Below are 233,241 nucleotides of genomic sequence, written 5' to 3'. Positions count from 1 at the left end.
TGAAAAATTATGAAAACCACTATTTTTGATAATATTAACCATATTAAAGTAAGTAAAATTAGATGCTTATGAATATAATAATTAATGATGATGACGATGATGTGTATCGAAATAAAGTTATAGAAAAATGTAAATCTAAAAAGAAATGGTTGATATAATTTCAAGTGACCAAGCACTTATATGCCCTACACCTAGGGTACAAACATTATTGGGGTGCTAAATTAAAAGATAAATTTATATTTATACCTATTAATGTTTATATATATTTTGTTTAAAAATATATGTTATGATAAAAATGTCTTAACAAATCTTGTAATAATTTGAATTTTAAATGTATAATATATAGAAAAAATTGTGCCTATGTATTTTTAATAATTTTATATAGATATAAAAATAACTTAAATTAGTTCTTGTAGTAAATTTTTAAGACTTTTGACTCATCGAATAAATTTTTATTGACATTTATAAAAAAAATATTTAAACAATTTAAAATTTCTCATGCCCATAATTAACTCAAAAAATTACTCCTTACTAGTTATTACAATTCCAAAATGTATATCTAGAAAAAACCATTGGTGCAAGTTTTATGACTTATATGTTATTGTTATTAGGATTTAGGACTAGGATTTATATGCATTAGCCATTAATATATGTTTTTTCTTATTTAGTCCAATCACATAATAGTTGTCAGTAATAAGTTATAACTAAAATTTGGTTTCAATTAAATTTAGTAAAAAAAATTTTATTCTGTATATTTTAATCAAAATGCATATAATTGCAAATTTAGAAAATTTTATACGAAAATCTAAGATTATTGTTTTATTTGTTGTTACTGTTGTAAATATACGAGTATTTTAGTTATAAACTGATATTTTCCGTATTCGAGTACAACTAATAAAAAACAATGTTTTTTTTAGGTAAGCTTGTAAACTATGGTTGTTTACTTTGTTCACAAGTTAATTTATTAATCGTTAGTATGATGCGTGTTTGAATCCAAATACAACATTTTATATTCTGTGTCTGACATTTTACTGTAACATTTATATAAGCGATATCGAATAATGACTAAAGCTCAAAGTAAAGGTGGTAAACTATGAAAATTTTGTTGAAGAATTATCTAGAGAAATTTTCAAAACTGATGGTAAAACTTAATCACATTATTTACGAATTTACGATCAATTATTTTTATACAAAAACTATTAAATGTTTGATAGAATTTCTATATTTTTTATTGATTTACCATTTTTTTATTGCATATAAATCCTAGTTCTAATTAATATTATTTGATATTTATAATTTATGTAATATGATTATAATGTTTCTGTACTCTGTACATTGTTAACATAAATTATTTTTAGTTAATTGTTCATATAACTTTTCAACTAAATAGTTTTTTCACTTGCACAGTTATATTAATTGGTTAGCAATCAATATAAATATTTAATATAATTCATTAATGTTGTACATAAAAATCATAACTAATTAAATATATAATATACAAATTTAAGTCAAGTTTTTTTTTATTACTATTTATTGTTATTTATGTACATGATAAAAATTTATTTGATATATTCAGATATTCTTAACGAATTAAAATCTCGAAATATTTTTATTTTCATATTTCAACATATCTTATCTCGAAGAAATTGTTTTCTATTGTTATTTTTTTCATTTTTACTACTTACCTCTTTGCTACGTATTTATATATATATATTTGAATGTATTTAAGTAAGCAAATCGGTAATCGATAATCACTAATTGGTGGCTATAGTCACTACACAGTACTCATTGAAGAGACTTTATTTTTAAATAGGTACATTGTCGTTATTTATAAATTATTTTTTCGAAAAATATTATTATTCGGGACTCAGTTTACCTAGCACGTTAAAGTTTTCCGGACTCAATTTACCTAGCACCAATATCCACCCAATTATTTGGGACTCAGTTTACCACTCCCGTAATTTAGACTCTATACTGTAATTGTAGAATAAATTAAGTGCAAAATTATAAAAACCTAGGTAGGTATACGTCCGTTGAAATCTTATTTATGAATGTATGTCATTCATGTGTATTGCGAAAAACTAATAACATTAATAACTATTAAAATAGTCAGCATTCAGCGATATAATGCCATTAAATTTTTTTCACAAATTCTTTACGTCATATAAGTTACAACCAGTGCTCGACTTGGTAAAATTAAAGTAGGGGGACTCTGTTAACTTTAAAAAGAAGAGCGTCCCATAACTTGTTAAACGTTACTAAGCCGTGGAGGTTATGCCCCCACACCATCTATACCCCTCTTTAAATCATATGAAAAATATTTATAAATAATTAAACTAAAAAAAAATTACTGTAAATATTATATTGTATATTTTAGTTATAACTAATATTATAACAAACTCAAAACTAACTAATAAAAAACAATTCATTTTAACTATTTATTTAAATAGTTCCATAATTTATCATAAGACGTATATTCTAGGATGTAATAGTAGTTAGAACAAATATAATGTGGAACAAATATTTTGTGGCACAATTTGTAGTGATGATTTAAGATAATTAGTTAATTAATAATAATAAATATCTTAATAATTATTAAATCTATGGTAAGAAAAATTATTATGGTGTTATCACGTGCATTTTGATAAAAATTAAGGATGATGCAGATGATGCAGTGTCCCCTGCGTTCCCCTTAAAAATAAAAGTAGGGGTACGCTAAAATTTCTGAAAAATTAGTTGGGGTACTCCGTCCCCCAACGTCCCCCCCAATCGAGCACTGGTTACAACACATAGACATATGTTAATATATTATAAATTGGTGTTTTTTAACATTATTAGAAATTATATGCTAAAAAACCCATTAGTCATTATACGTTTAAAAAACGCCGAGGGAAAACTTGCTTTACATATATAATTGCACAGGAGCTACTGTATTTTTCTACTGTTTGTTACATTCAAAAATATTTTTTTTTTTATTGATCTTTATTTTTATCTTATTATTTCTATTATACAATAAAACTATGTGAAAATAGTGAAGTGAAATAAGAAGACATGATTAGTGACTTATCCTAGATAAATAACTATTCATAGATGGTACTTCGATCAATGCTAAGTTGAGTTTTTATTTCAGTAGTATTTAACGTTAAACATATAGGGTATATATTATTAATGTATACAAGAATATCCTATCATATTAATTATGTTCTAAACGTAAACTAATACTTAATGACTTTAAATTTAACATAAATTTTACTCTTTAATCTTTGGAATATCTTATATACATTTATCTACTGCTTACATAAAAAAGTTTAAAATATAGCCATAATTGCCATAGCGATGAAAAAAAAATGTCAGGTATGCTTCAAAAGTATTGAAATAAAAAAACATTTTAAAAAACGTGTGGGAGTTATTGTAAAACCAAATGCATATTATATGGTAGTATATTATTATATTTGTTAAAAAAAATTTACATATATTTATTGTAAAAAGCATATTATTATTAGGATTGAAGTACAATCTTAAACAACTTACAAAAATACGGATGACTGGTATGTTTAAAAAGTAAACAATATAGTTTCTATTTCTTTATACTATCATATGCCACAACCTTGAATGTATTTTAGGTGATTAAAATAAGCATTCCTCATACGTCATATTGTTTGGATGATTATATGTAAATTGATATATGTATATAAGAAACATATCCTTTTAGGTTTCTATTTTCGATACAAGAATATAAAATGGAAACTGTAATTACAATATTATGTTTTAATTCCAAGATGATCTGCCCTTGAATATTGCTTTCCTTTATTTGAACATATTTAAATGATCAAGAAAACAAAATACTTATAAAATAATAATATAAATTATGTTTTCAATCAATTTTAGAAGTAAATTGTTTTTTTGTTTAAAATATTAAGTTTAATAATATTATCAAATCTAGTTTATAATATTGCTTCATACAAAAGCCCTTACTAAAATTCATTATCTTATTTGGTAGGTACTTATTTAAATATAGGATGATAATTACAATATAATTTAACATCAAAAAATCCTTAAATGGATTAGTAACAAAACAACATTCTTTAATATGTTTAAATAATACCTACTTATGATAGAGAGAAGAAATTCGAGATTTTAATTGGTCTGAATTACATAAGTCGTATTAATTATATTTTTAAATCTACAATCTACATGGGTGATGTCATGATGGAAATAAAATACTTTGACCAAATTGAAACATCTATAATCAAGAAAAACTGTTTTTATAAATATACATTGGTATGTAATATAGATATAATATATATCAGCTGATCTTCTGTGGTTTTATCCGCGATAAATTAAATGCTCGTAGATTTGTATTGTATTATAAGCAGTATAGATTTTTAATACAATATTTGTTTTTCAACAAATCCCTGTGTTAATCTTACCTGATTATAATACAAAATTTTAAATTTTGGCTTCAAGATGCATATTACATATTCCTTCGTATAACAGTATGAAATTACCAATGTACTAAATTTTAGAACCACGAGTGCGATAAACTTGGCTGTGGAATGTGAAGCTAATACATACACACACAATTTTTGCGTTTTATTAATATAGATAAGTCAAAATATAAAAACTCAAATATCTACTAAAAACTAATATTATATAACAAAAAATAATTGATGAACAATTCTACATTATATAATAAATATATGTATGTATATTTCAATATTTTATATATATATATATAATTCTACATATATATATGCGCACGCGCGCGTGTGTGTGTGTATTATACAGTATATACGCGATATTACAATAATATAACATTATAAACACATGATCATATTTTTATGACATATATTGCATTATTTTAAATAAATTATTAACAAAATTTAAAAATATCATATTTATAAAATTGTAATGGAATATAATCAAGTGATTAAATATCGTTAAAATATTTCGATAATGCATTTGCATACGTTTGAAATTGTGTTATAGTATGTAAAAAAAAAATGTTTATAATAGTTCTTAAAATATTTGAAAACAGAATTTAATTATAAAAATGTATAATATAATTATTGATTTTTTCTAGACAACTAAATTTGTTTTTTTTTAATTGTTTAATTCTTTATAATGAACAAAATGACACGTCTGTCGCATAAACAACGCGGAACTTAACTAAACCAAAACCTTTAATAAACATAAACAACAATTTTAAATCATACACATCATCTACAATTAATATACCTTTGTAAACGCGGAAAACTTCAATTGTTTTGTATACAATTGTTTTTTGAGTACAAAACAATTTAATCACACGTTTAGATTTAGTATATACCTACGGGTTTGTAGATTATTATTTTAGTGTTTGCACTCTTACTTAATGTTGGAAGATTAAAGACTACATTTTTAATTTCAAGAAAATGACGAGTAGTAATTTTAATTTGTGTTTCTTGTCACTTGTACTTTGTATGACTAACATACGTTCGGAAACTGATTTATATACACAGTCGAGAAAACCACGTAAGTCTAATTCAAATAATATAGTAAAAATAATTAAATTTGACAATATTTTTTTGCAGATAATATATTACGAACATGTCATCGAAGTGATCCAAATTTGAACGACTGTATAAAAGGTGCCATCGAAGACCTAAGGCCGCAATTGGCAAGAGGTAAAATATTAATTTATTTTTATTTATTATGACGTATTAATAATTATATTAAAAATGAGTATTACTATTTGACTTAAAATAATGCATAGTAATAACCTGAAAATAGTTACATTAAATACGTAGGTATTAAATTTTATTTTGATTTAAATTTTAAATTAGGCTGTAAACCAAAAATATATAATAAAATATATTATACTATAGTATATTGAGTTATAAATTATAATGGTTCAAGTCGTTCAAGACCTTTGCTTACATCAGTTTTCATGTAATTATTCGTCGTCTTTATATTTTACATAATTTGAATATTTTATTTCAAATTAATCATTTGAAACATAGCTAATCTTGAACATATTGTGCTTTTATATTTTCCTCTGACAATAATTAATAATAGTATTCATTTTAATGATTCGTAATAAAAAATTTAAAAAAAAAATATGGTTTACTCGTTATCTAACTCCAATTATATTATCACGACAAACTAATAAAACAGAAAACATTGACATTACAGAACAGATATTACAGTACTTAAATATAGGAATTAAAATTTAGATACATGAATATTTGAAATTATAATTTACCTATGTATATAACCGATAGAAATAATAATAATATAAGACGATTTATTTCTTTGAAAATCATTAATCTATATGAAATTTACAAATATATTGAGGACTAAAATATAATTTTTGTGAAACCAATATCCCTTTCAACCAATTTCATGTTATATATACTTTTCGGTACTGGTTTGTTAGAGCCCCGCCATCCATATAACAATAAATACATTGATATACCTATCATTAACCGATATATTAGACATAGTTCTACAATTTTTTCTAACAGCTAGAAAGCTTATGTTAATTTGATACAACGTGGATTTCAACAAAATCAAGTTAACCATAGGTATAATTTAGTAGACCCTAAATCAGGAGCCCACACACAAAATGTCGAGAGCATATTACTATTAATACTCATTATTTGATATTGTACGATGTATTTATTGTTATATGGATGGCGGGGCACTAATATTTTTATTCTACTTTAATTAGGAATTCCGGAATTGTTTATACCCTCCTGTGAACCACTTTACATACCTGAAATTGTGATGAACCAAGGTAACAAAGGAAGTGTGAGTGTACAATCAATTTATCGAGATATTCGTGTGTTTGGGCCGAGTCAATTCATTTTAAAAAATGTTAAGTAAGTTAAATATATATATATATATAGTTGAAATTGTATAAGAAAATATTTTAATTTATTTTTTATTGCTTCAGTTATTTTTTTTTTTTTAAACACTTTATTTTTCGGAAATCTCATATATTTTTTAATTAACACTGAAAAAGAATAAAAGAATAGTGTCATTAATTTATAACTACGAAAATTAGTCTTTCAATTTTAAATATATATATATGTGTATATGATTAAATTGAGTATCATTATTTTATTATAATGATTATTCAGAGTTGATTTGGAAAAAGAGAGGATTCGAATTAAAGTATGGTTACCTTTTCTGCATATGACAGCCAATTATACGATCGAAGGCAGAATTTTAATGTTACCTATTTCTGGAGCTGGTCTAAGCGAGGGAAATTATAGTAAGCCATTTTAAGCTTATATTTTTTTATTGAATTTAATTTTATTTTCCTCATATTTTAGCAAATATTGAAGCTAATGTTCTCGTTCAGTGTAATACTATTCAAATTGGAGGTAGAAAACACTTCAATGTTCAAGATGTAGCCATTGATTTTCAAATCGGTCATGCAAGTATTTACCTCAGTGACTTGTTTGAAGGCGACAAAGAACTAGGTAATATAATATACTTATAAATACATATAAATTACTCATAATTGTAATCTACTTAAGTTATCACCATGACTCTATGCAATACAAATTTAACTATAAAACAATATACCTACAAAATGTGTTTAATTTATCATATTAATTATTTATAGATATTTAAATATTTATAAAAACCCCATTGAACATTTTTAAAATATTTATACCCCTTCATAATTATATGATTTATATACGAAAAATCAAATTAAAATTATAAATTAAAGCTAAGTACTGTATATTATTCATATTTGACATAAAAATACATTATCTGGAAACTTCGTTTTAAAGAAAAGTTTTTAGATTATTTTTAAGCTGTGTCATATGCGTCGTAAACGCATTGCAATAAGACTTGGCAAAAACAACTTAATGCGTAACATTGAAAAATCAAAATAAATACATTAGTTTAAAATAAAATATTTTCAAAGCGCATAATATTATTATTAAAAATTAAAATTAAATTAAATTAAATTTTTATAATTTTAATGGCAGGTGTATAAATACTTAGGTAATATACAAACACAATAAACATACACAAACAAATTTTTTTCTAAATTTTAGTATAACAATAATAATGTAATAGTATAACTATATTTACTTTGTTTATATAATGATATTTACAATCTGACATTAACACCAATATATATAATAAGAAAATGTGTATAATAATATAATATAAATATAATATTTATGACTTTTGATGTTTGCAATTTACTTTTTAGCATTATTTATTTAATACTATTTTATTTGCTTAGGTGAAGCGATGAATACATTTTTAAATGATAATTGGAGACATGTTGCTCAAGAATTCAAACCTATTCTTGAAGAAACAATTGGCGATCTATTCAAAAAATTCGCCAACAAATTGTATCACACATACTCGTTAGACGAATTACTACCAATTTAAGTATTGTGTATTAAAAATAATCTATAAATTATATGTAAATATTTGGTGTTATTTTTTTTAAATTTTTTGTATTTATATTTGTACCTATTATTATTTATTATTTATATTTTATATCGTATAAGGTTTTTCAATTATAACAAATAATACGTTTAACCACATTAAATACTTGTCATACTATTTTTTAAATTGTATCTTTCGTTACACTATGTTACATAGTATATACTTGATAGTTAATAATTCGGTATTAAAAAATAATAATAAATATCTATACGGTAGACCAATCAAACGTACCGAACGACGGACGGCCGACGGATAAAAACTTTCTCTGTCGACCACGTTCAAACTAGTCTTCTTCGGCGCTTGTAATATTACGCCGGCCGCAAGTATTACGCCAACATTCTGTGTGTCCGCTGTCTAGTACGGATTTGGTCTGTATTTCCTTCTCTCAAGTGATTTCTTGAAGATATACTTTGTATAGGTTTTGTGTTTTAATCGTCGTTTGTCATTAACGCACACACAACACTGCACATCCGTAAAGACGTGATCCACGATACACCTGTAAATAACATACAACTGTGTGAACAACCATAACACAATGCTACTTTTTACGGCTATAGTCGTGTGTGCCACAACCCTTGGTTGTATAGTGATGATTCAAGCCAACAACCAAAAGCCGATCCAACAAGACCAGATACCGCCACTACAAACAGCTCGTAAGAATTATTTGTTGTAATTATTATTATTCATTATAATTTTCCAATGCATACTTAACAATTGTATTTACACTTTGTTGGGTCATTGGGGGGCACATTTCTTTTTTATTTGAGTGATGATATTTGATTGTCAAAAGGGAACTATGTAAAGTTAACAAATCACTTATTATATGTATTATTTTTAATCTAAAAATATATCACATCAAAACCGCGTGTTTGGCGATCGAAATCCTGTATCATTACATGGATCAAATTCGATATTTCCTTCGAAATATATACTTAATTACTGCAGGCAACCCCGCAAATATTTGTGTAATATTCAAACGTACATATATTTAACGTTAGATTTACATCTTCTCGGACATCAGTTAAGCTGCAAGATATAACTGCACGTTGATTATTAAGCAATAATAAATTCATCTCATACGTATCACATAAAACGACTTTAAAAAATAATAAACGATATAATAAATAAATAATATAGAACATTTTAATGGGGTGTATCAAACTCAATATTATTACTACTGCTGCTGACCCCGAGTGGCATTTCGCAACAACCCCGCGTTTTCTTTAAACATTCCACGCACGAAATTACTTCCTAAACAGGTCAAAAACGAACGATTTACACATCATAGCGCACAAGGCGACAACCATTGATCGATGCATGACTAGGTCGTGTACATCATAAATCATCGATTTTTATTTCCCAGAGTTGACTCCTGAAATAATATACCTATAATATTTTATTTAATATCGTTTTAAGAAAACTATGTCTATAGTTGTTTAATGTATCATTATTTTGGCCGTCTAAATAATAATATACGAATTACGTAACACACCGTTGGCAGCACACATCCCATACGTCATATACACATAAATTATACGCATTATATTATTGATATATAGGTACTGCAGAATTTATGTACATACTACATAAATAGGTACGTATAGGTGCCACTACAATAACATAAGTAATAACTATGTAATACCAATAAAGTAATAAACCAATAGCGAGTATTATAATATATTATGTACGTAGATATTAGGTATAGATATAGTAGTTGTAGTAGACCTCACCGTGGTCGCCATCGAAACGATCGCGTCTCGATAGAAATTATGTAAGAACGAACGTTGTTTTTTTTTTTGCGGCATCGGCCGTGTATATATATATAATAATAATTTACGTGTATGTCGTGCGCGTATAGTAGTAGTTGTTACTTGTTTGTTTATTATTATAAAATATCGCCTTGGAGCGAACACATTATTATTATTATTATTATAACCTGCTGTTGCTGCTGCTAGTCCGACGACCGATCTATTAAGTAAGCGCCCTCATTAATGAAAGTGCGTTCGAAACGTCTGTAATAAAAAAAATTTCCTATTTCTCTCTCACTCATTTTTCTCCATATACTTAATGCGGTACCACTAGGTCCCAGTGAAAGCGAACCACACGTATCCGACGACGCCGTGAGTTTGTAGCGATAATTTAAAGATTATTACCTATACTATTATAACCGTACATATTATATTACATACGTAATTATATATTTAGCTATATACATCGTATACGGTCGATTATGCGGATGAAAACGATTTCGGAAGACTTAATACCAAAGTGGATTATAAGCATATTATAAAAATATTAACATTATACTAATCATACTATATAGGTACCACAGAACAAACGTAAGCGCTTTTCGATGTTTTTATTTATGTAACGAATAAAAACTCGGTGCAGAATATTTCGATCCGCGAAATGCTTACAAGTATAGTCAGTATATACGGACTGCGGGGTAGGCACTGGAGTGAGTGTGTTATATAAAGCGTAAATGTATATAATAATATCGTTTAAAACACCTAGTTTACTACCTACAGGCTACATTGAAAATTATTAGTAAATAAATTGTGATGCACCTAGACTTAGTATTAAAGTTTGAATTTATATAAAATTACTTTTTTGAATCATACCTATATACCTATAGCTATAAATTATAATGTACCTTTTATATATTTTCAATCCTTAAATAATCAAATGCATTATTAAATAAATATATTTTAAACAAACCATAATATTTATATTATTATGTCAACATAACTTTTTATATGTTAAAAATATACGGTTACATATTATAATAAATAATAATGTATTGACTTAAAATCATATACCACCAATGAATAAATAAGTAGAGTTTTTGGGTGCACACGGTAAAATTCTAAAGAACCTTAAAAAACATATTTACGAATTATAGATCTTTTAGTTTTCAGACATATGTACAATGCACTTCTTTTTAAAAGAGGTTAATACTTATCTACAAATATGCTTCAAGAATATATTCTGTACTACCAACTAAACATATAAATATTTAAATAAACAAAAATCAAAATTTGATATCTTTATTTATTTATCTCAATTAATTTTAAATTTAAATTCAATAATCATTTAATCAATCCACTAATCTCCTTTCTTCTTCCGTTCTAATTGCTAAATACATTTATCACTGAAGGTATAATTTCTTCCAACTCTATTCTTGTTTAATATTTCAACACTTATAATTATCTTAATTATCAGCTCCTATAAGTCTTTCCTTAGTTTAATTTTCGTTTATAATCTTACTTATAATTAGCTAGAGTTGTAATCATTCGTAAATTCGTAATGTTATATTATTACATAATTTATGTATATCCATTGTCGAGCTATAAATTATAATATACTATTAACTAATAAGCAATAGCTAATAAAATAAAAAAATATTTTATCCAGTAAAGATAATTACACCTAGTATCAAGTTTCTACGGTTATATCTCTTTGGATTACATTAAAAATTTAAAAAGATTTAAATTAATTGATGAGAAATTGTTATTTTACGCAGGAATATCGTAGTTGGTGAAATTTAACTTCAGACACCCATAAAAAATTTTGCGTATCAACAATCGAATTTTATTTATTATTCTTGCAATAAAAAACTCTTCCACCGAACTTCATACTAAATTTTCCAACTCAAAATACTAAAGAGTAAAAATTATATTAATTTTTAAATACTAAATACTAGTAAAATACTAAATACTCAAAAAAACCTTATTTTACATTTTCAAACATTTTTACCATACATATCATATAGACACATTTTTAATTAATATTTATAGAACAAATCAGAAATTTTAAATCTATAAATAGCTTAAAATACATTTAAAATAATACCATATACTAGTACCATATATAGAAAATGCTGATACAAACATTTGGTAAATATTTCAAACATCTAGGATAGTTCGTTTTTGAATTACAACGAATTAAAGAAGTTGATGTAAGAAAATTAAAAGTATCTAGATGCTGAGAATATATATTTTTGACCTGTCAAAATACCTAACTTAGTAGATTTACCTCAGAAATGTTTTTATGAAGTATAAGGTTAAAATATATAAACTGCACCAAAATATGGTTACTGATGACACCAAAAAAAAAAAAAAATTTAAAAAAAACACCATTAATAATTGAAATTTTGATTATTTGGCAAAAATAAATACCACTATTTGCATAATATTGAATAAAATAACATTTTATAAATAATATCTTGAAAACTAAAAATAATAAATAATATCTCTTCTGTATATTAATATATAAAGATTCTAATACATAAACTATTAGATTAGCATTTACGTAAAAATATATTTAAGGCATTTAAATAATATAGCAATTATAGTTAAATGCTAAGAATAAAAAAAAAAATCTTGTTTAATATTAAAAAATAAATTATACAACTGTTTAATAATATTACGTACTATAGATAATATGTCGTTCGAAATATTTTATTTCATACTAGTATAATTATTGAGGTTTTAATTAATATTTATATTATTTATAATATAAAAAATTAACCATTCTAAAGAATAAAGATGATATGCGTGTTTTATGAAAACGTCTATAATCGACAACTAATAGTTTTATATCTTATAATCAGGGCTCGGGACTTATAGCACTTAAAATCATTAAAATAAACGCTTAAAAACATCATTATAAGCACTCAATAAGCATTTAAAAAACTTAAATTTGAACAAAATATTTAATAATAAAAAAAGAAACTATCTTTTTTCATGATAAAGAAGTAGGTACTAGACATAATTTATAACTTTGCTAAAAATAATATTATTAAAGATTACAAAAAATAATGAAACAAAATGATTAGGGAAAGTTTTTAACTAAAAAAATCAAACTTCACTTTCGAGACATTTTGCCTTATTTTTTTTATAGATTTTCCGAGAGATTTTCTGAAAAAACCATAAAAAGTAGAAAAACTGGTCAAAAAAGCAAAAATAATCAGAAAAACTATAAATAAGCGTTTTTAAAAAATCGATGAAAAAAGCACTTTCAAACTATATAATACATAATTGAATGTGTTATAACATGACATACACTTCCATAGTACTCTGCTACATTTTAAGTCAATCCATAAAAATAAGCAAATGCTTTAAGTCCCAAGCCTTGCTTATAATCAATTAAAATTAAATTATTTTCATAGAAACTTAAAAAAAAAAAATAATTTACTTTACGTGAGCTGAATCTTTATTATTTTTAACAATAAATACTAATACATTATATACACAACCTATAAAATACATTATTTACAATTAATATTGACAATCTATATATTATAACTCCTGACATCTTGTCAGCTGCCATAACAATTATCAATTAAAATATTTATTGTTTTATTAATTTGTTTATTAAACTGTTATAGCTGTTTGGTTAAACGCCTGTAAAAAGAAAGACCCGAATTTGGACGAATGTATTTGTATGACTTTTCAAAATATGTTTCCTTACTTGGCAAAAGGTAATATAATCTGTATAAATATATTGTAGTATGAAAATCAATTATTAAATAATATTTTACTAAATTGTATTTTACTCTGGATCAGGTATACCGGAAATTGGAACCAGACCGTTCGAGCCAATGCATATAGACAAAGTGTCTTTAACTAAAGGTCAAGGTGCCATAACATTAGCCGGAGCATTCACAAATCTTATTGTCCACGGACCAAGTAATACAACTGCTCTGTATACAAAGTATGTAAATTTAAAGATGTTAAAATAGAAATTACAAATTATATAAAAATATATAATGACTAATAATTTCAATTATTTATTCTAAATTAAAATACAAGTATAATAATTAATAGTAGATAAGTATATAATGATATAATAAGTAGAAACAGAAAATCATAAATAAACATGAATACATATAATATAATTATTATATACTGAATAAATCTTTAACTACTCTATTTATGCAATTAATTCCATTAACTGTAATAAAATCCAAGTTTCTATAGAAGAGAATAATTATTTTAGTTCGATCATATAGTAGTATTTTATTCAATGTGATGTGAAATGCGATTATTAATTTACTTTTAATTTTTTGTAGACAAATTTTCGCTTCATAATTATTTGAAAAAAAAAAAAAGATAACCATTTTACACTAATACCCATATATTTTTTAATTATGTTATATTTCTTGATAGTACTTGCGGCCAATTTCAATTTTAAACGAAACTTTTGTCTTAACTTAATCTAACTTTTGTAAAATGCCATGTACAAATCTAACCAATATATAGCTTCTTTACTCTTAAATATAACTTATTATAAGTTACAATATAGTTTATATATATCCAAATACATAATCTATACTTTAGAGTTAAGTATTTAAAGTGTTTTATCCTGTGGCTCTAATTTAACTTAGGTATCAAATTATTAAGTACAAAATAATATAAAGCTTCAATGTAAGTAAATATATTTATGTATTCATAACTATTTAAATAATATGAAAAACTCATACAGCGGCAATACTATACTAAAGCATTCATAAATTATAGTAGTTAATATTATATATGACATATAATCATATAAGTAATCAACAAAAATATTTATTTTCAAACGCTATGCAGCGTCACCTGTCAGACGTAGTTTAAAGTTTAAACTATTTTTTAAACTTCTCTGATATTTCCAAAAACAACCTCTGAAATTTTCATCAAAATTGGTCATGAAGTATTTTAATTATGGATCACGACCATATATACATTTATTTTTAAATAGATAGATACATTGTAAAATATATTACAAATACATAAATTATCAGACAACAAATGTAATTAACTTTGAATAGAAAACCGAAATTAAATGTATGTTACGTTTTGAATAAAATACAATATTAATCATCATCATCATTCTTATATTTATTATTTTTTTCTTCTGTGCCACGGCTCTCTTAAAAACACTCCCAGTTCCAAGGGGCGTCGAAATTGTTAATCAAGGGAGCCGTTGCATAGTAAGAAAAATATAAATATAAAATCCCATGATTGCGATGGTCATTATGACATACCTAATAATAATTTAAAACAATACATAAATTAACTTCCATACACATTTCTTTAATAACAATATTATAAAATCTTTTTTGTCATTCATTATTCATAATTTGTCAATATATTTTGTAAATAGACAAAATGGAGTGAAAAGGAGTCATGGAATAAAAATGTTTGAATATTTCTAATCTATAATATAGTTTCTTATTTCTTTATAAAGTATTTTATACATAATCATATAGGTAATACCTACTTGGTAGTTTAAGTAATCTACAAAAGATGTACATTTGTATACAATATTCAAATGGGTTATTACTGAGATGAAATTCCGAAAATTAATTTGACAGTGTGTTGCGAGCATTTGATATTAAAACACGCATGATAGAATAATTATATGCTTTTAGAATGGATTTGGTTAAAAATCGTCTAGACATTGGTCTTTTCATACCAACAATCAAAGTGGAATCGAAATACGACTTGAAGGGAAATTTATTATTGTTACCATTAGTTGGTGTAGGCGATGCTAAATTATACTTAAGTGAGTATAAAATAAAACGTTAACTATATAAGTCTATAACGTCCATTAAATATTATATTTGCTTAATTTTCAGAAAATGTAACCACGCACGTACAGACAAAGATCTACTTCCCCAAATATATGAACGAAACTGTAATGGTGGCTAGCAGTATGAAAGTAGACTTTAATTTAGCTGCAATGCGAGTAAACTTTGACAATTTGTTCAACGGCAACAAAGTATTGGGTAAGTAAAATCATACAAAATTACTTAGCATAAGTAAAAGAATAATATATATGTATGAATCACTATAAATAAAAAAGGGACATATTTATATTTTATGTTAGGTATTGTAAAATTGCTAAAATGTTTTGTATTTTCGATCATGTTTTCTACTCTGTTTCACAGGACGAACTGTCAACACGTTTATGAACCAAAACGCGTTGGAAGTGGTAAACGATCTAAAGGAAAATATAGGTGAAAACCTATCGACTATATTCAAACAGATTATGAACGATGCATTTAGTCACATGCCAACAAAACTGTGGTTACAAGATGATTAGTTGACTTATGATATACCTTTATTATATGCGAGCATTGTTGTACATATAGCCTATATCGAATTATTTTAACGTATATATTATTATTATTATATTCGTGATTCATAATGATAATTAATTAATCATTGTATTTTGTACTTTTTATTTCCATAACTATGTTACTATTTTGTATGTATTACTATTATTAAAAATGTATGATGAGGAATAAAAATCAATGATATGCGTTCCTAAATATTAAAACGAACAAACTAAAATATATAAAGTCCTTTCACTTTTCTTTCAAGTTAAATTCATGTAATGAATTGTTATTGTATTTTTCTGAAATTTGACCTTCACAGTCGCAAAAAAAATTATTATTACATCTGACATGACTTATAGAACGATATGGCATCGGGCTATATATATATATATAAGTATAAAATACTAATGCATAGCGTAACTTCATATTTATTAATATAGGTAAATACTAATATACTATAATACTATATAGTATAAATATATATTATATTCTAATTTCTAATATTTAGACGAGTAACAATAAGTGACAACATTAAAATAAGATAGAAAGATTAACTATAATGAACTATAATACCACATGGCATATACTATACCGAATGAACAATTATTCTTCATTAATAGCTTATTCCTCTACCATTGAAAAACGAATAAGCTAATATTCTAATATCATTATTTATATTTATCAACCAGTGGCACAAATTTTTCAAATACTTACTAAAAACCAATTGACAATTGTCAATTATTTACAATTGATTTGAAAAGTATTTTTACATTTTTTAAATCAATTGTATAATAATGAGGGGCCAATATCACGGACTATAGATTAGATTAGACTTTATCAAGAGCTAATGGCAATTAACAAGTTGTTTATATTTTTAATTCCTTATAAAAGTATAATTAAAATATTATATCACTTAATTATCCATAATTATACACATTTTGCTCTTAACTCTTTCAGTTGCTCGAGTATCTTGTGAACTATGATTTAGCATGGTCGCGTGGAATACAATGGGAAAATGTTATTTCGCGCTGAAAATTATAAATTAATGAAGTACACATAATATAACCATTGTATTCAATTTTTAAATTATACTTACAATTTATTAAACGAAATAGAAATATGTAATTTCGTCTAAATTCAAACTTTAAAATAAATTTTATCAAAAAATAAATTTGTGTAAAAATTTACGTTTTTAGATTCTGAACGAAGTGATTGATTTTACAATGATGTATATTTTTATTTTATTATTTTTTTTTTTGTATACGTTTTGGAGTAGAAATAATGCTTTGATTTTTGACTTCGGCATTTCTTTGAAAAAGAAAATTAATCTAGTTGGTTCTTTGGGGGGTCAAAAGTAAAAAATGTCCAGTTGTTTTCAAAAGCGGTAGGAAAAACCCTAAAAAAAAGTGACGGAAAAACGGGAATTTTTACGCATAACCAGTTTTCGACAAAATTGATTTTTTTTTATTTTGCTGTAACTCTAAAACAAATCATTGTACATTGTACCTAAATACTTGAAATTTTTGCCAAATGTTTTTATTAGCGTTATCTATTTACGATTAAATTTTCAAAATATTTTGACTTTTTTTAAGCTGTTTATAGACAATTTTTTTCTAAAGGTAAATTAGGTACATGATATTATATCATTTAATTTAATATTACACAATCTAAATATGTGAATATTGAATACTATCGTAGTATTGTACTGTGTGGATCAATGTGAATATAGAAATTAGTACTTAGATCTGTTAATAGTAAAAATTGTATTTCAAAAATACATTGCGTTATTTTGTACCGACCCGCGTAATATAACATGAAACCAACGCACAGTAGCAGATTATGTAGTGTCTATGTGCCAGTGGGGTGTTATAGTTGTTAAAACTGCCCTTCTTTCCTGCTTTCAGCAATATAAATATATAAGCCAAAAATATATTATAGATGATAAAAATGCTTTAAGTTTTTGAAAAATGTGTTAATTAACATCTCGCTATTATTATATTGATGGCATCAATATGATGCATTAAATGATTAAATTGATAAATTATTATTATTTCGTATTTTTATTAATATTATTTAATAATTTTCAATAGTTAAACATATTTTGTAAGTTATTTATATGACCACATGACTGCATGATAGATGTGTGAACAGTTCCCCTCCTCTCCTGAAAATTGTACCTGTACTAAACACTAGTTGTGCTTAAATATTAAATTAAAACACATTAAAAAAATCCTGACTATGCACTTGCATAGTAACACTACGGTTCAGTCTATCCTAGGATATAAATGGGTTTGATCTTTTAGAATCAAGTTTCATTTTATACATCCCCGAAAATGATCCTACGCGCGTCTGTATGACTTGCTTATTTTTAACAATCATTCCTTGGTACTTGACGTTAATTAATTATTATTATTTTATAAAAACTTTTATTTAACTTGGAACTTCAATTTCAATAATAACTCGATAAAAAACTAAAAAAATTGTTTTAGTGTTTCATGTACACTGTACACAATTTAATTTTTACGCGCATACTTGTAATATTATATTATATACATTGAGATAAAGAAACAGAAAGCGTCAGTTCAAACTTTGTCGGTACAACGAGTAATTATGATCACGTGTTGCTCCTTCTTTGTCGAAATATATTAGATTTATATAGTAACATACATAACTTATTACTTATAATACCTATATGTTCTAAACACATATAAATCCTTGTGTGTCAACAAACTTTGACAGCTGAAAACGTTGAAATGCAACATGCATTTAGTTTTAACCATAACAATTAACAATGTTTATTATACAGTATACACAATATACACAACTGTATAACAATTTTAAATAGTCTTAAGTTTTAAAATATATAGCGTATCAATAGCTAAATTTCTCACATTGTATTATTAATAGGCCGTGATAATAACAAAGAACAATAATAACATAGGTAATAATTTAAATCACCACCTCTGTATACTGTTTTGATAACAGTTTCAGAACCGTGATAACAACCGCCACCAGTCCTCCTCTAACATGGATCACACCTTTTTGGTTGGTGGGTATCGGCAGTTTTCTGTGATAAAACATTACAATTTGATATTATTTAGATTAGCTATTAAGATAACAAATGTATACATTAAACAAAATCCACTGAAGTTAAAAAAAACAATCTTTTAATATTTATGTTCTCAATGTTTTATTCTCAAATTCTCAACTATAATTAACAAGTAGTAAATAAACATAATTTGACTTTAAAATAAAAATTATATTATATAATGTTGAAAAAATAGTAGTAAGTAAACTATTTTATTCTTTATTCCAAATTAAGGTAATTTATGTAGTATGAAGATTTATTTTATTTTAAAGAGTATGCAGTTCATTATTATTTTGTGATTTGATGAATCTAAAACACTGTTGTATTATTGTATGATTGTCAGTTCTAATTTATACATATTCTAATTGCTGATTATTAATTTCATGTGTATCAATTTAACTGGAAATAAAGTTTTCCATTTATGAACTGATATTTTTTGAGTATTAACTTGAAAAATCTTTTATTTTTTTAAAGTTTTATAAAATGACTCAATATTAAACAAAATAATTATTAATTTTCAAACTTACCTCTGTAATCTTATAATAGTAAGACATAATTAATAAAATAAATAATAATTTATACAATAGATGCTATAAATGATATGTAATTTAGGAATAAGATAATTTACTTAAATAAAGCTTTTAAAATTAGGTTTATTTGCTAAGTATATTTATAAGTAAAAAAATATGGATCCTGCTTTGCTGAGAGAAAGAGAATTATTCAAATTAAAAGCTTCAGCTATTCCAGTGTAAGTACATCATTATTATATGCTTATCTTATTCAAACAATGATTTTAATATAATTATTAACTGATTACATGGTACTGTCATTATAGAGTTGAAAAAAGGTTAAGAGAAGACACCAGCAACAAAGATGAGGTTAAAAGAAAATCTAAACCATTACCTTCTATGCCCAGACCGCCTTCACCGCCAAATGCTTCAAGTTCATTAAAGTATGAACTGTTTCATATAGATTTAATTAATATAATTTTAACAACTAATACTTTTTATTACCATTATAGTAGTTATAAGTCATATGGGCAAAGTTCTCAGTATAAATTTGGTGTGCTTACCAAAATAGTAAAGTATATTAGAGCACGACATCAGGATGGAGATGATCATCCATTAACATTAGATGAGTTATTGGATGAAACTAATCAATTAGATGTGGGAGCAAAAGTAAAAACAGTATGTGCACTGTGAATTTGTTATGTTTATATCACAAATTAGTATAATAATTTTTATATTTATCATTATTGTTAAGTGGCTAGAAACTGAAGCACTACCAGGCAACCCTAAAATTGAACGGACACCTGATGGAAAATATATGTTCAAGCCTCCTTATAAACTTAAAGACAGAAAAGCTTTGTTAAAGTTATTAAAACAACAAGATTTAAAAGGTTTAGGGGGAATTATGATGGATGATATTCAAGAATCATTACCCAATTGTGAAAAAGCTCTTAAGGTAAAAAAATAAATATTAATTATAAAAGTTGTATATTTTATTTATAGAAAATATCTATTTATTATTTAATATATACTTATTTTTAAAATAGCATTTGCAAAATGAAATATTATATGTTTGTCGGCCTGGAGATAAAAAAAAAGTTATGTTCTACAATGACAAATCTGCTACTATTGATATTAATGAAGAATTTAAAAAAATGTGGAGGAGTATTGCAGTAGAAAATATGGACGATGAAAAGATAGAGGAACATTTGGAGAAACAGGTATGTTTACCACAAAATTAGGTTTTTTAAACAATATATTGTAATTACATGATTTTCTTTTTTTAGGGCATAAGTTCCATGCAAGATAATGGTATTAAAAAAGTAAATCATGTAAAACGGAAAAAACCAGTGACCAAGAAAAGATTATCCAAAAGACCTAGGGATAATGAACATTTGGCAAATGTGTTGGAAGATTATGATACATTGTAATTCTTTATATAAGTATGTTTATTATTTTTTTATTGTACATTAATAAAAAAAAAATTGTATATCAATGACTTGTTAAAAAATGCTCAATTATATCATTAATATTCAAAACAGCTTTTAATCGTAGAGGTACTGTTCCTAAGCTCACTAGTTTATCTGGTCTTTCAGCTTCTTCAATGTTAGTAAGACTAAATAATTCCTAAAAAAAGACAATAACATAAACTGAAGTTTTAAAGTTACAAATAAATCAAGTTACCTTGTGATGTTTGTCCTCATTGGCTTTTAACAGTTCATATTTTTTTTCATTAAAGATTAAAACAACACGTCCGGATCTATAATATTGTACTTTACCTATTGGTTTTGATTTAAAAACTGCTTTTGAATCATTCTGAAATTAAAAATTATCCTTTTAAATTGATATATAATATCCATAAAAGCTGTTGGTATCTCAATAAATACTTCAGCTTTTAAATGGCCATTATATTCCATTTTTATAGGTATTTCTGGTTTTACTTCGACAGGTATTACACCATTGTTATGATTTTCGCTTAGATCATTATTTACAGTCTTTGGTTGAATACTAAATGAACTGTCATAGAACTAATAAAAATCAAATTATTATACTAGTTAAATTAATTATAGCTAATAATAAATAGCACACTCCATTGCTCTAGAGACAATGACAACAACTAGCAATTATATTATCAGGTTAACTAAATTTTAATACATAATTAATGTTATTTTAAATATTTTTATAAATCAAGTAATAATAAGTAGTAAGTACCTGCAAAATAATTAATAATTCAGGAGAAATTAATTCACTTAATGAAGGATAAATATTCTTCTGGTATGGATATTCTAGATTAGTTTCAGACTTAATTTGTGGTACTCTATCTAAAAGAAACACTATTAGATAACTTTAAACAAAATATCAGTATATATTGTGTACCTTTTCTTAAGAAAGGTAATCGAACTGGTCCATGAACCTCATCCATTGGGTCATCTATATCAAATTGAGTATTTTCTGACATTTGCATTTGTTGTATGCTTTGACAAGCTTCTTTTTTCACCTAAGTAAATTAAAACAGCCATTCCAAAATTAAAACAATAAATACAAACTAAATATGAGTATAATACTCACATAAGATCCTGAACTATTGAAACTACCATGATTTGAATAAGATCGAAAACCAGATGATAATCCCATTCGTGATGAACCTGACCTACCTTGGTTTGTTGAACTCATGTTAGAAAACACACTTTGTATCTAAAAATAAGACCTAATTTTATAATTCTTTATTATAAATAAATAACAAGATTAATAATTAAATATGTTTTTTCTTTATAAAAAGATTTTATTTTTATGTATCAATCTAGTTAATTATGCTAACTTAATTTTTTATTTTAATCATTTTTATAAAACATAATTTTTGTACACATATTTAAAGATAATTCTTTTTATAATGTTAATATTTAGTTATTAAATAAAATACAAACTTGTGTTGTAGATCTTTCTTTATTTTTTTTTTGTTTTTGTGTTGACAATAATTGAGCATTTGAATTAGCATCATGTTCAACTTTGACTTCAACCTTAGATAGTTGATCTGAATCCTTGGCTACAATTCTACAAAATAATTGTTATGTTACATGCATATAATTTATTATAAAATGGATAATTGTTTATCTTAATATAATTTTTAAAACTGAAATTATTTTATAAATAAGTAAAATTAATAGTTAATGATTATTAGGTGGTGTGATAGCTTAGTTGAAAAAATTATTTTATAGTAATACTTTCAGATCTTTATGTCTTCAACCAATGGATTTGGGAGGGTAGCAAGTTTGGAGTATAGGTATCTGTAGTGTACAACACAATATTAGTGACTACAGTCACAGAGGGACACATAGAAAGATACTTTGAAGGTTTTAAACTGAAATGTCTTGAGCATTTTAGTATTTAATGGTTATTTTAGCCCCAAAGTTATAGTTTCATGGTGGTTTGAAAAGGAACTTTTTTATAAGTATTTTGTAATTTAAGTTAAAGGTATTTAAGTATACTTAGACATTAGAATATACATAGTCATCTGCCTCTGTCATTTAGAAGTTTTATTTTTGTATTTATGTGTGATGCCCAGGTGAGGCAATAGTCAAGTATTACTCCTAAATTACGAGTATTTTGTTACAGTGGTAGAGATAGTAGTTTAAGTATGAGGCGAGATATTATCAGTTGTAGAGTGAAACTGTAACGAATTGAGATGCTTTTTAAGTGTACATCAAAATATGGTTCCTAAGTACATAATTTTATTAGAAGACATTATAACAGTAAAAATAAATGTTTCAACTTAAATAACTGACCTGGACACCTAAAGTACTTAAGTATCTATGCCATATGAATTTCAATTATTCTATGCTTGCATCCAAAAATACACCAGTACCATAGAGTAAATTAATGTTAATTACTCTATGACCAATACATACATTTTTTCCAGAGAATATTTAATGAATTTATCTGTGGATTTATTGTATTTTATAGTGTTAGTTTTTAATCCAAAATTAGGAATGAGATAAGGTTCTTTCAACGGTTAGTAAAATTTGCTTTAGCAAGTTTTTTACAAATACTCAAGAAAAGTATGGAAATAAACTTATTATTCGAAAATATTGAGTAAAATCAAAGGGTTTGTCAGATTTGTAAAACATTATAATTATAAAAAATTGTCAATGAAATTATTAATTTACCTTTTATATCCTAAATTTGGAGTAAACGAAATTTTTGCTGCCCCAAATTTAGGCAAATTCTTTGAGCGTTTGTCCATCTCAACTTATAAATGGCTCAGCAGTTATTTAATTCTATGACAAACATAACAGAAATATTTTATTAACAATTCATACATATAGTTATATAAATAACCATTAATAATAATAACATTTATTCTGTTGCATAATTTGTATTAGTTCATTAGTTTGAAACTTTGTAACTCTCTGCTTTTTGTTTTTTAGTTTCAAAAGATTCTTGTATTTTGAGAAAAAAATTGACAGATAAAAAAAATTTTTAAATTTTATATAAAACTACAAGCACAAGAATTGCTAAATAGCACCGTCTAACTCAGTTTGTACTCAGTAACGTCTGTCTGTCTCTGACTCTATATTTCTGTAATATAATATTTAGTACCTACCTATACAATCGTGGTCTTAGCACAGGAGACAGAAAACTATTGGTATCAAACCAAACATCAAATTATCAAACCAACACTATCATTAAACATATTTTAAAGGTTATGTTGACTGATATGAACATTTTTTAAATTAGTAAATACAATTTCAAATAAACATCTTTTAAAAATATTTATGATATTATTATATATTTATTAATTTATTATTTATACTATGCTTAATAATTTTTTGGTCTAATTAATATTTAAGCGTTTAAGACATTAAATAATGTAAATTTTCCAAAAAATTGATAAATATATGAATTGTATACAATTATGTCCAAGGAACCTGGTACTAGCAAGGAAAAACGGAAGAATTTACGTAAAGACGACGGTTCTAAAATACTGAAAGTTCTAACATTATATGAATATCTCATCAAACTTCCAGAAGCCGTTCAAGATCGGCTCTACAGTCATCCGCCGACTTGTCTTACAGTGTTTAGAGTATTACCTGATATAGCTCAACAGTTTACTTTACGTATTTTATTCATCGAACAGCCAGTTCCACAATCGGTTCTTTCATCTTGGGTGCCGGCCAATTATTCCCGTGAACTTGACGAATCTATAGAAGTAGCCACTAATTTACATATATGGAAATTAACTAGTGTATCTGGTGGCCTCAAAGGATGGATTCTAAATTCTACATTCAAGAAGAAACTGAAAGTGGCACTTATGGGTGGTGGCCGTTCTATGGTAGCCAACAGTGATGTGATAGCTGATCCAAAAGCAAGAGATATAGACTTTTTAGATTCATATGCATATGAACGATGGGAATGCATACTGCATTATATGGTTGGTTCTAAACATGAAGGTATATCATCAGATGCAGTCAGAGTGTTATTAAATGCAGGTCTTATGGTAAGTAACAAGTTAAACTATACACTGTCTCAAAAGATAATAATCACTTTTCGCACATACCGACTGAAAACTTTGGCAATGGCGAGCCCAAATTCCCCCCTCCACCTAGCCAAAGTTTCTTGAAGACAACGTACGCACATTTATGACTAATATCCTAATATGTAATACTAATATATATAATTTGAGGACCGTTAAATAGTATGGGTCATTGGTGGGAGATATGCAGAAATAGAAAACAATCGGTCGACCAACTGATTATTCTCTTTTGAGACGACAGTATGTAATACAATTATTCTACTAGGTACTCACTGTCATTATATTTTAGGTCAGAGATACAGATGATAGTCCAGTAATTACATCGACAGGATTTCAGTTTTTACTGCTGGATATGGCAACTCAAGTATGGTACTTTATGCTCCGCTATATGGAGACAGTAGAATCAAGGGGCCTTGATCTTGCTCAATGTCTGACATTCCTCTTTCAAATACATCTTGGTACTTTAGGATGGGATTATATAACTGACGAAATGTCTGAAAACCTTCAAGCATTTTTACAACATCTTCGAGAATTTGGATTAGTTTACCAAAGGAAACGTAAAGCTGGACGCTTTTACCCTACTCGATTAGTAATTGAAATGGGACAAGGAAATAGTCGTACTTCAGAACGAATGAAAACTAAAGAACGTTATATAGTTGTTGAAACTAATTTTCGGATTTATGCTATGACTGATTCTGATCTAAAAGTTGCTTTAGTTGCATTATTTACTCATATGCTTTACAGGTAATAATTATTATAATAATAGCTTAAAAATATTTATAATAAATGTATATATTACATGCCTTCTCTTGTTTTAGATTTCCAAACATGGCTGCTGGTATACTAACAAGAGATTCAGTTCGAACGGCATTACGTAGTGGCATTACTGCTGCACAAATAGTAAGATTTCTTACTGTTCATACACATCCACAAATGCAAGAATGTGGAATGCCACAAACTGTTATTGATCAAATTTATTTGTGGGAAAATGAAAGAAATCGACTAACATACACAGATGGTGTTTTATATAGCAATATAAATACACCTAATGATTATGAAACAATAAAAAATTATGCTGCTGAAATTGGGGCATTGGTATGGTGTGATGAAAGAAGAAGGAATATTGTTGTAAGTACTGATGGACACGATGACGTAAGAAAGTTTTGGAAAAAACAACCAAAATCTGATCCATTTTAAGTATAACAAGTTCTGTACACAATGTTCACTATTTATATGATTTGAATTTTTGTTATTAATTTAATAACACAAATAATTCAATAGCCAAAGTTTGATAAATTGTATGTACCACTGATAATAATTGTGTACTTATAATTCATAATTCAATTTTCATACTAAAACTATATTTTTATTTATTCTATTTATGTATTATCTTTTAAATAAAATTAAAAAAAGTTGTATTATGCTGTTATTATTTTGTTTTTTAACACTAAATCAGTAATATATATATTTTTATATAACTTACATTTTTGAGTAACAAGAAAATATAAAAAATAAAATAATATTATAATCTTATTTAATTAATTTAAATAACAGATGTAATATAAGCATAAATAAAAAAAGGGTAAATAGATAACCACTCTACTTTATAATAGTTGTCGAATGAATCTCATTATTGAGAAGTAAATTCCTTAGTAAATGTGTTAAATTTAAATACAGTGATTAGTAGAGTAAGAATTTTGAAGCAATAAAAAACTAAAGAAAAATACAATAAAGCTCTTTAAATCTTCTAAAAAAATATTAGATTTGAACCACTAGTTTATTATTAAAAAGAATGTATTATAATAAAATATATTTCTATTCACAAGCCTGCTATTTTTCTCCTTCCACAGTTAATTTATTCTGTTTAAGATAATTTATAAAATTAAATAACTGATACATGACAAAAGGTTGTCGAGAAATTACTGAACAAGTACCTACTTTTTTCAATAAATTAAATCAAACATTATGAGATAAAATCGATTGAGCCATTTCTTTGAAAAACATGATATAATATAAAAATAAATATTAATCTTTCAGACATTTCTTTAAATTACATTTTGAAAAAATGTTACAGAATATTATACTAAAGCAAACCAAGTTTTTCAAAAACCCGAAAAAGTATTGAAATACAAAAAACAACAATATAAGCAATACAAAACTTTGTGTATTTGATTCTTAGTAGTATACATCAAATTCGATTATAGCTGACATAGCTTTGTTTTAGGCCAGCAAAAAAAAAAAAGCAAAAGGAACTTTGTATTTTATAATAAAACCTTTTGATCCATGTAGAAAAGAAATTTTAATTTCTATTATCAGCTTAGAATCAAAATATTTCAAAAATGTTAACATAATTAGAAAATGATTATATAAACATTAGGTAAAAATGTCAAGTATCTATGGTTTTTCACTTTTGAAGTACATTAAAAAAATATTATATTTTATAAAATACTGATTTCATGTAAAAACATATAGAATTGTTTACTTAAACCCCATAAAGTATTAACTAAATACAATTTGCTACCTAAAACCATCACTCAAAGATACAAACCTTGGCGATTTTAGTGACCTAAGAGGTTACTCTCCAAAATAAAATACTGGTTCTACACAAAATCTAAAAAAGAAAATTTACACTGTATAGTAGTGACTAAACATATGTGTGGTTGGCGACTTCGCCTACCTCAAGTCGATATAACACAAGATAGTCTTCAAACAAAAACATCTGTTGGAGGGATATTAGAAAACAAATATCTTTATTAACCGTTTTAACACCTTTTTTTCAATTCTACATGGTATTCACTCTCATGGAGTCAGCAAAAAATTATTTAATCTAATCATATATATTTGTATACGAGTCTTCGAACGTTAGCTAAAATATATCGGGTTTTAATTTGTTGGTGGCTATATGAGGCATAGTCACAAACCGCACATATGTTTGGCCGCTACTATAAATATGTTGTTTCTAATAAATATACAAAAATAATTTAATGTAGATGTAAAACGCTATATTATTCTAAATAGTTTAAAAATAAATAGTGGTGCTTGTGTTTAATATCTTTTTATTTTAATCAATTATAAATTCAATATTTTTAATATATATAATACAATAAAAATGATACTACAATTAACATTTAATCAAAATATAGATTGGTTACTTATCATTTAAGATAAATCTATATAACATGATAGATTTAACTAATAAACATACAATAAGATAAAACTAAGTCTCATTTTATTTAATCGTAAATAAAGTAACAATACTAATTTCTAGAGATCATCAGAAAAAAAATCAGTTACGCATTTGTAATGTTGTTCTGTTTTCCACATTTGTTTACAATTTGTAATATTAAAACATGAATTTGTAATAAGTTTTTATGAAATAACAAATGTCTTTATTTTTTAATTAAATTATATTGATTCCTTGCAAATTACTAAATACTTTATATTATATGGGTTTTTAGATTTTATATGACTGTGATGTCCTTAACAATTTAATTTAACAATACAGTCTTCAGATATTACTTATGTTGCTTAATACATAATAGTTATGTCACTATCTGATTCCCGTGCATAAATGAGATAATTGAACGCTAATATTATTTTATCCATTATTGAAGTTGTTTTATTATACTAATAAATAGTTTATTTATTTACTTATTTGGATTGTCATATGAGGGCAGTCCTTAATATATTAAACCTATGGAAGACAATATGATTGTTTAGTATGAAAAATAAACTATTTTAATAAAATCAAGTTATACATTGAAAAGACAAATGAAAATTATATTATAATAGAATGAATATAAAAAATTAAATATTAATAAAAATTAGGTGTATTGTATTTTCTGATAATTGAAACCAAAATTTAAATAATTTTAAAAATCAACACTATTCATTAGTTTTAAACGGTAACAAATAACAATAATACATTTATGTCATAAATAGAATCAATAATAATTTAAAAAAAATAAAATAATATGGTTAAATAAAGTTTTTAAATTAATTCATTTTGCTTCCAAGGCCTTACATTGTATCTTACCCTGTATTATTGCACATTATTATCATAACTATAACTTAGAACTATTACATACTTTAATAACAATAATTGAATTAACCTCAATATTTTCTTTTGAATAAAAAAGATATAAACATATGATAAGTTGCAATTAACAAATGACTTTACAATAAAAATTTTATAAACAAAAATAATACAAATATGTGATACTTAACATAATATTTTAAACAAATAATAATGTATGCAGTTAATAAAAATGTAACAGATTACCTATTCAACTGTAAAACCACAAGTTTCTTCAACTGCTTGGCTGAGTTTGTCAAGTAATTTTTGTTTACTTTCATATTTTGGCAAATCAAGACGATTAAAACATGTATGTGCTTTGGGAAGATTATCAGTAGGTACATCAGTCAAGTGTATGGTAAACAAACGAGGCCCAGCTGCTCCAGTTGATCCTAAATTAAAATAAATTAAGGTTCAATAAACGCACATTTGTACCAATAAATAAATCATTATTTACCTTGAAGTGCCTTAAAACCTTGAAGAGGAACTCTAGAACTTCCAGTGACAAATTGTAACAGCCTAAGACGCATTTCTTGACTATAGTGTTGTTCAATAATTTCCCAAAACCATTTGACCACAGGCATATCAGGTGAACAATGCTGAATATATAATAATATTAATTTAAATATTTTATTGACTACTATATGTTTGAGTAATATAATAAAAATAATCACTTTGAGTCTAGTATTACGCTTCCAATCTTCAATATCTATGGTACCAATACCACTAATAATTAATTCAATCTCACGTTCATCGAAAGGCTTTAACAATGTTCCTGGAACTACTTCAGTTAAGCCTTTTTGTAATGCTAAAAACTGTTGTTCAATGCCTCTCATAAATCTGTACGTCACGTACAATCTACATTTAAATTGAAATTTGTATTATAGTGTTTATTAATAATATAATAATGTACAAACATAGGTATACCACCCATTAGTCACATACTTAACATATTCTTTTTTATTATCTTCTGTAAGTTGAATATCTTGTCCACCAGTTTTTAGTTCATGCAATTTTAATACACCAAAGCTACTTTGTTCGACCGCAAAAGTAGTATCAATTATATCTTTTTCAAGTTTATTTTCCCTTAAAAAAATATATAATATTATATATATATATATTTATACAAAATAAATTATTTTATAAAATAATTTGGCTACTTACAATATATATGTGAGACTACGGTGCAATTCAGGATCTACTCCTTCTATATCTTCCAGAGTAATTGGTTTGTTTAGTAACATTTTATAAAAAGGTGTTGTAAATCCTCCATCGATATAGTGTCCATGAAAAATAGCAATTCCAATTATACGACCAACAAAATGGAAATAAGATAGATGTTCCTAAAAATTAAAAATCATTCTTATCTGTGATATAATAAAGTCCCTCGAAAATTTTAAACAAAACATACTGGATTAATTGAACTATCCGGATTTATTTGTAAAGTATAATTGTCTTCTCTAGAATACTGAAATAATCCATATTGGGGATTAAGCATCTCATGAGATAATAAATATAACCACTCTCTGGCCACACCACCATAATCAAGACCTTCTTCACTACGGAATTTAACCATTAACCGTTTACGTAGATCTTTCGGTCGCATCTTCATTACTGCTCGATATGACTCCTAAAAATTAATATTATTAGAAACCAATTAACCAAACTCAAAATATTACATACCTCAAATATTTCTGATCTTGAAACTTCTAATCGCATATGTCCTGTTTGAGGCTGTAATGCAGCTAGTTCTGTACGTAAGATTTTCTGTTTAGCTACTAAGTCACGTTTGTATTTAGGCAAACACTCTGAATCAGTCTCAATACTTTGGGGACCATCAAAAACAGGGCCAGGGCGAGGTGGAGTTCTCTGTTGACTTGATGATGTTTCACTAGTATTAAGTACTCTGGTGTTGATACTAGTATTCTCTTTATTGTTCATTGAGTTTTGTTCATTTGTTGATGAGCTTTGATCATTTTGTTTCCTAATAAATTAAACATGTGTTAATTCAATAATAGTAATAGGTAATTGATTATCTTACTGTAATAAATTAGCTATGACTGCTGTTGAAAGTCTTGGATCCGAAAAAGTTGTAGTTCGATTATTATGGTCTACATAATAATAGCGACCACTGGATGTTTGACGTACTTCCCAACCAGCAGGTAAAGGGCCAAGTTGTTGTCCTGAAGTTACACTAATATTCCTAGGAATTCTTGGATCATGCCATGTACTTAAACCAGTTGGGGTATGATAAAAATAAATTTGTCCTTGAGGTGTTGTTCTTATTTCTGTTAAAGTCAAAAATTTATAATAAAATATTTATTAAGTTAGATTAAAATTGTTTGATACTAACCATAACCGGTTGGCAAGTCTTGTGGTTGTTGAATTGAGGAACTATGAGATGATGAATTTCTGGCAGAACTAAGTAATGCTCGATTGCTAGGATTTCTATTCCTAAATATATTAATTATTACTAGCTATACATTTTTATAAAATCTAAAAGGAAAAGTAACTTACGTTTGTGCAGTCAAAACAACATTATTGCCATCATTATTATTTATCACATCAGATTCATTTCGTACAATTGCATCTTCTGTAGGAGTTGGTGCTGGAGGGCGAGGACTACCACTACCTGTAGTAATTTTTGAATGAGCCCTAAAAATAAAATTAAAAATTATTTTTAACAAATAAATTACATTATATTTTCATAATTTGTATGACATTTTAAATGATTTTTTAATTTGTACGCATATATTTATGCCTATTTATACAATTTGATGGCCAAATATAATATGTCTATTTTTTCAAAAATGTCAAATCAAGAAAACTAGATGCTCTTTACAATTCTGCCAAATATCAAGTATAATTATAAAAAGTGCGTTATTTTTACATAATAATATTTGACATTTTATGAGTTGATCATATTTTTGAATACACAAATATTATAAGTTTAAAAAAAAAAAAATGTTACATACAATTATTTTAAATGGATATATTAAAATTGGTGGTTATTTTAAATGGACAAATGTAGCATGTCTGAAAATACGGTATTTAGCAAAACTTAAAAATACTTTAATGTCCGTAGCAAGATATAATAACAATTGCCATTAGCCATTAGTAATATTGTTCATTCTAATTTCACACAAAACTTACTTAAAAAAAATATTGTTTTAATCAAGTTAAGCTAGCAAATTAATGTTATACTGTAAATTATATACCATATCAAGATTACACATATTAAAAATAACATTTTAAAAAACTATATGTATTTGAAAAATAATAAATCCTTAAATGGCTTTCCTGAACATTTTAGTATTAGTGACAAATCATATTTATCCTTTAAGCCATCGAGTCATGTTCTTTTTTTTGCAATTAAAAGGTAGGGTAAGTGATTTTATAATCTTAACAATATAATCCCTGTGGGTTAGTTCTCAACAATTTTACTTCATCCAAATGTTATAAAGTTCTCGCTTCTCCTGGTCCTACGTACTGGTCAACCTTTACATGAAAAAACCCTGATATCTTAGATATTTATGTTGCCAAAATTCCTAATAACCTATAAAAATGAAAACCTCCTTGAACCAAATTCTGATCACTCCTCAGTTATGCTATCAGTTAATGCTTCCCCCCTTACTCGCTAAGAGCCTCCCAAATTACTCAATTCCTCTACTGACAAGTATAAATTCCACAATCTTGTTGATCAACAAATCAAATTAAATGTAAAACTTAAAACTCCTGACAATATTGATCTGGCTGTAAATAATCTTACGCAACTCATACAGTCTTCGGCTAGGTCTTCATCAATAAAATGTCATCCTTCTACTTAGCTCCCCCAAATTCCAGAATATACACGTAGTATTATTGTTGAAAAACGTAGAGCTAGAGCTCTGTATCAACGTACACGTCTTCCATCTCATAAACAAAAATATAATAAACTAGCCAACCATCTTAAAAAAGTGTTGGCAAAACAAAAATCTGAGTCTCTTGCTAACTTTCTTTCAAATCTCTCTTCCAAAAACTAAAAAAATTTGTAAATATAAATCCGCGAATTTACCAATAAAAATCCTGACGGCAGCTATGTCATCAGACCCAGACAAAGTTGAACTTTTTAAAACTCACCTTTCTGATATTTTTCAACCTCACCCTGACATCTTCTCCCATATTAATAATAATAAAGTTAATGACCATCTTAATTCGTCTCTATGTTCATCGGCTGGTCCTGTTAATCACTTTACTCCAATAATGATATCAAATTTGTCATAAATCAATGCTCCCTTAAGAAATCCCCGGAATATGACCTTATAACTGCTGAAGTAGCTAGATGCTTACCTAAAAGAGCGATTGTCCAACTTTTCCATATTTTTAACTCTACATTACGACTTTCTCACTTTCCAAGCCTATGGAAATTCTCTACTATTATCCTTGTCCCCAAACCTAATAAGCCACCTGACTCAATTTCCTCTTTTCGTCCTATAAGTCTATTTCCATTTTTTGCCAAAATTCTAGAAAAACTCATCCTTAAACGCATACTTCCAAGTATTTCTGCAAACTTCATCATTCCTAACTCTTAATTTGGATTTCGTTCTGCGCACTCAACTATACAACAAGTTCATAGAGCCGTTGATGCTATATCTTACTCTTTAGAGAAAAAACTCTACTGCACAAGTGTATTTCTAGACGTCTCTCAGGCGTTTGATAGAGTCTGACATGACGGTCTACTCTTTAAATTAAAAATATTTCTTCATCCCACTTACTTTCTTGTTATAAAATCATATCTTTCTGATCATAATTTTCAAGTACGTGTTAGTAATTCTTTTTCCTCCATAGCCCACTTATCTGCTGCGGGTGTTCCCCAAGGTGGAATTCTTTCCCCCATCCTTTACAATATATATGCCTCTGACCAACCAACCACTCCTAATACAATGGTTGCCGACCACGCGGATAACAAGGCCATACTTTCTATTCACTCCAATCCTTTCGTAGCAATACAAAATCTTCAATCCCATCTCACCCTAATAGAAGACTGGTACACTAAATGGTGAGTTAAAATTAATCAATCCACGTCTATACATATAACGTTCACCCTTACACTCGCCCCATGCGACGAGGTTTTAATTTATGGCACCCAAATCCCTAGTGCTCTATCTAAATACTAAATACCTTAGTTTAACCCTCGATAAGAGGCTGACCTGGGCCCACCATATCAAAGCAAAAAGAGTCAAATTAAATCTACGACTTTGTCTATTAAAAAGCCTAATTTTTAATAATAAATATATACATATTAATACTATGTTTCTCATCTATAAATCTCTACTTAAACCTATGTGGACATATGGACTACAATTATGGGGAAACACAAAAAAGTCCAATTTAAACAAAATACAAACTTTCCAAAATATAGCACTTCGTAATCTTTTAAATGCCCCTCCCTACATATCTAACCATACTATCCATTCAGATCTAAAAATTCCACTAGTTCACGATGATGCTAAATCCTATTACAAACGATTCCACCAGCGCCTACCATCTCATCCCAATCCGCTTGCAAGAGATCTTTCTACTTTAACAATTCCAGGTAACCAGCCTAGAAGGCTAAATCGTAAATGGTGTCGTGATTTACTAATTTGAACTAAAAAAAAAAAATATATGACCTGGCATCGCATATAGATTTTTTATTTGTGTTAAAGATGGTTAATAATGTCAGACCTAAACATTTTGTATTGTAAATGGAAAAAATTCTAGCTTTTTTATGTGAATACCTACTAAATTTTTTATACATTTATAAATTAAATTATTTCACTTACTTTGTTGGTTTAACCCATTGAGTAGTTTTAGTTTTATGGTTTACATAATATAATCGTCCATTTTCTGTTTTCCTTTCCTCCCATCCATCAGGTAACGGAGATGGTTGTTGAGATGATACACCTACTGTACCATCTTGAGATAATAAAGATAACACTAATTGACCTCTAATTGGTACTGGATCATCTGGATTTAATTTAACTAAATCTAATTTCTGATCTGTAAGTAAATAATTTTGAACAAATAAAATATTATTCCAACAAAATCATGTAAATTATTATAATATACACTTACAACCAGTGTCTTTGTATCGCTGAATTTGATTCCATGATAATCTTACACACCCAAGGAAACCACTAGTAGGTTTTTGAATATTTTTATGAATTTTTTTATGATTCCATAAAGTAATTGTTACATGATCACCTTTACTTAAATATCTATTAAACATTTTAAATTATTATAATTTTAATAATTAGGTATAATAGTAATATTATTTAACTAATTCATTTACAAATCATAATGTTGATTCCACTGAGGGTCACAGGTTGGTTTACAGGTATCTGTTGTATAACATTGTCCAGACCCGTCCACACTAATCTTTGCAAATGCATCAGGTGGTAAACCTATAAAAATCCATATTTTAACGAATAAAATATATGTTTATAACAATGTATGTTAAAAATATATAAATAATACAAATAAAAATAAAACTTACGAAATAAATCTTTTTTCAACAAATTTTGAGCACAAAGCACTGAAAACAAATTTTAATCATTTTCAAATTAATATTATTATTTATATAAATGAATGGTATCAAGGCTTACTATATATACAAAACACACTTCATTAGTAGTTAGTACAACACATTGTACTTAAGCAATTCAAAAATCAAAATTAGTTTTTTCCATTGTAGATTTGTCAATATGACTCATAAAATATACTATATTTTATATTTAATAAGCAATGTGTTCTTAATAAACTTAAAACGAAGAAAACTATGGCATTTATTTAAAAGTTTAAATTAAAATTATTTATTATTTTAAATTAATAAATATACTCTGTATATTATTGGGCACTAAAATTTCTTTAACAAGCTGACAACTTATGATATTTCTATAACAGCAATGACATAACATGAAATAATATGATAGATAGGTACATAATTTGTAATTGATACTTGACATATCATAATTAAATTAATATTAGTTAAACTAAATTTGTAAAAATATAAGATTAAGAAAATCACATAAATATAGCCTAGACAAAATAATATATGAAATTTATTAATAAAAATAATTTATAACAAATCAAAATTTATAACACCCACCAGTTAGACGGATCTTGGTAGTTCCTCCAGTTCGCCTGCTACCTGAAGATCCTGACATATTTGATACTCATTAATTATTATGATAAATCTACGTTTGACAAATTAAAAAACATTTGGCGTAATAAAAATATTTTGCTATACAAAAAATGAACACATAATGATTTGCAGCACTATTTTCTCCTCACTATTCACATTTTTTTTTATCACAGACAAGAAATTAAACAAGAATATTACGCTCGAATTTTGTAATTTCTACATAATTCATCTAGTTTCGCGTAATTTCACTTATTTTTTACGCTTCGAACAATTACATTATAGTAAAGGTACTAGGTAGGGTAGTATGATTGTATATTTGTATGAATCATTAAGACTAATTGAATGTTTTGTTATGAAATAATCACAGTGCAGTTATCTATAGTATACCAGTATGATCGTAACATTTTCCCTTAAGTTGGTGCATGCATGGAAAATAAACAAAAATGGTTTTTTTACCATGACTCGTTGACGTAACAAACCAACATTTTTATTTTTATTAACTCTTGTAATTGCAAACTGGACTGCAAGTGTGCAGAGTTGTGATGATTTGAGATTTTAAAATTCTACCAACCGGCAACCATACTGTTTGGCTCTAATGCCTAGCAAATTTCTCAAAACTAAAAATGTTCGTAATATTTAGAATTTGTCATGCTTTGGTGCACCACTTCGATGTAAATATAATCAAGTACTCCAGGCTCTAGCGGACAGCGACGGATTTAAGATTATGTCTATGGGCAAAAAACATATCCACTAAATTTATCATGTTTGAAATCCCTCTGATCTCACGTAAAACTTATTTGTGACATAAATATACAAACCTTTTCGCCATTTTTTAGGTGAGGGCCACAGTTTCCACAATAAAGTGCGGAGTCGTCGCAATTAATCGATCGTTAAATCCGTCTAGAATAACTTGTTAGGTACCTATTTGAATAAATCAAGTTTGTGCTCCTGGTTGGAGATTTAAGACTTCAATTAGACACCTAATTTTAAGCGCCCGTGTCAGGTTGAAACTCAGTTTAGGTAAACATTATAGTACTACACAAAAGTACAAACATCATTTATCAAACACTACCCTAAAAGTTGAAGGTTTGAACATTTATATAGGTGGTCAATTTTTTTTTTCAAAACTAAAAAATTTGCTCTGCTAAAAATTCAACTATATATTTACATTTATTCAATCATCCAATATTTTAATTAACCAAATAAAAATTTTGAGTCAATATTAATAGAGTAATGATTAAGGGTTGGTACTTAGTACACAATTATAAAAATATTTGTATATTAAGTATTTTAATGCATTATTAACGATGTATTAGTTGAAAACAGGTATTTATATCAACCTAGATGACCTAATCAACGTAGGTGGATTTCCTTACCACACTATAATTCCAGGTCATAAGACGTTTAAGAAAGTACATAATTATTATGTAAATATCAAATTTTAAAATGTTCTCTATAAAACCTCATTAAATTTAAAAAGAATATTGAAATTATCTCTTAGATTTTTCTAAAAGATACTTAGTATACTTAGATTCTAAGTTATATACTAGTTATAGTTATTCTATACTTAGATTTAACTGATCTAAGTATACTTGGATAAAGTTAGATTAAAAATAGTTTTTTTTTTTTAAGTATTTAATATTTACTCCCAATGATAATTGTTGATAATTAAATGTACTACTTACATTAACATTTAACAATGTCTAACAAATAATGAGGTATTACTAAAAAATAAAAATTTTAAAAAGGTAAAATGGTTTATGGATTATTGCAGTGTAACTATTTACAATATAAAACAATATAATGTTGAATGTGGCACAAAAATATTTGTAATTTAATATTATATTATGTATAAGATAAGAAAAAAGTCACTTAATTAATTACTTAATATATAATAAATTATTAAAGACTTTATGGATATTATTTCAATATTTCCAACTATACGAGTCTTTAATTACTATGACTAACATATATATTATTTCACAACTTATTTCACTTAAATAAATAATAAAAAATAAAATATTTATAAGTACCTAGTACAAAAAAAAAATATTATATCATAGGATACGAAGAAAATATTCATGAGTAGGCAATAGTCTTACCAATAATGAATAAGTCAGGAAGAATTAATACTTAAATATAGACACATTAGTTTACAAACAAATAATGATCAACCTACAACAAAGAAATATATAAGATAGGTAAATAAGGAGTTTTAATATTATTTTATATCACAAATTGACATTGTATTGTTTAATTTAAAATCAAAACTAAAATAATTGTTCGATATGACTGAAAAATTGTTAAGCACAATATATAATAATTGATCCAAGTATAAAACAAGTTCAACAAATAAACAACTAAACAGATATTCTTTGAAATATTTTAAATGTTTAAAAACAATTATTAGATACAGATAAAGGAATTGAGCGATTTTTATAAATTGTAAAAAAAAAACATAAGTTCTGTGTTTCTAAATGTCGTTATACTTGTGTATTCAATTTAAAAATAAAAAATAAAACATTAACATGGAAATACATTTAATAAAAATGATTTCCTTATTTAAATGCAATCATTAAAAAATATAGTTTACATCATATAATATTTATAAATTTAATTCCATAAAGAACTGGTAGTATAAACGCTAAAAAAAAAAACACAGAACAAATCATCAACTTGTACTAAATTTAATATTCCTAATTTAAATATAATAGTATACACAAATGATTTAAGTGAAATCTATCTAAAATTAAATGATAAATGCCAATTTATTTAATTAACAAATAAAATATTTAGTTGAAATAAACAACCAATTTCATAATATTTTGTTAATAACATACATTTTAGACAGATTTCACTAAATTTAAATTTGTACAAATTTAAGAATTATAATAATTGATGTTTATAAAAGAATAAATGGATACTGTTATGTAACTTTAATTTTTATGAATAATTAACCTATATCTCTGTTTATTGACTTATTGTTCATAGGTATTATTTTAATGTTTAAGCTATTAATCATAATATTCAGAACTATTATTGTATATTATAAATAATAGCAGGTTATCAAAGCAATGTTTATGTTATAAATGTACACTAAAGCATGTGAGTAAAAAACTCATACATATAAATCAAAATAATAATTTCCAAAAAAAAGGTCTATAAATTAATGAACATTTAACTAACATGAAAATTAATAGTTCATATTCAATAGTTATCATCACATGTCAAAATTGTTTTTTTTTTTATGTTCTTAAAAGTAAAAAATACTTTTTAACATTTGTTAAGTTAGAATGGTAGGTAACATTTTATCATTTTGATTCATAATGTATTAACTTTGTACATATTAACGAATAAAAATTTATGGATAAGCAAAAAAAATTAAGTTAATATATCAATGAATTAATTAATAACAAAACTTGAAAAACCTAAACAAATTTAAGTATCTAAATAATTATTGACTTCTTCTTCACTTCAATAAATTATCTGATTCCGAAAGAAAAATCTAGAATTGTTAAGTCTATTTCATGGTCACGTATTTTCTACAGTAGTAAATACACAGTTTCATATAGTAGTAAATACATTCCATACAATTAAGAACACTGTAGATTAAGGGGCATGATAAGGAGAAACGTACGCAGCTGGGAACAGTCCTTCTCTGGTGCCAATCTCACCTCGCCACCAATTGACATCAGTGCGATTCGTCACAGTAATCACATCTCCTCGTTTAAATGCTAATTCTCCATCTTCTTGAGGTGTAAAGTCATACATCCCAATCACCAGAGTCTGTTAAATCACAAAATGCATATTTATTATTAATTAATAATATTTAAAATTGACCTAATTGATAAGTAAAAATAATAAGTACCGGTTTTTGGTTAAACCCATTTTGAGTTGCTGCTGGCATATCCCTAAGTCTAACATCTTGTGAACGGGAAACAGATGATTCTCGATGATAATCAACTAATTCATTTAAACTATCAAATTTCACAACCCACAAGAAAAATTTTGCTTGTGCGTCTCGTAAAACTTTGAAATGTTGGACACCATCACCACATCTATTATTGATTATTACATTATTAAAAATTAAACATATTTTCAAAAAATATCAATTATTATTTGTGAGTTCAAGGACACAACACGGAAAAGTATAGATATTGTATTATGGAATATATTTACTCACTTGACGGATAATGAAAAATCTCCAGGTGAACTCTCACTTATTCGTACTAGAAAACAACCCTCAGGCTGTTGGTCTAATAATTTCTCAGCATCAGCTCGAGTAATTTTACCATAGTACCAACTATAAACAAATAAGGAACAGCAAACATTAGTATCACTTAGGCATGAATGACAGTACAACTAAATAGAAATCAAAGTGACATCACTCACTCATGATTTTTCATTTCTATATAATTGCTAGGTATTAGTCCTTCTTTGCCCTCAAACTCAGCCCGAAACCAATTTACATCGTCTTCCATGTTGATCACCTGAAAAACAAAGTGAATCAGTCAGGTGCATTGTACAGCACCAGGTACCTAGAGGCGGAAGTGACACAAGAGTAAACCCCAATCCTCAAACTGAACACATTCGTCCACCAATAAAAAGACTGAACACTAAAATCACTCACCCTGAGCAAGCTACCCTTTTTGAAGCTTAATTCATCGGGCGCCGTGGCTTTGAAGTCGTGCTTGGCGGTGGCTTCCATAGTTGGTTCGGGGCGTCCGTTCCGGTCCGTTTAAAACATATATGTTATCGGCGCACGGAAATCGCCGGACACACGGGTGTTAGTAAAAAAAAAAAATCGGCGGACAGACTGTACCGGAACTCGAACTGCGATTATTTTTTTTTATTCGTATTGTAGTTCGTGTTGACGGACGAAACGGACAGAATAACAACCTTTGACGAGATAAGCGCGGACGGCCTCGCACGAGACACTTCGCGTACAAACGCGCGGACACACACACACACACACACTCACGTACACGTACACGCACACACATTGACGTACACGCACTCACTCTCTCGGGCACGCACACACGCACACACGATCGAAATGCCGAACGCGCGTGCGCCACTTCTGTTCACAGGGCGAGATGGCGGGGGACAAAATTACAAAAACACCACTCTCTCACTCAATCACTAAAATCTGATTATCTGAATCACCTCAGCTGATAGCAGCACCGACGACACGTTGATTTTTTTTTTTTTGATAATAATTCGCGCGTAACTGCTGCACGAGTAACGACGTGATCATGGGTTATCCGGCGCACACCGCCGTTTTCCGTACTTTGTAGGCTTATAGCACTCAACTCTTGACTGGAGTGGATACCTGCTAGGGGCAGTGGCACAACAAGTGAGGTGGCTTAGCATCTCTTGACAAAGTTTTAGAACTCACTCAAAAATAGTTGACTGAAAATATGAAATCGTCTTTTTTTTCTTGTTATTCTCATGTAACCAATAAATTAATTTGTTTTGGTAAATATTAATGGAAAAACCGGTAAGAAATTAATGATTTTGGAAAGGTAATTAATTCTAATTGCTATATTATGATCTGCTTAATTCACGAATTCGCAATAGTGACATATAGGTACCAGTAGCGCAACCAGGGTTTTTTCAAGGGGTTGTCCAGACACCTAAAACACCCTACTTGGTTGTGCCACTGATAGGTACATAAAAAACACATCGTTATAAACCCATTCATAAAATTCTGATGGTATTATTATGTATGTGTTGGAGTTCAGTTTTTGAAGTTCAGTATTAGTGAGGATTGTAGCCTGAACTCCCCCTTTCTAATTTTAACCATAATGTTTGCCTATTATCACTATAAGACCTATGACTTGGGGTACTTAATAAGATTTTTAAAAATATACTTGTTTATTAGCCAATTAGATAATTCATAAAAAAATATAAAATTCAGCGTACTTATTTTAATCTGATAATACCTTCGTAAAATTATTTATCACTTTTTTAAGCTTATATATATTTATATTTATATTTGTACATTGTACGACTATAATAATGATTATAATAAATAATAATATACAAAAAAATATACATCGCTGTGGTACACGGCCGTTTCTATCAAGTTAATTAGTGTGAAGTGTCGTGTTCGTATGTCTGTGGGGGACATGATTCGGCGAGGACGGCTATATCAAATATTCAAATTTTATCATTTTTATCATATTTTTTATTATTATTATTATTATCATCATCATAGGTATGTGTTATGCATTCGTTCGGGGCCGGTCGTCGTCGCAGTCGCCGTACACAAAAGCGGCATTGCCAAATCTCATCGGGATTGTAAAGTCGAAACGACCTTGAAGTCGTTTTGAACAATGCCCCCCAACAGGTCTCTCGGCGACCGGTGCGCCACACACACACGCGCGGCACCGGCTGCGTCGCAACCACCACCACCACCACCACCATCGGCGTTTTATTATTTATTTATTGTGGACGGGGACAGATACCAGACACGACGACCATTATTATAATAATAATACATATTATTATAAATCTACGCGGATGCGTGCGCGCAACGTTTACTGCACGGATGAAACGTGCGACTGCAACAGTGGCGTCATTTTGGTATATATTATTTCATTATTATGTATTCCGGTATTCGCCAGACTGAGTAAAAGTAGTAAAACTCATCGGTATATGTTGCGTTTAGCAGACCAAAGCATCTGTGCGAGACATTTTTGTCGTTTTAACCACCACAGTCTTCACTCGCAGTGGAAGTATTATAATTTATAACAATTTCTTATGATTGCTACGAATGGTTTTTGAAAAACATACAAAACCAATTATATCACGATTTTTAATTTATAATCGTTTTTATTGCATAATGCTGGGACATTTACATTTTTGAAGTCAATACTGTCATGAAATAAGGGTTTAATTTTGTTTGAACAGAGTTCAGTGTAATTGTCGTTCTTTACCACACCTCAAGACTTACACGACGCGTACACGACAAACGTATATTTCATGAATTATAATTATATAATTTATACATTATAATATAGTAGGCATCGTCACCCGTCGGTTTCAGACAGTTCAGCATAATTTATACTATCTATTGACTATCGTCTTCGTCTATTGCAAACTTCCCTACTATAAGTCACAGTAATGTAATGTCTTGTATACTCATCAGTCATCATAATAACATACGTATCGAATACGTGAAGGAGGGCTTTCAGGACTCCAAAAAACTCCAATCCCTCTCTAAAAATGTTTTCCAACAACCTCGTCAGCAGTAAATACATCAGTACATCACGATCACGGTATAGCCTATATATATATACATATGATAAATACTTGAATATTTCTATAGCCCCAGATTTGTAATTATGTTCACGCCGATGATACTTATATAAATTATTACTCGCGTATTCAGTGTCATATAAAGATCATATTTTAAATATATCTAGATAAAGATAAAAATCAGTATTACATATTATATAAATATATTATTATTATTTATTTATCCAAATAAATTTTTTTTTTTTTAATATAGGTACATAAAAAAACAATGCTTAAAGTGTAACAAGAACAACTAACAAGTATTTAAAATATCTACATTTCAAAACCTTTGTTAATTATTAATTAAGTCGAATAAATATTATTAAAAAAAAAAAAAATGTTTATGTTTTTAATTAGTTTAAAAAGTGATAAATAGCAATTTTTAACTCATCAAAAAATTTGGTGTCATAAACAAAAATTAAAAATTATTTAAACTTGAAATTTTCTTTGTAACAACTTATTTTATTATTATTATTATTAATGTATTGCTGTACTACTTGTAATTTTTACGTGTAACAACCAGAAGACTGAAGAGGTACAAAATAAACTATAGTGTTTATTGAAACAGATATCAAATACTAATGCACTAATGTCTAACTTCATAATTGGTAATATTGACATAATGTGAATAACAGATTCAGTGTCGTTATTATGGGATAGGGGGGTATATCCCATCCCAGATGCTTTTTTTTAGAATAACCATAATTAAATTCCCGTAAGCAGTTAGCTTTAAAAGATTTTAAGATCAGATATATTTTAAAATAAGAAATAAGAATTCATGGATATTATCATAGTTTAGATTTTTTTTTTTTTTACTAATATAAAACTTCGATAGCTCAACAATTATAATATATGACAAGAAAATTGTATAGCTCATAGTTAAAAGATAACACTGATAAAATCTACAAGTTGACTACAACTTACGACTCTTGACTCTTGTTATCATTTTTAACTAAAACTTTTAACAAAAATAAATAATAATAAATAAAAATAAATATATAAACTGGTAATGACTGAAAACATAATATTATTTATTCTGTGGTATAAGGTATTAACTATTTTTCGAATATTATATTAGTGTAAACCTTTGTTTTACCTAGTGCAACAGTGTCTATCATAATAAAACGAGTAATAATCATTATTCTTTTAAATTACATAATAATTATGAACTTTTACTAACTTAAATACTTAAGAGGAACCCTTGAATAGACTTACGATGTTATTAGTGCATCGGGACATTAAGTTTAACTCCAATGACTTACTGAATATTATAGTGAAAAAAACAAAAAGGAAAATTGACTTGATATTATAATTTAAAAAAAATATATTTAATTTAATTTAACTGTTTACTTTATTATATTTTAAAACCATTATTATACCATTTATCTCATTTAATTTCTAATAATAAATTAATATAATATTGTGATCTATGAGATTTAATGGTCAAGGCTGGTGTGGTGGCGGGTATTGGTATAGCCCCACTAGAACGAAAGTATAAACTTATACCCCGATCCTACCCCTGAACCAATTCCAAATTACACTACTGAACCGATTGTTAGTACTGAACGATATAATTATAATCGTTTCAGTGGCATGTATAAAGGGGTTTAGGGGTTCAAACCCCCACCGAAATGTATAGTTGGTACGGGCATTGATTTTGATTTTGATTGTATAATTAATTGAAATTCAAGAATGGACATTTTTTTTAACTCCTCTCTTGAAATTAATTTCTATATACGTCACTGAATTGTTTTATTTAACTTAACTTAAATATTATTCATGTAAATGTTATTACAACGCTAAAATAAGTATTGTATTTTATTTTGTCTTTTTTTGAAAAATTACAATCTATACATCTACACAATAAGTAATACATATATATAGTTTACTCGACAGACGGATGAGTTTTTTCACATGATGAGGAAGACTTCATTTTGATGAGGAAGTTGCACATTTATGACACCTCTTAATATTTTAAATGCTTAAACCTAAATTATCATGTCGCGGCACCAGTTATTTTTGAGACGTCTATAGTAGGATTTTCATTGTTTTCAAGGAGTGTGAGTGATGCTAGATTGCTAGCTCGTTGATCAGTTACATCTTGCAGTTTGACGTAGAAGATAATATAGCAGTTTCGTTGATTGTAGATAATTTTAAGACTCATTTTAGATGAAAACCTGCAGGCGAGCCAGCGATTACACGCAAATAAATATTTTGAAAAGCTTGTATAATTTTTTTATTTAAATTCTTATCTATTTTATACTTAATATTTATTAGTATATTTATTAATAATTTTCATTTATGATCGATTCAAATTTAAGTGCGGAACGCGAATATTCTGTTGACTGTTAAAGCGAATACGACGCCAATATACGGAGTAGGTATCCAGGAATTTTTCAAGGGGGTCCACATTTTTTTAACATGTAAAAAGTATTATACAATCAGTGGTCTGAACCTTAAGAATTTTAAATCCTGTCAACCAATGGGACTATGGGAGGGGTATCCAACCTCCTACTTGGGTACGCCACTGCGATCACCATCACCTATATATTTATTTCCCCCTTTTAAATACTTCATTATCATTACACATTTAAACTTGTCGAAGAAGTTGGTCATTCAATTATGTTTGAATAATTAAATAATTAATTCATAAATTCATCATTTTAGTAATAATGGTTTATATATTATATTATAATTTATAATACTACCTAATAATAATAATTATATTTTATTAATTCTCCAACAAGACGTATACAAGCTGTAATACTAAATAACAAATTTTATTGGATCACCTCCAAAGCCATAGGCTGTGCTGGAGAATTCATATATATTACCTATATATTTATTAAAAAATATAATATAATAAATTGGTTATAATTTAAAATGTAATATACTTTTTGCTGTATAAATGCACCAGAGTTCTAAAATTATAATCATTATTCTTACTTTCTTAGGTTCTTAACAGGAAATTCAAAAACTTGCAACATTTAATAATTTTATTATTACCTACAAATATAATTTACAATATTTACATGTGTAATGCTATAATACTAATATTAATATTTAGTATTTAAAATAAATATTACAAAGTTTATAATCACACGTTCTAGCATATTCTACAATAAGTCTTATTAAATATTACAGTACTTAATTAAAATATATTATTTAAATAATTAAATACTATAGATTAAAATTAAAATGTTCAAGTAATTACTTAGGATTACATTTTATAAAAAAAGTATTTAATTTTTATTTAATTAGGTATACTAATATATTTGGTATAGTACTAGTATACCTATACCTATAGCTATAATCTATTGGCTGTACCTATATAATCACCTCTAAACCCATAGTCATTAAGTCATTATTAATTATTAAACAATACTGACATAATATTTTTCTTTAACATATGTGAGTTATTCTTAGTCATCCTGAACAAACAATCGCAGACCAGCACCGGATTACAGAATAAAATGAAATAGCCGTACACACCCAATTTTATTTAGCCAACATTTTGAGGCACATTGAATCATTTTGCACAGACTATCGAAAAATCAAAATTTAAAAAAACAATTCAGTTAATAATAATTATAATTACAAGTAACTTCTCCTTCAACATATGTTTAATATTAAGACGCTTCTATATAGTTCTATAATAGGTGCTAACTTTATCTAAGCACATATATTAATGTATATATTATACATATTGGTATAACGTGCTGAAAATTTTCACCTAAGTCAAACTTCCATTTGAATACCCACTCATAGCTTTTAGTTTACATTTTTTTTTTTTTGTTATACTTAATAACTTAATAATTTATAAATACTATAATTAAAAACTTTTTATCATAATAAATCCATTATCCAGTATTCACCCGACACCCGCCCATTTTGGGGTGTTGACCAGTTGCCCTTAACTGAATGTGCCAGTTACCCTCACATATTATTATATATAATATATAATTCCGTATAACAAGGGAATAGGGGAAGTAAATATGTAAAAAATAATCATAGTGTATAAAAATAATAAAAATTGTATTAATAATAATAGCTCACCTGGTAAAAAGAGAGAATTTTAACAGAATGAGTATAATTTTAACTTATTTAAGTGGATAGCCGATAGACGATAGCAACTAGTATATACGCCCCCATTTTAGTCGATAATTGCCTCAAAAAAATCTACTTCGACTTGTCATTTTAAGTATATAAATATTAAAAGCTTATACAAGTGTCAAGTATATAACAAGTAATTTTTGGCTCTGGCACTGGTGCTACCGTAACCTAGTTAGTATTCGTTATGTTATAGTATTCGTTATAAAAATATACACTTTCATTGAGTATTAAAATTTAAAATGAACTAATGGAATGCAAAACGACTTGAACCCTAAATTAGCTTGGTTAGTTTACAAAAACACTAAATAATTTTGAATCAATATTAATATACCAATAATATATTATTTAATTAGATAACTATAATTTATAATATTAGCAAATAAAAACAAAAAAAAAACATTTATATACCTTTTACCCTGTTTATGTTTAAATACGTAAAAACTAAAATTTTAAATTATACAGCTATTAGGTTTATTTAAGTATATTTGTTATTATTATTATTATTATAAATATAAATACTAATTTATAAATATTTATAAACAAATCTAAATGTATTAAAACCGTTAAGTTTCCAGGTTTCAAAATGGCAAAGTGAAATCAAGTTTTCGGATTTCTAGAACTTGATATAAGTAGTAGTTATTTTAATTTATATGTATATGACTCATCATAACATTATTTTAATTATATATTATGTAGCTACTATAGTAGTTATATAGTGATAAATAAATTACTGTATATAGAGAGTCATTACTCAACAATACTCATATTAGTCACGATATGTAGGTATTTTATATAAGATTCAATAAGTAAAATTATAACTTATATTATATATATAGTAGTAATGTTTTGAAATAAAACACAAAATTACCTGGGTATTCATATGATCTGAAAATACATTGTTTGAGATTAATAACTTTCATTAATTTATGATTATTCTAAAATAATCAATTAATTGTTTAAGTACCTATTCAAACTCTGTGTCAGACTCAGATGGATAAATTATCGAGGAAAATAAAAATATTTACAGTGTTGTAAGATACCTATACTATATTTGGCTATGAATTGCCATATAGGCTATAGCCTATAGGTATTAAATAGTGTACATATAACTATATTTCTATACTAGATAGGTAGATAGACTAAAAGTAATAGTTATACACATCATTTTTAAGTAAAAATATTATTATTCCTTCCTTTTTAGTAAAAATGTATACAAATTTATACAGAGATAAAATCATAGTTATAGTTAGTGGTCTTTTTCGAAAATAAAAACTACTATATTTATTCATGTGATATACCATATTATACTTCGTAAAAGTACCTACTTCATTATCGTGGATTAGATTTTAATATTCTTTCAATAAAAAACAATTAATACTTTGTCATCGCATTGTTATAAAGTATAATGTATTAATGTATATTATTATAATGTTTCTGTGTAATATTAGTTACCTAATTATAATTATACTTAACTTTAAAAATATACGTCACTAAAATAGTAAGCAATATATCAAATTTGTTTACAATTATAATATAGGTAGGTATCAATGTATCATTATCATTTATAGGTGGTGTTATTTTTTAATGTATTGTGTAGGGTTGTAGATAATACACAAAATTAACTTGAATTATATGATTCGTAATAAATTAGATTGCGAAAATATACTAAAGGACTAAGGCACTCCATTATTATTTAAATAATAAGCAGGTAATAAACATTACTTGGATATCTTAAGAAAACTTATTTACCCAACCATGAATGACGTGAACCAATGGTCATTATTTTATCGTGAATTCATGTTCAATGTATTATGTATAAGAATAATTCAAATAAAATAGTTATATAATTGTATATGTTATAAATGAACAAAACCGTAATAATTAGAGTGAGTAGATAGGATTCGTTTAACGGCAGTCACGAAAATAGCAATGTGTTCTACTTTCAAGTTCAGCAACATACATAATATTTTCCAGAAATATAAAATCCTAGCGACATTTAATTAAAATCTATTTTTGTTTGCAAGTAGAATAACAAATCTCGGCCATATTCCATTTTTTATATATAATAACTAGATACCTATATAGATCAAATGGACCTATATACAAATCAATCTCAGTCTCGTAGATTTATTAAATTTGATAAACTAGATTGAATTATTGAATTATCATATCGATTTTAAACAAGTTAATAAAATAAATATTTATTTAAATCGTAATTATTCTTCGATGCTATTGTTGATGTTTGTTAATAATTTTACTTAAAACAAGAAATAGAAAATTAAAAATAAAAATATAGTAAATGAGGAGTAGAATTATGAAAAAAATTGAATTCTTTGTAATGAGCATATTATTTTACATAGTTTTACAATGAGTTTGATGAACATGGCGATTTTATTGTATTAATTTGGAAACCAATTATAGTTCGTTGCAATAATACTCAAAACTTATGAAATTTTTTGATGATATTTTATTTATCTTTGGTATTAACAGCGCGCTCTAGGAGACATTAATGACAAATTTGAATCGAATTAATATTAAAAAAGTAAGTTTAATTATATTTTATAATATTATAAAAAGTATAAAAGTTATATTTTTGGCAAGTTTCACAAATTACTTAAACATTGAACAACTCGCACCGTTTTGGCAAACGCCAAAGGGAAAACGTGAAACTAAATGTCATTTTTTAAATTATAACAACGATAAAATACATGCTGATTCAACACGGATAAGAAAATAAAATCGTTGGAGTTTTAAATTGCAGCACAAATTATTCGTTATTAATAATTTAATTCTAGTGTATTTTTATTTACCGAGTGAAGTAATCAATTAAATGTAGCAAAATAATTCAATCATGTCTACTATCCAGCATATTATCCCTATTCCAATCACTGAGTCGCATACCACTCATTGAGTACGGTTTGATAAGTCAAGTGATGTATGCATTTCAACTTCCGAGGGCCACTTTGATACATACAAATTCAAGTACGTACAATGTAGAAAACTAAATAACTAATAATATTGTTATAGAGTCTATAGTCTCTTTTCTATGTTTACACTATATATAACACATAATACCTAGGTGACAGTGGCGTAGCCAGGATTTTAAAATGGGGGGGGGGGCGCAAACCCAAAATATTAAAAAAACATAATCAACTATTAACAATAACTACTATTCATTTTTATATTGTTAATACAGTCGATGAAGGGGGGCATCGCCCACTGCTTTCCCTCGTAGTTACGCCAATGCTAGATAGCTAGATTTAATCAAATATTGGTTCATTTTTATAAGTTAAATAATATCTTCAACGACTTATGTTATAGAACTTTCATATATTATATCATTAAATAATAATCCGATATTTGATGTCTCAGCAAGCAATATTATACCTACTATCCACGGTTTGGCGGACTAAGAATACTATTCTACGGGTCATTAAATTCGTTTTGTCCTCGATATAGGTATTCAGTTATTTTTTAAATAAATATGTATATAAACACATACTTTTTTTAATAAAAAATATAATATATTGATAACTAATTACTTTTATTTTTAATAATGCCAATAACGTTTTCAACATCGATATTATTCAAAATATTTCTCTTTAGTCATAAACGGGAAATGGGAATGACTCCAAGTATTATTATTTGTTTGAACTGGGAAATATCCCGACGACATTGTTAACCTGGTTTTGTTGTCTCCATCTGACTAACGTATTACATACCAAAATATACGTTCAGCAGTTTCAATTTTGTTTGGAGCAAATTTACTTATCATGAACCTTATAGTAAAAGATTTTCATTCCGGATGGGTTTTCGTGATATTTAATATTTCAAGCTAGTTATAAGTATTTTTAAATATTTATATTTATCAGGCACATATTTTGTTTAAAAAATGAAGTGTTATAAACCATAAAGACTAAAATTTATTTTAATCTTCGTATTGTAAACATTTAACGTGGTGTAGGTTATTTGAATGCAGAATACAAATCGTGATAAATTATAACATGACTTAGAAAACACTGAGCTCAAACATTGTAAATTTGCTATATAGAGTATATATAGATTATAGGGGGACTTGCACGACGAAACGGCATACCGATAAAATATAAAAAACTACTCTTGGGAGGAATATATGTTTTAATAATTAACATTAATTAGTAGACTAGTTTAAAATAATGTATCAGGGACGGCGCGAACGCAGTCCCGCTACCAAAAATTACGTGCCCGAGATATTCCTATTTGGAATACTCGCAGGGGTCAACCGTCCCGATGTGCAATGGAACGGTCTCGTCCTAGAGGAACCGCCTCGGTGATCACGGTTGACCTCGACACCAAGTAAGTATTCCGAAAGCCGTTGCGTTACAGGTTAAGTAACGCGATCAGCCCGTCGCACCGGTGTAGAACTGTGATGCAGATGCGCTTCGGTCGGCGCCAGCTTTGGTTCGCTCGGTGTCCCAACACAACTGAGATCCATTGCTACCGGCCCGGCGGCGATCGTGTCATAGTCGCAGGCTGCTTGCATCGCAGTCGTGGTCCACGAGCGGCTAACTCGCGGCCGTCAGTGATCGGAATCAGACGGAATACGATAACACCGCTATCTACCGGCGGAATACATTTGGCAGCCGGTACCGAGTACCGGACACGGCCACAAGTATCTCGTAAATCGCGGCACAATTGACTTAGCGTCGTTAGGTTGTTCCACAGGGTTGTATTAAAATACGCACATTCCCATAAACTGAAAGTCACGGGCCTAGTTCATACCACTCAGTTTAATGGCTACGAGGGGAAAGAGTGGATTACAGGAATTATACGAGGGCACGCATGTGCACCAAACATCCGGGACACGGCCGTTTGAAAGCGAGAGTTTTGAAGATGTTTAGTGGTAGCGCACGCGCAACGTCCTCTAAATTTAACACTAGACATTGCTGTCTTTCCTGAAATGCAGATAGATACGTCGACGAATTTAAAACTTGCCAAAATATTTTACGCTGGCAAGTGGTACTAACGATGTAAAAAGTATTTGGTGAACTTTTGGCGATACCGTGTTGGGTGTCTGATGTTCTATACGAAGTAATTAATGACTCGTGACGACAAGTATAAACAAATACATTTTTAAACGACATAAAATGCATGTAAAGATATTTCGAGTGTTTGAAAACAACCTGTTATTGATATTTACGAAACGTTAAAATTACATTTAATCTTTAGAATATTATTGTATTATATTTGTCTATATTATAGACTTGTGTAATGAGCTTAAGTAAACAGAAATGTCGGAAAAATATATTCTAACAACAATACCTATCTTATATGTAAAATAACTAATATAAGAACAGTGAAAAATATAACACATAATAGTTCTAATACCCCGAGGGGCCCAAGGTAAGTTGAACGTGTGTTACGTGACAACGTGACTAAATAATGTAGGTAAAATTAACACCTATTTATTTAACTTACTTCTTAAGACACAACTACGTGATATTAATTGTTACAATATAATAATATGTATACGTACATTGTTTCATGAACATATATAGCATATCTATTATATTATATCAGTATAAAAATCGCCTAAAGGCTAAAATCGTATCGTTTTATATAAGCAGTGAAGTCAAAGTAATCTAATGAACAGTGAACACATCATATAAAATGTATTCATATGAGACTATTTAAATTGTAATATTTAATATATTCTTATAACATTATAAAAAATTAAAATACCCACGAAAAACACAAGTAATTTTCTTACTTTTCAGATTGATATTACCATGTAAATTCTCAAAACATATTAAAGGCAATTGATTGTTATACAAAATTGTAAATCTAACTAAAAACAAAAGTATATGTCGTGTTGTTTGTTTGTAAAATTTTCTCATATCTCAGTGTTTATATTATATGTATATTGTTAAGTGTAAAGTGCCTGCATAGTGCAGAGCAGTTAATATTAACTTTAAAACACTAATCAATAATACAGTAAATCTAGTGGATAAGTTTTCAAATTTTATACAAATTGTTTTGTGATGTATAAATATACAAACGAATTTTATAACGATCGAAATAATAGCGTCGTTCGTCAATCATTAGTCGACGAATAACAGTAGTCAGTAAGTACCTATTACTTATTAGATAAGTAAAAATTCGGATTGTAATTTTACGCCATAAGTTTTCAATAAGTTTCAATTGCTAACACAATTTGCAATTTTACTATACAGATACAGTATAGATATTAATATAGATATTGTTGTGATGACATATGATAATGTGATTCAAAAGAATTAATTACAAATTACAAACGCGAAACACGTACAATGACATTCAGTGATTTTAATTTGAACATTTAAATACATTTGGATTTATTAATGTATAAACAGTATGGTAATACAAAACAATAAACAATGCGCCAATTATTTGCAACAAGTGTCACAAGTGATCGTTGAAATTTGTTTTCGTCTGTTTCACAAATTATAATTAGTCGGACAATTGTATTGCTTTAATTATTATTAACGACGCAAAGATACATTGTAATAATAATACATTATAATAATATGATATATTTTATGAAAAACTTGAACAGCAGCAATACGTCGCGTAACGTTACGTACGGTTAACAGAAAATACGTACACCGTATGCGCTCTGGCGGAGAATTACTAGAGCGCGTACGGAAAATCATGACCGTTAAACAAGGACGCGACGGAAATCGGTATGCGCGAATCGGGACGTAGCTACATATAGTCGACTTTAAGACACGGTCGGGTCGCGTGAACGTTGAAAACGTACCGTAAAACCTTAGCGGGTCGAGTTTCAGTTCTATTACGCCAACAGTCAAGCCCACGGACTACGATACGGATACGGCCGGTAGATGGCGTTAAACCGGTACCGGTCAATGTTCACCGGATGACGGACGATTTTTTAAAGACTTGGTACGCTTAAGGTGCGTCGGATCAAGCTCGGCGTCAAAAAAATGACGGTTCGGTACGCACCGTATGACGCAAACGGTCCCAAAGAGTCAAACACCGCACCCGAGGCCCGCTGTAAAGGGGCAGGTCGAATGCGGGGTACTAGGCCGACGCGGACCGCGCACAGCATATAGTGGCCCTGGAAACTGGAAACGAGCATACTTACCTGGCGTGGAGGTCAACCGTGATCAAATAGGCGGTTCCTCCAGGGTGAGGCCTGCTCATTGCACATAGAGTTGGTTGACCCCTGCGAGTATCCCTAATGTGGATACCTCGGACGCATAATTTTTGGTAGCTGGGACTGCGTACGCGCCGTCCCTCATATCGCTTAAAGTTAATATTACTGCCCTAACTACTCCCACCTCCGGTGGTTTACTACCCCCCTTCACGACTTCTGTCTAATGATGGTGTCGTGACCCAGTTCCTCCCATAGAGTTTATCATGTGTAATCCTTGGTTTGGTTCATATTTTTTGTATTAATTCCGACAAAATAATACGTAATTCACTTCTAACGTTTGTGATTGTTGGGAATAATGAGGAATTGAGGAATATTTAATAAGTCTTTATTTCCGATAATATGTTTAATGATCAATTGAGGACTGAAGAGTCATCAATATTATTGTTAAGTATGTAATTTATTTATGAAACTGGATAAACTTTTAAGGTTTTAATTTAAATAATTGAAAATAATATTTGCATAGCCAATATGAGGGTGTTACATAAATATCATCTAAAACATATATAATTTTTTCGATGTTATATTTTTTCATTTAATAGAAGATAAATCCTATATTTTTTAAATTTTTATACGATCTCTATAGAATTAAAACTTTATAGATTACCACATATTAATGAGTGACAATTCAGAATACATCTATTGAAAGTGAAACATTTGGAAGTACTTGAACTTTCAATGCTAAAGAGTTTACGATGAAATGAACAATATGAAACTAGTATCATAGAAATACCTTGAACCTAACTGGTTCAATACCTAGCTGTACATATCTATTCTTAGTGTTTCATAAGTGTAGCAGTCACCAGGATTTGAATTATGAAAAGAAAAAAATATATAATACATTTTAAGCTATAAACCAATTTGGATTTTTTAATAAATAATTTGTCTAACATTTACAAATAATAAAATTATAAAAATATTTAAAGGTAATTTACACAACTATACAATTTATATCCAATATCAGTTGAACATTAACATAACTACATAAATATTGTAGGAAAATCTAGAATATTCAAGAAACCTTAATTTATTAATCTCGAAGATGGCAACATTGATGTAAATGGTCTCTGTGACTGGTCCACAACATTGTCTAATAACATGCCTTCAATATTCAAACTATTTAATTCATTTGCACTAAAACACATAAAACAATATTTTATATTTTTAAACTCATTTTTAAATTTAATTTTTAAGTTAATTTTAGGTAATGAAGTATTTTTTTGTAAGACACAAACCAAATTCATTCAATAAATTTTTTTACTTGATAATTTAATATAAATATTTTTTATTATTATTTTATATATATATATATTTAATGTTTTTACAGTTATATTATTTGACTTTTAATTTGTTCTTTATTTCCTGTACAATGGCTTTATTTTATACAATAAATCTATATTATTTCATACGTAAAAATAGTAAATGTATTTTTTTATAGTATTGATTGGTTCAATGATAATATTAATGCTTGAAATTATTGACTTTTCATTAAATGTACAATATCACATTTTATGGCTTTTTTTTAGACTGATATGTTTTATACTATTTAGGTATCTTAACCAATATATTGTATACTTAATAGCAAATTATGTGAACATTGTGAATTTTATAAAATACATATAAGAAATGTAAAAAATATAAATACATGCAGCTTACATATATTTATATGTAAGCATTTACTTACATTGACAAATCAAACATAGCTTCATTTTGCTCCTTGGAGATATCAAATATTACTGTAGAATATTGATTTAAGTTTGATGTAGTTTTAAAACATTCTAAAATCCCATTATATACAAGAAGATCATCTACTAAAATCTTTATAAACATAAAAAACAAATATAAGTTGTTTAAAAATAATAAAATGTATTATATAACAATTATTATAAAATATATTAATGTCTTACAGCAAATTCTTTTACTCCTCTTAAAGGAGTTTTTGCATAATTCCAAATTTTGAACATGGAGACATAAGTAGGTTCATCAAAAACTATATAAATTTTGGTGACCTATACATAGAGAATAATTAGATATACTTTTAAAAATTATGTTTGTATAATGAATAACAAAATTAAACCTCTGAAGGTAAAATTGGAGCCAACCACATATGGGAGCCGTCCATAGTATCATTGATCCCATCAATAAGATTTTCAGGTGTACGGATATCATTTTTGTTACTTTTTAGTATATTTACACTGCTTGGCCAACAACTAATATCTTAATTATACAAAATATTTTATAAATAACTTTTTTTAAATATTTTATTTAGCTCAAATTGTATTACTTTTAGGATCCAAATATATAATTTGTCCCAATTTATCAAATAATTGGATACCATTTAAGCCTATATAATATTGATCACCCCAAGTTGATAATAAAGCAATTTGATAAACAAATCCAACTGGAATTGTTACATGCTCATAATCAGGATTATTTATTCCTAATAAAACAGAATAATAATTATTTTTCTAAAAATTTTAAATTATATTTTATGCAGAAAGTAATAACATAATAATAATAATAATACCGACAGTAAAAACATTAATATTACAGATAACTGATTTTAATTTATATTTATAATACAAAACAGTAACTACATTATTATTAAAATTTTTGGTATTATGTAAATATAAGCTAAGTAGGTAATAATTGTAAGGTTGTATATTATTATTACAAATTATGATTAGATGTAAAGTAAAAATATACATACTTATATGATGTTTAGGATTTGCAATAGTTAATTCTTTAGATCGAGCAGGACAATGCTTTGGAAGTAAAGGGATTTTTTGACCAAAATTATATCTGCAATGTCCAGGGCCACGTCTTACTTGAACTATACCTCTTTCAACCAATTCTCGATCATCAATATTAAGTTTTATAAATTTAACCTGTTAATAAATTATCATTTTATACGTAAAATAAAACAATAAATAAAACATACTCCACAGTCTAAACTTTCTGTTAATCCATTATAATTCCATATAACCAATGCTGACAAATGAACTGGAGCTAAAAAGTTTAATGTCAAAGTTAAAGGCTCATCTGGTAACTCACAAGTCCACATATCACAATCTTTATCAGTAATATGGCATTCTAATAATCTAAACATGTTAAAAATTTTAATTGCACTCAATATATCAGACTTTACATGTATTGATTTATTAATATTAGATCTGACATTATGAATTAAGCTTAATAATGAGAATTTTAATAAGAATCACATTTGACATTTTAACATCTACATATTTCATGTATAATAAATAAAGTTGAACAAAGATGTGTATAATTTCTAGATATTAATCATAATATCAGAATTAATACCGTTGTTGGTAAAATATATACTAAAATAAAAAATATCTTACTTGTCTACATTAGATGTATCAATATTACATTTTATACTGTCTATTTTAACTAAGTCACCAGTCTCCCCTAATACTTCTAATCCTAGTAATCCAACAATATTAAAGGTATTTAGTGAATCTGAATTATCTAATGAATTCCAAGTTGAAATAATAGTAATAGTCAATGATTGTTGACATAATACTGATCCGGTTATTTGATATTGAGATTTCGAGTTAGATTCAGAAGAATCAGAAGATATATTTGAAACAATTGGTTGTGCACATGTTAAAGGTCTGATAATCTAAAATAAATTTAATATGTTAAATTGTTAAAATATAATAGGTTTTTTGTGTTTTTTGTACTCCAGTATCAGCTGTAAGAGGACGTTGTTGTGGTTCAACTGAAATAGAATCAACTGTATTGTTGGCTTTTAATAATATTGAATATGAAGTATCATTTTGTGCAATTTTTTCCAATATATCATCATCTAATGTGTATAATATTGTCTAAAATCAGTATAAATAACAATTAATGAAAATTAAAATGAAGAATTATCTACATATTTAAAAATATATTATTTTATATGATTACAGAACAAAATGTATAGTATAATAGTATACAATATACTAGCCAAATATAATATATTACATAGTCATATTAAATAAATAATTTAAATTAAATTAAGTACAAGATAATCAATAAAATTAGTCAACTTTTGCTTTGGATAAAAAGACTTCAATACTGTTATGTCAAACATTGTTGAATGACAGTTTTTTAAGTTTTTTTTATTAACTAGCCATAACTTATAAGTTTCATTTTAAAAAACTTACATCACCAAAAGCATCTGTACATCCTACAATTCCACCAGATGCTCTAGCAATTTCCCCTTGAAATATTAACTCGGAGTTAAGGTACATTTTTAAATCTTTGGCTCCTCTATAAGAATGGATTCTTGATTTATTGTAGTTCTATTTGAATAATTAAAATTATAAATATTTTATTTAAATATAATTAATAATATAAGTAATTTGTTATATTATATTAATTTATGATTAACTTACCCATATTCTGATCATAGCTACTGTATGCACTCCATCAAACTCTAAATAAATAAAATGATGAGCACCTGGTGTGAATGGAGTTAACCATAAATGCATATCATCCCTTGTTCGATTAATCCCATCTATCAAATTGTGTACAACACGGGGATCTGATGTATATTCTGGTAAAACATTTATATCTGATGGATCAGCCCAAATCTGAAAAAAAAAAATTTTAAAATTGATGAAATTATTTTTAAATTTTACTATATTATGAATATTGGATACACATACTTTTAAAATATTTACTAATTGACCTTTATTGTTGAAAATTTCTATACCATTGAGGCCAACATAATGTTGATCACCCCATGTACTGGTTATATCCAATTTTAATGTAGACCCAGATGGTAGTTCAGGTATTACAAATGGTGTATGTGATTGGGATTCATTTTTTGAAATTAGTGTGTCAAATTCAGATTCCATACCAAAACTCATTGGTGTTTTATGATCTATAAGTATGTAATAGGTTACATAATTATACTATTATAGTTTATTGAATCATTAAAAAACATTATAGATTATTTAAAAATATATTAAATAAAATAATTTATAACTAATTTAAATGGTACTAATAATTAATAATATTTTAATTTATAAGGTACATTGTCAAATTGTTATTACAATACAAATAAGTATAAATATAAATTTAATACAATTTACCTTGTCGTTTGCTAGTAAGTCTTCCTTTTTGTTTGCGATTAAAAAAGTTTAAAGATGTCCAAGACTGTTCGAGAAAATCTTCATTAATTTGGTTTGTTGGTTTTTTAGATTTTATTATTTCATCAGGAACATAATGTAAAGTTTGATTAGATATATTTTTAATATTAGATATAGCTCGCCGGCCATAACGGGCAGAGTTTTCCCTACGTTGTGTTTGTACATCTATGCCTTCATCAAGCAAATCAAATAAATCATTTGATCTATTCGATATTGTTGGAGATATATCCATGAGGACTGCAGGTTCAATTGGTCTAAGACGTGCACTTTTTGCATTTGATATTTTTCGATTTCTTCGGGAACGTGTTGATACATTTCGAGAACTACCAATTCTCCTGAAAATCATAACTATTCATTAAAAAAAATGTATTTGACAGTATACAATAGTTAAAAATCTGAGTAAATCATTGTTATATTTTTTTTAAATGTTGACATCAATTTTCAACTCACTCCGATAAATCTTCCAACCATAATGGAAACACTTCTTTCGACATGAAGTAAAGATTTTCATATACAAGGAAATATAATATCTTAGATTTTATTTATTTATAGTGTACTTATTTTTAAATGTGTTTAATAAGAAGTTGAATGATTATTTAATATAATTGTATAACAATAGTTATAGTAATTTAAATTAAATATTCATACTCTTATCTGTTATTTATGCATTAAATATAATAATTTTTAGTTGTTTTGAAAATTGTTGTTATAGCAACCAAAACTTATGACATTATGAACTATAGTAGATAAACTTATTAGATAAATATATTTTATCTTATCATAGAAACAAACAACATTATATATTTATGTTATGAACTAATGAATGATTGAGTAATAAACTAATAAGTAATAAAAGCAAGTGTAAAATAGCTAATTAGTAATTAAATCCATTAAATTACAAAATAATTTTATGTGATATCTATAAGTTTTAAATAATATAATACAGTCATTAAAATATTTTAAAATGTTCACTATAAATAGGTTGTCAAAATTGAACAAAAAAAGTTTTATATTTAAAAGTTTATCTACAAAACCAACTCAAGAACATACTCAAGAATTAGTCAATGTCGAGAGACTAACAAATGATGATAAAGGTATTGTAATCATAGGTCTTAATAGACCAGGATCAAAAAATGCAATTAATAAGCATATGGTCGATCAGTTATTAAATACTTTTAGACAATTGTATAATGACAATGAAACAAAAGCAGTCATTTTTCGAAGTCTTGTAAATGGAATATTTTGTGCTGGAGCAGATTTAAAAGAACGTTTAAAATTACCATCTTCTGATGTTGGAAAGCGTGTATCAGATATACGTAATTTAGCTAATGTCATAGAAAATGTACCTGTACCTGTTATTGCAGCTGTCGATGGTGCTGCATTAGGTGGAGGTTTTGAATTGGCTTTAAGTTGTGATTTTATTGTATGTGCTTCAAATTCCATTTTTGGATTAGTAGAAACTAGACTTGGGATAATACCAGGTGCTGGTGGCACTCAACGTTTAGCACGCGCAATTGGCGGTTCACTTGCCAAAGAATTGATTTATACTGCTAGACTTTTTAATGCACAGCAGGCTTTACAATATGGAGCTGTAAACAGAGTAAGTGAACAAAATGAAAAGGGTACAAGTGCTTATAATTGTGCTTTACAAATTGCTAGAGAGATTTTACCTAATGGACCATTAGCAGTAAGGATGGCTAAAAAAGCAATCAGTCATGGACAACAAGTAGACATAAATAATGGCTGTGCCATTGAAGAATTTTGTTATAGTCAGATAATTCCAACAAAAGATAGAATGGAGGGACTATTGGCATTTGTAGAAAAACGAAAACCAAATTACACAGGGTCATAAGCTTAAATTCAATATTACATTTATAATTGTTTAATGTTCAAAACTGGAATTTATGTAATATATTTATATGGTTCAATTTTATCATTTCATTATTTACAGTTATTACTCGTATACACAAAAATATTTTAATAATATAAGTAAATCAATTAAATGAAGTCAGAAGTGTTGTAGTAATCTAAGTGAATAATTAAGTTGTACTTCAGGAGTCACTTAAACAGTTTATCATACTTTGTTAGTTTACATATTAACAAAAAAAAAAAAAAAAAAAAATGGAAAAATCAGAATTTATATTCTAAAGATAGTTTATAAATATATTTTTATGTAGTTTTTAAATTACAAGAATTGAATATACTCAAATAATAATTGAGTAAAAACATAAAAAGGGAAATTAATTTAGCGTAGGAAAAATATTGATGAATACCTATTGCCATTTATAAATTAAAAAGAAAGGTTATTAAAATACAAAAGCTATTTTAAATAAAAATCTACCAGTATATTTGAGATAAGTGATGATTAATAATTTCTTGGTATATCTTTATTGGTAATTTATATGGGCTCAAATCATTTATATAAAAATAAGTATCTTTGGAAATTAATTGAAATAACCAGTTAAATTTAGATGATAAATTCATTAACTACTATTTAAAGGTAATTCAAATTAATACTTTATATCATATAAAAACTAAAAATAAATGAATCCAATTTTGGACTTTAAATAAAAATCAGTAATTAAAAAATTTTGTTCCAAATTACATTAAAACATGTAAAGTTTCATTTAACTTTTTAATTAGGAAAATGAAATAATACATTATATTACTATTGTCTATCAATGTGGTAGAATATTTATTATTTAGAATTGATCTATTGAACATTTAAAAATAAGAAGAAATAATTATAGAATTTAATAATTTCCATTTACACTTTTTATCACGAATTAAGATATAAGATTCGTGCTTTTTATTCATTTCATCACAGATATAATAATATAGACTATAGAGTATAGTTTATTCTATATATCTGTACATTTTATTGAAAAAATCAAAAAATATACAATTTGATTAAATTATCAGTTGATTATTTAGTATATTTATCATAATATTACTATTGTTTTCCACTGTAAACCAGGTTTAAGATATACGGTATTGCAATTTACAATAATACCACAGATATGGATATTTGAACCATGAACATTATTCTAAGACCGTCTACTATATTATCAATTTGTCCAGCGTACGTTATCGTTCTATGATAACAGCTCGCACTAAATACCGCGTGTTTTCAGTTTTGCGGAAAACTTAGGCAACAAACATAGAATTTATTGTAGAAGCAAAAGGACCTGCTAACTGAACTCAACATTAGACATATACATTTTGTTCTTTACCTAAACAATTCAAAAAGATATGTATTAAAAAAGTATTATTAGTGATACCAAAACCAGTATACCATTAAAATAGTCAATAAGAGATAAGATTTAACATTTTAATAAACAGTAAAAATTTGAGTTTTTGTCAAAAAATTATTGACCAAACGAGTTGGTGGATTTATACGGACGTGTTAAAAGTCAATTTTGTAACATTTAACAGTAGAAACAATCATTACAATGAATTTAAATCCTTTATCAGATTGTGAAAAAATGTTCATATTGGAAGCAGCATCTCAAAAAATTGTAAGTTCATCATTACTTATTTGAAGTTTTGTTTCACATTTTTATTATTTGGTCAAGTGTGTCTTTAAATTTAAATAAATAATTTTTTTAAATTATTTGTTTTTAGCGTCTTGATGGTCGTAAAAAAGATGAATATAGACCATTAAAAATTGAATTTGGACTAGACTGGGGTAATTGTCTAGTAACACTTGGTTGTACACGTGTCTTTGCTCAAGTTAGCTGTGAAATATATCAACCTAACAATAGTCGTCCAAATGAAGGTGTACTGCAAATATCTGCTGAGTTAGCAGGAGACAACAAGCTTAACGATCTAACAAAAATAAATCAAGTTTTAGAAAGATTTTATAAAGATTCAAAATGTATAGATCTTGAAGCATTATGTATAATTGCCGAGGAAAAAGTATGATTAATTTATTTTATTTTTTGTAATTATATTGATTGTGTAAAATAGATCCCTATTATAAAAATTAATAAAATTAATATGCTTAAAATATAGCAGCAACCAAAAAATAACAAAGATTTTTTTAGATGTTTGATTCAAAAATATTTTAAACTACAGAAAATACATTACATAAAAACATACTACATAAAAAAATATATTATTGATAAGTGTTTTTGTGTTAATATAATACTGTACATAATTCCGTTAAAATTAGTATAAAAAATGTATATCTTTTAATATATGTATTACCGTTATTATGGTATACTTTATTTTATTATTTAAATTATTAATTATTAGATGATTTTATATTTATAAACATATTAAATTATTGATGTTTACTAATAATTTTTATAATTATAATAATTTATAAATTTATATTAACTTTATCTATTTTTAAATTGCCAATTAAACCTAATCCTACACAGTTTAATTTAAATAAAATAATTTAATTCATAAAGTTAAAGTATTAATTAAGACTCTTAAAAGTTTTTATACTGGAGATTATTTAGATTATATTAATATGTTGTAAATATGTTAGTATGTACTTAAATTATGTTTTAAATATTTCTAGGTGTGGAAAATTAAAGTAGATTTGAGTGTTTTGAATATGGATGGTAATACTTTGGGATGTTGTTCAATTGCAACCTTAGCAGCATTGATGCATTTTCGGCATCCAGATGTTATGTCAACTGGAGAAAAAGTAATTGTCTATTCTAGTTCAGAGAGAGATCCTATACCATTATCACTTCATCATCATCCAGTAATTGTAAACTTTGCAATTTTTGAAAAATAGTATGTTTTGTTGTTGTGTTATTCATAGTTTTTTTTATAATTAATATTCAGATTTGATTTTAGTGATTTCATTATTTTGGATCCATCGTTTTTGGAAGACAAAGTCTGTGATAATAAATTGTCTATTTGTTTTAACAACCACAGAGAAATGTGTGGTGTTGACATTGAAGGATGTGCTTCTTTAAGTCAGGATCTTCTTATGAACTGTTCCAATCAGGCAGCTTCCGTGGCTATTAAACTTGTAGATAAAATAAAATCAGCTATACAAATTGATATTAAAAATCGGTAAGATTAATAATAATTTAATTAATTAAACTTTAATCATAATATTTTTGTAGGGTATTATCTGTAGGCATACTTCTCTTAACAATAATATGTGGTTTTATTACACATATAACAAGTTTAGTTAACTATTCAAATTTATTTCAAAGAAAATTTAATTTTTAATCTAATTTATAAATATATACAGTGGAGCATCGATTATTCGTACGTCAATTAACTGCACTACAAAATGTTTATGTACAAATTTATTTTTAGTTTTATTATTCGTTATGTTCCTTTTAACGTGTACATATTATGAAATGCAAGATTATTTTATTATCTACTATGGCTCACTCCAATATAGTGAGTGATTTGCAAAAAAAAATTTTTATTATTTCAAATAAATACATAACATATATTTTTATTAATTTTTTATTTATATCTAGTAAATTAGTTTTTAATTTAATTTTAAAATTTTCAATGGTGTTTGATTATCTGCACAAATTGATTATTCTCACCCACTTCCCAATTAGTGCAGATAATCGATGCTCTACTGTATTAATACAACAGTATTTTGGTTTTATTAAAAGATTTGTCAATTGTACTAGTAACTAATCTTTGCATATGTTTAATATATTATTTTTGTTCTAGTAGTTCTAGTAAATCAGTTAAAGGTCTAGAACCAGCTGTTTCTGAAGATAATGGTCTAAAGTTATGTTTGTCTGATAAATTAAATTTTGTCGGCCCATCCAATCGAGAAAATAAAATAGAAGAAATTGATGGTATAGCATTTTATTTATTTATTATTGTAGGATATCATTTATATATATATATATGATATTTACTGTAAGTATATGGCTCTAAAATTTATTTTTAAATTATTTGTATCATTTATTTTTTATCCCAATTTTATCTAATCTATCCAAGGCCATAACTGGAAATTAATTTTGGGGAGGGGCCTTGAATCTATCCTCATAAATAAATCAAGTTACAATATCATAGTAAACATTTTAATTTATTTTACTTGATTATTAATTGAATAAATATGGTGTCACAGTCACTAGATTTATATTAGTTTAAAATGTTGACAATACTTTTTATATTATTAATATAGGAATACTTGTAGACTTGTAATGAAAATTGTATTTATAATACAATTTGAATATAGTTATGACTGACCTTTTTTAACAACTGCAATACACTTAATTATTTGAATATTTATCTATAAATTTAAAGATTTGCAAGTTGAAAAAAGAAAGTATACACTTATAAGTTATAAGCATCGGAAGATTTTTTTTTCTATTGTTGCAACATTACAAAACAATAAAGAATTGTTCTATTTACCCAATTTATTAATTTTTGTAGTCAAAATAACTGATAGGTATTTCAAAATATTTTTGTGTTTTAGAAAAAATGGTTGTTGATCAAGAAGTGATTAAGATAACTGATGGAACTGCATTCACAACTTCTCACAATTTGCATCAAACAAATTATGTAAAACAAAATGAACGAAATGACAATTTAATTGTCATTGATCCTGAAAGTAGCGAATCATCATCATCAAGTGATGATAGTGTTGAAGTTGTTAGTCATTATAAATTAGATGATATTAGACCTGTTATAGGCAAGTATGGTAAGTATTTTGGGTTTTGTAAAATATAATTATTTTATTAAGCTCATACTTTCATTAAATTATTTGTAAGTTAGTACTTTTTGGTTGTCGACACCATGTCTGAAATAGCTGTAGATAAATAAAGATGTTACCGCACTTATAAATATAATGATAGGCATTTGGCATCTTGTATTGATGAAAAATAACTAAAATCTAATAAAGCAAATATTAAATATTATGAAAATAATATTTTTTAATATAATATTTTAAAGTTTCTAATTATGCTTAAAGCTTATACAATGCATTAAAATTAATTAAATACTAAAAAGTGTTCTACCACGAAAAATATAGTGAAAATGCATAATAAAAGTCTTAACCTTGAAGTACTCATATATAAAACATATTATGTACTTTGAATGCATTGTCCTAGAGCGCCCAAAAAGTAATTAATTTTGTATAAAAATCCTGATTTCTGGTCCAAGTCAAAACTTTTAACATTCCATTTACAGCAGCCTAACAAAAATCAATTTTTTTGTGAATCATCATAAGACACCATGACCTTTAATAATGGAATTGTTCTTGATATTCTTTTGTCAGACAGATAATAAACTTAGTTATGATATAAAAATTGAAATTTTATTTGATGTCTTGATTGCTATTTGTAAAAGTTGTCAAATGTATGTATTGGTAGTCCAAAGAATTGATATCAATTGAATTTTGTGAAAACAAATTGGAAATATATTATTCCACTATAGCAAATTGAAATATTAACAATAACTGAAAAATACCTTAATTATTATTAGTTATTACAGTCTATATCAATGTTTTAGGCATTTGAATCTCTTTTTTTTAAATTATTTGTTATTTTTTAACTAATTTTAATTATTGAATTTATTTGTGTACTCTTTTAGTTGTTTCTGATGATGACAATAGTGACTCAGGTACCATCATTTTGGATTAAACAAGTAAATAATCTTTATAATTATGTGTAAAAATTTCATTTTGTACCTATATTATTAAACTGAATTTTATAAATATGTTGTTTTTTTAAATTATTTAACTTAGTAATAAACCTGTATTAAGTATTTAAATGCTCATATCATAAAATCAGTGTTAAGTAGTATATGGCATAGGTACTAGGTTTTAGAAAACTTAATGAGTACCTTGGTATCATAGGCATTATTTGGGGGATGTGTAGTCCCTGGTCAATACAAAGTCCCCGTAAAATCCAGTATTCTAATGGGTGCCCAACACCCTATAATAATTTCAATGGACACTTGAGACTAAATACCTGTATATAGTGTAGTATATGACAGTAAATAATGTAGCATGTGTTGCCCATTATTATACTAAAGTTATTTTTTTAAAGTTCCACTATGGCAACTTAGTTTTTATTTCTCGTAACTCGAGAGGTTATGGGTTAATAACTTAGAGGTAACAGTTCAATATTATGTTACATTTTATTCAGAGCCGGCCTTAGGATGGATCGAGGACTGAAGCAAATCATATTCTTTTCTTTGTTTATTTTTGCCAAAATATTACAGTATACAATAATGAATAATTTCATGAATACCTACGAGGCCCAAAATGTCATACGGAAGCTCGAGGCCCTTGCCTAAGACCGGCACTGATTTCATTATTACTCTGTATTAATTAATTCTCTTTGACAAAATTGTAAGCATTACATTTTTATGACAATATTATTTTCAGACTTACCAAAAATGTATTATCATTTATTGCAGTTCTTAATGTAGTATTTTTAATTAAACTAATAATAACTATATTAAAAATAAAAAATAAATGTCATTGTTCCGAAATAGATTAATACTTGAAAATTGAATAATTTCAGAAGACTGATAGATTTTTTGGTTATTATCTTCATTGAAGCAATTACAGAAGCACTACTGACTAGATGTTTATTGAGATATATATTGTCTATACTTTCCTCTAATAAGATACTCAGTAAAGATGCACTTAACATTTTAATTTTTACTATTAAGTATTAGTCCATAGATGATACACTCTGTATTTGGCACTATTGTATGGCCAGGTAGAAAAAGGTACTATTGAACTGTAGGTAATAACATTGATTATTATATCACAGATATATAGATATAGAACTTATTATCTATAAATAAACCTATTCTATATTTTTATGTATAATATAGTAGCACAGAACAATAGTAGGTATTTACTATTTATAATCAATGGTAATAGTAAATTGCCTTGATAAAGGCAAAACGTAATCTTTGTCAAGATATTCTAGTTAATGGGTATTGTCTATTTTGCATTAAATTAGATGACAAATCTTAATTATTTCCAAATTTATAATATAGTAAATTCATTGACTTCTTGAAATTAGGTATTATGTGAGAGATAAGGATAAAACACAATAACACCATTTGCTAGATTAAACTTCTGTAATCTACGCAGCAATTTATGTTGTCTATTTTTTTTATTATGTTTTATATAGTATGTCATTGTTGTATTATGAATAGTACAGCTCAAAAAATGTCTGAATTCATTTTTTGGACCATACCCTATAGTTTGGACTTTCAACTCAAATATTAACTATTGCCAGATTGATTTACTTGTATTTGTGTACAGTGTATACGTATTTATTTATTTCGTTAAGTGCAATAGTGCATATATATAAAAAACAAAACAGATTGCCGTGATTGATAAAACAGCCTTGATTCTTAACTAATCTATGATCTGGAACTGCCATTACTCTAACTCAAGATGTATTAATACTATACACAGCTTCAATATTTTTTAATTACAATATCCTATAGGCAATACAATTTTTATCAAACTTCAGCACTAATATCCTATACTCCTATATTACCAACTAGTTATATAAATATATTAAAAAATTAAGCAGTTAAAACCAATCACAAGTCGGCCAATGACCATAATTCATATAAGGTAAAACAAAAATTATGCCTAAATCCTGATTATGGGAAGAGGACATACGGACTACAAGGCTTGAGACTTTTTTAAGAGTCATCTTATTTTACACCATACATCTATAATTTAATATTATGTTTACAATTAAAAAAAATATCTAATACCTCCAATCCTTAATATGAATATAGTTATTTAAAAAAAATCTGAGATTTTACAAATCATTCAAATTTTCAGATTAAATTTGTACCAAATCTATTCTGTTTGTACGATGTGAATATGTGATACAAAAATTAATTTCTGAAAAGCTAGAATTTTTTTTTAATTGAGTACTTTATGACATGTTTTGATGTCTTATGAAAATAAAAATACAATTATACTACTCATTTTTCATTTTCATCGGGTCCAAAAAAAAATAATATTGACTTGAGCCCCAACAATTTTGATTCGGGTTTGTCTATCCGACTATGGCAACGAATTTATAATTTGTAACGGCAGCTAAATAGCACCAGCTGCAAGCTTAAATCATGGATTATTTATTTCGATATTTGTTATTTAATAATTAATATATCAATTATGATATTTTAAGCGACAAATTAGTGTAAAACCAATATCGGCAATATTATCCCATGCGGCCATGCTGTATTTTTGACTGTTGTGATATTTTTTAAATCAAAATTAAAGAACGCGATATTGCATTTTTTGTAAAACCTGTCGCGGTCACACCTCCTACACAACGCGCCCATTGTTGTCAGCACTGTAACCATGTGTATGACCATTTTGTGCGCCGACTACTGTTTTTGTTCGTCGTTCTTGTTATTGGACCATCTGCTGTGTATTGACTATCGAGTGAGTATCCCATTCCGCGATTCCTGGCTATTGCCTACTCATTCTCTATTGTTCTGCCCGCACTCGGTCACGTTTAGCGTGGTCGCTCATCGAAAGTGTTTTTTGACCATTATCGTTTTATTAAACAGTCGTTTTTTTACCATCGTCGCCGTACGTTTGCTGCGCGACGAGACGGATCGTCTGCACATAGACTACACACTGTGCGTGCGGTTTAAACCCGCATAATCTTGGCAACAGATTCATGAATCGCTGGTGAGTAATACGAGGAAAACGATTGCCGCGCGCTCGTTGTTTACTCGACGACAAAATTTATCAATAGTCGCCCAAGGTCATGCGCAGTATTTCACGAACGGATCCGATTTTTATTCTTTCCCGTCATGCCGGCGTCCCGTTCGTCAAATCGAATCAGAAAATGTTAATAAAAACTTCTGTTTACATTCAAGTGTCAACCCCTCCCCACCACTCTCGGAGCCCTTCCACTGCCCGCTCTCTTGTCGCATGATCACATCACAAACCTTTCGGTATGTTTCAGGCTAAATGAACCTCTCAAATTCTGATCTGAACGAACGCTTGTACTTTATCAACTTTAACCAAGACAGCACGTAAGTAAATGTTTCTTCCAAGTATAAGTGCGCGACTTTGCGCTGCCGCTTAATGTCTGACCCGCCACTGTGCTTATTTTTGTCGTTATGACCCAACAGACGTATTGTCTGCTATATGATGTTTAACATAAGTTACTGTAACGGCCAATGATGCATTATATATATTTTTGTCTGGTACAATGTAAGAGATTCTATGATACAAATGTACATTGTAAATGCGTTTTTTAAAGACCGTTGTGCGCCATATTCTGCATTACTTATAATTATACAGAATGTGTAGTTCACATGAGTTATCCACTTTGCAACCTTTAATAACTATAATTTATTTGCTTAAGTTTTATTTCATTAAACTGACATTAATTGAAGTCAACTTGCTGCTCCTATTGTTTATGCTATTAATTAGGTTATTGTATTTTTAAATGTAATACATTGTTTTGTCATCAGTAAACATAGTGCTAAATCAATTTGTGTTAGGTAGGTAATTCTAAGTAAATAATAGGTGTAATGAAAAAAAAAAAATTATTTCCATTACAACATTAATGTTGTAATTTTGATAGTGTTTATTATTTTCATATAAATATTAATATTATAAAATATAAAATTATATGAAATGTCACCAAGATACAAATAATTGCTACTATATTACTACTATATTTGATTTTATTTACAATAAATACCAAAAATTTGAATCTGTTTGCATAGTAATTTATATATATTACTTATTTTTTTAACATAATCTATCCTATGTATGTACTATACAAGTTTTAATTCAATTAATATTCTTAACTATAGTTAAGATAATATGACACATAATATGTATGTGACATTATAGATTAGGTAATTAAGTATTTTATGTAATACATTTTAAACATAATTACAATTTTACATAGTACTACTGTAAAATGTAATTAATACTTCATAGTACATATAGGGTTAATATATATTGTTTTATTTAGGCATTAAATAATAGTGTTACCATGGATACTTAAATTAAATATTGATTCCAATATTGTTTATACTATATTATAACAATAATGTTGTTCCTTGTTCATTTTTTGTTGATTAATTTAAAAGTAATGGTTGTAAGTGAAGTGATTAGATTCTGACTATATATTTATCTTATCTAAACTATTGAATAATACATTAAAGATTTGCATAAGCTTCTAATGTATTCATTAGCCTTTAAAACAGAATGTCAATTTATTTAACATATTAACAATATTAATTTTATATGTGTCTAACCAAGTAGGTAAAGAAAATATTTTTATACTTAATAAAATATTACATAATATTGTATTCTTCAGTTTTCACGAGTATATATTCTTGAATTTTATCAATAGAAATAATTTTCCTATACAAGTAATATTTATTTATTTACTTTACAAAAATATATTAATTTTTGGTTAATACATTTGGTTAGCTATGTTTAATTAATTTACATCTAACCTAAATATTTTATAAGATTATGTAAATCTCGATTTTAATAAATTAATTTGTTTATAGTTTAATGTTTGTGATCAGTTATGATAGTCAAAGCAATCACACTTATGTGCCCTTATCTGCTATTTATTGAGTAATTGAATGTTCTCTATTATAGGTTATTATGAGTATTAATCTTAAAAATAAATTGATCATTTATTCCATTTTAAATTATATATTTTTGTATGATTTTTTTATTTACATTTTAAAGTTCACATTTTTATATTTCCTTAAGCTTTAATTTGAGTAAAGTTGTATTATTGTATCCAATTAATTTAAAATTAATTATATGAATATTAAAAAATAATATAGTAGGCAATTTAATTTTATTACTTTGGGTGTGTTTATTAAAAGTTAATTCGTTTGAAAGTACTTAAATTCAAAAATATGTCACGTAACCATGATAACAAATATGAAAACTGTATTATTTATTATTATTGAAGTATGATATACAGGCTGTATTAATTTGTATTGCCTTTATAAGGCTGTTTGTTTTGTTTTTTTATTAATTCTTGTTATAATTGAATAATATAAAATTAATGTTAACTTAATGATGGTAGAAACTTAATCAAAAATATTATACACCTAAAAACAAGGTAATATTTAGGTACCTAATGATTTCATTATATTATCAAATTAGTGAAAGTAATTAAACATTTTTCACTTGAGTTTAATCTAGAGATATTAAAATTGTGATAAGTTATTTTTCAAAATTATATTTTTTTTAAATTGTAATGAACATGTTTTTGTGGTTTCATGTTTTTTTCAAAAATATGATTTTGGATTATTATTTAATTAGTGCCAAGTTTTCGGTTGTAATCAAATCTACGTAAAAAATTATTATTCACTTCATCGTTATTACTGAGAATATTCCAGGTAAAAACAGTTTAAGTACCTATTTTTATTTTTTATAGAACTTTATCTTACATTTAACCAATAAGAAATAAATAAATAAAACTGTTAGAATTTTGTTACATTTTTAGTATAATATTTGTGAGGCAAAGCTGATCAACAACAATAATACAACTATTTTCAAACTCTTGATTAAAACTGAAGTGAAAAATACCATTATATATACTTAATTATTACATGTTATTTTATTTCAGAAACTTAGAATTTGTTAACACACAATTTTTAATTTAGTACAATGTGAACAAATCAATTTAAGGAAATTGAGTTACCATGGTTTTGTGTCATAATAAAATAAAGTTCAGTAGCTCTTATTATTATGATTCATATACTATTCTCTCCACGGTTGAATGTGTCTATATTAATTTAATTATTTTATTTTATATCTTGTTGATCAACTTCTGGCCTTTTTCTAGTAATATAAATATTAAATATGTATCACGCATCAATAAATAATATAGCATTGCTTTGTTAAATAATGAATAATATTCTACTTTATTATGTATTTAACTTTATCTTTAGATGTTTTATTTTTATAAATATTATATTTACAACATTAGTTTATTTTTGTTTTTTTGTTATTAAAATAATCTAATTTGTATTTATTTTCAGATAAAAATGGAAGTTGAACTGGATCAAGATTTGCTGTATACTGCTCTTCAATTTCACGGGCCAAAATTACAAGAAGCACTAAGAAGTGAATTAGGTGATGTTGGAGAATTTACTGGACTTTCTACCCTAAGTTTCCCAGCTTATGCAAATGGACATAGTATCTCTAATGATTTGGATAACGAAAAACAGTTGAAACTTCATAAGTTTATTGCAAATAATTCTAAGGCATTTTTTAGTGTTGATTTGCTGGCTAACAATAAACAAAAACAATGTGAAGACTTTGAAATAAACTCATTTACTGTAATGCCACCGTATGAAGTGTTCGGATATATCAATAAAGAGATAAAGTTAAAACATTTCTTAAATGAACTCTCTGAAGGTGAAATCATAATTACTTCAATATCATCAAAAAATATCTCTGGATTAATTTTAAAGGTATTATGCACTTATACTGAACCTATAAGGTGTGTTTCTGATATTAATGTCCGCGGTTTTTGTCAAGCATCTATTCCTGGTCTTAGTATTGGGGACAACTTGTGCTGTGAAGTATTAGAGGTAGTACCTGAAGCTTGTAAATTAGTTTGTGGAATAAAAGGAATTAAATGCCACAAGAAGTATAAAGACTTGCTTGGCTTATTTAACATGGACAATTGCCCTCAAACATTTAAATTGTTTCATGCTGGTAAAAATGATGATTCATATGACTCAATGTTACAAAATTCTACAGGATTTAAAAATCCATCAAATATTTGTAACCTAGAGTTAATAACAGGTTTGTCTGATGATAGATATTCAATTATACCTTCTTTGTCAGGGAGTTTCCCAGAAAAAGAAATTGCATTAGAACTTCGTAAAGTTCAGTCTGCTCAATGGGCTATTCAAAGTGTTTCCGATGGAATTAAATATTTTAAAGCTGGACAACACTCTGAAGCATTTTTATGCTTAAATAAGGCATTGACTATAGATTCTTTAAATGTCGAAGCTTATGTAGCTAGAGGTGCTTTATATGCCAATCTAAGTCGTTTTCAAAAAGCAATTGAAGATCTCAAATCTGCCTTAAAAATTAATCCAAAACATGTAAATGGTCGTAAGTATCTTGGTGAAACTCTAATGGGGTATGCTAGAACTTTAGAATCACAAAATAAGTTAGAAGAAGCATTACAATATTATGAAGAATGCTTACACGTAATACCTGATCATGACGAAGCAAAAGCATCTATTGAATATCTTAAGTCAACTTTATTAGTTGGAAGAGCAATACCTATAAATGCACATGACAATTTGTCAAAAAAGAAAATTGATACTGATTTAGAAAAATCAGCAAGTAGTAGTAGCAGTTCTAATCATAGCAATAGCAGTTCAAGTGATAGTTCAAGTTCAGGAAGTTCTTCAGATGAAGAAAGTAATAGTTCCTCCGATAGTGATTCTGATCACTCATCTTCTTCTGATAGTTCAAGTGATGGTTCATCTGGCAATGATTCTCAAAAATTAGAAAAAGAAAGATCTTTATCACCGTTTAGTAAGCGCTTGGCAATGATGGATGGAAGTAATACAAATGGAGGTGGATTACCTTGTAATCCGTCATTTATTCCTGCAGAAAATTCTCAATCTCAGCAATTGAGTACAGAAAAAGAAACTGATATTGAAGAAAGAATCCAAAAGTTAATACTTTTAAGTCAATCAAACAAAATTAAGAAAAGTAAGCAAATTGGAATTAATATTCAAAAATTATTACAAGATGCTTATGCCTTGAAAAATGAAGAAAAAAAGACAGATAGAAAAATCAAAAAATCTAAAGATAAAAAGAAGTCTCATAAACACAAGAAAAAAGATTCTAAAGGTAAGCAGAAAAGTGCTAAGGATCATCAGGAACATCATCATAAAAAAAATAAATCAAAAAAACACAAATTCACTGAGCAATCATTTGATAATGAACAGCAAGTTATCCAAAAATCCAGTCTCCCCGATCCAGAGAGTGTTAAATCAAATTTATCAAATTTAAAAGAAAATATATTCTTTAAAAAGTATGTAAAACAAGATAAACCCTCCAACGATCAAAATGTTATCGATAAGGATAATGAACAATCAGATATGTTTAAAGCAAATGAAATTGTAGAAATGCCAAATACTTACAAATATGATGAAGATCCATCATTGATTCCAACACCTAAGTTTAAAATGCAATTACCTACTACGACTACCACTTTTGTTAAGGTCAAGAAAAAGGAGACAACTGATAGTCTACCATATAATTGGGACAACAACCGTTTGCTGCCTACTAATCACGAGTTAATGAGAACACAGTCATCCAATAATAATGATACTAATAATGCAGAGCATACATTTCCTACTTTGTATGATACAAACAACAAAGGATATTTTAATCTACCTCCATCAACTCATCCAGTTTCTGAAAATAATATTAATAATCTGGAGTTTCAACAAAAGCAATCTTATTTAAGTCCTAATAACAAGCAAAGATCGCGTAGCCGATCAGTATCTAAGAGGCGCATTAATTATTCAAGAAGTAGAAGTTCTGGAGGTCGTTCAAGTCAGTCACCATTTAAAAAGAAACCCAAAGAGGCATCTAAGTCAAAAACTAGGAGTCGTTCAGGATCATATCCTCGGCATAGACGTTATTCGTCTTCACGTTCAAATCGTTCTCGTTCATCTTCACGTTCATACTCTCGTTCGCGTTCACGTTCTCGTTCCATGCATCATCGTAATCGCATGCCATATTACAACAATCGTAACCGTGGTACTTACTATAAACCACGTTTTCAAAACCAAAATCATCATAATCGTGGTTTCCAGAATCGTGGTTTCCAACATCGTGGAGGATATGTTCACAGACAAAATTATAACAACTATAATAATAACTGGAATAATAGAGGTCAAAGAGGTGGTGGAAGGCAAAGATTCTTCCATTACAGACCTAGACAATACGATAGAAATCGACACTATGAAAGGCGCAGTTACTCTGGTTCACCAAATCGTCGTAGCCGTAGCCGTAGTAAGAGTCGTAGTGGATCAAAAAATTCTACTAAAGAATATAGAAAACGTTATTCTGGTAGTGGTGAAGATCAACAACATATTGCTAATAACAAACCTAAAACTCCACCAGAACCAACTACTGAAACCAATAAATGGCAACTTGATAGCAATGATAATGGTAATAGAAATTCACAAGATCACGATGAAGGATCCATTGAATAAAATACAAAGCTGACAATTTAATGATGTTTGATGGTTTACTTATTTTACACAGACATTCGCTTAGACATATTTTTATTTGTTTTAAATTATACATTTTTTTTTTTTAATATTTTCACTATGAATTAAATAACCACTTATAAAAACCTTATTTCGAACTAAGATTTTTGTAATTGAATACTACAATTTTAGATTTCTTATTTGCTTAATATATATAAGTTAATTTTGGGCTTTTATATTAGTTTGCTTTCATATCAACTCATATTATTATAAATTAATAATTTTAATTATACATACATTTTAGTAGACACTTTAAATTTGTATAAGAATATCAGTGTTTAAACTTTAAAATGTATTTTATCAATTCATATAAAAAAGACAGACTGTATTTCATATATTTAATAAAAAGATTAGAATTTAGTTAAAAAATGTTTTCTCTTATTTTTTCAGAGAACACATTCTGTACCATCCTATATATTATTTATTTTAATTATCATTTTAATCAAATTATTAAAATAAATATTAATATAATTAAAATAATTATTGAAATTAATGAATTACAGTACAAAATTAATAAAATTAATGTTAGTTATTATTAGCATTATATCTTTAGTTTTTGTGTTGTTTGTACGGGGTATTTTATCTTTGTATAAAACTATTTTTAATAATATAAGAACTTTTTAAAATAATTAATTTTCTGTTTGTACCTTTACTTTATCCACCTTAATAGTTGAAACATAATTGAACATAAATCATTATCAATGGTGTTTTTTTTTATCTAAATTTACTGTTATTTTTGTAAATATTACAATAAATTAAAAAATACAAGTTGAAATATTCATGACTTATTACAATTTATTCAACTTGTATTTCATGGATGGTATTATTTTTTGTAAAGATTATGATATGAATATTTACAAAATGAATAGTGTCATAAATTCATATCTTGTAGGTAATATACTAATATGTATCAAAGTAAATATTTATTTATTAATTATTATTATGTATGTATAGTTCAACTTCTTTTAGTAGCCAATTTTTTGAGAGCTCTGAGATAAACTAAATTGTGTGTCCCATGCCGTTTATACTTAGCGCTCAACAAAATATTTTTAAAATTTTGTTTTTATTATAATTATTTATCACTTATTAGTTATAATATGTTTAATCCAACAAACCCACTAAGATTAACAGATAATCAAATTTAGCATTCAAGGGATGTAGCCTCTGCTATCATGGTAGCTATGCCACTAGTATTGCTAATATTTTACCTTTATCTTTAAACTATACTATAACTAATACAGTAACTCGGTACATTACTTACGAGAAAAAACTACTATGTTGTTGTATATTTTTATAAAGAATTTTTACAAGTGGTACTTGAAGTAGTTCTCTATGTTGTTACTTATTAGTTATTTGTATTATTACTTATTACTGATAAATCTTCTATGGTTCATAATCTATGAGTACCTATTATTAATTTAGTATAGAAGGCGGAATATCATGTATAATGAAAATATTACAGTTTTAAGGAATATGAAGTATTATTTAAATGGGTTGCACTGAAACATTAAATAAAATTAATAATAATTGAAATGAATAAATTAAGTCTTGTTTGTAAAATGCTTTTTTAATATAATTTATTAAAACGCCCTAACCAATTAATGTATGTTTACAGTGACAAATTTATTTGAACAACTTTTTTAGCTGATTGAAAATAAAATAAAGTTCTAACTGCATTCCATTGTTATATATATTTCATATGCTTAACAGTCAACAGAGGTAAACAACGACTGATTGCATATTATATTCATTTGATAATAGGTATTGAGTTAATTGAGGCCTCAATAAAAAAAAAGATTTTCTAGTTGTATTTTTATTTTTACATTAAATATATTTCATAATAGAAGTATTCAATTTAAATAATTTTCTTAGCTTTTGTTGAAGCATACTTTTTTATCATCTCGTATAAATTTCTCATTTTAGTAATAGTATTAAATTTCCAGACAGAAATTGGGAATATCAAGTGTTATATTTTTATTCTTTTTCATATTAAGAATTAAAAGTAGGTTGTAGGTATTGGGTATTTTCTTTTACAAACAATATTTGATATGTAATAATTAAAATATTACAAATTAGTGGCCCCTAATATCTCAAGTCTTATTATAAGTCCCCTTCTCTTTATTAGTGCTTGATTATTGGTACAAAAGTATAAATTGTGTAACCGATTATCGGGGCAATAACATCGACGATTCTGAAACATTTTAAATTTTAACTGGTCATGTTAATTTTCTATTAAAATTATATGTTTATAGTATAGCATTATAGTTTGGTCTTATGAAGTATTACAATAATAAATTATAAACATATTACATTATTATATTTAACTATATTTAAAAAAAATTGACCGTGAAAATTAGTGTTACCAGATCGCACACCTCGTGTATAACATTACAACAATTTATGATATAATATATACACACTATTACAGTAATGTGCCAAGTATGTACAATGTATTATGAAACAAATGGACAACGCGGCGGTGGAGCTTGTGCGTTTTGCTCGAGAATAACGACGGCACGGCGCGATAATAACATAATAGTTATAACTATATTATATGTAATGCGACGGACAAGCAGCAGCTGTTCGCCCATTTTTAAACGTCAAGGCGGTCCGGTCCCGTCGAGCGGCGGCTGCAACGCGTTCAAAATAAATTACACGTTCCACGTTCGTTTACGTGTCTTAACCAGGTCATGGTTGGAGGTCAAGTTTCGCGCCAATGCATCACCGGGCGAAAGTGATTCTCCGCGCCGGCACAATAACAATAATAATAATATGACGGCCGCAATAACGACAACGACAAAACGCATCACTCAAAGCCCCCACCATAGGCTCCGACCCGCGGTGTTGTCGGGCGTTCCTTCGAAATTCCAACATTCAGGCGAATTGCGTTTTTTTTTTCGTCAGAACGAAAAAATCGGCCAAACAAACACCGTCGGCACGATAGGTGTATTTTCGTGATATCGCGTTACAATCGCGGCTGTACACCGAACGCACTCGTCTCGCTCGCGGTTCGGTTATCCGTCCGCTCCCCACCAGCGCTGCCGCCGCTAGAATAGCTATCTCTACGACTTTACGTGGCACGATCCCGCGCTCGAACTTCGGTCCGCTGCTGGAACACGACGGTGGTATCGGTCGTATCGTTCTGTGTTGTCGCGTTGCGGCGGTGATTCGAAATCCTATCGCTGGACGAACGACATAAACTATAACAACTAATTTTGTCGTATAACTAATATGCCAGTCCATTATATCGTAGTCCGCGGTTGAAAATAATTCACATGTTATAGACCTCAGTGTGATGTGTGTATATTACTAATTAGGTATCTCATGACGCGTAGTTTTCATTACACGTCAACAACGGTAATAATAATAACGATAATACAGTAATTGATATATAACAACATAATCACACAGACGAGCACGTTGGCGTTAATTGTTATTGTTGTTATTATACGCGCGACCGACTGTGCTGGTTGTGCTCGCGTATGTGCGTCTGTGTGTGTGCGCGCGCGCGTGTGTTTGTGGGTGTGTGCGCGCGTGTAACAGTCGACGCACCGCCATGGTCAATAACTAATAAGTGCTTAAAACTGTGCTAAACGATATCATGCTGCAGTTCGACACGAAGATCGCTATATGTATATAGTCGGCCGCCGGTGCGTAGGTACAACTGCACTGTTGTAGACGTCGTAGTGTGATGATATTTACAGAATTGTCGTCGTGCCGTTGTAATTATTAATTGTTTGTCGTATTACTATTTTTTTTTCATTATAGAAACATAACAATACAATAGTTTTCCGGTTTTCCGGTCCTCTCGTTTTTATCGTGCATTAAATAATAATAATTACAAAACCTCGTCGTACGTAGCGTGAGACAAATTTCCGGCTAAAATAACGGCAGTTCGAAGTTACGCGCGATGTGCTAAAAAAAAAACAAATTTCGTCGTTGCGATACCGTGAATCGGCGTATCGCACGTGCATATATTACCCATATATATCGGTATTATATTTAATGTCGACCGGTGCTCTGGAACTCAAATATTTCAGTTTTGGTACAGCTGGTAAAAAAGTGTTGAGCAAGTACGATTTTGTACATGATATTATACCTATAGTATACTTGATATTTGAATCCATATTTTTTAATATTTATAACATTAATAAATTATTATTATAATATATGTATATGAATTTATAAATAAACATAAAAAAATTACCGTTTCGTGACGGCATTTATTGGAAAGGGCGTGATTGATACATTAGTGTTTTTTTATTACACAACAATATAATATCATAATATATGTGTGCTGTTAAAAATTATGTATTATTATATACACATACTGCAAAGTGCAGACTCGCAACATCCGTCGCAATCGCGTGTTTGGCGATAACGATATGTTTAATGTATTATATTCTATATAATAATGTCCTAAGTTTCAGCAGTTTTTAACACTTTAATGACCGCTTGATGCGATCCAAATAATATTATACGTATCGATATCATTTTCTTCGTATACTATGTAATATGTAGGTAGGTACAACTACACTCTGTATGACCAGCCCATACTATATAATAATATTTGATCGTCGTTTGTTTTATTTCCACGCCGCCCAAAGTTACGGTTTATAAACCCAAGGTTTGATGATTGTTATTATAATGGTTTCAGCAATTTTTTTCTGACAATGAGTCATTTTTTTTACCTCGCCATCTATCTAATTATGCAATTTTACAAACGATCAACCAATAAATATTGTATCTACCTGTATAAAATGCATTATAATATATTATGTTATATACAACAGCAGTCAGCAGTCTACTAGTACGGCAGAATGAATTGAATACAGAATTTAAAATATTTAAATAAACTTATTTTACCTTATTATTATTTAGCTTACACATTGATATAGTCGTTACTTGTTACTACAATATTTATTAAACGTCAGCCTTATAATATAATAATCAGCCATCATCATACCTATTGTATAGGTCTGCGATCTATGTTTTTTCGCGTTATTATCCTGTGTGTATTGCTATGTAGGTAATATATGTATAAATTATAAAACAATAACGATATATAGTGATACTTTCCCTAAATATCTCTACTTTGTTCCGTGCGTGGGGTTATAAGCTTTTCGATTCCTACACAGCCATTATACACACCTGCACATTAAATTGTGAATTTTTATTCAGTGGTTCTCATGATATAGGTACATTGAGTGTGGAAAACTTGTTATATAGTTATGTAATTGACCAGTTGACCTTAGAGATTGTAAATAAAAGAACAATCATATAGATACATCAGCCAACGGTTATATTATTTAAAATATTCGAGGGATCTTTTATAGTGAAATTATAATTTGGTTTCAACGTGATGAGGAATTCGAAATGGTACACGCAAAATGATTCACCAAGCATAATCACCCCCATTTTTTACTTAAATAATACATTTTTAAGAATATTTAAGGAAGGACCATATTTTCTGCGAAGACCAACTCTTTTTTCTGAATTCGAATCTACCTTTTTATCTAGTATACATGATGAAGCAGATGATGTTTTTAAAAATGTTTAAAATTCGAAAGAATATTTTTTTTTCTTAGTTATGAACATGTATATAATAGTTAAAATAATGATCTTTAAAAATGGTTTTACAAAAATATAAAATATTTGTAATAATTGATTTAATATAGTTGAAATCACAAGTTTTCAAATGTTATGTACTAAGTAGCTAATGACCCAATGACTACTTCCAAAACCCATTATCATGGACTTAATATTTTTTTTGAACTAAATTTTAGTTATTCAAAAAATCTATTCTTTCGAGTTTAGATTTTGATACATCAACATTCTCAAAAGTTATCTTTATTAACAACTAGCTATTGCTATTCTCGTGCACTTCGTTACCCATACAAAATGCATTCGTGATAAATTTGAATAATTTTATTCCTTAATGCCAACATTTAGCGTAACGCGTGAGGATAAATAATTTTTGGTTTTCTGATTTGATGCAAATATATAGATGTTATATCCGACATATCAATTTTACATAGCTGTTCCACTCAGCGTTGCTTTTTTATTTAAATTATTTAAATTTTTTTTTGGAACAATTCAATTTTAATTGTCTTTTTCTTTTTGGACAAAAAACCAATAGCTCAAAAGTATGAACTAAAATCAACGAAAAAGTTTTGTACTCGTTGATTACATCAACTATTCATTAAAATACTAATTTCTAATAATAGCTTGGTAACACGGATAAAAAATATCTTTATGTACGTATTTTCCGATTATCAAAAAAATTAATAACTGAATTTTTCATTAACTGATTGAACTAAAAATAGGTTTAAAACCTGCTCTGTGATGTACTCTCTCATTAAAAAAATAATAATCAAGGTAATCGGATGATTAGTTTCAGAGAAAAGAGAGTATACTTAAAAATCTCAAAAAATAAAATTTGAAAAAATTAATTATTGAAAGAAATTACAGAGTAAACCGAGCAATGAGCATGCTCTCACTCAATATAAAGTTTAGTAACTTATTAATAAAATTAGTGTTTTCATATCTGCGTGTATAATGTTGTTGATGCAATTCGGGAAGCAAAATATTTCAATACAAGTGTTGTATCTATCGTTTTCTAACGTAACCTGAAATGACTGAATAAGGATGAAATAATTAAATAAATTTATGACATTAGACGCAACTGTGTGTAAGATCTTGGTAATGTAACGGATTAAAATGTAATATTAGCTATAGCTTGTAAGTCTATAATATACTTATATATAGTTCTAAAATTATTATAATAGTATATAATTATCGTATAGTCTATATATAATATATATATTATTCGGATAGAGGTATCTCGACTCTTCTTTGTATCTTTATATTTTTTTGGAGCGCTGAATTATTCCTTGTCCCTGGAATCTTGCCTGTCACTAAGATCTTTAATTTACCTAATTATTGTTGTTAATTGTTAATATATAACGAGAATTAACTTCTATATTTATAGGTCGACCAATTCATTGTATAATTATAGACCTACATGGCTATATATTATTATATAAAATATAAACTTATATTTTATGATCCTATTGGAAATTAATGTAAATGATTTATGACGTAGATGATTATAAATAAATGAAATAATTATAATAACCTTTAACATGCGCAAATGATACTACACACCATATAATGTGTACTAATATACACATTATATACATTTTGTAACCGTAAAAGCGATTAAATACTGTGAGATAACAAAATATTTTTATCAAAATAATTCGGTTTGAATAAATTACCTTTAAAAATATATATAGGAAGTGCTGAAACAATTAAATTTAAAATAAATATATAGGGCAACACATCGTTTATAACGAGATTTTTAGTTATTATTATTATTATTATTATTATTATTTAAAAAAGTAATATGTATTAAAACGAACGTGATTTTATTGAGCAATATACGTGTGGCAAATAGAAACAAAATAACTAAGTCTGACGTGATTTTAATACTTAATTAATTTTCTTCATAACAATGTATTTCGTATGTGTAGTTATTATTGTTAAATGATAAGTAAACAATAATATGTCATCATGGTTATCTTTTAATTGTCAATATATATTTTTGTATGTTTGACGAACCTTGATAAGATTTATAAATTCAACGATAATTTTGTCAAATTATATGGGATAAATGTCGTCCAATTAATTTTACCTCTTGGTAAATGTTTTTTTGGTTATATTTATCGTAATATATCTTATCATTTAATACGAACTATGTATTATAAATTATTGCTAATCAATTTAATTTATTTGCTACAATACAATATTTATATTATTACGAATCTTGAAACATTTTATTATTTTAACGTACATAAAAATATTAACTAAAATAATGTACATAGTTGATAATATAAAGTATTAGCAACTATAGAATAACTGTTGGCAAATAACATATAGTATATATTCCTCGACTGCTAAAATTTAAAATTGCGTAATTATATGAATAAAAAAACGTGTTTAAAATATAACAACTGGTATGTTTACATAGTGCATAATATGTAAATATTAAAATATGTATATGAATGTAGACTCGTTTCTTTCAATGTTCAATCTGTTTTTCTCATTTGTTATTACCAGATATAAAATATCCGTTAATATTATTTTTCATACTTTCATAATATGATGCCATACATTCAATTTTTGAACACAATGAATTACAATTTTTTTAAATGAAACACAACTCTTAATAACTTCATTATTTAAACTAAGATCACATGTATTATTATTTATTAGGACATAGAAACTGTTGATTATCTATCAATTCATTTTGCATACTTAATATTTTAATCGTGGTTCACTATTTATTTGGAAATTTATATTAATTTAAAAATTATAAAATATAAATTAAAAATATATTATGTACATTGATAAATGTACCAACTTTGCATAATAATTTGTTTTAAAAATGTGTTCGATACGTATTAGGTTATGTATTGGTATCGTACAGGTAGTTATATTTTCATTATGAAAGAATTACATGCTCCCCAAATGGAGGCCTCTTTAGTCTAATACAAATTACCAATAAATGGTTTTAAAGTTTTATTGAATTTAAATTATTAAAAAAAAGTCAAAAACCAACATTATTTTAATGTGATAAATTTAAATCCTTTAAAAACAAATATATTTAAAGAAAAAAGTATTGTAATTTAATTATAATATATATATATACACCTAACCTATATATTATATATTATATTCATTACATCACATCACGAGTTTTGAATTATTTTATAATATTGTTCTTCGTGTTTTTTATGTTTTACATTTTTGTTTTATTAACAATGGATACAAAACTATTTAGTTATAATTATATTTGAATACAGGAACATAATATTACTACTTTTATAATATTGTATTCAAACGTTATCACATAGAGATTCAAATTAAAGTATTATTAAATAGGTACATATGAGATGGCATACCTACATAAACCATTTTTTGATATTACCTAAAATGTGTATTATACTAGTAGTATAAGTTTCAACTTGCAGTAAATCATTCATGATGAATTAGTGTTAGTCACGGCGTTCTTAATGTTTTAAAACTGCAGTGCTCTTTGTTTACCTTATCCGTCATTTTAAACACCAAGGTCTAGTTGACTAGGGATAACTATCTCGGTTTAATGGAATATGACTAGAAGTATAGCAAATACTGCAAGACAAGTGTACTATTATGTGCACTATGCAGTGTGCATCTATCAAGGTCATTTGGTGCGCGACGGTGCATATGTTTCATAATCACGATGCAAGGTTTTTTTGTATACACGTGTCAATATTAACAAAATACTTTCAAAACAAATTGATTTTTTTTTTTCAACGCATACATCAAATAATACAAATGCATTGTTACTAATATGATATTATCTTTTAATATATTATATAACATTGAAAGAACAGTTGTTGAATTGTCTAGTATTTAGTAAATATATACATAGGTAGATATGAAACTAAGTATGTAATTATATTCAGAGCCGAGTATTAGGCTGGCAAATTGCAAATTTAAATACATTTTGGAACTTCAAGAAAAAATTTGCTCTAGTGTAGGGTTTTCTCTGTTTTTTTGAGTGTACGTATATCTATAATAAGCGAAGTTTGTTAAACTTATTTAACTGACTAAAGTTACACTTAATTTTTTCATAAGCTTTTTTATTTAAATTAATAATATTGATTAATATATTAATTATTATTAAAAAAAAAAAAAAATTGGTGGATTGAATATTTATCCATTTATGTATTCTGGGCGATTCACTTGCACGTTTATTTTTCCACTCCCATTTTTTTCTAATACATTTAATAATTCGAATTCCAATGTTTGACATCTTTAAGTATACCTAGTTAAATGATAAGAGCTAGATTTTATGGTCCACCTTTTGTATTATAAATTATTAAGATATTTTTTCTTTTTAATATTGCTGTATAACATATTAATTCAAACTAGTATTTTATGACTTCGGAATTATTTAACTTTGTGAAATAATAATAACTTTAAAAGATATAGTGGTTATGATGATTAGAATAAATGAAATAATTATAATAACCTTTAACATGCGCAAATGATACTACACACCATATAATGTGTACTAATATACACATTATATACATTTTGTAACCGTAAAAGCGATTAAATACTGTGAGATAACAAAATATTTTTATCAAAATAATTCGGTTTGAATAAATTACCTTTAAAAATATATATAGGAAGTGCTGAAACAATTAAATTTAAAATAAATATATAGGGCAACACACCGTTTATAACGAGATTTTTAGTTATTATTATTATTATTATTATTATTATTTAAAAAAGTAATATGTATTAAAACGAACGTGATTTTATTGAGCAATATACGTGTGGCAAATAGAAACAAAATAACTAAGTCTGACGTGATTTTAATACTTAATAATTAATTTTCTTTCATAACAATGTATTTCGTATGTGTAGTTATTATTGTTAAATGATAAGTAAACAATAATATGTCATCATGGTTATCTTTTAATTGTCAATATATATTTTTGTATGTTTGACGAACCTTGATAAGATTTATAAATTCAACGATAATTTTGTCAAATTATATGGGATAAATGTCGTCCAATTAATTTTACCTCTTGGTAAATGTTTTTTTGGTTATATTTATCGTAATATATCTTATCATTTAATACGAACTATGTATTATAAATTATTGCTAATCAATTTAATTTATTTGCTACAATACAATATTTATATTATTACGAATCTTGAAACATTTTATTATTTTAACGTACATAAAAATATTAACTAAAATAATGTACATAGTTGATAATATAAAGTATTAGCAACTATAGAATAACTGTTGGCAAATAACATATAGTATATATTCCTCGACTGCTAAAATTTAAAATTGCGTAATTATATGAATAAAAAAACGTGTTTAAAATATAACAACTGGTATGTTTACATAGTGCATAATATGTAAATATTAAAATATATATATGATGTAGACTCTTTTCTTTCAATGTTCAATCTGTTTTTCTCATCATTGTTATTACCAGATATAAAATATCCGTTAATATTATTTTTCATACTTTCATAATATGATGCCATACATTCAATTTTTGAACACAATGAATTACAATTTTTTTAAATGAAACACAACTCTTAATAACTTCATTATTTAAACTAAGATCACATGTATTATTATTTATTAGGACATAGAAACTGTTGATTATCTATCAATTCATTTTGCATACTTAATATTTTAATCGTGGTTCACTATTTATTTGGAAATTTATATTAATTTAAAAATTATAAAAATATAAATTAAAAATATATTTATGTACATTGATAAATGTACCAACTTTGCATAATAATTTGTTTTAAAAATGTGTTCGATACGTATTAGGTTATGTATTGGTATCGTACAGGTAGTTATATTTTCATTATGAAAGAATTACATGCTCCCCAAATGGAGGCCTCTTTAGTCTAATACAAATTACCAATAAATGGTTTTAAAGTTTTATTGAATTTAAATTATTAAAAAAAAGTCAAAAACCAACATTATTTTAATGTGATAAATTTAAATCCTTTAAAAACAAATATATTTAAAGAAAAAAGTATTGTAATTTAATTATAATATATATATATATACACCTAACCTATATATTATATATTATATTCATTACATCACATCACGAGTTTTGAATTATTTTATAATATTGTTCTTCGTGTTTTTTATGTTTTACATTTTTGTTTTATTAACAATGGATACAAAACTATTTAGTTATAATTATATTTGAATACAGGAACATAATATTACTACTTTTATAATATTGTATTCAAACGTTATCACATAGAGATTCAAATTAAAGTATTATTAAATAGGTACATATGAGATGGCATACCTACATAAACCATTTTTTGATATTACCTAAAATGTGTATTATACTAGTAGTATAAGTTTCAACTTGCAGTAAATCATTCATGATGAATTAGTGTTAGTCACGGCGTTCTTAATGTTTTAAAACTGCAGTGCTCTTTGTTTACCTTATCCGTCATTTTAAACACCAAGGTCTAGTTGACTAGGGATAACTATCTCGGTTTAATGGAATATGACTAGAAGTATAGCAAATACTGCAAGACAAGTGTACTATTATGTGCACTATGCAGTGTGCATCTATCAAGGTCATTTGGTGCGCGACGGTGCATATGTTTCATAATCACGATGCAAGGTTTTTTTGTATACACGTGTCAATATTAACAAAATACTTTCAAAACAAATTGATTTTTTTTTTTCAACGCATACATCAAATAATACAAATGCATTGTTACTAATATGATATTATCTTTTAATATATTATATAACATTGAAAGAACAGTTGTTGAATTGTCTAGTTATTTAGTAAATATAACATAGGTAGATATGAAACTAAGTATGTAATTATATTCAGAGCCGAGTATTAGGCTGGCAAATTGCAAATTTAAATACATTTGGAACTTCAAGAAAAATTTGCTCTAGTGTAGGGTTTTTCTCTGTTTTTTGAGTGTACGTAATCTATAATAAGCGAAGTTTGTAAACTTATTTAACTGACTAAAGTACAATTAATTTTTTCATAAGCTTTTTTATTTAAATTAATAATATTGATTAATATATTAATTATTATTAAAAAAAAAAAAAAATTGGTGGATTGAATATTTATCCATTTATGTATTCTGGGCGATTCACTTGCACGTTTATTTTTCCACTCCCATTTTTTTCTAATACATTTAATAATTCGAATTCCAATGTTTGACATCTTTAAGTATACCTAGTTAAATGATAAGAGCTAGATTTTATGGTCCACCTTTTGTATTATAAATTATTAAGATATTTTTTCTTTTTAATATTGCTGTATAACATATTAATTCAAACTAGTATTTTATGACTTCGGAATTATTTAACTTTGTGAAATAATAATAACTTTAAAAGATATAGTGGTTATGATGATTAGAATAATTCGTATAATTGTATAGTATACATATTATATAGGTTAAACACGCAGATGATTTCAGGAAGTTCTTTTTTAAAATTTAAAAATAGTTTTTCAAAAAATTTGATATAAATAACCAAATCTTAAATTTACTTCCTGTTTTAATCTTTTAATCAAAATTGATTTTAAATTTTTTGAATTATTCAAATAATAATAATTCTTTGGATAACATTTGTCATTTTTATTGATACTAGTCATTATTCATTAATTAATAATGGAATGGATATTAATTATGAGTAAAATATATTGATTAAATTTTTTATGATTTTATGAAGCTAAGCCGCAAAGTTGAATTATTGAGTTATCTTCGCAGATTATAGAATAGTGATCATAGTAGTTAGATTAAGAACTGGCTTTTTAACTGGGGTGAGGTTCCAGGGGTCCGAACCTCCCCCCTGAAATTTTTAAGAGTACACACATTTTAGTGGTGAATATGGTTTATTGGCTATAAAATGTCAGTATTTATATTTAAAAAAAATGTTGGATATTGTGATTAATGTCTTTTTTTATAAAGTAAAATTATGTTGTTCATAGCAAATTCCTTATTATGTCATTGCTAGTTACAATAAACATCCGTACTCGAATAACATATACATTTCTTTGTTTGGCATGAATCTAAAAACTTATTTTTTAATCGTTATAAATATTTCACACATATATTATTATTTGTTTCAGATCTCTTGCTGTTGGTACAAAGACTGGATATCGTTTGTATTCGTTGTCTTCCGTTGATAATTTAGACCAAATATATGAAAATGGTAAAGACAATTAAAATATTAAATTATATGAAAATATTGGCTTCTGTAAAAATTATATTTAAACTTGTGACAGAATCTGAAGACATCTGTATTGTGGAGAGACTATTCAGCAGTAGCTTGGTTGCAGTGGTCAGCTTGTCGTCGCCACGTAAGTTAAGAGTATGCCATTTTAAAAAAGGAAATGAAATATGTAACTACAGCTACTCAAACACTATTCTAGGCGTGAAACTAAATAGGGCCGTAAGTACAATTTACAATGTATTAGTACAATTATTAATGGCATTAATTCTAATCTATTTTTTTATTTTTGGCAGAGATTAGTTGTATGCCTAGAAGAATCGTTGTATATACACAATATACATGATATGAAGGTCTTGCACACAATCAGAGACACTCCACCAAACCCAGCAGGACTTTGTTGTCTATCTACAAACAGTGATTTGTGCTATTTGGCATATCCTGGTTCAAGTACAACTGGTGAAGTGCAAATTTTTGATGCCATCAATTTGGTAATCATTTTATATAAACCCGTTGACTTTTTAAGTTGAAATTTATATTGAATTATATTATATTTTAGCAATCTGTGTCCATGATCTCAGCTCATGAAAGTCCTTTGGCAGCAATGGCCATTAGTCATCAAGGCAATAGAATAGCAACAGCCAGTGAACGAGGCACAGTTATTAGAGTGTTTAACATTTCTGATGGTGCCAAACTGTACGAGTTCCGCCGTGGTGTTAAACGCTGTGTCAGTATTTGTAGCTTGGCGTTTAGTATTGATGGCTTGTACTTGTGCTCATCAAGTAATACTGAAACAGTGCATGTGTTCAAATTGGATGACACTAAAGAAATGTAATTTACTATTAACAAAAATGTATGTTTATTATTGGATAATAATAAAATTGTTTTATTTTGTTTAGCCCACAAATGCCCGACGAACAACAAAGCTGGATGTCATTTTTGTCAAAAGCCGTTACTGCATCAGCTAATTATTTACCAACTCAAGTAACAGATGTGTTCAACCAGGGAAGAGCAGTTGCTTCAATCCATCTACCGTTTCAAGGACTAAAAAACATTTGTACTATAGTGATGTAAACAATTAATTTACCAAAAATAAATTATTTTGAAATAACTTTGATTTATTATTTTTAGGGTTGATAAAGTTTTAAGGTTACTGGTTGCTTCATCCCATGGATATTTGTATGTTTATAATTTAGATATGGAAGAGGGTGGTGAATGTACTCTCTGGCGTACTCATAGGTTTGTCAAATGCTTTGTGTTTGTTTGATTCTTGTATATGTTTATTAATAATGTACACATTTTGAACTGTATTAGACTGGATGGCCAACTAGATGTAGTGGACAGCCCTAAACCAATCAAATTGAAGGAGGCCAATACAACCAAGTTAGATAAAAACACGAAAACAGAATCCTCAATTAATAAAAATTTAGGTTTGTAAAATTGAGCTCTGTAATTTTAATTCTTTCATCATTAAAAACTATTAGTTTAATATTTGATCATCATTACTTGCATCAGTTATTACACCTAACAAATCAAAATTAATTGAATGGAATTTGAGGAATAAAATAGTGATGCTTCCAAAAATAATATATCACATTGTCCTATAGCTGCTTTTATTTTGGTGAAATTTTAAAATTGTATATACATAATATCAATTAAACATTTATGAATTAGAATATTTTATTAAACATTGTTGTTTTAATGATTAACTTATTTCATTTATAACAAGTATTTAACATTTGTTATGAGTCGTTGACTGGTAGTTTCTAAAATTGTTTACAACAGATACTGGGCCTGCAGTAGTGTTAGACACTAACCATATGACTGAGGACTGCTTGGATTGCACACTGTCGGTAGCGAGTGAGTATGCCGCTTTAGCCCTTAATTTTAATATGGTTTGACTGACACCGTTGTTGGTTTTGTTTTCTGCTGCTCGATTCCTTCTCTCTAAATTGCTGTCCTTCAAATGAACCTGCTGTATCTGTGTGTGTATTTGTATATACAATAAAATCTAAAAGATCCAGTTGGAAGTTATGCTGGTGCCCTCAGGGGACATCCTTCATCCAGTCAGTCAGGTATTTGTCATAACAACTCATAACATTTGTGAATTTTTCATTAGATAACAAAATGCGTACAATGACAAAATAATAAATATTACATTATATATTATATTACAATGTTGAGCTATTTAATCACATATAATATAACTGTTAGATTAACTATAATTTTTTTTATTACAGATGCAGAGAATCATGTTGACAGCTTGACTGATGTATCTGAAGATCGATTTAACTTGAATGACGATTCAGAGTTTCCTCCAGTTATATGAAACTTGCATGCTTATTATTTGTGCTGTTAAATTTTTGTTAAATTGTTTGTCTTAATATTATATATATTTTTCCCGATCTGCCTTTTCTTCAACAATTGTGACATATTTTATAAATACATTTAAACAATATATTTTTAAATGTTAAGTATTAAGACTCAATATATTATATGCTTAAAATGTTAACAAATTGTACAATATTATTTTCAATAATTATATATTAATGCAGTGTGCGACTGTAGATCAATGTTTTATTTTTTATTAAGTAGGAAAACTTCTAGGTTAGGTCAGCAAATAGTTTTCATACTCAAAGGTATAAAATATTTTTTTTTTTTGTGAGATGATTGTTGAAAAAAATTGAATTACAATTTACAAGATTAACTATATTTTATCCTTATTTTGTTATGGTTTGCACAATTACCATTTCAAACTGACATTTTGAGTTTAATTCTATTTCAATAATGGTGGTGTTGGAAAAAAAAACAGAAAATCATAAAATATAATATTCAATATTTTATGACATACGTCATGGTTAAGTAATGAAGTCATATTTTTTTTACTTTGGTATAAACTTTATTGTTTTCAATTTTTATAAAAAGAAAAATCAATTAAAATAAAATACCAGTACAATAAAGATAAAAATTACTATAAATTTCTATTGAAATTAAAAAACTTAATTAAAATTGGATTTTTTTTTACTTTTGGGTAATCCACCTTTTTTTTATTTTTATTACCTTACATTTTTATGCTCTATAATACAACAAAACAAAAAATCATTACATAATATTACCTGTGTTATTAATTAGTTATTTTTTCAATATAATAAACAATGCATAAAAAAATATGTATATATATAATTATATTTACTGTGAATGAGATACATGTTTGCTATACAACATTTAGTTGATATCCCTTGGCAATCTGCATATATCACATGATTGCCGATCAGAATTATTCATAAAGGTACAATGTATGCATGTCCACGATTCTGTTTGAACAGATGCAAAACCATTACCTACATGCCCCGATACAGCAGAATCAGAAGTATTGCTAATTAATTGCTCGAGTGTTGCCCATACATCTGATCTAGACCATTCAACCACTGCTTGTTTATCATTAGCTTGTATTGCTTCTAACAGAGGAGCCATGGAATCCTTAAAAATAATAAATTATTTAATTAGGTAGGTACAAGAAAAATAAGAAATATTAAAAAAAAAAAATTACTTTCATGGGTAGCATGTCCATTGTAGCAATATACAATAGTAAATGAAAATCAGTAATAGATTCGTAAAATTGTAACGGAGTGAATTGTCTTAGGTATTTGCACAATGAATCAAAATCTTGAATATGACCATCGATTAATCTGTTCTCTGTAGGGAATTTTGTGATGTCTTTAATTGATGTGAATGTATTCAGTGGAGTTAAGGGTGTTGAAGCTGGTACATCTAATAACAAATACTCCACTGGTAATGGACGGGCTAATTTAGACACCTCATTGCCATAACTGTCTTTCTCCTAAAAAAAGAACAAACAAAATTAAAATGTTTATTGAATCATAATTCTTGACTTCTTGAGTTCATAAAAAAATTAACTTAATTGTTATGGGTATAAATTATAAATAGTTAACATAATCAAGACATAAAAATAGATATTTAATTGATGGTGTTTATTTATTAGTGTTAGTACTTATTAACTTATATAAATGTGTCTTTATGAAATTTTAGCAATTTTAGAATTTATTATTTGTTATAGTTGATGGTATTAAACAATTAAGCAAACACTATCTATAAAGGTACCAATAGACTATAATGATAATTTTTTTAGAAAAGTAGGCATATTAGTACCATTTTGCAGTAAATTAGATATCGAGGGGGTTACAGTAATGAAGGTATTAAATTTGAATTCATTTAATGATATAGGTACCTGCGAAAAACAATTCTTAGTGGAGACGATCTGTCGGCCTAAGATATTTTGTATTATATTATTATAAATTATAATATAATATTGATAAAAAAAAAACATTTGTAATAGTGTTATACAATAAAAAAAAATATATTATTTATGTTATATTGTTAATTATTACGAGATACAATATTATACATTATTGTTATCAATTATACATTTATACAGCTTATAAGTGATAAGTCAATAAACTTATAAACTGCGTAAATGAGTTAGAGATTTGTAGTAAAATAGTTTCAAATTTAACTAAATTTTAGATAATTCTAAAATCAATACATTCGTTAAAATGTATAGACGGTCCAATATTATTCGATGTTACAAAAAAAATAAATGTTAAATATATGTTTTTTCTTTAAAATTATATTGAATGTTGAGTTTAGGTAGTAGACAAAATGCCGATAATTATAGAAATTCATAAGAATTTTGAACAAATACACGAAGAAAAAGAATAGATTATGCAAAAGGTGATTATAAGTAAATAATTCAAAAAAATAAAAACCTATTACCGAGCGTGTATGAATAAGGTGTATAGATTAAATTAAAAACATGTGTTTATTATTAATAATAGTTAGAATATGTTAAAAAATGCGGTAAAGTATGCGTAAACATTAAAATATGCAATCAAATATGCGTTAACTATATTTTCTTGATTTATAAACGTCTCGTATGAAAAAAATTCCTTGTATTAAATTAACGATAGAATATCATTTTTGACATACTAATAAATAATAATGTAGATTCAATAAATTACAAAAGTAACAAACCAAAAATTTAAAATAGTGTAGGCACTCTAAATCCCAATATAGAGAAGAAAAAATGTGAAATTTCGAAATCAACTTTCCGGAATAATCGGTAGTACCAAATAACAGTGGCGTATTTATGGGGGGTGACCCCCCCCCCCGAAATGAAAACACAATTATAGTATTCAAGTAATTTTTGTCCAAATAGTATGTCTCCTCTCTACTTTCCTCCCAAGAATTTAGAATCGTCCCCCTTCGAAATGAAAACCTATATACGTCGCTGTATCTATGGCAAATAACAATAAATTAAAATAATGTATCTCACGTCCACAAAGATTCTCAAGAATAAAAATCGTTAACTTATATAATTGTATAAGTATATTATTGTGGCCCTGTGGGACTTATGTGACATATCATAATTAACTAATAAAGGATTATAGGATTTTTCACCCCCGACCAACAGACCAAAATGAGTTTCATCAAGGGTCAATTATTAAGATAGGACGAAATTTGGTCCCTATTAATACCTAATAAAGTAATAACAAATAAGCCAAAAATCGTTTCGTTCCCAACGTATTTTGATTATAGCTAAAACTACGTTGGGTTTTAAGGTTTTTTTTATTTTTTTTATTAAATCACTAGAAACATTTATTTAGGTAGAAAATAAAATTTTCAATGTTCAGATATATACTTGAAATTAGTTTTCATTTTTCATTGACAATAATACAAGTATACGGGTAAAAAAAATTATATTTAAGTTAAAATTATTAAAAATGTCTCAAAAAAATAAAAAAAGTTATAAACATATTTTTAATTTTTAGGTTAATTGACTTGTTTTTTTAGGTAATTTAAAATATCATCATTATATTTAAATTCTGTACAATAACAATTTAATTTAATTTATTTAAAACTAATTGTTTTCTACACATTTATTGTTTATTATTACTTTTAATAGTAATGCAGTCTTTGCAGACGTAAAGCGCAGATTAAAGGGGGACAGGGGACACGTGTCCCGGGGCCCATTGATTTTGAGGGCCCATCTTTATCTCCAAAATATATTTTTCAATGTGTTTAAAAAAAATTATTTTAGTAGGCAATTAATAATTGTAAAGTAAATATTTTCTTAATTTTATATCACGAAAAATTACTAAATGATAATAAATTTATATTCTAATAGTTGATAGCGTAGTAATAATTGATATTAGGTATTCTTGATTTATTCGCATGAGGCACAATAATAAAATGATTTTACAAAAAATCATTACACGAAGTATTCCCAAATATTTTAATTGCTCTTAGATTATATTTAACTGTCCAAGTGGCCAATTTTTCGGCCGAAAGAGCATTTTCCATGCCAACAAGAATAAAATAATAAACAAATCATACCAGACTCAATAAGAATATTTAGCATCATTAATAATAATTGATAGTGTACTCAGAAAATAATATTTTGCAATTGATTGATTTCAATGAAACTATACAACAATTTGCAAAAGAAAAAGCAAGGAAATCATTTTAAGTTATAATTCTATAATATATATATAATATGTGTATATTACATAGTAGTATTACTGAGTGATAAAGACATTCAATTCAGTTTATGAAAAAAAGTATTCATTATAATTAATAAGATTGCATTAAATACTATTGCATGTAAATATATATTATGTATAGATATTTTTAATCCGCCCCTCCCATTGATGTAGGCTGGATCCGTGCCTGTAGCTTCATATATATATTTTTTTGTATTGTGCAAAATTATACAGTAATATACAATCATTAAAATTTAGTGGTACAATTTTTTTTAAAGTAATGTTTTATGGGAGTTCACTAAGTTTATAGTGTCCTGGGGCCCAAACGATCCTTAATCCGGGCTTGGCAGACGCATTGTAGATTTATTAAGATTAATAAATATATATACACGTGGGCCAGGATGAACAAGTGCCCCCCCAACATTTGATTTTGTCCCTCCTATAATTTAATGTTAAAAATATGTAAGAAAATAAAAAAATTGTACATCATTATTAATATATAAAATAGTATTAATTACTTTAAAGAGTTTTTAGGCTAAAGTTATATTATTTTTAGTTTGACTGTTATATTTAAATTAAATATGCGTTTTTTGCACATTTAGAAACAAATATACTTAATACAGTTAATGCTAACGACGGCACAATTTTTAAAATCTCATACATTAAAAAAATAAAAAGTTATGTATTGTTACATACAACTAAAAGAAAACGGAGGAAATTTAAAGTTTTACTATAGTGCATTTATGATAATAATAAACTAGGTATATTTTTTGAATATTTATTTATAAATATTACATATTATACCCAAACATTTTTTAGCAACACTATCCTTAAAATATGGTGTAATAACAAATTAATGGGTGATCGAGTCATACCTAAATGCCTCACCAGAAAAGTATTTGGCGCCGCAACTGATTATCAAATTATTTATTTATTTTTCATTTTCATTTGTATTATTGTCATTAAATTATATTACATTAAATTGTTCATTAAAAATAATTGTATTAATTGTCAATATAAAAAAGTCTTGTATAAAAAATATGCTGGGGACCAAATGTCTCTATTAATAATTGATGGGGATGTTTCGTCCGTCAACTCAATATTTGGTAATTCATAATTGTATAAGTATAAATATCAATAGACCATGAATAAACCAGCAATTAATATCAAATTTACAAAATACGATACCCCTTTAAATGTATTTAAATTTTAAAATGATACGTATCTTATAGGTACTATTTGGCAATCATTTTTATATCCTATAAAATAATTTCGTTTACTGTATAACTATTTAGTCATTTAAATAGGTATTTTAGATGTATTTTGGAATCTAAATATAAATTTGTTGAAGTTATTGTCATTCAAAACTTGAATGTTAAAATGTATAAATCAAATGTTTGATACAATTTGTTTGTTTTAAATACAAGGAAATTGTGATGCGATCATGCAATGATAGTGATAGTAACCGATTTTTTTTTATAGATATTAGTTCTGCAATCTATTTTTATTTACATAAATACCTATATTGGATTCATTAATATTTTATTTGAGAGTTATGAAACAACTGAAATGACGCTCCTGTATCGTGCATATTAAACGGGAGAAATCAACGGGAATTGAATAATGGAGTCTGAGGGTAAAAAAATTGTTTTCCCTCAATATTTAAATATTAAACACTTTAATCTCTAGTTTATTGTTGTAGTTATATTACATTATTACGAAACGTTCATATTTTTATTAACGGCATTATTGTTGAATATTATTTTTCTGTGTGTGTTTCATGTTATCATCTACTATAAAAAAGGGGGAAAGTAGATAACTGCTTTGCTGTACACAAAGTGTCGAGTGGACATCGCTATTAAGGAGTAACTGCAATATATAATTGTTAAATTTGAATTCAATAATACATCATTGATCATTATGCATATTGCATACAAAAAATGATTCTGAACGTAAACGGTCAGACTAAGTATATTTTATTATAAATGTATATTACTATTAAAGTAATTTATTTTACTATAAGTAATATGTCAAATTGAATTAATTTTTGTTAAAAAAAAATGTATAAAATATAATATAATTTATTAAAAGTTTTAAGTAAGTAGCAGCGAATAATACTTTTAAATTGAAAAAAAAAACTAAAATCGTTATACATTATTTAAATATCTAGTTTTTACATATTGTAAAATCAATATAATCATAAAGAAGCTTATAGTTGGTTACTAAAATATTTATATTGTGTAAGTAGATATACTTAGTGTTATACACATTAGGTAATATAACAAGTAAAATTGATATTTTTTCACTAGTTTTATAATTCTAAAAAAATTAAAAGACTGTTACCTAATATCTACTTGAATAGATTTATTATTTGAGGATTAGAAGGCTTCTCTCCGCCACTACTGTTTATATAATAAAAGACAAATATTTATTATATTTAAATATTTTTAATTCTTTCCACCACAAAAAAAATAAGTAATTCCGCTACATATAATATGTTATCAGCTACCACTAATCAATATGTTCGTATAATCATGTCTACATAAATATTATACAAGAACAGTCACACAATCATACATACAAATATACAATGATTCGGAAACCAATAACAGAAGGTATATTTTAAAAGGAAACAAATAACTAATAATATTTATTCCATTATAAATTTCGTGTGATGTTGCCCTCCAGATTTTTAGAAATTAAAGATTTAATTATTTTATTGTTTATTAATTTATTATTATCGTATTGCTGTGCACAGAATTTACACTATTCAAATGGTATATAGTATTACATGATAATTTGTATCATGTATATATTTTAAAAACTGAATAAATAATGAGAATGAGCATGGGAAACCATGATGGCAATAAGTTTTTCTCATAAAAATAGCGTTATTAAAGATGATATTCTAATATATATATATATAAATGTGAGATTTAAGAGTTTTGTATAACACCGAGAGATATCGCGCGCAATCAAACATTTATAATATAATAGGTAACAGTCTTGTAATACGAACGTGTAAACAAATATAATACGGAACACAAATATTAACTTAAATATGGGTAGAACTTGTAGTTTAAAAATATATGTTCAAATTGAACTCGTATATAATACACTACTAGAGCAGTGATGCCCAACCTTTTTTATTCGGCGTGCCACTTTGGTAAACAATCATCCCCGAGCGGGCCGCCAAATATAAAAATACAATGATCAGTATATCAACAAATGAAAACAAAACTGATTTATAAATTTGTGACAGGTCACACAGAATACCTTCGCGGGTTGGGGACCACTGCACTAGAGTGATTAGACAGATACGAAAATAAATGACAATCCGGTAAATACAGGTTGTTTCTTAAAATAAAATTTTTATTATTATATTTATTATTTTTTTTTTTGTACCAATCATCATAATATAATATTGAATATCATATTATGACAAAATATGTACGTATTGTATGAAAACGACCAAAGGGTCGAATATCTTTCCGATAAAATAAAACGAATAAAAAACGCTTTTTATAATAATAAATTGTACAACTTAATCTACCGGACAAGGAAGTGGACATTGATATGTGGATAAGGAAGTGTTAATCGAAACGTTATTTTTCAAATCGACAGAACCACACATCTGTATAAATATAAAATTAAAAATATTATTCTCTCGATGGTATTACAACTGCCTACTGTTTAGGTGATTGTCACGAACGTTCTACTGGAAGGAAACACGGGACTACTCAACGAAAACTGCACTAGTTATTCTACGCGGAATGAGACGTTCGTACGAAACAAGGGTAGGCCATGTGTAGCAGTAGTTTGCGAATGGCGGCAAAATGATAATAAATGTTTACTGATTCGATCCGAAACACAAAAGAGGGTGAAACAAAAACACAACGCTTGGGTGACGTCACTGGCCAAGGTCGGCGGCGGTTGAGCTACCCAAACCCCCGGACGGTGAATAATAATAATAATAACAACAGAAACAAACGCTCTCACTGGACCAGCCCAAACTGAGGTCGGGTTGCGTCGCGTCGCTTCGCTCGAAAAGCGTGGGAGAGAATTCGCGGCGGCGAGAAATTGGAAAGTGAAGTACGACGACTACGGTGTGCGCGTGTGCTGCGATGCAACAACGGTCAGGCGGCGGGTAGTTGAGGGCCTAGGGGTCGATCCGATTGAGGAAATGGCGGGGCGGCGCCGGCAGCGTTAGCGTAGAAGAGAGGACAGCGTTTGTTGTGCCGGGTGGCGGTACATATTTGACCGTGAATTGCGGAGGCCAAGCCGATGCAGCCATATCAACGCGACAAGAAATACCGTATACACTTTGACAGTTTGACTGCGTTTCGCTTTCGTGATTTCGTCCGGAAACAACCATTGTACCGGTACAGCTAAACTAATAAATATTAAATAATAATACTATACAGAATATTATTAAATTGCATCATAAGCGTGCGAGGGTTTTTTCGAGCAGAATAATTTTTGTATATACTTTTTTCGACTATTTTTTACCTTACAATTAATACATAAAAAAGTATCCAAGTATAGGTAACCGCTCTGCTGTAAATAATGTGTCGAGTATACTTCGTCGTTGTAAAGGTAACTGTAATGGATGTGTTACGTTTACTATAAATCATTATAAATGATTAAATTGATTTTTTAGTGGAGACCATTTAACTTTTTGGTAACCAAGGTTAACAAACAGTCAAACAATATTAAAACGTTAACAAATGTTCGTATTTTATTTTTAAAACACGAAAGTACAAACTAGATTTGATTGTTACTAAAAACTTCCTTCATAGTTGATGATTGGAGAATTACTTTTATTGAAAAGGTGTCTTCAGAAAAAAAATAAAATCATATTATTGTAAAATCAATGAATTCGTTAATTGATCCATCATCCACCCAGAATCTAAAGTATAGATGTTTAATATTTTCGATTCTGAGTGGAGCAATGAATGTACTAATTTTACAATGAAATGGTTTTTTATTATAGTAGAAATTTCAAACTTTCAAAGAAGTTTCTAGTTGTACAGGGTGGGCGAAACAGACTGCAGTTTTGAAAGGCTATTAAAAAAAAACTACGAAACTTTCAAAAATTATGTTTATTTAATTTTCTTCAGTACATTATGCCGTATTATGTATCAAGTTTCAAAAATGACATCAGAAATATGATGACCGTCAGTAGAAGTTTTCGGTCGCATTTTAACACATTTCAATTGGTATAGTGGAATAGCGCCAATTTCCTCCCTAATTCGCTCTTTGATGTTTTCCAAGGTGTGAGCCGATGTTTGAAAACCTTTTTCTTCAGGTAGCCTCACAAGCAAAATCACAAATGCTTAAATTCGGTGAGCGCGCGGGCCACCTCACATCACCCCTCAGAGGCGACCATTTTCAAAAACGTACGGACGGCGAAGCCCCGTTGTTGAAATGAGACCATCATAATCGCACTATCGCACCACACGGAGTGTACCAACCTTTCAAAAATGCACCGTTTGATTTGCCTTACTCTGTACTTTGGTGGATTAAAAGTAAATATTTCTCTACACTTTTTAAAATAATGGGGAAACAAAAATTAAATTAAATTAAAAACATTTTGTTAATATTTTAATATTATTATTAGAAGTGTTTGGTAATTAATCATAATTATGAACAATAATTTTATTATGATCATGGTTTTCACTAAAAATTGCACTAAAACCATGTTTGTATACAACTCCTATTGTCGTGTAGAGACGTGTATTAATTTTGTAATACCCCGTACACTAACTATAAACAAGCTTATTAATTGATTATGAGAACATTATTTCAATGTTAATGAGACCGGAATTTTGTAAGTGTTTACCGTTTACCCGATCGTATACTTTAACATTTAAGAGGATACCACACCCGATGTGTTGTACTGTTGTCTCCGTCCTACAAACTGTACAATATGACAAATGTTCGTCTATAACAGCCAATTAGCATAAATATTAAGAGGACGTAGCACCCGCATGTGTTGTCTCCGTTTTACACACATACGACATAGTAAATTTTCGTTCACCAGTTTCAAGTGTTAGTGCGCTTTTAGTTTTGATATTAGAGGAGCAAATTGACCTATTATCAAACTTTTAGGTAAGAACATTATCTGTGTTCTCTCGTTAGTTTTTTAACTATGATATTTTAATTTTTAAGTGAGTTATGATTTTATGAGTATGAAAAATATAAATATTTGGAAATACTCATAATTCACTTGTACATTTATACAATTTTAATTTTTAAATCTTTTTTTTTAGAAGAATGTTGAATTAAAAACAATGTTTGTCGCTAAATAAATACATAATATATTATGTTTTACATAACAATATATATAGAATTCTCACTGAGGACAATAAGTAATATTGTAATAAGTACACTATCGTCGCGTCGCCAACTCGAATTAATAGCTAATTAATGATAAACGATAATACAATATTACGTTATAGTAATGTCTAAGTAATAACACTAATAACACTTTAAATTGTACGATATCGTTTTATCTCTCCATTGTTGAGATCACACTCGTTTTCGACGGCTGGCAAAGCGCAGCTGCCGAAGTCGGTGTCAATTTGAAGTTTTGAACAGCGCACGATGTCGTAGTCGAATAATTTTATTATTGTTATTATCATGCAACTCGATAAATAAAAAATAACGATGGGAAGGCAGACCGATAACTTTGTTTAATCCCTCCACCCTCCCACCAATAATTACACTACCACAACCATCATCATCGTCATCAACAACAACAACAACAACCGGTGGCTGGTCGGACTACGAATTGAATGTGGTGGGGGGAGGTTGTGGTGCGAGTATTAACGTAAATAGTGTTACGGTAGACCGTGCATACGTCATGCACTGCAGACATGGCACGGCGGTGTGATGGGTCGGGGTAGGGAGTGCTCGCCGGGGCTGTTGGAAAACAACAACACGGCGGCGTGGAAAGAAGGAAGAAAAAAAAAGCGCCGAAACCCGGAGCCGGGCCGCGCCGCTAGCGAACTGCGTACTTCCGAAAAACCCGCGCGCGCGGGAGAGGGATCGACACAAACACCGGGCCCGACGCAGCCGCGACACCAGTCGCCGTCAGTCGTATACGCACCGTCCGAAGCGATCGCCATGCAACACGGCGGCCGCTGTCGTCGATACCGTCGTAGTATTAGTTGTTGTTGTTGTTGTTGTGGTCGTTATTGTTATTGTTGGTTATTGTCGAACGGTACGGCCGTCCACAGGCACAGTGTCGATATCGTCGAGCGCGATTCGCGTGTTGTTGAGCACAGCGGAAAATCAACGATGACGGCCCACCGACAGCGACGCCGCCCCGGTTTTACTGCTGCTGCTACGATAACAACAACAACGGCACCGTCGTCGTCGCGCCAAATAATAATATAAAATATACAATTTATCAAACGCTTTACAATAAATCGTATAATTCATTATTATTATCGTAATTCGTAATACATTATCGTTCCGAACGTTGTCGCCGTCTGCCTTCAACGTCCCTCCGTCGTCGCCTTCCCGTCGTTAGTCGTCCGTTCGATACACAACGAAAAACGTTATTATTCGATAATCGAATAATTGTTTACTCTATCGCATTTGTCGCGTCGCAGTCGTGATATTATTATTTTCGTTTTCATTTTCATTATTATTATTAATATTTTATACAGTGCGCCGTCGGTCACATCGCGTTTGTCCGTCGTCGCCATTGATAAGTGCGTAAGGCGTAACTCGTAATTACATAGTATTTTTACGCGCTCACTGTACACAGACCGTACTTATCAACGCACACGCGTTGTTGTTTATTATTATTATTATTATTATTATTATTTTTATACACCGTCGTCATAATATATTTATTATCTATAATAATATACTACCTACATGTGTAACACACGGCGCTAATCGTTCGGCCGCCCGTTATAAATTTGTTTACATTGCACCAAAGTGTAAGTTCATTTCGTATTAGCGTTCACCGTCCATACGTGTTAACCGATATTTATTATGCGTACATTTAATTAAAAATTGAAATCAAATAAAATTGAAATATAATAATTGGGGTTTGCCGTACTCCCTGGGAACCGCGTGACCACATAAATATTTCGAAAATAAAAAATAAAACGCACTTGGAAACACCGCAGTACCACACAGTTAATTTAAATCCTATTAAATGTTATTATTATCGACCACCCTTGACCTTCGCCACACTCGCAAGTGCAGAATAATAATATAATATTATACACACATAATACATTGATATTAATATGTCGTACTTTATAAGAACTGATAAATGAGATTCATTATCTGGTAAAAAGCTTTAAAATTTTTTTATTGTAATCTAAAATATGAATTTCAAGGTTAAAAATTCTTACACATAATTTTATAGGTAGTGTTTATTTTTACGCTATTCAAATCTTTAATTATATTTAGAAAATAAATACAATTTCTGATAATAATCTCAATTGAAGGTATCTTATTAATTTTTTAATTTAAAAAAAATTTATTCAAATAATCTACAATTTAATAATCATAATAAATGAATTAAGACTAAATAATTAAAGAACAACAATATTTTTGTAAGACATCAATATTTAATTATGAATTAGAGTTAGAAAAATTAACTTAATTAAATAAATCCACATAACCATTTTGTATTAACTTCTAGGTATTTTGCTATAATATTGAATTCCTTTACATACATATAACAGATTATGGTAGAAAATAAATGATTAATTTTATCCTTAAAATAATAATAAATACAATAAATTATTCATGTGGTACTAATAGTCGTATTCAACAATTACTCTCAATTTATTAATATTTGTTTTTATTAATTATATTATTTAACTGAATACAGAAGTACCTGACAACTGTCTATTGTTTATAGATGATGGATACAAAAAAAGATTTTGAATTTGAAGAACTTATAATATGTGGCTGTTGCAAGCAGAAATTCAATGAAACAGAATTTGTGCCAAAAGAACTTAGTTGTAAACACTGTTTTTGTTTACAATGTGTTAAGACTACAATGCTCAAAGGTTTAGAAGTATATTGCATAAACTGTTGGAAGCGTACTGAATTAGATGAGCAATCTCCAGAGACTCTACGAACTCAAAAGTCTATTCTCAGTCTAATTAGACACCTGGCAAATGTTAAAGTCAATAAATCTGTTGATAAAGAACGAAAGGTTTGTTATTAATATTAATTTTAAAAAACATTAATAATTTAAACATTTTGGTATTTGTTTTTAGGGTGAAAATTGTCATACACATGGAATGCCATTTTCATTTTGGTGTTACAATTGCCAACAGCTGTTATGTCGAGCGTGTGGAACTCAATCAGATCATATTGGACATTCTATAAAATCAAATAATGATGCACGTGACCATCTAATCAGTGAAGTAAGTATTATTTGCTATTTAGATTTTAAATTTATTTATAACCTATTTTTATATTATAGGTTCAAGTTGAAACTATAGCTATTGCTAAATTGATGAGTGAAATACAAAATTTATTTGGACACAAACGCCAATTTCTCTTAAGGGTTTTAGATGCCTGTAACACACTAAAAACTCAAATTGAACTTGAGCTAAATAGTGGTTGGACTCAAAATACAAATGATTTACTGCAGACCAATGAAGCTTTGAATAGTATCAAACCGTCAAATTTACGTACAGATGATTTATATGATTTACAATTATATTTGAATCGGCTAGAACAAGTGAAACAGAAAGTACAAAATAAATACTCAGAACAATTTGCACATGGCCAATTAGAAGATATCATATCTTCTACTAATTTGTTAGATTTTGGTATGATCAAACAATCGTTGTCCTCATTACAGTCCATGGCTTTAGAATCATATAAGTCAGCAGATTTGGCAAATCCAAATACTCATATTTTTTTCTTGGCTAACTATTGCACAGCACAATTGTTTACAAGGTATGTACTACCTAAACATGTCACACAACTTGTAAATGGACCAGAATTTGCAAAAAATTCTCCTGGAAACTCATCTACCACTCAATACACAACATCTTTATCTTCAATTTCATCAAACGAACCAGTACTGATAACTTCACAAAGCAGTCCACCACCAGCTATTTTAAATAGTGTACCATCAATACGTAATGTTAATACTTTTCCCATGTTTTACTTTAATATTGAAGTAAATGGGACACCATTTGGTCGTTTAGTTATTGAAACTCGTCCAGATGTGGCGCCAAGAATGTCAAAGAATTTTGAAGTTCTAACTGTGGGGGATACAAATGGTTGTTCATATAAAGGCTGCTCAATATTTCAGTGTTGGGATGGAGAATCTGTGATTACAGGTGATTTTGAATTAAACAACGGTCGTGGTGGTAAATCTATATATGATGAAAGTTACTTCATGCCTGATGATACTAAGTTTCCTGCAGTTCGAGGAGCCGTAGGAATGCGCCGCACTCAAAAACGTCATGATAATATGGGTATGGTTGGATCACAGTTTCGTATTATACTACAAGAGATGCGTGGGTTCACAGCAATTTTTGGGCATGTGGTAGATGGCATTGATCTCGTTGAAAAAATGGCCTCGTTTGGAGATCAAACTGGCAAACCGTCCAAGACTTTTGTCATATCTAGTTGTGGTAAAGTGTAACATAATCCCTTTTTTAATGTAAATTAAACTAAATAATCGATCGAGTAGTTTATAGAAACAAGTGAACATTTATGTGTATTTTTGTAATCCATTATCGAAAGTTTCGATACATTTATTTTGAAATCCAAACAGTATATTATCATATGTATTAGTTTTAAATAATAACGATAATTATATCCCACATATTAAAATTTATCAAATAATATAATGGTGTTTTAAAAATTTAAGTTGTGCACAGTGAATTATTTATGTTATTATTTTTTGAAATGTGTACCATTATATCTTAATTATACTTCTTTTCTTACAAACATGCATAAGTTATATATTTAAAGTCTGGAATAATATAATATATTATATAGAGTTTGGGGTACACAAACATTGATGTCCATATTTTACAACTTCAATTATATTGTTTTTACATTTTACTATATATAGATCTATCAAAGTTAATTTAATTATTGTTAATTTGAGGTAAATAAAAATTAAGTATCTACATTGATAATTTGATGAAAAAATACAATTGCACAAATTTCTCTTCATACCAGGAATTTTTTTTGTAAACTAACATATTTCAACAGTAAACAGTTTTTTTTTTAATTTTAATTGAAAATAGTTAAATTTATATGTAAGTAAAAAATGGTCTCATGAATGTTTTTTTAATGTATTCTAAATGTCCTTATTATTTTTTGATATTACCCAGACATGATTTTGTTTTTGAAAATATTTTATTCATCATAAGACAAGCTTGTTTTTTTTTATCAAACTAAATAATTGTAAACCACAAGTAATCCGAGTTATATAATATAAATATATATTATATATTTTGATGAGTAAAGTTAATATATTATTAATCAGAAAGATAAATTATGACATATTTGTATATGAATTAATTATAAATCATTTTGGAGTGTCTGTCATGAAAAATAAATATATTTTCAATGGGATTTATTATTTTTATTTGATAAAAATATTCTCAATATTGAATACTATGTATAGCAAATCTTACATTTGAATTTTGAGAGTATAAAATATATATGTATACAAATTGTATGTAATTATTTGTTTTTAATATTTTTAGAATAACTTAAATGCAGAATAAAATCATGTGCCACAGATCAAATTATAAATATCCAAATATTCAATAGATATACATCCCAATGATATAGATATAATTAAATAATTGTAATTATTTACACGTAAAAAATATTTTAAAAATTTACAATTATTATTATAATTTATAATAAAGACATTTAAAAAGTATTTGTTATAACACTAGATTTTTAAAATTTAATTAAAAAAATATAAGCAACAGGAATTGACTAGATGGAATGCCACAATATGAATAAAGGCAAATCATTATATTTTAAAAACTGATTACAAAACAATGTATATTATTTAATTACATTGAGAAAGATCATATTATAACATATTATCTTTTATTTGAGATGCTTTTAAAAACTATCAAGAAATGTGTGTGTATTAAAACCCGGACAGATTTATTAGTCAACTTAGAATTTAAAAAAATTCATTAAGTTAGGCAGCTTAAAAATTAAATATACATACACATTGTTGGTTTGAGGTAGATCTAACATGATAATACCATTACATATACTATATAGTATAGCATATTTTTTTATTGGAGTGAGCAATAAATTACTATTTATAAATGCTAATATTAATCTCCCATAAACAAATGGTACAGTTTTAATTATTATATAATATTTTTAATGTTTCATAGGACTAATCTAAATTACTTTAGATCATATTCAAAATTTAAACTTTAAATAATTGAAAGTAAAGTATTGTATTTAAGAGGAAGTATTACTTGCATGTATACATACGTGTAGCATAAAAAATCAACAACAATTTTCATAATTATTAAAATTAGAGCAAATTTACTTATTATCAAAATTGTAGAGAAGAAAAAAAACTAAAAAGTAACAAACTATTCAAGCCATTCTTTTTCCACATATATTTTTTTTTAAAACCAGTATGAATTTTAAAATTAAAATATGAAAAAAACTGCTTGAGCACAGTAAATATTGTCTTCTAAAAATGTTATAACATGTACATTTTCTATAATATTAGTTAATAATTAATAAACTGTAATGAGAATCCAGTATGTAATTGTGCTGTTATATATGTATAAGACAGAGACAATAAATGTGGGATGGGGGTGCAACATAATATTAATATAATTATTTATTTAGTAATGCATTAATATACAATCATTTTCATTTAAAAAATTTTGTGATTAAAAAGATATGTAAAAGTTTTATTCTAAGATGCTTAATTTTACTGTATTATTTGAATTCATTCATATTTCTTTTTTGGATATGTTTAAGAAACAATGTGTATATTACAATTATCATTAACCACAGGGAGCTAATAAAAATTAATGGAGTCAAATATCATGGATAAACTTTCCAATGTTGATGGAATTGACTATTAGATATTGTTAGTGTCACTAAAGGAAACCACTTATAACATATACGAATCTACCAGAAACTAAATCATTCATAATGTTGTCATTGATTATAAATAGTATTATTTATAAAAGTGATGGGTCGAACCCTGATTTTTTAAATCCAACTAAATTTTAAATTATTTTTTCGAACTTGAACCAAACCGAACCTAGAATCATTTTAAGTCGAACTCGAACTTAATACATTTTATCATTATTATTATAAATGGTATATAAAGTACCCGTTCAGCTTATAACTTTCTATCACTAATAGTCTAATTATTTACAAATAATGATTATCAACTTTTATTTTTTTTAAATAAGTTTTGAAAAGTTGAACAAATATTTGGTCTTTGAACTATTGTGGCCAGTAAGTCTGGCTTGAAAAATATTTTTAAGTTCAATTTTCAGTAAAAGATGTTTGATAGTTTGGTTCGAATTTCAAACTAAACCGAACATCAAGGGTTTGTTTTGGTTCAAGATTCGAACAGTTCGACCTATCACTAATTTATAATAAATGGTGTTATTTTATTTAATGTATCATTACTGAACCAGGGAACTTAAAATATAAAACCATTAAATGCGCTGTATATTTATTTCTTAATAGTATTAATATTAAATATTATGTGTTGTGTAATAAATTACATATAAATTAAATTTGGCAGGTACTAAATTATTTTTATGAAATTTTAGAAGCTTATAAATTAATTTACTATTAATACTCTTAAGTTATTAATAATTTAATTAATATTATAAATCTATTAATCTTCAAAAATATATAATTTTTATGTATTCTAGTTAGCTAAAATATCTATCAAGTTTATTGTTTAAAATAAACTTACGTTTTAAATAGTAAAGATTATAATTAATAAATAAAAATATATAGAACTTTGTTATACATACCTTATAATAGACATCAGGCACATATTGTTTGTCTGAAGATTCTCGAACAAATCCCAATTCGGGTACATCCTTGGTTGGTACCAAACAATCATCTTTAACTAAAGCCATACACTGATTAGACACACTATAGCCTTCCATGTGTACTTGACATTTTTCATCTCCTATAAACACCATATAAATTAAGTAAAAGTAATAAATAAAAATGCAGGTATCGGTTATTAATCAAGATTATCATAAAATAAATATGAACTAAGCCATTTGACTACATAAACAATTTATAAAACTTATATTTTTAACTGTTATAAATCATGAAAAAATGTAATAAAAACTACCAACTTTATTTTAAATTATATAATAAGAATTCTTTATGGAAATAAATAATAATACAATTTTGTATTCATAATAAATATTACAAGATAATTGTGTATTTTCAGATTATAAGACAAACTTTAAGAACTCTTATATTATTGCTCTATTTATAATATATATTAAAAAGAATAAGCTTCTGAATAAAAATGTATAATAGTTATACAAGCGTAATAAATTACACTAAAAACATTTAAAAACTGAACTATTTAAAAGATATTATTATATTATTAATTGTATTTACATACCCGTAACACAGACAGTAACAAATTTTGAACCAAAATATCCATTAGATGCATAACGACAAGGATTTGGATGTAAATTTTGAAAATATCCAGCCATTATACATTCTTGAGCAGATAGAAAATGACTTTTTATGTTTCTAACATATTTTACCTAAAAGTTATTTAAAATTTTTTAAAGAATTACAGTTATAGTGATAAATATATAACAAATACTCCTACAGTTCCATTTTGCATGTCTTCAGTCAAAAGATCGGTAAAAATCCATCCAACACATGTAAGACCCAAACATCTGGCCAATTCATTAACTATATCTTGTTTTTCATCAGACAATAATTTAACATGATCTCTTGAACTTTCCTAAAACATTAGTTTTATCATCTAGTGTCATTATTAATTGAACAAAAAAAAAGAAAACAACAAGTTTTTCTATAAAAAAATAGGTATCAATTAATGGGAATATATTTACTTGAGGAGGTTCATAGATAGCTGCAACTACAGCTCTTATACCAAGTGGTATATCAGGATGCATTTCATATCGGCCATACAAAAATCCAATACGTTGATGTCCTGTAATTCTCCAATAATTCAAGAAACGTTCCACTAATTCTGAGTTTTCAAACATAACATTGTCAACATGCCTATAGGTCTATAAAAATTAAAAACAGTTGTATAAATCAATAAAAAAGCTATTAACTATTTACTTATTCTATTTACCTGTCTGTTTAATGTAATGGCTGATGGTTGACATTTTGAACATATACCTTTTGGCCATGGTAAATGTCCAGCACAGCCTTCTTTTATCTTACAACTTATATTTTCTAATAGTAAAAATTTCCCTCTAAAAATAAATTTAATTTAATTGAATCATTTGTATATTTTCCAAAAAACAGTTAAATTACTTTGCCATTCCAGCAGTCATTTTTCTTAGATATGAATGAAAAGATAAATGCTTCATATTTTGTGTTTTTAAATATTCCTCATCGTATGGTTCCAAAGGTGAACAATGTACACAACATCCATTATCTCCATGACGGCAACTAAAAGTTTATCATTATCATTATGTCATTTAAATAGTAATTAGAAATGTACAATATTATTTACTATTTTTTGTCTTTGAGACGTTTAATTTTTCCATCTAATTTCCATAGTAGTTTATCCACTTCATCTTCTTCTACTTGACTCGTTGATCCTGAACTTTTCTTTCCATTTGATGGCAGTGATGTAGTAGATCCTGGTGTAGAAACAACTGATGAAGAACGACTTCCATTAGCAGAATCTGCATTTGATGGGCCAGGAATTGCCCATATATTATTTGGATCTAGTGGACACAAATATATCTTATCTCCATGTTTCAGATTTAAGCTGCTCAAGTATACACTTCTAGATGATTTAATTTCATTTTTACGGTTTCGATCATTAAATAATGTAAAACCATAGTTTGTAAGAGAAAATACATTGTACACCTGTAAAAATTTCAAAATTATTTTATTTTAAACATATTATAAGTTTATATAAGTTATAGAAATTTCAATATTTTTAAAAAATAAAGTTTTACTTAAAATTAATTATACTTTAATAGGTAAACTTAATTACTTTTTCAAATAAATTATAACTTGATTCCGTAAGTGACACTTGTACTCTTTTTGTTCCATCTGGAGATTCTACACGCAATACCTGAAACAATATTAATTATAAAATCATTGTTTAGGAGTAAAGGTTAGTTTAACAATGATATTAAAATGGCCATTCAAATAATAGTTGAATAATTTAACTTTTTAAGTAACATAAGAATTTAACTATGCACAATAAATTGAATAATGAATAACCCAGGATAGTTTTAAATTTTAATAATTGTCACTAAAACAAATTTTAGTAAAAATATACAATATAAATATGAAAAATTAAATTACAAGAATAATGTTACTAAAATAGAAATTAAATAATAGTTGACATGCAGGAAGTTTAAACTATCAATAGTCTGGTTGGTATTTTAAAGGAAAATATTTAAAAACAATTAAACACTCAATGACACAGCACCTTTTTATGGAAAACGTATAATTTTATTTTGTATAACAATAGAAAAATGTAACTGAATGATATTTAAGTACTCACTATTTGTCCTGCCATTTCTCTGCAGCATTTATTATTAAACACTTAAATACTTAATTCTATCGTCTTCACTATGAAATAATGTGTAAAAGTTCAAAACAGTTTTAGAAAAGTTTTAGAAACAAGGGAAAATTCAAAGAAAATTTTCGATATCAGAAGTGTTATCGATTCTACCAACTAACGATTACGTGTACAGTGCAGGGTCTAATAATCAAAATTACGTTAAACTTTTCGATTATTTTCACATTAATTCTTAAATGGTTTTTAATGGTTTCGATAGCATTTTATCATAACAACAATGTAACTTGAATCTATGATCTTGTGTCCTATTGTTCTATAGTAGGTGTGAGCCAATAATACTCGGCTGCAATTGTATTTCGTTAAAATAAATTCTATTGTATTAAAAAATTGAGTATGCACTATGTAGTAACAATATACGACAATCGATTAGTTTTCTCTGTTGGCAGCGCTGTAGAAATGTTGACATTTTCCTTCACTAGTTTTTAAAGTTTTTTCCTTATCTAGTTGTAGAAAAATTGAATTTTTCCTCTAAATAAGTAAAAAACGTTTCCGTTTCGTCTTTCATGCTGTAGTTGTCCTTCTTGAAATTCGATGGTTGGAGGATAACGTGGGACCACTACCACTTTATTGTAAGTTAAATTTTTTTCTTTTTTTTCTTGTACAATATTGTAAAAGTAATTTATCTACAACCAAAGTAAATTTTAAGTTTTATTTTCAAATATTGTTTTGTAAGGATTTACTGTAAAATCTAAAAAATAGAACAAATTGAGATCTACTGTCGTACAACTGTATCACTTGTTTTCAAGTTAAATTGATATTTATTGTTATATTATAATATTTTATTTTTTACTGACTTATTGATTATCCTCAAAGTAAATAAAAAGATCTGTATTATTATTTTTCACATTATAACTCCTATTTATAAATTCTGTGTTTGAATACCTAATAAATAATATTCATATTGATTATAAGTTTAAAATTAATAATAATGATTTCTCTATTGATAATTACACTATGGCACCTATTACTAAAATCAAAGTATTTCAGCTAGAAAGGTATACAAATGTATTAAATATTATTCTGCTAAGATTATATTATTATACAATATTAATATTAATATTCGAATTTTTTTGATGTAAGTCAATTGTCAAGAAAGTCAGAAACAATATAATGTTTTTGTCACAATTTAACTAAGCACTATATTGAGTTATAAACAAATTAAAACAGAGTCAATGATTTTAATACTCTAAAATACAAAACAATTTTTAAATTAATGAAATATATTTATATTTTAAGTTAGTTTACTTATATAAATATAACTAATATAAATTAATTTAAGAATTCTTTATTTTAGTTTTAAATATTAATTTACATAATGTATATTTAGGTTTTAAGTAGTTATAATGCTAAATTGTGGCTATAGCATGTTAATTAATGCATCTTTATTTTTATTAATTCATATATATATTTCATATTGTAGTATAATAGTCATTGGAAATATTAGTTTAAAATTTAAATCTAGATTTTTTGTCTACAATTGTATTTATGATTAAAGGATAAAAGGTCTTTAATTATATAATTTTTATATGCAAATTGTATTATACATTTTTTGAATTAAAAATGTATTAAGTTAAGAAAACTTAAAGATTATTTGTTATAATTATATTAAAAAAAAAACACACACAAATGTATGAATGACCTCATTAAATGACTTATTAGTTAAACAATAATCGGTTATTTTTATTTTTTTTATAAGGTATACTTCATAAAAAAAAATATATTTAACAATTGTTCTTTTAAAAATGACAACTAATGATTTTAATGGTTTTTTTTTATTTTAGGTATAATATGATGATTATTTATTAAAAATCAACAAATTCTATTAATGAATGTTTAATTTAAGTATAAATTAGTTCTTTTGAAAAATATAATATATACTTGCTTTTATTGTTATTGTTATTTTTTTTCTCTAGAAAGTAAATACTTTATGCTATTATATATGAGTTATTTAGGCATTAATATAATAAAAAAAATCAGAAACATTTTTAAAATAATAATAAACATTTATTGGATATTATACAACTTATTTGTATTATAAATAGTTCATACACTATTTATTTATGATTTGTTATAGTGTATACAGTTAAATAAAATTGTTATTTCTATATAAAACAATAAACTCAAGAGCTCAAAATATACCTGTAGTAGTAAAAATAAAATAATTTATTCAGTCTTGTGCCTATATTACTAAATTAGTAATAAATAATAAAATTTTAGGTTTCAGTTATTATATCTTATAGGTAGGTTATCATCGTAGTTCATTTTGCTTGCAATTATTTGATATCTTGTAACATCTTCATGATGTTTTATATTACTGTAGATAATATGTGTTAACTATACGTTAATAATTAAAATTGTAAATATGCATATGAGAACTATAACCCACAATGTCCTAATTAACAATCTTGATTTAATACAAGATGAGAGTTATATTTAATTGAATAAGTTAAATAAATATACAAATAATGTAAATTTTTAAATTGTTTTTATTTTATCATTTTTAGAAATGACTCACTGGTAAGTTCATTTATTATTCACAACTTGAAATTACTTTCACTATTATTTAAACTTAAATTTTGGGAATCTTAAAATTAAATATTTTAACATTTTAAAACTGATTATATTTTTTTTTTAAATCAGAATAATAATAAAAAAATGTTTTTATCTAACTTGTACCTATTAAACACTTAATAATATTGTTATATTGGTCCAATATATTGACTAATAGCATCTGTTGTTATTTTATCTTATTTAACTTTAATTTTATGCCGTGACACAGCCAACATGTATGCTTGTCTTATCCATCTTTTATTTAAAAATAGCTTTATGTTAAATAGTATTGTCTAATACATTTTGGTCATATCCATAGTTTTTCCTTGTATCTTCGAGAAAACATTTTTCACAGAACCTACTTTTTGGATTCAATAATTATCAATTATATTTAAATAAATTTACTATATTATAATAAGTCATAAGATATAATATTACAATAGTTTGATGTTTCAAATAATTTATAGTATATTTAATTTATACTTTTGTCTGTATTTATTTAACAATTCTAACATTTAGTTGAAGGGCTTAATAATGTTATCTAATTTTTTTTTCTTTAATTCTTTAGTATGTAATTCTGACTATGAGATGACATTTTATCATTATTATTTATATTTGATTAAGTATACAATATTTATTTAAATTGTACAATTGTTTCAAATAACATGTATACTTATTTCAATATCTTAATATTTCCAATCTCTTTCAAAAACATTTAAAAATTTTTTAAACCATTCTTTTATTAAATTAATGTTAAAATTATTAATATTTACTTAATTTTCATGATAATTATGTTTACTATTTGTGAATACAACTGTTTAATAAAACTAGATATACATTTAACATTATGATTTTTTGTTTTTAGGTTATAAATTATTCATTTCATGAAAATAATATGATAGAATAATTTAACTAACTTATATTATTTAAGTTTTATAACAAAAATGAAGAGGCAGTTTTTTAAGGTTAAGCAATTTGCTGACCAGACATTCTCTAGGTATGATGGTTTTTAATTTTTTTATTGTTATAAATATTTAAATAACAGTTATACTTAATTTTTATTTAAAGGTCAGGTAAAACTGAAGCTCTGTCTGATACATTACAAACAGCAGAAAAACGAGTTGAATTTATAAAAAATGCTTGTCAAAATACTACAAAAAAATTATTAGCTACATTAATATCACCTGGACTTGGCCATGATGCTCCTGCACGTGAAAAACGACTTGTAAGTAATATTAATTTTTCTTTTATATCAATAATTCATTTTTAATATTTTAGAAAAAAATGCCTGACTATTTGCTAGCAATGGCAATGCTTGATAATGGTTCTAACGAAGAGGATAATTTATTAAGGTAAAATATTATACTTTTATAGATTGTAATAAAGCTACTTATACATTAAGAAACATGAATAAATATGGAAAATCTTTTTCTATTGAGTAAAGTATTCAATTTTTTTTGTTATGGTAAAATAAAAAAATGATTACCTTTAGATTTAATAATTTAAATTCATAGTTAGTTTTTGTATAGTGGCTTAATTTAATTTAACTTAAACTTCAAATATATGTATTTATTAAGTTTAAATTTAAATTGTATTTAAAATGTTTATTATTTTTTAGACAAGTTTTAGTGGAATGTAGCAAAGTACAAATATGTTTAGCTAATGCAGGTGTAGATTATGAATCACGTATTGAACAAACAGTGCTTAGTAAGCTACAGCAAATACTGGATGTAGATGTACCAAATATTATAAAGCAAAAACGATTACTTACTAAGTTGGTGCTTGATATGGATTTAGCTCGAGCAAAGTAATATTTCTTTATATTTAATTATACATTATATATTATTTTATTTGTTTTATTCACAACATTTTAATATAAACAATAGTTTATTGAAAGTCCATAGTCCTGCATTAATATTTAAATTCAATAGGGTATTTATTTAATAAATGTAATTGGTAGTTTAAAGAATTGAGTTTTTTATTAATAAATAATATATATTTAATACTATTATATAAATATTTTATTTTATAATCATTGTATTATTTACCTACTTTAATTTTGTTTCTTTCTAAGATATCAAGGAGTCTTAAAAAACTCTAATTCTGGAAGTTCTCATACAAATAAAGTAGATGCAGTTAAAGAAGAATTAGAAGATATAGAATTGAAAGTTGAACAATGTAAAGTATGTATATGCAATATTTGATATTATTTATTCCTTTTAAATAAATATATTGTTTTATTTTTTTACTTTCACTAAGGACTCTCTAGCATCTGAAATATTTCAGTTAATATCACGAGAAGCAGAACTTTCATCTGTTCTTATAGAATTGATAAAACATCAACGTTCTTACCACCAAACTGCATTAGCTGTTTTGGATGAAATAGTTCCTGAATTAGAAACTGTTATTGGTATGTTGTATAATATTTAGATATTTTCAATATTAATAAATATATTTCATACAGATAGTAACCCTTCAAAGCCAGTTTTTGGTCAAAAACTCGAAGACCATTTAAGAGTTACTAAAAGACGAATAGCCTATCCAATTGAACTATGTATTTGTGCTTTATTGGAAATGGGTGTGGAAGAAGAAGGATTATTTCGAATTGCAGCTGGTGCTTCTAAAGTACGATGCATGAAACTCAGATTAGATTCTAATTGTCTAGATTTAGAATCAGCAGTTGAATATAGAGATCCTCATATAATAGCGGGAGTTTTAAAATCATATTTGAGACAGTTACCTGAACCTCTATTAACTCATCATTTATATGAAGAATGGATGGCTGCAGCTAAGTATGCATTCAATTTGATTTCATTAATAAGCTATTTTATATTATTTTGTCATTATTGGTAATTTTATGTATTCTAATTATTTATTAGACTACAAACTAGTGAAAGTAGACTTCAAGCAATCCTAAATGTTGTTCAAAAATTACCTCAATCAAATTTATATAACTTACGATATATAATTAAATTTTTGGCGTTATTGACCAAACATCAAGATGTAAATAAAATGAGTCCACAAAATTTGGCTATAGTTATTGCACCTAACCTTTTATGGACACCTGAAGATAAAAGTGATAATATAGGGTAAGAATTCTTATGCATTTAATTATGGTATAATATTACCTATTATTCCTTTTTTTTTTTTTGTTTTATTAACTAGGTTAAATATGAATGCAGCTGCATGTCATAATATCATTGTGGACTGTCTAATATCCCATTCGGATTGGATTTTTCCTGGGGGTAAAAAATGAAATACTTATAGTTATCAACACATTTTCATCATTAATTAATAAAAATTAATTTAATTTCAGAAGAAGAATTTTATGTTACATTAAAAATATTAGAAGTCAATGATTTTAATGGCCATAAAAGATCCAGTAGTGGGGATACACATTTGATATTTACAAACGATGCTTTTGACACAAATTTAAAACGAAGTAGATCTAGTACTAATATTACTGATATTAGGTATTTAATGTTTGTGTGATTAATCTATATAATATGTGTGTTTTATTTAATTATTAAAACCAATATTTACTGAACTATTTAAATTAATTAATAAACTATGAAATTTAATTATGATATATTTAGCCCTCCATCAGAGAGCCCAAAACCACATACAAGAGGACGTAAAAGTAAACCAGCTCCTGTTCCACCATCACCAACTATCAAGGCAAATAATATATTTGAAAGTCCTCCAGTCACTACGAAAGACCAAGATAAAGCAAACTGTGATAAACCTCCGCCCGGTTCCTTATTGAAACCTAGTCAAACTACTGAATGTCCTAGGGAAAAGTTACCAGCTGTTGATACAGGTTCTTTAAAACGACCTGTTAAGCCTGCAGTTGCTCCACGCACAATACTTGAAACGTCTGATGATACGGTTTTCCGTAAACCTGCTATACCTGAACGACCAGCATCTTTACAAAGACCATTGAGTTCTTCATTTAGGAGTCTTAGAATACTAACAGACGTTTCTAATGATAAAGTAGATGTAATGATCATTTTATTCCTCTAATTTCACTGTGCATTTTTAAATATTGATTCCATTTTTATCAATATAGTTAGATCAAGGAGGCCCAATGTTAGAAAGAGCACATTTGTACACTGTGTCTAAACAACAAGTTTCGTTGATACAAGTTGGTGATCAATGTGATGATAAAGAAATTAACCAAAATCAACATACTGGTAAGGATTAATTATTAATTTATTATTATTGTAATTAATTTTACTTTTTAAGTTAATATTTGATATATGCTTATATGTGATATTTATATTTCAGATGTAATTGATACAAGTTATATAAATCAAGAGAATCCAAATGATGATAATGGAGGTTATATAAGTCCAACTTTTTCTAGTCACCGAAATGCAACATTAGACATCCAATCTGGTTAGATATTATTTAATTAGAATTATTTAATAATATTTCAATCTGATATATGATCTGAAATTAATTTTAGGACAATCATCTGCATTAAGAACACCAACTCGAACTCAGCGGCCCATACCTCCACCACCTCCACCACCAGTTTCTTCTACAAAAAAGGAACCTGAAAGTACAGATTTATAGCATTAAATAAAAGTGATAGAAAGTTAAAATTTGTTTTTATTTCATTATTAATACATTGACCAAAGAAACAGTAAAGGTTTTTTGAGTTGAATTTCACTGACAAAAGAAGCATTTAATAATTTCTATTTTGTGACCTTTGCCTACCATTATTTATTTATTTATTTTTTAATTAATTAATTAATTTATATTTTTTGTTAACTTGAAATATTTTCTTTTATTTATACATTACATGTATTATTTAAATTATGTAAATTATTATTGCAACATTTTTTCTTGAAAACAAATTGTTGTTTACCTATTTACAGATTGTAATTTAATAATTTTAGACTTTATGTACATTAAAGGTACTTAAGTACTTCCTTGTATTTTTTTTTTACTAAACATATTATATTTTCATTTATAATAATTAAAACTATGAAATACAGGGTAAAATAACTAAAAACTGAAAGTTGAGATTATTTAATGTAGCTATGTTGAATTATATAAATATTATTTTTTTATTAATTTTCTATTAGATCAATGTGCACCGTATAAAAGTGTTTATCAAAAGTAATAACCATCATGTTAAAACTTTTGGTCTATGTATCTTTAAAATAAAAGTTTGATGTTTTAACTATTTATTTTATTTATTAATTAACAATGAGAATAAGCTCTCCAAGAGTTTAAATATATAAATAAACAGAAATTATGAATGGATATAAGATAAATTTAGATTGCGTGTACTTTTGAAAGAGATGAAAATAAATTTAACAGAACTTCTGAGAAAATAATTAACATTTAAATAATATAGCCGTTATTAATAATAAATTAAATCTTATTAATAGTAAAAACCAGTGGTCTTTTATTAATGGGAGTTTCTAAATTAATACTATTGAGGAGATTCTGATACATCTATTTTTAAATTATATTAACATTAAGCGATATCCAGAACATAATATTAGTTAAATAATTATTTGTAGGCAAAATTTTAGATTTTAATAAAATCAGTATTTTGATAAATAATACATTATATTTTAGTTAAAAAGAATACCTTTAAAAAGTACTCTTAGACACCTTAGAACTGAAAAACTTTTAATTTCATCATTTATGAGTATAATCAATACTGATATAATTTTTTTGTTTTTGTTTAATGTATAACATGCTTTTCCATACATTAATGTTTAATAATTTACTATTTTTGAGTATTTTTATAGAAGTTCACACATATTGCCAATCACCATTACTTTTTTAGGATAAGATTGTTGAAAGTTTCATAGTTTGCATAATAAAATGTATAAAACAAGTAATACATAAACTCTTATGATTTATTCCTTAAAAAGACACAATATAATTTTTCTAAAGATAAATTAAATTAATGATAATTGAATTTTCAAATATATATGAATTTAATATTCTTTTGAGCAGTCTCAGGGTTGAACTTTTGACCTACTGCAATAAACAATAAAATATTTTCACTTATATGATATGTAATATGTTCATTAATAAAACATGCTTTTGCACAATCTGCAGACTGAAATATTAATACTGTGCCTTTGGAACAGCCCTGATAATAAGAAAAATATCCTTAGAGTAAACTAGTGCCTCTTTGATGATTTTGCACAACTTTGTTAAATAACTGCCCACACCAATGTGTCGTATTGTATTATTTTTATTTATACCAGTAAAATTTAAAAGTTAATAGGCTGAAAAATCTCCACTTGATGTCTATTATTCACCAAAATATTAATTAATTTCATAAACACATTTTAAAACATTTGTTAAGATATTTTACATACTTAAGAAGAAAAATATATTTGTTGGATTCCAATTTTCAATATATTATGTTCCTAGTTTCTTATCTATATTCCATTAAATGTAAATATAGTGTCCTTTATGTATAAATTATGTTTCTCTTAAAGAAAACATAAAAAATACATTTTTTTCAATGATAGAAATATAAATGGTTAAACTAAATATTTAATATACATTTTATTTAAAAAAAAAATTAATTATTCAACTAAACATTTTTATATGACCAAATTAATGTTCTCTTTTTAATGGCGGCGAAAGATTTCTTTCTAAGACTGGAGGTTCTTTGTATAAAATTTTCTGATCATCTTTTCTTCTAAGTTTTTCTTCTAAAATACTGGGTTTTGATGGTGTTTCTACATTAGATATTGTACGTTCTATATTGTAACCAATAATACCAGCCACAAAAGCTATTGGGAAAGTAATCATTGGTACATATCTTAACAATATTCTATAGAAAACCATGGTGAATCTGGAAAAAAAATCCAATACAATATATTATAAATACCATGTATTAATATGGCAATTGTATATAATTATGTTTGTAATTTTGTTGTCCCTAATAAGGATCATTTTTAAAATAAAGTTAAAATTAAATTAAATTGGTGAAAATGCCAAGTTTCTTAGATCATCTTATTTTTGAAAATTTCTTATACTTCTTATTTCTTCAGAGGTTGTATGCTTGACACCACATTTAAACAATAATTTATTTTAAAAATTCTAACAAGATCACATTTTTAATCTGTAAGTATGTATGAAACTTTATAATTACTTTTATAAAAAAAAATGACAAAATACATTATAAAAAAAACCTAATTCATAACTGTAAGTACAATACCATGTTACTACAAAGCAATTAATTGTTTATGAAAGGAGCTAAATATTGTTTGAAAATTCCAGAATTTATCTATATATTTATTCATTAATATAAATGTTGTAGATATATATTATTTATATCATAATGAAATAATATGTGATATCACAAAAACTTTAATCTTGGAGAGAATTATATTTTGACCTGAAGTACATAACTTAATTTGTAAAATAAATTATTATCTATTTTATGGTATCAAAACCTTTTTTTTGAAAAAAAGTGTTAGTTGCGAGGTATTGTAAATTGTGGTTAAAATCGCATAGTACATTCTTCTTTTATTATGTGTAAACATTTTGTAATAACTAATAAGATATGTACACTGGAGTATGTGACTGCAAGACCGACGCTTACGCTTAAGCTGATATCTGCTGATCCATCAATTCTCACCCTGAGCGTTGAACAGAGAGGCCACTTCGCCACGGTCTGTAACGCAGTCACAAAGATAGACGCATGCTGGCTGCGTGCAGAACCTCTTTTGTTATTACAGAAAATCTATGTTATAAGTTAATTAGTTAAGTTGTAATAATTTGCAGTAAATAAATTTATCTTTAAATCATTTTAAAATCATCTTGCTGTGTAATTTTAAAATGCATGTCCTGACTCTCCTAACAAAGTATAACCACGCACTGGTACACATCACCTTACTCGGTTCAAATTCTTAGAATAACTCATTATTTTATAGAGAATCTTACATTTTCTACTTTAAACTTGAAGGTTGTGGTAATCTGTATTTGTGCATTTCAATCTCAGCATCAAAATATGAATTTTTGTGGTAACTGAAATATTGTGGATTCTTGTAAGGACCGTTTTCTGCAGCTTTTCTTACACGTTCTATATAATAAAATCAATATAATAGATAAAATAATAATACTGTAGGTTATCTATCCATTTAAAGAATATGAGTGTACAGTAACCAAAATTAGTTACTTACACTTACAACTGTAAATCTAACTAAGTGGAATAATTAATATTTTTCAAATAAACTATTAAAAAACTTAAGATTCACATTTATATGCCCAAAGTAATTATATTCTCTAATGGATAGTATACAACAGGGATGGCCACTGACCTTAATTTTGGAACCCACGAATTTATGATGGTAATTCTAAGCAAGACATTGTTAAGAGGATGCCAGCGTAGTATTTGTTATCTCTTTCTAACCCACGCGCAACATAGGAAATTTTACGTTCACAAAAATGACTATAACCATATTAATTTCTCAAATTAGAGTGAAATGACCTATTATAGAATTTAAAGTTAAGAAAATTATCTAGGCAACTCATAAGCGTTAAATTATATTTTAATTTTAAAATGAGATAAGTTTTTTAAGATGTATAAAAAATTTACAATTTTCAAATACTCATAACTTTAAAATAAAAATATAATAAAACGCTTATGAGATGCTCTAGATAACGTTCTAAAATTTTATAATAGGTCATTTCACTCTAATTTGAGAAATTAATATAGTTATAGTCATTTTTGTGAACGTAAAATTTTCTATGTTGCACGTGGGTTAGAGAGAGATAACAAATACTACACTGGCATCCTCTTAAGAAATGCTTATAAAATAATTAGAATAGTTAATAATTTTACTATAAGAGCCGCATGAGACAAACTCAAGTTATGTTTGAGCATCATTATGGACACCCCTGATACATAGATACTAGTCAATATTTTCAATCAAATAAAATTATTGTCATTGGTTAAATAATTATTTACCTGGTGGCGGGTTAGCAATGATAACCTTGGAACTCAAACCTTTAACATTAGATGTAATGTCTTTTGGTTTTTCAGTTGTGGCCACGTATCTGCGGAACTAAAAATGTATCTTCTTAAAACTGGTATAAACATACAATCATTAATAAAATTATAAAATAATTTAAAGCCTAAAAGATTTTACTTTTGACATTGACTTTTAGAGTATTGAAAGTATAAATAAGTAATAAACTAATAACTTTACCTGATGGTTAACCAGACATGATTTTTTTAAAACATTGCTTATCCTCATTATTTTAAGTTGAGATGAATTAAATTTTTCAAATATTGTACCGTATTATGCAATATAATATTGCGTTTTGAGAACAAACCTCGATATTTTCTTTTGGAATTGGAAGTTGGAACCTTACATTATACATTCGCAACAGTTATCAATTATCACATGTTTTTCTTTATCTATAAAGTAGCATTACCTGTGAGTTACTATGGTCTTTGATTAGAAAATTACTCTATAGCTGATAACAAAGCAAAATACCATATTTATTATCAAAATTAAACATATGGTAAGCCCAATGATACTATAATATTAGTAAATAGTAATTTTATTGTTTCCTATAATAATTAATACATTTATAGCTAAATTGTTAAATAAATATATTTTAATATTATAATAAAATATTGTTATAAATACAAAATAGAATAGAATAAATTTAATTTATTATGTGGAAGTAGGGAAGTACTCCCAAATATTTTAATTGCTCTTAGATTATACTTAACTATCCTGGTGGCTAATTGTTCGGCCGAAAGAGCATTTTCCAAGTTAACAAGAATAAAAAATAAATATAGAACCAGCCGGACTCAAGAAAATTAACATACTTTATGATATTGTACTTAGAAAATTATATTTTGCAATTGAATGATTTCAATAATAAAACTATACAACAATTTTCAATCAGGCACCTCTTTCTCATTGGGCGCTTTAGGCATGTGCCCCTAGCTCCTGTCAGATAACCAACCGATAATCAATATTTATTACCGATAAATAAACTTATTTCGAGAAAAATCAAAGGATAATATTATTAATTGCTAAAAGTAATAATAATAACAAACTAAAAAATTAAAAATATAGTTAAATTAATCTAGACATTTTCTTATCTATCACTTCTCTATTTATCTGTTTTAATAAAATAGTACTCTGTTCAAATTGTGGGACCCAATTATACCACTGCTCAGGCCCTCAGGACCTCAAAAAAATTAAAGACGACCCTGTTTTCAATAGAAAAGCAAGGAAAAAAATTTAAGTTATAATTTTTAGAAACAAATACACTATACAGCGTTTTTATACATGTATATATTAATATGTGTATGTATAATAAATTATTACATAATTATTAATTTTTATAGCCTTAGATATATTTTTTTTGTATTGTACAAAATTATACAACAGTCTTTAAAATGAAGTGATACAATTTTTTTGAAGTTAAAGTTTTAAGGGGGCTCACTAAGTTTATGGTGTTCTGGGGCACAAACGAGGGCTTGCCTCTCGGCATTTGCACTGCTTTTTTGAAGAGTTATAAAAATAGTCAAAAGACGATTGATTAACGGGAATATTTCTTCGTCACATTTTGCAAGTATTTCTATGTCATATGGAATTTACTGAAATGTTTTCAAATTTTTCACGGTTCCATTTATATTTCTATAATTTAAACTCGAAACGTAACAAAGTAAATATCTATCATGTTTTTAGCATTTGAAAGCAGGATCGTAGCCAGACCAAATTTTCAAGTGCGGCAAAGCCAATTTTTTGGGGGGATTAGATATAATCTTTCTAATATTTTTAATATTTTTAGAGAGCAACGCCCCCCACCCTGTAACTACGGGCCTTTTTGAAAGAACTAAAGAAGTGATTGAAAATTCTCTGCTAATGCTTTAATGATATAATGTCTGATTTATTTAATAAATATGAAGTTATATTTTTATTTATAAACTTGTCAGGAAGTATAGGTATATAATATATACTATATACAATCATACATGAAAAAATAAAGCATTCAAGTGTTTGAAATATTAATATAATAATTAAATTTTTTTTCATGTCTTTTGAGGCAGGCATCTTTATTTCCCATTTGACACTTAGGGCTCCGTGATCGATGGGGCCCCCTAGTTCCTGCCAGATCACCAACCAACATCCGATATTTATTACCGATAAATAAATTTATTTTTAAAAAAAATCAAAGGAAAATTATGTTTATAATGTTATATTTATAACTGCTACAAAAAAACCTGTGGCCCAAGGGGACATATTTTAAGCACAATGCGTAACTATTGAGAAGTTGGGAATGCAAAAAGAGCATTTTTCCGGATTATTTTATAATTAATAATTATAAATAAATTTATATTATATTACATTTAATGTGAAATGATTTTCAATAAATAAAAACAATAGTTAAATCTAGACTTTTGCTTATCTACCCTGTTTGCCTGTTTTAATAAAATAGTCTTCTGTCAAAGTCGTGTATGGGGGGCCCAGTGCGACAGTATCCAGTGCCTTAAAATAGTTAAATACGGCCATAATAATTGAGGGGCATTGCTTACATACCCCACACTTCAAGTGTGACACTTGTACCCACGCACATTTAAAAACTACATCGATTTCAGTATTATTTATATTAATTAAATAACTTTATCTTTATTGGTAAATTAACATTAACGATTAGGATAAACGGTTGTTAACGATTATTATAACGAACTTGAATTCTAATCTAAACTACGAGTAAAAAAATTATAGTTGGTATATTGTAAATTATGTAGATTTTCGGGATTCAGTAATAACTATTTATTTTATGTACCTAACTTGTGCTATTTTTTGAATCAAAGTAAAAACTAAAATCATTTTTTTTATGCAAGCATATCTCAAGGCAAAATTTTTCATAGTGTTGTAAAATATAATGTTATACTATAACAGTAAAGTATTAAAAAAAATTAACAAAATAAATAATAAAAAAATAAAAAAATTCGAATACCATTGAATATAATTTATCAATAACCATAATATAAAATGTACATTAAACATTAAAGTTTAATATTTATAAATTAAAAAATAGTTATAAATATAGCTATGATCAATTCAAATTTGGCTAATTTTTGTTTCCAAAATATTTTACTGTTGTTTTTTTATTAAATTTACTTATTAGTTATTATTAAATTTCTTTAATTCAATTAATTCTAATTTTCGTATTTCAAATTAGCATTTTATAACGTTTAAATAATACCATAAAATATAAAAAGTATATATATTTTTATAATTGAATTGGAATTTGAAATATCTATGTTTTTAAAATCTGGAATTCGATAAAAAAATCAAAAGATATCAATAGCTTTTAAGCAGATTTAATCGCTCTGCTATACAGTAGGTGTTAAGTAGGTATATATTTATAGTCATTTTAATAATCGGGGTAATAACGGATGTATTAAATTTGAATTCAATTTATCAATACTTCAATAGACAATTATAAAATTAATCATTGAATTCAACAAAAATGATTCTTTGTGGAAACAATCTAAATTTTTGGTATAGCTTATTATACTAAAAATAACAACTCTATAGGTAGGTAACATTATTTAAACTTAATAAATATTTATAGTATTTTTCTTGTTTTTTTCGGTTATTTTTTAAAAAGTACTTCGTACAAAAAAATAAACACATCATTATTGTAAAATCAAAATGTTCATCAATCTAAAAACATGTATATATAAAATGTCTTGTGTATATTATTATATTTATGTTTTTTTTTTATATATATTTATTTATTTATTGTTTTTATTATCGTAACGCCATATAATAATCATCATCATTATTCCATTTTTTTTTCATTTTATGTGCCGTAACTTTCTATACATTTAGTATATACTTTGACGATGACGATATTTAAGCTTGGAACCGTAAAGCAATTTTTGAGTACCTTTGTGGTTATTGAATATAAGAACTTTTAAAAATGAAACACCTGTAAGCCGGTTTTTGTGTGTTATGTATTCACGTAGTTTGCCAAATATAATAAATTTCCATAATTTTTGGGTACCATATATTAAACTGCTACACATTGATGTAGGATTATCTTCGGATGACTGGATTATTATTATATGGTTGAAACGACGATCACGATCATCAATAACACAATGAATTCTCACCTGCAATTTTGCACTTTTATATTATTACCATTATTAACAATTTCCGATATTTTACAAAATACATATTATACAGTTCTCCGAAAACCTTTGCCGCAGTCGCGTACTCACGTGATTCATTATTGTCCGGAAGAGATTTGCAATTCATATTTGAATTTTATTACAAGACACCCGCTACTTCTCTACAGATCCTTTATGGAACCAATATTCTTTAACAGATGTTGTATACAAATATACGTGATGGAGAAGAGTTTCAATAATGAAATACATAATCACTCTAAAAATGGGGTGGCCTATATACTATATACGTGTTGCTGTAGTACCTAAATAGGTATTATTATATACACACTATACGTCTATATACCCTCACATCAGTGATGATCCTTCTTTTTTCGCCTGTTGCATTCGGATTTCTACTGCTTTCACGTGGGCCGATGTACGAGACTTAGGTTGAGGAAGCTAATAATAATTAATAGATATACCTTAATAATAAAAAAAAATGATTTCAAAAGGGCTTTTACTCTTAGTTATGAAAATATTGAACATATTATATAATAATGTTAGATTTATTTGTATAATATAGTAGGGTATATACGAGATTATGAAAAGCGTTTCTTTTTTTAATATTATGCTATATTACTATAATACATTTTCAGGGCAATATTTTATAAATGTATATTTCTTCTCCTTTTGACAGACTTGCACGGGACAGTCTGTGAATCCCATCAGTATTACCATACATTCCCAAATATATTACGTCCGTTTTTTACTGATAAATATAATTAATTGTAATTATTTAGTTATTACTAGAATTATACTACTCAAATAATATTATTAAACTTTTGTTTTTATATTCTATCTAATGCCATATATATATATTAGGTAACACCTAATAGGTATATTGGCATATAGAAATATCTTGGTATAATTTAGAATGATTTTTTTTTCTTGGTCACATTTCCACAGTATTACACTAATTTAAACTGTGATGTTAACCTTTTTTTCACGCTAATGCCTTTTTTTAAAGTGATGTGTTGTTTTTTTTTTAAATTCGGTACATTTCTAAAGTTGATATTTTGTTAAGCACATATCAGTATATTACATAAACTTAACTAAGCAATGCGAAAGCAGATCCCGCGGCGTCGTCGGTTATAACGGAAAAAATGTATTCCCGTATACCTAACTATTTTATGCATACATTTTAATATCAAAAGTATAATAATTTTATTGATGTTTATTATTATTACTAACGTTGATTATAGAATTATAGAATTTTATAATTAATGCTACTATCGTAAAACATAATACATAATATTATATCATATTGTTCAAATAATAATTGTATAGCTTTTAAGTCGTTCAGCTGTATAACTCAGATATTTTGCTCATATAGTTGTTATAAACTATAATGAATAAGGAATATTGTTTCTTAAGGCAATGCACATAGATTATTATTATATTGTGATATTGTGTTATTGTGTGATACTGTGTTATTTATATAAGGATTTGATAAATGAAAATAAGTTTTTTGATATGTATACGGGATGTTTTAAATAATTTATACGTTTTAAATTTTTTGCTATAGGTACGCATCGCGAATCAGTACAATAAATCTTAAACTCACCAAACATGTTTTTTTCTTAATTTACTATATATATAAAAAAAACAACAATGAATTATTCATGTTATCAAATGGTTAAAAAGTTACCAGAAACAGTTAAAATTTAAATTTAAAATGCTTTGTAGTATAACTACTGAATTTATCTGATTATTTAAGATTACTTTTCACACTATTTTTTTTTTAAATATTTATATCAAATATAATTGATAAACTATAAACGTGGGCCGAATTCGTAGCCTAATTTACATTGTGGTTGCTTATACAACGGAAATGGTAGTACTTATCAGATAGAAATGTTTAAATGTTTTAAAATATAATAATAAATTTAAATATTTAAATTAAATAGAAATAAATAGCTTATGGAATATTGGTTAAATAATAAATCAGGTTTTAATTTTGTATGTTGTTGGTACTATTATCTTATGGTACCTATAGGTATTTTTGGTAGTTACCAGCCTATTTACACTTGTATAATTATTGTAACTCTTAATTAGTTTTATCTACATTATTCAATGGCTAAAATATATGTTTAACATTTACATTCTCTATTAGGTATCCTGTGGCGTGTAGGTGCCCACTGGCAACTATACCATAGCAATTATATTAGAATTATTAGAATATTTATAAAACGATATATACAAAACTAAATTATTTACTATTTAAATATAAACTGTAACGTCTGTAACATAAGCATGTATAAAAAAAAGGTCTACTAACAATAATCAAAATATTCGTTGTACGCTGGAGCCATCAAGTCTGTGACAATATTGAATAGGATGAACGAACTCCGATAAAATGTATTGATATTAACACGTATGTGTTTGGGTATAAATGTAAAATGCGTGTAGATTAGATTGATAAAATATTTTTAAATGATACACTTGTCTAAATAAACCCTAGTTTTTCAATGAGTTTTGTTATTTATACTTATTAATTTTTTTTTTTTTTAAAGAAGTGTTGTTACATAAAACATAACGCATGTTTTTAATAATAAACATTCATTCAGCCATGATTAAGTATATAAGTACTTTTATTTGTGTTATCGTCTAAGTGTGTATTGCAAAGCCATTAAAACATACATTATATTTATAAATCATAATATTATATTATTAATTATTAAATTTAATTTTTAATTGTTAATTTACAAAATATCTATTAAGTAAAAAATAAAAATATTTATAAATTCAAATTATACATAATAATATAATATATGCATTAAAATCTAAAATATTTCTTATATTTATATTTATTTACCATATTTGATTGTAAAAATAAAATAAGGATAGGTATTTGGCGTATAATATGGTTGGTCTAACAAGATAAATTCGATTAAGCTATACCTACAAATTTTATAAACGGTTTACTTTTACAAGTTTTACTCCATGAAGTCTAAAATTAAATTTATATGTAAAACTGTAAAAGATTAAGTATAGTTGTCATTTAAATATGTTTATTTGAATAAAAATCGAGTATAAAATACCCGCAGTATTTAAACGCAAATGAATCTGAACCTGTTGTAGGTGTGTGTATATATGTGTTACCGTCCACGATTTCCGATTTTTTTTTTATGTTACGTGTTAGATTTTACAATGGTGGTGTACTTCGTGTTCCAAGACGTGAATAAATGAGAAAAAATAAATAGCTATTACTTTGTACTTGACGGCCGATTCTGTCTGGCTCATTGCCTCTTTTTAGAATAAAATACATTCTTTCTCTTACAGGCCGAAGTTCAAACCGAATTTATATGAGGATACCAAAATGGACGTTCACATAAAATGAATGTGTTTTTTTTCCGTTTTATTTTTCTCATAACGTGTTATGTGTCATATATCATACATATCATTTAAATACTGAGCTATGGTACAGCATCGGGAGTCAGGACCGGGTGTTAAAGTCTTTGTGTACGGCCAGAATGGAATGCCCTATTGTACGGCGTGATTTTACACAGGGGTTCCCAACAGTTCTCTACCATCACAATTCAGGTAAGAAAAGATTGGATGCGTGTCTTAAAAAACTCATATCGAGTAAACTTGTTAAAATTATATAGGTACCAACTAAGTGTCCTAGCTATTTCATAACCATCAATTTTCTTTTGTGACTACCGAGTTTTTACACACTATTGATACCCGGTCATTTAGTTGATAATCGGTAGTCGGTACAGATGAAAATTATAGAGTACTAAACAAATTATATTTAAACGTTTTTTACTTCTTTATAATTTCGTTTCTCAATGTAATATTATATATATTTATACATAATTTCTAATATTAGTTATATTATATTGGTAGGTATATTAAAAATTATAGAATTTTTTTTTATTTAGAAAATTGTATAACATTTATATATTAAGAAAACCTAATTAAACAAATTATTCAATTTAAACATATATTTTAGATTAAAAAATTGATATTAGATTATCCAACTTGGTTGTTTACTTCACAAAATGGTAAAATCGAATCAGATATTGTAGTATTCATACCGTAAATAAATAAATACAGACAATCTAATTTTTTTTTTATGTATATAATATCATTATTTATAATAATAGAGGGAATAATTTATATTTAGTTACGACGTATTAAAGTTTTTTTTACGGAACACAGTTTGAGTACCAATATGTTATTGAACGCGGTACAAAACCAGTTCACACCTTTTATTGTGCAGCACAAGAATAAACGCGCCTACTGGATCTAGACAACCTTCACAGTGAATTATTTATTAACGCGTATATTTCTATATTTTATTAATATTTTTTTCTCCCCATTTCCAATTACATTTTTCACAATTTACTAATCCCACACACACTAGCGGTATTATTTATCTCCGTGACACTTCATTATAATTATTGTTGGGTTTCTGATGTTCAGAATCTGAAAAACACCATCTACCTACACATCAACTGTAATCCTTTATACCAGTTAGAAAAAAATTAATATTATTTTACTAAATGTTATATACGTTTATTTATAGGCTATAGGTAGTAAAAATATTATTATGGATTCATTTTTTTTATCATGAAAAATATTTAAGAACCGCTATTATTTTATATACACTTTATGGGAACCTATAACTATTTACTATACTGTCCCAGTGTTCCATACCTATTCTTCAACTATCTCTGGCTATGAAATAAGTAACATTAAATACTAAAATATAAAAAAATACCTATATACATAAAATGTAAATCATAGGTAAATCAATTGATTATAAATAGCAAAATAATACCTTTATATATTGAATGTGCGTTTAAGTGTTCTAAATACTCATGTATATATATGACCTATAATAGCTAGGTACCTATAAAGGTACATCTAATAATAAGTATGTATTTAGTAGTTTCGAAATTATTTACATAATATCTAATTATTATTATTTTATTTTAATATAAACATGTCAATGAAATAGTATGGGTTCCATGAATAATTATTTATTTCATCTATTACGATCATAAATGTCATTATTCAAATAATAAAACTGTAAATTGCTTTTTAAATTATGTTAAAATTGAAAAAAAAATGGTATCTATTCATAACACATACATTAAAAGAGAAAATATACTAAATTTAAAAGCGCCTATATGAAATAAAAGAGCAAGATAGTTTATTGAACATTTAGAAATTGCATCTTAATGGCTAACATCCGGTCAGCTATAAAGAGACTAAATCAAGATAATTTGCAAACAGAGAGTCACTAAATTTGAAAAAAAATCTTCATAAAATATACGATTATATTTTGAAGTATGTTGAATATTTTATAATTGTGTGGAAAGTTTAACTACTATCATAGGCGGAGCCAGAAGTGTTGTTCAGCATATGCAGGATCTAAATCGGCCCAACACAATAAATGAAGGGGATTGGAGGGGGGGCTAAATCCATAAAATCGCTAAAATGTTTTTAATAGTCACTTTATGTTTAATAATAATTAAGATTGAAGTATGTAATAAAGATATAACTACATTACTTATTATGTCATTACTAATAAAAAAAAAAAAAAAATTAAAAATATATATTTACAATATTAACGTAAATAAACTTTACTTTAATATTATAATAGCATTCGTCTCTTAAAATCTACCGCTATTTTAAAATCATCTATAACAGCATCAGCATCAACATTGACTGCCATTTCCCGTTCTACTGTCAATACTATTAAAGCATTCATGTCTCTTGTTTCATGGTAGATCTTAATTTGGATTTGACTTGAGACAATTTAGAGAAAGACCTCACACAAGTACAACTTGTTACTGGTAGTTCTGTAGAAATCATATTGATAATGTAATATTTTAAATGTAACCTCTAAATTTTTGCTTGACTTAAATTATAGTGGATCTTCGGGGCGATCAGGGCGTGCAGCTGCATGCTGCATAGTCTATTATTTAATTTATTTACACAGGTAAGTATTTTATCGTTACCATATGACAAATACAAGCATTATTATAGACAGTTGAAAATTACATTTGTACTTTTTATAGAACGATATAGTTTATACATTTATATAATGTAAAATTACCCTCTCAATAAATCTATTTAAAATAAGCATATATATATAATTCAATTTATTGTCTGTTAAAGAGTAAGACGTAGGTTAGGTATAGTATAGTTATGGACATTATGCCCGTTATGGTATAGATAAATTTATGTTTTCTAATAATTGACATAGCGTTGTTTACAAATGAAATTATGCTGTGTAAATGGTGTAAAAATCTATATAGATTTTAATATATTATAATAGCCTTCAGATTTCGTCTTTGTGATGTTTGAAATAAAAAGTTAAAATAACCTATACTAATTCAAAATGTGATTAAATTACTTTTTTTTTATTTTAAAATATAACTGCGTATTATTTATTATTAAGGATATAAATTAAAATTATGAGTTCAAAATATTTTAATGTTATAGGTGTTTGATTTATGTTATAATTTATGCAATTAACTTTATATTATTAATCAATGGCAGTGGAGTTACTCATCTGAAACTTTAGAATTTTTCCAGTTGGGTGACTCGCTGGCTCTATACTCTATAACATCACATTTTTTAAAGATTACTATATAAGAATATAACAATAAAATTATTTTAATTAACAAACAATGTTAAATGACACCAAAAAAATAATTTTGTTAAAATTTTACCATTAACTTATTATGATTTATAATTTATAGCAATAAATTTAATATCAATATCAAATGTCATCATGATGATATCGTCACTTCGGACTTCTACGTACAATCGTACGTAAGAGTGAACAATTTCCGCGAGTTCTTATCATCCATCATGTCAAATTTAATTTAATTTTTAATCTTTTTTTATCGCCTATTTATACATAAAAAAGCAGTATTATGACTTTATGTATTTTCGATATTTGATATATAAAGAACTTGTGAGGATCCTTTTCTTATTTTTTTGAGCTTTTTTACTCAAAAACAAAAATGTTATCCTATACATAAGTTGAATATAGACTGAAAATAGTTAAACATTAAAAATATTACAACAACTTTTGACAAAACGGATTTCGCATCCAGCTTAAATGAGCTAAATATGATTTCGATTTCTACTAAACTATAATTTCTAGATCAGAATTTATAGTTACTACTGCACACCTGCTAATCAATAATACCACTTTGAAAATACTAAATGCATGGTACCTATTATTATTATTTATTATATTGTTTTTATATTGTAAAATGGTGCTTTAACAATTTTGTTCATGATAAAAAGGTCATTTTGTTTCAAGTATTGATTCATTCACGTATTTAAAACTTCATTCGTTTTAGTGTAGTAATGATATTAATAATTCAATACAATTTTAATTTAAAAAAAATATTTCATGATTCCACTGTTATAAGAATTACTTATATGAATATGATGAATATAAATATTTAATATAGACTAATAATGAATAGGTGCATCATATTTTATTTATTTTTATTAGACATTTGAACTCATATTTTATGTAAAATAATAAATAATTTACATAAAATATAATATATTATTATATAGATATTAAATATATTGAACTAAAAATATTAGACTTTAATTTTGAACTTTGAATTAATTAGATTAAAAATTATGTCTTTATAAGCACTGATATTATATTTTCAGTTATTCTTTAATACGTTGAAAAATGAATACGTTTATAAATTTCAATTATTTAGTATTTTTTTTCGTATTTTACAATTTTATTTCATAATCCCAAAATCAATACGTAAACTAATAGGTTGAATAAAGTCAATACGTAGAGACCGCAGAGTGAAACTGATGTTTTAAATGTAATTTATATAGTTGGTTGATGGCTGGTGTATATCTATGCGTATTACATACATATTATAACGTGAACTATAACTTAGTTTATCAAGACAAATATTCAAATAAAATAAATGATTATAATTTATTAACATTGATTTTTGTTGATATTGTTTGTGTTAGTTAAAGGTACTAAAAAGAGCAGATTCTCTTTAAGTTTATTTTAAGATAAATACCATTTTAAGCAATTACTCATTTTTTCAAATTTTTAAATAAAGGTGGTTCATTTTTCACCTATTGAATTTATAAGAATTCGGTTTCGGTGATTTTAGGTACATCTACTTAAGGGAAATATTTTAAAATACTTGAATTAAATTTATTCATAATTTAAAAAATATAAACTTATTTTTTTCAAATGAAAACCAACCTTTTCTAATGTAAATTTTTAAGCAGATAATCTTTTTTGAAAGTCCTTAAAAATGGTTTTTTAATATTCTAATAAATAGATCTAATATTTAATCTATAGTTGGTATTTTATAATCTAAAAAGTTGTTGGTATTGCCACAAAACACTCCATAATTGGTATAAAATATCTAAATATTTAAAAATAAAGTCATTCAGTATAATTAAAAATTCCAAACATTAGAATTTGATTATATAAATTATCAAAAAAATAATGTAGGAGGAGTGGTGAGCATGCTTGGTGAATTACCCTTTATGCCTTTATACTGCATATATATTTTGATAGTATTATTATTACCTACTATTACTATTTATTATACGCCTGTCGTCTATAGTTACAGTATAGTTATAAAAGCATTTAATTATTTAGGTACGTCTTTGTTACAGAATGTTTTACACTTGTAAATTGTAAATTTCTATGTTTATTTGAAACATTTAAAATAGTTTTAAAACTAATGAATTAAAATTTTCGTGCTAAACATATGTAATTTGCGTTGCGGGCAGCTGTAGAAACAATCCTGGAATTAGGTACTGTATACCAGATGCTTCCATCTGGTGTACACAGCCAACATTCAATAACCATGATAACTATATACGGAAGACGAAATATCTAATCCTCGTCGTTTGAACTAATTAGGAAAAAATGTAAATTCGTTTATAATTCATAGAACTATTGCATATAATTTATTATATGCAGTGCCAATATGCCAATAGTGGCAATAGGGTAATTACCGACTCAACGAGTTTTAGAACTTTTACTAGCCCAAACCCCGTTTAATTGGGTTAGAACAATTAAGTATTATATTTAATCTATCAGAGTATCAACATAAAGTCCGGACCCCCCAATTAAACTCAGTAACTTGTTAATTATATCTATAAGTCTGTATACAAGGAAAACAAAGCGACAAACGTCTAAACAGCAAATAACTATAAGAATTTATCTTTTGGTATATAAGAGATAAGACAAATGAAGTAATTTAATTTAAATTACTCTTTTAAGTTTCTCAGCAAATAAATGTTTAATTAAAAAAAATTATTTCAGAAAAAATTGTTATTAAATTTATAATATACCTATGTAAAAAGAATAAACACATATATTAAATATGTTTAGTTAATTTATAATGATACGAGTCATTATAGCAAATTTACTTACCCATGAATACAAAATTTGTTAATAATACAAATATAGTTAATCTATACAATTATATAATTATTTTAAATAAGTATTATTGACTTTTTATGATACGATTTTTACATTAGGCAATATAAAATGTTTGTCTATAACCACGCAACTATTTGTAGTTAAATATTTATTCATACTGTGATTTGTATATTGTATGCATAAATGTGAGTTATAACATTTAACATTTAAATTACAGGTACCCATATAAATTAAATTTCAAAATGTACTCGTAATTCAATATTTTGGAATAGCGTCTACAGCGTTAATGGTTATTACTAAACGAACAGTATATTATATATTGCACAACAAACGATTAAAAAAAAAAAAAAAAAACGTGTATAATATGCGATGAAGGTGCGAAAATTTCGGTTACTAAGACGTTATGCCAAATGAATTTTTAATTAATTGAATAGGTCATTAATACGCACACGCGTCGTGGTTCGTACAATCGTACATGCATAATATATTATAGTTGTATATAGTATACAGTAGTGCCAGTAGGCATTTCTTAACAATAATAGTAATAATAATAAAAAATCATTAAAAACCTCGTTAAACGTGAGCGGTGTCGATAAATCAACAAAAATCGTTTTCAATCACTGTACCTACAATTATTAATATGCATATTTTATATCTATCTTATAATATAATAAAATATAATTACGGCAATGAACGGGATATATTATTATTGGATAAGGTTTAACATATAATAATATTGTTTTTAATATTATATTAAATACATAAATTTTCATGTTCGTCTTGGTGTGTTATATTTTACGGTGTGTGTGATGCAATAACGCAAGTTCATCATGGTATATAGCCATGTAGGTAATAATATTATGTTATTATATTATGCATTATGTTTTTGACACGGTCGCGTATGCGATGAAAAAAATTCTACGTCGTCGACGCATATTATATATCATATAACATTGTATATTGAGTACTTCTATTTACTGGAAAAAAATATTATATATATTTTATAAATATGTAATCAAAAATCCACGGTTGTCGAGGATTCTAATATTTTGGTTTTTTTTTTTTTTTTTTGACGAAACGTCCCGGCCACCATATGCCTGTATATACATACCATTATAATAGCTGGTAACGTCGTATAGTAATGTCACGGTGTTTTCAATACACCACGTACCGTCGGCAACGGCCGTCCATTCACCATTGTTGTTCACGCGTTTTCCCGATGTACGACAGTATTATTACTATTATTATTATGTATACACGTATTTCGTATTTTATTATTTTTTCATCCTCTTCCTCTCCGCCGGTCACGACCAATTTCTTTTCTGAAACGCGGACACAACAACCGCGCGGCTACGGTCATAACGATATCATATAATATACATATATATTATATACAGAGTGATTATTTTATCATAAACCAGTCGATTTCCCGGTAATTTATAGAGTTTTAAAATAATTTCAATAGTTCTTAGTTCTGACGACATTATATTTTTGTATGTTAAATTGTAAATTATTCATTAATCATTGTGATTTTAAGTATTTTATTTTATCAAACGCCAATATACATTTTAAATTTTTTATGCTCCGAAACAGAACATTTTACTGGGGATTTTGTATTAAAAATTAAAATCGAGAACAAGTTATAATCTGAATGTTTAAAGTTTAGTTGATGAACGGAGTAGTACAATGACGCTTTACGAGGTTATCTCTACAACTCCCGTCCGCTGCCAGAAATTTAAATGTCTAATATTTTAATACAACAAACCAATTACTATAAAAATAATTAGGTACTAATTAATTCGATATCTGATTTTTATAAATCGAAATTGTTACCACAAGACACATGATTATATTACAAAAATTAATGTTCCGGTTAACGACGTCAAATCGTATAGTGGACGTCGGGCAATGGGCATGTAAAGCGAAAAAGATATTTACGCAAACACATGGTTAAATTCGTCTTGGGACGTTAGTGGTTCGCGATAGATGAAAATCAACCCGACCGCCCTGTACACACAATAATACAATATTAAATATCGTACGTTTTAGGTCGTTTATAATATTATTATTATTATTGTTATATGTAGGGGTAAGACGAGAACGAGTATTGTGCCATACAGACGAAAAAGATAAAAAAAAAAACAACACACGTATACCTATCAAATATTATATTATACCGAACAATGAGTGATAATATCGTGTATTGGTACACACGCATGTACGTGCGGTGTAATAATACGTGGCGGCGCGGGGTCGGGAAGGGGGCACAGGGGGTTGGCAGCCGCACAGAAGGAATCCCACGAGCCGACGACACCAAGTCTGGGACCGAACGCGCGCAATGTGTGTGCACGCACGGCGAAACGGCCGCCGTACGCACCGTCCGCCCGCCCGCCCGCCGGCATACCACAGGCCGTCACCCCATCCGCGTTTCCCCACCGCGCCGGCCCGCGCGTTGACGGCTTTCGCAGCCAAGGCGGCTGCGATGCCCGTTATACACGACCGGTCGCGCCGATTGGTCCGACCGCATTCCCTTCTGCCACCGCCGCCGCCGCAGCCGCCGCGCGACCGTATCTCGTTGTCGGCCGGCCGTCGCAGTGAGTCTACCGATCGCCGAGACCGCGCGTTACGACAACAATAATATACTATATATTATTATTATTATTTTTTTTTCCTCCCGAACACGACGTTATCGTTGTCTGTACGCGCACGTACACACACTACTCACACCTCTGCGACGGCGATAGCGACGGACGCTGTTTGCACGCGACCAATATAATAATAATAGTTGTTTACAATAACTCGTACTTCTCGTCGTGTACCTCGGCAGAGCACAGTCTGTGGTTGACGGTATTCCGGCGATACTGCTGCGCGTCATTGCATCGTCGTCCGTGGACCACCGTAGTGCGATATCGTCAATAATCGACGCCGCCGCCGTTCGTATTAGAATATTATTATTTATTTCGCGGGCGACCGTTTACGAATCGATCGGCCTCCTCCTCCGCCGCCGCCGCCGGAATTGATGCTGTTCGTCATCCGAGTGCGATTGTCGCGTCCCCTCTGTCGTCATCGTCCTCTTCACGCTCCCGTGCTCCGCCGTCCGCTGTAAATGGTAATGTTCGCGAAATGTCGCAATCAGTTTATTACCTATTATTATATTATACGTATTTATATATATATGTGTGTGTGTGTGTGTGTGCAGGTAGATGCATATTAATATAATAATAATAATATGTAAATATGTTACTTATTATTATTTATTAATTGCTGTGCATGCCTATCTCTGTGAATCGACCTCGGACGTGCCGACTTTTATTTGCTATTTTCAGATAATATTTTTACAACTGTTGTGTCATAATATTGTCCGCTTGGACGTTTTGTCTGTATAACCGTCTTATGTCGATTCGATTCTGTACTATATCCATGTGCCACAATATAACTTGTAGTCGCTGGCATTACTTTGATGATCTTTGTCGTTTATTAATCCGTTGGAGACTTGCTTATTATATTATTGTTTACTTTTATTAAATATATTTTCTTAACCAGTCATGTTTTTACAGTTTTGTCATGAAGACATGGTGACGTAGTCGGTCGTCTGTGTTTATTACACTCCTGGAGAATGTTCGTTTCAAACCTCATTCATCGTATTTGGATAATATGGGCCACTGTTATTGCAGGTAAGAGTTTTGGTAATATTATTCATTAGGTGATTAAATGATTTGTAATGTAATAAATCGTATTAAGCATACCTATTACCTTTTACTTATTATTTATTAGTACCAATACTTAGTAGTTGTCTAAGTATAACCCATTAAATTCATATTTTCGCTTGATCAATTCAAATCTTACTTATTTACTTATCAAATTAAATCAATCACAATGTAATTCCATGCTAATATAACATTGAGCATATAAATTAGTATTTGTTTACGTTTTGCTAGGTGCTGGTTTAGTTTACATCCGTATAGCGCTACCGTATATGATTGTTTATCAGTGATTTGTTTATTATATTTTCTGGCGGTTTTCATAGTAGTACCGAATACCAATAAATTATTTGTTGTTAATAATAATAATTATAAATAATACTATTTCATTGAGCTCTTATACATAACAATTTAAAGCATTTACTTCCTACTTAAAACCATTAAATGAAATGAACTCAATAAATGATTTTTAAAAGTTAATATACTGAACACTGGTTTATAAACAGCATTTAAATTAAACAGATTAGCATGTATAAAATTATCTTATGTTGTCTATTTTAGTTTAATTATCAGTTTTTATATTAATTTGTTAAATCGAATCAAATGAGTAATATACATTTTTTTTTAGTGTGCACCTGTGTTCCACTATGCCCTCAAGATACGTGCATTTTACCTAATAGTAAGGACAATCAATGTAGAGATTTAGATGTATACATTAAGTGTATGAAATCATTATCGAAAAAATGCCGTGGCGACATTGGATATCATTCAGCTGTTACAGTATCAAACTCGGAGTTCAAAAAGTCGTGCACTAGTCATGATGATTTTTCCAGAAATAATAGTAGTGAACATTCCCAAATAGCTCTGTCAACTCACAATGCACCTTCTTGTCCATTACTATTTGATGATAAAAAAGAACACCGGTTTTGTGGCTTATTTGGTGATCCTCACTTGAGAACATTTGATGGAAAGTATCAAACTTGTCGGATTCATGGAGCTTGGCAAGTGATTGAGAATCCGTTTTTTGGAATTATGGTAACCAATGATGCCGTTGTAAATAGCACAACAGCCACAGCTCCAACTAAGGTATTTAATTAATATTTTTATATTTAAAGAAAAATATCTTTAATCATAATTTTTAAATTTTTAGTTGACAGTTATATTAAAAGCGCATAAACCCGAGTGTACGCTACAGAAATTGTATGAAGCACAAGGAGATTTTCAATTACCGAATGTATTTGAAGACGGTTCCACTTCATCTGGACCAGCTTCGTCGCCAACTGTTTCTCTTTCGTGGCGTTCCAATGATCCCAACAGTGAGACAGTAATCATTCGATTATCGTATATTTCTACAATTATAACTGTGACCCGTGTTGGCAAATATTTGTCCATTTCTGCTAAATTGCCAGACCAGTTAGCACAAATGTTTAATCAAGATAAGCATGTATTATGTTCTACTGGTTGTCCACTTTCTGAACAAATAGACATTAAACAAGTTACAATAAGTGAATTAGATCGTGTGTTGACTTCGTGTCACAACAGTGTTGGACCCACCGGTCATAAACTAACTGATCAGTATTTAGATTGGTGTGTGTTTGATATGATGACCTCTCACGATGAACAGTTCATCAATGCTTCACATGCAGCATACTCTGATGTATTATTTTTTGAACCACGCTCATTGTTTAATAGGACGATTAGTGTATTTGAGTTCAACCCCAATTCAACAGCTGGGGCCAATCGTACACATAGATTACACTTATTTATTCTCACTATCATTGCATTGTACAACTTTCTTTGAGTGTTCCTAGTATTTTAGTTTAAGTAACTACTATCATTTACTGTCTATCTTACACACGTTCAACATCATAAAACTAAGATTTTCAGTAAATTTTATGTTTACGTAAGTCATAAGTTATTTAAATTACATATATATTTTATATTTTTTTGTTAATTCGCAATTTGCCTTACCAATGGAAACGTAAATAATATTCTCTACAAATGTTACTATAGTATAGTTTAAATTATGTGCGTGTAACATAAAGATAATAAAAGCTAAAACACAGCCCTTTAAGTATTTAATATATTTTTTCTATTAATTTATATTTAATTTTAATAGACAATGTTTTTGTTTCTCTGCCAATATTTATTCAACAAATTGATTAATCTTGTTAATCTCAAGTCTGTAGATTAAAAAACCTAACAACTTAATTTATATTGCTCAGTGAATGCACATTCATATATTTTTTTATTTTTTATGGATACTTTTTAATTGAATGACGTGTTACAAAAAATAAAAATATGTAACAAAAGTAATAATGAACAAACACAAATGCGTATAATTTTTTTTTTTACTTTTTAAGTATTTTGACATACTAAACAATGTAATTTAGATTTTTGCTATTTTTGATTTATAAGTTATTTAATAAAATAGCTTTACAATATAAGTTTATTGCAATCCAAATATTATCTCAAGAATGTATATACAGTAGTTAATTTTTAAACTCGAGAGTTAAATGTTTTGCAATAATTAACTGAAGTAAATATGTAACATCATTATTGTTTTTGCTTTTATATTGGTCAGCTATGCTTGCCAATTGTGTATTTGTAAAACGTTACCATCTTATTGTATAAATCAGTGTACAAAGAAAGCAAATATAGGTATCATTAAGTAGAATTTATTTAGTACAATATGTCTGATCCTAGTCCGAATTTTGTGATTTTATTTATATATGTAATTTTAAGGATTTTTTATATGTTAAAATAAATTATGCATAGATATTTTTTTTATATAAACACATTTTTGTGTGTGAATTCATAATTTGAATTATTAGTTGGTGATTTGATTAAGCCAATAGTGTCAATTAAATTTTTATGTAGTTATGTATATTATTATATACTTTTATAATAAAAATAAGTGTAAATATATACACTTAAACATTTTACACTTAGTATCTAACCAAATAAACTATTATTAATTTTACAAATACATTGTGTTTATTAATGTTTCCAATACAATTATTATGTATTATGCATACAGTATTATTATTATTATTATTATTATTATTATTATGAACCTTTAACATAACACATGAAAAATATACAAATACTGCCGATTATGTTTAGGTTATTATTTATTATTTTATAAGTTATCATTAAGATTTAAGATTATTTAGATAATCTTTACATATTTTGTAATTAGTAATTAACTAAATAGATTTTGAACAAATTACTTAAAAACAAAAATACAATATGTACAACATTGAAGTATTAATAATAAAAAAATTAAATTGTCAGCTTCTTGAAGATTTTTTTTATCTTGTTTATATTTTTATAAAAAGTACAGATTTAATTAAAAACTTGACAGTATTTGTCAAAGAAAATATAAATATTTGTTTTGTTGTAATGACTAATAAATCAGATAATAAACTTATTGTAATTAAAACTTATAATCAATGAATATAGTTACTTAAAAACCAGAAAAATCTAATTTTCTAATGAATTTTACAAGAGAGGTTGTGATGATTTTCAAAATTAATTTTTTTGTTTTACATTTGTCGAGAAAAAATACCGAGTAATAAAAAGACAGTTTTTATTTACTCTCCTATTTTATTTACTAATTAAAGTGGTAAAAACAAAAGAGAACATTTGAAAATAGAGTACTGGTTGGTTCGGAATTTAAAAATAAAAATCGTATACACTAGCGTCATCTGTCCACAAAAGTGATTATTGAACTCAGATTTTCAAACCGGCGACCAGATTCAATTACATTTGAAAAAGTATTTCTGAACGTGGTATAATGAAATAATTTATTATTCATATTTATAATTTATAAACATATATTATACAATTAAATGAATGGATCGTATCTTAACGTGTTCCGGTTTAGCGGTTGTCGGTTGAGTCGCGGAGACCATTACTGTCCGCCGTGGTCCGAAGAATTTCATCCTGCAACTTGCGCTATATATTGTATTGATGTATTATAATACATTAATATGCACCGCATTGATGACTGTAATGTATGATACAGGCAGTTAAAATCTACTTGGGGCAGATTATTTATTAGTAGGGTCCAAATTTCATTGATTGAACGATTTAATATAGGTGGTTGTGCTGTGTAGTTAGGTACCTACACTAAAAATAAAATATATAGACTTAATTTTTTTTTATTCGTGGGTTAGCATTGTATATTTACATTATAAATTATGGATAATACATTTTAAATTTAGATAATTTTAAATAATATAAGACATTTAAAATTATTTTAATCCCAACTGTTCACGTTCACAATAATATGTATAGGTATATCTATTATAAATGTAGAAAATATATGGGCTTCAAGAATTTGAAGTATAATTAATATTATTTTAATAATATAATATTCATGACACGACTACAAGATAATAATCTCACATTTCTTTATTTTAATTTAAGTACTAAGTTTTTAATCTGTATATTATAATAAGCATATATAGCCCAAGTATCAATGATTGACGGACATGGAGATGAGCAAAGGTGCAGACGGCAATTTGTTCGAGTTGCCAAATTTGGCCCGTGGGTATGGGTAGTAGGGACTTAAGTAATTTTAAATGTAATACTTTCTTATGTTGTAGGATTCTAAAAAAATATCATAATGTCATTGAAGTCCTGTAGGTCTAGGACTCTAGGTGCGGTAAAGTTCGGCCACTCATTATTGGCATAATGCCACGGTCATTGGGTTATTAATTTCAGTAAATGTAATGCATATTGGGAAACGATGTGGTTTTGTTTGGTATAGGTAGTGGTATTAATAATTTGTATTAATCGGTTGCAAATACGGTTTTAGTCGTTTAGAATAAATACGAAGTTTGGATTATTTATTTACATATAAAACCTATCTATTTACGGTGTTAACTAAAGTCTAAAAGACAATTAAAAAGTTCTTTGTTGATCTTTATTTTAAATAATGAATATATATATATATATATAATACACAAGTGAACACTGTGCAATTTTATTGTAATACCTATAACGATATAATGACGATTCTTATGGAAATAAATCGATACAACGAACTTAAATATAAAATATACTATGTTTTAATACGAAATGAGAGTGACCCAATTCCTGATCACGAGGATCCAGGACGATTTTAAATAATTCTCAGAGAAACAATATCAATAATATATTAATATTAGTTATACGAACTATATTGCTGTTATAATGCTATTGACTCGATAATCTTATTGTTTTCATAAAAATGCACGCGATTTTAGTAAACAAAAAAAATACGGCCTGCGGTGCTTTGTTTATGCAATTTTAATACAATGCGTGTGGCCGTGTGGGTGATAGTAAGTAATATTTAATACTAATGTATAATAGTAATACATTTATAATTATCCTTATAGTAATAGTATTTATAGTTTTATACCTAGTCGTTATTTAATATTGAAGAATTTTTGCCATAATATTATATTTCAAGTATTATTTTGTTTCAATAAAAAGTAATAATATGATTTGAAAACAGTAATTTGAATAATAATTAATAAATAATACTTTATTATTATTATCATTATTGATAACAATAAAAGATGTTTTGAATGGTATTCTTTAACTATTTTAGTTCTTAAAAAATAATAATGGGTAAGTAACTTATTATTGATTTAATCATGTTTCCATAATTTCAGTCCTTAAATTCAGCGGGTATGTGAAAAAACTATTTTAATGTATGTTGTGTAGAAGGAACTCACGGCGGTATATACAATCCTTTAGAACACACGTTTGTGTTTATAACAAAACATATTTAAAATTAATTTATAGTTACCAGATTGTTTGGACAAACTAATATGTTATAATAACAATTTCTGTAATTTATAGCTTATTATCATCGTGATTTAGTAATATTATAATACTTGTAATAGTTGTACTTATATTGAGTATTGATTTTTTCGTTCAATTCAAATCATACTCTGATTTATATCTCTAATTTAATGGAAATTGAATGGTAAAATTTAAAGAGAATATTATATACATTCGTATTATTTTATCCATTTTGTGTGTCACTACGACCATTAGAGATTTAGTAACATAATTAGTTCAATCCTATGGATGAAGATCTGCATGTCATGGTCATCATCTTTTATATTCGTAATTATTGGTATAACTGCGAGTAGGTACCTCTGGGTACGTACATACTGCATACCTACCTACAAAGTATTATATTATTATATTTTTATTTAATATGATGGTCATTGGTCAGTATTTAGGTAGCACAAGTGTGAAATTATAATGTGTACAGGATTATTAACATAAACAGTTAAAATTCGTCGGAGTTAATGTGAGAGTGAATGATTTAGAAATCAAATTGTATACAGTCACGACAATGTTCTATCTTTTAGATTCTTTAACATGACATAACTAAAAAAGTAAATATTGACCACTAAAATCATTATGTAGAAAATGACACATAAGCGGCTATATATGATGGCATAATAAGGCACTTTTAATGAATAATATTAAGTACTTACGTACTATTGTATTACAGCGTATTCAATTGTTACATAACAATAATAGTAGTACGAATAGAAGATATAATATATATTATAGTAGTACAATTAATTTTGTTTCGAAATACATTGTTTAGACTCCTAGTAAGTTCGTCTATAAAATTTTTACGTATTTATGTGTATGTACACACGTACACGTAATAACTAATAGTAAATTAGTGTTGAATTAATTATAATATGAAATTATTCATAAACGAAGTTCATTATTCATTATTAATCAATGTTCAACTGGCTACATTTTAAAAAAAATAAATGTTTTTTTCGCGTTATATAATATGAAACTTATGAGTTTCTGTTTAACTTATAGAATACCTAACGTACAGTAGTAATTAAATAATGAAATATATGTTTTATATCTATTAGCATTTATAATTATTTTCCATTGCTTTAAGTAGTTGCCTCATAAGAACAAGATATGTCAGGGAAATTGAGGTAAGCATTCCTAATCGCTACATTTGTCAATTTTGGCGAAATATATCATTTGTATTATTATTTTATTTATTTGAAAGCAATGATAAATCATTTGGCTTAGAGAAAAGTAGTCAAGGTTTCATTAGGGTCGGTACTCTGTATAATAAGCTTTATATTTTATATTCGTTTCATTTTTTTTCGTAGTTTTCAAACTTATAAATAGAATAACCGCTTTTAAATTAACTTTTTATTGCATTTTCAATCTATAAACATATTAAATAAAGTCTTTGGATCAGTTTTTTTTTATTATAAAAGACTTTCCTTTCAATGTGAACATTTATGTAAAAGCCACTGAAATAATTTCTCCGATAAAATTATTAATATTGTAATACACATTATAAATGATATAGTGTTATAACAATCGATGTTATTACTTTTTTTTTTAATTTTTCATCTCAATTGTATCTATACAAATTCAATGTTTACGTTATGAAATTTAAGAATAAAATGTCTGAATTTATTTAATTTTAATGATAGGATTTGATTTTTTTATATTTTTATGTTCGAATTGAATATTATAAACGATTATTCTATTATTATTTAGGTACCCACTCAAGGTTTTTATATGCTTTTGTGGTATCTATAGAAAATCATTATAATTATAGTATACAGTAAGTTACATATATTATCACAGACAAAATTAGGAAACACTTAATATATTAATTTTAATAATTTGTCCTTAAATAAATATTAATCACAGTTATCTTTCTTAACTAGCACATTATTATCTTCGATTTATTTAAATTTAAAAGTATATATGTGTGAAATGTAAATTATGTATTGGCGTATTGCTAAGTATTATTATAATCCTGGAATTGGCAAAAAGTTATAAAACGTGCAAAAACTTCATAAATTAAATTGTTTTCTTAACAATCATAAATAAAATGATTAATGTATAATTATTATACATTTATATAAATCTATGATTTTATATTTTTATTTAATACGTATTTTAAAATGCTGGATTATTTTTTTAACCATTTTTGTTAATTAAAATTATTTCGAATAAAAATTATGAAAAAAATGTATATTTCCAGTTATACAATTTTTCCATGTCTAAACGTTATTTTTTATATATTTTAGGATTATGAAATATATTTCAATACATTTTGATAATTATCTTCTGTTAAAATTCATCTAGGATCAGATAAGATAATTAAAGTGAATATTATATGAAATCTAATAATGAACGCTATTGTTTATTATATTATATAACATTTTTAAAATATTGGAAAATTATCTTATTCATACTATGTTTATGTTAATAGATATATATCAGTAAAAAATAATTCTGAGTCAATTACGGTGGACAAAAGACGGTTGCATTTTTTTTTTAACTTTCTAATTATTATATTAAAATATTAATTGTTATTATAGAGTATAGATAAATGCTATAATTGTTACCTGATGGCTGATCTTATCCGAGAAAAAAATGAATAAACATAAAAATACTGTGATATGTCGGTGTATCTCGGTTTTAGTACACCTACCTTGCTTTGTGAACTAATTCGATGGAGATGAGCAGTCCACCTGTTTATATCTATAAGCTAGCAAGATATTGACTTATGATAAAAATTTTAGTGACAAGCAATACATTATATATTATTTTTTTTGTGTCAAATCATATATATATATATATAAACAAAAACATTATTTAATTTTCTTTAGTTAAAACGGAATTCATGTGTGACTGTGTGAGACACCTTATAGCAACATATACAGGTTGAAAAATAGTGGTACACCGATGTCAGCTGGTGGCATGTTCAGATGTCAAATAGTATAACATAAAAATAAAATCCTGTGATTGGAGGTACCAGTGTCCAGTAATCAGCGAATTCGCAACACTAAAATACCTATACCGGCAAATTGTATTTACTTATATCCAAATATCTACAACTAGTAAACCTATGTCTCAATGACTACTAAGATACGCCATGGCACCAACTATCTAAATTAGGTATTACATCCGCAGTAATAATAGTACATACTCGTAGTGTGTGGTGATCGACGTCAATGTTGAAAAACGAAGTAAAAAATACTCTCCAAGTCTTAAAGAATATGTGTGCAAAATTTGGTGCCAATTGGTTGCGTAGTTTTCAAGTTTAAGTTTTCTATAAACGTGCATTTATTTGAATTTGAATACATAGGAATTATAGAAGATAGTTAATGGATAATAACTAATACATAATGAGTACCTACCTATTTAATTATACTATAAAAGTATGTATTCTTATAATTTATTATTATTGCTATTAACATTTGAGTTTATATCGCTTTACCGTAAAACGGCTTGAAAACATAGCCAATAGCTATTAACTTTAAATTAATTTAATGTTTTCAAAATGTTATTGTGTTACGGTAAATGACGCCATAACGGAGTATAACATTATTCGACAATTATTTGTCTACAAACTACAAATATGGGTAAATCATAGACATTAGACACTATTATGACATATTATACTTATGGGTAATATCGAGATTTTCTAGTGAATCACTGGAAAACTGATGATCAAACGACATCAAACTTGATGATAATTATATCTTTTTTTTTATTAAGAAAAAGACAATCTATACACATAATTTGTACAATAAGTTATTACAATAACAATTATAAATTTGATCATAACATGAGTCACGTGATAGGGGAAGTCACCTACTGGTAATACCCCTCATACAATTTCTTAGATTTTATTAATTATCTGGGTGTAGTAAGGATGATTTTATAGTTCTATGTTTGTCTTTTTTTCTTCTTTTTTCAGAGTAGTAGGTTGCGATTCCAGCTTATTTTCAGTCTGCACGGAGGCTGATCAGGGATAAGATTTGAGGACATTTTTTTTGATTAAGGGGTTAATATTCGATGGAAGTATCTATGGGATATTTTTGAATCATGATTATACTGTTTGTCTTTAATTGAACGAGTCATGCATGTTTAGGTTAACCATAGACCTTAGTATAAGGTATTGAGGTCTATGAAGTAAACGCACCACCTAAATGAGGTAGATAAAGAATATGCATCCACAAAATTGAGATGTCGAAATATAGTTGGAAGTGCATTAAACTACAGTTGGGTAGTGTTCCGATTTATTTGATATTATTAGAACTCGAACTCTTCCTTATTTGTTCGGAACTGATTTTTGCCAGTAGTTTTTAAAACTGTTGTGATTCAATTCAAAAGTATGAAATTACTTTCGAACCAACTGGTCTTGGAGGAGTATACAGTGTATACACTATAGGCACGACGTGAATATCTAGTCAATCCTTTTTATAACTATAATTATTAGTAGGACTCGGATTTATATGCAAATGCATATTCTTCTACAATTCACCTAAAAAGACGCCCGTTTATTTCTCCACGTGTAACCGTAAAACACACACACACACACACACACACACACACACACACACACACACACACACACACACACACACACACACACACACACACATTATGATAGTAGCGACACTTTACTCGTATGGACGGTAGCGGCAGCATTATGACATAATATGTTACCTCAACACAATTCACTTCATGGACCCTACTTATGCTATATATTAGTATAGTTAGTAGTGACTTGCATGCTAAGACATATATTATGTATACCTATCTATTATATATCTATATTATGCTACATACCTATGTATTTTGTTGTAATTCATAATGTTTATAGTCATTTATAATAAATTACTTTTATTTATTAATTACCTATGGTTAATAGCGTCAATGACCGGTGAATAATGTTATTATTTGTTAAATTTTATTTACCTTAATGGGTATATATATATACAAAATAAAAAAGGTAAAAGTTTAAAATAATTTCTAACCCGAATTGTGTCGTTAATATTTTTTATTTAGCTGAAGCTTATACTTTGAGAAAGTATCTAAAGTACTCTTTTTTTTAAATGTATTTTTTGTCGTCTAATTAAGTCACACGTTATCAATAAATATTGAAATAAATTAAATGTCATAATATCATGCTATTTATTGATATAGATCGAATTTTACAGTTGACTAATATTATTGTAAATTACTAATATATATCAGGCAATTATTTTCACGAAATAATAGTGTAAATATACAATGTGTTCCGGGGAGAAGTGACCGGCCGACGTCTTATGAAAGTATACTTAAAATGATGAAGAAATGCCTTTTAAAGAGAGGGTCTAACATTTTTATTTTTTAAGTTATGGGCTAATCAACATTTTTAAAATAAAACCAAACCTATCACACATTTTTTAATGTTTTTCCAAAACTTTTCTACATTTTAACATAATTCTTTTTTTTTAAATTTAAAGCTATTTAATTATTCTATCAACCAACACACGCAATTAAACCAGAATTATGCAAATTAGTATTATTAATTTGAAAAAGTGAACATTTTTTATTAAAAGTTGGAATTTTTAAAAACAAATCTCGTATTACTCCAAATTATTCAATATTTAATATTAATAATATTAAATTACACTTATGGACTAATGAATTGATAAAGTATTAATATATTAGTCATTCTCTACAAATTATTTTGATGCGTTCGTTGTATACATGTATATGATAAAAAGCATTTAAAAATTAATTAGGTTTATCTTTATATTTGTTTACAAATTCTTCTCGTTGACGAATTACAAATTACAATATAGCCATGGAACTGATATAATGTTGTTTCATAATGTCTTGTGAATATATAGTAATTAAAACAAATGTAGGTAATACTCTTATTTAAATTTTTAATTTCAATAACTTTACATTATTATTTATGCTAATATTATATTAAATTATATTACAGTATAGGTATATTATATTAGTATTTGATTTTTGATTTACTTATCGTAGACCGACGACCGTATAGTTGTTTTGTTTAACGTGTGATCTTCAGTATTCTAGTAAATTTTACTTTAGTAATATATTTAAAAAACAGCACCAAAATTTAATGGTTAGTGAAAAACTCACACTATCGTATATCATTGTAAAACCGTATTGTTTAATCGTTCTACCGAAGTTCGCTTAGAATAAAGTCGTATGTTATTATAATGCTGCATTCAAAATATCGACTATTATTATTATTATATGTTTTTATCATTTATTGATGGTTGTAGTAATTTTAATTTTTATCATTATTCATTACCTATGTTTGTATTAATTGTATCTATACTATTTTCATCGTGTGATATATTATATTTCCATCCTAAATCCTAATTTATTTAAGAACTTATATTATCTGTATTGCGTTTATTATTTTTTCAGATTGTTAATTGTCAACATGCTCACCGTATTTTATTATGTTTATCGTTCGATCATATACTACTATACTAGATATACTATGCAGTATGCGATAATATGATATAACAAATAAATACCTATATACACATCTTAATGATAAATGACTCAACTTAATCATTAGCTCACTGAATATTGTAATAGTGATCACAAAGATAACATTGTTTTTATTTCACACCCTACAAAGAATAGCTTTAAAAATTTTCAGAGAAAAAAAACTAAGGTTAGACAATCTCAAAATATTAACATATACATTTTGAATGCAACAAAATATTTGTAAGGTCATTGGATATTTACGTTAATTAGAATTTTTATTTTTTACCCAAGGACGGCGTTCGCACCAATGTCATGAACAAGTTTTTATTAACCTAAAATCTAAATAATAAAATCTAAATTAGCTTACTGATAGAATTACATCTTATATAAATGTAACTTTGGTGAGTTAATTACATCTCTCGGTTGTAATTTCATTTTCATATGAATATAATAATTATTTGAATGATCTGATATTATATACAATTTTATTGTTTAATTGAATTAGGCTGTCAGAGCTAGTAAAATACCCAGAACTAACCATGAGCTTTTATTGAATTATTTTATTACTCAAAAATGTTATGAGGAAAAAAAACCAAAATGATAATATAATCAACATTCGAATGAGCAGCTTTGATTTTAATCTTAGCAATAACTTTGGTCACTTATACTTGCCATGGTTCGGCTAAATGCTTATGAGGCATTGTAATCAAAGGTTAAATTTTAAAGATTGAAGTTCTCAGAATAGCATTTTATATATAGTGATAAAAATATTATATTATATTTTTACAGAGTGATCATACCATTTGTATAAATATTGTTCTCAACAACAATTTTTTTGTGCATTTTCAATCACCAAAATAAAACTAAAATACTGGATAGCGACCGTCGCAATGCCGCTGGCCGCTGCCGCATGCCCCCATAAAACGAGATTTATTAGATAAAAATATTGTTATTAAATTACATATTGCAAAATAAACCTAAATATTTTATATTTATACAATTTACTTTTGAATAATTCTGTTACAATAATTCTTTACGTCATATTGCATAGGAATATAGGATGTATCTCACTATTGTATGCTTAAATTATTATTAAATTTGAAATAATCAAAAAAATTGGGAAGGCTAAGCCCCCTTAAGTCCCCTTCTAGTCGCGCTAATGAATGATACTAATTCTTTATTGTTAATAGTGGTTTAGATATAGGATTATCGACATCTTTATTGAATTTGATAATAATTTAATATTTTATAGTATATCATTCATTATTGTATCTAAAGTTTGATATTTAGAAATAATTAAGTAATTGTTAATTTTAACATGTTAGAAAATGTACCTAACTCTATTATTTAATATCTTAGAATTTTGAATTGTTTGTACAAAGCAGTGGTTTTCGATTATTATTAAGCCATAGACTTTTAGTTGAGACTTTAATTGGACTAGTGGCTCTTTATGCATACGTTTAAATTTGATTTTAACATGAAAATTAAGAACAAATTGTTTTCTGACGTCGCGAAGGCGTCACAAACAAGTGTTTATGATGGATTAGTCATTCGGTCAAATACAGATCAAGGTCACTTTGCAGGAATCACTGGTATAAAGTATAGGTACTCAATGTTTTAGAGATGTACACGGATGGACAAGGATGGACACGGATGGACACGGATGGACACGGATAGACATGGATGGACACGGATGTAATGTACACTGGATACTAGAATTAAAATATTAAAAACAGAAGATAGCAATTCGTTTACAGGAATATGAAATAAATGCTCTGTAAAAGCTGAATAAAATAAATATTGTGAAAATAAAATTATGAATTGGGAACATTTGTAAATATTTTTATTTACTTATGTACCTATTTAAAATATATGTTATTATTTATAAAATATAAAAACATAAAAATCGATAATGATAAAAATAAAAAATAATTTTTTGTCATAAATATTGTTTCATAATTGATTATAATTCATAGTACATAATTATGCGAAAAAAAATATTTATTAACTCCATTAATCGGTGTAGTGAGTTCAATAGACATTTTTTTCTTAAGTATTCGTATTCGTTTGAACCATGGATCTGATAAACGGAAACGTCAGAAACTACTGTATATTTATAAAAGTACGTTCTATTTTAATAAATAAAATGTAAGTAATACAAAATAATGTTGAGCAAAATATTGAAAATCAATTTAAAACAGAGAGTCGGTTCAAAACAATAATGATAATAATTACTTTAAGTTGGTGCTGAGAAAGGGCACATAACTTATCCGTCTTATTACAAAAACATTCTTTCTCAGTAAATGTGACGGATCAAGAAAAAAGAATAATTATATGTACCGTTTTCATGAGTAGAATAATAATTAATAATAATTATTATTTATTATTACTGTATAATATTTTTTCTTCTGCTCAACAATAATAATTATTGATATAATAACTGGAGGGGTAGGAGGTACATTATTCATATTATATAGATAATGTTATTGAACGCCGAATGATGTATGTTTTAAAAATGTGAAGAAAAAATAATTATAGAGAATTTACTTACAGATTATGTGGAATTTTTCAATGGTGTTGTAAAACAAACTTCCAGATAAATCATACAGAACTGTAAAATATATTGTACGCTTATTAACTAAAAAGGGAATACCATGAATTTGTACCTTTTTCCAAACGTCGATGAAAAGCTAAAATTATTGATATAAATGGTTTTTTATGAAATCAAAAATCACAAGACTAATAATGAAAAATATTCGTTGAAAAAACGGCTGACGGCCAATGGGCTTTGTTCAATCACGGCAAATGTAAAAAAACGGTTGTTACAGAAGCACGATGGCTATTGAGTAAACACACGGTTTCGTTTAAAATCTAAGTTTGATCTACTTGTATGATTTAGAATTTAGATAATTCTAGGTGTGGGGTTAGATAATATATAATTCTATTGCTGAAAATAGATCTTTCAAGGACTGCACCATCACGCTTATATTTGTTGACGTCCAAAACAACATGACTATAAAATACGATTTTTAAAAACGGACTAATAACTGCACCATTGGTGCAGAGCAACTTGCTGTAAACTACAAGTAACTTATGCTGCATAGCACGTAATATAATGTAAGATAGAATAGTGACCATGACAATATTATTGTATTGTTGAATTTCTTTTATATAGTTATACACGTAGCTGCGAAAAGTAAGATGGACGTCAGTGTATACGTGCATTTATGTTTGTATGGTACATGAATTGAATGACGCAATAACGTATTTGATTGATTATTTTTGAGTGGAGCGAAATTTAGTTACGAAACTATAACGACTTATTGTAAATATTAAATAACAATAAAAACCCCCATTGTAATTATAATGCCAAATGTATTTAAAGTTGTGTGTAATAGTCGCTACCACAATATTATTCCAGTGTTCATAAAAATGAGTAATACATTTAAATAATTTATAAATATTTTATAAAAAATATCATGTTTAGGCTATTTATAGATCATAAAATATACACAATTATATTGCTAGTATTAAGTAATTAGTTTTGTGAAATATGTATAGGCACATATAAAAGTACGTAAGTGATGGGTCGATGGGTTTTTATTCAGTGAAAAACAAATTACCATTCTAAAAATGTCTAAATTTTTCACGTTAAGTTCTTTTCAATATGTACCTATTACGTATACATTTTCAATTTTTTTAAGCTGAAACATAATCTAAATTATAATTTTTCATTGAATATGCATTTCACGAAGTAGATACAAAAGATTATCTACGATATATATATAAATAAAATATTTATGTAATTTATTTATGTGTTTAGCCACGTAGATATCGGAGGCTGGTGGATTATGGTGATTCCCTCATTTGAATTATTTGTTGTATAAGTGTAACTGAGAATATGATTACATTATACAGAAAGAAAGTTTTTACTAAATTAACGTGGCATTTACATTTATAAATCTAACGTACACCTATACTACTTTTTATACATACTAATATCTTTAGATTCTTAAACTACAGAAAAATGTTAAACGTATATTAATTTTACATAAATATGTTATTTTTTTATTTGTAATTATTTACTTGTTCAAAGTTACATATTATAGTTGTCTTATGAAATAAATTTGATATTAACATATGTAGATATCATATATAGTAATTTAAATGTGTGATACTTAGAAGTTATTTCAGTAGCTTCTGAAAAAATAGTGGAAACAGGAAATAACTATTAACTTGACAAAACTATTTTGGTTAAGAATATTATTTCCATTAGATTTATTATAGAAGTATAGTAATATAATGAATAGTTTCTTGAATATGATATGGATCAAGGAAAATTATAATGTGCCATTGATAATTAAATATTAAAATATCTTTCTATTAAAAAAAAAAAATTATGGTTGAAATGATTTAATAAAATGAAAACAAATTGAAGTATAAAAGTTTTTGATTGATGGAGGGGGGAAAATTATCCTGGAATTCCCACTAAAATACGCGCGCGTTGCGCTTATGATTTTATTAATTCTGCAACCATTCAATGTTGAATATTTGGTCTTCGAACTCGTGATCATTCCGTTGCAGTAGTTCAGTTCGTTAAAGAAGTCTCATTCCAAACGCTTACATAATAACTCCATATTATTTTTTATAAATGAGGTAAGAACTAAATTATATTTCATTAAATGTTTTAAAATAGAAATAATATTTCTTATATAATATTATTTTTATTTGAATCAAATACTAATTATATCTGTTAAATTAATATAAGATAAGTTGTTGTCTAATGTATGAATTTTGATTAATAATTAAGTGATAAGAAAAATTTATATGGATCTTATATTAAATTTTTAAGTTTTTTGACCGATCCTAAAACTTTTTATTAAAAATTTGAAATGAAAAACCGAAAAAAAATATTGAAAATTTCAAATGCCTATAAATAGTTTGAAATTTGTTTAAATATGTTAATACATTTAATAGTGTATAAAAATTATAATATAAGTAACAGTGGAGATTTTCAAGTTCGTACGATTTATATTTTTTGAATTACAACAAAAAAATTAAAATTATTTGATAAAAAATCGTTATTTTACGTGTGAATATTTAATTTTGGAAAAATTTAAACTTAGATGTACGTATAAATATTTTTTGAATTACATTTAAATTAAGGAAAACTTATATGGAACTTTACATTACATTTTCAAATACGAAATAATAATATAAAAAATATACAATTATAATTTTTAACTATAAAATAGTTTGCAATTTTTTTTTTAGGTTTTTGAAAAATTGTAAACGATAAAATTCTAGAACGACTGAAAATATAAAAAAATAGGTATAAAAGAATAATTTGCTTGAATACCACGGAATAAGATAAGGCCTTCCTATCGAAGAAATTACTTAAATGGCAACAATAATATCGTGTTTATATAATAAATTATTGTATAAATAGAAACTGATGAAACCGATTAACACTGACAAAAAAATATATCTATTTGTCAGCTTTAAAAAGACGGTATATGCATAAAATAATATTAAAAACATGGAAATAACAAAATAGCATCGAAACATTCGAAACTTTAAAATATACGTACAAAAATGCTACAAGTCATGAACCTTAGTTATAACCATATAACGATTATGATTTTGTTTGTTAAAATTTTTTTTCCTTAATTGTATTTAAAAGCATGTAGATCTTTTATTTTTGACTAGCCCCTTTCCTTAGTACTTACTAGATTCTAATTTCTACCAGGAACTATTTTCAAAGTTGAAGATAAAAGATTTTTATTGTTGTATAAGGCGGTGATGACACACACACGTTTTAAAAAGAACATAACTTTATAAAATCAACACTTAATCGTTCCGTTCAAGATCCAACCTAATAAACGAATTATAAGCGACATAAGTGAAAATTATGTTAAAATATAAATGCAATAAATTAGTATAATTTATTTAAGTAACAATGATATGAATAAAGGTGCTAAAATAGAAAAAGTCAGGAAACTTTGTTCTGTTGTTAAGTTATCTCGTCTTTGAATACATTATTGCACAGCGTAAAGAAACTCTTAATTTTAAGTTTAATTATAAATCAAGATTAATAAATTACTGGAAAATAATTAAAGCTGTTGGAGGAGCGATCGGTTTTTTGTTGTTTGAATATATAATTTCATCAAATTTGAACTTGTACTGTATTTTTGTACATTTTAACTGGTGCAAAAAAATATATAAGAGATTTTTTATTAACATTTAAAATTTAATACTAATTGAAAAACCTAAAAAAATAAGAAAATTTGTTAAGTTTGTAAATTGTTCAAAAAGAGCCAAAATATTTTGAAAATTATATCATGGTATTATGTTATTAAAAATAGTTCTATAAATATAATAACAATATAAATTGATTTTGTCAAATCTTGGTGCTACGTTAATATCCCCGCACTTTTTTCCCAATTATTAAGAAAGATATAAGAACTAGTATTATTAATATATTGTTATTATTCACTCCACTAAAAATCTAAAATCGTGGAATAAAAAATCTGGGTAGGTAACACATTTGTGGTGATTTTATGGAAAAATAATCGATAATCATAGTTATAATATTACTAGTATTACAATTTACCACATGCACTAATATTAAAAAACAATTATTACATTTTTCAATAAGATTTAGATTTTAGGTGAATTAAAAAGAATGATAAGCATTTAAAATATTTCTAAATATAAATTGAATAGGTAATATAGATAGCTCTGTCATAGATCGTTTTTTAAATGTTACTATGATCATTGACGTAACTAGGTCTAAAATATTAGTGGGGTTGCAGGCCCAAATACTTAATTTAATTTATTTACTTTCGTGCTTTCCAAAACACTAAGAGGATTTTCTGGATTATTTTCATTTCGATAGTAACAATTGTACAAATACGGATAATTTTTTTTGTATATTAAAAATACTATATAAGTTTTTTTATTCATTTTTAATTATCAAAATAAAACTAAAATGTTGGACGGTGACCGCCGCAATGCCACTGGTCGAAGCCGCATGTCCACATAGAATTTATTAGATAAAAATATTTTTATTAAATTAAATAAATATATTGAAAAATAAACTTTAATATTTATAAAATTTACTTATGAATAATTCTGTTATGATAATTCTCTACGTCAAATTGCACAGGATGTATCTCACATTTTCACTATCTTATGCTTATATTATTAAATCTTAAATAATCAAAAAAATGGGGGGGGCTAAATTATATTTTGAGGGGCTAAGCTCCCATAAGTCCCACTCTAGTTGTACTAATGATTTTGATTTATCATTACATTCAAAAATATAATAATACTACTGTAGTATATTAGATCTATCTTGGTCAGCAATCGCTTTTCAGCTTTTCTATAATCAACTTTAATCCCTATTATTTAAATTTAAAATGTAAAAAAAATGAAGTTGATACTTAAAATTCTTGACTTAATTTTAGATTCTGAACGGAGTGTATCAGAATGTATTGATTTTTTAATGATGTATGTTTTTTTTTATTTTTATTTTTTTTTTGTGTGTCAGTCATCACGTTTTGAAATAGTAATAATGCTTCGATTTTTGACTTCAGCCTCTCTTTGAATAGGAAATTTCATCTAGTTAGTACTTTACTGTAACTCAAAGGCAAATCATTGTAAATACTTAAAATTTTCACCAAATGTTTATATTAGCGTTATTTATTTAAGATTAAATTTTGAAAATATTTTGACCTTTTTTACGCTACTTATAGACAATTGAAATTTTCGACTTTTCTAAGTTTTTTTTTCTTGAAATGCAGATAAAAAAAATTCGCTATCCAAAAAATCTTTAAAATTTAATACAATGTTTATTATAAGTTTTACTTATCGTAGTAAAAAAAAATCAAAAATCGTTAGTCACAATTTTTGTTTATAAGCATTTAAAGTTCAAATGTTTACAAAATATATCAAAATCACAAAAATTTGCAAGGAATTTTGAAGTTGAAAATTCATAACATTTTTGTGATTTATACTTAAAATTCAAAAATCCAATACTAGGTTATCCATAAGTTTTCTTTCAAGTAACTGTAAAAAAAAAATTCCAGCGTCAATATAGAAAACATTTTATGAGCGTATGAAATTTAATGTTGTACGAAATCGCGTAAAATAACGATATATTACAATTTAAATATAGGTAATAATATAATATATTCAACAATGATAATCATTGACTGACAAATCATCTCCGTTCAGAATCGTTTTTCGTGTACAATGATACCCGTTATTGCATTCAAATTTAACACATCCATTATAGTGACCAGTGACCTACTCTCCATCTCTACTATACAGCAGAGCGATACCTACTTGCCAACTTTTTTTTTTATTTATGTTGAAAAATGTTCTGTTTCAATACCAAAAAGTTTGCAAATAAAGTACAAGATTTCTCATAAAAATTAAGATTTGAAAATAATTAAATAAAGGTGTACTTAAACTTACTATACAGCAGTACTACTTCCTCGGCTAATTTGGTATAAAATTATAAATAAGCAAAAATAAACCAGATAAATATCGTACTATTATTAGACTGTGGTATAACTAGGAGTATACTTTCTTTGAGGGGGGGGGGTTGGCCAATTAAATAAATATTTTTACTTTTTGTGTCTACAAATGTAGTGGAAAGGAGGTGATCCCTCAACTATTTTACCTATAATACATTTATACGTGTAAATACTATAGGTAAGTTGCAGTTTTTGAAGTCTTGTAGAACTGCTAAATTAGTGAAAACATATTAAGTTAGTACATACTGTACCTTTATTTGTATATTATACTATTCAATATTCATATGTGTATAACATAAAGTAAATATGTAAACTTATTGAATTATACTGATTGCATAAAACGCACACAAGAAATAATGCATAATACTTTTAAAATTAAAAATAAAAGCGTTATAATTTACAATAAATTAATAATGGCCTTCTTTCCACGGCAATAGATAACACCTATGATTATACTGTTGGTTATTAACTAATCTAAATAAATACATTGAATAAGTCACGTAGGTAGGTAAATTATAAATATTTTAGTCATAGAAGTTCATATTTAAGGTTATGTAGTGAAGCAAAGAATGTATTGGTTTTACAGTGTTATCATAAACTATGGCAATATTTGTGGCAACGAGAGCGATTACATGATATAAATTCCTGTTAGAGACAGCTGACGAATCTTATTCGGATTCTTCGGTTACTTCATAACGTTAAAAATAGTCGTGTTTTTCATGAGTTATCGTTTATTAATTATTATAAGTATGACTATACATAATAATAAATATACAATAACATGCTGTCTGCTATTATAAATTGTGAACACCAATTACTGTAATATTTTGCTTGATGATATAACATACGAATTAAGTGTCATGCAAGTTACATTAAATAATTAAACGTAGATCACTATCATAATTAATTACCTATGTAACTTTAAAAGAAAATTCATATAACGTTAAGGAATTAATTATAAGAAAAAAATTATCTTATTATCATTTTCAAATTCTGCCTATAGTGTCGGGAAATCCAATACATTATTATTTATTTTTATATATTTATATAAATTAATGTATTATATAAATATATGATTAAGTACTGGTAAACTTCTATACTTATTAGTTATTATCATAAGTGTCCTATCTGCGGAAAATTTACAGGAAATTCAAAATTATTACACAACAAAAATAATATACAATACATATTAGGTACCTATAAGTTAATTTTGGATAATTTGATTAATTAAAAATTAAAATATTAAAAATTACGTGAAAAACCTTGCATGTCCTATTCCTATCTTCTACATCCTGTGTCCTTCATGCAAACACCAATGTATATAATTAATAATGATATATCATATTATACATTTTTACCTATTAGCAGGTTCATCAGTAAATTGCATTTAATTTTGGATTTGAATTCAGTTGGTATTATGAATATATATATATATATCAGTATTTAACTTGTTATTTCCAATATTAAATGAAAAAGCCTTAGAAAAATATGGTTTTATGGTTAAATATTAATTACCCAAATTTAATAACGATGTAGGTAATTAAAAAGTCATTAGGGTGACAAAAATGATTTTTTTGGTACCTATTTAAAATAATTGTGTTTATTATGAGTTATTGATAAATGATAATTAATAATGAAAAAAATGTTTATTTCTAATTAAATACTATGCGTATTACTTTTTTTTTTAGTTATTTAATCTAAAATTCCACAACAATACAATATGGCTCTTGATTTACATCGTAAGTACATCGAGAAAAAGCAAGACAGTGCACCGTTGGTACCTATCAAAGATATAATAAATTCTAAATACTACTTGGATCCTCTGGAGCTTTTGGGTGAACGGAGCTTTAATGAACCTCGTGAAGTCGATGAGTCGGAAATAGGAAGTCCAATACAAGAATTTTTTCGGGATGCAGTTGTATTTTTAACCGGTGGTACTGGTTTTATGGGCAAGGTTCTAGTGGAAAAGCTACTTAGAACATGTCCCCATATTAAACATATTTATTTGCTGATCCGATCTAAGAAGGGCAAAAACGTCGATCAACGATTGGAAGATATATTTGAAGACAGGGTAAAGATAAATATTGATTGTTATACTCTTTCATTTTTCATAAACGTACATTTAATAAGTTTTGTGATTTGTTTCATAAGTAAAAATATAATGCAGTATTAATTTATTTTTCATTTAATTTTTAATCTCTAAATAAATTGACGATTAATTGCTTCACAGATTGGAAAAAAAAAGTTAAATCAATAATAGACTCGTACAATTATTTATTTGGTATATAAAATCTCCCAACAATAAATTTAAGGTTCAATATTGTATACAAATAAATACAAAAAAGAATTTAAGTGTAATATATTTTTATTAATTATATCAATAATTTTAATTTTATAGCTGTTTAAAAGATTAAAATATGAAGTACCCAAGTATTATCATAAAGTTTCTGGAGTAGCCGGTGATTGTGGTTTACCTGGTTTGGGATTGAGTGTAAGCACTCGAAATACATTAATTAACGAAGTAAACATAATTTTCCACGGAGCAGCTACTGTGCGTTTTGATGAACATATTCGTGTAGCTATGAACATAAATGTTTCTGGAACAAGAGAATTAATAAGTTTGGCCAGGAATATAACCAAATTAAAGGTAAAACTAAAATGTAATGAATATATAATATTGGTAATGTATGACCAAGTTATATTTTTATAGGATGAGTTACGTACTTAATAGTTTATATTACACTATATTCGCATTTGAAAAAAGTATTTTTTAACTAATAATTCAAAATTTAAATAATCTATATACCCAATACTTCATTATTGAGTCTTATACTGTATGTATTGAAAGTTTGGTATCACTGCAGTAAGAATTGTTATTATTATTATAATGATTTATTTGTGATTAATGTTATTGTTCTTATAAGAAAGAAAAAAGAATGTTCTTTCATGAACGGTATTGAGTAATAAAAAATGTGTAGTATATTAGAGTTATAAGTGTATTATTAATGTAGAGCAAATTAACAAAAATAAGTACTAGGTATGATTTTGTTTCTAAACAGGTTTTATAACTTTTAAACGAATCTAAATATTATGAACATTGAACTTTTACTATGATTTCCAAATCAATTAGGTCATAGCACATATTTCTACTGCATTTTCAAACTGCAACCGAATGCATATCGATGAACAATTTTATGATCCTAGTGCTGATTATAATGATGTATTGAAATTGATTTCTTCTACCGACGATCAAACACTTAATGATATGACTAGCAAGTAAGACTATCATTAATACATTTTTATCTTATAGGAGTAATAACCTATAATAATATTACATCAATATCAATAATTTTATCATAAAATTAAAAATAATATTTATTACTTTTAAGAATCATTGGCGATTTACCAAATACTTATTCTTTTACAAAATGTTTGGCAGAAGATGCTATTCGAAAAGAAGCACAAGATCTTCCAATATTAGTTTTCCGACCCACTGTGGGTATGTATAAAAATATAATCATTTGCTTTTGTGTTGTAATTACGTTAGTACAATATTATTAACTCATTACCTATTTGTTTAGTGGTAGGTACTTACCGGGAACCAGTTAGAGGTTGGATAGATAATGTATATGGACCAACAGGAATCGTAGTGGGAGCTGGTACTGGAGTATTACATACATATTATCTTGATTCCAATATTGTAACTGATATAATTCCCGTTGACATTGTTGTAAACGCTCTCATATGTGCTACTTATAAAACAGCAACCAGCAGGTATGTTTTATTGAAATTTCAATAAATATAATTCTTTTTATTTGTCGTGTAAAAAGTTAAACAATATTTGTTTAATTTAATGGATTCTATATAGATTTTTTTAAAAAAAAACTGTTAAAATATATTACGTAATATATCAACAAGTATATGAATGTGCAATGTAATATAGATTACATTTTTGTTTAGTTGTCATCTTTAGCGATTATTACAACAAATAGTTTATAACGTATTTATCTAAATAATATATCTAAGTAGATACAAACGAAGAGAGAAAGTAGGTAAATTGTGATAAACAATGAATATTAAAAATGTTTATTACTGCATTACGTAATACATTTAAGGTAAGGTTAAACAAAAAAAAGAATTAAGGAAGTCGCTCTGCTACATAAGTAGTAGATTTTTAGTGAGCTTTGTTATTGAGTTTATGATAATAGAAGTATTAAACTTGAGTTCAACGATAAATCATTGATTACGAAAAACTGTTTTGAGCGGAGATGGTGTGTCAATCTCTGTTTATAAATATATTTTATACATAAATTAGGTCAAGCTATTTGACATAGCAAACATTTTTTTTTCATCAATTTTCATTAAAAAAAAAAAATTGAAAATGTTTATAAAAGCTCAACATCTTATGAATTTTTAACTAAAAAATAAGTTGACAATGTTCACAATTTTTACAAAATTTGTTAAACCTCTAACATCAAACACTTATAAGAAGTTATTGTAGATTTACGCTTATTTTTTTATTTCCAATATAAGCAACAATCTATGAGAAACCTGTATAAAATATTTTATCAAAATTTTTAGAAAAAAAATAAAAAAATATATATCATGACTATAATTAGCTCAATAAAGGTTAATCATTTTTTAATTAAACAAAATAAAAAAATCGGTAATGTCAATAACTAGTTTTGCGTAATAATTCGCAGTTTTCCTTATTATTTTTTTCTGTAAACGTATCGTAATTTAAACAGGATAGTGCAAGACAAGGCTTATGTAATTAACAATGTGTGAACTATAAGAGGTGGTTGTGAAAGTGTTGGCATTTTGGTCTGAACCATGATAATTGTTAATGTTTATTTGAATGACATTCAATTTAGGAACACTTTATTTTAAAATGCAACACTATAATGTCTATATCTGTTTACTGACCAGATAAACCATTAAGAAGAATGCTGTGTAATCATCTCTGTTGCATGCACAATATTGTTGGTAACTTTATGCAGGTTATATTATTTTTAGCATACTGGCATATGTTAATAACAAATTATGTCAATTTTAACCACAAATCATGGGAAGATTTATTTGTTATATCTTATGAGTTCTAATAATTTATGAAACATATAGAAAATAGAATTGTTGTTTTATAGTAGAGATCTCTGAGATCTCTCTATAACCCAGAAGATATTTATATTTAAAAATATATATCCAGATCTTAAAGGGCAAGAATAATGGCCAGACGAGATGCTCGCAAGACAAACATTATGATTTACGGATTACAGCAGGCCTTGTTCCTTCAATTTAAATAACAATTTACAATGATGAAAAAGAAAAATTTATTAAAAATGTAAATTTTGTTCACTGAAAATGTCCACCTGAAAAGGTGTAATACAATAGATTATATTATGTGTTAATGTCTGGTTTTATTTCGTGGCAACTTTAGATTGGGCAAACATAACTTATATAATAATTGATAGCTATAACTTATAATAAATTATATGAAATGTTAACCATGGAGTTAAGCAAATTCTCTAAAATAATACTAAATTATCGTATACCTACAGCTAACCTAACCAACTAACTTGTTAACTAAAGTATAACAATATTTACTATGTATAAATAAATTCAAAACGAAATATATTTTCATTTATTAATGAAAAAATTATTTATATTCTGAGCGATGTAGGTATGTATTACAATATTCATAATTTTAATAAGTTAATAGTGATATCATGTATCATAAATTTAATCATATAGATATTATAGGTTAAAAGTCACGATTTAAAAGTTTAATAGAAATATATTATAAAGATCATTTTTTTTTATACCTACAGAAAATTGAAGTTGAATACACATTTAGTCCATGCTTGTAACGTTTTTGTAAAAATTGAAAAAACTACTAAAATATTAGTAAAATTAATTTTTAAGAAATTCAGAGAATAATAACTATAAACACGGAGCGATTTAATTGTACGCGGTCGTGGTTTTTATCTGCGGCGGATAATCGTCTACAACTAAACACGGGTTATTAAAATAGGTATATGCATACGGAAAAATCGAATCACGCAGCCGACTACTTTGATCTAAGCGTGTTTAATTTTCAGGTGAACGCGATATAAATAATCCGATAATATTAAACCGCCTATTTCAAATGGACTTGTTCAGACGTGGCTGCGTTGACCACCGCGATCCGCTAGCGAATACTGAATTTCCATTTGTGAAAAAACCTCTAGTGTAGTAACATAACAATAACTCAGGTGTAATGCCTGGTTTTTGTTTTTGTAGCATGTTTTAGTTTACATATAATCAAATAAAACTTGTATGAGGGGGAGTTTCACAGAACGCTTATTTCTGGAATCGATAAGATCTTAATAAGTATTAAGACAATACCACATGATTTTTTATGCAACGTTGTCATTATATTTGTTTGTTTTAGTAACTGGTTAAATTATAATATAATTTATTATATGCACATATTGTATTTACATAAATGTATTATATTATAATAAAAGTAAAGTAGTTTTATCTAAAGGTAAAAAGAACTTAGAAGTCAAGAAAACCAGTGTCAAGTATTTATTTATTATTTATAAAAGCAAAATAATAATTTGAAAATAATTTTTTTTTAATTTTCGTTACTTAGTCAGTGAAAACAAATATAAGCGCTGCTCATTCAGTGGAAATTTTTATTAATTTGACTAAGATAAAATACTTTTTTTGAGTGGGCCAAGACGTTATTTATGTTTGAGTTTATGTTCACTATCCCTATACATAAAAATATCAGGAAGGTGTATAACAATATGAAATAACTATAAAAAAGTATTATAATATTACATAAAAAAATTAATTAATTATATTTTAAGTTTTCGTATTCGAATCTGTGATGGCTTATAACTGTTTTTTGTAACCTATTATAAATAATAATTTTCATATAACATAACATTACTTATTACTAAGTGAAAATTCGACACAAGACTCAGTTTCTGTATCATATCAGGTTTAAAAAAAATTATTGTATAACATTTATTGAACGATATTAATATTATTTTTAGATTGTGTATATATATGCATTATTTTTTATGATAATTATTAGTAGTTATGTTAATATTATTATAAATTTTATGTAAATATTCAAATCAATGATATTATTATTATAAATATTTCTGAATTAAATGTATTGTACAGTTAAAATATTTTCTATTCGTCCTACGTTTTGTTTGCAGGAAGTATGATGAAATACCAATATATACATGTTCAAGTTCAAGGCAAAAACCAATTAAATGGAATCAATTTATGGAGTTAAATAAACGTTATGGTATTTACTGGCCTACAATTCGGGCGATTTGGTATTACTCGTTTTGGGTTACTAAAAATCCATTTTTATACGCAATGTTAAATTTTTTCTGTCACATTGTGCCTGGCTATACACTAGACACATTGGCACGTTTTGTTGGACAAAAACCAATGTTAGTAATGATTTAAATAAATAAAATGTAGGTAATAGGGGATGTATTTAAGTGTTACGTGTACACATTTATTATTTTGAAAAGTCGACTCTTTTTAAATTATAAAAATTATTTGTTATTGCAATACAATATTTTGAAAATAAATTATATTTTCATATTTTTTAGGCTATAGTTTTTATGTTTTTGAATGTCAATACATACTTTTAGTTTTATATTCCAAAGCAACATATTTTTTCGATACATAAAAATCAAATTTAAAACGAGTAGTTTATTAGTTAAAAGTATTTAAAGTTAAGATGAATGGAGTTGTAGTCGATCAACATTTTATTGTTCAATGCGTCACTTTACTGTACTACTCCGCATATCTATGAATAATTTTTAGTAATTAACTAGGTACCAACTCTTTTGAGATTTGATTTTTATGTAACAAAATGCTCCAAAAAATATTGTTTTTGAATGGAATATGAAATTAAAAGTGTATGTTGTTTTTCAAAAAAATATATAAATAAAAATTATATAAAAAATTATTTTGCAATGATGTGCAATTATGTAAAAAAAGGGATTTTTTTTAAAAAAGTTAAACATTTTTTAAAATGATTAGTGTAGACACTTAAATAGATTACCTTGTACATATATAATGAAGGTATAATATATTATAGCTTTGTATAATATTATTAGTCGTGATTTTACAATTACTATTTTATAGCTTGCCAATTAGTGGTAATTAGTTTAAATGATATAGTTTTATTTAAAAAAAATAATATAACTATATTATTGTATCTATATTTAAAATAGATTGATGAATATTTATAAGAAGATTGATAAAGTACGTGATATATTAGCCTATTTTTCTGACAAAGAATGGACGTTCATTAATGATCGATTACTGGCGTTATGGGATACTCTTGATAGTCAAGATCAAGAATTATTCAATTTTGACATACATCAATTATCATGGGATTATTTTTGTCAGGCACTCTGTCTTGGTTTAAGAGTTTATCTCGTAAAAGATGATATACATACATTGCCTGCGGCTAGAAAAAAATGGGAAAAGTAAGTAATACAACTTATAAAAATATATTTATTTTTAAAATTAATATTATTTAAATTTTTTATAGATTGTTTATTATTCATTCGATTTATATATTTTTTAAATTTATCTAACCATAATTGTATTATTATTTTCAGATTATACATAGCACATAATATTCTGTTATTAATTGTGTACGGAATCGCGTTGTATTGTATTTGGTTAATTATAACTGTACCACTAAAATTTACTGGGCTAATGTAAAAAAGTTTACGGAGATTTAAACCATAAACGTTTACTTAATGTATAATCAAGTAAATATTTATAGGTATTGATTTATATGATGACTGTTAAATTCAAGTCGGGGTAAGGTGACTATTGTAATTTTCTCTTTAAATTGATTAGTTCTTATTGATAGATAAGTTGAAATAGCTCAAACTTTGTGTAAGTATATGATACGTCATTTATTATTACTTTTGAAAGTCATAGAAAAAATGTAAATAAATAATACGTAATAAAAGTTAACTAAGCCGTTTTTCGTTTTAAAATCAATTTTAAACATTTAAAATAGTATTATTTATAAATATAGTATATTTATTTTATATTTTTCTATCAAATTAAAATTATTTTAATAATGTTGTATACTGTAATACATTTTAAATATTTTATTAGTTTATATATATACTAATTTATTATCTCTTAATAGTACTGTTAACTACACTGTAAATGACTACACGTCACTATTCTTTAACAGTATTACTTTGTTGTATGACATATTTTTATAATTTCTAACTATAGAGATTTAGATTTAGGGTTGCAGCTATGTACAATTTTGTTTAGAAGAAAAATATTATTGCTTGTTATAATATTGATTTATTTAAGTTTTAATTTGTTGGTCATTGGTTATTCTTTATTGTGTATAATGTAATTAATTTACTAGTAAATTAATATGATTTAATAGATTTTATTGTATAATTTAACATCGAACGACCTTATGTTTTTATAATTAGTTGTTATTTTACCTAAGTAATATAAAATTGATTAGATTAGTCATGTATTAGTATTGTGGCAAACAGTTCTCATCCGTTTCTTGTTTTTGGAAAGAAAGAAAAAGATTAGTTTTGTACTGTATATATTTTAATAAAATATGTGTTAATGTCAAGGCCTCAAAATGTTTTTTATAACATTATAACAGGAAAATATAAAAAATCAATAACATAAAACAAAAACATTCGAATACTATAAAATAAAATATATTTAAACATAATTTAAAATTATAAACAAAAAATTAGTTACAAATAATGTTATTAAAAATAATGTATGTCCTTTTTTATGTTATATACATGACATATATTATTATTCCAGTGAAAATTTAAATATTTTTTTTAACCTTTTGGATATTAATTTAAAGTTAACTGGCTTTTGTTAGTAATAGTTTATATTTTCTAAAATATTTTATTGTAGTTTTTTTTATTAAATAATAAATATACTTATTAGTTATTAGTAAATATTTATAATTCAACTAATTTTAATGTTTATTTTTGATTGTATTAGTGTTTTTAATTTTATTTTTAACTTAAACTTAAAACGAAAAATTAAATAAATTTAAAAATACAGTTATGTAAAACATTAGAATTTGATAACGTTAATTAAATACTCGAAAACGTAAAATCGATACATATTTTTGTAATTAAAAGCTTAGATTTATGATGTATGTCCTTATTCAATGTCTGTATGGGATAGTCTCAACGAGAACGAAAAAGTTTGAAAAATATATATTAATAGTTGAAAAAAATTTGATTTATATTAACAAGTTAAAATTGTAAACTATAACTTTGAGAAATCCATCATAACTATACAATAGTTACTATTTAGAGTTTTTACGTTCTCAAAAAATAGTACCTTCCTAAATGTTTTATAAAAATGTTAACTGATAACAATGACATCAAATACTAAGTGACGTATGTATCTTGAAGTTATGACGTGAGTTCACGGATTTATGTAATATTATAATTTTTGCTATAATATAATTCATTAATAGTACTTATATTTTTAATTTAAGTAATATTTAATATACTAGAAAAATTAATTTTTAATAACAAATATAATATTCAAGAAGAAACTAAATTATATTTAATGGGTTTATTAAAAACGTGTTAGTGAATGTATAATATTAGTTGAATGGCCATAGACTTATAGATCATGCAAAAAAAAAATATAAAAATTAAAAACCATATATTGTTAAAATATATTTTGTGTGCATTAATATTGTTTATTGAATGGTCTAACTACAAATGACTTTACTACCTACAATCATACACTATATATATAAATCAGACGTTAAAAGTAAGTTTTTATAGATAATAGTTTAGTTACTTACACAATGCACACACAAGTCACAAACACATATAGTAATTGGTGTACTAATACAAGGACGTCTTCAAACATTTTTCAAGGGAAGAGAATATACATTTTTGATTATATATTATTAGTGTCGTACCTACATTCAGTTGAAATATAGTTCTACATTCTTTCCAAATGTTTTCTATACAATTTTAAATTTTTACTTTAAAATAATTATTTAAAATACTTAATATTTGAATTAATTAAAATTTAATTTATTTTTTGAATAATTAAAAAAAATATATAAAATATTTAAGTTATCATTTCCTATTCAAGAATATTTTTCATTTCACTCAATAATACTAGTATATAATTATTTCATATCCAATAATAACCGCAGAAAACAAAGTAAAAGAATTATGTCATTCGTTAGAACTATGACATGTAGGTAATTCATAATACATACATTTTTTTTGTGAAAGAATAAATTCAATATAAAAAAAATTTTCAAGACTCAAATTAGTAAATATTATAGAAAATACGGTTTTTACTAAGTAAGATTTAATTGAGGGAGTGCCAGTAATACTTTAAGCTTAATAACTACTTCTGATTTCTCGAGGGCTATTAAAAGTTTACCATTTAACAGTTTACATTAAGAAGCTAACGAGAAGTGAAATTATTTGTGTAATATGTCAAGATCTATAAGATCTGCTAAAGTCACAATAAAAATATTAGGTTATTCATTAATTCATCCTAGTCCGTAAAGGTAAAATTTATTTAATTCGACATGTCAATAGTAAACTTTTTATGTATAAAGGTAAACTAAATACATATTTTTTAAGATTTAGATAAAGGATATTTAGAAGAGATCAGAGTTTGTAGTTTTATTAAAACAAATTCCATATGGCTTAGATTATTTGCAAGGCCAAGTCAATTGTTATTACGATGTAATCTGCATTATTTTTACTCAAATTTTGGCTTTATCATTAAAAGAAAAACAATTAAAGTATTTTATAGTCTATTAAATTTCATATGATATACTCATTAATATAATTTCGTTTTTAAATTTAACACTAGAAGTTAATAATACTGTTTCTGTTTTATGTTTTCATATTGTATTTAAATTGGGTTGGTTTTTAGAAACAATAATCAAGAAAAACAAAGAATTTGTCATTAATATATTCATGAAATATAATATTGTATAAAATAACATTTTAATTATTTGTTATTCTCAGTCAAACAAGTTAAAACAACAGTCAAGTAAAAAATTTGAATTTATAAGTTTTTAAATTATAAAAATAAATCACAGAATAATCTAAATAATTATCCAAAAATAAAAAATATGTATAATGTATAAATAAAATATTATAAAGAGCCTATTTGCTCTTTAGTTGTTGTTGAATGGATTTGTTCATTCCCCACGTAGATCTAGTACATTAAATAATTAATTAATTTAAAAGATGACCAGGAATTTATTTTACAACATAGAATATAATAAATATAAAATATAATTGCTAGAGCTCATGGGCCATAATTTATGAACTAATAGTGTACTCATAATTTACTCATTTTTAATAATATAAAAATACAAAAATAAAATAAAAATTAATAAAATGTTAATACATACCTATTTCCAATAAAATATAAAGTGCCTTATATCTTATATGTATCTCCGATACTTATACCTTATATCTAGGATCTTTAACGAATATTATTAGAATACCTTATACTTAAATACTAAAAATAAATGTATTTCTAGTATCGAGATCCTTTTTTGGGGGTATCTTGCCCAGTCCTGACCTATAGACGCACTTATGGATTGACAAATGTCAAATTATGTTATAAATAAAATTGATATATTTACGTAGTGAATTTTTACATTTGGACACGAAAATACGGGATTACAACAATTAAGCGGAGTGTAATAAAAAAATGATGCAAATCATGACTGAATAATACAAAAAATAATTAAATAAAATAATTATTCATCAATAATTCATATTTAACACAAACATGTGAATAAGTGTTCTTTTGATCATGAATAATAACACTTCAGCATAGAGTTAATATCCAGTTTAGGAACAGATGGTGAATCTTTATTTTTCTGTTGTGGCATCTGGGCATAATGAAATTTAAAATTTTCATTGTGTTAGTAAAAATAGTAAATTTATTTTAAATTGATCGAGTATAATATTAGTTTTATTATAATTGAATAAAAAAAAATAAATACATATTATTTCGGAAGACATCGACTGGACAGTTTTTCGCACTAATATCTTTGTTATAACATAATATACATATGTACACATAATATATTGTTTCATATGAACTAAAAGTTTAAGATATATATAACTAATAATTTATATAGTTGATTATATTTTTAAACTATTTTATATTTTTTTAGAAATTAAATTGACATTAAATTGGATATTGTTGATAATAATGTAATAATGTTCTCGTTTGATTTTGTTTGACGCAAGACGCAAATTCTTACATATGACCCGGAGAAGGATAGGTAATATGCGTCTTGTGTATGTACAGTGTTGTAGGTACGAGGCCTTGAAGTGTATATATATGACACCAGTAATTCCTCAATCCAGTTACTGTGTCACAGATTTGGGTTTGGACTCACGGCCATTCCGTCGCGGTACTTCGTTCAAGTAGTTTCTATCTGCAGAGTGCCTGTATACATTATCAATCGTTGTTTTAAAATAGGTAAGAATTTAATGAGTTTTTATTAAAACTCTTGGATAATTGTACTTATTTATTATATTTATTTAACTGGAATATAATAAATACTCTTTTTTCAATAAAAACAAAAATATCTGATAATAGAGAAATTAATTTATGTAGATAATATTGTAAATGCCTAATATTTTAAACTACACATAGAAATTGACATTTAAAAAAGTTATTTATTAACTATTCTATTAATTAAAATATAAAAAAACGATATAAATCTTAATCAACTTTTGACATAATTTAAAAAAAAATGTATTCACTTTGAAAAATAAATTACTTTTTTATTATTGTAAATATTTACATTAATATTGCGTATTTTAGCATTAAAATGCTATTTTTAGTTATTAAAAATATATTAAATCAAGTTAATAATAAATAATTTATTAAATGTACAAAATATGCAATATTAATTTAAATATTTATAATAATAAAAAGGTAACTTATTTTCCAAAGTGAATACATTTTTTTAAAATTATGTCAAAAATTGACTAAGATTTACAACGTTTTTTATATTTTAATTAATAGAATAGTTAATATATAATATTTAAAAGTGTCAGTTTGTATCTGTGGGCCAACAATTTTCTGAACTATAAAATTAAAATTATTTATGAGTTATATTATTAGATCATTACCAAGTTATTATCATAACTATTCGTACACTACAATTCATAATAATTATCTGTAATACGTATGATAAGTTCTTAAATCTTTATTAACTATATATCAACACACAATAATAATACTATGCACACAAAATTGTATGTATTACATAAATATGTTTTTAGATTTTATATGAAATAACAAAAGTTTGATCTTTAGTTAGGTTTAACGCTGTTTAGCTTGATATAAATATAAGTTTCATTTATATTTTAACATTACATAATATATTATACATATGAATGAATCAAAAATTAACAGCTAACCGATATTTAGGGGGGGGGGGGAAATACCTACACGGCATTACTTAATAATTTAAATCTGATAACATTATATTATAATATTCGTTTTTTGATTTATTTATTTCGTACTACAACTTAATTTAAAATTCCAAACAACTGACATTTACTGAGATTATTAATATTTTTTTGACTGTGCAGTTAGGTTTTATTTTATATATTAAAATTAGAAATATTATGGTAACTTCGCTATAAATTAGATTTATGGGTCATTTATCCTGTATTATTGCGAATTCGTTAATTTTAAATTGGTCAACATTTGTATTTTATGGATTGCTAATATAATCTTGTATTATTTTATTCTCGTTTCGTTATCATTAGATAATCAATATAAAAATACACTTTCTGTTTTATTTGAATACGGTGACATAAATAATTACAATACAGTTTATTGTGGTAGGTTATTAAATGTCAATGTAAATATAATAAAATATTATGAATATTTAAAAACTATACTAAATTTTAAGACGATGCCATAGTAAGTTATGACATGTGAAAGCAATAACCGAAGTTGCTAGAACGTTTCGCTGTGTCGAAACTGTTCGTCCCTATTTTTCGCGTAAATTATTATACGAGTAGGTATATATTAAAATATTAGATAAACAATTATGCACGTAATGTTTTGTAATGATAAAATACAATGGTTTATGCGTTAAATTAATTATTATGATAAAGTTTTGCTTAAATATTTTAATACTAAAACAAAAATATGATTATTTAGGTAAATAGATTAATTAATAGTTAAAAACACAATGTATTTTGTATCTCTACTCAAATGTGTTGGGCTATTGCAAATATTAATTATTCAATGTGTAATAGATATTAATAAATTATTATATAGGTTAGGATAGGTATCCAATAAAAACAAGTTACATTTGTGACTTGATATTGACTTTGTAATATAATATAGGTATGGTACCTATGTATATTAATTGTTGAATGACATTTTGGGCGTCTTCAGGTCAAGGTAACCATGTGAGAAAACGTAGTGAGTTAGATTCCAAAATTCCAATCATATAAATTATCATGTAAGGTCTAAGCCCAATGCAGTTTTAATTATTTTATGAAACATTAGTCATAAATAATTATTATATTTGTATATTATGTATATTATATTTCGCCCAACTTACGTTTAATACAATTATTTAGATTACTAGGTAGTAGGTATATAATTAATAATTATAACATACATAACTTTCCAAAATAAAGCATATATATATATTTATGCATATAAATAACTAACCAATACATAAATATTACGTTAACCTATTAATATTCATTATAATAATTCTCAAAATTATGTATTTTTAATAATATATTAATACAACATGTATTATCTAAGTTACAAATTTGTAACATAATATTCAATATATATTTTTAATACTTACGCTCTAGTAAATTTTAATAATTGAAATAGAAATAAAAACTTTTATTTTTAAAAATTTATCATAAGCATGCTTAAATTCTAAATTTATAATTGTATAACTATAAAATTTAATACCATTTACATGTTTATATTTTTGCAGTTATTAAATCTAAAATTCCACAATATGGCTCTCGATTTACATCGTAAGTATATCGAGAAAAAGCAAGATAGTGCACCGTTGGTGCCTATCAAAGATATAATAAATTCTAAATACTATTTGGATCCTCTGGAGCTTTTGGGTGAACGGAGCTTTAATGAACCTCGTGAAGTTGATGAGTCGGAAATAGGAAGTCCAATACAAGAGTTTTTTCGGGATGCAGTTGTATTTTTAACCGGTGGTACTGGTTTTATGGGCAAGGTTCTAGTGGAAAAGCTACTTAGAACATGTCCTCACATTAAACATATTTATTTGTTGATCCGATCTAAGAAGGGCAAAAACGTCGATCAACGATTGGAAGATATATTTGAAGACAGGGTAAATATTTATTATTATATACTTTTATTTTTCATGAATATAATTTTAATTTTATTTCTCCATGACTAAGTTTTTTTCAACTGTGTCTTAAAAAAAACAATTTTTATTGTTTCTTAGATTGGGAAAATAAATGCTTATGTTATGCATAGGTAGATTATATATATATATATATATATTTTATTGCTGTGATTCGGTCTTACGTTATCCGCTAGAAGAAGCGAAAGGAATAAATTGACTTTACTCAAAAGACTTAAAAAAAAATATAAGTTATAACTATACGTATATTTAATGTAAAAATAAAGTTTAAAAATGTTCTAAGAGTGCCTATATTTAATATAAATTACATGAGCTATATCTCTGACCATTTTTTTGGAATTTATAAGTGATTATTAGTCAAATATATATTTAATTTATATTGCATTGCGTTAACTATTTAAAATATCTAATTTAGTTATTTATCGAGATTAGTAGAATATGTGACTCCCAAAAGTATACTTAGAGTTCTATTTTTTAAACATAATTCTATTTAATGTATTAATTTAAATTAAATGAGATAATTTTCAATGTGTGCATTATTTATTATCTTTTAAATTCATCTTAGTAACTATGGTTTGAGTTTTTTTTGTATATCATCCCAGTAGCTCACTGTTTATAAGGGTTGTTTAAATTGTCTTAAAATTTAAATATTTTTGTGGTACAAAGATTTTTCATGGATTTGTATTTTTGATTTCATACTATAAATTGTTTTCATTATCTAAAGTCTATAGAATAGTAAATATTTGTGTATATGTATGTACCATTTACAAACGTGTATTTAGCATACAAATATTAATAATATTATAAATAGGTGCCTATACTTGTAATATGTATAGAGTATATAATTCGAAAATGATGTCGTATTTTTGCATTGAACAAGTACCTACTTAACTTTTTTTATTTTTAACATTTTATAGGAAATTTTAAATTCCATCAATATTGTTATTTTAAATATCTGTTATAACCGGTATAGTTAACATTGAGATTAATCAACATTTCATAACACAACGTGTGCATGTGCGTGCATACTATAAGTTGTCTGATCGAGTTTATTGAATTACATCACAATATTTGCGAGAGACGCTCTCTCGACGTCCTTGAATTTCTTTAGTGTTCGGTGGAAGTGTTTACACTTAAATACACTTTCTATTTTATAAAATCTAATTTTAGGTCAGTCATCAGTAGACTTTAAAAGAGTATAGTACGAAATCGTTTTTTAAAAATTATTTAGTAATGTCTAACTTTGAATTATTGATTATATAAGATATATTTTGAAAGGTAAACAAATACTGAAAAATCCTGAAATTGTCGGTCAAATGTACCTATTGAATTTGTGTTTAATGGCAAAATAGAATCGTATCTTTATGGGCTTTACGTATAACTGTGCCACGTATAATACTTTTGATAATTTTAGTATTAAAAAATATATAATTTGAAAAAACAATAACATACGTTGATCATTGTATCGTTATATTAACCATATTATGTAAAATATTTTAATAATATTGGTTAATAGGTTATACGTATAACATGTTTACATATAATCCATATTGAATGCTTCATATAATTTATTTATAATAGTTCTTTATTATATTATATTAATTTATAGTTAATAGCTAATAATACAATTGAATACATTGGTAGCTCTAATGAATTCTGTTTAATTATAATATACTTTTATATAGTAGGTAAACGAATAAGGAAGTATTACTTTTGATACTTTTATAAATTGACTATGAATTCTAAGGAATCATTCAAATATTCAAAATGTAGGCATATTTACACAATATACTTATATTATCTAACCACTTTACATATTTAAATTAAATTAATATGTTTTAAATTTTTTTAGTGATTATGGTTACTATACTAATTATGAGATCGATTATTGAGTTAAATAAAATAAACTAATTTTGGCTCTTATAACAGATATAGCTATTAGATTATTTTTTCAAGCTAAAAGGAATATTTAATTTGATTGCAGTGTTTAGAAAATTTTGCGACTATAAATTGTTCAATGTTGAATACTATTTAGTATGCATTCATGTCCTATTTATGGAATTTTTGTTTTTTGATTACACACAACTGCGTTTTTCCCATAAGGTGAATATTGAAATCGGGATTACCTAACTAATGATGTCTGCGAGTCCTAAGACTTAAAATTACATTTTAAGTATCAACATAAATATTCATAAGTGACACATATGATTGAGTTAAGTGTTATTGCGATAAGAAATGTGTTTTTGATGTCAATACTTATGAAGTTATATTATTGAAGATAATATAATAGTAATCCTCAAACAGTTTCTTGCAATGTATTAGTATTATTCATTTGTAATTCAAGTAGGCAATTTTAAAAATGTGTATAAAAACGACTTATTAAAATGCATATTGACGAGCACCTATTTTTAATTTTTTGAAATTTAAGTCACGTTAAAATTAAAAAAAGAAATACAACCAACTTTGTGAAGATCTTAGATTTTAAGCTAAACGAATTATTACGAAATATATTGATTTATTATTCTACTGCTTACTTTATATTATAGCATGAGTTCCAAAAGTTTTAAGTAACAATCGATTTATCAATTGAAAAATAAGCCTAGTTGGTATCTACTTTAGAAGAATCATTTTTTTAAATTTTTTCAGCAGAAATATAGTTAATAAAACTTATAAAAAAACTATCCAGATAATTTTAAGGAAGTTTCAGTAATCAACAATACTGACTAAAAAAAACAATTTATTATTCAGAATAGTTTTTAAAATTTGATGATTTATCATCATTATAGGTACTTATAAATATATAAGTGAAGCGGTAGGGACATTTTTTTGTGTGGCCTTTAAAATTTTGATATAAAATATTAAAACAAAATGCTGTTAATTGGTAAGCACACAACTTAAAATCGAATGGACTGATTGAACTTATTTTTTTTTTAATGTTTGTAATAGTCCAAAGGTTGTTACGTTAAAAAAAAATTGGAAAAAATGTTTGGAAAAATAAAAAATTGAGGAAGCTGAAAAAACTTTTTTCGATGAGATTTTTATTTGAACTCATAATCGTGTGTGTGTGATATATCGTCTGCAGGGTCAGCTATAAAATTTACAAATTTTATGGGCAAAACAATGTTTGACGGGTCAAATAGTTATGTATAAATATATTTTTTTATTTATTTACCATATATGCTCTTACATATTTATTTTTAGAGCGTATTTTGAATAATTCAAGATATTTTTAATTTTAAATTAGTTATCAAGGATAAATTATAATAAGTTAGGATAAAACGCGGAATTAAACTGAAAACTTATTTTTAATATAATGTTTTATATTTTGTGTTATAGTTTACTCCGTAAATTATATTGGATTATGCTTAGATACTATACAATTAGTCATAGACTAGTATGACAAGAAATAAACTAAACTAAAAATTAAAAAAAAAGTTGTAGTCAAACAAGATTATAAATCAAAATATATTGTCCGTCAAAATAATAAATATATAATGCACATTATAATAGAAAAATTAAAGAGATTTTATAAAATACTTTATTTTACATACTAATTTTCATCATGGAATATCCGGATATTTTATATATATAATGATTTTATTTATTAGTAGGTACCTGTTAAATGTAAACCGGGAAGTCACTTGAATTTGTAAAATTATGAGATAATAACCTTACAAAATACTGAACATTTATTTTAATTATTCTTATTGCATCAAGGATATTATTGAGTGGGTATTAACTCCAAAAAAGAACTTTGAAATAAAAATAATAATAACTAAAATATAAATCGTATTAAGTAACATAATAAATACCCTTCGGGAGAGATTGTATGTATTTATTGGTTACTGATGGGCGCTACCTTTTCAGTGATTTGATATTATAAAAATATAATACATATTATGATGAAAGTTAGTATGTCATCATAGATTTTGAATAGGGCGGGTCCTGTTTTGAATATAATTTGTAGTTTTAATTGGTAGAAATTTAATTTTAAATTACCGAAAATTTGTGTGGATAAAAACAAAAATATCTAATGAAATATTTATAATTCAGATTAAATTGCAGATTGTATAGGTATTACATAATAAGCAGTATTTTTAGATAGGAAAATTCATTTCATTTTCATTCTTTTACAAAATAGACTTTGTATAAATCCAGAATTACACAAAATATATGTATTTACACCCAAAATCAGTAAAATCTATATAGGTATAATAATTTAATCGATTTTTATTTAATTACTATAGTAAGTTACTATCATTTAAGTGAATAATTATATAATAATCGAACACTATTAATAATTAACGAATGTATGAACTACCATTCGTATTTGACTATCACACCTTTCGTGTCCCAAATAACATCGTTAATTGTATACAAATATGAGATATAACTAAGGTACAAGCAATTTAATTTGATATTATTTTTATTACCATTTACTTGTATATACATAGTAGGTACATTTAAATTTTGAAATTGTCTAACCAGATATAATGATATAGAGTCAATTTAATTGGGTTTGTGGAATAAACTTGAATAAATAATTTATTTTCATTGAATTATTTGCATAATACTGATCCGCATGTTGACTAATTAATTCACAACTATGATTCTAACATCATAATTATTAGACCCTATAATTAAAATAATCATAACTTTACTTACATACTGAGAATTAGTTGAATTAGCAAAGTCTTTAATAAGTATAGAAAAAAAAATTAACCTTATTATTTAATTAAAATATCTTATTGCATTATATATTTTTAATAATTAAGCACTTAAATAAATCTTAACATTTTTGTTATAGTTTGGATGATATATAATTAAACTTGAATTAAACTTTTTGGATGAATGAGTTGGTAAACATTATAAATTGTATTCCAAATAAACTGAAAGAAAACATAGACTATATTAAAAATTCTTTATTTAGTCTAAACATAATAGATATTTATATAATACATAATGTAATATTGCTTAATAAAAACAATTTTAGAAAATTCTTAGTTTTTATGATTATTTTTTTTTAATGTACAAAAAAAGAACAATAGGCTTAGGTATTACTATTAGGTACTTATATTGGCTTAGGTTACTTTCTAATTATATTAACAATGTTTAGGTGAAATTACTGGACTACACAGTACACAGGCTTATTAAAGACATAATATCTTCGTGAATAACAATAATAAAAAAATATCTTAAAATATTCAAAATTATAATAGAGTAATGATAATTATAAAAAATAGAAGTTAATTATAAGTCGGTACCTCTATATATTTATTATTTATCATATCTTAAATAGATATTATTTGAGAATTGATATCTATGATAAATAATTACGATAATAATAATTATCTATTAAAATGTATATAAATTATTATGTTTCAGCTTTTTAAAAGATTAAAACATGAAGTACCCAAGTATTATCATAAAGTTTCTGGAGTAGCCGGCGATTGCAGTTTGCCAGGTCTAGGATTAAGTGTGAGCAGTCGAAATACACTGATTAACGAAGTAAACATAATTTTCCATGGAGCAGCTACTGTGCGTTTTGATGAACATATTCGTGTAGCTATGAACATAAATGTTTCTGGGACAAGAGAATTATTAAATTTGGCCAGAAAAATAACCAACTTAAAGGTAATAGTATTTTTAACTTACATGGCTTATATAGTTAAATATTTGTTAGTCTTTATTTTATATTAATTAAAAAACGTGAGTTTAAACATTACACCTACTTACATATTTTTACAAATACTGTATTTTTGTATCTATATTTTACAGATAATCACAACGTTTAGCATTTAAGTTTCGATAAAGAATTATTTTTTGTATATTGAAATATTTTTCTATAAAATAGCGTTTCCTAGAACTCAAAAGGCCGCCACAGTTATTTTGTGGATTACAAAATAATTATCTTTTTTTTTTTTAAATTAAACTTTACTCCATAAACATATATTACAAATAATATGGTACAAAACTATCTTTGAAATTGATTTAAAGGTAGGTAAAGATTTTTAGTATAATTTAAAGCTATCCTTATCTAATAATTTAGTTTTAACTTAAAAATCTAGTTTTTATAGTATTTTATATAAAATACAATAATTGTTTGCATTGACATTTCTTCATGATTTATGCAATTCAGATATAATGGGTCAATATGTAATAACAGTTGGGAAACATCGTAGTAATAAATGATTTTGATACGTGACAATACCTATAATAATAAAAACCCATAGTATTAACTATAGTAATAAATATTCTTTCATAAACTCTATTGTGTTATGAAAAATCGATAGTTAACTAACTAAATGGAAGTTTTTGAGTTTCTCTCGTTAAAATTTGATATAATTTTTTTTACGATTCTTATTTTATTAGGTCATGGCACACGTTTCCACAGCATACTCAAACTGTAATCGATTGCACGTCGAAGAAAAATTTTACGATCCTATTGTTGATTATGAAGATGTTTTAAAATTGATTTCTTCTAACGACGATCAAACGCTTCAAGACATGACTAAAGAGTAAGGTTATCAGTTTTTTTTTATATGGATATGTGTTTAATAATAAAAACAATTTTAAGAATCATTGGTGATTTACCAAATACTTATGCATTCACCAAATCCTTGGCAGAAGACGCTATTCGAAGAGAAGCACAAGATCTTCCAATATTAGTGTTCCGTCCCACTGTTGGTATGTACACTTGATTGACAAATTTTTAATAGTACATTCATATTATAATATATTAAAGGTTGATATTGGTATAATATGATTTATAAAATGAAATTCATGGATGAGTTTTTCATAAAATATTGTAGAACGTAGATGTTGTAGTTTTATTATTATATTATTTTTACAGTTATTGCTACTTACCGAGAACCAGTAAGGGGTTGGATAGATAATGTTTACGGCCCTACAGGGCTTATAGTTGGAGCTGGTACAGGAGTTCTTCATACCTACTATGGCGATTCTAATATGGTTACTGATATGATTCCAGTTGATATGGTTGTTAACGCACTTATATGTGCAACCAAAGAAACTGCAACAAATAAGTAAATTAATTTAAAATATACTTTTTATAACATGCACAAATTTACATTTAAGAGTGAGGAAGGTATTAGTGTTACTGTTTTAAAAGTTTTTTTTTTTAATTTCACTTATATGATTCTATTTAGAAGGAATGTTTTAAAAGTTTCAATTAACGATTTTAAATCGTGTCTAATATTGTTACTTTTATTACTTTATTAGGTATTACTTTTTTAGTTTTTTTTTTTTTTTGTTGTTCAATAAGCTTATGGAAAAACTAATAAAATTTATCGATCATCTACATTTTTAATTAAATTAATTTTGATAATTTCATAATAATTAAAAAACTAATAATCTTCAGAGATTTTAAATTAGTATCAATTATTTCAGTAATATAAATGCATAAACATAATTTTTGATAAGATATTCTGATTTTAGCTTTTACGCTATACGTGTAAGTGTGTGACAACCATTCTATGTATTATATTTGCATTTTGTTTACAGAAAAGATGACAATATACCGATATACACGTGTTCAAGTGCAGGACAAAAACCAATTAGATGGAATGATTTTATTGAGATGAACAGACGTCATGGAATTTACTGGCCTACGATCCGGGCAATCTGGTACTACTCATTCATGGCCACCAACAATCCATACTTTTATGCGTTATTAAACTTTTTTTGCCATATCGTACCTGGATATTTACTGGACACATTAGCTGTTATCGCTGGACAAAAACCAATGTAAGTAATGTATTAAAAAAGTAAAATCTCCTACATTATTTGGTATAAAAATATATATTTTTGCTATAATAAATTTGAAATGTCAAATTTAATAAGATATGTTATAGAAATATATCACTCACATCACTCATAAATAGTTACAATTGTTTTTTTTTCCACACAGACTGATGAAAATTTATAAAAAGATTGATAAAGTACGTGATATATTAGCCTATTTCTCTGACAAAGAATGGACGTTCACTAATGATCGATTACTGGCGTTATGGGGCACTCTTGATAGTCAAGATCAAGAAATATTCAATTTTGACATAAACCAGTTATCCTGGGAATACTTTAGTCAGGCACATTGTCTTGGCTTAAGAGTTTATTTGGTAAAAGATGATATCCACACATTGCCTGCGGCGAGGAAAAAATGGGAAAAGTAAGTTACATAATCGAGAAAGCGTTATTTTATGACAATAAAAAATGTGTTATTAAATCGTGCGTAAATTTATCTTTTATTTTTCAAATAAGTCTATATTTTTAATTTAAAAATCAAAAGAAACATAATACCTTTCCAATATGTTTATTATATCTACCATAAACATTCAATCTAAAACCAATGTTTTTTTATTATACAATAATAAATAAATTTAATAACCATTAAAAGTTTAATATAAGTAGGAATGATGCACGCAGCTTTTGTTGGAAATTCTTTGACACTCCTATTTTATCTTTGTTTAATATTTATATTATTATTTTTATTTTTAATATTCGATGCTTTTATATCATATTATTGTTTTAAAAAAAAATATTTTCATCGGATAATGATAAAATATATTATATAAGCTGTCATTTAAAAATCACAATTTGAGTTATTCATAAGACCATAAGGGTAAAAAAAATAATTAAAATATTAGAATTTATTATTTTAATTTTAAATCTTTCTCAGATAAAAATTTGTATTAATTATATAATTTTTGTATAACGTCAAGTCTTTTCCATATTCAAATATCTAATCAGTTTCTAACTTAAATATATTTTCTAGTTGGTTTTTGTAAAACTATAAATGCCTAGTTTTTTTATATTTATTTGATTTATCTAATTTATTACTTTGACCCACTCAATTTCACAGTACACTCTGCATCTATTGTACAGCAGAGCGGTCACATTCATGATAAGACAATAGATTGATGATTGCCTTAATGAATTTTTCATTCTTTGTATACTTAAGATTTTCTAATTTTTATTTCCGTTATAAAATACAACTAGAGATAACTACACTATACATTTTTTAAACAAAAACTTCATTTTTAATAAAATCGCATATTGACTACCTAATACCTACTAAGAATGTTATGGATTATGTATTATGGTTATGACATATGAAATATAACAATTTAAAAAAAAGGACTTTTACAATCCAATTTTTAAAAAATATGTTTTGTCATATTATTTTGATTTTTAAATATTATTCAGAATTTCTAAATAATTAATTACATTGCTATCCATTAACCAAATATTATTATTATACTATTAAATAATTGTTTTATTGTTTTCAGATTATACATTGCGCATATTGCTTTATTAGTATTTATATACGCCTTCTTGCTGTACTGCGCATGGATTATTACTTATCTCTTTCTCAAATTGACTGGTTTCGTGTAAAGAAACTCTTGCAGATTACAACATGACTGATTATTATTGGACTTGTTACCAACATTTACCTATTGAAAGTATTTGTAATTATAAAAATATGAACAAGTGTTTCATGTTGTTTTTGAGGAAGATATTTCCTCAAAATACAATTCCTAATTTGTTTACTCTTATTGTTAGATATTTCAACAATATTGAGCTCCATATACCTATATTATTACTTATTACTAATATTAGGTACTTATGCTTATGACCCGATTGATCCGTAAGTTGTGACAATTAAATATTGTTATAATAATCAACATACGGGATTCTGTTTCTTAAAAAGTCACTGTTTCACTAAATACTCTTACCTTTCAATTGTATACAATTATGATATAATCTACTTTGAGTTTGTTTGTTTTTAATTTTGCAACAATTTAAAATAAAATATTTAATTATATTTAAATGATAATTCTAAAATATTAGGTACATTTTATTTATATCTAATTCCTTTTAAACGCGTAAATATTTCTTAGTTATTAGCATTGCATTATATTATTATATTATATTTATATATATATATATTAATTTATACTACGTCAAAGCATAAAAATTATGTTAACATCATAATATGATGTCTACTTCGGTAGATAACCTGTGCAATAGAAACTTATAAATTATATAATTTTGATAAACAATTTTTAGTAATATACTATTGTTAAGGATTTTATAAAATGTATATTATTAACTATTAATTGAGTTATGAATTTATGATCTTAATTTATTGATAGTTAATTTCACTATACACACTCACATCAATTATATACTTATAGTCCTATGACTTATACATATTATGAATACTACACGTATATAAAGTTATATTTAAGAGCATAATTTCGTAGATTGAACTGTATATACATGTAATAAAACAATGTAACTTCTCGAAAAATTTTGTATTTTTACCTGGTTATTATATATTTTATTTTATAATTGTTTAACCTTGTGAAAATTATATGTTTATACTTTATTTTACATTTTTTTTTTAAAAACTGTTTATATTGTTTATTGTATATTGTATATTGTTTATTGTGTATTGTACAAGAATATACATCATGTATCTAATTTAGTGTCTAATGACACTTATTAGATTAAAAAAAATGCTTTATTATTAAACATTGAAGATTGTTTTTTGTATCAGATTTAATCGAATGGGTAATTTTGGGGTAAAAAATTTCCAGTACTTCCTTAATAATTGTAAAAATACCCAGTTCTATCATTCGTTTCTATAGGTCTAAACAAGTTACCGTCACATTGAATTTGGTCAGGTTTTTTAATTCGGACCAACTGTGTTGTAAACTTTTATATTAGAAGAATTTATCTATATTATACAATTCAAATTTGTAAGAATATTATCCAGAGCATCTCATAGACTCTTATTTATATTGTAATTCTATATTTTATAATTAAGCCTATGAAATGCTTTAGATAATATTTTTATTCAATATGGGCGATTGTAAACTCAAACAGTGTTTTTTTTTCAGGTAAAAATTATTGACTTGTAAAGTCGTCCTGAATAAAAATAAATGTATAATTTTCTTATAGTGTTTTTGAAAATCATTTAGAATTTCCAGGTGACACCACGAGTAGGCAATTCTCATTATCCTCTAAAAATTATTTTCATTTTCATAGTATTATTTATGGTATAAAATTCGTTGTATAAATATAAAATTTTGTAAAAATATTTCAATGTTGGATTTAATTTGAGTATTAAATACAAAAAAATATAAGTAAAATAATGCATTTATGTAAAATTGTAAGTACTCGTATAATAAAGCATAAAAATATAAATAAAATTAGAGTGTAATAATGTAAGGTTATAATATAAATTTATTTTTTTAAGTAAGTCATATGTTCGATATATTATTCACTCATCAATATTTCTTTATTTTTATATTTTATAATTAGTGTCAAAATTATCGGATTTACAACTGACTTTTTTTATTAGCTTAAATTCAATTTTCGGGCCGAGCTTACAACAAAAAAGGTAACCGTGTTTAGATTAGGTTTACATTTGCCCTTCATTAGAATGAATATTGAATAATAAATATAAGAATGTTGAAGTTAAAAGCGTACAATTTATTTTGCTGATCGTATATTTTGTATACTGTACGTTTGTATAACGAAGATAAGACTTTTTATATAATCTTGCATAATCTTATGTAGTTATATGTCATAATATAATTTATTTGTAATAATATATCTTGTACCTGATTATAATACTATTAATCACTTTCCGATAGAATATTGAAGGTAAAATCGAATTAAAACAAAATGTAAAAAATTAGAACTTATCTACTGGATTGTTTTAAACTAAATTATTTAGTGTTTATAATATTATCTGCTAGAAAATTACCATCTACCTACTTTAAAAATTCTTTGTTGGATTAAAATACTTCACACATGTGTTCAAGCACGTATCCAGGATCAATTTTCGGCGAAATTTCGGTAAAACGGAAACCTTGATAATACGGAAAATTTCTTTAGGGCTTATTTTCAAATTTCATTTTTTTGAAACCCGTCAAAACGGAAACCTTGTTACACGGAAAAATTACATGGTCTCTAGTGATTCCGTCTTATCGAAGTTTTACTGTACAATGTAATAGAACCTATATAATAACAATAATATTATGTGGGTAGATTACTTAATAAATACATAGTTAATATTTGCAGTGGTATATTTAGGATTTTATCAAGGGATATACGTTGGCAAACATATTTTAATTTTCTCATCGGGACGGGGAGGGTACATTTACCATCACCATCATTTCTCAAAGATGTTTAGAACTTATAAATATACTTGTTATCAGTAAGTACACACATATACATTTATGAAAGTGTATTCTTTTGTTTTGAATATTTATTATTTATAATTATATTTTTTTAATAAAACGAAGAAAATCATAAGAATACTATAATTTGTAGTATTGATAAATATACAAATTTATATGTAGGACGAAAACAGTAAAAAATAGTACTTATAGAACTTAAGGGTCTCAAGGCCAAAAGTATCTACTTAAGAAAGTATTTTTTTTTTATACTTGGCACTAGCGCGAGTGTGCGACTATAATGAGTAGGGAATTATTTCAATTATTATGCTAAATTAAAAATAAAATAATGCAATAATAAATTTTAAACATGTTTAACTCCATTTAATTGTTGGAATTTAAAAAACAACGAGAAAACGGTTTTAGAGCTATGATAAAAATTATATTTTTTTAAGGCATATAGATTTTTTTTCTAAAATGATATGTATTTATATAAAATTAATCTCATACCTCAGTTTAAAGTAATCGAAAAAAAGCATATTTTTAAAACATATTAATACTGAGCGATGTATTTTGTTATAGGTAATAAAAAAGGAGACGTCCTTCAAAATATCAGTTTTTTATTTAATGTATCTTATTAAAAGATAAACGAACATTTTCTATTTATCTACAATTGATCTTAGTTAATTTGTTTACGTATGATATTTATGGAAGGAACAAATCTTGCTAGGGTGTTGTCCTCTCAGTGATGGTATAATATTAAATCTTAAAGATATTTATTTTAGTACCCTGAATATTAGGTTTAATCAACTAGCCTTCACGTATAATAAATAATACAATCTCTGAGATATAAGCAATTAGTATGGGAATTGATAAGTTGAACATCGTAGGTCATGTAATGAAATATTTTCTTAACACGATATCTTTCTAATAACTGTCACTAGCTTTATAACGGTGTAAATATTTATGTTCAATGATTAAAAATTATTAGTTACAACTTAAAAGTATATCATTATGAAAAAAATCAACATTGTGTTTGCGTAAAAATGATTCAATAAATGTTTTCAGAAGTGGCATTTTTGAGGCATTGGAGGTACGGGGGCCATTGTTGAGACTTAATTAAATCATATCTGTGTATTTCAATAGTACACAATTATTATTTATGGAAATTGTTAATTCTAGGAAAATATATTATAAAAGTTTTAAAATATAACGTAAATGTCCCATTATTATGTGGAATATTGGGGTTAAAGATTTTACCATTTTTTAACAAACGGTGACGGAGATTTCATATTTACTGAACAATTTTAAGAGATTATATGTAATATGTGTGTTACGCATTCCAATCCTTGGAAAGATTCGGTATAAAATCAAATATTATAAAACAAAGAAGCAATTTCACAAATATTTAAAATATTTTTGTTTTTATATAGATTTATCTTATTTTTAATTTTTCAAGTAAGGTAACCTTTAAACTCAAAAAAATAAAAAATAAAAAATAGTAATTATGAAAATCGATATTGATAAACTTTATAATATAAATTTTCGTGATCAAATTGAAACATTAGTTTTCTATTATTATCATTATTATAGTTGTTATGGAAATAACAAGAAACACGTTATACTGCAATAATATTATAACTAAAATAGAAGACGTAGGTAATTAGTTATTATTACCAATAGAGGGACCTACTAATATAACAAATTACAAATGGATCAAGGAAATACTAGCTTGGATTAAATGTTTTGTACTGAGACACTATTTTCATTTCAAGGCTATATTTTTAGAAGCACAGTTAGCGCATAAACCTTGGGGTAGTTTGAGTCGTACCATAATATTAACCAAATGTGAACCGCAGAAGTTCTACTTCCACAATTCCATATAGCCGTATTATAACATTATATACTATAATTATAACCGATAAAAGTTCCCCCGTTGACTTAATGGACATTAGATGATATCGTGCGTTGTCATCAAAATGTATTGTTGATGCATAACATTATTTGCCTTCTAAAGTTCATATATACATTATACATTCTAAAATATAAACTGCAAGTAACTACTACTTGATATCTACCAAAACGTATAGGCACAGTGTATAATGTAAAGCAAATTTATTGATAAGATGTTTTACTTTGCCTCTTTGTGTCGATATTGTAAAAAATATTACGGGGGTTCAAACGATTTATGGGAATCTTTGCTCCGATATTACTACACTCGATTAATTGCACCATTAAGGTCATAATAAATCAAAAAAAAATTCACCTAAAATATCAATTTACTGTTTATTCAAATATTTTAATTTATTATACAATACAATCTTTTTACACCACCTTTATAATCAAATTTAAACATATTTTAAAAATTAAAACTGATTTACTATTATATGGCGTTTAATGACATACATATTATAGGATAATTGTAAATTTCACCGATTTTAATAATTTAAGACATGTAAATTCCACCGGTACGTATTTTTGACCTGTAAACATGTTAACTCCACCGATAGTAAAATCCACAGATTAAAACTATTTTTAGTATAGCTCACGTCAACTGTCAACTAAGTGTGTTTTATTTTAATTTTTTTTTCAACTACCAACTAGTGATCATTATTAATTATTATATATATTTTTTAAATTTTTGTAAATAATAATATAAGTATCTGAATATAATATATATAAATTAGATATCTGTACATAAAATATGTACCTTTTATAACTTATAATTATTACTACTAACTAGTTACATTGTTATTGCGTGTTAAATAATTGTATATCAAACCTATGTACTGTAATACTAAATAATTTATCTTAAATAAATAAAGGTAAATCCCGAATATCTAAATAAAAATAAAAATGACGTACTTTGTACATTTTTTTTCAGGTAAATAAGCGTACCGGTGGAATTTACATGTGTTCATATTATATTGTGTTAAAAATGTTTTATAATACTAGTAGGGTATATTATTTTGAATAAAAAGTATGAAAGAGTCCTATAAAATCTAAAAGATGGACTATTGTACATTTGTCCTACTTTTTGTTTCCTAGACGTATACTAAGTTGTATTATTACATCAAAGAAAGTAAATATAATGGATTACTAAAAAGTTTTAATAATTTTTTAGGACGATAGTAATCATAAAAATAATTCATTAGTAATGATTAAAAGTTTAAATAAATATCATAGGAAATGATAATGAAGTAATAACAAATTCTATTGCAATTGCAACACTTATGATGACATATAACATATTTAATATTTAAAATAATAAAATGTATTCAATTTATTATAAAAAATAATAAACGATTTTGTGTAATTTTATTTTTTAAATAATATAAATAAATAAAATAAGTAATTTTTTTTATACAATATAGTTTTATGTGCTTACCAAAGAATAAATGACTACGTAGAGAAAAAGTGAGAGAGGAGAGAGAGTAGGTACAAAAATACATTAAACATTGTCTTTTTGCTAGGAAGTCAATAATAATAAATCGCATTTTATTAACTATAAATGTTAGTTTGATTGTGTTCAAATTATACAGTTATACATTTTAAGTTGTATTGTAAAATAGTTATGTTTGAAATTTTCTTAGTATTATACCCTATATTGTTTTAAACACTTTATAATAATAAAACATGATATTATAGTTTAAGGTAAATGGTAATGCTTAATCAAATTGTACCAAGATAGTTTAATATTGTTACTTGTTAGTATGAAATCAGTTCCTGAATATGCAGCATAATTTATGCATATATATACACACACACACATATACCAAAACAAGTTTACTGAAATTCAACAACGAAATACACGTGCCGTTAATTTTTTTTTGCAGTTCATATAATGTCGTTACAATTTGTACGATATTTTTATCTGCAAGTTGTAAACAAATCTAATAAATTATTAAAACGTTTTGTTCTTTAAAATAACTAAGCCGAAATCGTTCGATACATATTTATAATACGATAACAATATTTAAAAATAAAATAAAAAAGTAAATTATTTTTGTATTATGGAGTATTTATTTTATTTTTGTTAATTTAACTAATTGTTTTAATCAAACATTTAATAATGAACAAATGCTTAGAAATTAATTAAGTATCTAGAGTCCATTTATTATGTTTGAGGAAAAAAATTAAAAAGATTCTATATTAATATTTACAATAATGTTCTTCTTTGTTTTCGATAATAATTTCTTCATATATTATTATAGTTTATAAGTGTTAAATATTTACGAAATGTGTTTACTTAAAAGTATACATAGTTTTGATATAAGTTAAGAAATATGTCAGGGATGTCTATCCATGGTCCACGTTTTGGTAAATATTAATATCAACATTAGATAAAAATAAAACCCTTATGGCGTACATACTTACAGTGCGTATACAGTTGCAAAATAGTTATTTTATTCTTTTCTATTTATTTTACTTATTTACTGACAAAAACAAAGCAAAACAATACGTATTCCTGGTAAACAAAATGAGTAAATTCAATAAATATTTGTTCGTTATCGAATTGTAAATATATGTTTCATAATCAAAATAAAAATAGGAAGGTAAGTAACCACTTAGTTTGTACAGTAGATATCGAGTGGACCTCGTCATTAAGGAGTAAGTCACTGTAGTATATTTGTAAAATTTTAATTCAATATGATCGATAATCATTAATTACTCAGTATATTTATACTAAAATAAATTTCTTTATTGTTTATTGTTAAGATATAAATAAAATAATTTACAACATATTAAAACGTTTACAATAAAATAAATATCTAGCCCCTTTAAGAGCAAGGCATATAGAAAAAGCTTATAGATATTACAATGTGAACTGTTTGATTAATTTCCAAGTTAATCTTAGACTATTATAAAAATATAAACATTATTACATTTTTTTATATAAAAATTATTTTTTTGTAATTCTTAAGATTGTTGTAAAAATATTTTTATATAATATAAACACAATTTACCATTATTATTATGTAGGGTGTTTTTTAACTTTTAAAGATAAAGCAATTTTACTACTTACTGAACGTCATCCATTATTTTATATGCTTACTTTTTGCATTAAAGTTTTAATTGATGGAATATTATCAATGGAGATTAAAAATTTCCCAATATCACTAGACAAAGATATACAATAAATATTAAATTTAATATAATTTACTATTAGTTTTAGTTGCTACTAAATATTTATACATTTCTATGTTTAAATTTTTTCTTATAAATACAATCATGCCATAATTTTGATTTCTATTAAATGTCATAAAGTACAATTTTTAACCATAAATCTTATAATTACAGTTTTTACAGTATGCCAAGTTTCAGTAAATACAATAATATCAAAAGTAGTACAGTATTTTTCATTATTTGTAAACAGAATAAATTTATCAAAATATGCATTTATATTCTTAATATTAGAACGACAAAAAAATTATTATAAACATGTTATTAATACATTTATATTTATCTATAAATTCATGTAATGATTCAAAAAATTGGTTTTGTAAAATAGATAACTATTTAATACATCAATGTTATTCGTAATGAAAAAAAAAAATATTACAAGCTGACAAATATTAAATTTTTAATTTATATAAGTTTGGATTGATCTTAGTTATTCTGTACTATATAGTTTTAGAGTTTACATTTTTTACTATAAATATTTTTAAATTCTCGTACTATACAATTCATTAGAATTCATTAGCTTTTGCAAACATTCTAACTTTGTAAAATAAATCTCTATTAAACGCTGACAGATCATTGTTTATGAAAATATTACCAATTATCCATTTTTCATAAGTATTTAGTGTTTAGTTTCCTTTTATTAACTAACTCTAATAATTTGATTGTTTGTTTTCTAGTGAATTTAATTTTGCAGTAATTTTCTTTGGTCTATTAGTAAATTTTAAGTGCATACGGAAAGTATATTTTATTACAGCTAACTTAACACATATGATATTATTAAAGTAATTTATTTTATTTTTGGTAATAGGGTAGGTTAAATTAATTTTTGTCAAAAACATTATGTGTATAAAATGTAATAGTATACTTTAAAGTTTCAAGTACCCGCGAATAATATTTTTGAATTACAACAAAATAACTAAAATCATATTTTTTGCTTTACCAGAAATTACCACTTAAGTTAATAGTCGAAGTATTTTTGCTCTATCAAACGGTGATGATCGTGAGAAAAATAAACACACACATTACATTTATCACTTCACTCGGTCTTAAAGTATATCACAGTTTCTCTTGTAAACCAATAAATAAGTTAGGTTAAAAGAAGTTCAAAAGATACAATGGTAAATTAGTAAATAGATGGAATCCTTTGGAAATAATTCAAATTTAACAGAAAACTCTCTCATTTCAAGTCATATTTCTAAAATATTAGATCAATCTAAAATGTTTATTATGTATAAAAAATGATAATATAAATATCTTGTGAAAATCTCAAGTATTTACTGTTACTCGTTTTTGAATTAAAACAAAACAAAAAAATAATTTTAGAAGAAATAATTATTATACGTCCGATACAGTCTAAATATCCGTTGTCGTATAAATTTTGAATTCAAACGCGGTCATAAAATATCAATTTAATTTTTCAGTTAAAATATTTTTTCTATATAGGTAGCTGTATAACTAATAATTATTGTAATATACAGAGTGTATCTTATTTCATTGTACTCGGAGTTTTTTTTAATGGTTATCGATCGATAATTTTAAAGTTTAAAATAAAGAAACACATAATTTTTCTTTTTTTTTTAAATTCCATGTTCATCAAATCAATAATCTTTAAAAAACCTCTCACACAGCGATGTAAGTTACACTGTATAGTTAAAGTGCCCATTATAAAAACAGTCTAAAAATAAGATCTAAAAAATTAGAGCTTTAGGTATATAATATGATTAACGCTTTAAGCTCAAAGTTTAGAGAAAAAGTAAAAATTTGTAATTTTAAGATATATTATCGCAAAAGTTTTGGTATTTTCAAAAAAGTCATAAGAAACTTTTATGTAGATTTTGTCTATTTACTAAAAAAGGTGTTCTAATATATTTTTCGCACCGTTAATAGTTTTTTTATATAAATAAAAATTATATGAAAGTAACATTTTATGAAAAATGCCGATTTTTATGTTTTTTTTTTTATTATGTTTTTAAATATTAAAGATACAAAAAAATCGTATATTACTAAAATTAATCCAATTTATTTTTACTAAAATATAATATGTAAGTACTATTACAATTTTGCGTAAAGCTAACTCGTTTTGATATAACTGTAGGCTGTAGCAAATGAAAAATTGTAAACAATTGAAAATAATTTGAAATTTAATCCCTTAATTTTTAATGACTTGAAATCTTCGAAATTGACGAATAATTGTCGAATGCGATAACTTTTATTTTACAATTTCTAAGTTGAAACACGTTATAAATACGTGTGTATACTTACTGTTAGTCTTTTAATATACAGTGTATCTTATTTCGTTGTACTAGGAGTTTTTTTTTAATGATTATCGATCGATAACTTGGAATTTTAAAATAAATAAGAAATACGTCTTTTTTATTTTTTTAATTCCATGTTCATCAAATGAATAATCTTTAAAAAAAAACTTCGCACATAGCGACGTAAGAAACACTGTATATAAAAAGATACTCTTATTTAAAAATAAATAAAGTATACACACGTATTTGTAAAATCATTTGCAGTAAAATAAATTAACAGTGTAATATTTTCGTCTTTTGCTATATCTTAGTCTATAATAGTTTTCCAATCTTCCTTTGAATGGGTGATTTTAAAACGACTGAATTGAGAATTTCCTCCATAATCGATATTATCGTATAAATATGTTTAGTTTTTGTAGGTATGGCCACTTCAGACGCCTTTAGCCACTCTTGTTCTGTGATGTATCTGCAGTCTTCATCATTTATGGTGTTGGCAGTGGCGGTGGCGTTGAAGGTGGCGGTGGAGGTATTGGTGGAGGTGGAGGTGGAGGTGGCGGTGAAAATGGCGGTGGAGGTGGATATGGTGGTGTAGGTGGTGGTGGTGGTGGTGGTGGTGGTGGAGATGTTGGTAGAGATGTTGGTAGAGATGTTGGTGAAGTTATTGTTTGGTAGGTATAATTCATTCCAATTATGTTAGCCGTATTCTTTATTACATCTCCTAAACACATACACACACACACACACACACACACAATGACATAAGTTTTATTAGTAATTATGTGATATTTTTTAATTAATCTTTACTTTCAAGGTTCCCAATACGGTTCTTAAGTTTGGTTATCCTGTTCGGTTTTTCGACACTTCCTAAACGATTATTAGTCAAAAAATTAATAATGTTTTATTTTATTATCGGTAAGTATATTACTTTCTATTAACATAATTTCCGATTTAATTTCGTTTATGTGAGTGTTCATCCTGTACAAATCATTTTTTACACTCATTATGTCTAATTTTAAGGTCGTCACTTCAATGCAATAATTATTGATTTCTTCGATCTCAAGTTTTTGTTTTTCCACGTTATTTTTTAATTGCTCGATAGTATATAACAATTCACACATATCTTTGCAATTTGGTTCAAAATTCATGAAGAAACATTCATCTAAACGATTTGACTGAAAATTAAATTAAAACCATTCATTAATATCAATACGATTATTGTTCATTCAATATTATTCAATATAATATTTTATTTGTTTAATACTTGTAATTCTCTAGATGTTAGTCTTTCGTTATCACCACTGTGCAGTTCTAGAAATCATTGAATTATAATTTAAGATATTTTTGATTAAAAAATATTTTACAATATATTAATTTAAATAAAAAAACACTAACCTTCTAATTCTTTAAATTTTTTTTCCATCAATAAGTTTTCCTCGATTTTTTCGTTATACATTTCCAAAATACTCCTTTTTACGATTGTATTTATATTGGAAACTTTATCTCCGGTTTCCGCATCGAAATATCTCTCAGACACGTCATTCTAACAATATAAATAAATAATATTATTTTTTAGTGTATATAACAATGTATTAATATAACATAATATTATTAGCATAAATTATATTTTCTTTTAATATATTTAACTACTTTTCTTAGTTCTAAAATCTGGAATTTTTTTAACATTGTATTTACAAATATTATTATTAAATAGGTATCGGATAATTTTAAGCAAAATTATAATGATCGATGATTCAAAAATTGTGAGTCTCGTCTCATTTTTAAAAACAATATTGATTGACTTATAAACAATTATATATTATCTAAACGTTTTCTTAAAATTTTATATTTATTTATTTTTAATCAAGTATGGTAGTTGAAATAAAACAAGTATACATTTTTAAAACTTCAAGAATTTATTTTAAATATGAAAATGATAAAAATGTAACTTAGTTATAATAAGTAGGTGGATAATTAAGCTAGCTTTAACATAAAATATTAATAACAAATATCCGATATCACACCCAAGCGGTATAACGATTTGAATCCACAAAAACGTCTGTGTGAACAGTCCAAAATTTCTATTTTTAAACTTTTCTCTAAAACCATTATAGTTAAAAAGTTGGTTGATAGTTCATTAAAAAGGGATTATCAATTCGATTAGATTACCGAAACTGGTGAATGGATTTTGTAATTTGGGAATTTTTAGATTCATATTGTCTAGGAATAGGGTTGTGAAGATTTTCAAAACGTTATCTTCAATCGTTAATTCACTACAAAGCTATAAAGCTGAAAAACATAAAAAACAACCAATAAAATATTTTTTTATTTTTTTTAAAGCTCTGTAGTGAATTAACTACAAAAGATAAAGTTTTGAAAATCTCCACTGCACTTCTCCTAGCCAATGTGAATCTAACAAGACCCCAAACAATAAAATTCGCTATCCAGTTTCATAGATATATCTCACTAAATGAAAATGAAAATAAAATACATTATACACATAAATAACATAATTTGCATACAATTAATAAATTTCTAAAAATTGAAAATCAAGAAAGTTACATGCCAATCCCTAACTCGGAAAGTATTTTAAAATACACAAGGTACTTATTAAAGTAAAATAGTATATTTTTAATTTAAATATTTATTCAAATAATATAGATTTAACCACACCTTCGTTATCCCTTCTATGTATTGCACCTTTCAAACCTGAAACGTTTCTAAGGTATATATGTTTTAATTTACCTGTAAATCTTCTTCATCGTCAGACTCCAAGTAATCTACAATTCTAAAATACATTCCAATAACTCCAATAAGCCCAAAACTAAAACCGTAAACGAGCTCATCTGGTAAATACATTTTTAGTATATTAAATTAAATTAGTTGTTGGTTTATAGACTCCTATTGTGATGAATTTGTGTATATAAAGTATTATGTTGTTATGCTTCGATATTTAAGCCAGTAAAAATATAAAAAACAATTATCATTTAATTTGTTAAGTATTAAGTTAACATTTAGTCATAAATATTTCATCAAACTGCACTAAAATATTCTTTGAAAACCGGTATATTTATAAATTATGTCTATAACTGCTAAATATGTATTATCACTTACTTTTTACCACTTAGAAAATATAATTGTGCGTGTCACTGGAACGAGTAAAAATAATGTTTTTTTGTATAATGTGAATATAAAATATGCTGCGTTATTTATTAATAAATAAAAAAAAAGAGCTAATAATTATGAGATTATTCTCTGTATGAGAACAACTGTGCATGTAGAGTAATACTTCAAAATAGGCAAGTATGTAAAATATTTGCATAGCTTATTTTAAAACAAATACCTGAAATAAGATTAATAGCTGTTTTCTAAAACATATTACCTATATTAAATGTTTAAAAAAACAATGGTTTGATAATTAATAGGTCTAATTATTAATATGTACCTACTTCATAATGAATATTTCAAAACAAATCATTAAAAATTGAAGGGTTATTAAAAAAGAATTAAAATTTAATTTTTACATTTAACAATTAAATGTTAATAATTAATTTATCTATACAAATTTTATAAAATAAAAATAGTAAGCATATTTACTTTTAAGTCTTTGTCAAAATACACAATTATTTAAAGTTAAAGATTAAGTATGAAAACAAAGAATTTTAAATTAATATCATTATTATTAATTTAATATTAATAATCAATATTGTAATCGTAAATTATGAAAAATAGTTAAATAAAAAGTTTTATTAAAGTTAATATTTTGAATAGTTTTAGTATTTCAATTTTTACTAAAGAAAAATTTATATTTTTTTTACTTTTCTAATTTATATACTAAATTATATTGGATTCTTAGGTATAATTAAAACTATTAAAACTTATTTTGTGTACTTATATTACACAATAAGATTGTATATTAAATAATTATTGAAAAATTGTTGGCCAAAATATATTAATTTTTGCAAAGTTTATAAATTATATATTAATATATTTTTACTATATTTATACAAAGAATTATATTTTTACATTTTAGAGTATAATTATAAATATGACCTGTAATAGACGGGTAGAGGGAATTTAATGTGTTGTTTTTCTTCAAAATATACAAAATGTATCAATTATTTTGTAGTCATAAATTGGAAATTTATAAAAAAATCTCTTTTTACGCATATGATTTAAAAATGTAATACAAGATTTATATATGTTTTTCCAATTATAAATAAAAAATAAAATTCTTCCAGAAAGCTAAACCAACTTTTTATGAGCATTCGAAGCTCAATTTTTTATGATATTGGATATTCATAATGTAAAATGTTAATTAATTATTTGATTATTTTGTTAATTATTTTAAACAATTTTTAATCATTGTTTGCTGTAAACATACATTATATTTTATATGTATTTGAAGTTCAAATTTTAACATTTGTAAAAATCACAAAATATATTAACACTTTTGTAGTTTGATAAATCTTTAGAATATTTTTCAATATTTCTAGTCATAAAATAGAATTTTGCATCTTTTGAATTCCAATTATTATTGTATTTTAGAATCACATTTAATAAGTAATTGGACGTTTTGCCCGAATATATTTTACCCGTTTTATAAACAATGGAAAAACACCGAATTTGAATTTACTTTTATAGTTGCATTACTAATGAGGGATAATTGTTTAATATAAATTGAGTGATTGACCACGTATTCTCAGCACCCCTCGTCTTTAATATTGCAGTTATAAAATGGTTTTATAAATGTCATGATTTATAGTTAACTTTATCTATGTGTTTTCAAAACGTATTAACTGATAAATAATTCATTTAATAGCTTGTGCCGACGTGAATGAAATAAGACGATTTTCTAACACTAGACTTAACATAAATGGTTTAAATTAGTAGACAGTGCTATAATAGATTTTAATGTTCCTAGTTCCCCGGCATAATGTTCAAGATTCATATTGCACTCGTAAAAAAATAATTGTGTTTGTAAATCTGTAATATATGCATGATATTTAAATTAGGTACGTATAGAATATATTATGCACACTGCACATGGTCAATAATTAGTGCAAAGTAATAAAAAAAAGTAGCAAAAAAAGACTCAACAACGAACGTTCTTGAAATTTGAAAACGTAACGAGTTTTATGTTGTTTATTAAAACCAATGGCGCATCCTACCAGCTATTGTATTGTATGTTTTTTATTGTATTTATATTAATAACATGTTGTTCAATACAATTGTTTTTAAAATTCTTCAAGTTTTTAACCGATCTGTTGTACAATAAGTGTTGAGCGTGCCTACCTTGTTATTGAGGGGGTTATTACTATGATGAATGTGTTAAATTTGAATTTAATGAGAAAGTTTAAATTGTTGGTTATTAGGTTATTGGTGATTATAGGTAACAATTATTTTAATAATAATATCATACATTTAACAAATATTCGTACTTCTTTTATCTTTTGTTTTTTCCCAATTATTTTGAAAAGTATCAAGAAATTTTTACTTTAGTCCCATCTAAGTACAAACTAGATCTAATCTGCTATCAGAAACCATGAACATTTTTTATACTAGATAGTATACTTAGATACAACATATCATTATAATATCAATACATTCACATCTCATAATAATTTATAATTTAAATGTTTGATTAGCATTAAAACATCTAGAATATTGAAACTGTTTAGTGTTTTACATGTTATGCAAATTATAGACGGTCTTAAAAATGTTGAAGTTTTGGGAATATACAAAACTATACGTCACCAAAAATATTGAAATAAAAATAAAACAGTGTTATAAATTATAATATTGCATGCGTCACATCGGTATAATAATTGTAATATAGAAAAATGTTTTGAGAATATATGAAATGATTATTGTAGATTATTTTGCAACAGTAAAAAAACTTGTTAAAATAAAAAAAAAAAGTATGTATAAACATAATTTTAGGTGGTCTCAAGCCCTCCAAATCCACTATAAATTAATTTTCGTGTTTAATAGTGCGATAAATCTATGTTGGCATTGTGGCAGCAACTATCACATTGTCTTCACGGCCATCATCTCTTTTTAATTTCTTATTCTATAAGGTGCTACGATTGATATAATTATATTTTATAATCATCATGTTGACTCAGTTTAATTTGCTTAAACTTTCTACACTTCAGGAATTATAAAATACGGCCATAGGGATCTGATCCTCACAATAACCCTATTGTATACGCCAGTAGTTCCCAATAAGAATGCCTCAAGTACAAGCCAATTATATACATTATTTCTCAATTTTAAAAATTAATTTCATGATAGATATTGCATATTATGTGCTTAAAGCTATAATGTAATAACATAAGTCAAAGATTATATAAAAACTATTATGTTTGATATAGTCTGTGGTAATACTGTAATGCTCTATTCATATTTTATAAATTATAAATAAATACATAATGTACTACTACAGGTTACCCATAATATATATGTATATATATTTAGAAAATACTTTAGGTGCAAGAAGTCAAAAAAAAAAAAAAAAATTAGAAACCTTTGGTAAATATCCTTGAATTGGTCGGTAAACTATAATATTTATTGGACGTTTTAAAAATACTATTTTATATAAATATTATTATTTTAAACTTAGGAGATATTACAAAAATTAAATTTTTAATGTGTATAGTGAGTATTCGAATATTTTTATTTATTTTATTTCGAGTATTTAATATATTTAATTTAAGTTGATTTTTTTGATCATATATTTTATTTGAATTTAAATTATTGTCGGTTTTTGTAATTTTCCTGCAAATTTGAACAATTATTAAAATCATTTTTTTTCAAAGTACTATTAAAAATACAATTTTGAAGAACTTATTGTTTTTGCAATTTATTTTGATATCAAACTTAATAATTGTACCCTCACTGTAGCAAAATAAATTAAGCACCTTATATTAACTTTTCAACTTTACAACTTATATAAAAATGATGAAATTCATGTTTTTGTTGAAGTTTTTTTAATGGGAGTGTCCTCATTATCTCCACTCCGTGATTTGTGTTCTTTATTTTTCATTCTTTTTGTTATCACATTCGCTTATTGTTCTTTATATGAACAGATTGCGTAATAATTATATTTTTAATCAAATAATATAAGTTACAATTAAAAAAGGTAGGCTAGTGGATATTGCTGTGCTGAACGTTAAGCGTCAATTGAGTCACTAATATGGGTATGTCAAATTTGAATTCAATGATATAATAATATAGTTGTATACAAAAAACAATTCAACGCGAAGACGGTCGTTAGCCTATATGACTTAGTATATTTTGTGATTAGCTTTATTAATATTGTTTCATATGTATTATTTTGGAAAATTATGTTTCAACCTTCTGTATTATTAATGGTAAAATAAATTGTTACTTTATAGTTATATAAATTAATTATGCTAGTCTTGTAAAATATACTTTTAAAATTGTATTTAAATACAGATACAAGTACATCTATTTAGAAAGTATTTAATATACATTTCTAATACTTTTAAGAAAAAATATTTAAGAACAAATATAAATACTTGACATGTATTTAAATACTTTTCAAATACTTTTTTTTTTTACATTTTTAATAGTTAGATTTCCAAATTAATGTTGCAATAACTAATTTAAAATTGTCATGTTACATTCAACTAGGTATTATTAGAACTTTTTGTACCACTTACTTAATTGTATACTAAAAAATGAAAATAAATAAAACTTGTTATATTATAGCAATGTTTTATATTACGTAGTAGGTTGTTAATGAAATATAAATATGAGGATATAAAAAGCAATTAAAAAAAAATTATTCCCAAAAAAATTTTTTGCATTTAAGTATATTTTTAATTTATATTTTGTAATAATCACATTCAAAGATGAATGAGAAATCAGTAATTGGGGAAGGGGTTCTCAACATTTATGAATGAAAAATAAAAATAAAATAGAAATAGTGTAATAGTTTTCAAAAAAAAAAAATATATGTGACGACTAACGAATAATTCGTTTAACAAGAATATTTGTATAAAAGTATTTGATTTTCAAATACAAATACACACTAGACAGTATTTAAAATACTTAACAAATATTTATATTTTAAAGTATTTAAAAAGTATTCTAAATAATATAAAATTATTCAAATACTTTACAAGACTGAATTATACATAAAATAATTTATTATAAAATATCCTAAGAAGTAGAGTCAGACAATGTCAATGCTCAGAATCGTTTTTCATATACGACGATTTATAATTAAACTTAAATTTAATACATCCGTTTCAGTGACCTACTCAATGGAGAAGTACACACCACAGTCGATAGCTATTATATAACAAAGTGCTTCCCGAGATTTTCATTTCAAACTTAACGATTTTTAAAATGTAATTAATATTATTTTTTATTTTTGAACTTATTGATGGTTAGTCTTTAAGAATTTATTTTGTTAATTTAAATTTTTATATGAGATATTTTTCATCTAAAAATAAATTTGAACTACAAATTTGAATTTTGTAATATAATTCAAACATAATATTAAAATATGTTCATTCCATCGTTGTCAGTATTTGTTACAATTTTATAAACTAGGAAATAAATAAATATAATAGTATGTATATACTTTTTTTATTTAAACAAACCTGTGGATGTAGCGGCCATTGGGTGCATTTTATTTTATTTTGATATTATATTACATTTACAGAAAATAATATACAGTGAAACTTCTATTAATGGATGCCTCTCAATAGTGGACATGGACACTAAAAACTGGTACCAAAATTAAAAATTACCTCTCATAAATGGACACAATACATATGTACATATCGAAAATGTTTAAGTAATAAAAATACTATATAAATATTTTATACATTTCATTCATATTTAATTTTATCTTAATGGTTTTCTTATTCGAAACATGACAAATAGTTCGGTTATGTGTTTAGTAAGATGAGATCGAGTTATCGGTGGTAGCCAATTTGCAAATTCATTGTAAAGAACGGAAAAATTTACGCAAAAAGAGATAACAGATTTTTTAAATTATATTATATTTAATAAATAATCAATTAATACTTCAATGTATATATATGTATATACACATAATATGTATAACCAATTTCCTATAGCGTCTTCCTATAGTGGTCATTTAGTAACTTCTCGCAAATGTTCACTATGTATAGGTTATTTCAATAGTGGTCAACTTCCTATAGTGAAAATTTTATGTTCATTTAACATTTGAGTTGTATAAATAATTAACATAAATTTATAAGCAATTATACACCAGCCTTGTTTTGTGTTTCACTTTTCACTCAAACTAAATATTCTAAAATAGTACCTACCTACCTATCTAGAGTTTTAAAATTTCATAAAATTTATTTTCTTGAAATATTTCACGAAATATTTCATGAGATATTTCATTGCAATAAAAAATAAAATATAAATTATTATATCTTAAAGTTTATAATCACGTTAACTTGCAAGTAAAAATTTTCAAAAGTTGACAAATTTGTGAAACAAAGAAAATAAGTAAAATAAATAATAATAATAATAACCAAAAATATTTCAAAAAGAGTGAAATATTCAATTTTTTAAATTATTTAAGATACATCCAATATTGATGGTTGGTTTTTTTATTTGTGATCTCGACAAAAAATCCAAATTCATATTTAACATTTCCTTGACCGAATAATTAAGTTGTACTGAATGTGAGGATTAGGAAGTCGTCCCACGGCCAACGATCTCCAATAGGAACATTTGGCGCGGAACTCAAGGACAAAAATTTATAATATGTAGACGAGCTTGTGAGAATTGTTTTCAGACGTTACTCGCACTCCAAAGTATACACAAGTGCTTAAACCTTAACGGTTGTGCAGTGTGATATTATTTGGATTTCAAGTAAATCGTAGTTGAGTTTTTTTTATTATATATTTTTTTACTCAAATTCGTTTACTTGATATTTTTAACCACTTTAAACAATTTAATTGACATTTTGTTAAAGTTGGATGAAAACATAACATCGCTTAATTATCGTAATATTTAAAAAATCCCAAAGTTGTTTATACCCACACAGAAAAAAATGGCGTTAGATCTACATCGAAAAAACGAATTCAAGAAATCCAAAAAATCATATGATGAAATTATGAAGGAAATTGTTACCGACGAGTTTCCACTGAATCCGTTAGAATTGGTCGGAGAATTGAGCTTTGACAATCCTGAGGTCTTAGAGGAAACTGACAAGCTGCCAAGATCAGATATCCAGGAATTTTATAAAGATGCTACTATTTTCATCACTGGTGGTACTGGATTTATGGGAAAAATGTTGATCGAAAAACTCAGTAGATCATGTCCACATCTCAAGCACATCTACTTGTTAATTAGAAATAAAAAAGGCAAGGACGTTAATGAACGTATCGATGCTATATTTGAAGATAGGGTAAGACCATTTTATTAATTATATTTTAAATTTAAAAAATCTTTACAATTTAGTTAAGCATTTACTAATATTTATTTTTTATTTTTTTAAATAATGAAACGTCAAATACTTAAACCTTACGAATAATATAAAATAATTTAATTAAATCTATACTGATTGAATAATTTAAAAATATAGATCGATACCATACATACTATAAATATATTTATTAAAGAGTTAAAAATAATTAATTCAAAACTGAAAACTAAAAATTTATTTTACTTAATTTATAAACATTTTAACAAATATAATTGTTATAATAATAATCTAAGTGTTCTAATATAAATTAATAGTTTAATAGACTTTTTAATCTTAAAACAATTTATTAAACGATTAGCAATGTGGTATTAAAATTAAACTTAAGGATCGTAAACATTTAAATTTAATAAATTTATAATATTCTAATAACCGTGCAAATATATTTATTACTGTAGAAAATGTTTTTTGAATAACTAATAGGGAGAAGGCGATAAATACTAATATTAATAGTAATACTTTTGATTATAAAATACGTTTTTAGTAAAAAACAATAACTTAATTTACATATTAATTTTAATACTAATATAGTATATTATAGTATATTTTCTTCATGAAAAGAAATAGTTTTATTAAAATATAATAAATATCTGAAAAGTTATAAATAATAAAATAATAATGATTATTATAAAATCAATTTTTATATACATTGTTTAACGAGAAATTGTATCTTATTAAAATTGAATAAGATATTTAAATATGTTAGATTGAATTAAATAAAAAACTTTTTTATTCAATTATAAGTCCGTTATAAATTTATATTTTATTTATTTTTAACAAAGTGTACGTTTTAAATATTTATGTATGTGCATTTAAATTTAAGATATTGCATTTAAATAGTACTAATTTATTTTCATATAGGTACAATTAATTTATACTAATTAAGACAGTTAGGTATAAAATATACTTCAAATAAATTGATTATATAAATAACATAAAATAATGCCGTTTCCGTCAATAACAGTAACAGACTGGTTTTTATTTTACTACCTTGTCTTCTTGATACTTCTGATAATAAATATCTTACGGAAATAATGAAAATAATAAGAGCTTTATTTCAAGGCTGACTTCTGAAAGTCTTAATGGTTAATTAAAAGTATTTTGATCTGTTATAAAACACAACTTTCTAGTTAACAAATTTTTAGCGGATATTTTGTGAAAAAATTCTTAATTATACTTAGAAGTGTAAAACATTTGCTTCTTAAATTAATTTCAAAACATTTTAAATTAGTATTTTGAAAAAAAAATCAAAGTGCGTATATTTTATTGTATACCCCTGAGTATGCTATTATAAAAATGGTTAAGAACCATTAAAACATTATATTTTTTTTTTTTTTTTAATATATTATAAAGACATACATTATGACATTACCATACTTTAATATTATTTATTGATACATCAGTTGTAGCAAAATACGTGACCAAAAGTAGTGAGTGCTTACAATGCATATATATTTTTTCTAAATGGGGTCACTGATACTTCGTTATTATTGGACACACACATCGATGTCGCAGTGATTTGCAAGATTACGTTAATTTTTTTCATATAGAAATGACAAGTTAATGATAAATAATTCATCAGATGACCCTTATTGTTTCATTAATTTATTATTATATTAAATAGTATAAAATATATTATTGCACTTTAATGATTCCAAAAAGTGTCATCACTAAATGTTACATAAAGAATAAAATTTAACATTGTTAAATGTATTGGTAAAATACTAAAACTTTGCTGGTTAATAGGTATTCAATCATTAGCTTTTATTTTTAAATGGAAACTAATTGTAGAAATAAAAGTAACTTATGTATTTATTTTAAATCATATTTTAGTTGTTTATGAGATTGAAACATGAGAGACCGAAGTTCTATCATAAGATATCTGCAATCGCCGGTGATGCGTCCTTACCAGGATTAGGTATATCTTCCTGTGACAGACAAAAATTGGCAGAAAATGTGAATATTGTATTCCATGCAGCAGCTACAATCAGGTTTGATGAACATATACGCACCGCAATCAACATCAATGTTCTTGGAACAAGGGAAATTATAAACCTAGCTAAAGAAATGACTAATCTTAAGGTAACAATTTTTCAACACTTGATAATAATTAAAAACATACTAGACAATTATTTATACGCTCAAAGGGGTCAATATCATTAAAATACAATGGTATTATTAGTATAAGTTACATAATGTTAGGAAAAAAAATAAAGCAAAAAATATTCCACAATGACGCAGTTGTTACAATATTTACATTGTACGTGTTATCGGAACGCGGTTATGCATATAAAAAAAGGTATAAAAAGGTTTTAGGTATTGATATATTCGGTCTATGATTAATTTTTTTTTTAACTATCATTTATTACCTTAGTAAACACATTTTTATAATTTTACTGTTTTATATTTTTATCAAATTCAATTTATTTTATGTAATTTGATTTCATATACATATGAAATAATGGCAAATCAAATAATCAGACGATTATAATATAGGCCAGTTTTTATAATATAAAGTAGTTAATATAAAGTTTTCAAACTTTTATTATACACTGCACACCGTACACTTCAAAAAATTTTCACGGCACGCTGATCTTTTTTTTAGATAAACAAAATTGTTTTGAATTAATTATAATTATATAAACATTTAATAAGAAATGTGTGATTGATGGGCTAACAAATATTTTTAATTCTTGGACGAATAGTTGACACATATCCGCGTTTTCTTATATCACAATTCAATGCAATCGGTAATTTATGGGAAAACCGCGGCACATTTAGTGGATACTCGCGGCACACCAAAGTTTCGCGGTACCCAGTTTGAAAACCACTGATATAGGCGATAATTAATGACAATAGATAAACAAATTTTTTAAAACTACTTAGCTTATAAAAAAATTACTAGTAAAAATGTATTACAAATAATCCATTGAGACGCTATAATATTAATTATTTGGAAAAAAAAATGCTAGTGAAGGTAGGGGTTGAATACCTAAAATATACGTGTCTAGAGAGGAGTAATGACAAGAAATATTATAGGTAGTTATAATTTATTAAAATTTCAAGGTACTCAGCTTTGTAAACAAGCTTAAGTCTTAAAATACTCTCAATACCCAGAACTAAATACTAACTACGTTACAATAACGATAAAATATAGCTAAGTGAAAAACATCACAGTGTACTACCTATTTATACTATTTATGTGTAATCAGTACAATTCCAATTATGTAGTGTATATTTGATTGTATCTAAAGTGTAATTACAATTATAATGACACACATAGGAACAATTTTCATCACAATTATTTACGTTTAAAAATGAGCATTGTGTATAGCTTAGCCAGAGTGTATAGATAAGTATTTATTTCTTAGCATTATTGGTTATATGATTAATTTTATTCTTACGATCTCTCAAATGAATAAAATCTGTAAAAAATATTGTTTGTTCGTATGGTCGACTTCAAAATCTAGTTCTAGTCATGTTTTGCATTGAAGGTCTTAGTGTGGCACTGAATTGAAGCAAATCGTAGGCAGCTTTTTCCTCATAGTAAAATAATGTATCATTATTGATACTGGTTTTAGTTCCTGTTTTATGTATGAATTCATAATATTGGAATTTAATTTAAACTGGTAACTTAATCATGACGTTTACCTATAGTGTATATTTCTTATTCTTATACATCTCTATCTTCTTAGATATTAATTACTCGTATGAAAAAAATATATTATTATATTCGGTACTCTATATTATTCTACATATCTATTGACCAGTAAATAATTTAAGACGAATCGTAAAATAATATTATAGTTATATTAACAATGAGATAATATTGTAAATTGTAATTTACCAATAAACTTATTCTAGTAATAAAGTTTTAACCTTTAAACTATTTATTTATTTTAACATATTGAAATTAAAATTCAATAAAATTAATGTGTTTAGGCATGTATGTACGTATCGACCGCGTATGCTAATTGTGTACATAATAAAATTGAAGAAAAATTTTATGGAGCGCCGTATAATTACGATGGAGTTATATCCTTAGTGACTTCGGCAAACGACGATAAAAAATTAGAAAACATCACACCCAGGTACGTTAATTATTATTTCTATATAAAATTTTAATAATACACGATGTAATATGAATATTTATCAAGTAAATTTATACTTTTAGCTTAACTGCTGGTTGGCCAAACACGTATACATTCACAAAAGCTTTAGCCGAAGACTTAGCTAAACACGAGTCTGCTGGTCTACCATTTGGAATATTCAGACCGTCAGTCGGTTAGTTGTGTGAAATTTGTTGTTTATATATATTTTATAATTTTATTATAATTAAAACATTATTACTTTATTGCAGTTATTTCAACATATAATGAACCTGTTCGAGGTTGGATCGATAACGTTTATGGACCCATTGGTATGATTGTGGGAGTCGGTGCCGGAGTACTTCACACACATCACTGTGATGTTACCAAGGTCGTTGACTTAGTTCCAGTAGATTTGGTTGTTAATGCACTAATATGCTCGGCTTATAAAGTCAGCAAAAATGTACCAACAATGTAAGTTACTAATAAATATCATATTCTGATGGATGCTATTTAACAGTTAGCACTTAGTATTGATTAACAAATAACTTAAAAAGTTGTTCTTTATTTATCTAAAGTATTAAATATTTACTTGTGAATTAGAATTGAAATCGTTTACAATCAATAACCGTAAAAAAATATTATAAATAGACAAAACATAACATATCATAAGTAAAAAGATTTTTCGGATAGAGTATAGACACTTGCAATAAAATGCAATAAAAACGATTGAATTTATCTGATATCGAGTTTTGAATTGTTTGTAAATTTAAATTATAAGTTAAATAAATACTTAGATTATTTTATAAAGAAAATAGGTCCATTTTTTTATATATATATATTTTTTTTTTTTTAGTGAATCAGATCCACCTATTTTTAATTATGTCAGTTCTAAACAGAATCCAATAAACTTAGAAAATTTCTTCGCCATCATCAAGAAACACGGACTACCTAACTGGCCTACCATCAATGCAGTTTGGTACTACTCGTTTATGCCCACTAATAATCCATATCTATATTCCTTGTTGTTCTTATTATTCCACACAATACCCGGTTACTTTTTGGACTTTTTATGTCAGCTAACTGGCAGGAAGCCAATGTAAGAATAAAACAAAATGCGATTTATTAAAAATATTCATACAATGTAGATTAATGTCTTAATTATCAACAGGCTTAGTAACATCTATAAAAAAATGAAAAAAGCCAACGCTGCACTATCTTTCTTTGCAAATAATGAATGGGAATTCAATGACAGTAACACCAGTGCACTATGGAAGGATATGTCAGAAGCTGATAAAAATACGTTCTTTTTCGACATAAAAGAAATGTCTTGGGATTATTATTCACGAGCTTGTGCTATTGGTTTACGTTTATACTTGGTAAAAGATGACATACATACAATTAAAAATGCAAGAATCAAATGGGAAAAGTAAGTTGATTCATGATAATTTTAGTAAGCTATTGTGTTGGTCAACTAATAAAAATGGTAGAGCTATAATATTATTTATAAATACTACTTTTATGTTCAATTTTGTATTAATTATTATTAATCAATACGTTAATTCATAATTAAATTCAGTCATAAAGTTAAGTTAAGTTAGTTAAGTTCATAACGTTTTTAATTAGTCGAAATTATGGTAATTAGTTACTGTTACTACTTACTTTATTTTTTAACCAATTGGCAATTTCTATGACACAAATTTTAACTTATAAAAAAATATCAATTACTCGTTAGAATAAGTAATCATTTATTATTCATTCCTATTTTTATAATATAGTACTTTTTCTATAAAAATGATTGATTATTAGTAAAATATTTTAATAGCAAAAACACTTATACGTGGCATTACAATTTTATAAAATAAAAGTATTTATTAGGATTTACATAAAACAATGTTTACAACTTACGCACAAATTGTTTATAAAATACAGTTTATATATATATATATATATAAATTAAAAATAATAGATTTGTATTAAAAAAAAAAATATTTATTAATTTTATTCTAGATAATACCTATATCAGTACATGTTTTAATAGTTTGTATTTTGTTTTTTAGGTTACGTAAAGCTCACTTACTATTAAAAACAGTCGTGGCAATAGTATTGCTGCGAATCTGCTGGTTTATCATCAACATGTGCTTTAATTAGATGTGTATTAAATCTATTTATGTGTTTTTTAATTTTATTGTTAAATGATTTTAAACTATTTATGATTTGTGATATATATTTGTTACATAAATCAAACTTACATTATAGGGTAAAGCTTATGGGATTAATTGTAAATCAACATTTTTTTTACGTTAATTTAAGTAGATGGAATGTTACTATCCAAGACTGAACAAATAATATATAATTATATTGTATATTCGTGTTAGTTATCATTATATTTATTTAAAGTATGAAATAAAAAAAAAAAAATGATATATTTACTTGTTTTTATTTAAGTAATTAATATTTATACATCTCTTCATAAACATATAAAAATAGATTACCTCACTGTTGTACAATAAGTGTAGGTACTTACCTCGTGATTTAGTATGTCACTGTAACGGATGTTTTAAATTTGAACTAAATAGTAATTCTTCGTTAAACATCTAATTTCGTGAAATTTTAAATGTCTATAAAAAAATTTGTTTATAGATTTTTTTAGATATTTTAGTTACTACTTACAATATAAACTATTTATGAGATGCTTCATAATTAAATATTTTAATCTTAAATTTAAAAAACTGAAAATTCTAAAAAAATTTAAATACTAAATAACTTATAATTTTTTGTAATTTCAACAAAATAGGACAATCTTTTGATAATAAATTGTTATTTGACTTGTGAAAAGGATCCAGTATCCAATTTAGTTCATATTTAAATTCCAGACACTCGTAAAAAATATTTGTGGAATAATGATCAATTTTTTTTTTATTCCAACAATAACGACTTGTTAAAAACCTGTAATGGACTTTCAAGGTTTTTGGCCTAGTCATACATTTATTATCAACATTTATAGAAAAGAAAAAATTAAAATAAATAGAAAATATGGTATGTCAGTATATACATATAAAACACAAAAAGATTGAAAATATTTTTGAAAATGTATCACAAAAAATGCTAAAATAAACATTTGGTAAACATATTAACTGAAATCAATTTTATAATATTCTATTCGGTTAAACATTGTATCATTTTTTCTACAAAACGCTGTGTATACGTTGTACAGAAAAAAAAATACATCATTATAAAATCAGTCGCTCAGCTCAGAATCTTAAATTGAAAAATACAACAAGTAATTGCAAAATAATTTGCCATACGACGTATAGTAACTGTACTACCTTGATCATGGTTTTGATCAGTTTGTAGGACACTAAAATGATACATCACTATACCAGTAATGAAATTATCTAGTTATCTTGCTGAATATGTTCAGCATGCTTTACCAAAAATATCCTGAGTATCAAGGTCACGGACACTCGACTTTCAGAAAAAATAATCAAGTTAAGAATATGATAATACTAGTTGATCCTGTACGGCATCGCCTGTGTAAAACTAATTGTCTATTAATTCGGTTTAATTAAACTCCGTTAAATATCAATTGTATAGATTTTAATACAGTTATTCAAATTATTTAGAACAAATATAAAATATAGGTCTAAAATTATATTGGATCATAATAACTATTCTCTTTTCTTTAACCAATGACAACAATATATTATATATATATATTTATATATAATAAGATAATTTTTGAGTGGGCTAACTATATTCAAAAATAATGTGTTGACAAATTAAATTATTAAGAGTAGCCAAGATATTGTGAATCTTACTGAATCTATATATGTCAATCTTATGAAAATCAGTCAACAACTGAGGATATTTGTTCTAAGCCTTTAATTTTATTCAGTAGATATAATTATAATAATTATATATGATTTCGCATAGCGTTGCCCGTGGTAAATTAAATAATGACAATGAATTAACCCTGTCTTAATAAACTACGTTAAACTTAAGTTATACACATACTTTTGACACACTAATTAGGGTGATTTTGACTAAATATAAAATATAAGTCTAAAATTATATCCATGATAATAACTATTTTATTTTCTATAACTAATATAATAGCAACTTTATGCACACAAAAAAATATTCTTTTTTCAAATTCCTGTATGAATCCTTCTTTAAAATTCTAAATACTTCGAGATTTTACACACACACACACGTACACACACAATAGCTTTGCTTAATAAACAGGGTGATTCTTTTATCATAAACCACTCATTATTTCAAAAAGTATTCATGTCTTTGAAAATATTTTTTTTACATAGTTTCAAGTTGTAAAAAAAATCAACGTTTTTATTAAAACATTATATTTTTATCCTTATATTTTTTTTAAGTTTTTTACTGTTTTAAATAACAACGTAGAGTTTTAATTTCATATTCGAAAGTAGAATAATTTGCTGAGTATTTTGATACACGGAAATCGAATTTAAGGCGATGTTTACACATTTTGTTGTTTATACTTATATAAATGTATGGTCATTAAATAAATTAATTTTTCTATCATTAGTATTATTATATGTCATAATTTAATATAATAATATTAAACATACAAGAATACCTAATCATATTATTATAAGTCCTAATTACACATCAATCAAAAAAGAGCATTACATTAGACCACGCGTAATTATCATTAAAAAATAATGCAATACATTTTTCTTAAAAGTCATAAGAACGTGTCAAAATATTAATAAAGATCTCATTAATAGTAACTAATGTCTGGTGGTAATCATCTAGGTAATACACGTATTAATAAAAATGTTTTTGTTATTTTACATAAATAAATGCAAACAACCAGAATTCTGATTTCAAGGACTTTCATCTTTTTTTCACTTAGACGTAGGCTAAGGTATATATTAGTCTAGCAATTATTATTAAATTATAAATTTAAAAACAGTTAAAAAATTTTTACATTCCAAAAACAATCTTTACCGAAGATCGGATAAATGTAATATTTATACCTACAGTTAAAAATTAAAAATGTAACTGAATATTGTATTAAAAGAAATAATAATGCAAATAAAATAATAAAAATCGTATTTAAGGTTATATTTTAATCGAATAAACTTAAAAAAACATCAAATGCAAATTTGTATTATCTAAAACTACTAAATTTAAATTAATTTTAGCTATCAATACATTTTACCTTTTGCTATAACATATTAATTTATAGATATATTATATGTAAAAATAAAAATAATATAAACATTTATATAAATTATAATAATATAGTAAAATTATAATAAGTTTTTATAAATCTGTTACAATGAATCATGTGGGCATATGAATGCGTAATTATTTAACGAAATCGAAAAAAAAATCGGAAATCGAACGTGACCATGCTCATTTTTTTGCATAGAATGTGAAAAAATGTATGTTTTGAACATTTTATATTCATGTATATAATTTTGATGTATCGTAAATATTTTGAGTAAAAACAAAATATATTAATGTTTGGATTTGAAACAGAACTGTTATTCGTATTCTATACTTATCATGAATATAATTAATGTTTAATTAGAATATTTTTAAGCGTTGTTAAATGATTTAACATATTATTGTTAATCTAATCTTTTCATATAATAATTTTTTTTAAATGTTTATTTATTATAAATTCATTCTAAATGAAAAATTGAAGATTATTATTTTTTAATACATTTTTTGTTAATCCCTTTAACCAGTTAAATCCATTCAAATAATAATTCGTTAAAATTCTATGTTTATTTATCATTATTAATTTTAATAAAATATAAAATTGACTAATTTTCATTTTAGACTAAATTTTGAAATGTTAAAGAAATAATTAAGAAATATTTTCTAAAAAATAAATGAAAAAATTGTTTTAGGGGCTATAATTTATAAATTTGTGGAGTTCGATTGAAAGTCGAAAGGGTCATATGTAATTATAATTTAACGATTTAGTAATTTTAAAGTTTTAATAGTTAGAACACTATTTAGAATAGTACAAATATACAAATTTATATTATACAGTTAACATAGGTAGTGATTTTTAGCGATCATTTATAATATCTCCCCATAAATAAGAACTGCTTTAAGAACTAATAAATAGCTATAAATCCCGGCTATGAAAAATGATAAACTGAAAAAATTTTATTAAAAACACGTTATGAAAAATATAATAAATAATTAATTACTTAATTACAGTAACTCGTAAAAAAAAAATTTTAAATTAATTTAAAAATTTGAAACATTTTAATAATTTTTATATTGTATTAAAATTGTTAGTAAAGCATACTATCTACTTACATATAAAAAACAAAATAAAAATTAAACCAAATCCTATTATTATTTTTTAATGGGTGTGAATTACAAATTATCCGCCTATTTGTCAAGAACACTAGTCATGAAAATCCAATCTCGAAATATTATTAAATTTAATAATATGCGCATTACAAGTATTTGAAACAAGATAATAAATACGTGAACATATTGCGTTGTGATATTTCTCTGCTATAGAGTTAAGATTTAAAGTGCTTTCTCACAAGATACATAGAACAACAAAAACAATAGAAATCCTTAATAATTAACTAAGCTAAAGTACTTTTACGATATCATAATCATCTTAGAATAAACCTATATAATTACATATGACTTCGAGGTCACTTATTTTTCATAGGTGCGTATAATGACACAACTTGAAATAATTTATATTTAAAACTTAAAAATTTAAACCATTTAAAGATATATATATATATATATATATAGTCAATTAAGATTTTATTTATAGACCTCTATTTTGGATAGAAGGAATTCGCAACGCAATGGATTCCATAAGTTTTAAGTAGACGTAATAACATAAGTATTTTTTAAATTGACCAATTTTGCGATTTTTTACTTAACTCGGTATAGTTTTGGAAATCTGAGAGAAAAGCAACTTCAACTTTATAAAAAAAAAAAGTAAAAACCAAACAAGTTAACAGAATTATTTGTTTCTATAAATTTGATTCTAAGTTTTCAATATTGTAATTTAAAGATATTTATGGATCTTAAGTTATGATTATTATGTTAGTGTTTTTTCTATGTAAGTATAATTTTCACAGCATTAAAATTTTTTTATAGAACGTTGCTAATAGCCGTGATTTAATTAGATACATAGATAATTAAAGATATTATACTTGATGATTTTATTATGTTACCTTACGTATAACGTTAATTTAATAAATTAAAAAACTCACTTAGCTATTCCATAAGTGTGCAGTGTATCTTGTTACTAAGTAGGTCAGTGGTTCCCAATTGGTGGTCCGCGGACCCTCAGGGGTCCGCGTATTGATGTTAGGGGTCCATGGTTATGTAGTACTGAAGTGATATTTTTATTTTATTTTAGTGGAATTATTAAGCACGTAGTGGTTTGAAATTCCAGGTATTATAAATAAATTTATAGATAGATAAATTCGATTATCGCGAAATAGGTCGACAATTATTATAATGATATAATTAAATAAAATTGAAAAGTAAGTCACAAATAAGGGGTCCCCCGTCCAATTTAAGTTTTAACTAGGGGTCCGTGGCTCAATAATAATTTGGAAACACTGGAGTAGGTTACTGTCATGACTCATGGATGTGTTAAATTTTAATTCAATAAAAAATAATTAAATGTATACGAAAAAATCATTTTTAGGGAAAAATATGGGTGAATGGATTTTGTCTTACATCGTCTCTTATTGTTATTATTAATGTTTCGGTAGGTTAAGCAAATTGTTGCCTAAAACGTTGTGTGTATATACTATATAACTTATAAGCCAGTTAGCCAATACAAATTTACTATTATCGGCTATCGCGTACTTAACCTTTTCAGATTCGTGGTATTATGTATAGCTTAAAATAAGTTTTGAATCTATAATCACAAACCCTATGGTTTTGCCAAGCTGACATAATCTATCAGTTCTTATGTTTATTATATTTAAGGATGAGTAAAACAATTTTATTTTACAATTATAAGTTTAAATACTTGTTGTGTTTAATTTCTAGAAAATTGAGCCCCAATTTATATTTTAAGCAGGTAAATCTTTACTTTATTTATGATGGCCTTGAAATGTAAAACATTTGTTTCATCACAGCTAGTATTTCCTTGATCTATTTGTAATTAGTTACTTTATAATATAGTATTGATAACTTATTACCCACATTTTCTATATTAGCCATAAATTGTGTAACATGTTATCTTGTTATCTCCATTATAAGTATAACAATAATATAAAAAACGTTTGGCTCAAATGTATATTAATACAAAACAAGATATCAATGGGTACCTAGACGAAGTTGACATTACATAGCACAATCTTAGAAACAATCCAAAAATTAGCAATTGAAAATTTTGAACATTGTTAAAATTTATTTTTGTATTATATTGATTTGATTACAAATTTCTTTTTGATTTAAAAAAAGGAAACAACTAATAATTAGAAAATAGTTGCTCCGCTATAAAGTAAGTGTCGAGTGGTACTATATATCATCACTAAATACCTAGGACCTAGATCACTTTAGTCTAGAAATCTGTAATGGATGTGTTAAATTTGAATCAAACGATAAATAATTGTATTTCAAAAACGTGTCTGAACGGAAATAGACGTACCTATTATATATTACCAATTATATAGCTGATTCGTTTAACGTAAGACACTCATTATTTCAAAAAGTATTAACATTTTAAAATTTTATTTTTTAGAATACTATCATTTTATAAAATTTAAACATTATTCCCTTTATATTATCAACCCTTATTTTTTGCGTGAAACTAAAATCAACTTTTGATTTTTAAATAAGAATGTATTGTATGTATACAATTACACAATTATTTTTTTAAATTATTTTTTTTATACATTTTTATTTTTGAATAATCTGTTAATGAGATCCTCAAAGTTGAGTATTTTTTGGAGGTGTTATAATATATTTTGTTAGTAAAGACCAGGAGTTAAATATTCTATTCGTTCCGGTTAGAAGATTACTTCGTATCATATTAGTACCTTTAATACATATTTATTGCAATATTATTAGTAATCTATAAACTACTGTTAAATTTTTATGTTGGGAATTTTTTTCTCATGGCTCATTCACATATCCATAACTATATCGGAGCTATAGCGACGTTTATGTTTAAAAAGTTACCTCTCACATAAAATTCGTCAATTAAAATTATACATTTTTCATATTTATTTTACTTATCTTTTGTAATTAAAATGTTATTATTGGTTCTACATTTGGTAACTACTACGTATAACCAATCTTATTCAACTTACATAAATTAAAAATTGTAACTTATAAATTATAAAAAATAATGAGCTAAATAATTCAATTGTTAAAATGTAAACAGTTAATCTAATAACCTAATAAACATCTGAAAGTAAATTATTTTTTTATATTATTGGAAACTCATTATAAATGTATTAATAAATAATAATAATTATAATAATATAATATATTATATATTATTATATTATTATAATTATTTTTTTTTTTAACAATATATTGATTATAATTTTACCAGCATAATTTGCTTATTATTCATAACATTATTATGTAATACTGTTTTTAAATAGAATATATCATGAAGAAATATAATAATAATAATATTAATAAAGAAAAAAATTGTTTGCATTTTTTCTACACATATCATTGTAAGTGGTAAGTATTAACTATTCACACTAAATATTACACTAAAATGATAATGTATTAATACCTTGTTTTAATTTAAAATTGTAGATTAATTAACACCAAATACTACTGTCCAGCCTGTAGCAAGTCTTATAATTTTATGGTTTTAAATATTGGTGTTAGTGGTGTTACTCATTTAAAAATTCTAAGTTGATACACGTTCATCATAGAACAAAAAATATAAATTAATAATGTTATAGATATTATTGAATATTTTTTATTATTAATAATTTTTGTATTATGAATATATACTGTTGTTGAAGTCTTAAGGTGCTCAGTAATAATATCGAATTATTAAATTAAATAATACGTTTTTATCATACCTTATTAATAACGATTACATAATATATGCAAATAAAACTATTTAATACTTCACGTTGCTACATTTCCGGAAAAAGTGTAATTATTTAAATGAAAAGATGTCAAGATTGTGTTTATAAAATCTGACACTTATTAAGTAACGTCACAGGAACTAACAAAATAACACATTGTTGCAATTTTTAATCACCTTGTTCATTGCTATCTTTATACAGAACATCCGGTATGTTAAATACTGACTGATGAGTGTCCAAATTATTTTTACAGTTTCTTCCCATAGACCACATACCAGTAATAAAGTCTTTATTGTTTTGAGAGTTGACAAATCCTAAAAATTAAATTAAATTGTTATTGTTCCTGTTGATAACTTCTCTAAAATACACAATATATACTATTCTACTGTATTTCTTTATAATTACTTATTTATGTATTCATAACTATATTTCATATTTTAAAATTGGTGATTAATAGCAATAAAAAAAATATAGTCAATCATACATATAGTATATAGTAAAAAAATGTGTATGTATAAGGTATAACTATATAATAAATAAGTAAAACTACGAGTTTACTCGTAATATATATGATACGCATTTTAAAATAAACGTTTTCAATTTTGAATCCAACAAAATTGTTAACAAAATCAGGTTTTATTCTTGTTCACATTTATTATGTACGTGACGTACCTACATTACTAAAATTCCTATTATTTTTTAGTGTCCTTGCCTATAATATGGTCTCGTTTTAGAAAATTGGTATTTACATATCTTGCTAGGCAAAACGTAACCTGTTCACTGTCCTTGGTATTATTTTCTTGCTAACAATCACCAAAATTATTTTTTTTTTTATGTATCTATATTATGCCTAAATAACCAATTTTTATCTTTCGGCTAATAGTCCTAAAATATTTAAATAAAAAAATATCTTCATTACGGCTACAACACGTTTTTGGCATTCTATATCCCTAAAAAGATACCACGTTTGGGCGCTAAAATGTAAAATGTATGTACCTTTATTTAAAAAGTATATAAAATATGTACATACATGCATAATATATATATATATATATATACAAATATATATATAATCAAAATAATATAAGTAATATAATTTAATGTAAATAATAAAATAGTATAAGTAATAAAAATATACAATGATAGTTAGCTACAGTGTTATAAAATACGTAAGTTATTTATACTCGTGTTAAATAAAAATAGTAATATTATATTAATCAAAATAATGAAGGTATCAAGTTTAAAAAAAAAAAAATAATAATAATATATTATATAATTTTAGCATTTATATTTTATTTCCTTGATAACGAATTCCCATAATTTTTAAGTATTCAATTAGTGTTATGTCGCCTTTGTCATAAGCATTCCAATATGTTTGGATGCTAATGGTAAAATTGTGCATTGAAATGTTTATGGAAAGCTATGGGAGTTTCTGCCCAAATATTTGGTGGAAATTGAGACTCTTTATTAATATAATAAATAGGAAGTCCCGAATGTGGTTATTATTGCTCGTGTAATGTATGTGACCGCTCCGCTTTTTTTTTTACTCAGCTTCGCGCCACTACCGTCGCGCTGGATTAAAGGTATATACAGATATACAGTATATACTTACCTATGTATGTTACCTATATTATTTTGATATATATGTATATTTGTATATATATATTATTCGTGTATGTACATATTTAATATACTTTTTAAACAAAGGTATGTACATTTTACATTTTAGTGCCCAAACGTTGTGTGGATTTTGAATACTAAACAGGTAAAAATGCCCAAACGTACTGCACCGCTTCATTACAGGGGATTGGGACCTGCAACCAAGCTTTACATTTAGAGAGTGCTAAAATATTATACAAAGCTTACAATACAAATGACTTTATTTCCTTATTCGTAAATTTTTTTCTTATCTACAGAATTAAGCATTTCTCTTGTCATCAGATGAAAGTTCATAAATAATTTCTTAGGGTTATAATTGATTTGTTTAATCATTGTCAATATTTAACAGTTACAAATCTAAAAATCATTCTATAGCCCGTAGTAAATTTATTATTTGTCATATTATAGAAATTAATACACTATATAGCATATAAGTGCATAATGAATCGAGTTCTTTGGTAGTGCTAATGAAGTAGTTGAGCGCTAAGCACCTCCCTAGTTCTCACCCGTAGTTACGTCTATTTATGGGGGCTAAAACAAAAACGTTGTTGGTCAATTTTGAGCGACTCGGCCGGCAACATAAATCCGTATCATATTAACGTATACTTATTTGATACTTGTATTATATTATTACAAAAAAAATTAGTTCTGGACAGAAAACCCCTAAACGCGAGTTACCGATAAAAACGGCAACGTTCTTATCCGCTCTGTTTATAACAGACAACGAGACCGGTCCGAGATGTCCGTACTGCGCGCTGGCCTTGGCCATCCAATCTTTGTTGAGGAAACCGTTTGATTTCGTGCCAGCCGCCATGTCTAATATCTTTACAGGTATACTATTGTCTATGCCCACTGTGCTGTGCGTGTCGATTACGAACCGGACGCCTGCCAGTTTTGACGACCACGTGCCGCTAAAATCCCAAACGGACGTCGTTTCAGGCACCCGTGCAGCTTTGAATACATCGAAAACAAACGTAAAATTCGCACGTTACGTTGATAAATAATAAATTATGATTTTCATAACAATAATAATTCGTTGCATGACTCGTCCCATATTTTTGTCTACGAGACCGGACAGAACTTGACTCGTATAAGTATACGATGAATTACTACAGTTAATTGTATCAAACTGATCTAATAATTATATAAATATATAAAAATGTTTTAGTTAAGATTCATTTAATTTTGATATTTTAAAATATACATGTTTATAATAATTTATGCCTAACCTAAATATTTACATATTTTATATCTTATGTTTGACAATGTCGATTTAATATAGAATTTAGTAAATATATAAGTCCTAAGATACTTGAATTTTCACATTATTACCATATGAATATGAATATGATGTTGTAATATTATATCACTTTAAGATCTTCAGCATTCATTACTGCCACAATATTGGTGAACTCTACCTAACTATAATTATTAAGAATAATATGATTAAGTTATGTTGTACAATATACACAATAATATTTATATAATATTAACTAACGTTCATATTATTATGTCGAAATAACAAAATATCGAAATATTGAAAATAGTAATTTAATTTTTAAGTATGTTAACTTAGTCGGACGTATAATATGTTTTATAATAATAATTGAATTATTCATAACATACTTATTATTTAAATATTGTTTTGTTTAATTATTTTGTCAAATAAAAAAGAATATTTTTGTTGCGATTGCTAGTTTTTTTGTTTACAGATTTCGGTTAAAAATTATTATTTTTACCTATTTTTATTTCTGTAAAATCTAGTAAAATCAGCGACATTTATTATACACATTAGGTATTACTGATAGTGCATGGTTTTAAGCAATAGTATTTAATTATATCAATGAAAATAATCTTAGATGTATGTGTTGTATATTATTACTAACTGTACTATGGTACAAATAAAAAATATGCACATCGTATTTGAGCGTGTAAATACATAACGTCAAATACAATTAAAATGCTAATGTATAAGTTAATTTTTTAACAATAAATTAAAATTATACTATAATAATGTCGGTCTACTCTGATATTTTTGCATACGTTGAATAAAGATATGATAATTAATATGTTCGATGGATGAACATTTAATTTAAATAAACATGACAAAAGGTTAAATAATATCAGTAGTATAATGATCCCACAAAAATTAGGAAAACAAATAAACATCCACTAAAAGGGTCATTTAATTTGAATAACTTTACATTTAACCTTAATTTTAAATTAAATTGTTCAATTTTATTTTATTATATTATTGTAGGGTAAATTATTTGTTTTTGTTCATTTAAAATTACATTATCAGTCTTAGGTATAGTAAGTATTAAGTATAACATATATTTCTGTTAAACTGTTTTATTTTGTACTCATAAGACCATAAATACATGAATATTGAATGTTTTTCATGGACATATTATAATATAGGCAAATGGCTTATCTTTTCTTTACTTTATGTTATACTTAATGGTAATATTAGCATTAATAATAAATACCGTATGTTATACTTATATGTAATGGTAGTTGTGATGTATTAGGTGTTATGACAACATTTTGATAGTCCTAGTAAATGTTTTTTGTCATCAATTTTGTAATAATGAACTCCCCTTACTCACAAGCCATTATGTCCTTATATTTGATTTTATATTTATTGCTCATTGTATTAAATATAATATCGTATACGTCATATTGTAGATAATCACTCATAATAAAAATATATACATTAGGTATCAAGATAAATAAATTATCTGCTGAAACGTATGTTCAAACCGAAATAAAATTGGATCAATTTGTTTATATAGGTAGAATTAAACAACACTCACCTAGCTATTTATTTTAGATGTTTATATATTGGATTTGTTCACAAAAGCAAAATGCCGACACCTGTATACCGACTTTTCCGGAAACTGAGGTATTATTATTAAAACATAGACAATACGTATAATGCATATTATATGCATATTTTAAATGCTTATTTAACCACCATAAAAAATTGATTGATGGTTATTTATTTGCTATGATAAAATTTATTGGACCAATCATGGGCTACTAGATTATGTTTTATAGCTTACTATTAAATATTTAGTGGTTGCTCATACAACCTGCAGGTATTAGTTATTCATAACTATATTAGTAATAATAATAGTATACATCTTAAATTATAGGTACCTATTAAATACTATGCCTTTATGATTGTTACCAATGTATAATTATACATTATACTAGCTAACAGAAACTATAAATTATATCAATATACTTTTGTTATACGATACAGTTTCTCTTATAAGTTATAGTCAAATTCATTAATAAACCAATACAAACTGATATTAGATTGTTAAATATTTTATATAATAATATATTTATTACTTATCAACGATAATAGAGTACATATTTAAATAATTTTATCGGCTAATATGCGGTTATAATTTATACTGAGTACCTAAACATTGTTATTATATTATAATACATAATTAATTGTAATATTGATTTTGGAATGTCATAAATGTCACAGCGATCAAATTGTTTTTATTTAATTTAAAATTATAATATATTTTAGATTTTGAGCCGAGTGATGAATGTATTGGTTTTACAATAAATTATATATTTTTTTTGTCTGTAAACTACGTTTTGGAATAATAAAAATACTTAGATTTCCAAAAACGGAGGTGGTTTCTGATAGAAAATTTGGGTATCTAGAGTTAGTACTTAGGTATATCTCAATAAGGGTCTAATTAGCACTTTGGGTGGTAAAAAATCAAAAAAATGTTCGACAAAATTGATTTTGTTATATTTGTTAAACGAATATCTATTGATACTTGAAATTATAATTGCTTTTAATTTACATTAAAATTTTGAAAATATTTCGACTATTTTTAAACTATGTATGAGAAATTTTCAATTTTAGTTTTTTTTACTTCTAAAAATGTTGTTAAGAATTATTCGCTTGGTAAAAGTTTTTGAAAATTAAATACAAAACTTTTCATAAATTATTGATTTCTCAATTAAAAAATATCAACAATGTATAATCACAATATTTTTTTTATAAGCGTTTAAAATTAAAATTTTAACAAAATTCATAAAATCAAGAAAATTACCAAATTATTTTGTTTTATACTTAAGATAATGTAATACAAGATTTTTATGAGTTTTTCAACATCAATACAAAAAAAAAAAATTCTATTGTGAAGTTAAATTAATTTTTTATGGGCATTTCAAGTTTAAATTTTTATGACATTCGATATTCACCCGTAGAATATTTATTTCTACTTAAAGAATTTTTCATATGTAGTTGTTACATTTCAAAAATAAAAAAATTACAGTAGATATACTTGAAATTTTTACCAAATGTTTAAACATATTATTATTTTAATTATTATATAATAAAATTGTCAAAATATTTAAAACTATCTTTGAGCTATTTATATAAGCATGAAATTTTCAATTAATTTTAGTACTTTTTTTTTATAATTTTTGATAAAAAAATTATTCACTGGATCGAAATTCTTGAAAATTGAATACAAGATTCAAAATAAGTTTTATTATATCTGTACAAAAATGTTAAAAATAAATAGGCACGATTTTCATAGCTATATCTATCTACTCAAAACATAAATTTGTATTATCTCTTACTTTTAAAGCATTCTGACTCCCTTTTTTTTACTTTGATTTCGTTTTGAATTTGTTTAGATGATTTTGATTTTAACTTATTTTCCATACATTGGTTTGGAAAATTCGAAATTAGATTTTTTTTTTGTACATAATTAACTATATTCGATTTTATTTTCCTTTTTTTTTGTTCATTAAAATTGACTCTACTGTTGTAATCTATTTCTTTATTTGGGATCTGTAATTAAAAAATACTCTTATAGTTAATACAAATAGATTTTTTTAAAACATGATATTTACTACAGCAAACGGAGAAATGATATCTTTAGTGATAACAGTTTCCACGCACAACAATAGTTTATAGACAAAAACAAACAGACAGCTACGACTTATGAAGATACAATATATCATAATTTTGAAATTTGTAGTGACTATATACTGTATAAAAAAATAATTTGTATTTTAAAGTCAAAAATTCCTATGACAACCTTTGTTGAATAAAAAACTTAACGATTTTAATACCTAATATATTTTATATTACTACTTACTAGGTAAGTAAAAAAAAAATAAACGGGTCTTTACCCATAAATAAATAAATAAATAATAATTAAATAAATAGGCGTAGCCAGGAGACAATGATTGGGTTTTTCAAATCATCTAGGAGTTATATATAAGTATGATTATTCAAAAAAGTCAATAATTAAACCTAGTGTTCGTATTCATTATTTTACACACTTTTTAACTTCTAGAAATTAGATACTTTTTAAACTAATTTATTTTTTAGATTTTTTAAAAAAAAAATATTCCACAATCATAAAACAATAATAGTAAAAAGGACCAAAACCATTTGTGAATAATTATAGAAAATAATTTTTAATATAAAATAGATTTCTACATCAGTTGAGTCGATTTTTTTTAAAACTGTAAAAACAGCCTGCAAACATCATATTAATGTATTAAAATATATTATATAAACTTGATACACTATATATTATTTAATTACATGAGTATTTCACAGAACATGTTTAAATTATTTAGTTTTACTATTTAAAATAAGATTATTCAAATTACTTTGTATAGGTTTTTTAGGATATATTTTATATACACAACAGGCAAGTTTATAGAAATTTAACCTGTGATTACGGAAGTATAAATAATTTATAAATATATGTACCAGGTACCTACCAAATAATAAGCATTTATCACACTTAGGTAGATACTAGATATTACTCGAAGTAGTTAATTATTTGTATACACTATATTGTAATATTATGTATTATTCCCGATTAAAATAATTTCATTGAATCAAATTATCGACGTGTTTTA

General features: G+C 26.0%; 20 protein-coding genes and 2 non-coding genes across 31 annotated transcripts; 14 read left to right on the top strand and 8 right to left on the bottom strand.

The window, feature by feature from the left end:
* The first annotated feature begins 5,370 nt into the window (after nucleotides 1–5,370).
* Nucleotides 5,371–8,403, top strand: LOC113554234 (protein takeout-like). Its single transcript, XM_026957986.1, has 6 exons — nucleotides 5,371–5,514; nucleotides 5,574–5,666; nucleotides 6,713–6,863; nucleotides 7,125–7,258; nucleotides 7,320–7,469; nucleotides 8,252–8,403. Exons 1-6 carry the CDS (start codon nucleotides 5,415–5,417, stop codon nucleotides 8,401–8,403), a joined length of 780 nt encoding a protein of 259 aa, XP_026813787.1. The 5' UTR covers nucleotides 5,371–5,414.
* Nucleotides 8,404–8,998: 595 nt separating this feature from the next.
* LOC113553939 (protein takeout-like) lies at nucleotides 8,999–16,711 on the top strand. Its single transcript, XM_026957539.1, has 6 exons — nucleotides 8,999–9,116; nucleotides 13,853–13,945; nucleotides 14,031–14,178; nucleotides 15,878–16,011; nucleotides 16,085–16,234; nucleotides 16,397–16,711. The coding sequence occupies exons 1-6, from the start codon at nucleotides 8,999–9,001 to the stop codon at nucleotides 16,549–16,551; spliced, it is 798 nt and encodes a 265-aa protein (XP_026813340.1). The 3' UTR covers nucleotides 16,552–16,711.
* A 3,014-nt stretch (nucleotides 16,712–19,725) lies between these two features.
* LOC113552336 (transcription initiation factor IIE subunit beta) lies at nucleotides 19,726–21,659 on the top strand. 2 transcript variants are annotated; one of them, XM_026955187.1, is made up of 7 exons: nucleotides 19,726–19,852; nucleotides 20,307–20,403; nucleotides 20,491–20,607; nucleotides 20,677–20,842; nucleotides 20,919–21,119; nucleotides 21,211–21,384; nucleotides 21,451–21,659. In XM_026955187.1, the coding sequence occupies exons 2-7, from the start codon at nucleotides 20,342–20,344 to the stop codon at nucleotides 21,592–21,594; spliced, it is 864 nt and encodes a 287-aa protein (XP_026810988.1). In that variant the 5' UTR covers nucleotides 19,726–19,852; nucleotides 20,307–20,341; the 3' UTR covers nucleotides 21,595–21,659. The 2 variants fall into 2 exon arrangements, with proteins under 2 accessions (XP_026810988.1, XP_026810987.1); XM_026955186.1 differs by lacking the exon at nucleotides 19,726–19,852 and having other exon boundaries at nucleotides 20,267–20,403.
* LOC113552335 lies at nucleotides 21,595–24,801 on the bottom strand. Of its 2 annotated transcripts, none has more exons than XM_026955184.1 (9): nucleotides 24,765–24,801; nucleotides 24,328–24,438; nucleotides 23,089–23,215; nucleotides 22,733–22,858; nucleotides 22,541–22,661; nucleotides 22,376–22,485; nucleotides 22,051–22,191; nucleotides 21,848–21,979; nucleotides 21,595–21,790 (listed from the first exon to the last, which is right to left on the bottom strand). In XM_026955184.1, the coding sequence occupies exons 2-9, from the start codon at nucleotides 24,402–24,404 to the stop codon at nucleotides 21,656–21,658; spliced, it is 969 nt and encodes a 322-aa protein (XP_026810985.1). In that variant the 5' UTR covers nucleotides 24,405–24,438; nucleotides 24,765–24,801; the 3' UTR covers nucleotides 21,595–21,655. The 2 variants fall into 2 exon arrangements, with proteins under 2 accessions (XP_026810985.1, XP_026810986.1); XM_026955185.1 differs by lacking the exon at nucleotides 24,765–24,801 and adding an exon at nucleotides 24,516–24,742.
* Nucleotides 24,802–24,957: 156 nt separating this feature from the next.
* LOC113553066 (general transcription factor IIH subunit 4) lies at nucleotides 24,958–27,038 on the top strand. The gene is made up of 3 exons (XM_026956200.1): nucleotides 24,958–25,658; nucleotides 25,984–26,438; nucleotides 26,513–27,038. The coding sequence occupies exons 1-3, from the start codon at nucleotides 25,077–25,079 to the stop codon at nucleotides 26,889–26,891; spliced, it is 1,416 nt and encodes a 471-aa protein (XP_026812001.1). The 5' UTR covers nucleotides 24,958–25,076; the 3' UTR covers nucleotides 26,892–27,038.
* A 1,695-nt stretch (nucleotides 27,039–28,733) lies between these two features.
* LOC113551125 (E3 ubiquitin-protein ligase SMURF2) lies at nucleotides 28,734–37,254 on the bottom strand. Its single transcript, XM_026953170.1, has 15 exons — nucleotides 36,899–37,254; nucleotides 36,287–36,325; nucleotides 36,083–36,194; nucleotides 35,866–36,008; nucleotides 35,574–35,790; nucleotides 32,287–32,424; nucleotides 32,123–32,223; nucleotides 31,811–32,057; nucleotides 31,453–31,753; nucleotides 31,181–31,399; nucleotides 30,934–31,112; nucleotides 30,715–30,855; nucleotides 30,444–30,627; nucleotides 30,227–30,368; nucleotides 28,734–30,161 (listed from the first exon to the last, which is right to left on the bottom strand). Exons 1-15 carry the CDS (start codon nucleotides 36,954–36,956, stop codon nucleotides 29,977–29,979), a joined length of 2,406 nt encoding a protein of 801 aa, XP_026808971.1. The 5' UTR covers nucleotides 36,957–37,254; the 3' UTR covers nucleotides 28,734–29,976.
* A 2,592-nt stretch (nucleotides 37,255–39,846) lies between these two features.
* On the bottom strand, nucleotides 39,847–41,935 carry LOC113551873 (protein enhancer of sevenless 2B). Its single transcript, XM_026954422.1, has 5 exons — nucleotides 41,565–41,935; nucleotides 41,327–41,424; nucleotides 41,118–41,237; nucleotides 40,803–40,992; nucleotides 39,847–40,720 (listed from the first exon to the last, which is right to left on the bottom strand). The coding sequence occupies exons 1-5, from the start codon at nucleotides 41,640–41,642 to the stop codon at nucleotides 40,544–40,546; spliced, it is 663 nt and encodes a 220-aa protein (XP_026810223.1). The 5' UTR covers nucleotides 41,643–41,935; the 3' UTR covers nucleotides 39,847–40,543.
* A 10,595-nt stretch (nucleotides 41,936–52,530) lies between these two features.
* On the bottom strand, nucleotides 52,531–52,692 carry LOC113555324. Its single transcript, XR_003405348.1, has one exon. It is a non-coding gene; the product is annotated as a U1 spliceosomal RNA (small nuclear RNA).
* A 2,772-nt stretch (nucleotides 52,693–55,464) lies between these two features.
* LOC113555322 lies at nucleotides 55,465–55,627 on the top strand. Its single transcript, XR_003405346.1, has one exon. It is a non-coding gene; the product is annotated as a U1 spliceosomal RNA (small nuclear RNA).
* An 827-nt stretch (nucleotides 55,628–56,454) lies between these two features.
* LOC113551549 (protein KIAA0556-like) lies at nucleotides 56,455–62,210 on the bottom strand. 2 transcript variants are annotated; one of them, XM_026953847.1, is made up of 14 exons: nucleotides 62,056–62,210; nucleotides 60,647–61,038; nucleotides 60,218–60,435; nucleotides 59,945–60,142; nucleotides 59,714–59,851; nucleotides 59,246–59,389; nucleotides 58,904–59,184; nucleotides 58,483–58,642; nucleotides 58,252–58,429; nucleotides 57,826–57,981; nucleotides 57,619–57,758; nucleotides 57,449–57,550; nucleotides 57,226–57,359; nucleotides 56,455–56,675 (listed from the first exon to the last, which is right to left on the bottom strand). In XM_026953847.1, exons 2-14 carry the CDS (start codon nucleotides 60,933–60,935, stop codon nucleotides 56,564–56,566), a joined length of 2,250 nt encoding a protein of 749 aa, XP_026809648.1. In that variant the 5' UTR covers nucleotides 60,936–61,038; nucleotides 62,056–62,210; the 3' UTR covers nucleotides 56,455–56,563. The 2 variants fall into 2 exon arrangements, with proteins under 2 accessions (XP_026809648.1, XP_026809647.1); XM_026953846.1 differs by lacking the exon at nucleotides 62,056–62,210 and adding an exon at nucleotides 61,154–61,298.
* LOC113551551 (methylglutaconyl-CoA hydratase, mitochondrial) lies at nucleotides 61,615–62,639 on the top strand. The gene has a single exon (XM_026953848.1). It carries the CDS (start codon nucleotides 61,668–61,670, stop codon nucleotides 62,553–62,555), a length of 888 nt encoding a protein of 295 aa, XP_026809649.1. The 5' UTR covers nucleotides 61,615–61,667; the 3' UTR covers nucleotides 62,556–62,639.
* Nucleotides 62,640–63,768: 1,129 nt separating this feature from the next.
* LOC113552854 (exosome complex component RRP45-like) lies at nucleotides 63,769–68,365 on the top strand. 2 transcript variants are annotated; one of them, XM_026955841.1, is made up of 7 exons: nucleotides 63,769–64,221; nucleotides 64,328–64,621; nucleotides 65,235–65,455; nucleotides 65,519–65,740; nucleotides 66,371–66,498; nucleotides 67,125–67,349; nucleotides 68,240–68,365. In XM_026955841.1, exons 1-7 carry the CDS (start codon nucleotides 64,156–64,158, stop codon nucleotides 68,287–68,289), a joined length of 1,206 nt encoding a protein of 401 aa, XP_026811642.1. In that variant the 5' UTR covers nucleotides 63,769–64,155; the 3' UTR covers nucleotides 68,290–68,365. The 2 variants fall into 2 exon arrangements, with proteins under 2 accessions (XP_026811642.1, XP_026811641.1); XM_026955840.1 differs by having other exon boundaries at nucleotides 64,156–64,221; nucleotides 66,368–66,498.
* A 2,676-nt stretch (nucleotides 68,366–71,041) lies between these two features.
* On the top strand, nucleotides 71,042–94,340 carry LOC113555232 (WD repeat domain phosphoinositide-interacting protein 2). Of its 5 annotated transcripts, XM_026959620.1 has the most exons (12): nucleotides 71,048–71,336; nucleotides 71,617–71,686; nucleotides 91,678–91,760; nucleotides 91,834–92,000; nucleotides 92,075–92,269; nucleotides 92,338–92,609; nucleotides 92,678–92,848; nucleotides 92,910–93,017; nucleotides 93,093–93,208; nucleotides 93,564–93,638; nucleotides 93,797–93,853; nucleotides 94,019–94,312. In XM_026959620.1, exons 2-12 carry the CDS (start codon nucleotides 71,622–71,624, stop codon nucleotides 94,105–94,107), a joined length of 1,398 nt encoding a protein of 465 aa, XP_026815421.1. In that variant the 5' UTR covers nucleotides 71,048–71,336; nucleotides 71,617–71,621; the 3' UTR covers nucleotides 94,108–94,312. The 5 variants fall into 5 exon arrangements, with proteins under 5 accessions (XP_026815419.1, XP_026815421.1, XP_026815420.1 ...); XM_026959619.1 differs by lacking the exons at nucleotides 71,048–71,336; nucleotides 71,617–71,686 and adding an exon at nucleotides 80,909–82,032 and having other exon boundaries at nucleotides 94,019–94,315; XM_026959621.1 differs by lacking the exons at nucleotides 71,048–71,336; nucleotides 71,617–71,686; nucleotides 93,797–93,853 and adding an exon at nucleotides 80,912–82,032 and having other exon boundaries at nucleotides 94,019–94,314.
* Nucleotides 94,341–94,846: 506 nt separating this feature from the next.
* LOC113555235 (nuclear protein localization protein 4 homolog) lies at nucleotides 94,847–115,240 on the bottom strand. The gene is made up of 11 exons (XM_026959624.1): nucleotides 115,074–115,240; nucleotides 114,555–114,635; nucleotides 114,063–114,424; nucleotides 113,861–113,998; nucleotides 113,676–113,799; nucleotides 113,428–113,607; nucleotides 113,181–113,318; nucleotides 112,965–113,112; nucleotides 112,351–112,511; nucleotides 95,329–95,619; nucleotides 94,847–95,258 (listed from the first exon to the last, which is right to left on the bottom strand). The coding sequence occupies exons 1-11, from the start codon at nucleotides 115,086–115,088 to the stop codon at nucleotides 95,004–95,006; spliced, it is 1,893 nt and encodes a 630-aa protein (XP_026815425.1). The 5' UTR covers nucleotides 115,089–115,240; the 3' UTR covers nucleotides 94,847–95,003.
* On the top strand, nucleotides 105,414–109,210 carry LOC113555236. 2 transcript variants are annotated; one of them, XM_026959627.1, is made up of 4 exons: nucleotides 105,414–106,059; nucleotides 107,232–107,531; nucleotides 107,596–107,745; nucleotides 107,805–109,210. In XM_026959627.1, the coding sequence occupies exons 2-4, from the start codon at nucleotides 107,232–107,234 to the stop codon at nucleotides 108,981–108,983; spliced, it is 1,629 nt and encodes a 542-aa protein (XP_026815428.1). In that variant the 5' UTR covers nucleotides 105,414–106,059; the 3' UTR covers nucleotides 108,984–109,210. The 2 variants fall into 2 exon arrangements, with proteins under 2 accessions (XP_026815428.1, XP_026815426.1); XM_026959625.1 differs by having other exon boundaries at nucleotides 105,414–106,293.
* Nucleotides 115,241–115,555: 315 nt separating the features above from the next.
* Nucleotides 115,556–122,308, top strand: LOC113555234 (rho GTPase-activating protein 44-like). The gene is made up of 15 exons (XM_026959623.1): nucleotides 115,556–115,720; nucleotides 118,567–118,698; nucleotides 118,770–118,926; nucleotides 118,980–119,053; nucleotides 119,320–119,508; nucleotides 119,776–119,884; nucleotides 119,961–120,111; nucleotides 120,166–120,493; nucleotides 120,581–120,790; nucleotides 120,867–120,946; nucleotides 121,018–121,174; nucleotides 121,298–121,700; nucleotides 121,771–121,894; nucleotides 121,989–122,099; nucleotides 122,170–122,308. The coding sequence occupies exons 2-15, from the start codon at nucleotides 118,646–118,648 to the stop codon at nucleotides 122,277–122,279; spliced, it is 2,256 nt and encodes a 751-aa protein (XP_026815424.1). The 5' UTR covers nucleotides 115,556–115,720; nucleotides 118,567–118,645; the 3' UTR covers nucleotides 122,280–122,308.
* Nucleotides 122,309–124,228: 1,920 nt separating this feature from the next.
* On the bottom strand, nucleotides 124,229–127,092 carry LOC113552768 (NADH dehydrogenase [ubiquinone] flavoprotein 3, mitochondrial). The gene is made up of 4 exons (XM_026955685.1): nucleotides 126,902–127,092; nucleotides 126,661–126,757; nucleotides 125,634–125,772; nucleotides 124,229–124,539 (listed from the first exon to the last, which is right to left on the bottom strand). The coding sequence occupies exons 1-3, from the start codon at nucleotides 126,947–126,949 to the stop codon at nucleotides 125,639–125,641; spliced, it is 279 nt and encodes a 92-aa protein (XP_026811486.1). The 5' UTR covers nucleotides 126,950–127,092; the 3' UTR covers nucleotides 124,229–124,539; nucleotides 125,634–125,638.
* A 15,806-nt stretch (nucleotides 127,093–142,898) lies between these two features.
* On the top strand, nucleotides 142,899–146,909 carry LOC113551879 (RGM domain family member B-like). The gene is made up of 4 exons (XM_026954431.1): nucleotides 142,899–143,435; nucleotides 143,884–144,000; nucleotides 144,656–145,113; nucleotides 145,178–146,909. Exons 2-4 carry the CDS (start codon nucleotides 143,943–143,945, stop codon nucleotides 145,826–145,828), a joined length of 1,167 nt encoding a protein of 388 aa, XP_026810232.1. The 5' UTR covers nucleotides 142,899–143,435; nucleotides 143,884–143,942; the 3' UTR covers nucleotides 145,829–146,909.
* Nucleotides 146,910–160,892: 13,983 nt separating this feature from the next.
* Nucleotides 160,893–173,911, top strand: LOC113552090 (fatty acyl-CoA reductase wat-like). Its single transcript, XM_026954773.1, has 9 exons — nucleotides 160,893–161,010; nucleotides 166,586–166,968; nucleotides 167,296–167,544; nucleotides 168,028–168,173; nucleotides 168,287–168,396; nucleotides 168,479–168,671; nucleotides 172,112–172,354; nucleotides 173,150–173,407; nucleotides 173,543–173,911. Exons 2-9 carry the CDS (start codon nucleotides 166,618–166,620, stop codon nucleotides 173,646–173,648), a joined length of 1,656 nt encoding a protein of 551 aa, XP_026810574.1. The 5' UTR covers nucleotides 160,893–161,010; nucleotides 166,586–166,617; the 3' UTR covers nucleotides 173,649–173,911.
* A 4,400-nt stretch (nucleotides 173,912–178,311) lies between these two features.
* LOC113552089 (fatty acyl-CoA reductase wat-like) lies at nucleotides 178,312–191,708 on the top strand. The gene is made up of 9 exons (XM_026954771.1): nucleotides 178,312–178,442; nucleotides 180,952–181,326; nucleotides 186,748–186,996; nucleotides 187,735–187,880; nucleotides 187,940–188,049; nucleotides 188,216–188,408; nucleotides 188,887–189,129; nucleotides 189,293–189,550; nucleotides 190,671–191,708. The coding sequence occupies exons 2-9, from the start codon at nucleotides 180,976–180,978 to the stop codon at nucleotides 190,774–190,776; spliced, it is 1,656 nt and encodes a 551-aa protein (XP_026810572.1). The 5' UTR covers nucleotides 178,312–178,442; nucleotides 180,952–180,975; the 3' UTR covers nucleotides 190,777–191,708.
* A 19,111-nt stretch (nucleotides 191,709–210,819) lies between these two features.
* Nucleotides 210,820–217,990, top strand: LOC113552980 (fatty acyl-CoA reductase wat-like). Its single transcript, XM_026956062.1, has 8 exons — nucleotides 210,820–211,433; nucleotides 213,342–213,590; nucleotides 215,451–215,599; nucleotides 215,683–215,792; nucleotides 215,869–216,070; nucleotides 216,453–216,695; nucleotides 216,768–217,025; nucleotides 217,657–217,990. Exons 1-8 carry the CDS (start codon nucleotides 211,077–211,079, stop codon nucleotides 217,745–217,747), a joined length of 1,659 nt encoding a protein of 552 aa, XP_026811863.1. The 5' UTR covers nucleotides 210,820–211,076; the 3' UTR covers nucleotides 217,748–217,990.
* Nucleotides 217,991–225,825: 7,835 nt separating this feature from the next.
* LOC113552442 lies at nucleotides 225,826–229,932 on the bottom strand. Its single transcript, XM_026955321.1, has 3 exons — nucleotides 229,926–229,932; nucleotides 227,995–228,267; nucleotides 225,826–225,971 (listed from the first exon to the last, which is right to left on the bottom strand). Exons 1-3 carry the CDS (start codon nucleotides 229,930–229,932, stop codon nucleotides 225,826–225,828), a joined length of 426 nt encoding a protein of 141 aa, XP_026811122.1.
* Nucleotides 229,933–233,241: the final 3,309 nt, after the last annotated feature.

Source organism: Rhopalosiphum maidis, chromosome 2 (assembly GCF_003676215.2).
Source record: "Rhopalosiphum maidis isolate BTI-1 chromosome 2, ASM367621v3, whole genome shotgun sequence".
Classification (NCBI taxonomy): domain Eukaryota; kingdom Metazoa; phylum Arthropoda; class Insecta; order Hemiptera; family Aphididae; genus Rhopalosiphum; species Rhopalosiphum maidis.
The sequence above is the reverse complement of the archived record's forward strand: the minus strand, read 5'-3'. Positions and strand labels throughout refer to the sequence as shown.

Bases quoted from the DNA above. Each gene is read 5' to 3' on its own strand.
- LOC113554234 (XM_026957986.1), top strand. From the start codon at position 5,415: ATGACGAGTAGTAATTTTAATTTGTGTTTCTTGTCACTTGTACTTTGT. The intron at 5,515-5,573 runs GTAAGTCTAATT...ATTTTTTTGCAG, and splicing joins TACACAGTCGAGAAAACCAC to ATAATATATTACGAACATGT. The intron at 7,259-7,319 runs GTAAGCCATTTT...CTCATATTTTAG, and splicing joins TCTAAGCGAGGGAAATTATA to CAAATATTGAAGCTAATGTT.
- LOC113553939 (XM_026957539.1), top strand. From the start codon at position 8,999: ATGCTACTTTTTACGGCTATAGTCGTGTGTGCCACAACCCTTGGTTGT. The intron at 9,117-13,852 runs GTAAGAATTATT...AAACTGTTATAG, and splicing joins ACCGCCACTACAAACAGCTC to CTGTTTGGTTAAACGCCTGT. The intron at 16,235-16,396 runs GTAAGTAAAATC...TCTGTTTCACAG, and splicing joins CAACGGCAACAAAGTATTGG to GACGAACTGTCAACACGTTT.
- LOC113552336 (XM_026955187.1), top strand. From the start codon at position 20,342: ATGGATCCTGCTTTGCTGAGAGAAAGAGAATTATTCAAATTAAAAGCT. The intron at 20,404-20,490 runs GTAAGTACATCA...CTGTCATTATAG, and splicing joins AAAGCTTCAGCTATTCCAGT to AGTTGAAAAAAGGTTAAGAG. The intron at 20,843-20,918 runs GTATGTGCACTG...ATTATTGTTAAG, and splicing joins TGGGAGCAAAAGTAAAAACA to TGGCTAGAAACTGAAGCACT.
- LOC113552335 (XM_026955184.1), bottom strand. From the start codon at position 24,404: ATGGACAAACGCTCAAAGAATTTGCCTAAATTTGGGGCAGCAAAAATT. The intron at 22,662-22,732 runs GTGAGTATTATA...TAATTTACTTAG, and splicing joins TCAATAGTTCAGGATCTTAT to GTGAAAAAAGAAGCTTGTCA. The intron at 22,486-22,540 runs GTACACAATATA...TGTTTCTTTTAG, and splicing joins ATTACCTTTCTTAAGAAAAG to ATAGAGTACCACAAATTAAG.
- LOC113553066 (XM_026956200.1), top strand. From the start codon at position 25,077: ATGTCCAAGGAACCTGGTACTAGCAAGGAAAAACGGAAGAATTTACGT. The intron at 25,659-25,983 runs GTAAGTAACAAG...ATTATATTTTAG, and splicing joins TATTAAATGCAGGTCTTATG to GTCAGAGATACAGATGATAG. The intron at 26,439-26,512 runs GTAATAATTATT...CTCTTGTTTTAG, and splicing joins TTTACTCATATGCTTTACAG to ATTTCCAAACATGGCTGCTG.
- LOC113551125 (XM_026953170.1), bottom strand. From the start codon at position 36,956: ATGTCAGGATCTTCAGGTAGCAGGCGAACTGGAGGAACTACCAAGATC. The intron at 36,009-36,082 runs GTAAATGAATTA...AATGTTTAATAG, and splicing joins TGGAATCAACATTATGATTT to ATATTTAAGTAAAGGTGATC. The intron at 30,856-30,933 runs GTAAGTAGCCAA...TATTTTTTTAAG, and splicing joins CGTAGTCTCACATATATATT to GGAAAATAAACTTGAAAAAG.
- LOC113551873 (XM_026954422.1), bottom strand. From the start codon at position 41,642: ATGGAAGCCACCGCCAAGCACGACTTCAAAGCCACGGCGCCCGATGAA. The intron at 41,425-41,564 runs GTGAGTGATTTT...TTTGTTTTTCAG, and splicing joins AAAAGGGTAGCTTGCTCAGG to GTGATCAACATGGAAGACGA. The intron at 40,993-41,117 runs GTGAGTAAATAT...AATCAATAATAG, and splicing joins GATTTTTCATTATCCGTCAA to ATGTGGTGATGGTGTCCAAC.
- LOC113551549 (XM_026953846.1), bottom strand. From the start codon at position 61,197: ATGTCGAAAGAAGTGTTTCCATTATGGTTGGAAGATTTATCGGA. The intron at 60,436-60,646 runs GTAAATTGTATT...ACATACTTATAG, and splicing joins ACTTACTAGCAAACGACAAG to ATCATAAAACACCAATGAGT. The intron at 57,759-57,825 runs GTAATACAATTT...TGTATAATTAAG, and splicing joins TATATATTTGGATCCTAAAA to ATATTAGTTGTTGGCCAAGC.
- LOC113551551 (XM_026953848.1), top strand. From the start codon at position 61,668: ATGTTCACTATAAATAGGTTGTCAAAATTGAACAAAAAAAGTTTTATA.
- LOC113552854 (XM_026955840.1), top strand. From the start codon at position 64,156: ATGAATTTAAATCCTTTATCAGATTGTGAAAAAATGTTCATATTGGAA. The intron at 65,456-65,518 runs GTATGTTTTGTT...ATTTGATTTTAG, and splicing joins TTTGCAATTTTTGAAAAATA to TGATTTCATTATTTTGGATC. The intron at 66,499-67,124 runs GTATAGCATTTT...TTTGTGTTTTAG, and splicing joins TAAAATAGAAGAAATTGATG to AAAAAATGGTTGTTGATCAA.
- LOC113555232 (XM_026959618.1), top strand. From the start codon at position 74,693: ATGGAAGTTGAACTGGATCAAGATTTGCTGTATACTGCTCTTCAATTT.
- LOC113555236 (XM_026959627.1), top strand. From the start codon at position 107,232: ATGATGGATACAAAAAAAGATTTTGAATTTGAAGAACTTATAATATGT. The intron at 107,532-107,595 runs GTTTGTTATTAA...ATTTGTTTTTAG, and splicing joins CTGTTGATAAAGAACGAAAG to GGTGAAAATTGTCATACACA. The intron at 107,746-107,804 runs GTAAGTATTATT...TTTATATTATAG, and splicing joins GTGACCATCTAATCAGTGAA to GTTCAAGTTGAAACTATAGC.
- LOC113555235 (XM_026959624.1), bottom strand. The intron at 114,425-114,554 runs GTAATTAAGTTT...AAATTTTTACAG, and splicing joins GTTATAATTTATTTGAAAAA to GTGTACAATGTATTTTCTCT. The intron at 112,512-112,964 runs GTATGTAAATAC...TGGTGTTTATAG, and splicing joins TGTTACTGTCTGTGTTACGG to GAGATGAAAAATGTCAAGTA.
- LOC113555234 (XM_026959623.1), top strand. From the start codon at position 118,646: ATGAAGAGGCAGTTTTTTAAGGTTAAGCAATTTGCTGACCAGACATTC. The intron at 120,112-120,165 runs GTATGTTGTATA...TATTTCATACAG, and splicing joins TGAATTAGAAACTGTTATTG to ATAGTAACCCTTCAAAGCCA. The intron at 121,701-121,770 runs GTAATGATCATT...TTATCAATATAG, and splicing joins TTTCTAATGATAAAGTAGAT to TTAGATCAAGGAGGCCCAAT.
- LOC113552768 (XM_026955685.1), bottom strand. From the start codon at position 126,949: ATGAGGATAAGCAATGTTTTAAAAAAATCATGTCTGGTTAACCATCAG. The intron at 126,758-126,901 runs GTAAAGTTATTA...ATACATTTTTAG, and splicing joins CATGTCTGGTTAACCATCAG to TTCCGCAGATACGTGGCCAC. The intron at 125,773-126,660 runs GTAAATAATTAT...TTTATTATATAG, and splicing joins CATTGCTAACCCGCCACCAG to AACGTGTAAGAAAAGCTGCA.
- LOC113551879 (XM_026954431.1), top strand. From the start codon at position 143,943: ATGTTCGTTTCAAACCTCATTCATCGTATTTGGATAATATGGGCCACT. The intron at 144,001-144,655 runs GTAAGAGTTTTG...ATTTTTTTTTAG, and splicing joins ATGGGCCACTGTTATTGCAG to TGTGCACCTGTGTTCCACTA. The intron at 145,114-145,177 runs GTATTTAATTAA...TTAAATTTTTAG, and splicing joins CAGCCACAGCTCCAACTAAG to TTGACAGTTATATTAAAAGC.
- LOC113552090 (XM_026954773.1), top strand. From the start codon at position 166,618: ATGGCTCTTGATTTACATCGTAAGTACATCGAGAAAAAGCAAGACAGT. The intron at 166,969-167,295 runs GTAAAGATAAAT...TTAATTTTATAG, and splicing joins AAGATATATTTGAAGACAGG to CTGTTTAAAAGATTAAAATA. The intron at 167,545-168,027 runs GTAAAACTAAAA...CAAATCAATTAG, and splicing joins GGAATATAACCAAATTAAAG to GTCATAGCACATATTTCTAC.
- LOC113552089 (XM_026954771.1), top strand. From the start codon at position 180,976: ATGGCTCTCGATTTACATCGTAAGTATATCGAGAAAAAGCAAGATAGT. The intron at 181,327-186,747 runs GTAAATATTTAT...ATTATGTTTCAG, and splicing joins AAGATATATTTGAAGACAGG to CTTTTTAAAAGATTAAAACA. The intron at 189,551-190,670 runs GTAAGTTACATA...TATTGTTTTCAG, and splicing joins GCGAGGAAAAAATGGGAAAA to ATTATACATTGCGCATATTG.
- LOC113552980 (XM_026956062.1), top strand. From the start codon at position 211,077: ATGGCGTTAGATCTACATCGAAAAAACGAATTCAAGAAATCCAAAAAA. The intron at 211,434-213,341 runs GTAAGACCATTT...ATCATATTTTAG, and splicing joins ATGCTATATTTGAAGATAGG to TTGTTTATGAGATTGAAACA. The intron at 213,591-215,450 runs GTAACAATTTTT...TAATGTGTTTAG, and splicing joins AAGAAATGACTAATCTTAAG to GCATGTATGTACGTATCGAC.
- LOC113552442 (XM_026955321.1), bottom strand. The intron at 225,972-227,994 runs GTAACTCGCGTT...TTTAATTTTTAG, and splicing joins GAACGTTGCCGTTTTTATCG to GATTTGTCAACTCTCAAAAC.